Source organism: Podarcis liolepis (assembly GCF_965112155.1).
Source record: "Podarcis liolepis genome assembly, chromosome: 9".
Taxonomy (NCBI): Eukaryota; Metazoa; Chordata; class Lepidosauria; order Squamata; family Lacertidae; genus Podarcis; species Podarcis liolepis.
In genome coordinates this window covers 26,707,065-26,995,422 of record NC_139564.1, presented here as the reverse complement: position 1 = coordinate 26,995,422, position 288,358 = coordinate 26,707,065, and the positions used below count along the sequence as shown (strand labels likewise).

The following is a 288,358-nucleotide window of genomic DNA, read 5'->3' as shown; positions in this document are numbered from 1 at the left end:
TTGCAGAGCTTTGGCATATGCTGAGAGTGTTCAGTTCTCAATTTAGATAAGAGGTTGGGAAACAAAGATTTGACCATATGTTTAAATTTTCAAGGAGTGTTGACTCTACTCATACAAAGTTTGGGCTTTATATTCGTCCCATGCTGTTCTTCAAAGAATGTAAACCTCATGCATTGATGACACTTGATCAGGACAGGCCATTTTACATTCTAGTGATTTATTTAAAAAACATGTTTCTTTTTTTAATCTGAAAAGCAATTGACTGCTGCCTTTTATGGCAGGAAGAAGGGTGAAAGAATTTACTATGCAGCTGATTTTATTTTCTCTTATTAATTCATTGGAACATGTACTGTACTGAAGAGAAGCAGCCTCAAGTCCAAGTAGATTTCATTACTTGTCCCCAACACAAAAATAAGTTATAGCTTCTGACCTTTGATGCATAAAAGTATCTTCTCTTCCTTCCTTCCATCAAATCATGGGTAGAAAGTGCCAGTGAGCCCTCCACTAGCTCTTTAACATTACATAATAAAATAAAATAAAATAAAATAAAATAAAATAAAATAAAATAAAATAAAATAAAATAAAATAAAAACACCCTGAGCTAATATGACTGCACTCTGCTTCCAGCGATCAGACATATGGGCATGAATCTACCATCATATCCACTTGGCCAGCAGATCCCAGAGACGTCATTATAGCTGCCAATAAGGAATAAGCTCTCCTTATGTGCTTATGATGAGAAAGCAAACTCGATCTCTAGAAGTGAAATGAAAGCAACTGCATAGGACCGGGGCTGATGGAGATAGATTACAAAATTTCACACCACCTCCCTGGTGTAATTTTTTGTTTTGTTTTAATTTCTGTAATAGTTGTATTTATGAAGCTGTACAAGCACCCTGCACTCCTTTGGGAGGAAGGCTGGGCTAGAAATAGGAAGAATAAATAAATAAATAAACACAACACATACCATACAATCAAATGGAATGTACAAGATGAATAAATCAATGTCACTGGTGTCTTCAGCTGGTCCTAATGCCAGAAATACCAGCTGTTACTATGGTGTGTAGTTCTTGGAATTAAGATCTCTCAGTCAAAAAGTGTATTGTGAATTTTCAAATGCTTTTTGAGAAGTCATCTTTAAGATCTCCTTTGTGCTGTCACCAGTGTGCACAGCCGTGTGCCTTACCTGGAAGAGCACATCAGTTTCTTTTTTACAACCTTTCAGTACTTGGTGATGGTTATATTGGAAGCAGTCAATGCCTAGTTGGGAAAAAACCCAGCAGGAATCCATCTGCATTCAAGCAACATATCATTGTTGGACCACATTCTCATCTGTGTAAATCAACATAGCTCTGTTGACTTCAATGGATCTATGCCCATCGCAACAAGCTGAAGATCTAGCCCAATTTGTTCCCTTGGCACAACATGTTTGCTATACTATTTAGATAGAATGAAATATTCTGTTTTGCGCAGCCAAACTAAATCCAGAAGCTATGGCATGAGTTATGACATAATGAGTCATAAAGTGGTGGAGAGAATGAGCAAAGCAAAGGGATGTGCCATCTGTTCTGCAGAATGAATTGGCTACGGAGTACACTACTATGTTTTCTTTTCCCAGTGGAGTACCTAGAGCACCTGCACCGGAACCTCAGTAATCTATCTGTTTCATCCTGTTCTCCATATATATGTATCTTTTTCTCAGCCAACCATAATTCCGAAAGTTAAGTTGGATATGATATCCAATAGGTGCTTAGTGAAGCCAGAGACATCATTACTGAGTATGAATTCTCTAAGATTGCTAGCCTTTCCTTTTTTCAGAAATCATTTCTGACTGGCGACATAGTGAAACTCAGGTTGAATTCATTTTTATTGCCCCACTGATTATGATGGAGGGGTAAGTGACATATGGCAAACTGTTTGCATCCGGTCATAGTAACCTATCCCTTCTTCTGGAAGACCAAATAGATGGTACTATGCAAGCCAATGGTCTAGATAGAGACCCATGTTGTGATAGAACACTGATATTGCCCAGCCTTTTTAATTTTAAGGTTGAACCACATATCCAGGAAAGCGCATATTGACAGCTTGGCTCTTTTTTTTTTTTAAACAAACATCATTTATACACCACCCTTGAAAATTTCCAGGTGGTTTAAAACAATTGCCATAAGAACAAAAGCAAAACACAGGGCCAATCTAGAAGATTCATTTATTGAATGAATGACATGGTTGTTTTGGGGCTCAAAGGGTATAACAAGAGGGTATCTTACATTAAGTACTTCTTGTGACTCTTATACATTTTGCACCCAATCAACATAAATCTATTTTATAGAATTAGGCAGTTTTATAATTCTTTCTGTTTTTAGTAAACATTTTATCTGTTTTATACACCCTAATTAGTAAGGATTTGTATTTTGTATTGTTCCTGTAATCATGTCCTATAACATCTCCTGAAGCAAATGTTTGTTATATGCACATGTATATCTATCTATCATCTATCTATCTACAGTGGTACCCCGCAAGACGAATGCCTCGCAAGACGGAAAACCCGCAAGACGAAAGGGTTTTCTGTTTTGGAGGCACTTCGCAAGCCGAATTTCCCTATGGGCTTGCTTCGCAAGACGAAAGCCAATAGGGAAATCTCCGGGGACCTGTTTTAAATTGCTGGCGGTCGGGAGCAAAGACTTTCGCCCACAGCCGGCCTTCAGAAGAGGTCCAGGACCTCTTCTGAAGGCCGGCGGGGGGCAAAAGTCTTTGCTCCCCCCTGCCTGCCTTCCCGGGACAGCGGAGACTTCTCCGCTGCCCCGGGCGATCTTAAAATGCTGGCGGGCGGGAGCGAAGCATTCGCTGCCGACCCCCAGCATTTTAAAATCTCCCCAGGACAGCAGAGACTCCTGTCGGCAGCGAAGCGTTTGCTGACGACCCCCAGCATTTTAAAATCTCCCCGGGACAGCAGAGACTCCCCGGGCGATCTTAAAATGCTGGGGACTTCTCTGCTGTCCCGGGGAGATTTTAAAATGCTGGGGGTCAGCAGCGAACCCCCAGCATTTTAAAATCTCCCCGGGATAGCAGAGACTTCGCTCCCGCCCGCCAGCATTTTAAAATCGCCCAGGGACAGCAGGGGCTTTTAAAATGCTGGCGGTCGGCAGCAAAGCCCTCTTGTCCCCGGAGCTTGTGGGGCGGGAGGTGGGAAGAAGGGCTTTTCTTCCCACCGCCAGCCTTCAGAACAGCCTTCTGAAGGCTGGGGGTGGGAAGAAAAGCCCTTGTCCCCCCCCCCCAGCCTTCAGAAGAGGTCAGGGGACAGACTGTCCCCGGACCTGGTCTGAAGGCGGTTTCCCTAGGAACGCATTAATTGATTTTCAATGCATTCCTATGGGAAACCGTGCTTCGCAAGACGAAAAACTCGCAAGAAGAAAAAACTTGCGGAACGAATTAATTTCGTCTTGCGAGGCACCACTGTATCTATCTTCTATCTCAAAGGAGCACTTCACACCAGAAGATGGCACCAAAAAACATCACTTCAAAATGTCCTGTTGTAGTCTGGCAAAGGTTTAAAATTATATCATTCTTAGGTGATGAGATAGGCCAACTGAATCTCCCATCACTATTCTCAAGAGTACACCCATTTGTTTGCCACCCTGGACTCCTTTGGAAGGAAGGATATTATTACAGTAAATGTGGAAAAATAGATGTACATATGAAACTGTATCAAAGCAATACATTTTGGCTCATCTGGAACTGAAAGAACAGAGTGGTTGTCAAGCATCTGATAGATGGTCAACCTTAGGTAGTTGCTAGACTGCATTTAGCAAGGTAGGTCACTATTTCTGCCTTAGGCTGAGCAGCCAATTCCATCTCACTTTGGTGTTAATGGCACTTAACCATAGGTCCATTCTGTGCTAGACGTGTAGGATGTTGGCATGTGTTTCAATATGGGTTTTGTTTATTGATTTAAATTCTTTTTAATGCTTTGAATAGCCGTTTTAAGCTTTTTTTACTGATAATTTTATTGTTTTATTTCTTTTTGTTATAAGAATCCATTCAAGCAGTTCGTTTCCCAGGTAGGGATACTGAATAGAAGACTGGACCAAGAAATATAAAGCAAAGCAGTCAGTAGGCACGCTACTTTATTTTCTACTGTGCAGTAGGACAGAGCAAGTTTGAAAAGAACTGCCCTGGGCAAAGGGTCTCCACAACTTCTATACATCTTTATAACAAATTGAAATATGGCTGATACACACATTGGTTCTCTTTGTATTTGTCATGTGGCCAAAGCCCAAGCTAACAACCTTTGTTCAACTTCAAGGTGTGCCTACAACCAAGCAGTTTATAAAAGCAGCTTATAAATTGTGTGAAATAAAATACCGTAATAAACATTTGAAGGGCACCAGATTAGCATAGGCTGCTTTATAAAGGGACAGACCCAGCTGTGGAGGAGCAATATGCCTTTGCTACCTCTCTAATGGCCTTCTAGCTTCCTTTTTAGAAAGATTTTTGGTTAAATGTTTTAAATTGGATGGAAACTCATTTTATGTGTTTTATTGAATGGTCTTTGACTATTGTATTAATCTTTGCTACTTCAAAATTTCTGAAGTTTTTTATGATCCTCTTTTAACTTGTTGTTGGCAGCTTTGAGGTTTCCTGGGGGACAGTAATGTTTTAAATTTTAAAAATGTTATTATCAATGGCAAGGTCAAGATTCAGCATGAAGGAATCTCATTAACTTCAATGAGGAAGTCAAATGTATCTTTAAATCTTTTCTACTGAATTCGATGGGATTTAAATGTGTTCATCTTTGCCTGTACCATACCCAAAACTAAAATCATAAAAAGAAGAACATATCTGTGTTGATTTTGCTGCAATACAATTTGACCTCACTAGGAAAGTTTACAATAAACTGACAATATATGTCATGTCACTGAAACTTTGCTAAGAGCAAGTATTCAGCTTAAGCTGGGCTAGAGGAGATCATGGTGGACATATGGACATCACTTTGCCAACACAAATCTGATAGAAAATTGCTTGTCAGAGAAAGATGACAATGATAGCAGCCAAAGGATTAAGCAGAGTCATCCATAAAAGGTAGAATTTATTAAAAGACTGAGCTGATGCTTCCAGCTGGTTATCAAAACAGAAAATCCCCAGTCTTTCAAGGTTCCTGAACAACATCACAATCAGTAGATTTAATTAAAGGCATCATACCAGAATTGGCCATGATCTTGTTCAGGATTAATGACAATAAGCCAAACTACTTCAAAGCTTCTGGCAGTATCTGGCAAAATAAGTTAGGGCTGAAAGTCTTTAACAGGAGTTTGCTGAGGTAAGTCCTTCAGTTTTTATTTTGTATCCTTCTTTCCCATTCTTTTGAAAATTCTTCTTTCTAGGAGCAGATTTTTATGGGTGCTCTGCTGTTCTTCCATCCAGGTGGTGATCAATAGTTTACTCTTCAAAGAGCTTCAGTTCCCAGCACCCTTAACAAAGTAAAGCTCCCAGGATACCTTGGGGAGAGAGAAATGAGCTTTCAATGTATGGTATGTATGCAACCATTATGTAAAAGGAAAAGGACGCTCACAAAACTCACCCGCCTCAAATGTAAGGTCAGTGATGGTGGGGACCCACAAGAATTTCTCAGAAATTTAATCTTTCTTTCAAGAATTCTCAAACACAATTTTTTTCTCATTAACAGAGTGTGGTTGGGAAAAACGCCGAAAGGAATTTTGGCACAGCATTACTTGTCTACAATACCTCACGTCACACAAAATGTGTGTGGGGTGTTTTTTTGTATTTTTAATAAAAAGTCTAATTGATTTACATTTTGTGCACTATCCATCAAATATGCTCTTTCCTGTCAAGAAATAAACAGTTGTTGTTTTTCTGCCTTGCTACTCAAGTATGGGGAGAAGGAGACAGTCTAATTTGCAAATGAGAAAAAGTAAAAATTAGATTTGCAAGGATGTTTAGATACCTTATTGATAGTCAACTTCAAAACATTTAAAGTAAATAAGATAAAGGCTTTGTTGAAAAGTCACAAAACAAACCTGACAAATATTTTTCATAGTTTCTTCTAAGGCACGTTTCTTTCACATAAAATGCATATAAATCTGAGCAGCAACATTTGTAGCTAGAATAAGTGAGGGCTGGTTCTATTGTCCCTTTTTGTCACACTTATTGTTTGGCTGGAAACCATTGTTCAGTAATGGATCCAGGTTTTGGCAGGCCCTTGGGCCAGTCTCAAGTGCCAGTCTGAACTGGCATCTGCCTGCACCTCATCAGGGAGCACACTGACAAGAGCTGCAATAAATACATAAACTCTCTGAGGGAGGGTCTATGAAGCCAAGGGCCCCCAAAAAAGCCTTGAGGCAACCCTGACAAGATACCCTTAGTGGTGCCCCTGAGAAACTTCCTCTTCCCGTCTGTTGCTGCTGTCTATTCATTTTTCCTCTCTGGGCCCAATTTATACAACCACCTAGAGGGAAAGCATGCAGCAAGTGAAATTCTCTCCTTCCTCTACATATGGTTTGCATGCTCAAAAAAAGCAAATAAACAGGCTGTGGCAGGAACGAGCAGTGAGGATAGGGACAGAAGACTCCCCTGTAGGAGTGTGGGCCTTGGTGGGTGTCCCACAATGCCTACCCTGATGCCTGCTACCATGAGGGCGCCAGTAAGAAGTGGGAAAGCTAGGGCTTGTGGCATCCTGAACCATTTCTTGACTTGGTAGTGGTGTGTGGAGTTCTGGAATCGAATAGAAAGGATATATGTGGCATTGAGTTTATGCTAAGGAGTCACCATCTGTTCCCACCATCTGAAACCATTTTATTATGTTGTCTTCAGAAGACCAGTAAGAAAGGAGATTCTTTTGAAATCCTCATAGCTACCCGGTGAGGTTACCTCATGTGATCTCATCATGAGAGAAAGCAAAGTGTGAAAAGTATGTGGTGAAATCCTACTGGAATTTGAGACTCAAGCAGAAATGTAAGCCTGTACAACACAAGTCCCACAAAACAGGTACAAAACCTATATGTATAATGAATATTATCCACCACAGTGCTAAATTTTGCCATTTTTTCTGCTTCTCACAAGCATAACAGTAACTACTCTATATAGTAACCCTCCAAAGGGGTTAAATTAAATTGCCATCAATCAAATATATAAGACACTGGAAAGAGCAACTGATGTTTGTCCCCAGAACAATAATATAATCTGTTAGCATGGATTAGGGGAAGGAGGATGCTTCATAATGAAAATAACAATAAATAAATGATTCGTTTTGTATTATCCATGTGGTGTCCTAATTAAATTTCCCCTCTGTATCAGTGCACTCCAGTGACATAAAATAGGTTGACCTTGTCCCTTTCCTCCTTTGAAACAACAACAACAATGTGATTTGTAATTGCAGATGATGTTTTCACCTTCAGCAGCAGGTTTTCTATTTTTAATGAAGTTCAAGTTCTGAGCCCTGTTAAAAACAGCAGCTCCATTTTCCTCTTGGAAAGGCGAATTGGTCGAGATGCATTGCCTTGTCTAGAATCTCGTGCAGCCCAATCCCAAGTATGTTAAATAGGAAGGAAGCCTCAATGAGAGTTCAAAGGGACTAACTCTCCCAAGAAGGTGCACTCAGAATGGCAGCATTAGTGAAAATGCTACAGCTGTACCTTCCTTGCTAGGAAGGCTTACATCTCTTCTAACTGTCATCCTTCCAAGGACCTAGCCTCATCAATCAAAGAGTGCCCCTCCATCATTTTAACCTTTGTAGGATAGTTTTACAAGCCTTGATACAGCAGAAATCATTTCCAGGAAGGGTAGAGTCCTGTTAGTCTGTTAGGCAAAAAACATCTAACAAATTTATTGTGACATCAGTGTTCATGGACTAGAGCCTATACCAGTATTATCCTCAGATATTTTTTTTTTTTAAATGTTACATTTATATCCTGCCTTTCCTGCAGGGAGTTCCAAGTATGACACATGATTCTATCTCTCCCCGTTTTATCATTACACCATAACTCTCTTTGGTAGGTCAGGCCAAGAGAAGGTTACTGGTCCATGGTCACCTAGCGAGCTTCATGGCTAAGTGGGGAAATAAACCCAGTTCTCCTATAGTCCAGCACTCTTACAGAGACTCTACCACTGGGAACTACACACACACAGAGAGAGGGGGGGGGATAGAGCAACAAGGCAAGCAGAAATAGTGGGCAGAACATCCAAGAGATAGTCTTGTACAAATCTATGAGGGCTTAAAGCAGGATTAAAGGACCCCAGGACTGCAAGAATCTCCCTATCCTATGATCTCAGACTATACTCCTTCCTTGAGTGCTTATCCGTGTCAGGCATGAAGAATCCTCTCCTTCCCTGGTAGCATCAAAGACAAGAAGAACAAGCTACAGTGGTACCTTGGGTTACAGACGCTTCAGGTAACAGACTCCGCTAACCCAGAAGTAGTGCCTTGGGTTAAGAACTTTGCTTCAGGATGAGAACAGAAATCGTGGCATGGGCAGCAGCGGGAGGCCCCATTAGCTAAAGTGGTACCTCAGGTTAAGAACAGCTTCAGGTTAAGAACGGACCTCCAGAACAAATTAAGCTCTTAACCCGAGGTACCACTGTAGTTCATATTTATGGTTTTTATTCAGTCATCTGGGTGCAAGACAAAGAATCCATGTCCCCACACAAAGAAGACATTGCCTGCTCTGAGTCCCTCCTCTTCTGTCCCTGATAACATCCTAAGTACCTACAGAACATCCCAGGAGTCATACCCCTCTGCATTCTCTGTTCTTAAATGTGAAGGGACCTATGAGCCCTTGGAGAAGGAGGATCTCCCAAACTCTCTAGGGAGGTCTCTTCTGGCTGCTCTCTCACTCCTTCCTCCTCCTCCTCCTCCTCTTCTATCTTGAAACTTGGCAGCTCTGCATTCAGCTGCAATTCTCCCATCTCCTAGCTTTCCAACATTAATTGGCCACATACTAGGAGAGGAAACCAGAATCTTGATTAAGTCATAAACAAATAAAACCACATTTTCAGATAGATTATGGGAGCAGGGGAGAATTGATTCACACTGCTTTGTGGGTGGGGGATACTACTGTGGTTCTTGCAATGTGAGACAGGTGGCACTAGCACAATGGGCTCACTTGTTCTTAGTCTCAGGGTCAAACTAAAACATGCTTAATGGTAACCCTACTGCCCTTTCCATGAAAAAAAAAGTTCATCTTCTTGCTATGAACAAAGCCTGTAAATAAGACAAAACATACTGTTTATTTCTCCTCATATTATATACAGTTATTGTTCAGTTTACCCAGGTTTATTTTCTGTCCGGACTCCATCCCTCAAAATGCATGTACAAGCTTCAGGAAACGGATTTTGTAGAGACCTTGGACTCGGCTACATTGGTAAAGAAAAAGTGTTGAATGTGCAATATAACACTGTCACACCAGATGGCGTTGTGAAGTCTCGTCTTTCCCAACCGGATTTCAACGTGTTTAATTGAAACGCTTCCTTGATGTGTCTAGATGCAGCCTTTGTCAGGGAGAGAGAAACATTGAATTCCCCTCCTCATTCCTGTTTTCTGAAGGCACAACTCTGTGCAAGGATAACTGTGTGGATCTCGTTTGACACAAACATATAGTCCAGCCTTCCACAATGTGGCATCCTCCAGATGTTTTGACTGTAAGCCCCATCAGCCCTAAACAGTTTATGGGAGTTGTAATTCAATACATTTGAGGGTGGCAGGTTGGGACATGCTGATTTTGGCCATTGTTCAGCTGTGTTATCGTGGCATCTGTATAAATATTTGCCAGAGCGAAAAGAGGTGGTTGAAAGCATTCATATATAATTTACATTTTAAAACATGAGTCTTTGATTATTTTCCAATGTTGAGATTATTTTCATAACCAAGATATCGTCTGTTCAAAATGCTCCCTTTCAAAGCAATAAGGCTAAAATAGACTTTGTTTACACTCACATCTCTTTAGGATACATATGATGGCTTCTCATTATTTATTCCACCTTTAGCATTTCTTTCCCTTGTCAGTGCTACCGTGGAATTGGTAATGCAGCAATCTCAATAATTAATGCCTTGTTGACTTGATGAGGGTTTCAAATGTTGCCTTTCGCACAACAATGCCATAACTTCACAGCAGAAACTGAACAGTTAACACTATTTCTTCCATCCCAGGCAACTTAAATTCACAGGCAAGCCGATGAAAGTCTATGATGCTCTTGAGAGTATTGCAGCAGTATCGGTGCCAGAAAATGTGAGCCCCAACCATTATAAACCCACAGACAGAGATTTGACCTGGAACGTTACATACTTCCTCAAGCTAGAATTGTGTCTGTGAGTCACTGTTTGGGGCTTACAAAAATAAAAAAGCAAGAAGGCTGACAAATATTTCCTGTTTCTGCTCCTCATTGGTGAGAAGCAGTCATGATAGTTTCCAACAGCTCCATGGGTCACACACACTGCTTAGGCCTGAATAAGATGAAGATCTCCTCTTTGTTGTACAGTGGTACCTCGGGTTACAGACGCTTCAGGTTACAGACTCCACTAACCCAGAAATAGTACCTCGGGTTAAGAACTTTACTTCAGGATGAGAACAGAAATCGTGTAGCGGTGGCGCGGTGGCAGCGGGAGGCCCCATTAGCTAAAGTGGTACCTCAGGTTAATAACAGTTTCAGGTTAAGAACAGACCTCCAGAACGAATTAAGCTCTTAACTTGAGGTGCCACTGTAGTGGCAATAGCTCATTATACCCAATGATCCTAGCTCCCTTCCATCCCCATTTGAATCTTTTGCCTGCTGGCCTTTCCTCTTGACTTATCTGAAAGTGATCATTTTGAGTTCTGATCTTAACCCTCTAAGACTCACCCCAGAGCAGATACATCTTTGGACTGACAGCCTGACTTCTGGTCCTCCTGAACCATTTTTTTGAACTTTGTGATCCTGAAGAGGAGTTTTCCAGGAGGTAAGGCTGATACCTTTAATTGGACAAACTTCTGTGAATTGTGGAGACTATTTTCCCCCCTATTCCGACTCTACAGGTGAAGAGAGGTGAAGCAGAGCCTGAGGTTTAATTGGCAGAGGGGATTATGCAGTCATGTCAGATTGACAGATTCATTCGTAATGGGACTGGGCAGCTCTGGCAGCTAGTCTGATGACAACCATGTGTATATTGTTCTAATTCAAACTGAACTCAAACAACACCCCCATTTTTGTGCCTGTGTAAAATAGCAAAACATCCTGAATGAAAACGGAAAGTATTTATCTGTTTCTTTTGTCAAAGTTCTGCATATGAATAGCTGTTCACAATATGGTCGCCCCTATCCTTAGGCAGAATGAGGCAACTACTTCAGGTGACAGATGTTTGGGACTCAGCTATACAGCTGCAAATAAAATGTTTGGAATGTATTGTAAAGTACTGCTGTTATCCTGACCTGCCAAGCCATTCCATTTGTTGGAGGACAGAACTATGTGTGTCCTGTGGCCTGTCTTGCACCTCTGATTAGTATCAGTTGGGTTTTATACCAGAATTAGACCCCCTGGTATGATGGTTTTGTTTTTTAAAAATCCAGCTACATTAACTGAAATGGAACAAAAAACAGTATCCGTAGACTTGCGGTCTGAAAAATAAGTGAAGCTTTCTTATATTTAACATTTTTAGACACCTTTACTCCTCAAATGAATATACATTACTTAATCCAAGAGACTATGATACATGTGTGCTGTACACACACACACACACACACACACACACACACATGCATGCTAATATGAAATATGACTTTGGAATGTCATAGTTAAAACACTTTCTGTTTGATATGTTTTCTTCATATAATCAAGCTTGATAATTGTCTAAGACAAGAATTAGATTCCTTTTTAAAGGTAAAGGTAAAGGACCCCTGACAGTTAAGTCCAGTCATGAACGACTCTGGGGTTGCGGCATTCATCTTACTTTACTGCCCGAGGGAGCCAACGTTTGTCCGCAGACAGTTTTTCCAGGTCGTGTGGCCAGCATGACTAAGCCGCTTCTGGCGAAACCAGAGCAGTGCACGGAAATGCCATTTACCTTCCCGCCGGAGTGGTACCTATTTATCTACTTGCACTTTGACGTGCTTTCGAACTGCTAGGTTGGCAGGAGCTGGACTCGAGCAACGGGAGCTCACCCTGTTGTGTGGATTCGAACCACCAACCTTCCAATCGGTAAGGAGAGATCAAATCAAGTAGAATTTAATTTAACTTCTGTGGCTGGTAAATAAGTTTATCACAGTACTTGCTGGGCTAAATTTTTGTATCTGATTTAATGCAGTTTTGTAAAGCTACAAGCTACATCTGAGTCACTTTGATGGAAAGAAACCAGAATTTAAAATGCTTTTAAAATTGGGAATTTGCTAGAACAGAAACACAACTGACCCCAAATTCTCTGTACAAGGCATCAACTGAAATGGGCTGGGGAGTGCAGTAACTTTTGTATAAGTCGTATCATTTCCAATTGAGTTAATACAGAAGAAGATCTTGAAGAATTTCACACAAGGGTTAACTTCCTATCCCTCTTTGTTTCATCCAGCCTGTAGGAGCACACTTTGGAAAGTGAGAAAATTCTATCTACATGCATTTCAAACTACATTAAAGTGGTACCTCAGGTTAAGAAGTTTATTCGTTCTGGAGGTCCGTTCTTAACCTGAAACTGTTCTTAACCTGAGGTACCACTTTAGCTAACAGGGCCTCCTGCTGCTGCTACTGCACTGCCACCACACAATTTCTGTTCTCATCCTGAAGCAAAGTTTTTAACCCGAGGTACTATTTCTGGGTTAGCGGAGTCTGTAACCTGAAGCATCTGTAACCTGAAGCTTCTGTAACCCGAGGTACCACTGTACTAACTATTAGGTGTATACAGATCTGTGTAATATTAACCTTGAATAAAGTTGCTTAAATCTTAATTTAACTGTGGGAAAAGAGCTACTGCACTTGAGTAAGTTATACACCACCATGAGCTCAATCATTTGTCATGATTTCTGAGTAGCAATGCCACATAGGAATTTAAGTGGGACCCAGTCCTGCTGTCCTGTTTGTCGACCAATGAACTGCAATGTGGCTGCAAACCCACACACAGATTGGAGAGCTCTTCCACCATGTAAGAAGCAACGATTACAGATAATGTAATTCAGTCCTTGAATTAAATTACATATATTTGTTAAATTGAGGTGAGCACGAAATCCATCCTTTCTGTGAAATTTTCAGTCTCAATCTGTTATTCTGCACTTCCCTTTCAACGCATAATATACTGCTGAGATTCTGACAGTTTAAATGAATTTAGTTAATGGATGCAGTGCTTTCCCCAATGCTTACTCTAGAGTAGTGGATTAGATTCCATACTCTGACCAGCCACAGAACAAATTCTGCAAATTAGCAGTAAACTAAACTTTGTTGAAAAGTGCTCCTGATTAGATTTCCTTGCAAAAGGGGTGGGCAGCCTTTTCTGGCTTGTGGGTGATATTCAATCTTCTCCAGCCCTCTGAGGGCCATGTGCTAGTGCTGTGTGCAGTGAAATGTACCCCAGAATAGACAAACAATGCCTTATATAGTAAATCATCAACAGTGAAACTAGGATTGAAGGTCTGCATCAGTGAGTTTGTTAGAAGTGTTGCATACTCACTTTTAGACAACAGAAGATTTGCTGTTAATCTACTGTAGTCTCTGACATTCATTAAATAGGATGTGTCTAGAATTGGGTGTGGCCACCCCTCTCTCTTACACACTTTTGCATATGCAAATATATAGGCAGAAACACACATAGGCACAGGGCAGACCAGCAGAGGAAGAGCAATTATTGGCTCCTCTCTGCTCATAATTTGGTTGAGCCAGGATGATGGGGACATCTGCATTCTCTATCAAGGTGCTGGGCTCCACCCACCCCAGCACTTTGTCTACGTGAATTTATTTTATTTATGCTACTATTGGCAAAATTGGTGGAGTCCTGCAGGTGAGAGTAGAGCAAAAATTGCTTGGGGACTGAATCAGACCTATGAATTGGAGTTAAGCCACCCCAGCCTTAAATGTTTCAGCCTGTGGGTACAGGAAGGCTCCAAAAACAATACAATGCAATGTGCCTGCTCAAATCTGATTTTAACATACAAAAATTTTAGACATACCACACAAATTATTTTACATATATCCTTATTTGGACTTCCTTCAGCATCTCTGATAGCCTTCCGTCTTAATTATTTCTCCTGCAATTCTTAACTTAATATTGCCTTTACATTTTCTAACAAATAATTTCTTCCTTTCCATTTTTACAATATTTCTTAAATTACTCCTCACAGAGCTTCTTGTAGTCCTACAAACGTAATTTGATCACCGCAAATACTTTTCAGATACTCAGTAAATTTAGTCCAGTCTTCGGTAAACCTCTGGTCTCGCTGGTCTCGGATCCTTCCTGTTAGCTTGTCTAACTCTGCGTAGTCCATCAATTTCATCCTCCATTCTTCTAATGTTGGTAATTCTTCTTGCTTCCATCTTTGGGCAATAATATTCTTGCTGCTGTTACTGCATATAAAAATAACTTACAGTCTTTCCTTTTTATATCATTTCGAACAATACCTAAAGAAATGCTTCTGGCTTTTTAATAAAAGTATATTTCAACATTTTTTTCAACTCATTATATATCATCTCCCAGAAGCATTTCACCTTTTTACATTCCCACCACATATGATAAAATGATCCTTCTTTTTCTTTACATTCCAACATTTACTGCTAACTTTATATATTTTTGCTAACTTAACTGGCGTGATGTACCATCTATACATCATCTTCATCATGTTTTCTTTCAATGCATTACATGCAGTAAATCTCAAACTTTCTTTCCATAATTTGACCCACTCACTTAATTAATATTCAATTATGTCCTAGATCTTTTGCCCAATGAATCATCACTGATTTTACCTCCTCGTCCTTCAAGTGCCTCTCCAGCAGTAGTTTATACATTTTTGACAGAATTTTAAAATCGTTATTTAATATTTCTTGTTGAAACCTCGATTCTTTTTCACAGAAACCATTTTCTTTGATATCTTGTTTAAACACTTCATTCACCTGATAATAGTGTAACCAATCATTAACATACTGTTTCACTTCTTCATATGGCTTCAATCTCCATTTTCCTCCTACTTTAATTACTAATTCCCCATATTTTATCCACCTCCCACTCATATTAACCTTTTTTACACACATCATTTCTAATGGAGACAACCATTGTGGTGTTTTTTGTTCCAATAGGTTTTTATACTTATCCCAGATTTCAATAAGAGATCTTCGAAATATGTGGTTTCCAAATCCTTTATGGACCTTTTTCTTGTCATACCACAAATATGCATGCCAGCCAAATCTATTATCATGACCTTCTAAATCCAACAGTTTTGTATTCTCCAATTTCATCCACTCCTTCAACCAACAGAGGCACGATGCTTCATAATATAATTTCAAGTCCGGCCGGGGCAAAGCCTCCTCTTTCTTTAGCATCTGTTAATAACTTATATTATATTCTCGGCTTCTTACCCTGCCAGAAATATCTTAAAATTATCTTCTGCCACTCTTTAAATATTGCTGCCCCTTTGATTATTGGAATTGTCTGAAACAGAAATAACATCTTTGGTAGCACACTTATCTTTATTGCTGAGATCATTCCCCAAAATGATAGTTTCAACCTTCCCCATACCTCTAGATCCCTTTTAACATTATTCCACATTGGTGTATAATTATTTTGAAATAGATCAATATTTTTAGGGGTTAACCAAATTCCCAAGCATTTAACCTTTTTAACCACATCTGTACCTATTTGTTGTTGTAATGTTTCAACCACACAAAAGATTTCTCAGCAGACAGATGAGAAATCAATCTGATTTCAATGCTGCCCATCTAGTGATGTCCATGTGTAGTGTCATCTCTTGTGTTGTTGGAAAAGAGTGTTTGTGATGACCAGCTTGTCCTCTTGACAGAACTCTATTAGCCTTTGCCCTGCTTCATTTTGAACTCCAAGGCCAAACTTCCCAGTTGTTCCTTTTATCTCTTGACTCCCTACTTTAGCATTCCAATCCCCTATAATGAGAAGAACATCCTTCTTTGGTGTCATTTCTAGAAGGTGTTGTGAGTCTTCATAGAATTGGTCAATTTCAGTTTATTCAGCACTGGTAGTTGGTGCATAAACTTGGATTATTGTGATGTTAAAAGGTCTGCCTTGGATTCGTATTGAGATCATTCTATCATTTCTGAGATTGCATCCCAGTACAGCTTTCACCACTCTTTTGTCAACTATGAGGGCCACTCCATTTCTTTTACGGGATTCTTGCCCACAGTAGTAGATATGATGGTCATCCGAACTGAATTCGCCCATTCCTGTCCATTTTAGTTCACTGATGCCCAGGATGTCAATATTTATTCTTGCCATCTCATTTTTTACCACATCCAGCTTACCAAGATTCATGGTTCTTACATACCAGGTTCCTGTGCAATATTTTTCTTTACAGCATTGGACTTTCCTTTCGCTTCCAGTCATATCCGCAACTGAGCGACCTTTTGGCTTTGCCCCAGCCGCTTCATCAGCTCTGAATCTACTTGTACTTGTCCTCCGCTCTTCCTTAGTAGCATGTTGGAGGCCTTCCACTCTGGTTTCTTTTCAGATCATATAAATCTTTCGCCCAGACCATCCCCATTTTTGTTCCTCTATGTGACTCCACCAGATAACAGGACCAGTGGAAAGGTCCTATTCCTCCTCATGCAGACAACAACATCTCAGACTCCTGACAGGCCTTATGTGGCCTGTAGTCAATGGGACAACTCGAGAGCCCCCCTCAGTTGCAATATCCCCACCCGCCATTCCATGATCAACTTCATACCCAGTCTCCCAAATCCATTGTGAAATTCTATCTTATATATTTAGAGAAATGTGTCATTTGAGAAATGACAGTTTTGTGTTTGCAGGAGCCACAATTTACAGCATTTCAATGACCTAGCATGGGTTTTGGTTCCATTAAAGTATTGCAGACAGAGACAATGAACACTTTATGCCTTAAAGTGCCTGATGTTGTTCCAATGACTTATGTATGCTGGTTGACATCAAAATCATTGCAATGTCAATTGCAATATTTCACCCATCTCTGTGTTATGATGTTATAGTAATTGCAATGCCTGATACACTTCAATGTTTTGACAATAATTTCCATTCCTGCATATCTGTCTGTTAGGCAGTTAATTGCAGAGGCTTAGACATTACCACTGACACAGTAATAGCTCCAGCAGAACCTCACTAGAGAGTTAATTGAAGTGTCTTAGACTTAGATGATATTAATGCTGTAACATACCTAACCTGGATAAATTCTTTATACAAACTATTTATTTTTTTAAGTGTGTGTGTGTGTGTGTGTGTGTGTGTGTGTTCATACTTATAACTCCTTGAAGTAAATTATTATGGTTGTGGAAGTATGATCCTAAGCTAGTAAAGCAATGAAATTTGACCCTATGCAAGTATATTCCATGGGCTATATGTATAAGATTACAGTGGTACCTCTGGTTGCAAACAGAGCCACTCGCATCCGAGGAAAGTATACCTGTTCTTAAATAGAAACAGAAATGTGCTGAGTCCTGGGGAGTGCTGGGTAAGTGCTGTTCTCTTGGCACTAGAAAAGCCAACTAACTTTTGAATCTAAGGGTTTTTATACCTTTTTGCCAAGGCATGCCAGTGGAGGCGGCTGTGAACTGAGTGATTTCTACAATTTCCATAATTCCTTCCAGAATAGTGAGAAATTGTTAAAACTGGCCATCCTGTTTGCTTAACAAAAGGATGAAAGACTTGTGATAGTGAGCCTTATCTGCTGCCTGTCTTCAAATCACCTAAACACTGCGTGGATGGATCCTAGTGAGGAGTTGAGCATCCTGTGCTTAGCAACTAAATTTGCATGTGTTAATCTTTAAGGTCACATGTGAGTGAACTCAGGATATGCCCAAATGCCTTTCAACAGGGGGCTGGGATCTGGGGAATACTGTAGCTATTTCTGCCATACTGCATCAAGGTTAAAAAAATACAATTTTCCCTGAAATTATCTGGAAATGTTCACAGACACTCACACCCCAATTCAATGGATTAAGCCACTTTGATTTTGTGGGTAGCAGTCTTGATTTTGAGACAATTCTTGCGGGCACCATTCCAAGATGACTGACTTAGCCAGAAAAGCATATGATCAGAAATCTCAGTTTACTGACCCGAGAGAGAGAGAGAGAGAGAGAGAGAAATTGCTCTTTTTCTCACATTTAGTTCCATCTGTGCATATGAGGTGCTGAAATTTGTCTGCAGCTGCATGCTTGCCAAATATGCACCATTCTTCTCTTTATAAACCAAAACTCAGTTCTCACTTGCTCACCACTTTTACTATGTGATGGGAAAATCAGGTAGGTTTCCTGCCTCTACAATGCAGCTCAGTAGGTAACAAAGGAAAGGTGTTTGGAATTATAATGTCATCTTTAGAAATAATTGCAAGTTTTAGCTCTTGCAATACAGAAGTTTTATGATCTAGTTATTTTATAGCGTTTGTTTTATATAACATAGCTTCCCTTTTATCCAGGCAGTACCACACACTTTACATTTAAGATCTGGACAAAGTTAAAATCAATAACTGTCAAAACCCCACTTTGCATTATCCCTGAGAAATAAAGGCTATGCTGACACAATAATATACTAAGAATTGTTCTATCTTTTGTGAAAAATAATACCTTCATAAATAGGAAGAGTTGAATCCAAAGCCAACTTGTCTAGGGATTTTTAGAAGGCACTTTAATTCTTTTTATTTACATGTTGGTGTCAAAATATATTACAAATAGTCTATATATTATTGAGACAGGTCCAAAAATTCATGAGTGGAAGGGGAAATAGCTGCTTGCACTTCTCTGTAAACTGTTGTACAAGAATCTGTTCAGTGCTATAATAAGTTCCATGGTTGTTCTTGTGATTTGTACAAGAGCTTGGATAGGTTGTGTAATTACAACACAATTAGGAGACAATTGAATGAGATACTGGCTATTTTGAGCTTGAGTGTGTTTATGACTTCTGCCTTTTGTTTACATCAATTTGGGCACCAGGCTATGAATGCCCCTGAACATGTACAGAATTTGTCTGAGTAAATGTGATCATAATTAGCTCTAAGATTTCAATCCTATCTGCAGTCACTTTGGAGAAAGTTCCACTTAAGACAGCAAAAAGCCCTACTTTCAAGGAGTGTACAGCGTATTCAATCTGCTGAATTGGCCACATTTGCCACATTCTTTTAAAGCAGTGTTTCCCAACATTTTTTGGGCAAAGGCACACTTGTTTCATGAAAAAAATCTCGAGGCACACCACCATTACAGCCCCGTGATGTCAGCGTGCAGCGTCACGCCGGGAGGGACATGAATTGCTAGCAAATTACATAATCACCTCCTTGAGGGCTGGCTCATCTTCTCCGAAGGCAGAACCCCATTAATTAACAGCACAGACTCACACCATAGCCAAGACGAGGGGGGAAAACCTCAGTCATGCACATGTGGGGGCTAAATGAGGACGAAGACCGGGCAGAGAGCAGGGTTCAAATCACCCCACCTGGCCAGGACAATCCCTGGGTGCTCCCTTGGGCCACTCGCCTGACCCACCTCGCAGGGCTGTTGTTGCGAGGATAACACGGGGAGAACCACGCGCGCCCCCGGGAGCTCCTTGGAGGAGAAAGCGGGCGATGAATGCAATGCACAAAATATATGAGAGGCGACCAGGTTTTGCAGGTGAGGGGCCCCCGCCAGCCTCCGCTTCCAACACCCGGCGCAACGACGCCGAAGTTTCCCCCCGGGCTCGGCTCGGGGAGCAGCGCTGCTCCCCCCGGCTCCCCTTCGCCCTCTCGGCTCTCTCTGCCGCCCACTGGGGACCCCCCTCACCTGCCAAGTCCGGAGGGCCGGTGGAAGTTGCATGCATGCATGCAGGGCGCCGCGTTGCCATTGCATTGCACTGCACTCCATGCAATGCCTGCACGCATGCATTGCCTTGCACGCCCGCCAAGGGGTCTCCCCGCGGTCCGATGCGTCCCCTCCAGCGCGGATGCAGCATTGCAAAAATAAAACCCCCCGACGCAGCCCTACCTGGGGGGCAGCCTCCGCCGCTCCGCCTCCGCGGGGATCCCCAGGCTCCATCCTGCCGCCCGATCTCCGCGGGGGCGCAGGCAGGCTGCGCGGGGTCTGCGCGGAAGAGCCCCTGCCTGCCCGGCCGCCACCGCTGCGCTCATTCCATGGCCGGGAGAAGAGCGCTTCAAACAAAACGCCTGGCCCGCCAGGCCACGCTGGGAAACGTAGTTTGCGCACCCCGCGCGGGCGCGGAGCCCAAGGGCGAGGGGACTACGGATCCCGGCAGCCCCCGCGCCGGGGACGGGTGGGCGAGCGAGTGAGTGAGTGGTAGCCGCCAAGCCTTGGCCGAGAGCCAGGAAGGGCCTCCCCGGAGGAGGAGGAGGGAGGCGCAGAGCGGGAGGGAGGGAGGGAACCCCAGGGGTCATCTAGTGACGGCGCCCCAATCGAAAATTTGACTTTTTTAAAAAAAAAATCTTTCGAATTTTTTAATTTTTCCCGCGGCACACCAGGCAACATCTCGCGGCACACTAGTGTGCCGCGGAACAGTGGTTGGGAAACACTGTTTTAAAGGATGAACACTAAACACTATGGAAAGGTTGAAGGCAGATTTAGGGAAGTGTGACCACACTGGGCACAGAACCTCATGGGATGCCACAACTATGGAGTGCAGGCATTGGGGCACCAAATGTTGGCATTGCACAGGACATCACTGAAATTTGAGATCCCAAGGTCCATCACTGGAAGGGTGTTTTGCTGTAGTGCACAACAATGACTCTATATTATTATCATCACTGTCATCCTTAGCCCTTCACCAGCAGGTCCAAGGGCAGATTCCAACCATTTAAAATTCAGTATTTAAATCAGTTAAAATGCATTACAGCTGCACAAATAGAGTGGGCTCTGAAAACACACATCCCAGGAATCAAAGGCCAAGGAAAAGAGGTGTGTCTTCAGCTTTACTTGAATGTAGCACAATCTCACATCAAAGCAGGAGCAGGGCCACACTGCTGGGCCTTCCCCCCAAAAGCATGTCTCTGAGTTAGCACCACCCTACAATGTAAAGGCACCATTCAAGTCGGACAGCTGATTGTGCAATCACATGGAAACCCAACACATGTGCAGTTGGAAGGAGGGAAAGGGAAGAGGGTAGGTGTTGTGAACTGACAGGACAACACGAAGGAGGGAGAGGAGGGAGAGAATCCCATCGAGGGGTTTAGCCAGGACTGGGACACACCAGGGCAAGTTGGGAATGGGGAAGGAAAGGTTGGTGTAGGAAGGTTGATAGAGGATGACGAGGGGATGGGAACTACAGATGCAGGACCCATCACCAGAGCCAGAGGGGTGCCTGTCTCCATGAACATGGTGAGCTCTGAGGCATAGCGAGCAGCAGACAGGATGTTCCAAAAAGCCGAGGCAGGCAAGGGCCCACAGCCAAGCTCTCTAGCTGGCCAGGTGGGGCTTGCCAGCTCTGGGAGGAGGGGTGTGATTCCTCAGTTGGAGTAGGCTTGGAACAGTTGAGGGTCCCATGCCTCATCAAGCCCAGATGCTGCAATCATCGCACAAAGTATAAAAGGGCAGCAGAGTGGAGGTGCTGTGTTTCCTCAACTGCCCATTTTGATCAACCTTGACTTGGATGTTCCTGGACCTTCACAGGACTGTGCTTTGGGTTTGACTCTGGACTGTATCCTGACTGCTGGATTTCGGACTTGGCTACTTGGGTTGACCCTGAACCTCATTACCTGATCTTTGGACTTTAGATTTCGGACTTCGTACATGTGTGAATTGACCCTTGGACTTCAAACTTTGGAATTGGTGTACTGACTTGCTGCCAGGTAGGCCAGGGTTCAGGACAGTAGGAAAGGGGGTTGAAGGAGCAAAAAACTCCTCCTTTTGAAAATATTTTTGGATCTCATAGAAATGTATGGAAAAAGCAGAGGTTTAATGTTTAGGAAAGTTATTCTTCTAGAAGATCCCTCCTTTATTTTCTTATTTTTCCCTAAGCTTAACAATCCTTCAAGATGGCCCACAGGATTACCATTGTATTTATGTGATGTGTGTGATGTTAGTTTTCTGTTTTATCCGAAAACATAGAGTAAACAGATATTGCTCTGCCTACTCAGACATGTCATAAATCCCTAGCTTAATTTACACCATAGTGACATTGTACAAGGAGGAAATCTATTCCTTATTGCAAGTTAAGTTTTTGCTTAAGGGTCAAACTCTGTATAGCCAAACATGATTGATTATTGCAGCTTGGAGTTAGGAAATCTAGTCTTAAATCCTATGTCATGAAACAAGAGTAAGGGGGAAAGAGAAGGGGTGATCCCCATCATGCCACAACACTTATTCCAGCTCCTTTTGTGAACCAAAGAATAGGCTGCAATGTCTTATCATGTTTACATGGTCTACAGAAATATGAAGATGAGCTTGGGATTCTCAAGGATGTAAGAGAGTTGGGTATATATGCTTACATTTGAATGTTTTATAGAACCATACATCTTCCTTAGCTCCTGAAAGAGAGGACTATTTAAAAGAGAACCCCAAAAGTTTGGAGATTGGTGCAAGTGCAGATTTTTCACAGTGTGTGTCTGGAATATGAATGTAAATTTAATGTTTAAAATAGCATCTTGTATCTGTTGGGCTGTTACTATATATTTTTTTTCCTTTTTTAAACAAATTGAGTTAATACAATGCTTTACGCAGGTAATTTACTACCTACATGTGGTTAACCAATTTGAGTTTGAAACTCAAAGTCTGATTCATTTTCAATTTTATTATGGCAATTACAAAGTCATTTGCATGCTCCTGGCAGATAATTAAGAATGCTTTTTACCAACATTGCTGCTCTTTTGGTATTACTATGGATATGAAGAAAAACTAATCAATTTTTGTTAATTTGGCAAATGTAATCAAATCAATCAAGCTTCTGAAAAATGCCCTCAATGCATCCACGTTGAATACAAACTATTAAAGCTCATTTAATCTGGGCATTCTGCCCAAAACTCTTCTATTATACTAAAGAAGTTGCTATTCTAAAATGTTTCTGTACTTTTAAGCAAACTTCTGAAGAATCCTTACTCCCAATTTCATAAGAACCCAACATCTGTCTATCATGTCATAGTACCTAAGGAATTTGATTTTTGAAAATTTCACTATGAACCGACTTGCTCTGAAAAGGGATGATGAGGATTCCATTTGCTCCCCTTATATCCATGTGCTGTTCAGTACACAGATCAATGGATTAGACACATAACCAGCAAACCACTCAGTGCTGGAGTCTGAACTGTACAGATGATGTGGTCTGAGAGTTATGCCTTTGTTTTAACATTTTACAGCTACCTTTCTGTGTTGGACAATATCTACATCTTTCTGCATGAAGAGAACCAGGTTACTTTGAGCACTAGAACAATTACCTGGCTTCAGGACTTAGTTTTCCTAGGCTAAAATCTATATTAAATTTCACATCATTCATTTTTGAGACTATTTATCTCAGACTGATTGGGAAACTGAATTGCTGAACTTTTCTCAAAGACATGCCATAACAACCAAATCAAGAGAGCAGAGCTTCCAGGGAATCTCCTGTGTGTGGCTTCCAGGTCTGTTTGAGTCTTTCCTTTATTTGACCAAGTAGAGTTAGTTGTTGTTTTAGCTATTAAGAATGCTCCCTTACGTTCAACACTGAGAAACACAACAGTGACATCTGTCTCTAGAAAACCTGACCCAGAAGTTTGTAGGAGTACTTTGTAACAGGATAAATTGAGGTGCTTGCAGGCCCCAAGATTCACCTTGAACCTGTATATATGCATTTTTGAAATTTTGTTAACATTTCTTTTGGTAAACAATGCATTTTTGAAATTTCTTATCTATTTTAATTGCTCTGCACTCTCTCCACTTTACTCTTAATTTGGCTCCTGAGCCACTCAGTATAAAATTAAGTTCTGAATTTCTGTATTCATTAAAATAAAGTATCTAAAAACCACAGTAATTTTTTCCCTTTTGGCCAAAGTAGATGAAATTTGCAGGCGCAGGAGCCCATTTAGAGTAGTACCAAATTTTCTCCCTAAGAAATGGGTAGTGGAGGTTTCTTTCTTGCTCTTCTGAGGAAAGGATATCTTTTGTTCTTTCTTGTTTTAAGACAATTAAGTGTTGTCAGTTTCACACAAGCCTTAGTATTCAGTGCCCTCAAATGTGCCTTTTTATGTTCTCTGATATTCCACAGCCCTCTTTACAAGGTAAAGAGTTTACAATGTGACACTATCTAGAATGCTGCATATGAAGGTCTGAAGAGCTCTGGGTTTCTTTGCTTTTATTAAAGCAAAGAAGCACAGGATTTGTATTTTTTAAAAAAATCTTAAATGAAGTTTCTAAGTTTAAAAAATCCTTCACTGCTATGTGTAACAAAAAATAATCCTGAGCTCTTCAGTGCTCTACAGGGAACATTTTGGATTCTCTTACTTCTTGCAAACCCAACAGAAATGGAGAAATAGAGATATACAAAAGCATAAACCTATTCTGTACCCTGACATACTTCAGCTTTGTGGGTATGCTGATCTACGGTGGGGGGTATTGGCATCATGCTTCAACTCAGACCGTGGAGCCTCTAAAGCATCCTGATTCAACTTTTTATTTGACCTCCACACACAGCCAATGCACACCCCAAGGATATAGCTTTATTTTGAAACCATAATTCTTCTTTCCACCAAAGAATAAATGAGAAGTTGTGGGAAAATGAAGCTTCCTAGTTTTCCCTTACAGCATGTATAATAGAGAAATAGGATTGCTGGAGATATTTAAGACAAATAACTCTATTCAGAAATATGTTCATGAAAGTTCCCAACTTTCATTACGTTCAGGTCAGGGGGCACCATCTTTTCTATGGCCTAACACCACCACCTCATTCTTTCCCACCCATAAAGCCTCTTTTGCTTCCTCCTTCTCTTTGCTGTTTGTAAGTCCCACTCATCAAACAAAAATGACTTGCAATAGGATCAAGGGTGGTGGGAAAGGAACTAGCCCCCCTCCAACTTGGCAGACATACCAAGGCCCCTTGCAAACTTGGAGCCAGCCCTGACTGACTTGCTCAGACTTCCTCAAACTCGGCCCTCCAGATGTTTTGAGACTACAGTTCCCATCATCCCTGACCACTGGTCCTGCTAGCTAGGGATCATGGGAGTTGTAGGCTAAAAACATCTGGAGGGCTGAATTTGAGGAAGCCTGGACTTGCTCTAAGAATCAACGTTATTGTCTACTTAAATTGATACAGCTCTTGCAAATCCTGAAAGTCTTACCAACCAGACTTCTCCAACAGTGTGAAGATACAATTGTGTCTTCATTCTGCTCAGGATTGGGCAGTAAAAGAAATGACACTGTATTGGAGAAGGAAAAGCAACGCTGGTTCTTTAACAGCAATTATTCTGTCTTTCAGACTCAAGGGACCGAAAGTTGAAGGGCATAAGTAACATCGAGTAAATCTAACTGTCTGCCGTAGATGTGACATAAAGCTATGCAAAGTGACCTTGGGGAAATCAACCTTTTGTCAATCAATAAAGGACAGTTTGGGAGTTCCATTTGATCACCACCTGGACAAAAACAGAAGCTAGAATTGTCATCCATATTGTAAGCTGCCACAGAAGCAGAGTTTATCATTGGCTTATTGCTACCAAGGGTACATGCCTTGTATTGGGGTCAAACCTGTTATGAAGTTTACTTGCTCAGAAAAGTCATACATGAACTTGGACACCTATCTGAGCCTCTCATCTGCCATCCTGTTTAATCGTTACTATTTTTGCACATCTTGAAATTCTTAAGAGCCCCAGCACTGAGCTTATTGTGCACAGGTGGAGGCCGATTTCAGTGTGTCTAAAAACATTATGTTGAGACTGTGCCATAAGTGCTTTGTACATTCCAACTTCTGTATGGTTCCAAAAATTTATTCACCCTGTCTTAATAGGCAGAAGTGGCATTTCCCTTAATCTTCTCATCGGGCCAGGGAGGGAAAACTCTCCTTTTGGTGGAGGGAAAAAATTCAGCTCAGTTAATGCTGAATGCAGTTCTGGGTATTCCAGATGGTTGTGCAACTTTGTAGAGCAGGTTTTTAGGAGACTGAGGAGAGGACGGATGAAAACTGCCTCCTCTTTCCCACCTCATGCCCTTCCATTATCAGAGGCTTTCTTATATTAATAGTCTTTCCATGAGTAGCAGATGCCATTGAATGCAACACACTGGCTCTAATCAAGAAAATAAAGCTGTATTCTATTTGATATTATCTGTTTGAATTTTAACAGCACTGAAAAATCCTGAGCTCTCTGTTAATATAATATTTTAGGAGATTAAATGCTGGTCTGTACAGAAAGGTCTTAATACCTTTTACCCTCGCAAATAATATGTGACGTTATCAAGTTGAAATGATGTGTCGCCCTGCTAAATTTCTTTTGATACCAAAACAAGTGTAATCAAATGAGTTACTAATCAGGACACTTTTTGAGTAGCCATGGAGTATTATTTAAATGACCAAGTTTCAACACAATCCTATGCATGTGTACTCAGAAGTATGCCCCACTGATTTCAATGGAACTTCCTCTCAGGACTGAGTGATACTTTGCCCACTCTCCTCCTGACCCAGCCGGTCATCTGTTTCCTGACAGATATTATCAGGAAGATATGGGGGGGTGCAAACAAAGGTGTGGATTAGGTCACCAAGTGCCATGTCCACATCTTTCAGCCTCACCAAAATGAATTCAGCCAAAAACCTGGATAAAAATGGTGCTCTGCACACATCTCCTGATTGAACTGCAGAAGCAGCAGTATACCAGTTGAGGCAAACTTGATGGAATGAATAGAAAAATCGTGGCACTTCTGGGGTGGCGCCATCGGTAATGGCGGACTCCCTCTGATCCGGAGGGACTAGCTCTGCGGAAAACGGGTCTTCCCGCTATGGCGAAGCGGGGACCCTTTCAAAAATCACAGGCGGATGACCATGGGACTCGGCGGGCACCTTTCGCGCCCCCCAACTCGTAAAGGAACCCCGTTACGGGCTCCGGAGCGAAGAGGGGCAGGTGGCGCGGTGCTGAGAGTCAACTGCTTCTTCCGTGGAGCGAAGCCGCACAGCCGTTGCCGGAGAGCGCTGCCTTTTTCCTGGGACAATTTGGCTTTTAAAACAATTACCCGTGAGTAACTTAATTTTGGACAATTGGACTTTAAAAAACGACCTGCGAGTAGAAAGGAAAACTGGACTAAGAAATTATTTTTAATTTGGTACTGAAACGGGAAGGTCTAAACAGGAAGTCAGCCTTCCGTTTCTTGTAGATAGATTAAAGCAAAGACATGGCAAACTAAAGTTTCAGAAAATAGTTTCTAAACGATTAACTTTTATCATTTAAAATTGTTGAACCCCCTTCGGGAGCAGGAGAAGAGGGGGGATTTTTTCCGGACTGTTTAAACCTGCAGAAGAGAGTCTAAAGAAAAGTAATTTTCCACCATCTTGAACCTGGGAACCGGGTGTCAGGACTGACGTTCTTTAGGAAGTTCATTGACCATAGACAAATGTCTTTGACAGATAGTTAAAAGAAGAGAAACATAGTGATTCCATTGTTCTCCTTCGCATTTTAAAGGAACAAATATTGACAAAATATCTGAAAAAGGAAACTTTGTTGTTAGATTTGTCTTTAAAAGAAAAGAACAAATAGAAGTTCTTCCCCTAGAGGGAGCCTGTGAAACTGTTTCCAAATTTGAACCGGGGAGTTCCGCAGCTGCAACAGATTACGATCGTGGGAACAGACTTCTGACCTTGCAGAACAATGTATTCAGAAGCCTTGGTGTGTGCTTTCTGTAAAACAAGTGTCCTATTGGATCAGCTACATGAGAAGACGGACTTGATGACTGTTGCGATCGGAAATTTTGGACAGGTAGTGGGTAACTATATAGAACCCACCCAGGAATCAAATCAGGAGTGTGCTCTGACAGATCAGATGAGGGAAGAAGATGTTGCTGAGCCTCGGATGCCAGAGATGGAGGGAGTTGTGGCCCAGCAGGAACATGAGTTGTTGGATTTGATAAATGAACTTGGAAAAAGCCAGATTTGGAGAGATAAAGTTTTGTTTGGTTTGGAAATGGGGGGTTGGATAGACCCCCCTATGCAGGGATGTTTTGACTTTCCAAATCTGGCAATGGGCCGCGAGATGTTTGGGGTTGTGGGGGCTCTTAATTCTGGAGGGACTTTGAAATATGTTCTTAAATACCACATGGAGTTTAGTGAGGACTATGGAAAATGGGCTGATTTGTCAAGAAGGGTTAAAAACACCGCCAAGCTGGAGTGCCCACGAGTGAAAGGAGCAGGGGACAAAGTAAAGTATGGGTATAAATATGAAGAAGAGCCGCGGAATGGACATGGAAGAGACTTAAGGGCCTCGGACATAAGATTACCAGGTTAATGCGCCAGATTGATGGGATAGAAAGGACTGACAAAACCCGGGACCAGGAGGAAGAGACGCTGGATGAAGATTGGAAGAAAATTTGAAAAAAAAAATTATTAGGATTGCCTTATAAAATTAATGAATGTTAGAAAAATGTTGGAACAAAATTATTTGGCTTTAGCAAAAATGTTAAAAGAATTATGTAAGAATATCTTATGGTTATGAGAAATCGGTATAAATAAGATGTAAGTTTTAAGTTTTAGGGTTCTTTATAGTAAAATAATGTTAAAATAGACTAAGGTAATGTAATGACAGAATATTATGAAAAATGGAAAGGATTTGCTGTGATAATTAACAAATAGGATACAAAAAAGGGAGGAGTGAGGAGGTCAATGAAAGAAGGTAATGACAGTTAAGAATTTGAGAATATTGGATTTGTTTTTAAAATTCTGTGGCTTATTTTTGTTTTTTGATTGTGCTCTGTTATCTGTTTTGTTGTTATTTTTTGATTTTGATTTTTACCAATTTGTATTGTTTGATTGTGGTTTGTTTTTCTTTTGTTTTTTTCTCTTTTTTCTTCTTCTTTGTTTTTCCTGTAATTTTAAAAATCTTAATAAATATCTTTTTTTTTTAAAAAAAAGGAATGAATAGAAAATCGTCATCAAATTTTTGCAGCTGGTAGAAAATTGAAGGGAGTTACAGCTACTCTTGAGGCATAATTCAAGATGACAATCATACTGGAAATATTTAAGGATATTAAATTTAATGAGCACATGCATTTAATAAGGATAAGTAAGTAGTCCTACACAAGTAACCACGGAAAGCATAGTTGCTACTAGGGGACTATCTATCTAACAGCAAGCAAATATATTTAGGATAAACATTAGTAAGTACCTTTGAAGCAGAGATAAATGCAATGCACCGAAAGCTTTATTCAGAAAAATCAGACACCTGACTAGATTTCACCTAGTGAACATTCACACTATATCATGGGTACTGTGTATTCTAGGGGTATTCACTGAACCACAAAACTCAATTCAGATCGCAATCTGGCACTTCAGAAAATAGCCAGTCTCGGTCTGAAGTGCTTGAGAGGGTGCTTAGTTCAGAGCAGAGTCTGAAACTGAATCTGCTTCAGGAAAAAAACCCCACAAGCTTTGTTTCCTCCTAAAGTGGACAAGCCACAAATCCTCTGAAACACCCTGTGTGTTTGGGATTCATCCACATCTGCTAAACATTCCTACTGTATATTAAAGTACATATCATGCTGAGTAACTTCAACTGAATCACAAATGTCCAATTCAGACTCCTTTACCTAGGAGTAGGAAGAGGAAGACGAGGGAAATAACAAATTGTGAATTCTGCTTTTTATATTCTTCCTTGAATTAATTTTCTGGTGAACACAGTGCTATCACTATTTTTAATTGAGGGGCAGTAGTGTTGGATGAAGATGTTTAAGTATGTTGTGGAATCACTGGAGGTCTGAAAGAGAAACAGAGTCACTTTTTTGTTGTTGTTACATTGGTAGTGGTCAGTCTTGCTAGCAAACACGTCAAGAGTTGGGTCCAAACTAAGGTTACTCCTCTGCAAAGGCGCCAAGTTGTGATGTCACCATGTCTGGAGTCTGAGCTCTCTGGAGAAGCTGGCCACTGAAGCTGCACCACACTCAGCTCTGCACTAGGCCACCTCCGCCTCCTCAATATTGAGGGGGCTCTGCCCCCTTCCAACAAATATTGAGGGTGCCAAAGACACCACGGTCCCCTAGAGTTGGTGCACCTGTTCCTCTGGTGTGAACTCAAGTACATTTATATCCCCCTGTCGCTAGATGTGCCAATGCCTATACTGATTTAGAGAAAAGGCAGTAGCAGAACATAAGGAAGTGATTCTATGCCATGTTCCTGTCCAGTGCTGTTGCAACCTCCAATTGAGGTTGGCACAAGTAGACCGCATACATAGGTTAGTAGATTCAATCCCTGAAACACGAAAATTGTCAGCACCTCTTAAAGAAGCATCCAGCCATAGATCCAAGGATGTCTATCATTTAATTAATATTTGTGCTTCTGGACAAAGGGAGGACAAATGAGAGCCAGCCCAATACTATGCTCCATTTATTTCCTAAATTTATATCCCACTCTTCCTCCAAAGGAGCCTAGGGTGGAAAACATGTCAATACTAAAACAATACAATTAAAACTTTGAAAGAAGGTTTAAAAACAACCTCGTAAAACAGTAAAACACTCTTAAAAGGAATGACTCTCATAGCTAACAATTTCATGGTTGTCAGGGACAGGTCTTTTAGCCATCAAATGCCTGGCTAAACTTTTTTTATCATAAGTTAATAATCGGGGAGCCTGATGCATCTCACTAAGGAGGGCATCCCAGAAACACCATGGAGCAGGGTTGTCACAAGTTACGACCAACTGGACAGTCTCCAGTGGCACCACCACCAACAGGACCTCCCCTGATGCTTATAGAACCTGAGATGGTTGGTATAGGGGAAGGCACACCTTTAGGTACTTGTGTCCCAAACTGTTTAGGGCTTTGTATGCTAGTACTAATAACATGAATTGGACCAGGTAACTCACTGTCAGCCACTGTACAGTGCTCTAAATACCAGACTGCTCCACTTTCCAATCTGGGAACCCCATTCTGCTTTGGCTGTAGCCTCTGGACTATCTTCAAGGGCAGCTCCAAGTAGAGCACATTACAGTAGTCCAGGCTGGAGGTCGTCAGAGGATGAACAACTCAGGCCAGGGTTTCTAAGACAGTATCATTTCTAAATCTCAGTTTGTTTTTTTAACTACCTGAATAAGGAAAACTTTATAAATAGATCTCCGAAGTTAGACCAACTTGGGTACAGTGTGACCTCAAATTCTGTGTCGTTTTAATTATGGTATTTCAAATAAGAGAATTTATTAATGTAGTGAAACATTCTAGCCATGTGCCAATTTTTTTTTTATAATTCACCACAATATACTTGCATCCTGCTGTTCGGATTATATTAAATTTTCATTTGCCAGCAAGTAATGCCAACATAATCACCTACTGTATTGGAAATTTCCCCCTCAAGTATTGTACATTTGATGTCATTAGTATTCATGTACTGCATTCTAATAACAGATGACTGTCTTTAATTTAATTTTGGAGATGAGAGAAGGTTTTTAAAAGTGTAAACTTCAATAAATTTTGAACATTGGAAAGTTTAGTACTGCAAGGTTCTGACACGACATGAATAGTAAAGCATTAAGTACAATCTATTTGGTAACTTACCAGGAAACCATTACTACTGTTATTCCCATTAACAGTGTACTGGCAGCATACTTCTCTTCTCTTGGAACATATGCTTGGTGTAGTGGGGCAAATTCCAAGGAGACTCATTATTGCACCTTTATAAATGTCTAGGTTTTCCTGCCCCCCACCTAGCTCCTGCCCAAGGCTTATCTGGATCCTGGGCTCAGCTCAGGATTACAGGAATAAAAGAGTGGTCCTAAACTTGTTCAGGTGTTCACTGGCTATGCAAAAGCTGGCCTAGGGATGATGAATAAATTTGATTCAATTCACATTTAAAGGTAAACTTACCTAATTCACAACTTCTAAAACAATGTGCAAGGCAAAACACAACCATCCTTCAAAAGTTGCACTTCTTCAAATTTTGCAATGCCTTTGTCTAGCCAAGAAATGTGTAGAAAAGGGAATATATTGAGGTAAAGCTTCATATGAACACATAGAGTGGCTGGGGAAACCCTGCCAGATGGGCGGGGTATAAACAATAAATTATTATTTTTATTATTGTTAGATTAGGGGAAATGACACACAAAAATGCACTTTGTTAGGCAAATTTGCTTTGCAAAAATATGCACACTAGGAGGAATCCACACTAAAATGCTTACAAATTTCCTTGAGGATTTTTGGAGAACTGAAGTAAGAATGGAAAAACAAGTAACTGAGTAAAATCCAGATTGACATATTCATCTATCCCTAACTGGAGTGGGTTTCTAACCTCAGTATGTCCAGTGGAATATCTGAAAGTCACACACACTAAAAAGCTCGTACATATTCCCCTTGCACATGCACCCTATTTCTGCAACAGTGCCCCTATAATGTTGAGACATTGGCAGGTGCATGATGAGGTCCCTGACCCACAAATGCTGACCCTACTTTTGCATACATATTGAAGACATGGAGGGAGAATTGTGTTCATCTTGGGCATTCTTCCCATTGCCTCTTCTGTTCAATGGGACTTACAGCTGTGTAGACATAAAATGACCTGTTTCACATTTTCCCCTGGATGTGTGAACATTGGAAACTGCTTCGATTCCATCCACTTGTTCTGTGCACATGTAGAGAGAAGATATGAAAGGTTTGACTGCAAGAACCAACAATGGCTATTTCTATGCTTAAGGTGGGGACGCGGGTGGTGCTGTGGGTTAAACCACAGAGCCTAGGGCTTGCCAATCAGAAGGTTGGTGGTTCGAATCCTCGTGACTGGGTGAGCTCCCATTGTTCGGTCCCTGCTCCTGCCAACCTAGCAGTTCGAAAGCACATCAAAGTGCAAGTAGATAAATAGGTACCACTCCGGCGGGAAGGTAAACAGCATTTCCGTGCGCTGTTCTGGTTCACCAGAAGCAGCTTAGTCGTGCTGGCCACATGACCTGGAAGCTGTACACTGGCTCCCTCAGCCAATAAAGCGAGATGAGTGCCGCAACCCCAGAGTTGGCCACAACTGGACCTAATGGTCAGGGGTCCCTTTACCTTTACCTTTATGCTTAAGGTGTTTGTTCTCTCCTCCACACACAGGCAACCCCAATTTAATAATCCTTTTTATGTCCTTTGTATTCATTTATTCCTGCTCTTTGTTGAGGACACATAAGTCTCAGATTGCACACTAACATAAAAAGCCTTCATCATGGAATCCAACCTCCACAAGGAATTTGATGCCAAAATTTCCTCATCCTTATTCCTGAGGTGCTCTCAGCTCAGAGGTTCTGATCTACTTAATTGTAGAAATTGGCATTAAAATAGGCCACAGACGTGTGCTCGCTGAGTTACATTTCAACTTTCAAGTTATAACGGTGGATGTCAGACATCACTAGGCTACTGCAATTCCCCAGTTGCTTCTGCTCTTAAACAATTAACCTCTATGAATGCTTTCTTTTATAGCTGGCATGCATATGCATAATTCATATTAAATAGGTATTTAGCACATTACCAAATTAATGAATTAGAGTTAAAAGAAAATAAGGCGATGACATTTGAGTCAGTTTTTAGAGAAGAGATTCCACATTCCCTACTTCATAATCACATACTGAAGACTGTATATCTCCATTTTCCTGACTTCTATATGCAGAGTAAGGTCAAAGCAAATACCAATGCATTTGTAAGAGTCAGGTGTAAGCTCGAAGCTTCCATTAATACAAAAGGCACATTTTTTATCTGTGTATGTCTGAACTACTTTTCAGGTAGCCTATTCATATGGATTGGTTGAAGCTGCCCTGCCACCCCCTATCCAAGAGATGCAGAATGCATCTGTGTGATTTTCATTTCCAGGGTTAAAATTGAATATTTGCCATGGTAGAGAAGTATTCTGAATGGGTAACACAGAGCCACAAGAAACAGAAACCAACCAGCCTGTTGCTGACAATGCAATCCTATGCATTGTTACCTGGGTGAAAGCCCCAGGCACCATTTTTTTGCATGGGAGTGAGTGGCTACTGTGTAAGGGTGTTCCACAAGCCAATTGTACACAATAGGGGAGAAGTGCAATAGCAATGTTGGTCATCAGTTGAATGAGTAGGTATTAAAAGCACAAGACAGACTGACTATAAAATAGCTACTCAGCATATTCTAAGTAGCACAGAATATGATGAGCTCAGAGTTGAAAGAGTCAATATAGCTAGATGATTTCATGTGCCTTTTAGGAAGGAACCTTGTGCAAACTTTGTGCTGTTTTTTAAGGGGAACACCATGCAACAATAACAGGACCCAAACTAACTCGTGCAATAACAACTGGCAAAATCCTATGTGCATGAAAAGTGCATATTCACTTTTGCAGATACATGATTTGAAAGTCCCAGGTTACTTTTCACAGTTACTGAGTTGGAACTGAGTTACTGGACATTGGGGCTTAATATGCAGACTTTGCAGCTGTACCCTTGACGAGAGCCTATAGGGAGCTCTGGTATCAGCCATGCCACATGGAAACTGAATGGCACATATAACAGCTGGTTGATCCACATTTTCCTAGCTGTCAATTGGGAACCAGTCCAGGGCATGCAGCTATATATACCTGTTTCAGTACCTCCCAATTACAACTATAGAAAGGAATGCACCAAACAGTCAAATGGGCTCTAGTGGGCTCTCAGTCACATTTATTATCACCTCATCTCCTGAGGGCCAGGAAGGTCTAGTGTGGGTTGTTCCTATTAGTGCTGGTCCCAACTCTAACAGCAACCAGAAGTCAAAACCTGCACCCTGTGTTTCAAATATATTTTACTCTTCTCATACTATAAAAACTTTGTATGTTGGCTCATACTGCATTCTTTCCTGCAAAAGAAAGAAAGAAAGAAAGAAAGAAAGAAAGAAAGAAAGAAAGAAAGAAAGAAAGAAAACTAGTTTTCTAATGAGAGAGAGGCCAAATGCAAGAGGATAAAACTTGCTTATAATCTCTCAGAGCCTATTACATTTGGATTTAATTGAAATGCTGCCATTTTATTCAGCACCTCCAGGGAAGATTACTTTGCAGGTGGCCTACAAGATGAAGAAAAGAAAGTAGATGAGAGCTTTGAAGACTTCCATCATTTGTAATCTACTGCCACAGAGCAGGTATTAAACCTTTGTTGAGTACACTGGTACAAAACTTGGTTTGGGAATATTTTTTTTCATTATTCCGGCAAATGAGACAGCAATTGAATTCATCTGGTAATGAAATATTTCACATTTTAAGCACAAAATGACAAATATGATCCATTTCTATAGTCAATAACTTCACAAGAAGAGTGAATTTAATGCAAATTCCTTCTTCCACATTATGAGGTTTTTAAAACTATATGCATATGACTCAAATTCTTTGTTACTTCTGATAGATGAAAAATGTGAATTCTAGCATTCTAAGTTGGTGATTCATTCTTACACTACTGTTTGTTCCTATCCTGTCAGAGAGTATTTACTTCATTTCAACAATTTGAATAACATTAAAGCATGCCCATTTTTTTCCAGTGCAAGAACAATTGACACGCACAAACTCATCAAGCTGCATAAACAAATTACATAATTCTGAAGTCACTAACAGCGTAATTTACAGGGTAATCTGATGTGTGTGGTATGAAATGTGATGGCAGTGAGTCGATTAGAAATAACCATCCACTGAAAGTTAGCTTTCAAGGTTGGCATCAGATGTCATAACTATTTGACCATGACATCTCAATAATGGTGGATGCGGTTCTAGTTTTACATTTATTTAAGTAAAATGAGGAAAGGTGTGGTGCTGAATTAAGTACCCATTTCTTGATTTGGAAGAAATTAACATAACCCCAAATCTGCTAAATATTCTGGAAATATGTTCGTTCACCATTTATTTGGAGACCTCTTAAAAACATCAAAAACAAATTTTGCATGATGGCTCCTGATACCTATATCTAGGTTTGAGTACAATTGTATGCCATTTGAATCAAGATAGTGAACTGAACCTTTCAAAACTTCACTGATTTTAACCACAGATTTCAAAACTGCACTGTTGGTTTCTTAGAATTCCTGAACAGTGTTGGGATGAGGCTTCTGTTTATCTACACTTAAAAGAAAAACAGATACATCTGGGAACAGGCAAATTAAATGGACAGAGCTATGAGCATCTGGTAATTTTGTGCAGCTGCAGTTCAGAAAGATAAAGCCACTTTTGATCACAACAGAAACAAAGGATATTACTGAGTTCTGAACACTAAAAGAAAGAACGGCATTATCTACTGTAGCTCACAATGTAACATTTCCAGCCTCTTGGCAACTGATAAGAAGAGTTTCATTACTTAGGAAAGCTAATGAAAACAGAGAAGCCTGTACACCCTGACATTCTTAATTTCAAAAATTCAGGAGCAAGTGCTTTACGTCTCAACTTGCTTTTGATGGGAGGGATGTGAGTACGAACACTGCAGTTGATGTAATTTAATTGTCTTTTGGACAAATCTCATAGTTATATCCCTAGCCCTGCTTTTTATCTGGTTAGTTAATTGGAAGAACACCCACTGAATTCAGTATGCTTGAACTTCAACATACCGGTAATTGGCATAAGTTGCATCCAGACATCACCTGCAACTTCCTGCCTATTGTGCACCATTTACATTTAACGCTTTCATTTAAAAATATGTATAATTTTAGGTGCACTTTACTTGCCATGTGTAGCTCTTTGATATTTGGGGATCACAATCTGTTTCTGTTAATGATCATATTTTGCATTTGACAAGCACATTTGCAGAGTTCAGATACACTATTTCAGTAAACCTTACAACACTCCTGTATGGCAGGCCAATAATGTAGGTAGGAATTAGGCTGAGAGCACAGAGACCTTCCATAGGCCATAATGTTGAGTGGAACTGGAGATTTCTGTATGCACTGATTCTTACACCGCTTTCCCTTACCCCACTGTGCTATATGTTTCACAGCAATTTATGTTACGGGGCTGCATGCTCCAGTTTCGTCTTATTAAGTGAAGGTGCTTGTAATCATTAACACAATATATTGTGCCACATTGAGGGCAACGTTCCAGCTGTACAAGGTACAATGGTAAAACCTAGACTGGATTTTCAAGCATTCCTTTTCATCCCATTGCTCATGTGGTGTTCTTTCCTATCCTGTGTTTAGTGCAAATTGTGCATCGGAATGCATAGATGAGTTTTGCTTGACTGTAATCCTTCCAGCTTAAGTGTAACCTTGTTAAGCTCCTCTGACATTTCAGCAGCACCGGAACAGTGCAATTTTGTGCAAAATACATGCAATAGGAAATGAAGCACACAGCTCAGATAAAGAAAAATACCATGAGACCCATTTAGAGGCTGCAGTTCCAGTCACCTAGAGGATTTCAACCCCAGACATTTTTGTTATCAGCAAGACTGAAGCAGGAAGCTTTTCGACCTCAGCATTCTCCCCATATTTATTTCCAGATGATGATCACAGATACTTTCAATAATTTCGGTGTCCCCAATGCAATTGGATACCCTAGAGCGCAGTATAGTCAAGATGAATGCATCCCTGGAGATTTGGAAAACGAATTAGAACATGGTAGAAATTAAAAGTGCCTGACAGTGCAAGTCTAAGGGGTTTGTGCATGTAGGTGGAAAAGGGATACCTTTTTACCACCTTATCCAATGCCAAGGCTCTGTGTTTCCATGTCCTTTTTCAGCTTTAAACGCTCTTTTCTTACAAAAAAAATTAATATATCCCATTGGAGATGGTGGGAGGGAAAGGCGGGAAAGATTTAGTAATGCTTGAGAGTGTGACTGATTGTGTGCCCTTATTTAGGGGGCATGGAGAACCCAGGAGGGACTTTGTATGCTTCAAATTCAAATTGTTTTCCTTTACTGGGCCTGTTGACATTGCAGCTCCACTGTTGATTGTGCTAGGGGCATCGCGGCAGCCAGCAGCAGTGCAGAAGGAACTTCCTCTCCAGTGTGGGAGCTCTATCCCACTGAGGGTGTAGATCCACTTCCAATCTGTCCCCTGAAACACCATCCAAGAGATCATAGCACTGCACTCGATTCCTTCCTCTGGGCCAGTTAAGCAACCTGTATAACATCAGCCAGTTTTTCATGACCTTTACGAAACTTCCCCATCTCCTACCTGCACAATGAGTGAAATCCTGTCTATAATTACCTATACTGTACTCGGCAAAGGAAGTTGTAGGAAGTCTTTTTCTAAGACAGGTGTCATCTTTCTGGGGAGCCTGAGAAGGCTGTCGAAATAATTAGCTAGAACTAATGTTCTTTTTCTTTCTTCTGCTGCTTCTGGGCTTCTGGATTTTTCTGTGTGCTGATTTATACTGTGCATGTTCTGTCTTTCTGTCATCTTTAGTATCTTCACCACTCACATTTCCATCAGCTCTTCACCATCTTATGGTTCAAAACTACCCTTAGCCATTCCCCACTGTCTTTCAAGCTCTTAATGGTTTTGGCTCCTCCACCCCTTTTTTTTGCAATTTCATACATTTCCTTCTCAGTTTCATCTATATGGATGTGTATGTTGAAGACTTCGTATTTTTGAGCAAGCAATATGAAATCGCTTTGGCACTGTTCAAGTTGCCAAAGGGATTTCAGAATCTTGGAATGATTTCAAAATGGAACTAAGGGCATCTACTCATTTCTACTTAGCACGCCCTTTGACAATTTTGGTAAAGGTGTCTTAAATGGTTTTTCACCACAAGGCAGGGTCTAATTATCCCATTGTCTTGTGTGATTAAAGTACAGATAAAATTCAATTGAAGGTTGCACTGTCCCCTACCCTTCATTAAGAAGATATATGTCAATACATGGGTTTTCTTCCCATAGTAATTATGGTATTTCAAGTGTATCTTCTAACGGATGGTCATCTTTATTTATAAATGTTTTATCAGGATCACTTCACTTTAACTACAGTCCTTTCCAGCTAAATGGACACACTAACTGCAGCAAAATGGTCTGTCATTGCTTTTACAGCTAGATTCCACTCTGCAAATTAAACTGGCAGGCTATAAGTGATAAAGTCAACATGGTGTCTGCATATACTTAGATAAGGGCAATGATCGTTTCTAGATGATATAGAGTTGTGATGTGCTTTCCTATTTACATGATGTACTTAAAAACTGCAAATAATATTTGGTGCTTTAAAAAATCCTACCCAAAGAGCCAGTGTGGTGTAGTGGTTAGAGTGCTGGACTAGGACCTAGGAGACAAGAGTTCAGATCCGCACTCAGCCATAAAGCTTACTGGGTGGCCTGTGGGTCAGTCACTGCCTCTCATCTCATAGCCTAAGTTATCTCCGATGGTTATTGCAAGGATAACAATGGAGAGGGGAAGAAATCATGCTGGAAAGTGACAGGATCGTGAAGGCTGCACTATACGGTTAGGAAAATCCATGGCGCTTATTTCCTTTGGTTGATGTTGGTCTGTTAACTTCATGAAAATTGAGAAGTTCTTGGATAGCGAAAATAAAAATTAGGAAGTAACTCTTCTTCCATTCCCCGTCCTATTCTGCATTACAACTAACAAAACAAAACAAAAAGCCCCTGTTAATTTTTTCCTGAAATCTGTTCTCACACTTTTCTTTTCTGTCATTTCAACATGTACACTGAATTTGTGACAGAGTCATCCAGCTGGTTGAGGTGATAAAAATAAGTTGCAATTTCAGAAATAATGTTACAAATATATATCATGTTCTGACAGATAAATTGAACCTATTTGAAGTAGCGGTCCATCAACTTTCCAAGGTGGAAAAGGCTGATGTATCTATTCTGGCCCTGCTGTTTCAATGACACTTGTCACCATTTAAAAGAGAGAAGGGGGGAAGCTGGCCATGTTAGCAGGGCTAGGGAAGAGGACAGCACTCCAGTGTGCAGTAGACTGGCTAACTGAAGCTTTAAAGACCACCAGCTCTGAAGGATACACTTCTGAAATTGTTGCTTAAGAAAAGCTGACATAATGTTTTGCATATTTTCACACGGCAGAATGAGATGTTTGAATGGCCTAGGTGTATTGCACTTTTCTTCCCTGTTTCCTTTCAAAAGAAGCTAAAATACAGAGGTCGGTCACATGCATAAAACAGTTTTCAAACCCACCATGATGCCATAGCATCAATGGTTTGGGTTGCATTCCCCCTCTCCACCTTTCCTGGTAAGATTAAAACACAAACTGCACTTAACTCCATTGAGAAGTCCCCCCCCCCTTCATTTCTTTAAAGGAAAAGCAGACTTTAGTTGATTTTCAGTAGGGGCAATCCTACTCTGTGTCCCACATGCTAGGGGGCCCACCATTAGTCGTGACTCACCATAACGAATCAGGCAGTGATTGGCTGCTTAGCTGATTTGGAAAAAAGGGCTGGATACTAGGGTTGATGGTTATTTGAACTCCCTCACTAAAAGTGCCATTTTGAGACATGGTAACATGGCTTGGAATTCAGAGTGTTTCCTCCTTTGGTTGCATTTTAAAACCCAAGCAAACTGCAGCTCAAAACTGCTTTGTTTGGGAGAAGCCAGCAGCAGAACAGGTCCCAGTCACCCTGGCTCAATCCAGGGCAGGAGAGAGTAGGGCAGGGCACTTTGTCTGTGGTTGTCCCATGAATGGAGGCTGCAAGTGTATGGACTTCCACCTGGAGGTCCAGGCACAAGGGTACTACTAACTGTTGCTTTAAAAAGTATTTCAGAATAGTAGCATTATACCTTAGCAATATTAAACAGAAGTCCAACTTTCAAGTAATAAACACAACCAGAGTGTGGACGTCAGGTGGGGGGAATGCTAGGGGAAGAGGAATAGTTTTAACAAGAGAGAATATTGTGAGGAAAAACTGTGACATACAAATATACTGAGAGACTAGTATATTGGCAATACCAAGAGAATACTGTAAAGTTCCTCATGTATATTGGAGGAAGAATGAATTCTTAGTATGGTTTGTTGGTGAAATGATACAAACCCAGAGAGCTATATAATCTATAATAAGATGGTACATCTCTTTTTATGATTCTGCTGACAGGTCTAAGAAACTCCTACTCTCCAACAGCCAGCAAAAAAAATAAAATAATTTTCCAATTCTGCTGTCCTTCCTCTCCCTGCTCCCAATTTTTTGTTTGTTTGTTACTTACCGGTAATTCTTCCTACTCTATTGCCCCTTTGCTGTCTATTGCTACTCTATTGCTGCTGACATCTTTTTTTTAAAAAAGCTCACTAAGTGGTATCTGTACAGCTGCTAAAAAAAAATAAAGAGTAGACTGTATTTTCCTTTTCAGCCAGAAATTACTTGCAAGTCATGAAGGCCCGATTAGTTCTTCAACAAGCTTGAATGGCAGCTTGAATTTTACACCTATGGTGTATCCTAGCAACAAGGCAACTGGCCTTTCAGAAATGGTAGCTTACTCCAGCAGGTATGTTAGTTGAGAAAAATCTGAGGCAGCTTCTGACACTCTGAAGTCTGGCCATACTTTGCTTTTCATTACTGGCTAATGATATATCTGTCATTAAAAAAAACCCCTAAGAGATTTGATGCTTTTTGGGCAGCTGAAAATTCTGGGGGTTTTTTCTGGAGCCTTCCTCCCACCCCAGGAATATATTTTTTGTTATATTAATAACAAAGCTTCTGAAACCACTGTGTGGAGATTGTCCTTAGCTTAGAGCCTTTTACCCTTTCATAAGTGGGGTTTTCTCTCTCTTTTTCCCACACTTGTGAGACCAATCAGTCACATCCTGAATGGAACTTAATCCAGTATCTGACTTCAATCTGTCCTTGAGGAGTTCATCACATATTATGATACTGATAAGAGCATTATTCCTAACCTCTGAGGAAGAATGGACAATATGATGTTGTCTTGACCAAAAGATTAAATCTGGGGAGAAGTACCACCCCAGGCCATGATTTTATGAGGTCTCAAAAGCTCTTAAGAAATTTTCCCAAGTTAGTACGTACTGGAATGAGAGCTAGGGGTGGGGGGGGGGGGGAGAGAAAGAGAAAGAAATCAAGGTGCTACAAGAAGTATTGTGGTGAAGAAATAGATTAGCTCTGGTCCTGAAGCAAACTTTTATTATGTCTGATAATTCAAAGAGTCTCTGTAGATTCAGCATGGTCCAGTGGGAAGAACAATAGTAAATGCTGGTTAAAACTCTAGCTCATTTACACAATCTGTACAGCGAGAGTAACTTACTAACTAACCTCACAAGGTAACACCTTACAGGTAAGTGAAAGTGAGTTCAATCAGGATTTCAAATGCATTTGCACATCAAATAGCATCATAAAAACAAAGAATATAGATACTACCCTTAGGTATTTATTAAAGCATTTCTAGGGCTGTATCCAGATTTAGCTGAGTCTCGAGCCATCAGGCTTATTCAGAGGGATCAGCTGAGTCAGGTTGAGACAGCCACAGGTGTTGGATAGGCCAGAGTGATCCAGGGCTGTCAGGGGACGGGAAATTATGCAGGAAGGATAGGCAGGCATCAGGCAGGAAAACCCTGCACAAAGACCTACCTGACTGCTGGCTGTGTCTTCCCAAGAGTAGGTAGGAGCCCAACATGCCTGAGGCAGCACCCCATGAGACTGATGCCTCCGCATAGCTGCTGTTGGGTGGAGGCATTGATCCTTTGCAAGCAGCTTTACTTTAGTGAAGCAGCACCCAAAAGAATCAGTGCTGCCTCCCAACAGTTGTTACGCCTATCAGTTGTTACAACCTATCAGAGCACACTGATGTGTCTGCATCAGTGTGCTCTGATAGGTTGTCTAACAGTGAGGGAATTTTCTAGTTGATGTTTAGTTGAATATCTCTCTGCTCTCAAAAAAAGAAAATCCTTGTTTCTTTTTGCTCAGGTTATGTACTTATAAATTTCTCCAGTTTCTTTAGTAAACTTTTGCCAGAATTCTGTCTTTGGACTCTTCTTCACATTATTCAAATGCCTCTGCTAGCAGTAACTGGAAGCTGGGCCCATTACTTTTAGAAATTCTGCCTGATATATCAAGGAAGAGAGAGCAGAATGTGTGATAGGATCACAGGATTGGAGAACAGGGCAAACGGCCCCTTAATTCTTAGTCTGCTGGTAAATTTAAAGTATTGAATTGATATAGTGCATGGGGTTCCTAAATGGTGATCCATGGACCAGCAGTGGTCTGTGAGCTGCATTCAGGTAGTCCACAGCCTGTCTTCAAAAATTCAGTTCTAAATCATACAGTACCTTTCACACACTTGCTGCAACAGACAGAAAAATCATAACGTGGTCTGCCAAGATCCTTGGCAATTTTCAAGTGGTCCTTGGGGAGAAAAGTTTGGAGGCCACAGATCTTGTATATTACACTGTTATAATCAACTGAAATAAACAGCAAGACAATGCAAACATATATATTTTTCCAGTGGTGGTTACTTTTCAGTGTTTATAGGGATGCAGACAAAAATAACACAATCCTGACAATATATGTTTCATAGTAAGATGAACTGATATCTTTTAAATTTAAGTTCAGCATGCAAGTGAATTCTACCTATTATGTATACAGCTAGCATGAAAGAAAGAAAAATTGAGCAAAAAGTCATACAAAAGAGACTCATAACAAAATAGCAAGTAAAAGAAAACAAAGGAAAGTCACAACACATTGTTGGAAAAGGTTCCAAATTCAATGTAGAGTTTGCCAGAGAGTTACTCAGTTGCCCAAGTACTCAAAGAGAGAAGAAGAATAGCTGTGGGAAGATAATTGCATGCTTACGGTTTAGTGACACCATTTGATTATCTGAGATTCTCCCCCCATCCCAGACGGTTGCAATATAAGAACAAAAACACTTACCTAGTGTTCAAGTCTAAAGTGCTTTTCAAACATTACATGCTATATAGTTTAGAGTTTATGTAACAAAGATCTTATTGAGCTGGAAAATAGACAGAGACTTTTAGAATTTGTTCTTCAGTTATTTTCCAGTCCAGTAGCATAATCCTGTTTTGAGTCTGGAAGTCAGTTTTAAAAAGAAAAAAAAAGCAGTTGACTGTTCATGTGTTTCTATGAATATAATCTGACTGATGTGTTTGGTGAATTTTATGGAGGTCAGAATAGAAGAAGAATGAATGACTTCCTTTGCTGGATGGGCACACTTTTCTATACATTTTAAATTATGTGTTTATGAGAAACTGTGTATTATCTAAACCTTTCTTAATGGGGTCTATAGGTAATCATATGAAACAAGGATTTTACCATAGCTTATAGAAGAGATTTCTGGAATTGTATTGTATTCAAATATAAAAACCTTGAAGGTATGCAATGCTGCTATGTGCCCTTTATTAGGGCTTTGCACACACCCCTAATCTGCCCTGTGGCCCCAATCATGCCATTGGACCCTGGGCCAACCCAGGGATCACATGCTACACATTGGATCTGATCCTAAATTATGAGCTAATTTTAATGTTGCTTTTTACACACACACACACACACACACACACACACACACACACACACTTGATCTTAGCCAAAAGGCTGAGAAAATCTCCTAATTAAACATACCTAAAAGGGGAAGGAGAATATGGGTTGTTAGGAGAATCATGGTACTCGTCATGCTACTTCTGGTGTAGTTTGTCCACATTTAGTCTGCACTCTGCACTCAACTTTAATCTGTGGCTCATAGAAGCTGTCAGCGTGTAACTGTGGCCACACCCCAGAATGACTTCGACTGGCTGACTAAAGCAGAGGAGGGTAGTTGATGGGTTTCAAACCCTCAGCGAGTTAGGGACTTCCCCTGCATGTGAACATAGGCTCTGGCAGATTCAGAATACAAGAGCAATAGTGGGTCCAAGGAGATGGTTACTGCATGTACCGTAGAGGGAATTGAGGGGCAGATGGTGCTTGGGAAGGTAACCCATCTAGGAGAAGGAAAACACATATCCTAAGCCTTTGCTGCCTTGCAGCTACACTCATTATTGAGAAAGGCTTCGGGAGTAAATCCTGAGTAAAAATCCATACCCACTGTTTTACAGGACATCTTCAGAAGAAGGAAAGGCTAAGGAATAAACCCTACACAACTCTGGAATGGAGTCCCTAAGACAGTTGGATAGCATCTTGTACACCTCCTTCTGGCAACTCCTGCAGCCAAGCTGGTGCCAAATGTATTGCTCTGTTTTCCTTTGGACCACATCAGCGAGGTCAAGATGGTGGGAGATGTCTTGTTGTAGGTCACTTCAGTGCTGCTAACACAGGAAAAACAATATAGGAGGCGGCAGTTATGAGTCACCACTCTCTGTGATTCTTCAGTGGTTTGAATTCAACCCCAGAAACATACTCCATTGTCTAATAATAATAATAATAATAATAATAATAATAATAATTTATTTATATCCCGCCCTCCTCAGCTGAAGCTGGGCTCAGAGCAGCTAACAACAGTAAAATGATACAACATTCTAAAATCAGTTCATTATAAAATCAGTTCAAATCAGATTCATAGCAACCATTGGGCTAGAGTTCTGTGAGGATTGCCAAAGGAGGGGGTCAGGCTGTGACCTGGCCAAAGGCCTGGCGGAACAGCTCTGTCTTGTAGGCCCTGCGGAAAGATGTCAAGTCCCACAGGGCCCTAGTCTCTTGTGACAGAGCGTTCCACCAGATTGGAGCCACAGCCGAAAAAGCCCTAGCTCTGGTTGAGGCCAGCCTAACCTCTCTGTGGCCTAGGACCTCCAAGATGTTTTTGTTTGAAGACCATAAGGTCCTCCATGGGACATACCAGGAGAGGCGGTCCCGTAGGTGAGACAGATGGATGCTAACAACAAGGTGCCCTACAGGATCCTACATCCTACAGTATCTATGCCTCTACTCAGCAGCTATTGTGTAGAAACATCAATCCTGCAGGGAGCTGCTTCATGGACAGGGCATCAGACAGAAAAGAGAATCAGGTGGTATCAAGCTCTGATCTTGTTACAGAAAGATGCAGTCTCAGCCTTTTCTCAGAGTTTTGTTGACCAATGCCTGCTTCTCCTTCCTCCCTGATCTGCAGTCTCCTGGTAGTCCCAGTGATCTGTGGTTGTCTCAACCTGCCATAGCTTGAATCCCTCCAAAAAGTTGGCTTGGCCAACTCCAGTACACAGTCCTTTATATAGGGTGCGCCTTTTAAAAGAGGTCCCATGGAACATGTGTACTCTTAAAGGACTCACCCTGTATGTTATAGAAACAGCACAGGACCCAACCTTTCCAAATCCACCCAGCGTTTGTTCCAGATGTTCATTGTACACGGATGATCACACACAAGGCTTTGCTCATCAGAAGAATAAATCTATAGAAATATTCCTCAGTTGGAGAAGGCATAGGAAACAACACAAAGAAGGGTTTCACAGTAACGGGGGAACAACACAAATAGTGCTAATCTCTGGAGAAGACAGAAGACTCATGTTTAACTGTGCTACTTCAAACACCTTCCTTGGACCTCCAGGTCATGATATTTTATCTGTATCATTCCCTCTTCCTTTTTCTTTTTTTTTAAACATGCACTATATGGGCTCATCCACACTTTCCCCTGGGAAAACCTGCACTTTAACATTGAACCGAAATAAACGGCAATCAGGTTTCCCACAAATTGCTGTTTGTTCCAATTTAGTGCTAAACTGTGGGTCTTCTGTTGTGGGGCAAAGGCAAAACTGCTCAGACCCATGCTTTCTAGGCACAGTACAAGCAAAAGTGTGTCCAAACCCTACATTAGCACCAGTAGCACCCAAACATATCTAGCTATATGGGTAGTTCTATGAGCACTGAATGATTTGCTATGGATTTATAGTATTTAAATCTTTTGGGGTTACATAATATGTAGGGCTAACATTAGGACTTGGCATATGAGATAATGCTTTGTTAAGGCTGTACATTAAGAGGAGTCAAAGGTGAACATTCTTGTGAGATTTTATTTTATTACCCATGGAAATGCATACTTACCTTTAAGAAAAAATCTGGGACACGAGGGCTAAACTGGTGCACCTTGAAAAGCAATCCTTGCTCTTCCTTTTCCTTGGATGCAAGAACAAACAGAAGGCCATTCCAAAAAAGCTGGCTTTTATTCACACAATTTTGGGAACTTTTATTTCTTCCATAACACTTCAACACAATGGAAACTTTCCATACTGGAAGGGAAAATAATTGAGATGCCCTGAACAAAGCTTCAGAGCTAAGGATTTATGTGGCATGAGTCAGTGAGAATATTTATAGTAGGTGGAGAATGTAGTCTAATTTTAGTGATGATGGCTCAAAAAGTACAGCAAAGGGTGGAAAAGTTTGGAGCCATGCCTTTGTTAATGTCTTGCCTCATTGGGTTTTGTGTGCTAACATCTCAATGGAAACTTTATAAATGCCCTTTTTATGTTTAACAGAACAGCATTCTTTAAAGTTATTGTTACCATCTTATCTTTGATTGAACATCCTACTCTTTTTCTTCTCCAAAGAAACAGTTTTGTCACAATCACACGCATAAAAAATGTGAAGTTCAGTACATATAGGATATTCATTAAACTACAGGATTTCAAATTTCTTTAGATTAGGAAAGGCTGGGGAGGAGGGGATTCTTCAGGTGAAACTAAATACCCCCCCCCCTGACATTTACATCTTATATGCAGTTTTGGTTTCCAGAACTTCTTTGTCAGTTGAACATTTCTTTACCTAGTTTTGACAATGCAACAAATGCTACAAAGATTTATAAACAGAATTGTTAATTACATGCCAAATGAGCACTCACACTTTACATTGTGGGTGCCCTTTGCGGGATCACGCACGGTGCGACAGTTCCCAGGGAACTTACTGGCAAACAGGGACTGGCCTGCCTCTCAGTGTTAATTTTTGGAGGTTCACGTTCAGCCTCAGTGGTCAAGCTTCATTGTTGGGAGGTGGGGCCAGCCCCATATATATAAGGAGGTGGAGCTGACAGTATCCAGGCAGTCGGCTCTGGAGATTCATCCTCCCTCCCCTCCCTTAGTTTAATGTTTTCTTGTTTGCAGGTTAACTTTTTCTTCCTGTTTAGTGGCCACTGCTACGGTCTATGGCTGGTTGCTGTTGAAGGACCGGGAAGAAATTTTCCTGCATTGGCAGGTTTTGTCTTCCGCACAGCAATTTGTTGCAACTTTGGCAGTTATGGCCTTGGGTGGAATCCTTTAGCCTTTTCTTCCCTATGGGTTGGGGTGTGAAGTGGTGACTCACCCCCCCTGCGGTGGCAATTCCAGGGTCCCCTCTTAAAGGGGTGTGTGTATATATATATATATATATATATGCTTTCGTAGATTTTCACGGGTACAGGAATGCAGGTTTTGGTGTCTTCGGGTGTCTTCCCGTGTAAGAGTTGGGGTGTCTAGGCGACGTTTCGACGAGGTCTCACTCGTCATCTTCAGGCTGGTGCTTTCGGCTTCTGAGATCCTGCTCTGTTCCAGTAACAAGAAGCCGAAAGCACCAGCCTGAAGATGACGAGTGAGACCTCGTCGAAACGTCGCCTAGACACCCCAACTCTTACACGGGAAGACACCCGAAGACACCAAAACCTGCATATATATATATATATATATATATATATATATATATATATATGGGTGTGTCACTGGCCATACACTGAAAGGTTGTCAGTGAACTACCCTGCATGCGGGGATATAGGCTGGGCTGCCTGCTGCATTTACGTCTCGCAGAGCACCTCCATATCCCATTTACCCTGATGTGCCCCAGTTCCCCCGGCTGGGGGTTTGGGGGGATACATGCCCAAGGCCCTAAGCCAAGGTCTTCCTACATTCAGAAGTTTAATAAAGTTGTGGCCTAATTTTAATTTCATATAACGTTGTCAGAGTCTTTATTCCTTCCTTATGATACCTGGGAGCTGGGGCTGTCGCCACCTGGTCACGCAATGGTTGAATTTAAGGCTGAATTCCTGCTGAAGGAGCACATTGTACCCTGGATATAATCACACCACGGCTCTGAGTTTAGGAAAACAAGAAAACTATGTTTATTACAAGAAATACATGCTTGGCAGGAAGGATCCTAGTTATCTCTAACTATGGTGGAGATGCCTTGATCCATGCTTGCTCTTGAAGAAGGAGGAAGGAGGAACCCTAAGAGTATCAGTGTAGCACCTGACGGAAAGTCAGCACTGGATAGATCAGAAAGGACAGTCTAGGGAACTTGACGTTTCCTCTCTGTCTACTCTTTCTCACACAGACATCAGTCTCTACTTCAAGCTGAGCTGACTCCCAACACTTCCAACAAAGAATACCTACAGTTTATTTCCAAATGCCAACATTATCCAATTCAAATTACTAAATACCCCCCTTATGCAACTCCTCATATCCCAGTATTACCAGAAGTAACAAACACTGGTGTAGGGGTAGTCAACATGGTCCCCTCCAGATGTTGATGACCATTCACCATGTTGGCTGAGGCTGATAGGACAGCATCTGGAGAGCAGCATGTTGGCTACCTTTGCACTGGTACCACCAAGGCAGGACTTTGGAGTCGAAGTCTAGGCCCACTCAGTAGGAGTACTTTTTTAGCTCAGTAAGGAGAGCCTCTAAATGCAGGAAGGCTGGTATACTACATTTTGAAGTAAGTGAAATAGTGTGCATTACTATCTAAAGAGTGCACGCCCTTAAGACCATTAAGCCCAGAGTCTTAAAACATATAAGTGTTGTCAGGAGCTCATCCTGCTCTTAAGTAGGACCCTGGCAGAGACACATGCCCAACTGGCATGTTCCCTCCTTCCGAGTCAATCATTCGGGAGCTTCAAAAGCTTTCTTCTGCCCGAACATCAAAGGGACAGATGCCAACAGACATCAGCACATTTAGGGATCTGCAGAGTCTTTGCAGCTTTTGTAACAGATCTCAGCAACTCAGCATTTTGGCTAATCTACTTTGTTTACATATAAACACACACAGAGCACTGCAACATGGCTCCCTCTCTCTCTAGCATCAGACAGCAAAGAAATAAAGAACAAAGGACAATAGTCCCACAGTAACACAAACATCCTGTCTCCGTCACTTCCCACTTTGTGGATTCAAAATATATACCATCATGTGATAGACAAAAATCCCATGACTGCAATCATGGAGCAGGAATTCTAACAAGTCTGCCAAGACTGATTATATGAAATGATCTCAGTTAGAGGAGTGAGCATGGAAGATAATTTTGGCTATCAACACATACCTGTGCATTCAGTGCACACATACACAGCTGAAAAGGGTTCCTCGCCCTTGACACAAACCAATGTGTTCTCCACTCTTATTTCTGCTGATGCATGTTCTGTAAAGCAACACACACCCTGGCTCTAATTACTACGCAGATTTAAACCTTGGTAGCAGCACCACCATCATATACTTTCTGTAAGTGCAAATTCTTGCCAAAGCTAGGATAGCATAACTAATCAGGATAATGCTGTGGTCAACAAGCAGCTGAATGTCCCTCCCAGAGCATCTCCCATTGTGATGCAAATTGGCTGCTATACATTAGATTCTGGGTTTAAACAAACAAGAACTCTTTTAGATTAGCATAGTGCATAGCTAAGGTGACGAGTCACACATTGATCACGAACTTGTGTACAGGGCTGCTGCTATTGCTTAAATGTCACAGTGTGAATTAGCTAACAGTCATTAACAAGCACGTTTTCTGCCTGTATGGAACAATTATATATGATACTATTAGCAGCATCAATTAAGGCAGATAAAGTAATAGTCTAATTGAATGCTTGAGGAGTTTAATGGTTTTTGCTTTCCCTGATAATGGATTGCACTCTATATTCATGGACTTTAAGCCAGGCAAAGGATCAATATTTCCTTCTGCTTAGAAAACCTTCTACCCTGGAGGATAACCAATATCTAATTTAGGAGTCTTTGTTGAGGCTTTCTTCACTTAATCAGGGAACAATACATCATGACATAGAAAAGTACTTTTTGGAGAAGCATAATTTTCTCATCATTGCCTCTTTTTTGGGTAGTGGGTGGAATTAAGTAACATTTTGTACTTGGGTTTTGCTAATGACTTAGGAAGCAATCCAGGAACTGTCCATTAAATTAACTGAGAAGTTGCATATGAGGTCCAATTTGTGCAAACTTTTATTAGGATGATACGCGGTTTCATCTCTGCTCTCTCCCCCCCCCAACATTGTACAGGCTCTATTTTGAGATACCAATTGAGCTAGACACATTTGTTCCTACAATACCTTAAAAACTCAAAGATCACAAATGGGCAGAAGATAATAGCACCCTATATACCAAGCACTGAGAAACTGTGACTCTACAGATGTTTGACACAACAAATACCACGTGGGGACAATGGGAGTCCAACATCTGGAGGGCCACAGGTTTTCCATCCATGCTGTATACTAATAACAAACTCACAAACATGCCAAAAGAAGAACAAGGCCTGCAGGTCCCACTTGTAAAATAAAATTATAAATGTATAGTTTAAGGGGCAAATTAAAATATGTGAACTACGAAATATGTGACATATGTAGTGGATTTACATAGTCCACATTAACATAGACTCTATCTACAATTAATTCAATGCTGGGGGAAATGTGAAGCCACTACAGAATGTTTAAGTCAAAGTTACGTTGGTAGAAAAGGGAAGTAATCTTCCTTTTGCAATGCCGGGAAATGCACTGGTGCATCTTATCCATCATTATCATCATGTCACAGTACAAAGCACAGGAGGAAAGCTTCTGAATTGTAGGCATTTCAAATATACTTGGCAGGGGAAGCTTTGTGGAACATATATGCGAAAAATGAAAACTCAGGAATTTTATGTTCAATAGGTAACTTTGTTCTTCTGCAAGGCAGGATAGTTTTGAGGAAGGTGGTAGATGAGCTCAGCAGCAATCCAAACATTAATTCAAGCCTGGTAAAAACTTCTCCTAAGTTGCAGTGCCTCTCCTTTGCCAACTTGGGAAATAGTAGTTGAGGCTGAGCACTGATAGCACCATATTAAAATATAGGAACATTGAATTCCGCTAAGAAAGTGCCACTTATAAAGCTAAAATTCACAACGCCAGCTCTATGCAGGACAATCACATGTGGAAGGGAGCATATAACACCCTCCTCTCCGGTCATGAGTTCAATTCTCCTATGTCCGTGCATGGCCCATATAGGTGTGGAAATGAAAACCTCAATGTGTAGATGTTTCACATGATCGTAAACTCTGCATGATGGGGCACTGCTGAGAGTACCATATGCCCAAGAGGTGTGCTTAGCTTGGCTTTTAGTTTTGTAGCTCCAGCTCTCTGGAATCAATTACCAGCTGAAAATAAACAGGTGCCTAGTGCGATGATGCTTTGGTGCCTAGTGAAGACATTCGTATTGCAAATGGGAGCTGAGATTTGTAGCAGCTATGAGAATTTTGGAACCAGCGGCTTGATACTAGTATTGAGGAACAGCTTAAAACATCTCATTGCCAGCTGGGTACTGATCATCATCGACCTACACAAATCATCAGCTGGGTACTGAAGTGGGTGCTGAGGAAGTATTTTACATTACATTCCTGATCATCTGGTTGTTTAAACCTCTGACAATAAGGACGTAAAGGACATTTGTTCTAAAACAAGTTGATGATCAGGACATAAAGGACCCTTATTCAGAAAGAATGTTGTTTCTCATTTACCAAAATGCATTTGCTTAAGGACAAGATTGAATTGGCATTTTGTCTGCATGTACTGGCAGTGCATTTTAATATCACCTGAGATTTCTGATTATACTTCCATTGCCTTGAATAGATGCCTCTCCAGCAGTTCTGAATAATCAGATCTATTGAGCAGAGTTCACCGCAGTCTGTGTTACATACAGCTAAATCTTCAAGTTGGATCCTAAGAAGCAAGATGAGACTCTTCCCCAATAGCAAAGGAGACATAGTAAAAGGCTTCCAAAGCAACCAGATCTCCACCTTTTGGACTACAGAGGCAGTAAAATGTCCCTCTAAATCATTTTTATTACTCTATTTTAGCTGTCTCCTTCTGACACATTGAGACTTTCCCCCTGAACTTCAATCTGAAGTTGTTAATACAGGATAATTTGGCTGCAGGCATTGATATGGACAATTATACCATGATCTAACTTCTGCTTCTTCACGGCATAAGAGCAATAGACATAGGCATAGTGGTCAGTTTTGAAGTTTGAGAACTTATCATGGCAGCCACTGTAGACTCCTCTCCAAGGAGAGTCCAAAATTACAGGCAGCAGGTTGGATCCATGTACAGTATGCAAATATATACAATATGTAAATATATACAAATCAATCAAACAATTCACCAACCCAACCAAACCATTTGATGACCAATGTATACCATTCCAACATGCCACGTTCCACATAATTCAAGAGTGGGGGGGGAGAGAGAGAGAGAGACTCACTGATGGAGCTGGTCTCAGGAGTGGTGATGAAGACTCCCAGAATGCTGGTTTGGAGGGACTTTAACATCCATGTTGAGGTGCCTGGCCCTGGGGTGGCTCAGAACTTTGTTGGCCAACACATTTTGCAGGCCACACTGTGGACCTTGCTTTCTTGACTGGACAGGAAGAGGGTGATCTGAAAGCAGGGGCTATTGTCATAGTCAAATCACTTCCTGTTAAGATTTAGGCTTTCAGCACCTTTCACCCTCTGTGGAAGCAGAGGACCAATTAGGATGATCTGCCCTCAGAAGCTGATGGGTCCAATGGCACTGGAGGATTTTCTAGCTGATATGACTTGCCCTGGCTGACCTCTGGAATATCCATGAGCACCCATGAGCACCCTCTCCCACTTTGTGTAGCCCATTTGGTTCCCTGGTATACTCCAGAGCTTAGGGTGATGAGAAAACAAACTGGGAGACACCTCGAATGTGAGTGGAGGAAAACCGCTGCTAGGTGACAGTTGTGAAAGAGCAGCAGTGATAGAATAACCCCTGCTTGCTTCCTCTCTCTCCCTCTGCTCTGCAGCACAGTGGAATTTGAAAATTTGCATTTGCTCAGTACCATGTAGTGTGTCTATTTCCAGCATGGCCTACTTTTAAAATGTTTCAATCTAAGACCTGATGTTTCATCCATAGTTTCATTTAAAGTCACACTGTGTTGTGCACCTTCAAACAGCATTCTTATACATGCATATTTCTCGCATTGTTTTTCTGCCCTCTGATTGTGAAATTCAAGAGAAATGTATTAGGGACACAGCCAAACAACATTGGGTGTGTGTGTGTATTCTAGGCAAAATGGCCACTCAAGTCAGCTTATAGCTGGATTTCCCAATGTGGCACTATGGCAACGGTAGGACAAACCTGGAATACTAGTATCCGGACAAAAATCAGCAAAATGTCCAGACGTATGGCATATGTGTCGTTCTTGCCGATGTTCCTTAAAAATAACTTTGCCCACCCCCCCACCCCACCCCCCCACAAAAAACCTCAATAACCTTTGTGTCTCACCGGTGGATGCCCAGGCGATTTTTTTTAATTATTTTTTTTAGGGTTGCCTTTTTAACCATGGATGGTGCTGAAATGACTGGAAAGTGGCACGCGAGCATCTAGGGACACTTTGACCTTTCTCCAAAATGTCTCTAGATCCACATGGGCCCATAGGGAAGAAAGAGGGGTAAACAAGCTAGAGGCCACGAGCAACCCTCTCCCATCCAGAACTTTTTATTGCTCCTATCTGTGCTACAGGGAGCACTCTCTGAGAACTGCTTATGGCCAGATCTTCATAGGTGTTGGTCTCTGTGTAAGAACACATAATTGTGTGCAACTGTGGTGTGCGGTGGTGGCAGCCATGGCCCTTAGCTTGCCTAGTGCTGCATGCCTTTCCTGCTGCTCTCAGCACAGCATTGCCTGTTGGCAGGTGTGTTGGGCAGTGGGCCAGGCCTCGTGGTGTAGAGTGGAGAACCTGAACGGGATTCTTTGCCCTGTGCAAGGGGTGCATGGCATTGCTAAAGAGCAGGTGAAGTCGCTGGAGGTGATCGAGGGTTAGTGAAAAAACCAAGCCTAAGGTGGATAGGATCAGGGACAGGGCTTAGCTTCCTCCCCAACCCCCACCCAAATATTTTATTCAAGTTGGCCCCCATGACTGCGGACTGTGGATATAACAGAATTATATCCATATTCTGATCAGTATTTGAATGTTTTTCTGATTGTGAGCATTACTGCTTTTCAACACTGGTCAACAATTTTAAACACCCTAAAAATCTTCGACTCCAATCTTTGACAGTAATGTATACCTTCCCTTCTCTTCCTGGAACAGGATGTTTCTTGAGTCTGATCGACTTTGCAAGGCAGATGGTGTTAACTATAGGTGTGCGGAAAGGAACTCTCAAAATTCTGCACCCTGTATTGTGAACAAGAGCTCTATCACATCTGGTATGACCCATAGAAGACAAACCTTTTAGAGGTGTGTCTATGATGGTTGCCACCAACCTTTTTAGGCTCATGGGCACCACACACACAACTAAGCACACACCACAACCTACTACATTGGGTACAATGGAATATTTCTTTCAAGCCTAATTTTAGCTGGAGGGAGGAGAACAAAGGGACACTGTGAGAACCAGAGAAGAGCTCAGTCTAAGGAATCTGTCATAAAATGTGTATTCTATATCTATCATCTATCATCTATCTATCATCTATCTATCTATCTATCTATCTATCTATCTATCTATCTATCTATCATCTATCTATCATCTATCTATCATCTATCTATCTATCTATCTATCTATCTATCTATCTATCTATCTATCTATCTATCATCTATCTATCATCTATCTATCATCTATCTTTATCTATCTCTCTATCTACAGATAGGTAGCCGTGTTGGTCTGCCATAGTCAAAATAAAAAAATTCCTTCCAGTAGCACCTTAAAGACCAACTAAGTTAGTTCTTGGTATGAGCTTTCGTGTGCATCTGAAGAAGTGTGCATGCACACGAAAGCTCATACCAAGAACTAACTTAGTTGGTCTTTAAGGTGCTACTGGAAGGAATTTTTTTATTTTATCTCTCTATCTATCATCTATCTATCTTTCTATCTTTTTTTCTATTTTTCTATCTTTCTATCTATCTATCATCTATCTATCTATCTATCCACCTATGAGGTGAGCAAGTAAATCTACTGAGGACTGGGGGAAAGAGGGGAGGGATGTGTCCCTGAAATCTTAACCTTTGAGGCTTCAGGGCTAATGATACTAACCTAAACTCATTTATGTCAGGAAGTATGGCTTCTCAAATACAAGCAAGGAAGAGTCCTGGCTAGTAACCATCCAATTAGTCTATTATCTATGGCAAAGCATTCACTTAAGAGGCAGATAAATGGAGTTCAAGCTTGTTGGACTTAATTGGAGTAGAGTTGAAGGACAGTTGGTTGGAAGTTTGCCTGCAATAATGAAAAGCCTCACAATCTAGGAATATTTATATCTCATCTTTCTAGGAAGTTGCGTGTGGAGTTTAGGTTTGGGGTGGGAGGAAGCAATTTCAGAAGGCACTGTATCAAAACTGTGTTCTCCAAGGGAATCCTATCTACTAGAAATCCAGTGCTTCTTTACAAAGATTTTTGGCCACATGAGCAAATTTCAGATGCTGTTATTAACAGGCATGCGCCATGGTTTGTAATAAGGGTTTGCATTTGGAGGGGAATCAACTCTTTTGCCCAAAATGAGCAACTTGGGAACTACCCAAAATTTGCCCCTAGGCTCAGCTCTTGATTATTCAAGAGCTTTTTACATGCAAATCCTTGTTGTTAGCAAATACTATGCTGGTATGGAAGGACAAGAAAGGAGATTCCAACTAAACATCAGGAAGAACTTTCTGACAGTAAGAGCTGTTCAACAGTGGAACAGACTTCCTCACCAGGTTGTGGACTCTCCTTCCTTGGAGGTTTTTGAGCAGAGGTTGGATGGCCATCTGTTACAGATGCCTTAGCTGAGATTCCTGCATTGCAGGTGTGAGACTAGATGACCCTCTGAGCCCCTTCCAACTCTACAGTTCTATGATGTTATGACAGATTCCTGGAACAATAGTCGTGTTCTCAAAATCCTATTTTTCTGTACCCAAAAGAAAATCCACCCACTGATCTGGATTCCTTAAATAGAATTTAAAAAAAAAACCATTTTATGAAGTTGAAAATGCAAGAGTATGAAAGAGTACTTTATCATTTCTTCTCCTTAATTCACTGCTCTAGAACAGTGTTTCCCAAACGTTTTTGGGCAACGGCACACCTGTTTACCGGGAAAAAATCTCGCGGCACACCACCATTAAAGCCCCGCCCCGTGACGTCAGCGCGCAGCGTCACGCCGGGAGGGACGCACAAAAGTGAAAGTTTTTTCCCTTCCCCTTGCCGGGGTGGGAGGAGGCAGCAGAGCAAGGGATTGAGGGACGGCGGCAGCTGAGGCGGCGGCGGCTGTTGTGGTGGTGGCGGCGATAGCGGGCGGAGGAGGAGCCGTCGCCGGGAGTTGCTGCTGCTGCTGTTGCTGCTGCTGCCCGGACATGCCGGCCTCCTCCTCCTCCGCTGTCTCGCGCTCCTCCCTTTTGCGCGCGCTGCCCCGCCGCTCGGCACCAGCACCGCGGAGCCGCCCCCGGCTCGACGCGGATCCTCGCCGCCGCCGCCTCTCGCCGCCCGACTCGCCCGCCTCCCTCCCACGGCACACCAGCCGGTGTCTCACGGCACACTAGTGTGCCGCGGAACACCGGTTGGGAAACACTGCTCTAGAAGATGCAGGAGGAACCTGTTTCAGCCCCAGCCTTGGCACCATGTGGGGAGGGGGTGAGTGGGCCTAGAGGCAAAAGGGAATGGAATGTAAATTTTACATTCCTTGTCCTATCTGCTTTGTGCTGTGCGCTAGTTTCTGCACACACTCACACACCTCTCTCTATCCTCCATTCAGACAATCAAAAGGGATGATCAGAGTTCAGGGGCATATTCCAGCCAGGCATAAAGGTAAAGGGACCCCTGACCGTTAGGTCCAGTCACGGACGACTCTGGGGTTGTGGTGCTCATCTCGCTTTATTGGGCGAGGGAGCCGGCCTACAGCTTCTGGGTCATGTGACCAGCGTGACCAAGCCGCTTCTGGCGAACCAGAGCAGTACACGGAAATGCCATTTACCTTCCTGCCAGAGCGCTACCTATACCTATCTATTTGCACTTTGATGTGCTTTTCGAACTGCTAGGTTGGCAGGAGCAGGGACCGAGCAACGGGAGCTCACCCCATCATGGGGATTCGAACCGTCGACCTCCTGATCGGCAAGCCCACGTCCCACCATAGCCAAGCTCAAACACTCAAGGACAGTGTGAAACACTGTAAGTGATGGGGTATAACCTGAGGTCAGACAGTGAACCTTGGAAGGTAACATTTGGCCTCCTGGCTTGGGATTCTTCATTCCTGTTCTAGCTGATCTGGCATGCCTGATGCTTCTTGGGCACAGGGATTGACAGGATTTGTAAGTTTCCTAAACATTTAGGCTTTGATCCAGAGATCTCCTCTCATTAAACAAAATAAAAAAATTCCATCCGGTAGCACCTTAAAGACCAACTAAGTTAGTTCTAGGTATGAGCTTTCATGTGCATGCACACTTCTTCAGATACACTGAAACAGAAGTTGCCAGATCCTTCTATATAGTGAGAAGGACATAAATCAGACATCAAGAATCACAAAACAGAGAAACCAGTAGGAGAACACTTCAATCTCCCAGGACATTCTATACAAGATCTCAAAGTAGCTGTTTTACTACAAAGGAATTTCAGGAATAGACTGGAAAGAGAAGCTGCTGAATTGCAACTCATTACCAAACTTAAAACCATGGAGAGACCTGGTCTGAACAGAGACATTGGATTCTTATCTCATTATACATGACTAAGCCATTTTTCACCTTCTCACCCCTTGCCTTTTCCTGTAAGACCTATTGCAGTCGTGAAGAGTCGTCAACAGGCTCATCTCAGCTATCTGCCAATCACCCATTCCCACCACCCTTCTGAGTAATACTCCTCCCCACCTTCTCACTATATAGAAGGATCTGGCAACTTCTGTTTCAGTGTATCTGAAGAAGTGTGCATGCACACGAAAGCTCATACCTAGAACTATCTTAGTTGGTCTTTAAGGTCTACTGGAAGGAATTTTTTTATTTTGACTATGGCAGACCAACACGGCAACCTATCTCATAAAACAAGTCTTTCCTACCTCCTTATTTATTTTATTTTTATTTCATTTCTTAAATTTCTATACCATGCTTCATCCTGCGTTCACAGGGTGCTTTATAATAGAAATACACCAAAAATGCACACCACAGTAACAAACCAAAACAATATTGCAGTCCTGAGTCATTTAAGACTTTATAGGTCAAAACCAGTGCTTTGAATTGAGCTTGGAAACTAATCAGCAACCAGTATAATCGGGCCAGGATTAGTGTAATATACTCAAACTGTCCTGCCCTGGTAAACTCCTAATTGCTGAATTCTGCACCAGCTGAAGTTTCCAAATCGTCTTCAGCAGAAGCCCCATGTATAACGTGCTGCAGTAATCTAACCTTGTGCAAAGTTTTGCAGAAGGGAGAATGCTTTACAAGGGTAGAAAATCACAAAATGCACCCTCCATTTTGGTTCAGCGCTTGTACACAGCCTCTTTCTCCCAAAGTCATTATGCTAAGCTGAAACTGAATATACATTGTTCAAGTTAATCAAAGTTCCAATGTCACATTTTAGCATACTGTCCCTCCCACTAATCGGAGTCTTTACATTTAGCTAGGGTTGCCATAAATAGTGATTTTAAGCTTTGGAGCTGTTTCTGCTGCTTTTTCCATCACGTTGCCATACATCCGGGTTTTCCCTGACATTTTGCCGATTCGGCAAAATCCGCCCCCCCCCAAGTCATTTTTACACCCGAAAACCAGGACATGTCAGGATTTTCCTGACATATGGCAAGCCTACATTTAGCCCTTCCAGTCCCTCCTTCCAAGGAACCTGAAATTGTTAAAGTCACTTCATTAACAGAACAATAATCAGATAAGAGATTCATGCAGATACAGTGGAACCTCGGTTCCAGAACACCTCCGATGTCATACATTTTGGTTCTCAAACACTGAAAACCCGGAAGTAAATGCTTCTGTTCTTGAATGTTTCTCGAAACCCAAACATGCAATGAAGCTTCCGCTGAGTGCAAGAAGCTCTTGCAACCAATGGGAAGCTGTGCCTCAATTTTCGAATGTTTCAGAAGCCAAACGGGCTCCTGGGACAGATTTCGTTCAAGAACTGAGGTATCACTGTAACTGGGGAAGGCTAAGACATGTTGACTTAGTTAAAGAAGGCAGCTTGATAATTTTGAAGAACTACTATGTTGCAGGCTATGAACTGCGTAACTTTCTCCCTGCTTTTTGTCACAGCCAAGAGATTTAATCAAATTGAATTCCCATTAGTTTTCTGTACTTTTACATTATTTATGTTAAGTATTGATATCCTACTTCACCGTTGAAGCATATGAGCTCTTTTGAAAAATATTACTTAAACATAAGACATTTTGCTGTCTGCTTACACCCAGCTATTTAGATAAATTGAAACATGCTTTGAATAACTAAGCCTGAACTCAGCTAACCAAGAACAACCAGGGAACAGACTCTCAGAAATAATGTTGAATGGTGGCCGGGAGAGGTGGGGTGTAAACAGCTTTATCATCTCATTCCCTGAGTAATTATTCTTTTACACATTCGTGGTCGCTTTAGTTTTGCTGCAGGAGCAGTGTCTGCCTCGCTCAGTAAATAAACCCTATTAATGTTCTTAACACATTGGCACAGCTGTATAACAGTGTTTATATTCTGATAAATAGATTGTTGCACTTAATGACTGGGCTTTCTGCAGTACTTAGCAAACTACTGTAGGATTTTTGGCAGAAAGCAATTTGTGGGGAGAGTATTCCTTCTATGTATACAGCGAACTTTGGAAAGGTGGTATACCCCATATTATATAATCTATGGAACTAATTAACAAAGCAGCTTGGATTTTAATGATAGGTTATTAAAACCAAGAGCAGCGTTGAAATGAAAAGCTCTCTAGAAAGACTCATAGAAAATGGTACAAATTTGGCAGATGTTAGTGCTCTATCTGTAACAACAATCTTGTCCCATCCTGCTCCATCAGTTTCTTTCCCATCTCTTCTCTACCATTTAAACATGCTCCTAAATTGTTGCTTCTAGTGATATTTACTGCTGGTGAAATGGTCCCATTTTAAGGAACTCCTAGAGGTAGAGGATTTCAGGAGCAGATGTTTGGGGTTCTTGATTTGGTTTATCCAGCCAATAGAATTCTTTTTCTTGATTGTACCACTTCCAGTGGTAGCGGTGGTAACAAGTGTTTGTTTAAATGCTATGGCACAAAGACAATCCCTGTGTGTGGAAATCTAGCATATCATGGATCAAGTAACCAGTTTCCATCCTGGCACATTCTTCTGCTGCAAGGTTGCATATTCCCTTCAAACTCACGTTTCCAGCATACAGGACCCAATGTAATACTGCACATAGGAAGCTGGCCTTTGAGTAGCGATATTTGGACTCCAATATCTGCTCAGTCTTTGTCATGGAAGGCTTTGAGGACACAGCCACCAAGAAGCTAAACAATAACTTTCTGGTCTCTCCCCAGCAAGAAAGCAGCAGCCACATCTGACTTTACCTAGATATAACCAAGTCCATTTAGTGACCGTATAACTATGTAATGAAACTGTCCACAAAGCTCACTGGGTGAATTTGAGTCACTCGCAATCTCTCACCTTTAGCTGCCTCACAAGACTGTGGAAGCTGGAGGGCGAATGGGGACATCTATACATATTATTATCTGAGCTCTGTGGAAGACAGGTGGAATATAAAAGTGATCAACAAATTAAAACTAGTAATTTAGTAATAATTTTAACACCCCAATGGCCAGTTGTTGTTTGCATACAAATATTGCCTGAGGAATCCTCCTATGAAGTCAACTGGTAGAGAAAGCAGTTTCAAATCACACAGTCAAGCAGAGTGGAAAAGACAAATGAGTTATTTCAGAGAATGTTTTAGTGTCTGCTGGTTTGTTTAGGATTTTTGTTTTGTGGTATTTTTTGTGGTACCATTGAAGCATATGATCCTCTCTCTTTTTACCGTTTTAATGTAACATGATGTATTTTGCTGTCTGCTTAAATTTAGCTAGAAAGAAATACAAATAACTAAGCTAGAACCCCTGTACCTGGGACTAGGCCCTCATTTAACTCAACAGGTCTTACTTCGGGGTCTATGCTGATTGTAACAAACTTGCGATACAATCCATAGCACTTCATTGTAGGCAGACTTCTTGAGAATCCAGCTTCAGCCATCCAGCTAAAATTCACATTAACGTTAGGGAAGCACAAAATCATTCCAATTTTAAAATTTTGCAACAACTTATCTTTGGCTGAGAAGGGGGGCTGCGTATATCATTTTAAAAACTGAAAGCAATTTTGCATTGGGAGCTGAAATACATGTATAAACTGCCATATAATATTGTTTGTTGCTTTGTTGAGGGAAAAATGGATATTTCAATTGCTGGGAGCTTAGGTCTATAAAATTAAAGCCAATATAGTAGCATTTGTGAATAGCAAAGGCAAAAGAATAAAATAAAATTGTACTTCCTCTAACTAGTTATGATTTCTCATTATACAAATGTGCCATGAAGAGTCATATTACTGCAGGGTTATTACACCCAATAACTATTGACCCCTGGGTCACAAATTAAAATCAACCATATCTACAACTCCATTTAAATTATAATACCTCTTGGTTTTTTTATGCAGGAAACTCATCAAGAAGATCATAATTGCAAACTGCTAGACACACACACACCAGACAGTAGTTGGGTTTATTTTAAATTAAAAGTAGCATTTCTTACACTCCACTTGCATAATATAAGTGTGATTATTAAAACACATTTTTAGAATACTATAATTTCAGTTCTTCCTCAATTTTACTGGGGCAGAAAAATAATTCTGTTAATTAAATTAATATTGTTGATGACAGATGTCTGTACCCCATGAAGTCCCCTAGCCTTGCATTCTGACCGTCCTTCCATCAGTCATCACTTCAACTATATGCCTCAACTGACACAGCAAGAAATGTGTTGATACAGACTTAACAATCTTATTTTGGTGTACATTATGCTCAGATTAAGGAGGTTTTTAATTCGGACAAAAATATAGGATTCCAGGCGGATAAATCGAAATTAGAAACAGAATTGTTAGAACCTAAGACTAAGATACTTTCAAAAATGTACAACTTGCTGTTAAAATGGAATACACAAGATGAAACGGTTAAATCAGCTATGATAAAATAGGCACAGGACATTGGGTATAATATTATGTTTGCTGACTGGGAAAGGTTATGGACCACCGGTGTGAAGTTCACGGCATGTAATGCCTTGAAAGAAAATATTATGAAAATGATATATAGGTGGTACATGACCCCAGTCAAGCTTGCAAAAATATACCATTTGCATGACAATAAATGTTGGAAATGTAAAGAGACTGAAGGAACATTCTTTCACCTTTGGTGGGCTTGCCCGAGAGTTAAGGCCTTTTGGGAAATGATCTATAATGAGTTAAAAAAGGTATTTAAGTATACCTTCCCTAAGAAACCAGAGGCCTTCCTTTTGGGCATTGTCGGCCAGAAGGTGTTAAAGAAGGATCGAACCTTTTTTATGTATGCAACAACAGCGGCAAGAATACTCATCGCAAAACATTGGAAGACCCAAGATTTGCCCACGCTGGAAGAATGGCAGACGCAACTGATAGACTACATGGAGTTGGCTGAAATGACTGGCAGAATTCAAGACCTGGGAGAAGAGATGGTGGAAGAGGACTGGAAAAAGTTTAAAGACTACTTACAAAAACATTATAAGTTGTATGAATGTTTAAAAAAAATGCACGATAGAAAACAACAAGGCATCAGCAACTTAGTTGAAAGTTATATGAGAATAAGTGATATTTAAGAAAATGATGAAACTTGAAGTAATATTAAATTAAATTAAGCAGTTCAGTATTTGATAAAAACATTTAAAGTCTGGGACATAATATTTGAGAATTATAAAATAAGAATAGAAACAAGGTAATAAATTGCTGTTTATAATTTTATTATTGAGAACACAGGAAAGGGAGATGTGAGGAAGTCCAAAAGCTATGGAAGTATGATTTATGGACAGTGGTTTTTGCTGTATCTTTTCTATTCTATGTCTATTTTCTTAATTCTCTTTGTTTTTCTTTGTTTGTTATATGTTTGGTGATTTTTCTTTTGTTTAAAATTTGCAATAAATATCTTTAAAAAAACAAGAAAATAAACAATCTTATTTTGGTGTAAACATACAGAATTCCACATATACAGATATGTGATATACACTTTAACTTTAGCCACAGACAGGAAGTCCAAATATTGACTTCTATTATTTCTGGCAAATGTAATTAGGCAGTAACTAGGACTGTGCAACCAATCTGGGTGAAGCCTAGATACCGAACTGAACTGGGCTTTGACTGGATTGGGTCACAGAATCATAGAATTGCAGAGTTGGAAGGGATCCCAAGGGTCACACAATACAGAATCTCAACTAAAGCATATATGACAGATAGTTATCCAGCCTCTCTTTTAAAATCTCCAAGGAAGAAGAATCCTCCACCACCTGAGGGTGTCTGTTCAACTGTCATGCAGCTCTTACCACCAGAAAGTTCTTCCTAATGTTAAGTCTGAATCTTGTTTCTTGTAACTTGAATCCATTGGTTTGAGTCCTACACTCAGAGCAGGAGAAAACAAGCTTGATACATGTGACAACCCTTTCATGTGACAGCCCTTTAGGTATTTAAACATGGCTATCATATCTCCTCTCAGTTTCCTTTTATCCAGGCTAAACATACCCAACTCCCTCAACTGTTCCTCATAAGGCTTGGTTTTCAGACCCTTGATAATATTGGTTGCCCTCCTTTGCAAATGTTTCACCTTGTCAATATCCTTCTTAATTTGTGGCACCCAGAACTGGACACAGTATTCCAGGTGTGGTCTGACCAAGGCAGAATAGAGTGGTACTATTATTTGCCTTGATCTGGACACTATATTTCTGTTGATGCAATCTAGAATAGCATTAGTCCCCCCCCCCATGCATCACGCCATTGACTCATGTTCAGTTTGTGGTCCACTAAGACCCCTAGATCCTTTTCCCACGTACTACTGACAAGCCAGGTGTCCTCCATCTTATATTTGAGCAGCTGGTTATTCCTGTCTAAATGCAGAACCTTACCTTTGTCTCCCCTGAAACTCATTCTGTTAGTTTGGACCAAGTTCTCCAAATTGTTAAGGTCATCATGAATCCAGATTCCTGTCTTCTGCTGCATTGGCTAAACCTCCCAGTTTGGTGTCATCTGCAGATTGAATGAACATCCCCCCAGTTCCTTCATCCAAGTCATTTCTAAGACATTGAACGACAGCAGACCCAGGACAGAACCCTATGGCACCCCACTTGTCACTTTTTTCCGGGATGATGAGGAACCGTTAGTGAGCAATCTTTGGGTTTAGTCAACCCACCTACAAATCCACGTAACAGTTACCTTGTCCAGTCCAGAATGATCTAAGGCTGTCAAAGGACATGGCAGTTGGGTGGCAGGAGACAGGAAAGACAGGCAGCCTCTGTACCCAGCTGTCAACTTACAGATTTGAAAATAAGGGACCAGCAGCCTTGAAAATAAGGGACCAGCAGCCAAGATAAGGGACCTGCAGCCTCACCTGTTCCAGGCACTCCAGTCTTCCTGTCCTCCTGCAGTCTGGTCAAACTCATGCTGGTAGCTTTGAGAACACTGTCCAACCAACTTTGTAACCAGAGGTTCAACTGAATAGAACCTGAATCACATGCACCACAAGGCCTATGCAGCCTCAGCTTAAGATGGCTCCCTGGCCTGGCTTTGCACTGCAAAGTTTGCAGCAGCACGTGCAACAAAATGGCGTTCAGCATTCAAAAAACCCCTCAGCTTGCATTAAGTAGCCACACACACACAGCCTCCCCCACCCCACGAGATCTCCTTTCCTTTTCCCCCACCATGTGCCCCCACTCCAGACAGACTTTTTGCCGGCAAGGGTGAGTGGGCCTTTGATGACGTATCCATCAAATTGCGATCCATGAACTCAGCACAGGTATGTTCAACTTCTTAGCCCCTTTGAGCCAAAGGCAGAAAGCCCAGCCAGCAGCCAAACGAAGCCACAAGGAAAACCACCGTCACTTCTCCACTGGGAAGCACTGAGCAAAGGCGAGTCCCCAGGGAATGCAGCCGATTTGATCAGCACAAGGCATGCAAGCTCCACCCCCCAGTCATTCTTAGACTTCTTATTGGGTGAGCAACACAGCCAAGCAACACAGTTGGAGCCTCCCTTCTCCCTGGCCGGCAGGGAGGGAGGGAGAGGAGCTGCTTCCTTTGAAATTTAGGGGACATCATTTAAGGGACATTTAAGGGACATCCATCAATAAGGGACAGCAGAGGGCAGGGCACTGGAATAAGGGACTGTCCCTTCAAATATGGGACACTTGACAGCTATGCTTGTGTAAGGTCTGTTTTGCCAATGCTTCCCAGTGGGGAATATGCTGGTGAAGCAGCACCCAGTAGGATTGAACTCTCTGCTAACCAGCTGCTCACGGGGGAATGCTGGCAAAGCAGATCTTGCAGAGGCTACTCATGATGTGGTGGCATATGAGGCACATAGATGGCATATGAGGAAGGAGTGAATCATTAAGTGAATCATCCAAGCTGTCCAGGGCAGTATCAATACCAGCACTGTGACTATGAAACAATACAAAGCTAAATTGCATATCTCCATCTCGTTTTTCTCCTTATATCTGACTGCTCTAATTTTTTATGAACCTCTCACTTTCAGAGAGATATAGCGGTGGGAAAGTTTTCAACATCACAAACTCTGACATCAATAGCATGTATTTTACTTGTCATATCTTCAGTTTTCTTCTCATTCTGCAAAAAAAGGACTTCTGCACCAAATGCAGTTTTTATGATGGAGCTTGGTGGTACAAGTCATACTTTGAATTTCCCCTTTGAAGAGGGAGATGGAGACAGCATCATGCTGCTCAGGTTCTTTCATTTTTACAGATTCCCTGTTCCCATTAAAGAGAGGGAGGAAGACCCTTCTATAGCAAATAATTCCACTGATTTATTTATTAAGTGCAGCTTTTTCCAGCTGTAATGATCACAGAGAGTAATCATTACAAATATAGCTGGATTTGGTTTTCCAGTAGCCAATGGGAATAATAATAATAATAATAATAATAATAATAATAATAATATATTTATACCCCACCTATATGGCTGGGTTTCCCCCATTTACAGCATTGCCATGTGCATTTGTTGAAGCACAGCACATAAATGCATTCTGAGACTCTGAGCCATGCTGACTTGTTTCTAACCTCTGAGTCTATCCATAATTTTAATGTAAATGCAACTCCCCGTTTGCATGAGGGTTGCATTCCGGGTCATTGTACACATCAGTGTGAGCCTGCTCCACCCCCTTTCAGGGCTGAAAGTGGCATGTGTGTCTGCAGTTGCGAAGTCCTTGGTCACGTGTGAAATGCTTGTTCCCTGTATAATTTATATAAGCTGCTTAGAGGTTTAGATGATTAAATTCTATAGAAATTCTGATAAATCAATACAAAGAAAAAACAATAACAGCAACGAAATATTCCTTAACTAATAGTCAGGTGAAGAACCAGGTGTTCATATGCACTCTCACAGCCTTCCCAATTTGGAAAATGCTTAGGAATGGATCACATAAAGACTGGGACCAGTTGTATATATGCCATGCATTACCCCCCAAGATCAACAAGACATCATCAAGTCTCATTGCTCCCAAGGGGACTTGCTATATTGTATTCAAATCTTGTGATGGCAATGATCCCCATATGCTGCGAGCAGCTGGATGACCTGTTTTGAACATCCTAAAAGGCAAGATAATTTACACTACAACAGAGGTAGTGCCACAGCCCTAGAACTGCCTTGGATCCACAGGAATATGTTTTCTGAAGTGGCCCCATGATCTGATCTAGGTCATGATCCTCCTGGATAGAATTGGGTGAGTCTGCTTTGGAATCCAAATCTGACAGATTCCTACCTCACCCCTATGACCACTGGCGGTGTGACAACCATGATGAAGAGGCTTGAAAAGTTTGCTTCTGCTGCTTCTCAGTGAACTGAGTATGTATATCTACTGCTCTGAGCAGAATATGTAATGCCACCATGACCCACCCCTCATCCTCTGTGGTAATATTTAGCAGCTCTTAAGCTCATAGAGGACCTTATCTTGAAAGCATCTCTAGCTTGGTGATCGTGAACTGAGGACATGATGCTCACAAACTGAATATTCTACTAGGGCAGCCTTTCTCAAACTTTGGGTCCCCAGATGTTGTTGAACTACAACTCCCATCACCCCCTAGCTAGCAAGGCCAGAGCACAGGGATGACGGGAGTTGTAGTCCAAAAACATCTGGGGACCCACAGGTTGAGAACCACTGTACTAGGGGGATAGAGAATTTGCATATCTTTGCAGTGTTGTCCTGTTCTTTTAAGGTAGGATATACTGTATGGTGGAAGACAGGAGTGCCTGGCGTGCTCTGGTCCATGGGGTCACGAAGAGTCGGATACGACTAAATGACTAAACAACAACATACTGTATGCTAAGTATTTGGGAGTATCCAGTCCACGTTAAGTGGTCTTAACATCCCAAAGTTTCATTGCATGCTATGGTCAATCCTACCATTAGACAGAATGACATGTCAGATGCTGTGGCATCCCCCATGTTGAAGTAAGATTCAGCTTCTAGCTGGCTTTTGTACATACAATGGGAGAGGGTACAATCTTTCCTTTCCCTTAGGCAGCCAAGTTGGGCCATTGTATGCTTTTGTGTGCAAGAAAGTTCTGACAACCAGGTTTCCAACACAGCTACATTCAGCAGATCCCTTCAATTGAAGGCATACCTGTTTTGATTCACAAAGTTGACTGGACTAATTTGTTTCTGCTCTGAGATCTCCTCCTTGCACACATTTCCCGAGGATAATACATAACGAGCAATAAAAAGAGATGTGGTCTGCCTTACAGAAGAGTGTGATTGAGAGAGAGTTGTTTTTAGGGCATCTGAATTTTCTATTAGCACCTTAGCTGATGAAAATTGCCAGAATACACTCTTCCTTTTACTTGCAACAAGAGTGCCTTCAGCCTTGATTGCGCCCTTAAAGTACACCATGGAGATATTTTGCTACATGCATAAAGGAACATGATGAAACAGCGTAAATCACAGACTCAGGGTGCTTATCCAAAAATCAGAGTGCTGGGGTGGCACCGGGAGACAGCATATCCTCAGCGAAAGTGTCACTAAAACAGAGTTATGAGTACAGTCGAGTAAAATGCTTGATAATTGCTTATAATTTTCAGTGTTTGGAAAACAATTTCCTGGCCAGATGATTTTTCATTGTGCTGGATGTTTCGCTCCCTGCCAAGTGCTGTACATTTCCTTTAGTTTATGATTCAAGGTGTTAATCATATTCAGTCTTTCAAGATGATTACCTGGTAACATTAACATACAAATGTACAGTGATTATCTCTGCTGTTCAGAATTCTTTGCATTCCACAGAAGAAAGGGGAAATAAAAGAAATAAATCAGTCTCCTTCCGTTGGCAAGGTGCCAGGCTAAAGGAACAGAAAATGAACTTCTCTTGAATTCTGATAGGAAGGAAAATTAAGTATTAATCAAAATGAAAGTTCAGAAACTTTCTATCAAACTTGGTGGTGTTAACGTCTCAGCTCAGTGACTCAAAATGTGGGCTTAACCTCAGGATAGGCCAAGTTACTCTGGCATGCTCAGTGCTTCTGTTTCCCTCAATAGATTTTGTTTTAAACTAAAGTATGGGATTTAAGAGCTATACTGAACAGGCAATGTGACATCCTTTTTTGGATTGGCTTTAGTTGACATAAGAGCACACTTGCTTTCACTTACTTTATTTTAGAAAATCTTTTATAGATGATCTTTCACTGTAAAACTGCAAGGCAGTTTACAATATAAAATCAATATAATCAAATAAATATATATTTAAGAGAAAGATAACAGAGATCTAGAAATTGCAGTGTAACTCTATTGAAAGCCAGTTCTCAAGAATGCACTTGCAAGTAGGTATATTTCCACAAACCAGTGGAGCATGATCCCCATAGGTGCTGCCTGATCTCTAGGGGGAGTTCATTCCACAGCATGGGGAACACTGAGGAGAATCTGACAGTATACACACGTAGGGATGGGGGAGAAAGTGTTCATAAAAATGCATGTGTCTGTGAAAATAACATACAAAATACTTTAAATTGAGGGAAATTGCTTGCAAAATCGTGTTTACTAGGCAAAAGAGCATGCAAAAAATGTGTATCTTAGGAAAATACATGCTAAAATGCTGATAAATATTCATGAGAACTTTTTTTAGAAAAGTAGCCAGCAACCAACGGTTGCAGAAATGTGACAAACCGAATTTAAGAGTGGAAAAATAAGAAACTGAAATTGACAAATTCACCCATCCCTATTAACATAGCCAGAAGAAATTGGTCTAAAGAAAAGAGAGCTAGTGACTTCTCACTCTTAAGGTCAAATACTTGAACTGGTCCATTTCTATGAGTTGGCTTTTGAACTCTACTGGAGATTTGTTCTACCTGCTCCTTTTATGCCAGCATCTAATCCTTGCAACTCTTGCCAGTCCCGATGTCACTGTTATTAATCCTCCACTTGCTCCTTTGTCCCATACATTGTTTCTTCCTCTTCCACATCTAAACTGACGTTTCCACTACATACCTTGCCTATGTTTCTACTTCTTCTGTCTGGATTGATTATATGGTGACTGATTTGGTGACGTCTTTGGCTCTTCCCCGCAGAATAATGGACTCTGTAGGTGATTGTTATCACCTCACTCCTGTCCAAATCTCCCCCCTGATATCCAAACCACAAATATTTTCATGAACTGAAGGTTCCCTACAATTTCCCTGATGACAGAATTGCATTTGAAGAGTTTTATGAGAAAGGAGGAAAGGGACGCGGGTGGTGCTGTGGGTTAAACCACAGAGCCTAGGATTTGCTGATCAGAAGGTCGGCGGTTCGAATCCCCGCAACAGGGTGAGCTCCCATTGCTTGGTCCCTGCTCCTGCCAACCTAGCAGTTCGAAAGCACATCAAAGTGCAAGTAGATAAATAGGTACCACTCTGGCAGGAAGGTAAACGGCGTTTCCGTGCACTGCTCTAATTCGCCAGAAGTGACTTAGTAATGCTGGCCACATGACCCGGAAGCTGTACGCCAGCTTCCTCGGCCAATAAAGCGAGATGAGCACCGCAACCCCAGAGTCGGTCATGACTGGACCTAATGGTCAGGGGTGCCTTTATCTTTACCTGTGAGAAAGGAGAGAGAAAAGCAAGTATGGAAACTATAAACTTTAATTAGAAAATCGGAAAATCTACCTCAGTTTAGGGGGTTAAGAAGGCCCTCCCACACCATTGCATTAGAGAATTGTGGAGTTGTGCTGAATAGCTCCATCCCCACAAATAAGTCCATCCACACACATGTTGGTCAAGCATTTGACAGCTATGTGAGTGGCCCTATGAGTAAACCAATGTAAATGCATAGGCCTGGACCATTCAGGATTCTACCTTGCATGGAGAAACTATACATATATGGTGGTAGGGTTCCTTTAAAGGTAAAGGTAAAGGGACCCCTGACCATTAGGTCCAGTCGTGACTGACTCTGGGGTTGACGCGCTCATCTCACTTTATTGGCCGAGGGAGCCAGTGTACAGCTTCCTGGTCATGTGGCCAGCATGACTAAGTCGCTTCTGGCAAATCAGAGCAGCACACGGAAACGCCGTTTACCTTTACATGGCACCAAATGTCCAACTATTGGAGAGTGTCCAACTATTGGAGAGTGTGGCAAGAGTGCGCCAGCAGCGGAAGCAATGCAAACCTGCAATCTCCTCACAGGTGCTATCAGTGTATGTCTATAGTAAAGTCTCAGTTCATTCCAGCTTGGTTTGATGTGCATCATAATATAATTATGATTGCTACCTTATGGATGCCTAAAAGAATCATTGTAATGGAAATCTCTTTAAAAACACATTTAGTTTTCAGATCCCATTTTAGAAACTGTGAGGAACAGCCCTGATCCTTCCTCAAGGTATTGCGACTTAGCAGAGACTGTTCTCTGTGGATTAAGCAAAGGAAGAATAAATACAAGAAACACACTGCAGTACTCACGCTTTGCTCTGTTTCCCTTGTTAAATTTATAAATATCGACACTAGACAGAAACAAATAGCTCCTCTTATCAGGCAGAAACCAGGATCACCTAAATTAAAGCTTAGTATGTGTTATCCAAAAGTCTCCACTTCAAAGAACTTTTGATAGATATCATCAAAAGAAGCCAAACACAGAGCAGGTCTTGCAACTTGTTTATAAAGAAAATTTCATCCAAACTTCACAGCTCAAAATAAACATTTCTGTGGGGGGTTTTTGTCGCTGTTTAATTAGCCTTTGCTCCATTATGGGAGAGGATGTATTTCAAAATATTTCATTCAGAACATAAGCTATGTGCTGTGAGCTTGCATGATCTTTTCACCACATCGGCAAGCCAGTAGCAACCTATATGGAACAATTCTGAAGAATGGGGTTCTTGAAACCTACTGTATGCTTATTAGAGTTGGGGTCAAATGCCAAATTATTCACCAACCTAATACAGTCATATCTTGGATCCCAAACACCTTGCAAGTCGAACGTTTTGGCCCCTGAATGTCACAAACTATTCCTGTTTGCAAACTATTTCTGGAAGATGAATGTCTGGTGGGGCTTTCATAGCTTCTGATTGGCTGCAGGAGCAGCCGGAGGCCTAGGCAGGACATAGATGTCCTGACTGTGACAAAGGTGACCTATGTGCGTGCTTGCTTGCTTGCTTGCTTAACAGCTGTTGGGAACTTCAAGGTCCCTGCTTTCCCTTCTTATGGTCTTTGTACTGGACCTGGAAACTCCAATAGAGAGCATTCCATGTCAAGAAGGAGGGCAAGTGGGCACTCTATCAAATGACATGGATAAGGGCCTTTTCACTCGTGGTGCCCATTGTATGCCTCACTCTTTCCAGACCTGCTCTCTTTTGGCCTGTATTTTGGAGCTTTATAATTTAGGAAGACTTTGGAAGAACTGGTTGACAAGTCTTATCAGTTGCTGACGTATGAGAGGATTTTATTTGCTGCTATTCTGTGCTTCTGGTGCACCAGGATGCCAGAAGGCATACAATTGATGAGCTTTCTCCATTATCTGCACAGCAGGGGGTGTTCAGTCAACAGTGCAAAGACTGAGCTGAAGCGTTCCCTGCTGGTTACCTGCTTTCAGCAATAGGGGTCGCTGTTTGGTAGTTCCCAATTGGTTAGCTGTCAGATTCTAGAGCTCCCTATTGGTGGCTCTTAGGTAATTCACAAAATACAGAGTCCATTCATAAAACACAGTGTTCATTCATAAAGCAGTAACATAAATCTCCATTGCTACACATTGGGTGTATATTTCAGCAGTTGAATGTACAAGTTTATGGCCATGCTGTAGTGTAGTGCTTATGTAACTGTGAATAAAAGGTAGCTGGGCTAATTGTCTAGGGGTTTGGGGGGAGGAGATGACAAAACTGATTTCCAATAAGTGTCTCCCCCCTTTATTTCCATGACAAGTCAATGAGTCTGTACTCTGAATGGTGACACCAGGGACCTAGAAGGTGTAACCCCTGCACAGTCTCATCAGGGCTGACCTTGAGGCTGGCAGGAGGGCAGCAGAGTCTGGACTCGGACGCAGGCTTGGACTCCCCACCAGGTGTGCGTCTCCTGGGTGTCCAGACAAGGAATGCATTGGGAGGGGCTTCTCCCAAGCCGTGCAGGTGAAGGTGTCTGCGGAGGCGTGAATAATTGCCAGAAGCCCCCAGCTTGAGCTTGCAGACAAGCATGTAGGAGGATTTGGAAGAGTTGAAGGCAGCTCTTTCTGGACTCAAAATTTGTGGTCACTGATGGCAGTGACGTGTGTGGCGAGGTAGCCAATGCCCAGCTGCCACTGAGAGGGCCAGGAAGCGTGTCCAGAGCGCAGTGGCTAAGAAGGTTCTGATCCATCACCCGGGCATTACCTTCTGTGATGCATCCCTTTACAGGCTTGATGGGGTTTATCTGTCTGTGATTGTGAATGATTTGTGGCTGACCGCCGTGTCAGCGGGGTTAAGGGATTGGTTACAGATGTGAGTGGTTGGCAGCGACTGTGGGTGCTCTTGTGGCGGATAGGCACTGGTTCATGTGATAGGGATGGAAGAATGATCTCGCCATCCCTTTGTGAAAGGTATTCTGTTAAAGGAATCCAGGGACTCAACTTGGTTTGGTCAACCCAAGAGAGGGGGTTTTGCCCATGCCTGAGTCCAGGGGAGCATCTGGGGAGTGAACAGAGTCTGTTCCTGGGCTTTTCACCTACCTCAGGTGTTCACACTTGGCTGACCTATGCTGGAGCCCTGGGTCAGCGCTGCCTGCAAGGGTGCAGGGAGCTAGTCGAACCAGAGCTTATGCAACCACTCACTTTTCTGTAATCAATAAAGTTGTGGCCTAAATTCTGCCAAAAACCAAAACTAAAATTTGAGTCAAAGGTGTGCTTATTTAGGGGGGAGGTCCCTGGGTCTGAACACACAAAAGGCATATATCTGTAAAAAATAACGTAAAATGTGTTGTATTAAGTGAGTTTTTTTGCAAAAATGTGCATATTTAGCATAGAAATTGTATATATTAAGAGATATTCACAATGAAATGCAAATGAATTTTCATACAGATTTTACAAAGGAAATCACTTATAGATGTAGAAATCTTATGGGAGCAAAACATTTGAGGAGCTTTATCATGTGTGAAATAACAGAGGTAGAGCAAACTCACCATACATTTAAAGTACATTTAACACACATTTAAAATGTGTTACTTCCCCCAAGGAATCCTGGGAACTGAAGCTCTGTATGGGGTAAACTACAATTCCAAGGATTCTTTTAGAGAAGTCATGTGCTTTAAATTTGTATTAATTGTACTTTAAATATACAGCGTGTATCTGTTAATAGACACCCTGTCTGGGATTGCCAAGAATATTCTCAGGAAAAAGCAGCTTTAGGAAGAGAAGGCTTCCAAGCACCCTTCAGTAGAGATTTGTTTTAGTCCTTAAATATTTATTTACGAGTCCTCTCCTTATTGGATCTTTTATTTCTTGCAATAACATCACTCCAAGTGTTATGGACCAAGTCTGCTCTTAGAACAAATTTATCTTATTAATGCAGATTGCAATGTGTCCTGTGAGCAATCTTAATAGCTTCCACGAGATTGAGCAATCATGTTCCTGCTAGTTACACACAGGTGCTGAGATGCATCACCTGGAAGATTCAGTGGGCTAAAGTTTAACAGCTTCATTGGGAAAAAGTTCAAACAGCTGGTGTCAGTTACGCCTAAGTTTGTCCGGCAAGGCAGCCTTTATGTGGGATACTCAAGGCACTGTAAGTGCAAGTTGGAATGAGCTTCTCAAATAAAGAAATAAATTGTTCTAGTCTTTGCAAGTATAAGAGTAATCGACCAGAACTACTGCAAGCCTGTGGCTATTATTTTGGACAGTTTTAACACCCATTATGAGAGATGGTGTGTCACAAACCCTTCTGAACCAAACTCTCTCTTTTTTCTATTTATCTATTTTATTCATTTCTATACCATGAAATATCTTCAAAATAACTTTAACAACCTCTTCATGATATCTCAAGATCTCATTTAAAATATTAAGCCCCCTATCGGGAAGGATCTGAACATTCTCCATTTGTACCATGGCTAATAGCAACTGAAGTTCTATCCTCTGTGAATGTATTCAACTTTTCTTTGAGTCAGTGGTCATCACCATCCATACCGTTGGCTCTTACCGGTCACACATAGTTGTTAGACCAGACTTGTGTAGTAGCTCAATCCTACGCATGGTTACTCAGAGCCACTGTGTTCAATGGGGCTTATTCTGGGGTAATTGTGCATAGGATGGCAGCCTTAGCTTGTCTTAAGATCAGGCAAATAGGTGCTATCCCATCATGGTTTCTCATCTTTAATATGTCTCCGAGTTTTGAGGGATCGCTATGAGACAAGCCTCCAGATCACAAGCAAAACAAAACAAAAATGTTTTGTAAAATATCCCATTCAAAAAGAAGCTCTGTCATCTTCTATATATCTTTGTTGCTGCTGGCAGGCAGGCAGCTTTCTACTGTCAGAACAAAAAGAGGGTTTTCAAGCCTCTCTTCCCTTGAATGCACCTGCAGGAAGCCTATTCTATCATAGTTAAGATGTTCTGATAGGAAATCTGCAGGAGACAAAGTATTACATTTCCCCCTTTTTATGTTTCCATAACCACCTCTTTTTCATTCCCATGCCTTTTAAAGAAATGCTCCTGCTCTGCTTGGTTGTTTTTTTGTGTGTGTTTTTGTCATTTTGTCCATTATGAAACTTCAACGAAGATAATGGTGACAGAGCTGGCAGCAAAAAAATAGTCCTGCTATTGATAATAATCCTGGCAAGAGGGAGGTGCTGTGAGTGGGCAGTTCCTGAGTCTGAATAATTGGTCAATTGTCTATTATAATCCCCCTGAAGGAGCAGGTTTATGGTGCTCCTGGATCATCTCTGTTGCTAGAGGCCCAGGTGGCCTCAATTAATAGGATTGGGGGCAAAGTAGAGGAGAAGGTAAGAGAGCCTTGGTCAGATTTCCTGCACTGTGTTTTAGGTCCACTGGGGAACCCAAATAATATTGGAGGTGTAGGGCTGTGATAGGGGGTAGTAAATTCTATGCTTGCAGTCACAGATCTCCCAGTGTCTACTGTGGCTCTCAGTATCAGGAAATCTGTCCCGCTCCCCGCCCCATTCATAGCATAGAGCTCCTGTAAGGGGAACAGAAAGGTCCCTATTAGAGGGACCTGCAGTTTATCATCTGCTTATGGTTATACTTATGGAAAAATTTCCTTTGCCTCTTTGTGAAGAGATCAACACTGAAATGATAGATCATTGTGCACATATACCTTGTGCAAGAGTCCAAACCACCTGTGTAGCCTTAGAATTTCCCACTTAAGTAAATAAACCACATGAATTGTAGATTGTAATTTTGTATCGACTTGGTGATTGTATCCTCTTCCACACCTTAAGACAAATTTTATGTATTTAACAACTCAATGTAATGCAAATCTAGAGCATGTCAATATGACTGAATAGCTTGCACATGATTTTATTATGCTTGCCAACGGGTTACATAAAATCCTTTAAGTGTTTAGTTTGCCAGTTTATCTAAGGCCTTCCATCTTCAGTTGGGGAGATGCAAGGTCCAATTTCTCTTACGCTTCTCACAAGAAAATAAAGGCTTCAGGCAGTTTTGTTGTTTAAATACCACTTAAGCATTTAAGCAAACAAAGTGTGCACAAGATTGCAGCTGACAGTTTTAGCGTGGAATGCACTGAACACTATGGAACTCTACATACATGTTCCTATTTTAATACCCTGGGTGCAAACTACTTTTGTACACTATGTAATTAGGAGGTATCAGCATGGCTGTAAGAGGCATCCAATACAGAAAGAAACCAGTTGCATATATCATACTTCCAATGTACAGTCATATCTCATGTTGCGTTAGGTTCATGTTGCGTCTTTTCGGCTTGCGAACACAGCAAACCCGGAAGTGTGCATGCGCAAAGGTGTTCTGCACACTTCGCACATGCACAGAAGCAGCACTCTAGTTATGGACTTTTCAGGGTGCGAACGGCACCCCAGAACGGACCAAGTCCGTAACTAGAGGTACTACTGTATTTGGCTATATAAAGTGTTTTTTTCAAGGCTGAAGAAGAATCTTACATTTACTTCTAACACAGAGAACTGTTCAAAACAAACCTTCAGTAGCTGCAACCAGCTCAAGCAAATTTGTGTACCTGATATTGGACTATATTCTTCAGATGTGCCAGTGGAAGAATATCACTGTGTTTATTTTAGCAGCTAATCATATAACTAGCATAAGTTGTTTTGCAATTCTAAACACTATAATATTTGGGATTTAAATATCTATACTTGATTTTGTGGCAGCTAAAGTAACAAATATGTATTTTTTGGTAGGAAGAGCAGAGGAAGGAAGTTAAAAAGCTACCTTACACTGATTCAGACCATTGGTTCATTGAGTTTAGTATTGACAACCCTAACAGGCAGAAGCTCTCCTGGGATTCTGATGGGTGTCTGTTCCAGGTCTAAAAAGAGATATCCATGAGAGATATTAGAGCATGTGCTATACCACTAAGCTCTTACCCTAGACTCTTTCCTTATCTCGTTTGTTCTTGTACCCTTGATCCAGTTCTTTTTCCAGGCATCCTGCCAAGGGGATAGTCACATTTTGAAGTGATGTTAAGCCATCCTAAATCTGTTGCCAAATGGCACCATACCGCACAAGGCTTCTTGTAGCTAATGGTTGCCTTGCACCTATAAACAGTAAGTTGTCCCATCTAGCTCTGGTACTGCACTAGTGGTGACAAGTAGTCAAAAGTCTTTCTTTTGTCCAGCTCTGCGGCTGAATTACGGGAAGTTGGAAATTGTCTGTGGTCTAGAGGGAGCCATTGTGCCTGAGTTTCATTTGTAGTTATTGACGGCAGGAGGTTTGCAAAATGTAATGAGATGGGCTTAGAGTGATGCTTTTGGCTGTAGGCTGAAGAACTCTGAGAAACAATAGGTTATGTGATGGTAGGAAAGGGGGCTCAATTTCAACATAGTGGTGAACATCATCATCAACAGCTGTGGAAAATAGGCCTAAATCGTTGCTTTAATGTGGGCTTTTATTTTGAACTTGAAAACATTTCCTTTTATTTTGAAAAGGAAGAATGCACATAATGATACAAGCAGATTGCCAGTTAAGGGGGAAATTGCTGATTGCAGTCCTCAGTGTATCACGGGTCATCTTGTGGGACAAATAGAGTAAAATGACCTAAGGAGCAGGGCTTCTCAGAGGTTCAGAGAGATCCAGGGTGCTTCCAGCTTTTTAAAAAATGACAATTCACAAAGACAAGGAACAACTGATTTCTTCATATAATCAGCTGACTTGAGAGAACCCATTCCACTTCTAGAAAATGAGATCAATAGGATCCCACTTTTCAAAAGTTATAAAGTACTTGGCAATCGAAAAGTCACATTCTGATGAGAATAACAATCATAATTAGTAGCCGCATTTATTAATCAAAGAGGGCCAGTTCTCATGCTGGGCTTTTTGCATGTTAAATTCACTGTAAAAGGACGTTGTTGTTGTTGTTGTTTAGTCGTTTAGTTGTGTCCGACTCTTCGTGACCCCATGGACCAGAGCATGCCAGGCACTCCTGTCTTCCACTGCCTCCCGCAGTTTGGTCAAACTCATGCTGCTAGCTTCAAGAACACTGTCCAACCATCTCGTCCTCTGTCGTCCCCTTCTCCTTGTGCCCTCCATCTTTCCCAACATCAGGGTCTTTTCCAGGGAGTCTTCTCTTCTCATGAGGTGGCCAAAGTACTGGAGCCTCAGCTTCATGATCTGTCCTTCCAGTGAGAACACAGGGCTGATTTCCTTAAGAATGGATACATTTGATCTTCTTGCAGTCCATGGGACTCTCAAGGACTATACACTGTCCATAACTCAGGTGTGGAGCATCTGCTTTGCATTCAGAAGCTCCCGAATTCAAGCTCTGGCATCTCCAGGTAGGGCTGGGAAATATCCCAGCTTGAAATCACCCAGTGAGTTTAGACAATACTGGGCTAGGAGGACCAGTGATTTGCCTCTGGGTAAGGCAGCTTCCTGGGATCTCCCTTTCTATATTGCCAGTTTTCCAGAATATCCCTAAAACATTAGTCTAGTGCGCCAAAGGTAGGGGTGGCTATTGTGATGGCCTTCAGAGGTTGTTGTACCACAAGTGCCATACACATCAGACAATATGGCCCAATGGTCAGGGATGATGGGAGTTGGAGTGCAGCAACATCTGAAGGGCACTACTTTGGCTATTCCTGCTCCAGTCACATAGTGAGCTTTAGAGCTGAGTGGGGATTTGACCTTTGTCCTACGTTCTAACCATTATACCATACTGGCTCCCATCTGACTGCCATAATGTCTAACAGTAGACAGGCATTCACATTTATTTGCTCCAACATTCTCTGTGATCCCTGGTGCACCACTTGTGAGTGATCCAAGTTCCTAAATAATAATAATAATAATAATAATAATTTTTATTTATACCCCGCCCTCCCCATCCAAGGCAGGGCTAAGGGCGGCTAACAAACAATAATAAAAACAAGTTGAATGAATACAACTTAAAAACGAGATTAAAATACAACATTGAAACATTAAAATGCAGCCTCATCACAGGAGGAGAAAGGGAAAAAGAAATAGGGGGAGGGAATCAATTTGACTCCAAGCCAAAGGTCAGACAGAACAACTCTGTCTTACAGGCTCTGCGGAAAGAAATCAGATCCTGCAGGGCCCTGGTCTCAAGAGACAGAGCGCTCTATCAGGCCGGAGCCAGTGTCGAAAAAGCCCTGGCTCTGGTTGAGGCTAATCTAACTTCTTTAGGGCCTGGGACCTATAGGGTGTTACTATTTATGGACCTTAAGGTCCTCCGTGGGGCATGCCATAGTTAAACGTAACGACCTGGGCCGTCCTAGCAGCTTAATGACTTGAGATTGCATCAACTTTGCAATTTCCACAGATTGTTAGAAATCACATTTTCCTTTAATGTTTTTTTTAAAAAAATCCATCTGTTAGATGTGATTTCGCGGCTACACCTTTAAGAAAGAAGGCACAAAATGAGAAGGCATTCTTAAATCCCTGTTGTATACATAGCTTTTATTATAACAGTCAACCCAACAAGATGCCTGTGCGTGTGTGTCATTCCTTTGATGGCTCTGAGCTCAGCTACGTTATCCTCTCTTGATCCAAACAGAATATCAGCTCCCCTTTCCCTCCTTCTTCTGTAGCACGCACTTAGGCAAATCTATCCTCATGCTACCATAAATCTACTTCCACAGAAACAGCAGGGATTTGCACAGCCTCTGGATGCATTAATGTCCTCTGTGTGAGTGCTGTGAGTGCTCTCTCCCCACCCCCACCCTGCCACCGCCCCTAATGCTTGTGTTTGGACTCTAAATTAAACCTTTCATATGTCAGCGTCACCTACAAAATTGGAAAATCTGCAGAAGTTGTTGTGCTGTGACTTCTTTATTATCTCTGAGTAATGCAAATATACTTCAAGGGATGCAAGGCAGCCCAAAATAACTACTGTTCCTATTAGGAACTCCCCCACGAGCGCTGTTGTCATTTCTCCACCCCCAGTAGAATGAAATTAAATTGTTGGCTAAAGAACAGTCAGTCTGTTATTGCATTTTTGTAATAATCCTTTTTCATGTACTACATGTATAAGAACTCTGTCAGACCAGTAGGTCACTGTGTTGAGGTGGCTGATCATAAGTCTCTGTGTGGTGGAGGAGCAGAGATGTGCAGTTCTCCACCGCCACTAACACAACAGAACAGAACATACAATGAAGTGTGCTATGTGCGAAATAATACGTATGGAAATCTGATTTACACCATCTTTCTACTTTTATTCCTTTGCTTTTTTGGAGTGGTAAGAATGAACACCCATTGTCAGGGCATCATGGTGTCAGGGAGTAGAGACCAGAATTAGCATCTGATGATGCAAAAATATGTCTTTAAAACAGGCATGGGGAACCTGTGGCCCTCCAGAAGCGGTCAGATTACAACTCCCATCAGCCCCATCCAGGACAGCCAGTGTTTAGAGATGATATGATTTTGGAGTCTGATGACATATGGAAGGCTACAGGTTATCAATCCCTGTTATAATGTTTTGGGCCTTGGGGGAGGGGTTATTTGGGGCCCCATCTCAGCTGGCACTGCTAATCAGGCAGCCATGTGTACATGCTTCCATTTGGGGTACCTGCACTTAACTTCTGTTGTATGGGTGATGGAAAAGGGGAGCACTTGGTTGCTCCTTCATCACTGAGGACTGCTGTCACTTGGGTAAGTGCCTGGACTTAAGAATGTAAGTAGAGCCTTTTGGATCAGACCAATGACCCATCTAGCCTAGCAATTCTTTCTCACAGTGGCCAGCCAGTAGTCTGTAGGAAACTGAAACTACTGAATGTGGGGCTGTCCATTTGCCTCTGACAATAGGTAAAAGGAAGATAGGAAGACAAGAGAGCCCTCTTCAAAGGTGTGTGCCCTACTGAATCATGGCAACTTGATCAGATATCCATCTGCCATAAGGTGGCATACAGTGGCAGGACTTTGTAGGCAGAAATCCAGAGCCCCACTAAGCAAAATGAGCAAGGGCATAAGTGCACAAGTAGGCCTGGCTTATCACAATATGAAGTAATACCTAATACCATTCAAAGAGGAGGCCTCCATAAGACCATATAAGTCAAGAATCTGTAATTACCTAAGTGAACCAGTCTCTGCACGATACTGTCAGGTAAGGGGAGACACACACATAACAAGCTACTATATCCTGTTTTAGTAACATGCCTCCATTAAACACAACTGGCCAAACTAGTGGCAGTATGTGGACACATATTGCTAAACAGGGAACCCTCTTTGCACCTCCCTTTGTGGTTAGGAGCACCATGCAGAGAAAAAGTAAGCCCAAAGCACAGAGCTGCCTTACATGCACTGGAACTTTCTTCAAGCCTGTTATCAGAGTAATTCAGAATGTACTGAGCCTCCGATCTAGAGTCACTTTTTGTTCACCTTAAATTGACTTTTCATTTTCTCTTTTCTCCTCACTGCCATCCTAATTCTAGAGATTTAAGAAGTCATGCAGAGCTCAGTAATAGACTAGTGCTGGCCCTTTGGCTTGTACATTAAGGGAACAAATGAAGGAGTCCCTTTTATTATTTTTACTTTCTTAACCTCTCTCATCCTTCACAAGAGCAAAAACACTTGAATAATGCTAGAGAAGAAAATATGATGTGAAAACTTGCAAGCGTCTCCAAAGGACAACATAGCAAAGTCAACAAGAGGCGCGGGTTTCATGCCATTATCATTCAAGTAAAGAAATGGGTGGTGTTCTCAAATGGGTACCCATAATTGTTTCTGTTCCAAAAGAAGCTATGTGATAAGGACAAATGGAAGACTTGTGCATCTGTGGAAGAAGTCTGCTAGCAAAGAATTCATCCTGTTTCCTCAAAGGGGGAAAGTTCTAAAATAGGGTCTGGAAGAAAGAAGTTAAATCCACTCTTTGGAGAAGGAGTGTAGATCAGTGGCAACCCAACTGCCTTGCATGCAGAAGCTCCAGGTTCAGTTCCTGGTATCTCCAAGTAGGAAGACCACTGTCTAAAACCCTAGAGAACCACTGACAGACACAGTAGACAATACTGAGCTTGAAGGACCAATGTTCTGGCTCTGCATAAGGCAGTTTCCTATGTTCCTAGCCTTTACAAAAGAGATGCTTAGTCCATGATGTACCATTCTATTCCTTTATTGTTCTCTGGGGCTGAAATTCCATACGCACTTACTAGGAGATATGTTGGCTTTGATCAAACAGGCATTGGACTGGGTTATGGAATGCTGTGATCAGATTATGGTAGAAAAGATAGATGTGCCTAAATGAAATGAGAAAATTCAATCTCTTGGCACACCCACCCCCCAGTAGCCATGTAAAAACCGTAATTTAAGAGGCTGTCACAAAGGTCAGGCACTTGAGTCCATTTTGTCAGCCTGTAATTTGAGCACTGGGGCTATGTGAGCATTAGTTCAATGGCATTTGGAGTAATTTCTGGGTTAAAAAGAGAATCACAAATGTTTCGGATAGTACATATATGAAGCATAAGAGGTAACTATCCTTATATCCTATCTGTATCTATCTCTATCCCATTTCTAAAATTGTAGGGCATGGGCCTTAAAATGCTATTGGATTCCAATTCCCACAATCCCTATTCAGCATAGTCAGTGACAAGGAATTATGGAATTTATGCTACAGTTCTCTACCCCTGTTGGCCTCATGTATGGGCATCTTAGTTAAGTATATGAAGATAACCATAGATTGATGGGTGATTCTAGCACAGTCATGGATCATGGAAGTTGTTGCCCAACAATATCTGGAGGGCAACAGGTTCCTCATCCCACCTACTTTCATTCTTTGGCAATTCACTGAGTTTCAGGCAAGAAGGTTTGTTTTAAGCTAAGCAGCTCTCATAGCTCTGGTAGAACCGATATCAACATGGCAACAATAAAAAGAAAAGGAGTGAAGCGACTGAAACACCTACAGAAGATTATGAAATGCTAATCAGCTGTTTAAATTCGGTTGCCTTGGCTTCTTTTCCATCTGAAAATCCATAACAAAAAGTGGAATAGACCTGAAACTACATAGCAAGCTCCATCGCTATCAAAGTGGATTAATTAACCATTGAATCTTTTAGGAGTGTGTGTGTGTGTGTGTGTGTGTGTGTTTTTTTTTGGGGGGGGTAATTATACTTGCTTTGGAGAACTTCCATATCTTTTCTTATTCCAGGGGTGAAGTGGGTCTTGTTGCAGGAATCTGCCTGCCTGCCATTCATTCCCCTATCAGGCACCTTACAAATGTGTATTGAGCTTTTACTCAGATTTTTGTGGGGGGTGGAGAAAAATAGAATGCTGACATCAAATAGAAAGTAGAAGGGCTAGTCCGAGAAACAATCAAAATGAAGTATGCAAGGTTTTAGTCTTTCCAAGGTGTTTAAAATACAGCATCAAGATTACAGTACAAAATTACTTACTGCAGAAAAGTTTCTCTCTGGGGTCAGTTGAGGACCATAATGTTAATTTCCATTCATAGGTTCTTGTATTATGCAAATGTCTTCAATTCTCCCTGCATTTTGGATTAGTGGATGTTTGCTCAGAACACTGTGTGATGTGTCAGTTCTTTTGTATGAGATGTTAAATGCCAGAGACTTTTTTGTTTATTTATACCAGTTTGGAAGCTCCTATTCATGTTTCATTACAATAGCAGCACTTCTCTTACATTCTTTTCTGTTTACTGTTTCCCCCCTCTTAGCTACCAACACTGTATTTGTTGCTGGCTCCATTGAAGTTGTACATTTTGCATACATCACAATTACATTTATCTGAAAACTCCAATAGCCCCAAACCGCCTTTCATTCAAAATGGGTTACCACACTTCTTAAATATGAATGATGTTGCTGTCTCAAGATGGTTCATCCGGAACTTAGCTGTATCAGAAACAGAGCAAAATCTCCCGAGTTTGGGAAATATTAAGTGTAGATTGTAATCAGCAGTGTTTGCTCTTTAGAGAAGTATAACAACTTCTCTAAATTTGCCAGCAAATTTCAACTAAAGCATATCTACAAGGTGAACTTGGTGTGTGTGTGGGGGGGGGGGAATTCAGTTTTTTTTAAAAAAAAACACCGCAGCAGCAGCAGCAAACAAACAAACCTGAAAGGTTTTTGAAGGACCCAAGGAGAATTTTAATAACATTTGTGAAATTCCCTAGGTGAAAATCATACATCTCTTAAGACAGGGATCAGGAACATCAGGCCAGGGGCCAAATGTGGCCCATAAGGCCTTCCATAGGCCACACCCTCTCTCCACAGGCCACACCCCTCACTGGTCCTACACTACCCCCTTTTCAAGTGCTTCTGTCTGGCAGCAATGTGTCCTTGGACAGTGATAGTTTGGCTCGCTTGGTTGGATGGGAGAATAGAGGGATTTGTGTGAATGTAAAAAGCCCTGTCATTTCAGTGGGTGGAATATAGCCTACTCTACAAAGGTAAGAACCACATCCATCGCTCTATCCCCTTTTGCCTCTGCTCCCCAACACCACCAGCATGTGACCCCTGGAAAGTTCCACACCCTGCCTTAGATGAACTGGCTGCGGCTTACTTTTGAGTAGACATGGGGGGGGGCTGTACATATCAATTTACTGAAAAACAGAATATTGCTGTAAGTTTCTTTAAAGTTGTGTTGGGGTTTCAAGCAATGAAATGAAAGTAGTATATATAAGGCAGGCATGGAACCATTTCCATAAGCAAAAACAGGAAGGAAACCCCAGTTATTAAGATTTCAGGATCTAGAACTGTATACACTCTTCCACTTCCACTAAAATATACCACCAGCTGCAAAATTTCACTACATTTGGCATGTGTTCTGGGGTACCCACTGTGAAACCATATGTCAAATGTTTGATCATAGCATCACACTTAAAGTTTAAACCTCTTCAGGAGGCCTGTGTTGATGCCTCACATGGTGCTAAGGAATCATTTCTAGCAATAATATTGATTTTTCAACTTGGATAGTGTGAAATCTCCTCTGAGAAATTTCGCTTGGTCTTCTCAGAACTATGTTGACTTCCGTCAACATTACATGGATGTTCTGGCCTGAGCAGGGAGACGGTTGGGTGGCCCACTCACCACTGACCTGAGGCCCTCACAGGGTCAGCCAAAAGTAAATGTGGCCTTCAGGTCAAATATTTCTGTCTGCTAGTGGTTTTTATTTAAAACTAAATTCAGTATGTTCTTTAATGCTTCTTTAAACATGTTGTTTAAATTGTGGACAATGTGCCCTTCTACCATGGGACCTTTGGGTGAAGGGCAATTTAAAAGTATTTTTAATTAATAATAAAACAACAGGCATACTTGTTCTAGCTTGCCAGCTGAAGGCTTTCTAGGTCTTCCCTGCATTCAGGAGTTAGCCATTTGGGTGTTCAGGAAAAGGACTGCAGTACCCAGAAACTGGGACTTTCCCAAAGAAGCACATCTGGCCTCCTTGATCCTGGACCTCTAGCATGGTGTTAAAATATTTTGCTTTTCATGGGCTTTATGGATGAGGTTTTGTTTCTATCATTGTCTTTTGTCTCTCTGCTATTCCGTTGATGCTGCATTCTTCCTTCCCTGTGCCTTTTTGTGCTTTGTCCTGTTCTGGTCGCACAGAGGAACCTATCTGGTAATGCAGATCAGTTGTCACAGCACCATGGACAGCTCCTTGCAAGCAAGCTGCTCTAAGCTTGGAAATGACTGATTACTTTTGAACTTCTGTCTCCAGTACACTGTCCTAGAGAGGGATGTCTGAATGTGTGAAGAAACTAGCCTATTATACAAAATTAAAATAAACCTCCATTGCATTGTCCACGTTTCTGCCTCAATCTGAAAAAGGTTGTGCCCACACAGGGGAGCTTTGAGAACACCCTAGACCTCCCGCTTCCCCTTGTCCTACATACTACCTGCTGATTCTTCTCAAGTATTTTTGCTGCTACCTTTCTTCCTATGCAATCTTCTTCTGTTCTGTAAGTCGCCATTTTCTCTTTCCTCCTCGGCGTTTTCTGATGCTTAGAAAAGGTAAATGGGCACCTCCAGCTCATTCCTGAACCCTGTCTTCATCAAGTCCACCTGGGTTTAACTGCAGCCAGTGGCTTGGCTTTAGAAACAAACTTTCTCACTGCCTCTTTCAAACTCACCACAGGTAATTTGCAAATGCTGGGCTTGCTTGAGAATTTCTGCCACTGAGATTTTCAGAGGGGAAAACACAATACTGCTTTATCAGTATGCAGATAATATGACTTCACCATGGTTCTTGTGTGGCATCTTTCAAAATGAATGGCTTAATTAATGCAGCCGTCCTCCATGCCAAACACTGGCTACCTGTAGGGGGTGGGAGAAAGCACCATCATAATACATGGTAATGAGGGTTTGAGAGTTTGAGAGTGCAGGGAGAATGGTGCCTTTTGATGTAGCATTTTCATCAAGCTTCGGCACATACCAGTCACAAGGTAAATGAAAGTTTTATTTAACATAAGGCAGGCATAGGCAAACTCGGCCCTCCAGTTGTTTTGGGACTACAACTCCCATCATCCATAGCTAACAGGACCAGTGGTCAGGGATGATGGGAGTTGTAGTTCCAAAACATCTGGAGGGCCGAGTTTACCTATGCCTGATATAAAGTGTAATAGAGTTGCATATATAGGCTAACCTTCATTGTCTTACAAGGATAAGTCCTGAATCAAGATGCATATATCCAATATTTTTTCCCCAACTTCTAAGTTATACATGAGAAAATGCTTTCTGTTAAGAAAAAAATACAGCATCAATTTCCTGGTGAGTATACTTTCAATGAAAGAAAGCAATGCATCTGCTATCTATGAGTAGTACAAGAAAGGCATAGAGACTCTGACATTTGCCTTTATGCAATCGCTGTACTGCTTGTCCTTATCGCTTTTCTTTTTCGAGTGTTTTGATATATACTTATTGTATGAAAATGCTCTATAAATTTTAAGTGCCTCTCCATAAGTGAAACACACACACAATCCATTCTTAGCCACTGCATTTTTCAGCCATTGATTCTTCATGCTGAGAACCTGACCTCCTGGTGTTTCCACATCCAAAGCACCTGTTAAGTGCACTTACTGCTATTTCTGTTTTTATGACGTTCAGAAACCTGACTTGCCTTCAATTTATGTTCAGGCCATCTGCAATGACTTTGTATCTTTCTATAGATTCAGGGTCAGGGCTCTTTTATACCCTTTACGGATGGTTCAAGTAGCCTATAATGATGTTGTTGCCCTGTCCTGGTTTTAAAAATTATCTCTTGTCCTAATTGCTATGTCTCTCTACAGCACTAAAAGTAAGAGACAATATGCTACTTCAAGCAGCATTGTATAACCTGGTTGCAATGTAGGGTTGGCCATTAGGTGGGAAGAAAGGCATGGGTTGCATATCAGGAGTGCATGTCAATGCATTTGGAGCTATATTTGTAATGCTATCTAATAATAAGGGTGGGAGGATAAATGGGGAGGTTTAGAAGAAGAATAAAAGAGCTCTTGGAAGGAGGAGAAGCAATAATTTGGTTGAAATATACCAGGAAGACACTGGCCATCCCAGGTTATGGCCTTGAGGAATATGAGGCTATCACCCTGATGAAGGTATTTAGATATGAGTCTGGTAAGTTGGAGACCTCCTGGATCTAAATACTGGGTAGCAGTCAGTCACAGAAACAAGCATGTCCCAATAGGTTTTGACCAAATGGTTGCCCCTTCTTCTTCCTAAAGTACCTATATTTCTCTTGTAAGAACTCCCTTTTGAAACACCTACATCTGTCTACATATACAAAAGAAAGACTAGAAATGGGATCCTCTTCAACGAGGGTCTGGCTTGCATGTGGGACCCTGGGGCACCTCCTACCTCATTGAGGCTGGGCGTTGCCCAGTCCTATCCTGGATAGCCCCACGATCGTGCCAGGCGTATTAGCCAATCACTTGGAATGGCATGATTGTGGGGGGTAGTATTTAAGCGGCAGCGCAACATGGCTCAGCCTCTTGCTTTGTGCTGCCAAACACCCGCCCGCCCTTTCTTGGTTTCGGTGCTCTGGCCTTGCTTGGGACTTCGCTTGGTCACCTGTCTTATGTCAGGGGCCTGGTAGGAATTTTTCCACTTGGCAGATTGGCACTGGCCATTTTGGCTTACGCCTACCTCCCAGCAATCGTCACAACTTTGTGAGGTTTGGTGGTTAGGCATTGGCTTAGTGAAGTGTGTGGGAGGGGAGGTGTGGCCATCACCTGCCCCTCCATGAAAAAGGTATTCTGTTAAAGGAATCTGGGAGTCCTGGATCTCACCCAAAGTCTGCTTGAGGGGCTAGGGCCATGCCAGCACCACAGGAACCCCGGGGTGAGCTTCAGTCGATTTGCATCAATGTAACTCCCTTGTTTGGTGTTTACCCTTTCAGACTTCCTGCTGGGAGGGCAGGAGTCAGTTATAGTCTTACCAATGCCTAAGCCAATATTGCTCACATTGTGTAATCAATAAAGTTGTGGCCTAAATTTTGCCCATCAACCTTTAAACTAAAATACGTGTCTGTGTGAATTTCTTTTTTTGGGGGGGGTGACCTGGGGTCCTTGAAATGCAAAACAAATATGTAGGATAGGAGGGAGAACAATGTGACTGCTTTTGAACTGAAATTGCAATATGGTAATTCATATCTATCTTTCTTTTCTGTGTATCTGTGAGATCCATCTACAATAGTGTACTGTCTGTGGAACTGTCCTAGATAACCTGTTGCTGTCAATCACATGCCCAGTATTTGGCTAGATAGATCATTGTGTTCACATTGGACTAGTTCTCTTATTTCTCAATTGGTCATTGCTCAGTGGCGGAGTCTCTGCTATGCATGCCGAAGATCCTTAGTTCAATCCCTGACATCATCAAGTAGCACTGGGAATACTCTGTGCCTGAAACCATGGGAGCCACTACCGGTCCATGTAGACAATACTGTGGATGGACCAATGGCCTGACTCAGTATAATGCAGCTTCCTATGTCTAATGGGCTTGCTTCAATACACTGGCTTCACTGACCAATGAAGCTATGAATGGTTTGGCTCAAAAACCAAAAGGATTTTCTTCTTCCTCTGTGCAGCACGATGCCAATTGCATTTGCTCTCCATTTCTCAAATCTAGAGTTAGGTAAAGGTAAAGGGACCCCTGACCATTAGGTCCAGTCATGACCAACTCTGGGGTTGCAGCGCTCATCTATCTTTATTGGCCGAGGGAGCCGGCGTACAGCTTCCAGGTCAAGTGGCCAGCATGACTAAGCCGCTTCTGGTGAACCAAAGCAGCGCATGGAAATGCCGTTTACCTTCCCGTCGGAGCAGTACCTATTTATCTACTTGCACTTTGACGTGCTTTCAAACTACTAAGTGGGCAGGAGCAGGGACTGAGCAACGGGAGCTCACCCTGTCATGGGGATTCAAACCGCCGATCTTCTGATCAGCAAGTCCTAGGCTCTGTGGTTTAACACACAGCGCCACCCGCGTCCCTTGCCAAATCTAGAGTTAGTGTATGATTAAAAAAAAACATGATTAGCTGTGGAGAATAACTCTGTCTGTGATTGCTACTCTTTGTGGCTGTATTACTGCCAATATCAGAGGGATTAGGCCTATAGTTGCTGGCTGGATGATGTAGAGATTTCTGTTCCAGGAGAGCTTCCTGTGGGCATGTGGTTGGTCATTCTGAAAACAGAATCCTGGAGTAAATAAGCCTTTGGTTTCATCCAGCAGGGTTCTTCTAATGTTTTTAGCTTCTTGCCTCCTGGAGGTTTGCCAAAGCTCCCTTTTGAGAGTAGTCACCTCGAGCACCACACTGACTTTTAAAGTTAGTTCTCAAGCAGCGAGAATGCTGCAGAACTCAGAATACATTCTGCATTGTAAATAATGCATCACATAATGAGTTAGACAAGTTCAGTCTGGAGAATTATTTGTTAGGTATAAATTTAGCACAGAAAATACCGCATTGGCATTTAGCAAAATCAAGCTCATTTGTGTTAAAAGCGGGGTTATGTAACTGTACAAGACACCCAGTGTGCCTTTTGCAATGAAAGGGGAATGATGGTGGAAGCACTGCATGTCACAACCATTTCACATCAGTCAGGCAAGCCCCTGCCTACCCCAGCATTTAGAGCTGCAGCCTCTGTGTTCCACGTGACTCTGCAAAAAGAATTCCCTGGGAGTCCTGTTTAAACTTAGTTTTAAGTTTTTGTTAAAAAGACAGCCCTGAGATGGTTCAAGCTAGAGCTTCACACAAACGGCCTCGTAATATTCTTCACCTTGCTCATAGATGGAAAGATTTTACCTGGTTTGTGCAGTTTCGTAGAGCAGGCTCCTCATGAGCAGTGGCAATGGCAATTCTTGGGATTTAGTCACTATCACTTTCTCAGGGAGTGAGGATTTGGGGCAGGGGATGGAGAGAGCAGGCTGGGCATAACACTACCTAAAATCTCTTTCTTACTGGTCAACAATCACCACTTCTGGCCTCATTTGCATGAAGTTACATACAGTATTTTTGCCCCAATACACATCGCTTTACAGTTGCTTATATTGAACTGCATATGTTATTTTACTGCCCATTCACATAGTTCAGAAAAATCAGTATGGAAATAATAATAATAATAATATAAGTGCTTTTTTCAGGAGGGACGCAGGGGTACACATACCCCTAAACATTTTGTTAATATTTGTAATTTTGTCCATTTACTGTATTTATTTTCCCTAATTTGAAATATAAAATGGTGGTTTTCTTGAGTCAAAATGAGAGTACCCTTAAACATTTTTTTTGAAAAAGCACTGACTAATAATAATAATAATAATAATAATAATAATAATGTTATTATTTGTACTCCGTCCATCTGACTAGGTTGCCCCAGCTACTCTGGGCAGCTTCCAACAAAATATAAAACCACAATAAAATAACAAACACTAAAACTTCCATTGCAACCACTTTTTTGTTCTTTCCATCCTGAACAATTTAGTCTTAGCAGCCAACTTGGCCACATCATGGCTCACCCTTCATTCCTGATAATTTATGAAAAAGCTTAAAAGCAGTACCAATTTTTAGGTCACCCCGTTTCTTCCATCCCTCCATTGTGAGAACTGTCCATTTATTCCTACTCTCCGGTTCCTGTTCTTTAACCAGCTACTGAATTAGAAGAGGACCTGACTTCTTATCCCATGACTGCTGAGCTTATTTAGCAGACTTTGGTGAGGACTTTCTCAAAAGCTGTTTTTTTTTTTGGGGGGGGGGGAGATTTTACTGTCAACATTCCAAGACCAACATTTCCCTTCAACAATCAGAGTGTCGGGGAACAGTGCCAAATAACTAATCAGATGTGGAAGAAAGGTTTCATCACCTTTTTTGGAGAGGTTTGGAAATAGGAAGTTTTTGGAACTTCCCAGAAGTAGCTGGAATTAGCTTCCCCTTGTCACCACATCCTTCATTTTTATCAGTAAATTGGAACTGTTCTGCTTTCACTAGAAGTTCCCCATTGTTTCTGTCAATTAGATGCAATATCCGGTTTCCTGTTAGTTTAAACCAGTGTTAAATTTTCTGACTTAAGCCTTTGGTCATACCACTCAACGCTCTTAGTCCCGGTGTATAACAAAATTCCAGGCTCTGAGCATCACCAAACTCAGTCTGAGTAGAAACCTTTTTCTGCTTCTGTTATGTACTGAGTTGAATAGGATCTAAAATGCAGCAATCTGATTGGTCCTAGAACAATAGGACCCAGAATGCAGCAGTCTGATTGGTCCACAGGAGCCACCCAATCCAGCTCCAGGTGGAAGTGAATCCGCAACCTGATTGGCCTACAGGAGAATCCCAGAATTAGCCAATCACGTGGGGCCCATTGTGTAAATAATGTATATAAAGCAGAAATTCTGGGGGAACTTCCATTCCTCCTCACCACTATGAGCTCTGAGTATATTTCAGCTTCTTTAGCAGTTCAGGTCTGGTTACTCAGTTGTAATGGGAAATATGCAAAGCACTAGAGGGGGGTGTTGGTTCAAATGTATTCCTAAGTTTCTGCATGTTGGGAGAAAACACCCTGGGGTGCCTGCAGCCCCCATTTCTCTGGACGTACTCTGGTGAGCGTAGTTCTGGAAAAGGCATCCCCTTCTTCTCCAGGGCGCTCCTAGTGACCTACACCAGCTAGTGTAAGCTTAACACAGCAAGAAGTTAGAGACATTGTAGTTCTAAACTACTAATTTATTTACAGAATATACAGACAAGCAATCATGGTGCTCTCCCTCAGTTCCGAGAACAGAAGAATCCACAGCGTAAAAGCGAAAGTACAATTTCAGTCTCATACCGGAAGAAAGATAAGCCTCTCTTCCCTTCTCACACTCCTCACAGACAGGCGTGTGAATCACACAAATCATACAATGCAGCTTCGGAGGCCTGGTTTGCCAACACTGCATCTTCTCCTCTCTGTGGGTTCTTAATCACTCGGATGCAAAGAAGCTGGTAGCAATCTCCTGAGCTCAAATGCGCACCTCAGGCTGAGAGCACTTAGGTTTGGGCATCTGGCAAGTCATAGCCAAATAAATATTTGGCAAGGTGGAAGGAGCAGAGCAATCAAACTCAATGGGTGGTTTTTCAGGTGTACCCAAGCCTGTCTTTAATATATGATGAAAGCTATCCCATGTCTGCTGAGTTCTTTCCTTGAAATGTCTCTTTTCCTAAGCAAATCTGGCTCCTGCCTCTGCTGTGAGATTGATGGTGAGTAAATGCTCGAGGCTGAATGTTTGACTAGATGAACTTTCACCATCTGTAGTGAAAGAACGGTACTAATCAAAGTGGAGAGTTTTCTTGATGCTCCCAAAATGCCCCAGCAAAGGAGCAGCTTAGACAGGATACTAAAGCTAAATGCATCACACATTGTTCATGAAGATGATGGTGATAGATAACCATTGTGGGGTGAGATTTTCACTCTAATTATGGCATGAGTGGAAAAAAGGAGCTAACGCTTTTCTTCCCTGCTACAACCCAAATGAAAATTGCTCCTCCACCCCATGGTGGTTAATAAGTCCTGGAAGGTAAGATTGCACAGGTGCCTCTATGACCTTCCAGTGCATTGTGGTGGTGGCGGCTCATCAAAACTCAGCAATGAAAATGGGAAGGGGGGCGTTTAACAGCTGCTAGCAAGAAAAAAAATGTTATGTCAAGTAAGCCATTTAGCTCCATCTAATTTGGCTCTCTGTATTCTGGTTTAAGGAAGCAATTGTGGGAGGAAAAGGGACCATGGATTCTATGTGTTTGTCATCACCTGGGCATCTTTCTTTATGTATCCTCTTCATCCCACCACTTCCTTTAAAATGGGACGTTTTCCTTTCATTCATTTTCTCAAACAAAACTAAGAAACATGAGTGCAGATTTCCTGTTATTCAAGTAATGAGGTGACTTCACAAATTCCAACCACAACAACTAGATGACTCAGGAGTAAGTGCAGGGAACTGGATGTGAAAGCGGTTTTCCAGAAATAATTTCTTGTAAGAGCAGTGTAGTCAATCTTTCTTTCTTTTTTAAAGTAAATTTGTAGGGGAGTAAATCAGATTATATACTTCTAAAACAGCCCACAGAACAATAGTTTTCAGCTTCCTCATTCAGTATTGCTCAGGTCAAAAATGCTGGGAGTTTGATGACTTCCTGCTGTAATGGCACATAAGAAGTTCTTTCTCGTTCCCTCATATTCCCAACCAAGTGCTAATCCTTTTCTCTCTTGGTATATTCACAGAACGAGGACATAACATATTAATTCTGTTGCACTCTTCTGACTTATATGGCTTCGGCGAGATTTCATTTTAATTGATTTTGTTGCCAACGTGTGAACTCTGATGCAAAAGGAAAGAAAGGAGGGTGGACGGTTGCATTGAGCAAGTGATATATGGTGCCTGCACTTCCATATGATATAACTACTCTCCAAAGCATCCGTCAGAAAAGGTCTACTTTACTTCATTAAACTAACAAATATAATCAATTCAAACATGATTTACAGGCTTTACAGTGGGAAGCAGACAGCCCTTAACTTTATTTTTAATGGATTTAAGATGTACATCATACAATATTAAGTCTCCTTAGCACGGTGTGTGAGAGCTAGTAATCAAAGTGAGAGTTCTTGTTAAATAATTCTAGCCTCGGCCCCAATTGGAGTTTCACATTACGGGCATTAATTTTAAAATGCATGCTTGCTTTTCCATTGCATGGAAGGACTGGTTAGTAATAATTGGAGGGGAATAAGATTAACCCTTGGGTAATCTCAGTGCTTGTGCTAGGCTATTTTGTGCCCTAAACAAGGCAAACTATTTGCACACACACACACACACACACACACACACACACCCAAAATCAGCTAATTACAAAATTCAAAAACAGATGTCTTGTAGAAATGATACAATTCTTCAAAATATAAAATATATAATCTTATCAGAATTCTATACTATTGCCATGTGTCACCCATTCATACAGGCATAGTTGAATGACAAATGCACTCAAGTATTTCAAGTGAATCTCTACTTCACATTCTTCAGGATCCACAGTTGGACTCAAATCCCAATAAAGAGGTACCTCGGGTTAAGTACTTAATTTGTTCCAGAGGTCCATTCTTACCCTGAAACTGTTCTTAACCTGAAGTACCACTTTAGCTAATGGGGCCTCCCGCTGCTGCCGCACCGCCAGAGCACAATTTCTGTTCTCATCCTGAAGCAAAGTTCTTAACCCGAGATACTATTTCTGGGTTAGTGGAGTCTGTAACCTGAAGCGTATGTAACCTGAAGCGTATGTAACCCGAGGTACCACTGTATTCCCAGAAAAGTACATTTCAGATCTCACTGAATTGCATCTGAATGTTTCTTAGCTTATATTACACACCTTATATTAATTCATTTCAGATATCCCTTCTTTCTGTTGGAATTCTCAAGGCAGCAAACAGTATAACAAAAGCATGCAAATACATTAAGGCAGTGTGGTGCAGTGGTTACAGCATTGGACTATGATCTATAAAGCCAGGGACCTGCTTTGCTATGAAGTCTGCTGGGTGACCTTGGGCCAGTCATTGAACCTCAGCCTAAGCCGAGCTATTGAGAGGATGAACTGATGGCTGAGGAAAACAGCCTAAGCCACCTGGAGCTCCTTGAAAAAAATAATATGTCTTAAAAATGGCTGACAAATCGATAATTGCATTTTAAGTCAGACAAATTAAGCTCCCTCTCCCCGTCCAAAAAAAAACCATTGGAAAAGAAAAGAATTGGATGCCTCCCCCCAAAAAAGCATTCAGTGAGGGGTTAAGTAGGTTTCTCTCAGTCGACAGATTGTGCCACAACAGAAATGGTCCTGTCCCCTCTGCCTGCCCAAAAGAAGCTAGAGTTGAGGCAGATCTCAGTACTCAGGCAAGTTCATACAGGAAGAGGCTGTTCTTGAGATACTGCGGTTCCAAACAATGAAAAGCTGTAAGCATCATTGTTGTTTCTATTTATGGTGTATGATTTAAAAACAAACAAACCAACACTTTAACTGAGCCCTGGAAAGAAAACTGATGGCAGTTTACCCATTGAGGAATGACCATGCATTTCGTACATTTCCAAAAGTTCACTGTTTTTAATAAGCAGAAACTGAACTACAAGGCTTTGCAAAGAAACTTTGAATGAGATGGTGATTTTTAAATAAGCTACGGGAGCTTCTCAAGCAATTCCCCCCTCTTCCCCCCCAAAACAGCACACACATAGCTGTTTCCTCTTACTATTTCTGCCAGGGTCCTGCCATTTCTATTTCAGAGGGAGACAAGGCAGCAAATGACATCAATAGCTGGCAAAGCCTTTTGTACAGAGGTGCACCAGCTGCATCCTAGACAACCACTCTCAGGGCCCTGAAAGGGTGAAAGCATGAGTGTAGCAGGAAGTCGGCAGAAGCAGAGCTTTTTCCTGCCCCTCCAGAATGGCTTGATTGCTTCTCATCTGCTTTAATTTTTCCCTGATGACAAGCCGTGCTTGGGAGTAATAAGTGCGGCATGAACTAAATACATCACAATTGACTGCCTGCATAATAGCATTGGTGAAAAGGAATCAAATGGACTTAGGCTTCATCAACTTGCTGCTATTGATTCCCCCCACCTCCCTCTAAGAAAAGCGGATTTACAAGGGAGAAAAAGGATGAGGCTTTGCTTTCTATGACTTTTTATTTTTTAAACAATTCTTTAAGGTAGCAGTAGCATTTGGTTGTTTTTAGATTAAGTAAATAATAATGCAAGAGCCATCTGATGGCAGAGAATGGCAGGTAAGATATCGCCATAGTCAATATATGCCCAGTTCAACCTCTTTGATGTTACAGGTGCCACATAATATGCAGACTTGTAAGTATAATGCAGAATTCCTCATGCAAAAGACTGGACTGGATGAATCCCAAACCAGAATTAAGATTGCCGGAAGAAATATCAACAACCTCAGATATGCAGATGACACAACCTTGATGGCTGAAAGTGAGGAGGAATTAAAGAACCTTTTAATGAGGGTCAAAGAGGAGAGCACAAAATATGGTCTGAAGCTCAACATCAAAACAACTAAGATCATGGCCACTGGGCCCATCACCTCCTGGCAAATAGAAGGGGAAGAAATGGAGGCAGTGAGAGATTTTACTTTCTTGGGCTCCATGATCACTGCAGATGATGACAGCAGTCACGAAATTAAAAGACGCCTGCTTCTTGGGAGAAAAGCAATGACAAACCTAGACAGCATCTTAAAAAGCAGAGATATCACCTTGCCAACAAAGGTCCGTATAGTTAAAGCTATGGTTTTCCCAGTAGTGATGTATGGAAGTGAGAGCTGGACCATAAAAAAGGCTGATCGCCAAAGAATTGATGCTTTTGAATTATGGTGCTGGAGGAGACTCTTGAGAGTCTCTTGGACTGCATGGAGATCCAACCTATCCATTCTTAAGGAAATCAGCCCTGAGTGCTCACTGGAGGGAAAGATCCTGAAGCTGAGGCTCCAACACTTTCGCCACCTCATGAGAAGAGAAGACTCCCTGGAAAAGACCCTGATGTTGGGAAAGATTGAGGACACAAGGAGAAGAGGACGACAGAGGATGAGATGGTTGGACAGTGTTCTTGAAGCTACTAACATGAGTTTGACCAAACTGTGGGAGGCAGTGGAAGACAGGAGTGCTTGGAGTGCTCTGGTCCATGGAGTCATGAAGAGTTGGACACAACTAAATGACTAAACAACAAACAACAAGAAATCAGTCTTTCACCATGGTATCCCCCATACTTTGGAACTCCCTGCCTGTTGGCATCAGGCTAGGGCTGCCATACGTGCAGATGTTCCTGGATATTACCAAGATTTCAAAGGCAGAATTGACATCTGCAGGGAATTTTTTGGTGTGTCCTGGTTTTTACTTTTTGAAACACGGCAACCCTACATCAGGCAGGTGTCTTCGCTGTACTCTTTTGGGTGCCTACTTAAAACATTTTTGTTTAGGCAAACCATAACACATGTAGACATTTTATGTGCTTTATTTCCTCATGAGCTCTGCAAAGAAATATAACAAAAGCAATGATTCACAGGTAAGATTTTATAACAATTCAAACAAACAAGAAATGTATAAAGCAGAGCTGTCACTAGATATGAAATAATCTCAATTTTTACCTCCCGGTTATTGAGGGGGGAAACTCCAATGGAGCCATGAAAAGAGCCCTTTCTGTTCCTTGTATAGATGTTCTTTAGTTCAGAAGATAAAACAATTTGCTTATTTTGGCATAGTTTAGACTCTAGGGTTTAGAGTGCTGTCTGGCAGGGTTGGAAAGGACAAAATAGAACGAATATCTGTGTCCTGCAAGTAAATTGCAGGTGAGCACTGTTTAAAAGTTACTTGACAGTGTGGAATTGATGCTTCTTGTTACCATCCATGGCCACTGCTTTTCAAATGTTTGTTTTTCATCCACTGTTTTCTACCAATGATATGTCGTCCTCCGAATGTAAAGGGCTCCTGCCAATCAACTATTCGTTTCAAGCTTATCACTTGGAATTAAACACCAGAATCTGCATAATTAGAAATAACCTCAACCTAGAAAATGGCATAATGACAGAGTCCTTGAAATCAATGAAGGTGAAAGCTGTATGTTATAACACATTCCTATAAGCTTACGATTGAACACTGATTAGGATTTTGTCTCAGCATTACAACTCAGTGATATTTATTTGTGGAAGTTTATTTTGAGCACAGTATGACCTTACATAAGGCAGTCAAAAATGAAGTACAAACACGACTTAATTTCTGTGGCCAGTTCAAGGTCTTATTGGTCATAAACAACAAGGGACCCAAATACCTGAAGGAACACCTCTCTTTGAACCAGCCTGTCCATGTCTTGAAATCTTTAGGGGAGAACCTAATCACTATCCAGTTGCTAGAGGAGATACATTTTACTAGGGCCTTCACTGTGTTGGCACCCCCTTATGAAATCCCTTCCCCTCTGAAGTAAGGTTAGCACCAACCAGTTTTCTGCTTGTACACTTCCTTCTGGATACTCCTGCAGCCAAGCTGGTGCCAACTGTATATCATGAACTGGCAGGACAATGGGGGGGGGGGGGAAAGAAGGGAGAGGATCCCAGTGAGGGGTGTAGCTGGGGCACACCGGGGCAAGCTGGAGATGGGGAAGGAGAAGATGGCATAGGATGTACTCATCGGGTGACAGAGAAGGATGAAGGGATGGAGGTCAGTGCACAGGAACCAGAGCTACAGGACCCATCACCAGAGCCGGAGGGGTTCCTGTCACCACAAACATGGTAGGGAGAAGCAGGCAAGGCACTCTTGGAGGCAGAGGCAGACAAGGGCCCACAGCCCTGGTCCCTAGCTGCAATCAGCATGCAAAGTATAAAAGGGCAGCAGGGCTGAGGTGCTGTGTCTGCTGAAGATCCCATTTTGATGGACCTCAGCTTGGATGGCCCAGGATCTTTGTGGGGCTTTGGACATATGGATTGACCCTGGACTGGGGACTTGACATACTGACTTGCTGCCAGGTAGGGCAGGAGTTCAGACAATGTATTGGTCTGTTTTCCTTTGGACCACATCAGCGAAGCCAAGAGGGGTCAACCCAGGACCTCTATACATGCTACCCAGGCTGGCATACAGAAGAGGTCACTTTGGTGCCTCTAATGCAGCAAAAACAACACAGGAGGCAGCAGTTATGAGTTACCAGTTCCTGGAGGCATATTAGGTGCTGTGATTCTCCAGCAAATTGAGTTCACCCCTGGAGGTGTATTCTATTGTGTCTTGAGACAGATGGATGCCAAGAAAAGTACCTTTTTAATTGAGGCCTTATTCAGGCAGACATCAAAATGCTAGGAAGCAAAATGGGAACCACCAAAAAGTAACACTTGGCACCATATTATTATAAATGATACTTTCCCAAAAGTCTGACAGGAATGTCATCCCGGTTTCACAGTCCATTCATGATGTCAGCTGGGAATATATACAATCTGCACCTTGCGATATAGCAAGAGAGTCACATCAGTAAGTGGAAGATGGGCTGTCTGGGGTGCCCTGTTTTGTCCACTCCAATGGATACTCTTGACTTTTTCTTGACATTTGTGATTAATTGTCAGGAGTTGCTTTCTTCTCAGTATCCTTCTCACTTACATTGTTCGTACTCTGCTCTCCAGCTGCCACAACACATTTCTCTGAAAAATTGAAATATGTCTTTGTATTTCAGGTAAAACTTTAGATCAGACCTAACCTGTCACACACCAACTAACATTGGCTAATAATAGCAAAGCTCCTGTGAATAATGGAACTTTAGGGTGTATACAGAATCCAATCTCCCACACAGCACTCCCCCCCCCCCGCAACTGAAAACAATTCCATCTCTTTGCATCCTAGGAGCCTGTTTTCCTAGTTATCTAACTGAACCTATTTCATCTGGCGTGTTCCCCAAATCCAATATGTCTATCCCTCTTTGAAGAAGCAACATTTAAAATGTAACAGCTGGTGATGGTTTTAAAGTTTTCATTTCCTACAAAATAATTATGCTGAAGGGTTACCTTCCGCAAACCTTTTTCGAGAACACAGAAAATAGAATTTTGAAGTTGGTGCTTAATTCATTTGTGATATTTTTACAATGTTGTAAACTGCTTTGAGACATCGCTGAAGTACGAAGCAGTATATAACTGACAAGAATCACCACCTTCTGCTACTGAAATCAATAGAACTTAAAAGTGTGTAACTTTGGTTGTTTGTGCCAAGTTATTAATATTCTTGAAAATCTATGGAAATTTGTTTTAAAATGTTTTCTATATTTGTAGACTGAATGCATTTCATCATGAAAAAAGTTGGCTACCTCTCACAAAATGATGGAACTGAAGAAAACTGAAACAAAAGTGAACTCTGTATACTTCAGAAACGATACCAAAATTAGTGGAAAGTCTTCCAGACAGATTGAATTTCTATTATCTTAAGCTGGTGCAAAAGTTTCTCAGTCAGCAGTATCTACCACCAAACATTAGTGATGCTCACATAAGAAGATAAGAAGAGCTTGCTGGATCACACCAATGTCTCATTGAGTCCAGCATTCTGTTATCCACAGTACACAAACCAATGCCGATTTGAAGCCCCAAAGCAGGCCCTGAGTGAAACAGCACTCCCCTTCACAGTTTGATAACATCTGGCTCACAATACAAATTTAGCTAGCTTGCAGGATACAAATATATTTTGGGAAGACAAGCTACCCTTACCTGAAGATAATCTTCTGCTCACAAAAAATAAATAAATCAGAATATTATGAGTTCTAATACCCATTTTGCATTTGTATTGTCTGGGTTGCTCAGACTAGATTATTGGGAAGGCGATGGCTGTGTGCATTGGCTGGCTGGCACATGTTTGCTCATTGCTGAAATTACTGTAACAAAGAAGAATGAGGAAATGATTGCCAAAAAAGAAAATAGGATGGACACAGTGTGTTCACAGCAATTTCAGAAACCACTTGAATTCTACTCCTTCCTTCCCTCCCCCCATGCCCCCAAGTGTAGGGGTGTTGCAGCTGGTCCCAAAGAGGCATGAGCATCCAGAACATCAGCATGTTCAGTCTTTGTTGGCACATTTTTAATTGTCAGAGGCAGAGGTCTGTAGCTACATGCTTTGCATGTAGAAGGCATTGGGTTCAATACCCAGCATCCCCAGGTAGGGCTGGAAAACACCCCCATATGAAACCCTAAAAAAAACCACTGCCAGTCAAAGTCAGCAGTACAAGGCCAGAAGGACAAATGGTCTGACTTTTTATAAGGCAGCTACCTATATTCCCATTTCTGACTCCCACACTTTGGTTTCAGTACAAAAGCCAGTTTCTATTTCCCTAATAAAGCTGTCAAAAATGCAGTTCCAATACAGATATTAAACTTACAAAATCCTAACTCTTGCACAAGACTTTCTTTAGAACACAACATATTCATATAAATACTGTACTCAACAACTTAGCTCCAGTCCAGGTCACTAACAAGCAAGTATTAGCTCCAGTCCTTGCTTCTCCAATCTATTATTTCACTTTAACCAATCAGCCTCACCAGCTGCTGAATATAATATTCTGGCAACCAATTAGATGCAGTGGCAAGGAACCAGTTTTTCAGATCCACAGCTGCTGCAAGAATCACTGTTTATCCAATCCACTGTGTTGCCAGGTAAGTACTCCAGCAGTGGTTACTAGCCTGTATCTAAGCAACAGCATCAGACTCCCTCAGGCAGTTTAGGATAGCAGGCCATTCATGCCCTGAGGCAAAATATAGACCTGAATGAATTTGTCCTCAACCCTTCCTTCTCAGAATTATCCTCTGAATTTGATGGTGAATATTCTCTGGGAGTGTGAATATTTGCTGAATATTTTATGTTTGGCAACTGCATCTGACATCTGAAGGTCTTGTCTCTGATAGAATCTGACAGTTGGCATGTAGGAGCAGCCGGTGCTTAAGAGGACCCGACATGTAGCCGTTGGTATTGACAGCAACTCACATGTAGCTATCAGGATTTACTCACAAGTGCGATCAAGGTGAGCAGGGAGTAGTGGCCTTCCTTCAGGCTCTCACTTCATCATCTCTCACTTCCCCAAGGTCCAGCCTTGAGGACACTGGTGGGTTCTCCCAGGGCCCCAGAAGACCATCTTTACCTACTGAAGAATAGAACTGGGAGCACTAGTCTCCAAATCTCCGGCAGGAGAATGAGTGAGTCGAGGGACCTAACTGTTCTCCTAGACGCTTGAAAGAAATTAGTTGATGCTGTTTAATGTTTCAAGCTTTTCTCTTGGCACTGCTGTATTTTATTCATGGTTGGTTTTTAGTATTTTGCTTGATTGTGGCTTTATCTTAAAAGAAATATATTATGTTGGAGACTGCCCTGGGATCAATCAAGAAATCTTATAGAAGTCTATATGATTATTCATGGAATGGAGAAAGCTGGTAGAAAGGTATTTTCCTCCTGCTACTCATAATGCTAGATCTCAGAGTCATTCAGAAGAAGAGAAGATGAGTCCTGCTGGAGCAGGCCAATGACCCATATAATCTAGCATCCTGTTTTCACAGTGGCCAACCTGATGTCTGTGGGAAAGTCCATAACTAGGACCTGAACACACTGTACTCTACCTTTCCGCAGTAGATAGGTAGCCGTGTTGGTCTGCCATAGTCAAAATAAAAAAATTCCTTCCAGTAGCACCTTAAAGACCAACTAAGTTAGTTCTTGGTATGAGCTTTCGTGTGCATGCACACGTATGTATCTGAAGAAGTGTGCATGCACAAGAAAGCTCATACCAAGAACTAACTTAGTTGGTCTTTAAGGTGCTACTGGAAGGAATTTTTTTATTCTACCTTTCCGCGGTTTCCAACAACTGATATTCAGAAGCAGCTAAACTATGGAATTCAGTTGATGCCCACCAACTTTAAACAGTTTTAGAAAGATTAAAGTTCTCCTTCTATTCATGATAGCAACATACTACCTGCAGGAAGAGGGGAGTACTTGTTGTTGGGGAACAGCTACAGGAGAGGGCTACTGCACTCATTTCCTGCTCTGGGGTTTCCCCTAGACATCTGTCTGTGGAAACAGGATGCTTGCTTAAATAATCCTGCTTGCGTCTGGGCATTTCTTAATGTTCTCATGCACCATAGAGTTTGCACTTTAAGTTTCAACAGAGGACAAGGTTTTAAATGTGCTTTGTTGTGTTAGGAATTGACTGTCAGTAGTGTCCCCAAACAATATTACAGTAAATAATGTCAACTTGTTAACCTTAACCGTCGCAGGATGAATTGGATGTAGACTCTCTGATTCCGTAGCACATAAAAACATTAGTATAACATTAGAGTAATTTGCAGCCTTTTGGGGAGGCTATAATTCAAGAGAGTTTTCATGTAAATGAAGCAGGAGCTGCCAATACTTCAAAGAATATAGTAACATGTAAAATATGGCTGGCTTTTATAAGTACCTGTTGAGAATTTAAATGAGCAGCATCATAAAATGCTCGAATCTTCTTCTGGCAGGTTCTTCTACAAATTCTATAGCTAAAATCTCTTTTAAAGTCCTGGTGAAATTAAATGTAATCGTTTCTAAGCAACTTCTCTTTCAGACTTGAGTTTAGATGAGGTAGCTGCAAGCATTGACTCTTTTTGCAGAGAAGCATTTTAATTTAGCATCATTTTGGCATGAGAAATTGGCAAGCGGAACTCCTGCTGAGGCAGTCGCTTTAATAGGTTTGGCTGAAACCCTGGGTTTTTATGCTCTTTAAGCGCATGTAATGGCTGGAAATCTCAACCTTTCTCAAGGGCTGACTGCCCAGACAGACAAACCTATCATTAAAAGGACCCACCCACGTGGACAGGCTTTTAGAATGGGAAGCTAAGATGGTCACCTATACTGTTCCAAGGAGCTGTAAGAGTGTGCTAGGAATTCAGTAGCACTGGATAATCAACATTGCATTGTCCATCAGCCTCCGCTGGTATGACCACCAGGTTGGCTACCCCTGATCTAGCAAGACTGGGCTCTAAGAATCTAGTAGCACTGGGATAATGCTGATACCAGATTGAATGTCTGCTATTTCATCCATCACTCCATCTTACAAAATGCAACCAGAGATAGCTTCACAACAAAGTAAACATATTTTTCTCTGTCCATCCCACCCCATCTCCCAAAGAGGGGTACCACTTTGCCATCTAGCCTTATAAAGAGTTCTTTGAAAATCAAAAGCTTGCACATTATATTGTATCATTTTTATTGGTGAAATAAAGCTATTGCCAAAAAGCAGATTTTGATCTTTTTTTCTTGTGGGACAACACTGCTCTTTGTATGATCTGGGCTAGAATCTCAAAGCTCCTAGATCAGTTTCCTTGGCATATTGGTGGTGAGTCAAACACATATTTGAATCCTATTCACAATCTGAATTCAGATCCTAATCCTGCTCCCTTTAAACCTCTCCCAGAGCTTGCATGTGATTTGAACAGGGGGAATGAATGGATAGGAGCTCCACTCTGCCTTACGTAACATAATCCATGCCTGGCAGCTGTCAAACATGACTGACATTTGGGTAGAACATCTCAAGCTTTCCAGTAATTTTTTGAAAGGGTTTGACTCTTTATAGCATGCCTTGAGCAGTAACTTGCAGCTGTTGGCACACATGTTTTTTAGCACGTAAGAGAGAGAGAGAACTTCACACCTAAGGCTCTGCTCATCAATAGAATATAGCTGTGACAGCTGCCACTTAATGTAGGATGATAGCAGCAAACATAATTAGTGTCTTTTTTGTTTTTTGTTTTAAAAAAGCTTGTGGCATATCTGTTTCCTTCACAATTGTATTAATGACTTCAGGGGAACCTCTAGTGAGAGAGATTGTCTTGAATTGAAACAAGACTCAACAGGATTAGGGAAGGTTGAGGATTTCAATCTTTGTGAATTCTGATACGAGCTGACCTCATCTGCACCTCCCAGAGTAATGTGCCGATCAGAACTTGGTGATCGGCAAGGCTTTCTTGCTTTCTGAACATTCTAAAGCAATGTTCAGCATGTAAAGGCATTAGAATGTATTTAAAGATGTGTTTCTTGTGGGGAAAAATGTTTTAAAAATATTTATTTAAATGTGAATCTTGGTGAAGATTTTGTTTCTTTTTAAATAGTAAGGTAAAGGTTAAGGTACCCCTGTTAGGTCCAGTCGCGGACGACTCTGGGGTTGCGTGTTCATCTCGCTCTATAGGACGAGGGAGCTGGAGTTTCCAGGTCATGTGGCCAGCATGACTAAGCCGCTTCTGGTGAACCAGAGCAGCACACAGAAATGCTGTTTACCTTCCTGCCAGAGTGGTACCTATTTATCTACTTGCACTTTGACGGGCTTTCGAACTGCTAGGTGGGCAGGAGCTGGGACCGAGCAACGGGAGCTCACCCCGTCGCGGGGATTTGAACCGCTGACCTACTGATCAGTAAGCCCTAGGCTCTGTGGTTTAGACCACAGTGATTACTGCAAAATGGGAATGGATTGATTTATGGGTAAACAGATGTGAAAGTGACACAGGCTGCAAATAAACTGACTTTGGACTTCCTCAAATGGGATAAAGACCCCATGAAGACATCCAAACTCTAAACATTTAATGTGTGTTTGTGGTGAGGTTGTTGCCTTGCAGTGAGAGCTCCCACCCCAGTCTATGCAAATTTGTTTTGCAGTCTGTCTAGTTCCTACGTAAGTACACATGTTGGCTTTGCATACAGTCAGGAATCCTGCAAATATCGAAGTTCCCAGTCACACAGACAAGCCAATGTGTCATTGAATACATGTCATATCATGCGAAGAGCCTCCTTAATTGCCACACAAAGACACATTCAGTATACACTGAATGAGCACCGGCATCGTTCTTTAATGACTCTCATATGAAATACATACTAGGCCAAAAGTTTTAGCAGCTGTAAATGGACAGAACAGAAAGAAAACATCTCAGAACAGCTGTTTATAGATATATATAATTTTAATTGATGGCGCTGCGAGAAGATGTTTAAAATAGAGAGCAATATTATTCTTAGTATTATGGTAATATTAAACCTGACGCGGGTGGCGCTGTGGGTAAAACCTTAGCGCCTAGGACTTGCCTATCGCATGGTCGGGGGTTCGAATCCCCGCGGCGGGGTGCAATCCCGTTGTTCAGTCCCAGCGCCTGCCAACCTAGCAGTTCGAAAGCACCCCCAGGTGCAAGTAGATAAATAGGGACCGCTTACCAGCGGGAAGGTAAATGGCGTTCCGTGTGCTGTGCTGGCTCGCCAGATGCAGCTTGTCACGCTGGCCACGTGACCCGGAAGTGTCTGCGGACAGCGCTGGCTCCCAGCCTATAGAGTGAGATGAGCGCACAACCCTAGAGTCTGGCAAGACTGGCCCGTACGGGCAGGGGTGCCTTTACCTTTTAATATTAAACCTAATACGACCCATCTAATACATCATCCCTTTTTGACTCAGGGGAAATCATTGTTTCTGCAAGGTGATACCCACAACCTAAAAACTCAGTTGAAAAATGTGTCATTGATGAGAAGAAAGTGAGGCAGACCTTTTGTGTAAACAATCAGGGCAGTTCTCAGCTCATGGTTGAGAGTGGGTGGTGGAAGAACATTAATCAGACATCACTTTGTGGAATCCTGCTTGCTTGCTTGATTCAGTTTTTGTGTGATTTTCTTTCTAGGACAGCACACAAAAAAAGGAAAGGCACATGGTCCAGATCCCCTTCCTTAATGTCTTTAAGATACTTAGAACTGGGTATCTGAAAGGGAACAAGAGGGAAGGAATTTGGTATTTTATATGGAACTGACTCCCTTGTGGAGGTTGTGGACTCGCCTTCCTTGGAGGTTTTTAAGCAGAGGCTGGATGGTCATCTGTCATGGATGCTTTAGCTAAGATTCCTGCATTGCAGGGGCTTGGACTAGATGACTCTTGGGACCCCTTCTAACTCTACAGTTCTATGATTCTATGTAATATGGTGCCCTGAACTAAGCCAAAGTTTGGTGCTCCCAAATGGATCTTCTCAATTTGCCCCCCCCCCCGACTCAGTGCCCTGTGCACTGGCAACAAGGAAGAGAATAGAGTGCAGTTTTCTCAGAATCAAATGCAATTGATATTCACAAAAGAAATAGGTTCTTTTCTACTAAATGCTTGTTTTTTGAATTGGTGGTGCTTTGCACTGTGTTGAGTTTCTTGTACAATTATAGTTAGGTGGTATATTGTCCTGGGCCAGGAGTCGGGTTCACCTGCTGAGCAGCAGCCAGAAGGAGAAGTGACTCCACCTGCTGCTGATCTTGCTCCTAATGAGAACCAGCAGGCTCCAGCTCTCTTAAAGCAGGGTTTCCAGCCTCAGTCTGTTGCTGGAAACAACATTTGTCATACCTGGCCAGACCTTGCTGCTTCTTGCTTCTCATGACCTTGGACCCTCGACCTTCTTGACCCCCGGATCGTCTGACTACGTGAACTGAAACTCCTTATCTTAGGACTAGACTGAATCTTGCATGTGGACTCTGCCAGCAGGCAAGAACCCCCCTGAGACTTGGCTGGTTGGCTGGCTTCTTATTCCACTGAGCTCTGCCATGGTTGGCAGCATAGGACTATGACATATATGGATTGTCAAAATAAATAAGAGTAACCATAGCTTAAAAGTATAGTGAATCCTTTGCATTCAAAAGGTCCTTGATCCTGACCATTTGAATATCCAGAAGGAAAAGGACATTCGGATGCAGTAAGCAGAAGGGACACCTGCTGAATCCTTTTTAAAAAAACACAAAAAACAGTGCCAGTCAGATTACCAGGTAGGGGCAGAGGTGTACAAAGGGGGGGCGGGGGGCGCCCCGCCCCAGGTGCCACCCTTGGGGAGGGGTGACAAGATGGCCTGCTGCCCCCCCAGCTGTAGAGCGGCTGAGGGCACACACATGGTGTCCGTACGGGCTGCTGCTCGAGCCCTGTCTGTACGGGCGCCGTGCATGCACAGTCCGTATGGGCGCTTTTAAGTAGTGGGTGGACATAGCAGATGACACAGAGATTTCTCCAAGTAGTTCTTTATAAGTAAGCTGGAACTGAACTGAATGGCAAACAGCTCAGCCGGCCTGCTTTTATATGCAGCCGGCTGTCAACATTATAACAACTACAGCCCAGGATTTCCTGCCTAAATTAACTTATGTGGACCTGAGTGAAAACTATATACACAATACCCCTGGTGGCCAGGGTGAGAACTTCAATAAATAACAGGCACCACGCATGTGCAGTCTGTACGCCGCCGCACTTCGCCCCACCCCTTGGCACCCCGCCCAGGGTGCCGGAGAGGCTTCCTCCATCACTGGATATGGGGCAATGTGGTGCCCTTCACATATTGTTGGGCTCCATCTCCCATCAGCCTCAGCTAGCATAGCCAATGATCAGAAGTGTTGGGATGAGGAGAGGTGTGGTCCAGCAACATCTGGAGGGTGTAACATTGACTATCTCTGAATTAGACAACACTGGGCTAAAACGACCAATGGCCTGACTCATTATAAAGTAGCTACATATCCTCAATGAATAATTGTAATCTCATTCCCTTCTCACCCATGTGGATGAATGTGGTACAAGAAGATTGTAGGGGAGGATTCTTTATGTTCTTCCTATTATTATATTTTTGTCAAATTAGAATGCAGGAGATGAATGCAGCTGCATCTTTTAGCCAAAGGAAGATGGAACTTTTTTGCATATTTTTGATATGTGATCTTAACAGCAGACAGCTTTTTTTCCTCTCTCTCTCTCTCTTTCTCCCTGTACAATAAATCCTTGTAATTCTACAGTACAGGAACCTGACAGTACAGAAAGTAATCTTTATGATTGCTACAAGTCTTTGAGCAGTATATATTGTAGATTACAACCATTGCCTATTACAGGCATAATCATTGCAGAGTGCTTAATTTGCTTCTGGACAGTGGGCAGCAGTAGACGGTATGGGAGAAATGCTAATACGAATCCCTTAAGTACCAGTTAGTTCTCAGCATTTCAAGCAAGATATAATATTTTCTCTGCTATGCATTAGGGATCTAAAAAAAAAAATATTAGGGCCAACTTATGGATCTTGTGACCCACCTTGTTAAATCTTTCCATCTAGCCTCTTAACAACCACAAAAGTTAAAATACTAGAACTTTTTTAAACAGAGGAGGTTTAAGGAATATATTAGACATTTAATGCCTTGCCATTGCAAGATGGCTCCCTAAAGGATATCTTCTACTACTTTCTTGCCGTACAATATTTCCCCACTTTTTATTTTGAATTCTCACTTCGTTGCCTCACTGTGTAATGATGTCTCATTTGCTTTCCCTGCTTAAATTATCCCATTGCCTGATTGACCTTAAGATTAAGTTTTATATATATATAATGTGATCCCCCCCCCTTTCTTACCTGCAAGCCATTTCCCTTTTTAAATACCTGGTCATTGCTCACCATCTGCACCATCGCTATGCTTAGATGTTTAGATATGCAGATGGCTCCTCTTTCTTGCCCTCCATTGGTGGTGACAAAAAATGACAGATACCTAAGTTATATGATGAATTGAAGACACAGGCAAAATAGCATTTATCACATGATTCAGCTGTAGCCATGTATCTATTTCTCATTGTAATTCATTTTTTCTCTTGATAACTAAAAGTCCCTCCTGCTTTGTTGCCTTGTTTATTTACTTAAAATGTTTAATCTACCTCTTGGTAAAAGATACACTTCCAAAGTAGCAAACATATGCTACTTGAAGCATATGCATCAATAACTAAACAAATAAAGCAGCAATTAAAAAAATGAATGTCTAATACAATCAGAAGAAATGAGGCAATTAAACAGAAAGAGAAACATTCTGTAAATAAAATAAAATATGAAGGATCTTTTTTTTAAAGTCAGCAATGATAATGCAAAGCTTCCTTTTTAGAAGCTGAGAATGGCTCTTTCTGCTGCTCATTACACATTGGTGCCAGCCAGCGAGGCGTTCTTTGCAGCCTATTTGAGCCAAAAGAGCCCAAAAACCCACATTTTGGTTGTGTACCTGGGGGGCAATGATTTGGGTTTGCTTGAAACGAAGGCTTTAAGCCTTCAGCCACCTGGGATTTTCAGTTAATCAAGCCCTGTTGGTCTGATGTTAAAATCGTGTGGTCAGACATTCTACCATGCAAAGTTTGGTATTGTGAGGAGGACCCTAGGGCAATTAATAGAGTCCTCAAAAAAGTTAGCAGGAAAGGAAGGCTTGCTGCACATGAGCTGGTGGCTTGGTGATTCACCATGCAGACATCATGTCCACTAGAGTTGGGGCCCATCTTACAAATGTTGTTAACATCATCTTTCTGTCTAACTTGCAGAGGGGCCCCCAAGAGGTGCATCTCAGTGGGTAAAGGGGTACTAAACAGGTTAGCTACTACCAAGAAAGTGTGGATAATCATGCGACACCTGCTCCACCCCATTGCACCCTGTTATGCCCTGCCCCCCCATTCCACCTTCTTTCTGCCCTCTTCCAGGTCCCAAAGGACCCGTGCCTCTGGAATTGCACATCAATTGGATGTGCCTAAAATGGTCATTGCCCATGTGTGGCTTTCTCAGAGTGGTTTAACAATGAATCCTCCTTTCCAGGGAACTCTGGGAATTGTAGCTCTGGGAGGGTTATAAGGCTCCCCAAACAACTTTCAGCACCCTTAACAAGCCATAGTTTCCAGGATTCTTTGGGGAAAGGCAGTGACTGTGTAAAGTGGCAGGACGCTGCTTTAAATGAGGCTTTTGTCTCTGATTATTTGCAAGGTTGGAAAGCTATTTTTCCTGACGATCACAATTTGCTCTTAATTATTGTGTGCATAATTAAATATATGTGAGCTATGGACAAAATGCATCATCTCCCTATCAAGAAATTAAACTTCTAGAGATCATGGGAAAACAGCTCATCTTTTAGATGGAAGGCATCTCCCCATGTTTCTGGTTACTTATTGTATCTCACCAACAAGAATGTTTGATGTGTGATGATGTAGAAAGATACCCTTATTCTGCATGCTTATCAAGGGTTGCCAATGTGGTGCTCTCCACCTATAGTCAGACATCAGCCTTGATTAGTGTGACAAATATGCAGGGATGACTGGGGTTGTTGTTTGTCTAACCACATCTGAAGGACACAGTGTTGGCTACCCCCACCCCAGAGAGAGGGGAATAATATGCATTGCTTATTATTACTAATTTGACAACAGTAGCTAATCACACCAACAATATTTTATCAAGGCATCTCTTCCCAAGGCTAAAAAAGGAACATGATATGGAGAGGGCGTTTGATCAGGGTGCCAGAAAATAAGGAAGGTTCCCAATAAATAGGAATTGTGGAGCATATGCAGGCAACCAAATGAAGTTTGTGTAGAAAAGGTTCTTGGTCTACCGTATACAATCATTAGGACAATAAAGTAACACCATTAGGTACATCATGTTTTGCTCCATGAATGGAAAGGGGGATACAAAGCGTGTTAATATGATATGTATTTTTGTGTTTTTCTATTGTAAACTGCCCTGTGATCCTCAGAAGGGTGGTATAGAAATTTAATTTAATGATAAAAATAATAATAAATATCAAAGTAAATTGTATAGTTGTGACTTTCTTCATTGTACATGGTGGGGGTTTTTTTATCTCAAAACATTGATATTCTTGTGCCTTGATCAATAGGTTAGATTAGCAGATTACTGAACTTCACAAAACAAACATTCCATAAAATGGCATGTTTTGTAATTTCTAATTAGTCTGAGTAATCATTTTTAATAGGGATGCAATCCCCGTATTTACTCTGATTCCATTTATTTGGTGAAAACCTGTAAGTTAAAATGTGGCTGTTTATCCTCTGTACTCTGCTGGTGAGCAGTCTACAAAATTAATTTCCTTCACCTTTAATGAGACTCTGTTCTGTAGTTTTGTGTGCATTATTGTATGTATTAGTCATAGCTTCACTGAGGGGAAATGCAGCATCAAATTTATTGTCACAGCAATTTTCTTTAAAGTATATTAAAAGACGAATTGGCAGATTCTTAGTTCATTTGCAGTAGCCAATATTTTATGCAATATTGCCCTCTATGGGAGCACCAGATATTTTCTAGATCAGCAACAAACTTTTCTATCTATGATGTTTAGCTTTTTCCTAAGTTGCTGACTTTCTGTACCTGTATTTGTCAAATTGCTTTTTAAAAAAATCCTATCTGGGTAGCAATGGTTCTTTTATTTTTATCCTATTTCTGTCAAAGGTAGTTATTTCAGAGCTATCATATTACAATAGCAATGCATATTACTTAGCCATAAAACCCTCTGGGTTTCTTATGTATCCCCCCCCCCCTGAAATCAGAGCACTGACATTTCATAATAAAACACTGCATCTTACTAAGCTGCACAGGAAATGTAAACAGATCCCTGGTCCAAGGAGATCACAATCAGAAATATACAGTGGCAAAACAGTAGAAGAGAAAGAGGAACAGACAACTGTAGGGAGAGAAGAATGTGAACTATTGCCAGTACATGAGCTTAATGCAGTGGCTGTCAAGCTTTTGGAATATTTGGATTTTTAAAGAAGCGCTGTAGGCACCATTCACAACATAGCTGCTGGCATGATAAAAGACAAAATTGATGCCACGGAGAATGACTTCCAGGTCTAAAAGAGGCAGACCCACAAAATGGCATGGGCATACCAAGCCCCATGTTTCAGCCACCCTAGTAACATGGGAAATGCACTTTTATCAGCTGCTGTTGTGTTAACACATAACACTTCTCTTCTGCTCAAAACAGATGAGAGGATGGGCATCACAATTTAGCATCCAATCAAATGTAGGCATGTTTCAGAGTGTGCGTTCAGTGTAGGGGAGGCTGAGCCAGTGCAAAAAGGAATTGAGCAGGAATAACTTCTCGTGGATTTTTAGGGGGATATTTACTGATACCTTTTACAGGCCCACTTGGGACGCGGGTGGCGCTGTGGTCTAAACCACAGAGCCTAGGGATTGCCGATCAGAAGGTCAGCGGTTCGAATCCCCGCTCCTGTTGTTCAGTTTCTGCTCCTGCCCACCTAGCAGTTCGAAAGCACGTTAAGTGCAAGTAGATAAATAGGTACCGCTCCAGTGGGAAAATAAATGGCATTTCCGTGTGCTGCTCTGGTTCACCAGAAGCAGCTTAGTCATGCTGGCCACATGACCCGGAAGCCGTCTGTGGACAAACGCCAGCTCCCTCGGCCAGTAAAGTGAGATGAGCACTGCAACCGCAGAGTCTTCCGCAACTGGACCTAATGGTTAGGGGTACCTTTACCTTTACCGGCCCGCAGGTTCAGGTAAGTGAGACCTAAGGATTAGATTAGTTTTCAGAAGGAAAATAAAGATTTTTAAAAACACTCTGCAAAGGTGGATTTAGCAGGGATCAGCAAACTTTTTCATCAAGGGGCTTGTCCACTGTCCCTCAGATGTTGTGGGGGGCCAGACTATATTTTGAAGGAGGGGGGTGAATGAATTTCTATGCCCCACAAATAACCCAGAGATGCATTTTAAATAAAATGGCACATTCTACTCATGTAAAAGGGACGCGGGTGGTGCTGTGGGTTAAACCACAGAGCCTAGGACTTGTCGATCAGAAGGTCGGCGGTTCGAATCCCCGCGACGGGGTGAGCTCCCGTTGTTCAGTCCCTGCTCCTGCCCACCTAGCAGTTCAAAAACACATCAAAGTGCAAGTAGATAAATAGGTACCGCTCTGGCGGGAAGGTAAACGGCGTTTCCGTGCGCTGCTCTGGTTCGCCAGAAGCGGCTTAGTCATGCTGGCCACATGACCTGGAAGCTGTACGCCGGCTCCCTTGGCCACTAAAGCGAGATGAGCGCCGCAACCCCAGAGTCGGCCACGACTGGACCTAATGGTCAGGGGTCCCTTTACCTTTTACTCATGTAAAAACACGCTGATTCCCAGACCATCGGCAGGCCAGATTTAGAAGGCGATTGGGCCTTAGTTTGCCTACCTATGATAAGTGTTTCCTATATTGAAGTGAATGGAGATGCTGGGGTGTGGGTGGGTGGGTGGGTGCATGCATGCATGCAAAAAAGCGTTTGCAGCACATGCCTCTGGACCAGATGAATGCAAGCAAAAAAACACATCCAATTTGTCATGTTAGTGCATTTTCCTTTCGGAATTCTCCCAATGCCATACTTAAGTTTAGCTGATATTTTGCAAAAATTACTTATTTTTCAAAGATTTTTGGAAAACCATGTGAATGAGTACCAGAGTGACTTGAATATAATAGACTGAGTTGTGTGTATAATAGTTTGACTTACATGAAAATATATTCAACAGGGCATACTATGATGAAAATAGGACAGTTATTCATATATAAATATCTCATTGTGAAAACTCAGGTATCCACTAGACACAGACTACTTTGTGAAGAAGTAGATATTTACCATGAGTGGCCACTTTGTGTGGTTGTAGTTTTGTTTTAAATGTTTTTGCTATTTTGGTGTTAGCTTAAAAAAAAAAATCTTTACTGTGTGTTGATTTGAGACAGTTGTTTAGAAGGCAATTAATAAATCAATGATGACTATATTTTTAATATTAAAATGGAGTGAGATCATATTCTTCTTTTATCAAGCATTTTGATTATATTGATCAGGTGAATAATATTGTCTGAAATAATAACCAAAAAAGCAACATCCAGTGCTTTCAATGGTGCTTTCATTCTTTTTTACGTTAAGAATGCCCTGGGATTTCCCCCTCCCTGTGTCTTGTTCCCCCCCCCCAATCTCAACATAGATAGAGTTGGTCATTGTGCTCATTATGGTCCAGGGAAGAAATTAAGTCAGACCTTGGAATAAGTGGCTTATGTCACAGTTCCCAAAGAATGTGAGCATTCAAATGTTTCACACATTCAGGGTGATATGAATGGGAGGCTGTCACGATCATGTCACGCAAGAATTCTCTGGCTTTGTTCTTGCACTGGGTGGAATTTGGTGGCATTAGTTGAAAGTAAGCATGCAGATGGTGATTGATGGTGCTCCATGAAGACACACATCAGTGCCGAGCCCTCTGCTGTTCTGACTGAATTCCAAAATGTTGCTTCTACGTGTGTGTCAGGCCAGTTGGATTTCGCTCTTGAAGAAACTTTCAAACTGAATTTCTTTATTCCCCCCTAAGACATTCACCATGCTAGGTGCATCACAGGCAACTTTGAACCATCTTTTCAAACTGAGCAGGGTTCTTCTGCTGCCTTTCCACTGAAAATCAAAATCAATTTGTTAATGTGAGAGAGAGAGAAGGAAAAGGTGAAGGAGGCAATGCTGCAATACTTCATCACAGAATAGTGGTATTTTACAGAAAGCTACCTGAAAGAACAGAAACCCTTTGCAGGAATCTTAGTGCAACATTAAGAGTTCCCATTTTGGCTGGAACATTAGTAAGAGGAACTCATAAATAAGATGCTTCTTTTTTAAAAAAAAAACAGAAACAGAAAATAAATTATGTTGGGCTAACATAAAAGCTAGAAGCCCATAATTAGGCAGATTCAAGCTTTACAGTGATTTGAATTAATTTAGCAGTAGGATTATGTGCTTTTATTGTGGGCTGGGGATGCACCAAGGGTTTGGGGGTTTCAAATTATTTTAGCCACTGTTCTAAGAGCCGGTGTGGAAAGAAATGATCGATACAGTGCAATGCAAACTTGATATCTGGATTGCTGCAAAAGGGAAAGATAAATGCTTTTGTAGTTTCACCTTTGAAAAATGCCTTTTGTAGTTTCACCTTTTATTCTGCAGTGTCTTGGGGTATTGAAAGATCCACCTCCATGGATATGTTAAAGGAGTCTCCCTTTGGAACTGGTGTCTGTCTAATTAAGGCACTTTATAAGCCTTTCAGCATGTTTGAATAACAAGAGGAGAGTGGGGAGAATAGAAAGAATCACTTAAGCTCTTAAACCAAGAGCTCACAACGCAGAGCCCTCTGATTTCGAACCATCAAGGAGAAAGAAAACCCCCAGATTGGTATTTGCATGCCATGACTTGGGTTACAGAATGGCGCTGTCTGATGTGTGGATTGGTTTGCCAAAAGCTGCTTTTGATTTCTGTTTATTAGAATCTATGTGCCTTTAGGCAACTTGTGAGCCAAAGTAGGCTTTGACTCTTTAGATCGTTTGTTCTCTTGCGTGAGCTTTCGACTGTTGCCTCTTCAAAGGATACATCTGAAGTCTTGCCATACTGCTTTACCCACTTGTAGAACAATGTGCCACAGTGATATAAGCAATCTGTTTCTCTCTGTCCTTTTTTACAAAGCTCTTTTGACTGACACATGCAACTGATGAACATGTCAATGAATGATGTTATACTCTTTCATTTTGTTTCCACGCTCTATAATGCTATGAGATCAGCAGGATAGGAATGACAGTCACTTCCTATTTAACCCCAGCTTTTATTTGCAAAAGGCTTCATTCTCTACGCTGTTTTGCCACCTGGTCCTATGCATGATTATTTGGTCACATCAATTTCAAAAGTTGCCTCCAAGTAAGCTACTAACTAGGATTGTTTGTTGCTACTGTTGTTGTGGTACATGTGGAGCCAAAGACCACCCACCCCAAGATGCAGACCGTATAGTCAAGGAAAATAAACACAATATATCATAAATCAAATCAGCAATATATGGCAGAATTGCAACCCAGGGGGACAAAAATAAAGTAAAGCCTTTCTAAGTGAAAGGATTAGAGTGCTGTCACCAGCCCTGTACCTGACACACTTGAGAGTTAAAAACCTGAACAGGCAAGGAACATACTGAAACTGCTTGCCGTCAATTAGAGGAATTAAAGTGCTAATCCCCATTTCCCCCAAATGAACCTCCCTTCTCGCTGTGTTAAATGCATGTAGGAAAATCATGTAAGAAGTCAGAAGCAGATGGGGTGTTGGAAGAGGAGAACTGAGTATGCAATGGGCATGCAAATTCTGGAGCTGTGCAAGAGGCAGGATCTAGCCCATAATGACTTTTCCAAAAGTAATATAGAGTCATGGAGTTGGAAGGGACCCTGAGAATGATCTAGTCCAACCCCCAGCAATGCAGGAATATGCAGCTGTCCCGTATGGGCATTGAACCTGCAACCTTGGCATTATCAGCACTATGCTCTAACCACATCAAAGTATTTTTAACAGCCCAGGGGTCCTTTTGTTGTTGTTGTTTAGTTGTTTAGTCGTGTCCGACTCTTCGTGACCCAATGGACCAGAGCACGCCAGGCACTCCTGTCTTCGACTGCCTCCCACAACTTGGTCAAACTCATGTTGGTAGCTTCGAGAACACTGTCCAACCATCTTGTCCTCTGTCGCCCCCTTCTCCTTGTGCCCTCAATCTTGCCCAACATCAGAGTCTTCTCTTCTCATGAGGTGGCCAAACTATTGAAGCCTCAGCTTCAGGATCTGTCCTTCCAGTGAGCACTCAGGGCTGATTTCCTTCAGAATGGATAGGTTTGATCTTCTTGCAGTCCATGGGACTCTCAAGAGTCTCCTCCAGCACCATAATTCAAAAGCATCAAATCTTTGGCGATCAGCCTTCTTTATGGTCCAGCTCTCACTTCCATACATCAATACTGGGAAAACCATAGCTTTAACTATACAGACCTTTGTTTGCAAGGTGATGTCTCTGCTTTTTAAGATTCTGTCTAGGTTTGTCATTGCTTTTCTCCCAAGAAGCAGGCGTCTTTTAATTTCGTGACTGCTGTCACCATCTGCAGTGATTACGGAGCCCAAGAAAGTAAAATCTCTCATTGCCTCCATTTCTTCCCCTTCTATTTGCCAGGAGGTGACGGGACCAGTGGCCATGATCTTAGTTATTTTGATGTTGAGCTTCAGACCATATTTTGTGCTCTCCTCTTTGACCCTCATTTAAAAGGTTCTTTAATTCCTCCTCAATTTCTGCATCAAGGTTGTGTCATCTGCATATCTGAAGTTGTTGATATTTTTTCCGGCACTCTTAATTCCGGTTTGGGATTCATCCAGCCCAGCCTTTCGCATGATGAATTCTGCATATAAGTTAAATAAACAAGGAGACAATATGCAGCCTTGTCGTTCTTCTTTCTCAATTTTGAACCAATCAGTTGTTCCATATCCAGTTCTAACTGTAGCTTCTTGTCCCACATAGAGATTTCTCAGGAGACAGATGAGGTGATCAGGCACTCCCATTTCTTTAAGAACTTGCCATAGTTTGCTGTGGTCGACACAGTCGAAGGCTTTTGCATAGTCAATGAAGCAGAAGTAGATGTCTTTCTGGAACTCTCTAGCTTTCTCCATAATCCAGCGCATGTTTGCAATTTGGTCTCTGGTTCCTCTGCCCCTTCTAAATACAGCTTGCACTTCTGAGAGTTCTCGGTCCACATATTGCTTAAGCCTGCCTTGTAGAATTTTGAGCATAACCTTGCTAGCATGTGAAATGAGTGCAATTGTGCAGTAGTTGGCACATTCGTTGTCACTGCCCTTCTTTGGGATTGGGATGTAGACTGATATTCTCCAATCCTCTGGCCACTGCTGAGTTTTCCAAACTTGCTCGCATATTGAGTGTAGCACCTTAACAGCATCATCTTTTAAAATTTTAAATAGTTCAGCTGGAATATCATCACTTCCACTGGCCTTGTTATTAGCAGTACTCTCTAAGGCCCATTTGACTTCACTCTCCAGGATGTCTGGCTCAAGGTCAGCAACCACACTGACCTTTACCCTTTACCTTTACCTCACATACCCTAACAGAAAATGAGAGATGGAGCATCTGTTTCCTACTGCCCAGTGCTTTTCTTCTAGAAAAAGGTGCCAGTACTCGCCATGAAGTTGTTATAGTAACTGCCACACGTTTAACCAGAGTTTTTCTTCCAGAACTGCGTTCCCTTAAGCTCCCCCCCCCCCGGAAAAAAACCACTGCCTTTGCCTTTTATGAAAGGGTACCAAAATATCCAATATATTCATATTTATATTTACAAGAGCAAAATGCCAAGGTTCAGGAACTGCACTATATCCATCTGTAGATTGAGGACGGCTTAGTATAGGCTGGGTTAGCTTGAGTCAATTTGCAGAACTTCATGCTCTCTCATAATAATGAATGACATTCATAAAAATGGGAGAAGGTAGTGGGGATTCTTGAGAGACATGCCTGAGGTAGCAGCTAAGTTCATGGGGGGGGGGGACATGGCGCCTTTCAACTCCTGTCTTTGCTGATTTCAGCCTGCTTATTTTCCTGCAGAAGCTTAAGCAGCCCAAGACTATCTGCATAGCTCTAACTCACTCATACCCTCCAACATTTCTCTAATGAAAATAGGGACATCCCAATCCATAGTGATAATTGTACTTTTTATACTCCACACATCTTACTGGGTTGCCCCAGCCACTCTGGGCAGCTTCCAACATATATAAAAACATTAAACCTTACAAAAACCTCCCTATACAGGGTTCCCTTCAGACGAATCGGGGGTTGGATAGCTCCATACCATCCAACAGTTCTCCAGTGAAAATAGGGACATTCTACCATACCCTCCAACATCCTAAGGAAGAGTGGGACATTCCAGGATCAAATCAGAAACCAGGGTGGCTTCTCTAAATCAGGGGTGTCCCTGGAAAATGGACGGTTGGAGGGTCTGCTAACTCCTGCTTTAGATCATTGATGGCTAAGTTGTGGCCCTCCCAATTTTGCTCAGCTATAATTCTCACCATCATGGCCTGGCTTGGTGGGAGTTGGAGTCCAACAATATGTGCAGGGTTACAGGTTATCCCCCTCTGCCTTAGGCATTTTTAAATGGCACACAGAACCTCTTCTGGTATTACTAAGAAAAGGCTAAGTCACTGCATGAGGGATTCAGCAGGGATGAATGTGCTAGTTCTGCTCCCCTTGTCACCATTCTTGTTATCTCCCATGTTTAGAGGGCAATATTGAAAAGTGGGGAGACCTTTGTACTCCTGGGGGCTCCCCATGTATCTTATAATCTTGATTTTCAGGGAGCTCCACAAGCAGAGGAGGACCCCCCTTTAACCCAAAATCACCCTCCACCACCCATTGAAAATCTGATGCTTGCTTCATGGCGAGGCAGGTCTTGTATTTATTGTGTGTTGCATTCTCTAGTTCCTTTCACATACAACAAGGCAACACAAATAAGGATAGCATTTGCAGACTTCATGTTATTTCAAAAGTGGGACCAAAGTTTATACATGTGCAACTTTGTCAGCTATTGTGATCCCTGAAAAACCCTAGACACAGATTGAATGGAGGAGGGCTATGCAGATTCAAGTTGTATGAGCATTTGCATGAGGACAGGAAGCAGAGGACAAGAACTGCAAGCATGGTTCTTCCTTGCATTCATTCTATGCATATTTGCTGGTAAAAGGGATTCTTGCTGAGATGTTCTGTACGACATCTGTACTTATGGAACGTTAAGGCCTACGTTTTGATAGCAATGCCTGCAATCATTGAACTTCCCTTTCTAAAATATCAGTATGTCTCAACATGCAATTTAATCAATTACAGTGGTACCTCGTGTTACATACCATCCCCCTTACAAACGCTTCAGGTTATGCGCTCCGCTAACCCGGAAGTAGATGCCCTTTGCTGGGGAACTTCGCACTAAGATGCGAGCGGAAGTCGTGTTTTGGCGGCACGCAAGCAATGGGAGATACCATTAGTGAAAGCATACCTCATGAGCAGTTTCCAGTTACGAACAGACCTCCAGAGCTAATTAAGTTCGTAACCGGAGGTACCACTGTATTACCATTTTGAAATCAGAAAGCCAATACCATAGAGCATGTTTATATCACAATCTGGAACATCATCCCTTTACCTTCAGTTATTCTTAAATTATATTATGAGAACAAACTGGAGTAATCACATTCTTTAATATTACATAGCATGAAAGCCTTTTGTGGTTTCTAGGTCTCACTTCTTTTTAAAGCAAGGAGGATTTGTATTGACTTTAGTCAGAAGAAAATGCATCCCATGAAAGACTTTCATTGTAGATAAAAAAAAGAATGTAACTGAATCCTGAAAAATTAATGTAAATCGTAAAATATACAATGGCATTTTAACAGAAAAAGAGTAACAAAACTTACGCTGTTCAATGTCAAATTGAGCTTTGTGGTTGAAGAGGTAGGTAGGGATGGATGGATCTGTCTATTTCAGAATGATCATTCAGAAGTCCATCTTATCCTAGTTTTGCATCAGTGTGCAATTATTATTATTTTTAAAAATGTACAAAAAAATAAATTTAAACACATATTTTATCTCAATGTATGCAGTTCTTAAAATACACATTTTATCTTAAAACACACATTTTAATGCATTTTGGTACCTTTTGAGCTGAGAACTGTATGGCAAAATTCAGAGAATTGCAAAGTCCAAAGGATAAAGGCATCGCAATCGATGAGTTAGTCTGGGAGGTGTGGTGTGAATTAAGTCAGTCATCTTAAACATGCAGACCAAACCGAATTCTCTTCCATCTCTATTAATGATAAGATGTTTCAAAAGAATGGGTGTGGGAGAGAGCCACTTCAGTGCTAGATCAATGCAGCATTATGGACCCAATATATTGTCGTTGTCCCCATATAATCCAGGAGGAGGGGGGGCATTTTCATAGAGTAGGAGCAGGGAACTTTTTTCAGCCCCAGGGCTGCATTTCCTCGTAAGGAACCTTCTGGGGTCTGAGTGCCACTGGCAGTTGAAGACAGAGGCAAAAGTGGAAGGAGGAATGTTAGTGACTCTTTGCACATTCAGTGAAGGCTCAACCATTGGGGGAAATGGAGCCCTGCCTCTTCAGCCTCAGTTGGCTGTCAACCAGCCTCCACTTGCTTGCCTGCCTTCCAACTGGTCCAAGGGGTGTCACTGCTTGTCAATCATCCCACCCATCTGGCTGGGTTTCCCCAGTCACTCTGGGCGGCTTACAGCACATAGAAAATTGTAAAACATCAGACATTTTAAAAAAAATGATACAGGGCTGACTTCAGATGTCTTTGGAAAGTTCGTTGTTTATTTCCTTGACATCTGAAGGGAGGGGGGGTGTTCCACAGGATGGGTGCCACTGCCGAGAAGGCCCTCTGCCTGGTTTCCTGTAACCTTACTTCTCACAGTGAGGGAACCACCAGAAGGCCCTCAGAGCTGGACCTCAGTGTCTGGGCAGAATGATGGGGTGGAGATGCTCCTTCAGGTATACTGGGTCAAGGCAGTTTAGGGCTTTAAAGATCAGCACCAACCCTTTGAATTGTGCTCAGAAACGTACTGGGAGCCAATGTAGGTCTTTCAGGACTGGTGTTATATGGCCTCAGCGGCCACTCCCAGCCACCAGTCTAGCTGCTGCATTCTGGATTAGTTGTAGTTTCTGGGTCACATTCAAAGATACCCCACATACAGGGCATTGCAGTAGTTCAAGCGGGAGATAACCAGAGCATGCACCACTCTGGCGAGACAGTCTGTGGGGAGGTAGGGTCTCAGCCTGCACATCAGATGGAGCTGGTAGACAGCTGCCCTGGACACAGAATTGGCCTGTGCCTCCATGGACAGTTGTGAATCCAAAATGACTCCCAGGATGCGCACCTGGTCTTTCAGGGGCACAGTTACCCATTCAGGACCAGGGAGTCTCCCACACCTGCCTGGCCCCTGTCCCCCCCCCCAAACAGTACTTCTGTCTTGTCAGGATTCAACCTCAATCCATTACCTGCCATCCATCCTCCAACCGCCTCCAGACACTCACAGTAACTATGCAATCTTTAGAAGACATCTGAAGGCAGCCCTCTTTAGTGTTTAATGTTTCATTATGTTTTTATATATGTTGGAAGCCACCCAGAGTGGCTGGGTAACCCAGCCAGATGGGCAGGGTATAAATATGATGATATAGGACATCCCTATTTTCATTGGAGAAACGCTGGATATATAACCCCACCCCACAAGAAACGTTGTATGCATATACCATGCCAATAATACAGTCAAACACTGGGTTTATAAGTAGTTTGGAATTGATGACATCCGTGCAGGGATGGTGCTGAGAGGGCAACACTGTCCTTAGTGATGTACTGAATAAACATGTGCCATACAGTTTCAAAATCATCTTTCATCTTTGTGTTTCTGAGCACTCTCAGTTTCTTTGTTAGTTTCTCCTTAAGGGCTATATTAGGGATGCTGGTGGCGCTGTGGGTTAAACTACAGAGCCTAAGACTTGCCGATCAGAAAGTCGGCAGTTCGAATCCCCGCAACGGGATGAGTTCCCGTTGCTAGGTCCCAGCTCCTGCCAACCAAGCAGTTCGAAAGCACATCAAAGTGCAAGTAGATAAATAGGTACCATTCTGGCAGGAAGGCAAACAGCATTTCCGTGCACTGGTCTGGTTCGCCAGAAGCAGCTTAGTCCTGCTGGCCAAATAACCTGGAAGCTGTACGCCGGCTTCCTAGGCCAATAAAGCGAGATGAGCACCGCAACCCCAGAGTCGGCCATGACTGGACCTAATGGTTAGGGGTCCCTTTACCTTTACCTTTACCTTTAAGGACCATGTTCCATATTCTATCCCACCATACCTTCTTAGAATCATAGAATTGGAATAGACCACAAGGGCCATCGAGTCCAACCCCCTGCCAAGCAGGAAACACCATCAGAGCACTCCTGACATATGGTTGTCAAGCCTCTGCTTAAAGACCTCCAAAGAAGGAGACTCCACCACACTCCTTGGCAGCAAATTCCACTGTCGAACAGCTCTTACTGTCAGGAAGTTCTTCCTAATGTTTAGGTGGAATCTTCTTTCTTGTAGTTTGGATCCATTGCTCCATGTCCGCTTCTCTGGAGCAGCAGAAAACAACCTTTCTCCCTCCTCTATATGACATCCTTTTATATATTTGAACATGGCTATCATATCACCCCTTAACCTCCTCTTCTCCAGGCTAAACATGCCCAGCTCCCTTAGCCGTTCCTCATAAGGCATCGTTTCCAGGCCTTTGACCATTTTGGTTGCCCTCCTCTGGACACGTTCCAGTTTGTCAGTGTCCTTCTTGAACTGTGGTGCCCAGAACTGGACACAGTACTCCAGGTGAGGTCTGACCAGAGCAGAATACAGTGGCACTATTACTTCCCTTGATCTAGATGCTATACTCCTATTGATGCAGCCCAGAATTGCATTGGCTTTTTTAGCTGCCGCATCACACTGTTGGCTCATGTCAAGTTTGTGGTCAACCAAGACTCCTAGATCCAACTCTAGACCTCTAGAGTTGTTAGTGGCTGTTTTCCAATACTGAAGTTTTAGGATTAGAAGCATACCCATTTATTCATTTATTCATTTTATTCAGTTTTCTTTTTTTTTCTTAAAGGAAGATGCCTTCCATATGCATTTGCACTGCATTCTACTCTTTCTGGGTCGTATCCAATGCTGACTTTCTGCTGAAGGAAGGAACACATCAGCAGAAATGGCAGGGGGGCAATTTAGGGTGATTGCCCTCACCCTGCCCTACCCCATCCCACACAATTACCCCCCCCCCCCGAAAAGTCGGGAGTAGATTTGTGGAGTGGGAGTGCCGGGTACATTGCAAGGGGAGGAGAATGCCCCCGAATTGCCTCCCACTCCCATTTCGTTGATGGATTCCTTCCATCAGCAGACCCTTTTGAGTTCTGTTTAAGTGGTAGAATTGTTAGAATTAGTTCCATAATTGAAGCATGTGCAATTTCCTGCAGTTTCTCCCTTCTACATTACCAATATGAATCTGCAAATTGATAGGACTCTGGGAAAAAAAGCAATTGCAATGTGTTTGCAGCGCTTTGTACCTATGATTGCATTCAGATTCTCCCCACCCCCCACCCCTCTGCTATGTTTAACCAATGTGTACCTGAGTGCCTGCATGCTAATAAAACCGCACAAAGAATAATATTTGGCCAAATCACATCAAGATTGCTTTGGTTTATCAATGGGCCCATCGGCATCTGTGATGCAGAGTGGAGAGGGAAGGGCGCACATCAGCTAAAGTAACTGAAGGCTTTGGCAAAAAGCATGTGCAGAGTGGAGGATTTACACGCCTCTTTTACTTTGCAAACAAGACCAGGTAATTTGAAACTTCAAAATCCAGGAAGAAATGAAGGAAGAGATCTAAGCCATCCTGCCTGTGTTTTTTTTTTTGGGGGGGGGGGGTTTAGCATAAATTTAAAACCTGTCCATTTCTAAATGCCAGTTTTCATGACCCCTTGGCATGTAGATTCTAGACAAAATTCTTTAGCTGAGGGGCTGGATCCTGGTCTGCCATACTTCCTCCAGGCCACATTTGGGTGGTAGGGGTTTTGGGGTGGGTTGTATGACAGTAGTGTGCAGGATAAGAGCCAGCTGTAAGTGAGTCACCCCTTTCTCCCTCCCTCTGTCTCTCCACTGTTTCTCTCTCTTTCTGTGGCCCTTTCTTTCTTTCTTCATTCACCTACTCCACTCCCTCTCCCCAACCTCTTTCTCTCCCTTTGCTACCGCTTCTTCTCCTGTTTCCTCTCCCTCTTTCCTACCTCCATGAAATTTATCTGATAGGCACATGGAACTCATAGAGACTTGTTTTTAAAGATAACTCTTGAAACCTATAGTACCAAGCGCATGTGTGTGTGTGTGTGTGTGAATGACCTTGGTACTATAGGTTTCTCGTGTGTGTGTGTGTGTGTGTGTGTGTGTGTACGAATGGGAGAGAGAAACACATTCACATCTGCTGTTCCTCCTGGAAGACGATAATAAAAATGTCAACAGAAATGTTGTGCATTTGACAGTAATAAAGTGCAGGACCTATAGTTCCCCAAACATTCCTGTAGCAGAGGCAGGCAATAAAATGAAGAACTTTACCACAATTCAGGCAAAATAGGTTTTGTGAAAATAGTGGCTGGCATTTCTGGACATTCTCAGGAAAGAATCTATAGAATACAAAATGGTTAATTAAAAGATGGATTGTTGTCTGATGCAGGTAACTGACCAGCAGTCTCAGGGTTCTATCTATAACTTTCCCATTAATGGGAACAAAAACCATTAATGACAAGCGAATTGACAATCTATAGTGCTTATAGATTACAACCTAGCTAACTGGAAGAGTCTGCCATGCGAAATGTATAGGATATCTGAGATGTAAACAGTGCTTTCCCAACCTGGTGCCCTCCAAATGCTTCAGAGTACTTCTATAAGTCCAGCCAAGTTGGTGGAAGGTGCCATAAACACATACAGTGGTACCTCAGGTTAAGAACTTAATTCATTCACTTTAGCTAATGGGGCCTCCCGCTGCTGCTGTGCCACCACCACATGATTTCTGTTCTCATCCTGAAGCAAAGTTCTTAACCCAAGGTACTATTTCTGGGTTAGTGGAGTCTGTAACCTGAAGCATCTGTAACCTGAGGTACCACTGTATGTTGCTTTCATCTTGGAGCTAGAACTTTCATTTCTTCTTCTTCTTCTTCTTCTTCTTCTTCTTCTTCTTCTTCTCCTTCTCCTTCTCCTTCTCCTTCTCCTTCTCCTTCTCCTTCTCCTTCTCCTTCTCCTTCTCCTTCTTCTTCACCCTTAATTGCTTTTTTCTCTTTCCCTTAAACTGATTTTATCTGCTGCCTCTTTTTTTGCCCTGTATATTCTGAGAAAGAAAACACAGAAGTGAATAATGTGTGTTGATGACTGCATTTTTTCATCTCTTGTTACAAAGTTAGTTTTATCTTGTTGGCCATATTTCAGCATATCAGTACAAATATTTTACATACACACAAAAAAAAGTGAGAGGGAAGAAAACTGCTATAGGAGACACAGCTGTTGAAAAGGACTGGCTTCCTTCTACTTGCTTCCTTTCTTTGGATCCATATCTGCACTTTTTCTCCTGATGTAACATGAATGCTAGAAACGTACTGTTAAAACAAAAAAGTACAGATTGTCAGGTTACTTTATTTGGATGTGTTCATGCCTCCACTTGCACAGATCATTTTCAAATATTCTAACCATACACGGAGGCAGGGCCATTACTCCATGGTAGAGCATCTTCTCTGCCTGCAGAAGAACTCAGGTTCAATCTTGGTGTCACCAAGAAGGTCTGGGAGAGATGGCCTCAACAGCTGCTGCCAGCCAACACAGGCAATACTGAGGTAAATGGACCAAAAATGATCTGATTCAAGGGGATCATAGCAACCGGATCTGGGATAGTCTGATAACAGCAGGCAACCTTAGGAGTAGGAAAATAAGAAAGCACCCTTAAGGTAGAGTCAATAAAGTGTTAGGGCAAAAAACTGAAACTACACATATTCTTCATCCTGGCCTTTGAAACTCAATATATATTTGTTTTAGGGCCCACTGTATTCATCTTATTGCAAATTGTTTTAACTGATTTAATTGTTGTTTAGTCGTTTAGTCGTGTCCGACTCTTCGTGACTCCATGGACCAGAGCACGCCAGGCACTCCTGTCTTCCACTGCCTCCCGCAGTTTGGTCCCCTTCATGGATCACTGCCTTGTCGTGGCGAAGGGGCTTGAATAACTCAGAGAAGCTATGAGCTATGGCGTGCAGGGCCACCCAAGATGGACAGGTCATAGTGGTGAGTTTTGACCAAACGTCATCCACCTGGAGCAGGAACCGGCAAGCCACTCCAGTCTCCCTGCCAAGAAAACTCCATGGACAAAGAAAACTGATTTAATATCGTAGTTTTATATTATTTTGTAATCCACCGAGAGACCATATGTTGAAGAGCAGGTAAGAAATCCCATGTTTAGTGGCAACTTAAACTGATGGTATATACACAGCTTGCGGATCTAACATATAGAATAAGAGAACAAGAACATACGTTAAAAGAAGACTGGAAAATGTTTATTAAATATATGGGGGGAATTTTGTTCACTTGAAAACGTTGGCTGCATTAAGATAAATTCAACAGTGTAAATAAGTTTTGATGGATATCATAATGGAATACTGAATGGTTTAGTTTATGTAAAATATTCAGGGATTTATGATATGCAAAATGAACCATGGAAAGAAAAGAAGGGATGTCATTGATATTTTAAGGTTGTTTAAATGAGTATTCTAAATTGTAAAACAGAAAATTTAATTTTATATATATATATATATATATATATATATATATATATATATATGCAGGTTTTGGTGTCTTCGGGTGTCTTCCCGTGTAAGAGTTGGGGTGTCTAGGCGACGTTTCGACGAGGTCTCACTCGTCATCTTCAGGCTGGTGCTTTCGGCTTCTTGTTACTGGAACAGAGCAGGATCTCAGTGTTTGAGTTCCTATAAATACTGTTGAGGGGGTGTGGTGTATAGCCTCCAACGTTCTGGGCAGAGAGGAAGTTCCCAGGTTAGTGTGCCTTTTCTTCTTTTGTTCCTTAATTACTTGAGGGATATCTTGAGTGATTTCTTGAGTGATATTCTGAGTACCACTTAGGTGGGTCATTAAGTGTGGATTAGTTGCTAAAGCTTTCGTGTCTTGACCTCTTGAGCTTGTGAAGAGTTTTTCTGAGAAGATGGCTGTACTGCATTTAGTTGTGCTCTGGCTTGGCTTCGTGTATAGGGGCGAGCTGTGGTTTTGTGCCCTGTGCCAGCCAGATCTGTGTAGGGATAGCAGGGGGGTGCAGCATCCGGAGGTGCCACTATGGTTTGGCTACTGGATGGTGTCTGTAATTTATCTGTGGAGAGGGTCTGGGTTTGGGTCTGGTGTGGTTGATTGGTGATGGCGTTCTGTGTGCCTCTGGTTCTGGTGTCGGTTTTTGTGGGGAGGGCTAATTTCCAGATGTCTGGCAGGCGGGACGTGTCGTCACGCTTGTTCATGTTGTGAGGGTGTTTCTCTATCTCGATGGCTTCCATGATTATTCTCTTGTGGTGATGTTCCATGTTAAAGAGCAATTTGGAATCTGCAAAATTAATTTCGTGTCCTGTTTCTTTCATGTGTTGGAAAAGAGAGGAAGTTTTTTCTTCTTTTTTGACGGCATTCTTGTGTTCTGCGATACGTGCATTTATTCGTCTGTTTGTTTGTCCAATGTACGTGGCTGGGCAGACTTTGCAGGGTATTTCATAGACCCCTTGGTTTTCCAACTGGATTTTATCTTTGGGGTTTCTGAGGATATTGGCTATTTTTTGGTTGGTGCAAAAGGCTGTTTTGATATTGTGTTTATGGAGGATTTTGCTAATTTTATCTGTAGTGCCCTTGATATAAGGAAGGAGGGCCATGCCATTGTTTTCTTCTGTGTCTTGGTTTTTGGGGGGTGTTTCTTTTTGGATTAGCTTCGTAACCCTGTTTTGCTGGTATCCATTGGCGATTAACACATTTGAGAGATTCTGTAACTCAGTTGTCAAGTGGTCTTTGTCAGCCAGGCGTTTGGTTCTGGAGATGAGAGTCTTGGCTACGGAGTTTATTTGTGCAGGGTGGTGGTGTGATTGTGCATGTAAGTAGCGGTTGGTGTGTGTTTTTTTCCGGTAGATAGTGTGTGTATATATATACACACTATAGTATATATATATATATGTATGAAGTATATATATATATATGTACTATATATATATATATATATATATATATATATATATATATATATATATATATGTACTATATATATAAGTAAGTATATATAAGTATATATAAGTATATATATATATATATGTACTATATATATATATATATATATATATATGTTTTCGTAGATTTTCACGGGTACAGGAATGCAGGTTTTGGTGTCCTCGGGTGTCTTCCCGTGTAAAAGTTGGGGTGTCTAGGCGACGTTTCGACGAGGTCTCACTCGTCATCTTCAGGCTGGTGCTTTCGGCTTCTTGTTACTGGAACAGAGCGGGATCTCAGTGTTTGAGTTCCTATAAATACTGTAGAGGGGTGTGGTGTATTGCCTCAAAAGTTCTGGGCAGAGGGGAAGTTCCCAGGCTAGTGTTCTTTTCTTCTTTTGTTCCTTAATTACTTGAGGGATATCTTGAGTGATTTCTTGAGTGATATTCTGAGTACCACTTAGGTGGGTCATTAGGTGTGGATTAGTTGCTAAAGCCTTCGTGTCTTGACCTCTTGAATTTGTGAAGAGTTTTTCTGGGAAGATGGCTGTACTGCACTTAGTTGTGCTTTGGCTTGGCTTCGTGTATAGGGGCGAGCTGTGGTTTTGTGCCCTGTGCCAGCCAGATCTGTGTAGGGATTGCAGGGGGGTGCAGCATCCGGAGTTGTCACTATGGTTTGGTTACTGGATGGTGTCTGTAATTTATCTGTGGAGAGGGTCTGGGTTTGGGTCTGGTGTGGTTGATTGGTGGTGGCGTTCTGTGTGCCTCTGGATCTGGTGTCGGTTTTTGTGGGGAGGGCTAATTTCCAGATGTCTGGCAGGCGGGACGTGTCGTCACGCTTGTTCATGTTGTGAGGGTGTTTCTCTATCTCGATGGCTTCCATGATTATTCTCTTGTGGTGATGTTCCATGTTAAAGAGCAATTTGGAATCTGCAAAATTAATTTCGTGTCCTGTTTCTTTCATGTGTTGGAAAAGAGAGGAAGATTTTTCTTCTTTTTTGACGGCATTCTTGTGTTCTGCGATACGTGCATTTATTCGTCTGTTTGTTTGTCCAATGTACGTGGCTGGGCAGACTTTGCAGGGTATTTCATAGACCCCTTGGTTTTCCAACTGGATTTTATCTTTGGGGTTTCTGAGGATATTGGCTATTTTTTGGTTGGTGCAAAAGGCTGTTTTGATATTGTGTTTATGGAGGATTTTGCTAATTTTATCTGTAGTGCCCTTGATATAAGGAAGGAGGGCCATGCCATTGTTTTCTTCCGTGTCTTGGTTTTTGGGGGGTGTTTCTTTTTGGATTAGCTTCTTAACCCTGTTTTGCTGGTATCCATTGGCGATTAACACATTTGAGAGATTCTGTAACTCAGTTGTCAAGTGGTCTTTGTCAGCCAGGCGTTTGGTTCTGGAGATGAGGGTCTTGGCTACGGAGTTTATTTGTGCAGGGTGGTGGTGTGATTGAGCATGTAAGTAGCGGTTGGTGTGTGTTTTTTTCCGGTAGATAGTGTGTCCTAGGGAGCCATCAGGTTTTTTGTAGATTAGGACGTCAAGGAAGGGAAGCTGGTTGTTGGCTTCTATTTCCATAGTGAATTGTATTTTGGGGTGTAGGCTGTTGAGATGTGTGAGGAAGCTATCTAGTTTTTCTTTCCCGTGTGGCCAAATTACAAAGGTGTCGTCAACATATCTGAGCCAAAGTTTGGGTTTGTGTTCTGACTTGTCTAAAGCATTGGTTTCAAAGTGTTCCATGTACAGATTTGCGATGACCGGTGAGAGGGGTGATCCCATAGGTGCTCCTTCTATCTGTTTGTATCTTTGTCCATTGTGGATGAAGTACGTGTTGGTTAGGCAGTGGTTGGTCAGGTCCAGGATGTATTCGGGGGGATTGTATTTGTTTTGAATGGCTGTCAAGGCTTCATTAATGGGCACTTGTGTGAAGAGAGATACAACATCGAAGCTCACAAGTAGGTCATCGGGATGTAGGTTTTGCTTCTTTATTGTTTCTATGAACTGGAAGGAGTTTGTAACGTGTGAAGAGATGGATTCTGCATAGGGCTGAAGTTGCTTAGCGAGAAATTTAGCGAGATTTTGTAGAGGTGAGCCTATGGAGCTGACTATTGGTCTGAGTGGTGTTCCTTCTTTGTGTATCTTGGGGAGGCCGTAGAGTTTGGGGCATCTGGATGATTTTTCTCTGGGGATGATTCTTAGCTGGATTTCTTCACTAATAGGAGAGGCTTTTATTTTGGATTTGGTGGTTTTTTCCAGATAGGTGGTGGGATCTGTTTTTATAGGTTGGTAGGTAGGGTCTTGGAGTAGATTTGATAGTTTTGCTTGGTAGTCCGATGTGTTCATCACAACAGTGGCATTACCTTTGTCTGCTGGGAGAATGATTATGTTGTTGTCTTTCCTCTTTTCCTCCTGGGAACTTCCCCTCTGCCCAGAACTTTTGAGGCAATACACCACACCCCTCTACAGTATTTATAGGAACTCAAACACTGAGATCCCGCTCTGTTCCAGTAACAAGAAGCCGAAAGCACCAGCCTGAAGATGACGAGTGAGACCTCGTCGAAACGTCGCCTAGACACCCCAACTTTTACACGGGAAGACACCCGAGGACACCAAAACCTGCATTCCTGTACCCGTGAAAATCTACGAAAACAAATATCTCACCTCTACGGGGAGGAAACCTTCCAGCTGACAAGAACCTACGAGAAACTAGAAATCCGAAGAGCCACCATCTTATGTGATCTCTTGTTCCTACGCAACTGCCGAGACAACAACTTAATTCCCACATGCTTCCAACTTAAATTCCACTCTAAAACCCCAGCTACCGAAAGGATCCTGAAACGAACTGAACTATCCCTAATCAGAAACGAACTACATAAGAAAAGATACCTACTAAACCAAACCAACAAAGATCTGCTCACTCTTCACCTCAAACTCTGTAACAAAATCCACCCTGCACTCTGGGACAAATGCAAACAACTAGCCGTCTGGAGAGCTGAAACTGAGACCTCACATAAGACAGACACACACACCAACAAACTCCACAAACTAGAGAGACGCCAGAAGCCCAGCCACCCTCCACAACAACCCATGAAACAAACAGTACATAACATATCAGACAGGATCCTCACCTCAACTGAAACCAAAGTACTCTCCAAAGGTTTCAACTTTGCAGTTACCCCGAGACGCATCCCCACGGAAAACATCATATGCGGAGTCGAAGCTAGCCTAACCAAAATCAACCCAGATGAAGCCAATAAAATCAGACTTGAAGTCACCAACATCCTCTGCTCCAGCAAACCACCCAGAAGCAATTTACACAAAGAAGAACAGAAAGCACTCACCAACCTGAGGAAAGACAACAACATAATCATTCTCCCAGCAGACAAAGGTAATGCCACTGTTGTGATGAACACATCGGACTACCAAGCAAAACTATCAAATCTACTCCAAGACCCTACCTACCAACCTATAAAAACAGATCCCACCACCTATCTGGAAAAAACCACCAAATCCAAAATAAAAGCCTCTCCTATTAGTGAAGAAATCCAGCTAAGAATCATCCCCAGAGAAAAATCATCCAGATGCCCCAAACTCTACGGCCTCCCCAAGATACACAAAGAAGGAACACCACTCAGACCAATAGTCAGCTCCATAGGCTCACCTCTACAAAATCTCGCTAAATTTCTCGCTAAGCAACTTCAGCCCTATGCAGAATCCATCTCTTCACACGTTACAAACTCCTTCCAGTTCATAGAAACAATAAAGAAGCAAAACCTACATCCCGATGACCTACTTGTGAGCTTCGATGTTGTATCTCTCTTCACACAAGTGCCCATTAATGAAGCCTTGACAGCCATTCAAAACAAATACAATCCCCCCGAATACATCCTGGACCTGACCAACCACTGCCTAACCAACACGTACTTCATCCACAATGGACAAAGATACAAACAGATAGAAGGAGCACCTATGGGATCACCCCTCTCACCGGTCATCGCAAATCTGTACATGGAACACTTTGAAACCAATGCTTTAGACAAGTCAGAACACAAACCCAAACTTTGGCTCAGATATGTTGACGACACCTTTGTAATTTGGCCACACGGGAAAGAAAAACTAGATAGCTTCCTCACACATCTCAACAGCCTACACCCCAAAATACAATTCACTATGGAAATAGAAGCCAACAACCAGCTTCCCTTCCTTGACGTCCTAATCTACAAAAAACCTGATGGCTCCCTAGGACACACTATCTACCGGAAAAAAACACACACCAACCGCTACTTACATGCTCAATCACACCACCACCCTGCACAAATAAACTCCGTAGCCAAGACCCTCATCTCCAGAACCAAACGCCTGGCTGACAAAGACCACTTGACAACTGAGTTACAGAATCTCTCAAATGTGTTAATCGCCAATGGATACCAGCAAAACAGGGTTAAGAAGCTAATCCAAAAAGAAACACCCCCCAAAAACCAAGACACGGAAGAAAACAATGGCATGGCCCTCCTTCCTTATATCAAGGGCACTACAGATAAAATTAGCAAAATCCTCCATAAACACAATATCAAAACAGCCTTTTGCACCAACCAAAAAATAGCCAATATCCTCAGAAACCCCAAAGATAAAATCCAGTTGGAAAACCAAGGGGTCTATGAAATACCCTGCAAAGTCTGCCCAGCCACGTACATTGGACAAACAAACAGACGAATAAATGCACGTATCGCAGAACACAAGAATGCCGTCAAAAAAGAAGAAAAATCTTCCTCTCTTTTCCAACACATGAAAGAAACAGGACACGAAATTAATTTTGCAGATTCCAAATTGCTCTTTAACATGGAACATCACCACAAGAGAATAATCATGGAAGCCATCGAGATAGAGAAACACCCTCACAACATGAACAAGCGTGACGACACGTCCCGCCTGCCAGACATCTGGAAATTAGCCCTCCCCACAAAAACCGACACCAGATCCAGAGGCACACAGAACGCCACCACCAATCAACCACACCAGACCCAAACCCAGACCCTCTCCACAGATAAATTACAGACACCATCCAGTAACCAAACCATAGTGACAACTCCGGATGCTGCACCCCCCTGCAATCCCTACACAGATCTGGCTGGCACAGGGCACAAAACCACAGCTCGCCCCTATACACGAAGCCAAGCCAAAGCACAACTAAGTGCAGTACAGCCATCTTCCCAGAAAAACTCTTCACAAATTCAAGAGGTCAAGACACGAAGGCTTTAGCAACTAATCCACACCTAATGACCCACCTAAGTGGTACTCAGAATATCACTCAAGAAATCACTCAAGATATCCCTCAAGTAATTAAGGAACAAAAGAAGAAAAGAACACTAGCCTGGGAACTTCCCCTCTGCCCAGAACTTTTGAGGCAATACACCACACCCCTCTACAGTATTTATAGGAACTCAAACACTGAGATCCCGCTCTGTTCCAGTAACAAGAAGCCGAAAGCACCAGCCTGAAGATGACGAGTGAGACCTCGTCGAAACGTCGCCTAGACACCCCAACTTTTACACGGGAAGACACCCGAGGACACCAAAACCTGCATATATATATATATATATATATATATATATATATATGCAGGTTTTGGTGTCTTCGGGTGTCTTCCCGTGTAAGAGTTGGGGTGTCTAGGCGACGTTTCGACGAGGTCTCACTCGTCATCTTCAGGCTGGTGCTTTCGGCTTCTTGTTACTGGAACAGAGCAGGATCTCAGTGTTTGAGTTCCTATAAATACTGTTGAGGGGGTGTGGTGTATAGCCTCCAACGTTCTGGGCAGAGAGGAAGTTCCCAGGTGGGTGTGCCTTTTCTTCTTTTGTTCCTTAATTACTTGAGGGATATCTTGAGTGATTTCTTGAGTAATATTCTGAGTACCACTTAGGTGGGTCATTAAGTGTGGATAGTTGCTAAAGCTTTCGTGTCTTGACCTCTTGAGCTTGTGAAGAGTTTTTCTGAGAAGATGGCTGTACTGCACTTAGTTGTGCTCTGGCTTGGCTTCGTGTATAGGGGCGAGCTGTGGTTTTGTGGTTTCGCCCCTATACACGAAGCCAAGCCAGAGCACAACTAAGTGCAGTACAGCCATCTTCTCAGAAAAACTCTTCACAAGCTCAAGAGGTCAAGACACGAAAGCTTTAGCAACTATCCACACTTAATGACCCACCTAAGTGGTACTCAGAATATTACTCAAGAAATCACTCAAGATATCCCTCAAGTAATTAAGGAACAAAAGAAGAAAAGGCACACCCACCTGGGAACTTCCTCTCTGCCCAGAACGTTGGAGGCTATACACCACACCCCCTCAACAGTATTTATAGGAACTCAAACACTGAGATCCTGCTCTGTTCCAGTAACAAGAAGCCGAAAGCACCAGCCTGAAGATGACGAGTGAGACCTCGTCGAAACGTCGCCTAGACACCCCAACTCTTACACGGGAAGACACCCGAAGACACCAAAACCTGCATTCCTGTACCCGTGAAAATCTACGAAAGCATATATATATATATATGTGTATATATATATATATATATATATATATATATATATATATATATATGATAGTATATATATATATATGTATGAAGTCCCATGCCTAGTAGTAATTAATAATAATAATAATAATAATAATAGCTCAAGTTTGGATCTGAAAGATTTGAAAGGAATACACAGTTTGGATGCCTTTTCTGATGGCAGATTCTCTAAAGATAGGATGCTTTGCTTTCCCATTCAAGATACTTGTAAGGTACAGGGAAATATGAGGTAGTACATATATTACTAGACAAGCTGTTTTATGCTGGACTCTTCCAGTATAGCAGGCTATTCTGCTAAGGAACAAAGCTTTGGTACAGACTAAGCGTATTGATTTTAGCCTCTAAATTAAAACAAATTTCGGAGGACAAGCTTAACCACTTGGCCGAAGTCCCTCAGTAGGAGCATCTGTGCTGTTGCATTCTATTGATGTTCCATTACATGGTGTGTGTCTTGCTACGCATGGCAGAAAAGCAAGAGGAAGATGCCAGGTCTTGGAAACTACCTTTCCACACAAAATTTTAAAATGTTTATACGCTTAAAGGTCTGCAATATGTTTGATTTCAGTAGGAGGGATTAAAGTTGAGAGAGAAGAAATCTTCAAACACATCCCAAAGTCTTGATTTCACTTGAATACATTTTGCACTGTAAAAAGGCTGCTTATATTTAGAGTATTTGTTGTGATTATCATCTATTTCTCTCTCTCTCTCTCTCTCTCTCACACACACACACACACACACACACACACACACACATACACAGAGAGAGCAAGCGCACAACTATTTGTGTTTAGAAGGCCCATTTTAATAACTTTAGAGTCGCAATTCACACATCAGTATTCATCTCCTTGCTCTAAAGAGCTCAATGTGACATGCCTGCTTCCTCTCCTATTTTATCTTCACAACAAACCTATGAGCTAGGCTAGGGTGGTTAGAGTGAGGGACAGTGACTGGCCATAGGACTTGTAAAAGTTCATAAGATTCTCTTTGAGTAACATACATTGATGGATGCTTTGTTTCCACCCTAAACATTCCATTAGAAGGAATACCACAGCCTATTCTTCTTGCATCAGAACTGGACCTATGTTGCTTCAGGATTTTGGTTTCTGTGAGATTCATATTTGATACTGAGTTTTAATCTGTAAATTTGCTAGAGATGCCTTAGGAATTTGGGGAGGGAGAACCAGTTTTCCAGCGATCTAGGGCTGATGGGAGCTATATGGAGAAGAAATACAATTTTGTTTTCATTTTAATGAGAAACTACCGAATTCAGGGTTTTGAACCAGTACTTGAACCAAAACACAATTTGCAGTTTTCAGAATCTTGCAGTGCAAGTCTTCAGTGCACATAAATGCATTATATTACTGAAAAGTGTGCTTAAAATGTATATTTTAGTGACAGTAAAAAAATATGGATTAGATTGGGGAAATTGCTTGCAAAAAATGTATGTGCTATAGAGCAGCATTAAAAAATGTATTAAGGTAAAGGCATTTTGAGGTGTTTTTTACTTGTTCTTTTCGTATAAGGACTCCAGCAACATTGTTCTCTGGGTGTCTCAGAAACATAACATGATAAAACACAACTGAAATATCATAAAAGAACAATGCAGTCTAAAAACTGCCAGCAGAGAGAAGAGTAAACCAACAGAACTAATCAGTAAAACCACATACTTCAAAAAGTCCTGGGAGAATTTTTCTTCAAAAAGAAGGCACTAGACTTCTTGGGGGTGGTGTGCTTTCTGAAACTGGGGTGTCACCATCAAGAAGTCACTGTCCCTGGAAGTTGGTGGGGACAGCCAGAAAAACGGTATCTGAAGCCCAACTCAGAGCTTAGGTAGACATATGCAGGAGAAGGTAATACTTCAGATATCCCGCTTTCAAGCTCTTAAAGTATTTTACCTGGCACTGTGTTTGGATGATCAAATCTTAGCTGAATAAGCTAAGATATGACTGAGCTTCATATAGCCACATACAGTTGCTCCATGACTTCTGGAAGAAGCCAGGAAGCCTGTTGCGTCAAAACCAAGAAAATATGCTTAATGGCTTAAAAGACAAGCCAGGAAATAAAATTATGGAGTGAAGCAGCTGCATTTGGAGCAGGGAGTTCGTTCAGCTCTCACTTATTAAGCAATATTTGACTGAATGCAGTACAGATCAGGCAAGCCTCCTTAGGAAAAGCATACAAGCCGGGTGCCACAACTGAGAAGGTCCTCTCCCCACTCATCTCTGACAGTGGGGTCAGAGACTCCAAGGATGTTCTCAACACACAGGAAGGCTGATGTGCTCCTGTTGTAATGACTGCATCTGTCACTTGCCAACATAAGGGCAATAAGCCATCCCTGGCCCAACAAGGATTTCCCCGAGATACAACCCTATGCACCTAAGGAAGTTATTCTTGGAAGAAAAGCTCTTCCAGAAAAAGCGCATCACTGAGCCAGCTAACAACTGCTGATCTCATTCATTCCTGCACCTGTGATTCAGATCCCCTTTGATAACAATGACAGGTTGCTTTGCTTTCTTTCTTGCTTGCTTGCTTTCTAAATAAAAGGACAATGCTATGCAGTTGGGAATGAGGAATGCATTGGATGCTCCACTTTGATCACTTTGAAAATGCTGTCATTGTTCACACATTTTTGGCAGGTCTTTTCATGTCTCCATGATCACCAGAAGGATGGGGAGAGGGACCCGTAAGGAAAATGCAATAAACAACTGATAAGATATTGCACTAGAGGTTAGAGATTACCTTAGATATAGGGTAATACCGAGGATAATTGCTAGATATTTTTAGGATGATTGGCACAGAGGCATCTGTTCTTCAGCCACACAGTTTAAAACAAAGCTGCTGCTGTGCTCTGAAGTGCAATGTTCTGTTCAAAAGGCACAGTTTGTGTGGAGTTCAGCTAATATCCACCTGTATGAGATAGGCGGTGAGCAAATGACACAGCAGCCCAAGGGTGATTATTGTTACTAGTCATGTATATAGTACTTCTGAGCACTCTGCTGTATTTCCCACAATGCTTCTGTTGTCATGGGAACTGAAGCTGAAAGATGGAGGCCTGGTGTTGGCTGTTTAGGACTGGAAGGAATTTGAACCCAAGTTTTCCATATCCAATTTTATTATTTTTATCTCCATGTGTGTTGTCTCCTGTTCCTGGTGACCTTTAAATTATTAACTGTGAGAGTGTGTGATTGTTTACATGTTTGTAAGACATTTTTAACTTTAAAAAAAATCATTTTTTATAGTATTGTTTTATTATTTTTCTGCTCCTTTGAGAGGGAATGCAGGATATAAATTTAATAAATACCAACAGACACAAGTGATGGCAGGAATTATTTCTGATGCTGCATATTTGAGACACTACCTTGTTTTACTTTCTGTGACTGGAATTTGTATGCTGGAATTAGTTTGCTGCTTTTATTGTTCTGTGACTATTATATTTTCATATTTCATATATTTGTTTGTTTGCTTGCTTGCTTATAAGAGTATTTACAAACTGCCAACTCATAGGGGGGAAGTATCACGGCAGTGTACAATAAAATCGTTGGAACATCATAAAATATAAAAAATCCAATATAAAATCCAAAAATGCTGAACCAGGACTGAATCAAATTAGTTCCCTAACAATGGATGATCAAACAAAAAAACAAAAAAATGGTTTGGTATTATTTGTAAGCTGCCAGATAACACTGTTATTGAGTAGCATTTTATTGTTGTTTGGGGGGGGATGATTTGTACTTTTGACTGAAACAGTAAAAAAGGAGGATATTTGAGAAACAAAAACTGTTAATGTATAGCACATACAAAATCTATCTACCTACCTACCTATCCATGATAGATGATAGATAGAAAGATAGGTAGATGATAGATATAGATAGATAGATGATAGATAGATAGATAGATAGATAGATAGATAGATAGATAGATAGATAGATAGATAGATGATAGATAGATAGATATAGATAGATAGATAGATGATAGATAGATAGATGATAGATAGATAGATAGATAGATAGATAGATAGATAGATAGATAGTAGATAGACAGACTTATACTAAAATTTGGCACGGAATTCAGCATCTTTAAAATTTGGTCCTTTAAAAAAAACAAAAAAACCCTAAAGTTTCTAATCCTTAGGATTCAGAAGATGGACCTGAAAGTGTTTGAGAAGCATCTGGTGAATCTCTATAGCTAAGGAAGGGGCAGTTGATCTAGATCATCAGTGGTCCAGGTGTGGAATTTCTTGGTCCAATAGTGTTTTGCTCTTGCTCATCACAGCAAAAGCCTTTCCTTTTTTTTACTGAGAAGCAAATCCCACTGATTTCAATGGGACTTGCCCTCTAGTAAGCAAGCACAATGGGCACCAGAATGATTAGTTCAAAAAAAATTTAAATGTAATGTACATTTAATTTATCAGAATCAAGGAAATTGGGGTTTCGCAAATCAAAACTTGACTCTTCCCCCCGCCCCCCGCCAGTACAGAAAATACATGGAAAAGGAGGTGCGTGCCCACCCCTTGTTTTTAAACCTACAACCCTTTTGACATTTCTGGGTTAAAGTGGTCCTAATACCGTTATGAATTCTGTGCTGGAAGGGTGAGACCTTGTCTGTCTTACGATTCTCCTCTCCTCCTTCCGCACCCCTGAATCCTTCATGTCTGTCTTTTTGATGGTCGGGAAATCACTCTTCAAACTTTTTTTTTATCCCCCCCCCCCCCATTTCTCTGTGATTTTATTTTCACAGCTTTGGCTGCAGGTGTCAAAAAGCAGCCAGTGGCATTTCCACTCCTGGATTTAATTTGGCCAGGTTTATAAAGGAGGTGGCCCAACTGTACAATGACAGATTATGCAAATCCTCCAGGAGCAGCTAATCAATCACTAGGGTGTGAGCGGAATGCAGCTGATCTCTGAATTAGCTTCTGCTGGAATGTGTTTGTGTGTAACCCCACACTGTCTGGATGACATCACAACAGCTTCTAGTCCTTGAAAACCTTGAGGATGATTAGCTGAAGGAATTGGCTGCTTCTGCCAATCATAATCCTCCAAAGCCGCCTTTATAGTTCTGTAGACATGAGCGGAGAGGGAGGGAGAAAGAGAAGAGCACAGCTAGGAAAGAGGCAGAGTAGCAGCAGCAGCAGCAGCAGCAGCAGCTGGTATTCGGGTGATTAAGTAGTTCTCATTGCCTCTTTGCTGTTCGGTGACTGCTCCCTGGTGTAATTCCTATGTCCGAAAAGGAAGCGGCATTTTAACGGTGTACTGAACAGAGGTTTGAATCATTCCAGCTGGCTGCTTATTCCGAAAAGGACTGTGTGTGTATAAATAAAATGTGACTGTTCCAAAGGAATCCAGCGGACAGGGAGCAGAGCAGAAGGAGTCTTCCCGGGATACTATTCAAGCAGTGGGTATGATATTTGCAAGAAAAAGGACAACTCCTGCCTTGCCGGGAACTGGATGAAGACGTCTCAACACCAGACTCTCCTTTCCCCTCATGGACCGTTACTTGAAAATAAATTATCTTTGGGTAAGTTGCACCATACTTTGCACAGAGCATGGCTTCAGATGAGTTTTGTGTGTATTTACTTGTAAACATATGGTGTGCATGTGTACATATGGAATAACTGTATATACATAATTTTATAGTATATACGAAGCCTGGTGGAATGGAGGAAATCGCCCAAAAACACCCACTATTCACAAAATCTAACGTGGGGAAACTGGGGAGCAGAACCAAACAAACCCAAAAGCTTTTCAGTCAGGTTTCAAAGCTGAAGTATTCCGATCCACTAGGCATAACTGTGGTGATTGCTGATGGATGTCTGTCTCGAGGTTAGAAGGGTAGAGTAAGTTAGCAGCAAATTAGAAAACGGTGGGAAGTGGGATGGGAGGAACGAAGTTGAGAATCTTAGTCTGGACTTGCACTTCATGCTCTTTGCCCCACACTTTTTGACAGAAGAGACTATTAAAAGCCTGGCAAGGAAGGCAGATCAAAAGGTTATGATTATCTGTGATGATCCTTAAACTGAACCATTTAAAGCTCTTCCCTTGATAACTAATCTATGAGGAAGGCAGCCCAGGCAAATTTGTTCTGTTCCACTGATTTTGTAGTTGAACAACATCTGTCCGGGACATTTAAGAGAGACTGATTGTTCTGCGTTTGCGACTACCAATTGCTTAAGTATGGGAGAAAACGGGGGCCGGGGGCGGGAGTGCAATGAGACTGGAAGAGAAAGTGCCTTCTGCTCTAGAGTTACAGCAAGAAAAACAGGGCATCCTAGCTGCTTTATCTTCTGGCTCCCAGTCACACTGCTGCCAGGAAGAAGTACTCAAAACAGAGCCATTCCTAGAAGTGATTCATACTCTTCACATAAGCCAGAAGTGAAAGCAGCTACAGCCACTTGTGTTATATGTTTCCCATACAACCTGCTTCTATGCCCCTTAATATACACTGCCTTAGAAGTGTAGAGTCCAAGCAAAGTAATATTTTATTCCTGGATCCTGCTGCTCATGCAGTCTGCGCCTGTGCATGTTTACTTAGAAGTAAATGTTGAATGGTGCTCGTTCCCAGGTAAGTGGACACAGGACTGCAACCTTAGAACTGTCCTCTTTCAAAGACTACTTAGGAAGAAATTAATTCACAGCAGAAGATCCTGGACTCTCCAAAAGCTATACACAGAGGAAACTTTTGAATCAGGGAGACTTGTATTCAAGTCATCTGTTCAGGGCAGTGTGTAAAGCTGCCCAGGACCAATGTGTTACTTGAAAGCAGTTTCACTGACATTAATGGAGCTCTGGTAGAGTAAAGGGGCTGATATAAGCCAAAGTCTCATGGAAGACAAGGGAAAAGTTTTGCTTGCAAATTTTCTAAATGTTGTCAGAGAAACTGTCTATTTCACAAGCTGAGCTCTCAGCAGAAATGTTAAAAGTTATCCGTCACTCTTTAAGCTTAGGGCTTCTTTGATTATCAGCACATGTGTAATGTCTTGTAGTCTCCAGAAAGGCAAATGTTCACAATTCAGTGCCAACCTGGCACAGGGTGAGGGCTTTCTATAATGCTACTGAATAGTTCTCCTCTGTCCCATCAGTTTGACAGAATAAAACAAAGCCTGTGAATTAGTTTTAAATATAAATAGCAATGGCTGAGTTACAGACCACTTGCTTGTCATTAACTTTGATTTCCCTCTCTACATATTTGTATATAGAGAGGGAAATCAGAGTTAATGACAAGCAAGTGGTCTGTATATAAGCTTTTTAAAAGCCCACAATTTCAACTCTGGCAACTTTGATCAGAACTTCATGGGTCTATAAACCCTGTGATAACTGCTGGATGGTTTGACAATGGCAAGGCATCATTGTCATAATTGTCTCAGTGATCAAACTTATCATCATTCTCAGTGATCATGCCTTACTGCAGAAACGGGGCATTTCCTCCAGTTGCTAACCTTCAAAGTTGACCATACTAGATTTGTTACTCACAAGCAAAGCTGCTGTGAAATCTAGAAAGAAATGAAAAATAGCGTACTGCGCAGAACAAATTTGTTTCATACCTACAAACACAAATTGCATATAATGTACATAGCACACTTTTTAGAAAAGAAAGAAACTGCATGAAATAATCCTGCATTTTGAATATATATAGACAGGCTGAAAGTTTGGGCAACAGCACAAAGCACACTTATCTGAGAATATGTCTCCTTTAACTCAGTGGGATTTACTTCCAAGTAGACATGCCTAGAATTGCTTTGTGCATGGAATGATTAGGAAAGTGTTCTTGGAAATATAGGCTTCCTTTGGCTGACATCCAATATTCCTAAAATAATTTTCCTTTCCAGGTCAATTATAACTTAACTTCTCAAAAGTTGTCTGACAGGATGAGAAATTCAACTCAGCAAATGTTTCCAACATTAAGAGATGTCATATCTAATGATAGCTTTCGGATTTGTCTTCTTCCTGGAATTATATTTTGAAATAGAGTTAAAAATTCAAGCAAAAACACTTAGAGGAACACATATTAAAATAAAATGAGGTCAATGAAGGAATAAATAAGTCCCCTGGTTGCAATCCTTAACATATCATGCTCCTGGGATAGCTACAGGGCAAGAGCATACCCTACAGTGCCATCCTAAACCATCTACTCAGAATTAAATTCTGCTAAATTCAGTGGGGCTTATTCCAGTGTTAGTGGGGTTAGGATTGCAGCCTAAGAAACAGAGAATTGCAAAGGCTTAGTGAGCATGTTCTTTCTGACCCAATGTGAACATTTTCTAACAGCAAGTATTTACCATACCTGGTAGGTAAATTATTGACAGAGTTAGGTCAGAATCTCAGTTCCACCTGCGATTCAAGTGGCTCTCAGCAATTTGATGCTTCACTTCTCAATCCCACTTCCACAAACTGGGAGGAGGAGAACTTTTGTCCCCCGATTTGCATGAAAATCTAGTGATCTGGTGATTACTTAAATTAGTCTACAACAGTATGAATTGTCATTTAATAACCTTTTCTAAAGCAGTAGATTCAAGGACTGGAATACAAACATATTTACTAGGGATATAATATTTGAATACCTAACATTTGGTGGGCTGCTTCACATATTATCATTTTCCTACATGGAAATAATCTCTTATGTAGGGAAATGCAAGCTGACTGCAATATAGGAAGTATGTCATGAATAATTTTTTATGCTGCCAGTACAGGGATTAGGTGGCTAATGCTGCTAGACTTTATACACACACACACACACACACACACACACACACACACACCCCTATATTTGCGTAGGTACAGGTAGGTAAGTAGATGGATAGATGGCTAACAGAGCCCTGGGCTCCTGCTGGGTAACACAGCAGAGAGCTGAACTCCTGGGTAGCTCATTGATGCCTGGGCCATCATCTCTGATTTCCAAGTTCTGCAGAACCTCAGCTAAGAAAATGAGAATGTTAGTATCTGGCTGTGAGCCAGACTAGGCAGGTATGGCTGTTGAGAAGAATGTTTTCTGGGTTGAATTTCATTAAAACATTATGTAAAAGCACACTATTGTACCTTAGCTTTGTCTCGGAAAAGTTTCCATTTCATATTGGCAAGCGTTCCTTTTCTCCTAATGAGAAGCTAGTGTAGCTGTACTTAATAATAATTTTAAATTCCTCCTCCTATACGGTACATTGTGAAAGACATGCAGAAGAGTGTTATATCCATTTTTAAAAAAGGAAGCGCAAATGTCCTTTAATATCATTTTATATGTGAATGGAGTTTAACCTATAAAAATGAGTGGTGTAAAAAAAGGAATATCATGCATATTAACCCAAAATCTGAGCAATTGTTAAAATACATGACTGCAGGCGATGTGTGTTAAACTGTGCCTTAGTTTGGCAAAACATTAATCTAGCACGTAAAGGGTGGTATTCAACTTAGTTTTACTCAGAGAAGACCTATTGAAATGAACGACCATAACTCAGTGATTCATTCATTTCAGTAAGTCTGCTCTGAGTAACACTGAGTTGAATGCCACCCAATGCGTAAAGTTAGTCTTCCTTGGGAGTTTGCTAAGAGCATAGATGTTTACCTGTGGGCATATCCATGCAGGGTCATCCTGTTCCTTCGCTTGTTTGGTCTGATGTGGTTATGTGCTGGCAATTGTTCTCTCACATTTCAGTTCACCTGCATTCTCACTTATCTTTGGCAAGGTGGTACCTCTCAGCCACACCTGACCCATCCTCTATCCATTATATACATGTTTATTATCTGTAACATGGACTTGATCATACTGACCTACCTTACAGAATGGCTCCAAATATTTCTGGAGCATATAAAGAAAGTCCTAGTGAAATGGCCATTGTTTACGCTGGGCACAGTGTGTATAAAGGGCCTGTTTGCGTGTTCAGACCCAGAGACCTCCCCGCTAAAGAAACACACATTTGACTCAAATTTTAGTTTTGATTTTTGGCAGAATTTAGGCCACAACTTTATTGATTACAGAAAGTGAGTGGTTGCATAGGCTATGGTTCAACTAGCTCCCTGCACCTTTGCAGGCAGCGCTGACCCAGAGCTCTATCATAGGTCAGCCAAGGGTGAACACCTGAGGTAGGCGGAAAGCCCAGGAACAGACTATGTCCACTCCCCAGATGCTCCCCTGGACTCAGGCACAGGCACAACCCCCTCTCGGGGGTTGACCAAACCAAGTTGAGTCCCTGGATTCCTTTAACGGAATACCCTTCACATAGGGATGGTGAGACCGTTCCCATCCCTATCACCTGAACCAGTGCCTATCTGCAACCTTACAAGTTGTGATGATTTGCTACACGGCAGGCGAAACCCAAATAGCAACAGCCAATCAGCCAAGTGGGGAAATTCCTGCCGTGCCCCTGTCCCAACGACAGACGACACATGACGGCATAGCAAGGTCAATCGCAAAATACCCTAAATATAGGAAGAGGTGGGCAGGTGTTCCGATGCACGAGCTGAAAGAGGAAGCTCTGGGTCACGTGCGTAGGCATGTATGTTTCCTGCTTGGCAGGGGGTTGGACTCGATGGCCCTTGTGGTCTATTCCAACTCTATGATTCTATTCTATATAGGCCCTTCAATCCATTTAGACTGCACCCCACTGGCCAAATTAAACCCAGCAACGAGGGACCTACCAATCGGGTGTTGCGGCTGTCCAATATACCCACCCACAACCAGGAGGTCAGTTGCAGGTCTCACTATGTTGCAAGACTCCACAGGATCCTCTGTTTGCAGAGATGCAGTACTTGTGCAGTGTGCACTGAAGTGTAGGTGGGTTCCCACAAAGCAAGATGCAGTGACAACAGCAAGAACCTTTATTGAACTGGGCAACAGGGGCAAAGCAACTGTTTATATACATTTCTGAAGGCCTGGGCCACTCCCACTATCAATGGGATTTGCTGTCTAAATTCCCACGCTGCGAATCATAACTCAGAGTTTAAGGGCCAATGGCAATGGCCCAAATCCTGAAATGTTCTGTGATTGGATATCAGGTCTCGAATCAGAACACAGAGGCTCAGAATCCAGAGTCCAGACTCAAGCTCAGGCAAACACAGACCACTGTATACATAACATGCACAGACTCACGCACACATCCCAAAGGATCCTAGTGAGTGAGTGCTGGACCACTCAATAACATGAACGGAACAAAATTGCCTCTCCTCCCCATTCCCAAGGAGCGTATGGCAACAATGCAGTTTTACAGGAGTCAGGAAAGGGATGCAGGGCTACCTGATTTCTGCCTCATGTGACATAAGATGTTGAATCAAAGCTTCTCCTCTCTGCCTAACTAGTCTCATTCTCGGTTCTGTTTCATGCTCACAATGGTGTGTGCTTGAATATTGGGTCATGCATAAAGCAGTATCTTAGAAAAGGAGGTACCATATTGCATTGGGCTTTGTGCAAATATCCCTCCATGTGGAACATGCTGTCTGCAGTGACCCTAACGTTCCCTTAATGTGCTATTTGTATTTGCTGTGATTCTTTAGGGCCAATGACCAGAGCCCCATTTGACAGAATGAGCAGAAGGACCTTCAAAAACTGCAGGGATGGCATACCACATTTTGAAGTATTCACATTTCAATTTAAATAGGTGGGGATCAAGCCATCCAGGGTAGATTCACATTATGCATTTAAAGCATATTCAACATTTAAAGCCCATAACTTCCACAAAGGATCTTGGGTATGGTTGTTTTCCCTTCACAAAACAGCCATTTCCAGCAACCTTGACAAACGACAGTTCCCAGCATTCTTTGGGTAAAGTCATGTGCTTTTAATGTGTGTTGAACATCCTCTTAATGTACAGTGTGGATCTGCCCATAGCCCAGTGTCTAAAACTACCTACCTGCACCACTGAACATTTTAGAAGGCTTGGCAGGTTTTCCCATGAGTGCATCAAAAAGCAAAAGAATAACTTTTTCTTTTCCTGATCATATTTTGCCATCTCCTCGACCCCATCTCAATATGACTAACGGTGAGCGGTGGTTACATCTACAGTTTTCTTGTCTTGTTAAAAATGGTCCCAAAGTGTTCCTGACTATTAATATTATATGACGCCAAATTCGTCTGAATAGCCTGAGGGCCATCTTCAGGGTGTTCCACCTGAGGCTGCTTCCCATTCTGCCTTTCTTGCAGCACATCATTAGAGATGGCTCAGATCCAGAGATTTTTGAGACCAACCTGTTTCTTCTCCACTTCCTGAGAAAAAGGCTGGACGTAGAAAGCAGAACCTAAGTTGGGAAGTGAAAGGGTACAGAAAGACACAATGGGAAAATATGGTAGGTCAACAAGCATTCCAAGTTCAGGAAATAGTAGATGGTCATGAAAACACCCCCTTCTCTGAACTGTAAATCTGGAGAAGACGGTTTTTTACCCATCTTTTTAAGGGGAGCTGATGTACAGGTTGTTTTCAGAAGAGGTATTGGCTGCTCTGGGAGTCTTCTTTCTGTCAACCTTCCTTATGAATGCACAAGTATACATAACATAATATGTGAATTAGACACGTGTGGATTCTGTCTGTAGCATTTTTTCAAGCTCCCATGATCACAGAAATCTTTGTCAGTGGTTATTGTTGTTGTTGTTGTTTAGTCGTTTAGTCATGTCCGACTCTTCATGACCCCATGGGCCAGAGCACGCCAGGCACTTCTGTCCTCCACTGCCTTCCGCAGTTTGGTCAAACTCATGCTGGTAGCTTCAAGAACACCATCCAACCATCTCGTCCTCTGTCGTCCCCTTCTCCTTGTGCCCTCCATCTTTCCCAACATCAGGGTCTTTTCCAGGGAGTCTTCTCTTCTCATGAGGTGGCCAAAGTACTGGAGCCTCAGCTTCACAATCTGTCCTTCCAGTGAGCACTCAGGGCTAATTTCCTTAAGAATGGATGTGTTTGATCTTCTTGCAGTCCATGGGACTCTCAAGAGTCTCCTCCAGCACCAGAATTCAAAAGCATCAATTCTTCAGCGATCAGCCTTCTTTATGGTTGTCAGTGGTACACCAGCTATATTCATGTGTATATTCCAGTTCACGTAGAATAAGGATGGGGAACATTTTTTACTCAGGATTTCTGACAGGGCTCTCTCCTAGCCCTTCCTGGAGATGCTAAGGGTTGAACTTGGGACGTTCTGCATGCACAGCAGATGCTTTACCACTGAGCTACAACCCTTTCCATAGGCTGTCCCTCTCTGCTTCTTCACATTTTCAGTGGTGCCATCAGGGCTAAACTTTGGGACAGGGCCCCACTTAGCAGAACAATCAGGAAAGTTCATAATGCAGAAGATTGTGCAGCAATAAAACTGCTAGTGTGTTTGCAAAGCTAAGCAGGGTCTAGTAAGGTTGGGGGACTGTGTGTTGAGATTCCTGCATTGCAGGGGTTTGGACTAGATGACCGTTGGGGTTCCTTCCAACTCTATGATTCTTTTATTCTAAGTTTTAATATAGGATCGTCTGTACCATATTTGTGTTGCTAGTGATGTTTAGGAATGCAGTTTCAACCTGATGAACACTGACAGTTTGGCAAATGTTAGCTGCACTAAGATGAAGATGCAACATGTAAGCCTTACTGGGCTCTGCTCTGCTCACAAATTCCAGCCCCCATTCCTTGTGAGATAATAGCTGGAATAGTGGGAAGGCTACTCTGACAATGTGGTGTACTTTTACCTTTGAATCTTGGGGCATTCAGGGCTGCTCAATAGGAAACAAGCGGGGGGAAGGATGTGCAATATGCATGCTTTGTTTGCATGCAGTTTAGTGTTCATAATACAGATTGACCTGTGTGTTGCGGCTAGGGAAATCGGTCTAAAGTGCAAAGCGACAAGTGAAGTGTTGTTTTTGCAGTTTTCACAAATCCTGATAGACAAGGAGATGGAGAACAAAGCATCAGCTCTTGAATGCCACAGAATGTGTGAAGGAGAACATTTGGCATCCTTTAATAACACCCAAGAGTGTGCTGGGAAATGCAGAAGCCCAACACAATGTTGATGCACTCAGAATGCCTCTATCATTCAAGGAGTTGGAAATGTAATAGGGTGTGGTATGTGCACAAACATTGACAGCAGGAGTGTGCAGTAACCAGAAGCCTAATAGCCCATGGCCCAAAGCACAGGTTAGCAAGTGGGGATGAGGCATCCTGACTTGCATTGGCAAGATGTATCTTGTCCTGGAGGGGTAATTTAGCCATATGTCTGAGCCTCTTCTCAGCCAGTTCTCTGCAGCAAGCATTTCTTTTTAGCCCCTGGGGGACAAATACACATTCTGCTTAGTTAATTAAAAGACAGAATCCCGCATGCGAGAAACGCATAGAACCCTAAAGATGGAGAAAGGCATGCAGGGCAGGACATCTCTTCCAACTCAGGAAACCCATATGCCAAACATGTGGCTATCTTCCCTCCACCCCTCTGCTTGATGCACCTCCTAATGTTCAACTGAAATTGACCTTCCTATAATTTGCGCCCTGTTGGTGTTTAGAGTTAACATGCAGCTTGGAAGCTTAACTGAATCCCAGTTGGAGGAGCACATTTTATCCATGGATATAATCACAATGAGATTCTGGATTTGGAAAATAAGAAAGAAAAATGTATTCAGGAAAATACATAGTTGATAGGAAAGATATTAGTTCTGTCTAACTAAGGTGGAGATACAAAGAGCTATGATTGTTTTGGTGTCTCTTCTTCCAAGGTGAGGATGAAGAGGAAGCAGGAAATGAGGTCAGCAGCACTGATGGTGTCACTGAAGGAAGGTCAATAGGTCAGCACAACTAGGACAGTCTAGGAAGGTTAGATGTTTCTCTCTCTGTACCCTTCTCATAAAGGTATGTCAGCCCACAGCCTGAATTGCACCCCAACACTTCAATTGCACCCTTGGGGTTAGTTGTTTTCCACATCTTCGCTGCCCTCCAGTGAACCTGTTCCAATCTACCAATCCAGAAGTGGTTCACCCAGTAAGGTGGAGCTGCAGTTCTAGCTTCCCAGCAGCAGTGTTGCTGTTGTTCATGGGGAGAGAGGCAGGGAAGGGCCAGCCATCAGCGAGGTCAGGGCTGTGCAGGTGCACCAGTGCAAATGCTGGATTGGCTCCACTGGTGCATCTCCACCATCTTGAACTTGCTTCTGGCTTGCTCCTCCTACTGCTGAGAAGCCAGCATTGTGGCCTCACCCCTGCTGCTGTCTACATCCTTAAAATGTGATGTCTGAAACTGTACACAGTACTCTAGATGTGGCGTACTGTGAGGAATAGTGAGGAATAAAGCAGCATTATTACTTTGTGCAAGTTGGAAACCAGGCTAGAGTTAAATGGATAAGTAAATAAACAGGCTAATGTGCCCTGCTTGATTTCTGATATAGATATTGTTGTTCTGTAGTTGTGAACAATTCCCCACCTCTCACCCATTTTTTTGATTGCCTGGTTTTAAAATTAGCAACCGGATGCACAAAACCCCCATTCATTTTAGTGAAACAAACTCTTCTGCAAGCTAGCTGGAGAGGAATAAAACAAAGGCTGAATTGTGCATCCAGGTGCTGATGTCCACTAACATCACATTGCTCTTAATCCATTGATTGACATAACTGCTTTGTGGGGGAGACTGGGGAGGGGGGGAGGATGAAGAACTCCACATATGGAGAAGTTGTTTGGAAAAGCACAAATATCCAGAAAATGTCTCTTTGGATCCTAGCCTGTGTATATTGAAGTAAGGAGTAAAGTTGCCAAATTTCTGCAGATTTCCTCTTTCCTGCTATGTTTTCCCCCATATAAGTTACAGAGCAAGAACCATAAGAGGTGGGAGTTTTAAGCTTTGCTGTCTGTTGAGCCTGGCAAATCTTAAATTCACTTATCTACATTTCCACATCAATTTGCATTTTAAAAAATCATGAAAACTCATCAGCATTTTAGTGTGAATTTATCCCAATATTCACATTTTTGCAGACTAATTTCCTCTCTTATAATGCATTTTACGTTCTTTCCATCAGTATATGCATGTTGATGCACAATTCACCCTAGTGTATTCATTCTTGTACACTTAGTTGCAGAACTGCATTGCAAAATTTGGATAAATGCAAATTTTGAAGAAAGGCTGGGTTTTGGTTCCTGTTTTGTTTTAGAACATGGAAATTTGGTCAGTTTTCCTTTAAATGCAAGCAAAATCCTCCCCCCCCCCTCCATCCCTGGTGTAAATTCACATATAACATGGCAATGGGAAATCTGTGACCCTCCAGATTTGTTGGACTTCAACTCCCACAATCCCAGCAGGTATATAATTAGAGGTGTCTAACATGGTGTGCACTACAACTCCCATCATGCTAGGAGTAAGGACTGATTGGAGTCTAACAACATCTGAAGGGCCATATTTAGCCACCCTGACTTAAAAAGTCTAGGTCACCCCAAAGCATCTGCTGATGGGATGGTGGTGGCTGCAGATTTTTGGCAGTGTGGTGCCAGCAGGGTCTTCAGTGAAGTTGTCCTCCCCCAATGGAGTAGGGTTGCAGCTTGCAAAATACCCCTGGATCCATCACTATCATTGGTGATCCAAGTGGTACCTGTAGTGTAGAGTGCCTTTAAAAAGGCCACAGCCAGCATGTGGGTAACCTAGTTTTAATTATCTGTGTTCAGGAAACCTTCTGGTTAGAGTACTGCAATGTATTATATGTGGGCCTGTCCAGAAACATCTGCTAGTACAGAATTCTGCAGATAGATTGCTAATGAGGACCAGCAGTTCAGACTTATAGCACCAGTCCTGGCATGACTGCACTGGCTTCTAATACATTTGGGGGCACAATTCAAAGTGCTGGATTTGACTTATGAAGCCTTACGTGGCTGAAAAACCCATACCTTCTAGAACATATCTCTCTGCATAAACCTGTCTGGACCCTTAGGAAATCATTGGTGGCCATCCTCCAGCAAAAGTACAGTGAGTGGCTATAAGACAGAGGACTTCTTAATAGTGGGCCCCCAATTATGGAGCATTCTCTTCAAGGATGCTGCCTTTCATAAACATGGTCCTCTTTTCAGCACCAGTCCTTGACTGCCAAGCATTTGGTTGGTGATGTTTTCTCATCTGCTGGGCTGTTTTTAATGGTGGGTCATACATCATGCATTTATGTGAGAAGCTGGATGTTTTAACTTTTTGGATATTTATGTATCACTGCCTTTGAATTGTCACTTTGAATATTACTGTAAGTTTACTTTGGTCATGTCGATGTAAACCTCCTTGGGTTTGAGGCAATAAATAAATAAAGGGATTTTTTTTCCTTTTAAGGTGGAAAAAGAACAGTGAATTTATTGTACCTTCTCGTTTCCATCACATAGGACCACAAAAGAATTCTTCATATAATGAGTCATTGCTTGACCTAAGCTATGTTGAAAGGATTGCATGGAAATGTAATTGCAAGAGCAATCATAGCTAGAAAAGGGCAACAGGTACTGGATGTGCCACTTCTACAGCACACAGAAGTTGATGGTACATGGTGTATTCATATCCCTTCTTTAAAGATTCTCACATTTTGTAACATTGCCCTTGCCCATGTCTTGAGCATGTAAAAACCACCAAAGTAATATAAAAAATGCATATAATCTTAAAGTCTTTACAGATGTACACATTAGAATAAATAAATAAACATATAGGGAATTTTCCATACAGCCCTCTCTACAAATCATTGAAGTGGAAGTACATTAGTTTATCTGGTTTCAGACCTACTGAAATCAGTGGGGACTGATGACCCAGGTTTGTTTTGAAGTACAAGAGCTCATTCAATCATTTAATAAGACCTCCTATTTTGTAGCAATTTCTTACACCAGCATGCTTATAAATTGGTTTTCATAAAACAATACGTGGAAAATAATACTGTGCTGGAATTCAAAATGTTTTGTAAAATCCCACCGCCCAAAAAAAAACTCTAGTATCCCACTCAGTTATTTTTTTCTTGAGAAACCAACATGGATTTTCATGCATAATGTAATCTTTTTCCATATGCTGATTTCCATGGGATTTACTCATAAAAGGGCGTATGACAGAACCAAACTTTGCTTTTTTAAAAATGGAGTTGTTGCTCCATGAACAAATTGGTCAGTTTGAAAGACAAAGAAATAATAATCTCAGCTATCTAACACAACCAAGAGCAGAACCCAATCCAGGCCCACTGACTCTTTCTATATTCACTATCAGTGTGTTGTTGTTGTATTAATTAAAAAGAAATCCTTTTAATTTATTTTGTGTTTGTATTCAAGCAACCATTGCAAGATGCTTCAAATAGTGTCAGCATTCCGGGGGGGGGGGGGTTGGGGCAGGAATGCCGCGGCAGCTTTAACCCTGGAAACACAACACAGCTGAACTGTTTGTAGAAGTTCGGGAAACTTTATGCTGTAAAGGGAAATGCAATCTCTTTGCTACCATAAATGTTTAGTGGTTTGTGGAGTTTTGCATTCATGTTGCATTGGTGATATTTTTAGTGCATTATAGACTTTTATATCCCTGCTGCCCCAACCATTTTACAAACCACTGTAGTCATATACATAGACAGCATGTAATGGAACACTGTAAGATTCTAGTGCACCACAAAAGTGCCAGGCAGTAGAATTCAAGCGCTGATTCACACATGCGCTGAGAGCTGGAACACCTTGGTAATCATTGGCAAATCTCTTCTAAAGGAATGGCAAATTTAACCTGAGCTAGTCTTTTGAGTGCCAAAGCACATCAATGAACTTCAGTTGCTTTCCCCAACATTGTCATGAGTTTTATCTACATTCAGAAAGGCAAACAAGTCCTGAATGTGCACACAGAAAATGATGCACACTCCAAATCCGTTACTTCAAAGGCACTAGGATTTTGTTACATTGCCAGTTCCCATTTTGTTTAGCCAAGTGAAATCAACTAAAGAAATGTAAAAATGCATGTAATCTAAAAGGGTGGTATTCTGCTCAGTTTTACTTAGAACAGACCCATTAAAATTCATGACCACGATTTTGGCTTAGTTGAATATCAGACAAAATGCCTTCGTATTACAACCCAGGATTTAGGGAAGTTTTCACTTATTCTTTCCACATCTATACAACTCTCAGCATTTATCTCTTGTGCTGGGTCTGCAGAACAGGAGGAAAATACACTCCAGGCCAGGGGACCAAGAGTCACTGGGAGGTTCTACCTGCTGCCTCCCAGAAAGACCACCATGGCAAGGAGATCAGTATGGACCCATCTATCGTCATGAACTCATTGACAGGCTCTCTTTTTAAGTGCAGTCCACACCAGGAAGCTTAAAAACACAAGACGGTGCAATACAAAACCAGAAAGTGAAATAAGGCACATTACAAAGGTTATTTTTAAAAATCTATCGACCAGAGAAGGAGCAGCTGAAGGAGCCCAGTTTCCCCCTCTCTGCCAGAAAGAACACCCTGTGTTAATGCTTGCTTTTCTCTCCCCTATCGTTCCTTTTTTCCCTTTTGTATCATGAGATCACATCCACCACATACATTTAAAAGACATTGAAAACATATAGCTTTCCCCCAAAGATTCTTGGAGACTGTTGTTTCCTATTACAGAACTACAGTCAACAAGCTACAGTTCCTAAGATGCTTTCAATGTGTTTTTATTATGCTTTAAATATATGGTGTGGGAAGGTTAGTCTGAGCTTGTAGTGAGTGACGTGGCCTTTTATCTCTTTACAATGCTTAGAACATTTTAAATGCAATTTGTGGTGGTGGTTATTTATCCTGTGTATCACAGTGCTGGTTGTGACTTCAGATTTACCACCTCTTCCCTGTGATACAGGAGGATCAGCTGTGGAGTGCATGGTATTAAGCTATGCACACAGCAAAAGTTAATTTATACCTCATTAATGAGGTATGATTTCTGAGAGTTTAAGTAGAAGTAGTCCTGCAAACCTGCACTTTAAGAGTAATCCACAATGGTGAAACAAGACATGTGTCTCTTGAATCTGATTTTTCTTTTTCTAAAGCAACTATAAATCAAAACACTGGAGTGTTGTAGAGAGGAGAGAAAAATGTATGGGAAAACATTTCTATTCCTATCTCACATCCTGATTTTCTAATCAGGCTGATATAGCCAAACTGGCTACAAAGGACTAGACAACAGTGGTCTGGTAATACTATTAATTGTTCCATGTGCAGCTTAACCTTAAGTGCATATCTTCTCTATCACAATTATTCTACATTCCTTGGTGAAACATTCTATTAGGACATATTGCTGCTGGATGTTATGTGTGTGGTCCAAAACTTTGCGGGGTTCCTATGTGCACAGCGCAACTTCTTGCAATCTGAGATGGCGCTCTTTCTTTTCCATGATGTGGGGATTCCTGTCACATACCCCAAATAGTCCACAACTCTTAGGAGATAAAAGGACAGCTTCTGGTAATACAGAGCTCTGTTTGCACACCGGATCCCCTGCATGTGGGTTGAGAAGTACACATTCCCAATTCATATGCAAACCAAAACACAACGGTCTTTGAAACGAATTATGCAATGCAGTTCTCCAGCCAAATAATGTGTTCAAAAAATGTGCATATAAATATACTAAAGCCTTTTCGGCTTTGGCCCCAGCCTGGTGGAACACTCTATCACAGGAGACCAGGGCCCTGCGGGACTTGACATCCTTCCGCAGGGCCTGGAAGACGGAGCTCTTCCGCCTGGCCATTGGTCCGGGCTCAGTTTGACCCCCCTCTATGGGAACCTGTAAGTTACCTCTTTGGCCCTCTTATCGGCTCATGTGGGACCAACATGGATAGCTGGCCCTGATGAATACTTGAGGTTCCCGACCCCTATGGTTGTAATTCGTGGGCAGTCATTTAATTTTATCCTGATTCTAATTTTATGCTGTAATTTAATCAATTGCTTGATTGTGTTTTAATGTATTTGATATTTTATGTTAGCTGCCCTGAGCCTAGTCTTGGCTGGGGAGGGTGGGGTATAAATAAAAATTTACTTACATACAAATATGTGCTAGAGAAAATAACATACAAATGCATTACAATAGGGAAAATTGCTTTGCAGAAATGTCTTTATACGCAAATTGCATTAAAAAATGTAAGTAGTAAAAATTGCATTAAAATGCAGATGCAGTTTCATTAGGATTGTTTTTTAAGTCACAAAAGTGATATGGAAATGTGGAATTGAAAAATGAGAAACTGAGAGAAACCAAATGTATGAATTCCTTAATGTGTGTGTATGTGGGTATCTATTTCCCATTGCACTTATTGTTGGCTCTAATCCCATGCTCTTTGTAAACCCTGGCATATGCAAAGAGCTTGCAGGGGAAAGGAGATTTATATCATATCCCAGCAGAGGATATGTGGCATCATATGCTATCTAGTCCCAGGAGACCTGGCTACAGAGAGGTGGTTAACTGCGTTCTTGAGTACTGTATGATACAAACACAACAGATAAGGATAAGTAAAGAAATGAGGAGTGGGAGACAAATAAAATAAAAGAGTTATCTATCACATCGATAATATTTTTCCTGTTTTGCTTTTAGTTTACCATCGCTGTTCAGTCACCAGCTGTGCGCCATAAAACCCACTGAGTATGTGTGCATATTAATGCTGCTGTTTGAGCCTCCGCATTTGCATCGCCTGGCTCTTTTTATTTTTAACAGAGCTACCTTAATGTTGCATTAATGCAGGTCTCCTGGCTGAAAGAGGAAAGCAAATCATACCTCAGAAACTTGATTGTGTTGCTGGCAGCAGTACAAAAACAGCTGTAAATGTAATATATATGGACTTCACCGAAAAGCATTTGATAGTGTCTCACTAAAAAAAAAGTTACTTGCAAAATTCAATTAAATCAAATTGGCTCAGAGCAATGACTTGACACATGGTCCAAAATGTAGCCAAAACCCATTTTCAAATCCCAATGATACGCTTTAATGTATTGAGTTGTAGTATCTTGGAAACTGTCTAGGCGCTGGCCACAGTTTTGTTTCAGTATTCAGTCTGTATATTACTTAGGAGAAGAGAAGTGGTTCGGAACAGAATCATTAGATTTGCAAATTCTGGAAACATGAGCATGGGCATAAAAGGGAATCGTGGGACTGGGTCCTTTTTATAATGAAAGACCCAGAGATGAAAGAATTGTGCTCTGTGCCAGATGCTGCCCATCAGCCATCGATCTCTGGCACCAAACCTTCAACAGGTTTACTGTCACAAACTACAAAACACACCCAAATACACACTTCAAATACAGTTTAGTCAATGCGAGAGCCACATGGACCCATAGCCAACCCTCTGGGAACAGCTGCTATACATGGTGGCATTCAACTAACTTTATGTTAGAGTAGACCCATTAGGCTGGATTCAACTAACTTGTTGCATGCATGGAACAAGCTTCTCTCATGCAATGGGATTGTCCTGCCTCTCCTCTACCTGCACCCTGTGCTCCCAAAATTAGCTCTGGAGAGTTGGAGGAACCTGCAGAAGAAATATAGGGGAGCAATCCTGGTGTGCAAGCAGACCTCATTCTGCACATGCATATCCCAGCTAACACTACACTGAAATCCACCTACTGAAATGAATAGACATGGCTAAGTTAGGTCTATTAATTTAATGTTTCTACTCTGAGTGAAACTTTGTTGAAGACCAGCTATTACCTCTGACAAAGAGATGTAGCCTGCAGCCTTGCACTTTGCTGCCTCTCAAGAATAATTGCTATAAATGCTCATAATTGGTACAATGGTCCTTATATAATGAAACATTCACAATGGTCAAAAAAATAACAGGAAACGGAATCTATCTCCCCAACGGTCCTCATTTGTGCATCCTTCTGTCTTCGGCGGCTCAACTGCATCCTCAGCCCAGCTTGAGAAGATAAGCATTGAGAATCTGAGACAGGGAAGAATGAGCTGCCTCCCGAAGACAAAGTCCAGCAACTGGAGGAACGTGTAGCTACGCTCCAAAGAATTAGAGAGCTGGAGCTCTTCTTGGAAGCAACAGAGAATACCGTCTCCACCAAGGAGGAGACAGGGGACACCCCTGAGAAGGAGGCTAGTTCACCAACACAGGTGCCAGATATATGGAGAAACGTGACTCAAAGAAGTAGGAGGCCCAGGGTTCGCTCTGATTGTTTAGAAATACACAATCGCTTTGAAGTCCTCTCCCCTAGCATGGAAGACAAAGAACAGACTCCATTTGAGGATCTCTCCCTCATTACAGTCGATCAGGTATATGAAGACGAGCAGCAAAGTCAGTCCTCAGGGAATGTGCAGGCGACCTTGGAACAGACAGCTCACGGAAGAACCCCGACCAAACCTAAGAGGAGGTGTGTAGTGGTGATAGGGGATTCCCTACTGAGGGGAACAGAAGCAGTGATCTGTGGGCCTGACAAGATGTCTCGGGAGGTGTGCTGTCTCCCTGGGGCTAAGATCCAAGATGTAACTGAACGACTGCAAGGAATCATAAAACCCACTGACAAATACCCCTTCCTCTTGGTTCATGTGGGAACCAATGACACTGCAAGCAATAGCCTCCAGAAGATCAAAAGAGACTACGAGGCTCTGGGCAGGAAATTGAAGCAATTAAATGCACAAATTGTCATCTCATCTGTCCTCCCAGTCGAACGATGTGGCCCAGGGAGAGAGGGAAAAATAGTGGAAGTGAACAGCTGGCTTTGCAAATAGTGTAAACAGGAACGGTTTGGTTTCTTAGATCACGGACTGCAGTTTCTTGAAGACGGACTTCTGGCAAGCGATGGGCTGCACCTCACAACGGTTGGGAGGAATGTTTTTGCCAAAAATCTCAGAAACCTCATCAGGAGGGCTTTAAACTGACTAATGTGGGGGAGGGAGACAGTGCTCCTGAAGGTAGGAGTCTATCAATTGATGAAGATGATCATCCAAATGTCATAGACCAAATGGAGCAAACAGCACGCAGACCTAGTGGTGGGAGGAAAAAATCCTTAAATAAGACACATGGGGGAATGATTAATGGACTTCAATGTCTGTACACTAATGCGCAAAGCATGGGAAATAAACAAGATGAGCTTGAGCTCTTGGTACAGCAAACTAAATATGACATAATAGGCATCACTGAAACCTGGTGGGATAAGTCCCACGATCGGAATGTAATAATGGAGGGATACAATCTATTTCAGAGAAACAGACCAGACAAGAAAGGAGGAGGAGTGGCGTTATATGTCAGGGATGTGTATACCTGTGAAGAGATCCAAGATTTAGAACCTCAAAGCCAAAGTGAGAGCATTTGGGTCAAAATTAAGGGAGAGAAGAATAACAGAGACCTCATTGTGGGAGTTTACTATAGATCCCCATGCCAAACGGAGGACATAGATGATGCCTTCCTGGAACAGATGGCCAAGCATGCAAAAGGAAGGGAGATAGTAGTAATGGGGGACTTCAATTACCCGGATATTTGTTGGAGGTCAAACTCAACCAAGAGCATAAGGTCAAACAGATTCCTCACTGGCCTTGCAGACAACTTCATTGTCCAGAAAGTGGGAGAAGCAAGAAGAAGAACAGCCATATTAGATCTGGTCCTAACCAATGTTGATGACCTGGTTAGGGGGGTAGAAGTGGAAGGATCATTAGGCGCGAGTGATCGTGCTCTTCTGAAGTTTACTATACAGCGGAAAGGAGCAGCCAAGCATACTAGGACTCAATTTCTTGACTTTAAGAAAGGCGACTTCATAAAACTTAGGGAAGTGCTGGGTGAGATCGCATGGACAGTAATACTAAAATGAAAGGGAGTTCATGATGGCTGGAAGTTTGTTAAGAGGGAGACAGTAAAAGCACAGCTTCAGGCAATACCAATGAGACGGAAACATGGAAGGTGCCTAAAGAAGCCAGGGTGGCTATCTAAAGAACTTTTAACTGAGTTAAGATTTAAAAAGGATGTGTACAAAAAATGGAAAAGGGGGGAAACCACCAAAGAGGAATTCAAACAAATAGCCAGCACATGTAGACACAAAGTCAGAAAAGCTAAAGCACAGAATGAACTCTGTATTCTGCTCTGGTCAGACCTCACCTGGAGTACTGTGTCCAGTTCTGGGCACCACAGTTCAAGAAGGACACTGACAAACTGGAATGTGTCCAGAGGAGGGCAACCAAAATGGTCAAAGGCCTGGAAACGATGCCTTATGAGGAACGGCTAAGGGAGCTGGGCATGTTTAGCCTGGAGAAGAGGAGGTTAAGGGGTGATATGATAGCCATGTTCAAATATATAAAAGGATGTCATATAGAGGAGGGAGAAAGGTTGTTTTCTGCTGCTCCAGAGAAGCGGACACGGAGCAATGGATCCAAACTACAAGAAAGAAGATTCCACCTAAACATCAGGAAGAACTTCCTGACAGTAAGAGCTGTTTGACAGTGGAATTTGCTGCCAAGGAGTGTGGTGGAGTCTCCTTCTTTGGAGGTCTTTAAGCAGAGGCTTGACAACCATATGTCAGGAGTGCTGGTGGTGTTTCCTGCTTGGCAGGGGGTTGGACTCAATGGCCCTTGTGGTCTATTCCAACTCTATGATTCTATGATTCTATGAAGGCAATGTGTGGCACAGGCATGCATGGAGGAATCCATAACTGCTCATTAACAGCAGAGAAAAATTTCAGCCGCAAAGCTCTCTCTGCATGTATTCCATGCAATGGCCTCTGGCTAGTTCAACCACATGTCTAGCATCACCCCTATATAAAGAGAAAGTATATGCAGTGTTGATATACTGTCCTGAACAAAAGTCCATGGGATATGATGAATGCTTCATCAAGGAAGTAGAGATTAGGGTCAATCTAAAGTTGCAGGGTCTTGGGTATCTCTAAGCAGACAACTGGCTCCAGCAAGGTCTGGGGTTAAACTGCAGCCTTTTATCTCTCCCAAGTTCTGTCCACTCACCTCTTTTGAAGCCTTAAAGGGATAGTCCTCTGGCCTAGAGCCCAGAACTCCACCAGCAATGAATCAGCTCCTACTCTGCACACTCAACAGGCACTGAGGAGCATGAGACTCATGTTGTTAAGGGAGCCAGTTTCATCAAGGGATGTCATCTCTGGGGTTCAATGTTCAATGAGGTCAAGGGACTTCATACAATATCAAGATGAGAATGTAAGAAGAACACTGCTGGACCTTCTCACCCAGCACCCAGCTTTCAGAGTGACCTATGGGAAGCCCATGAGCGGAGCCCAAGTGCAATTGCATTCTCCCCACCCACAATTCCCAAAAACAGATACTCAGAGGAAAACTGCCCAGTAGTTCTTTTCAGAAATAGCATTCGAACAGTTCCACTCTTCTGCCCATTAAATCTGAGAAGTGAGTGAACAGTGGTTGCTTTGCATTTGGCTCTTGAGATACCATCAAAGTTTTAAGAAGGACAGGAAGTTTATAAATAGTGTCTAGATCACATTGCTTACTGAAAACTGCTGAAGTAAATTCCCATCTTGAAGGAATTGCTCCTTTCATTGTAGAGTTGAAATTGACTGGGGGTTTTGATTTTGAAGCCCATTGTAAGTTCTGCTATTAAAGCGAAGGAGCTTCTTCTGATGTGTTATGTAACTGGTGGAAGGAAGAGACTGTCTTGTTTCACTGCTGTCCGTCACAATCTTTGCACAAAATTATCCCACCTTAAACAATAATATTAGACATTCTTTTATTTCTACTATAGTGGCTTGAAAAAGCAGTGGTGAAACTGATAGACAAGAAACCCCTTCACTGTAAAGATGGAAAATATGTAATTGTCATTTCCTTTAAATATACACAAATATAAACACAGCTGGCCTTTGAAATTAGCATTTTTCTGAGTTTCGTAATACAGTTCTCCAAACAGAAATGTGTATGTTGTGCAATCAAGAGAGAAGAAAAGGGGGGGGGGCTTCTATCTTCCATATTGTTCATAACTCCAAGGAATATTATGTTTGCAGTCACAAGTTGCCATTGTTTTCAATATCACCCTGCTATAGCCGTACTAATTTACAGATCATAGATACAACCCCACCAAAGTTAAGTGCTTTTAAATCCCATTAAATCTAATGAGAGATTTTAAGCCTAGCCTTAACACTTTCACTGATGTGAACAGAACTTAAATGTTCCTAATTTTGACTAGTTTGTGCCTTCGTATTTCCAAAATTAGAAAACAGAAAGAGAGCATTTAAAAATAAACCTGCATCTGTCAAGATGTTTCCTCATGATTGGGATTTTGTTAGCTATATTATCAATAATTTAATCCAAAACAGATTTTCTTTTTCACCAAATATTATTTTCATAGCTTAGAATTCTGGTGCCCAACTCACCTTAAGAGAAAGAAAGACAAAAAGACAGAAAACACCAGCCTTCTAATTTCACCTGTCCTACTGGTCCAAAGTAAGAAATATTGTAAGTATTAATATGACAGCAGTATATTATCTATGATAATTTACATTATATTGTTTTAGCAGTAAAGTCTCCAATACACTTTTAAACCTGTTCTTTAGCTCGTTGCGACTCTGAGGTTGATTGCGAAGCCCTTTGTTTTGTAAGCTGCCTCGGTAGTAAAAGAGGTGATAGCAATTCTTGTATGAGGAAAAATAGGAACATATTGCCCTCTAGTGTTGAAAAATATATAACTGGAATGAAAACAAATGAGATTTCATCTAAGAATGCTCTACTTTCCCCCCTCCCCCCCCCCTTTCTGGTAGCAAAAATTCAAAAGGTGTTTTTTTTTGTTCTTGCTTGCTGTAAGGACCACTTATTGATTTGTTTAGGGACAGTGAATAACCCTAATGAGATTGTAAAGCCCAAGATGTGTGTGTGATATTTGATGTACTCCAAAAGTGAAGTTGCAGTGATTTATCAGTGTCACCAGAGCTTCAAAACTGCAGTGAACTCTTGTGGAGAATTTCACATGATCTGCTGTATCTGTCTAGAGCCTTATCGCTTTGCAGGAAGCATCTGAAACATTAAAGTTAAGCAAGAAATCTATAAACATTGGCTTAATCATGATTATGATCTCAGTAATTAAGCAGCAATTGAACTGTTACTAGCTGTAGTAATATCAGTAGTAGAAATGATAGGAGCAGTAAACTGGTTATATGTATTACAACATTTTAGTAGGCTTTTGTTGTTGGGGGGGGACTTTCCAGTTATACATTCTAATATTCCAGTTATACATTTTTATATATTTTCTCTGCTTTTGAAGCCTTATCTAGAAAACATATTAATCCTTGAAACTCCACCTGTAGTATGGGAGCAGTAATCAATAGCATTCTAATGCTGATCAAGTTAAGAGTGTAAAGCGTTTTGCATACTATAAGTATTATATAAATATCCATTTTAACAACATTAATTTCTCGTTTCTATATTTACTCAATTGTCATGTTTGGGGCCTGCCAAATCGATCCTATACATGTATACTTAAAAGTAAGACCCACTGACTTCCATGAACTTACAATCCTATGCACGCCTACTCAGAAGCCCTATTAAATACAGCAAGCTTACTCCCAGGTAAGTACAGTTAGGTCTGCAGCCTTGTTTCCAAGTACATGTGTATAAGATTAAAGCTTAACCTATAAAAACATTGCAGTTATAATTGCCACGAGTCAGACCTCTCCAAATGGAGGGTGGGGTGTGCTGGCTTTCCACGGAGAGGACTGAAAGTCATCATTGATGATTGAGAAGAAGAAGAAGCAAGGTGGCCCAACTGGTGTATCACAGCATCTAAGACCAAGCTTCTGACATTTGGTAACAATCTACAAAGCACTGGCTATGAATACACTTCATTGAAGTTAAACAGAAAATTACTATGGGTAGTCAGTCGGCAACGCATGAAACTCTTAATCTCTGGGTGCGGGTTCAAGCCCCACGTTGGGCAAAAGTTTCCTGCATTGCAGGTGGTTGGACTAGATTACCCTGGTGGCCCATTCCAATTCTACAATTCTGTTATTTTATTTACCCAGAGCCAGGGCTGGCTCTACTACAACATTAGGATGACATTTGCCACGTGCTTCCCAAGCTAGCCTACTGTCCTCATGTGCAGTGGCAGAAGCTGCCCTATGGCCAGTCTTAAAATAAGGTTCAGCTACAAGGCCAGCTACATGGGAGGGAGGGTGATATCTTGTCCTTTGCCTCAGGTAGCAATTTGTCTTGGGCCAGCCCTGCATAGCACATGCTTGGCAGTTCAGAATATTGAAGAGAACAGGCTCTGCTGTATATGCAGTTTAATTATCTTGGAGCATGTCATTAAAAGGGACCAGAGACTTCTGTGCAAGGAACAAGTATCCCACCCCCAGCATTTTATCAGGGCTGCTCCACCTACTGATCTTAGAGGTGAGACATGAATTGTGAAGGCCAAGCTATAAACCAGTCTCCATTCTCCCAGTCACCTGGACTCTTAAAAAATTTATATGGGTGCCAAGAAACATAAGCATTCCACCCCACCACTCCAAAACAGATACAGGGTTGTTGTTGTCTAGAATCTTAAAATCTTATGCCAGGAGGCTTGCTATAATGTAAATGACCCTTCTGAGAGCAAGACCAAAAAATCCCAAAGATTTCACTTGCTGAATGTTTGGTTAAGATTTACCTTAACCTAAAATACCTCTTTGCCATCATTCTACTGTCCTTGCAATTAACCTTTAAAGTCAAGTTCTCTTAACCTTGATTCTGCTTTTATGTAACACAATTCATTTTGACTCTTACTATAGCATTATATATATATATATATATATATATATATATATATATATATATATATATATCTCCACACCTAAATGACACCATGAAGGCATCCCACTGTCGTCATCTATGGTGGAATCAATAGAACTTTTTTTAAAAGGTGACTAGCTTATTTAATTAACACATTTTAATTGCTGTATGGATTTTTCTTAACCTACTCTAATTTCTCACTTTGTTGCAGATAATGTTAATTGTCTTCTCCATTGATTATTGGCAACTGGCGCTTTCAGAGAAGACGGCTTCCAGTATAGATTTCCAACTCTTTGGACTTCCAGCTCTCAGAGTTTCATAGTTTTGAACACCCCCCTTATAAATGCATTGCAATGGTCACATGAACGTTTGGAGAGTGGTACTGACACCATCACTTGGTCTGTTTATAATGGCACTTTAGAAGGAAGAAGCCAATTGTGTTTTTTTAGTAACTAAATGAACAAACATAAAGTGCTGCAAAAAACATGAATCTTATTGTGAAGCTTCGTAGAAGTTTTCGAACATTGGTCGTTCTCTTAGCCACTTTCTGTTTAGTGAGCATAGTCATTTCTGCTTATTACTTGTATACAGGTCACAAGCAGGAAATAGCCCTCATTGATACCACAGGAGGGGCGGAGTGTGAGGATCTTAAACTCTTGCCATACAGGTCAATGGAGCTTAAAACGGTGAAGCCCATCGATCCATCTAGGACTGACCCGACTGTGCTGCTCTTTGTGGAGAGCCAGTACTCTCAGCTCGGCCAAGACATCATAGCCATTCTGGAGTCAAGTCGGTTTCAGTTTCAGATGGTGATTGCATCAGGAAAAGGGGACCTTCCTCCACTGGCAGACAATGGCAAAGGGAAATACATCCTTGTAATCTATGAAAATATTTTGAAGTACACCTCCATGGATTCATGGAATAGAGAACTCCTGGAAAAATACTGTGTGGAATACAGTGTTAGCATAATTGGTTTTCATAAAGCCAATGAGAACAGCTTGTTGAGCACTAAACTCAAAGGATTTCCATTACATCTCTACAATAATGCCGCTCTGCAAAACTGCTTAGTAAACCCCCAGTCTCCTCTGCTTCACATTACCAAAGCCCCAAGGGTTGAGAAAGGCCCATTACCTGGTGAAGACTGGACCATTTTCCAATATAATCACTCCACTTATCAACCAGTGCTTTTAACAGAATTTCAAGCTTCCAAACCATTCCCAGTATCACTGCCTAAGGCTTCTCTCTATGCCACAGTGATTCAGGACCTGGGACTTCATGATGGGATTCAAAGAGTTCTTTTTGGAAACAATTTGAACTTTTGGCTGCACAAACTCATTTTTATAGATGCCATCTCCTTCCTGTCAGGGAAGAGGCTTACATTGTCCTTGGATAGATACATTCTTGTCGACATCGATGACATCTTTGTTGGGAAGGAAGGGACAAGGATGAATGTTAAAGATGTGAAGGTAAGACAAGAGTGAATGGTGAAATCTCTTCTCAGCGATACATTTCTGACACATAAAGCATCAGAAGGCTAGTAATACCTCTCAACAGTGTTTTGTCCTGCAGTTTGCAAACACCCACCAATCTTTTCACTCAGGGGTGGAGAAGCTGGGACAATCATCCCTGACTTTGCTGGCTGAGGCTGATGGGAACTGGCACCCAACAACATTTGTAGGGCTACAGTTTTGCCATCCCTGCTATAGGTGTTTAAAGGATGGAGGTTAGGCATTTTATTTATTGATTCATTGCCTATTGTAAATCTATCCATTCTCCAAACTTCTCAAAAGAACATATGAGTCCTGCTTCCAATCTGATCTTCACAACTGCCTTGTGAGGTGGGTGAGGAAGAAGGATCTGATTAGCCCAAGGCCATCCAGTGAGCTTCACAGATGAATGGGAAGCCAGGTCCCCTCAGTCCCTGTCTGACACTCTGTCTCCAATACACCACACTGGTTTTTGTTTGTATTTAGGCTTAAAATGTCTGGATTTATTTGTTTCCAGTTAGAGGACTTGTCTCTAACATTTCTGCTAGGGTAAATTTTGAGGTGGGAAGCTAATAAAACATTCTGTCAGAACTACCTGTCCTCTACACCTTAGCAATGATCATAAGGTTAGTGGACCAATGCTTTTGCTAGTAAGAACAGCATCAGAAGGGTGGCAAACCCAAAAATAGTGAATAAACATCTTGGTCATCCAAGGGAGCTCATTGAACTCTGGATTTAGTAGGCCTCAGTGCACCCATGGGCCACTATGTGAAACCATTAAGTGTCTTTGTACTAATAAAGTTTGCATCTTGCTAAGACACTCTTGTTGACTTGAAAGGAAATGTTCTTGGAAGTTACATCCAGAGGAATCCTCAGGGAAGAGACTGGGCAAGCCTTACATACAATTTTGAGATTAAAAATAAATTAGCAGGACTAGCGATATACCTAATTAAATCCTCCCTGGGAATTGTCTAAATGTATCTAAATATCGAATTAATCATCATTATGGGAGCCAATACTACAACCATTTCTCCATTTCGGTACAGAGAGATTTTCATTTATGGGTGATTGTTCACCTTGTAAATGCTGTTTTTCTTTCTGTCTCTCTCTCTCTCTAAGACAAATACAAATATATATACACATACATAAGAACCCTCTTTGAGCTTCATTTCTTCACCTGTTGTCCTGGCCACAATTCCAAAGAAATAAAATCATCAAAATAGGGCATTGCTCATCAAACGTTTACCATTTGATTTATTTGTTATTCAGGCCAGGACAACAAGTGGCGAAAAGAAACCTGAAACTCCAGCTGTTCCCTAATGAATCAAACAAAGGCTCATACTATAAGGTTCCATAATGAGATACTTTGAACCACAGCCATGTTGCATCACTTAAATCGAACAATCTGCTTTCTGAATAAATTCTTTGTTGACTTCTGTATATATGGATTTGCAAACCTCTCTCTTTGTTTTGGCAGAGTTTTTTTGCTTTTCCACCCCATGCATAGTGTCTCAAATAACCTTGATGTTAGGAGCTACAGAAATAAATAAGAGGCATAACCAGATGCCCAGCCAAGTCCAGAGACTGTTCTTTGTTTTCATTGGGGCGTGCATTTAATAGTGCATTCCTCATTCTCAACCCCAGCAGCAGGATCTTGTCCAAGATTTTTCACATTGAGCTTCTGACAATACTTTTTCCTGATGGAAAAAAAAATCAGACAGAATCATATAGAAACTGGACATCAAAACGACAGTTTTCTCCAGCATAAGCTATCCATTAAACAAGATATGCGGAGGCTCCTGTCTGGTCATATCTGCTTTCTGGGGTTTGGTGATTAGAGACTTAATAGGGCCTTTTTGATAGCACCTTAACTACAAAACTCACTTAACATACTGGCTTGGCACCATCTTTGCTATCTTTCATGCCCCAGGCAAAGTCCATCCCATTCTTTCAAATGGTATTAGAAGATCTCAAATGCTTTTTAGTAATAGGTCATTCATTCATTCATTTATTCAGTTACTAGTTGCTGTTTCATGTGTGGGTCCCCCCCCCCCGTGTTATTTTCAGAAGCTGCCTTAATGCCACACCTAGTGAACAACAGAATAAGCATACATACATACATACATACATACATGTGTGTTTGGGATTGTTCTATTTTTACAGAACTAGAATATTTGCAGTGGAAATCAAGTCCATCAGATTATGGTGGCTTTCCTGGTTATATGCAATATTGTATCACACTTCTCACTTCTGTTACCATAACAGCAGACTTGCAGCCTCAATGTACTTGGAAGAAAGTGCCATTTGTTGCAGTCAGATTTCTGTAATTAATTGCACTTAGGATCCAATCTTATAAACTATCCCTCCACATTAGAGTTCCAAGAATTGGGGGCAAAGTAGATGTGATGAGGGCAGCCATCCACATGCCTGCCTCATTCATTTATTTATTTGCATGTATTTATTATTTTTCTAGCCACCTATCAATAGATATTCTTCATGTGGCTTTAAACAAAACAACATAAGAATGCAAGGAAGAATAAGAGAAATCAACAATAAATAATAAAAGACAACAACAACACGACAACATAAAACAAGCAAAACTTAAAACAATTAAAACCCTGGATGAATTAAAAGGTGCTGAAATGATCAGAGAGGAAAAAACCAGGTGAACCTCTCTGGGAAGGTGACTCTGTTCCTGGCATGGCTGCTCCTGCGCAGGCTAATATTTGGGGTATTTCTTTATTTTTTAAAAAAAAAACCAAGTGAGAGAATATGAAGCTATATAACTCAGACATTACAGCCAACTATGTGTTCAAAAATGCTTTCTGCCGTAAAAAAAAACCCAACCTTATTTCTGCAGTGATTCTGGGCTATAAAACTTCTGGTCTCTGTAGGTTTCTCCATCACAAGAAATGGGCAGCTCACAGACAGATTTCTCTAGACATTTTGCAAAATCAGGAGATATTTTCATTTTACTGAAACTTGTAGCAGAATTGCATTTTGAAAAACTATATGTCTTCCAGAAAATCGAGCAGGTACTTAAATGCTGTTATATTTTTAAGTGAACACTTTGTGTGGCTTAAATGTGTAATTTAAATACATTGTTCATTAGACAGTAAAATTACCAATTGCGCTTGGTGAAGACTATCTGAAAGTTGCTTATGCTTTAACCAAAATGGATGTGGTATGGACATTAGACTTGAGCTAAGGTTATGGTTTGCCAGGAAATAAATGCCTATGAGATATGACCAGTAGCCTATGTTAGGGTTTGACCAGGAAGTGGGGGGGGGAGTGCATTTGGGGTTTGGATGCAAAAAGTGGTTGTTGAACCCTATCTCCCACACCAGTTGTATCCTAATCCTTCTTCCAAGGAGCTCAGCATAGAATAGAAGTTTCTATCTGTTTTATCCTCATGAAAACTCTATGGGAAAGGCTATGCTGAAATATTGTGCTGGGTTAAAAGTGAGCATCATGGATGAGCTGGAAATTGAACACAAATCCTTCCAACTCCTATTCTAACACCTTAACCACTGCACTGCAGACTCTCTAATAAACACAATGAGAGCTCAAAATAGTATTAACACTACAGATAATCACTGATTTTAGGAACCAAAATTCTTCCATATGGCTGTATGGAAGGCAGAAGTCCTGGAGAAAAGCACTGAAGGAACAGCATTCTAATCTTTTAGAGTTCTTTGAGAGGAACAAAAAGCTCATGGATAGGAGTGGTGAAGTAGGCGCTGTCTCCTTGCAATCTCAAAAAGCTTGTGATGCGGGGTAAGAGGATGGATTATCTAATGGATCAGTAACGGCTGAAGGAAAGGAAGCAGAGAGAATGAATGGATGGACCGATCTCACAAAGTAGGTGTGTAAAATGCGGGCTCCGCAAATTATTTGTAACGGGACTGGTGCTTTTAAACTTGTTTCATAGAGGTGAGCAGGGTGGTGTCCCACTGACAACAACAAATTGTTCAGGGATTGTGAAAAGCTCCGAAAGGATCTCTCTGAACTGGATGAAGGGTATTAAAATGGCAAATGGGGTTCAATGGTAAGAGTTGCGCTGTTCAAGGAAAGTTCCTTGGTTTCCTGTTTGCTTCATTCACAAAGTTTGCAGCAGAAAAACATGACAGCTATCAGAATTTTCTCTGCACTCAATGGATGCATGAATGGAGTAGCCAGAGGCACATCCTTAATCCATTTTGCTACCTGTGATCAATACCTTCCTATTGATAAAAGATGTTTGCTGTCAGAAGGGAGGATACCTGCATAATACAACAGCTTGAGATTAATCAGTAGCCTGCATTTAGCTTTTAGCAGAAGCTTCTGATTTTTAGTGTTTTATTTTATTTGCTTTCAAATAAGATTGGTTTCTCTACGTATTTGTTAATGAGTCATTTACAGGCCATAGAATTTTAGAGTCCATTAGTATCCAAGCCAAGTTCTTTCCTAATGAACATTATACAGTACTGAAAAAAACAAAATCTCAGTGATTGGTTTACAGTAAGGGGAAACTACTGAGACTTAGAAAACTATCTATCAAGATGCACAGAACTGAAAATCAGTTTGCATGACCTTCCCCAATGAATTTAAGCAAGCTACTCAGCAAGAGAAGGAAAAGGTCAGGAGGAGACAAGGAGAATGGATTAAATCTAAAGCATATAGAGCTGTGGTTTATGTTTTTCTGGCTGCCTAATGCTCTCTTTTTTTAAGACTGTTATTTTCTGCTGTGCTAAAACACTAATACCTGATTTAAATGTTCAGGAAGGGTCCATGATACAATCCTCACAGGGCTATTCCATCTCAGGATACTTGGAAAGAGGGCTGCTCATCTGAATGGGTCTCCACGATAAAATATCCCTGTGCATGAAAAGAAAAATGAAGACAACAAAATTCTAGCACAACAGCCTTCCTGACCTTTTGGTACACTGCCCCCCCCATGGCATTAGTTCCAAGCCCCACCAAAAACCCTAACTTGGGGTGGAAGCAAGTTCCTTATCAAAGGTAATAGCACCCCACCACTGAGTTAAAAGTTAGACATGGCTAGCTGCTGAATAATACACTGGTACCTCAGGTTAGAGATGCTTCAGGTTACAGACGCTTCAGGTTACAGACTCCGCTAACCCAGAAATAATACCTCAGGTTAAGAACAGTTTCAGGTTAAGAACGGACCTCCAGAACGAATTAAGTTCTTAACCCGAGGTTCCACTGTACAGCATTGGATTTTTGCTTTCCATTATGCTGTCTATTGCCCATCACTTCCCTATTTAAAAAAACAATTCTGGTTTGGTTATGTTGCATTTGCAACATACTGTTCACCAGCTTCACATTCCAAGGACAGAACTGTCTGAATATTTCACAGTGTACTCAGCAGTGACTTTCACAAACCAGTTTCCCATTCGAGATGCAAATATTCAAGAAAGGGAAATTGCTAACAGGCTGTGCAAACATGATGCTCCAGGTTGACAAAATGTGTGTGGAAGGGGGAGTTGTTTCTTGATTGATCTGTTTGCTTTACACCCAGACCTCAATAAAATTTTCAGGGTGGTTTGCAAAATTTCAAAGCACATGAAACTAATTTAAAGTACAACTTAAAAAACACATAGCAATACAAACAGTAAAATCATTAGAAGCAACAAAACAACAACAACAACAACAACAACAACAGTAACCATGCTTATTCTCACACTTAATCAACACTGAATGTGAACAACTTCACAGTCCTTACTATTTTCAGTATCCCTATCCTCTCCTTTTAATGGGCAATTCAGTTCAGTTACAGGGGGAGGAATACACTGGGACTATTGTTTGTTCTGTGCTCAGGTATATGTACCAAGATGGAAAAATGCACCCCAGATGTATAGTTTCTTATTTGTTCTGAACAGCTAGAAATACATTAAATACCTGGTGCAATTATAAAACATTTCTTGGTAGAAGGGCACTTGTTTTCCTATATGATATTAGGTGTTAAAAAGTGATAGTGCATGGCATGGTTTAGCAGCCTTCTCTGTGCATTTATTCCATTTCCCTCTGGGCCTCATGACCCTCAAACATTCCCTTTGGTTCACATGTTCTAAGCATTAACCTTCATCCCTTACTTCTCAAATGATATAAAATGCCATTAGTCTTTGACACTTCCTTGGATTTTTGAAGGCCTCTATTTTTTACCCTCACCTGGTCTTTGTGCATTAAAAAGCACTTTGAACTCTGAAAGAGGCTCTCATTTCAGTGCCATAAAGACACAAATACATATAAGAGTCACACAGATCTTTTGATCATAGGGAATGAAATAGCACCATAACATCAGGGGACTATATTCTACATGTGTTCGGGAGAAGGCATTAGGTGCGATAAAACTAATTATAGTGCTTCCATTTGGTACATTCTCTGATCCTTCTGAAAGAATCACTGATGTTATTACATACAAAGGACAGAAAAGAAAATGTGGGCTGCCCCCCATCACAAATCCTTCCCCATCTGTGGCCAAACTTTTAGATATAGTTGGCATAAAATGTGTGTATAAAATCAAAAGTCTGTAAGTGAGTACCCCTATGTTGATAGTATAAATTACATTAGCTGCATTTCTTCTTTCTTGGCACTTATTGCAGAGTGTTGGTTGCCCAAGAGCATTAAAGACTTAACAAACATGCCTTTAACCTGGATATGATGCAAGTGCAAGGGGAGGGGAGTAGGATGAAAGGAAGGGGAGCATTGTGATAAACAAGGTTGTGGATGCACCCTGCTTCACACATTCAACATTACACACACTAGGAGTCTGCTGTTCCTCTCTCCATCCATTTTCATTTCATCCAGTTTGAATGCCAACTTAAGGGTACTTTAAAAGATGCACAAAGAAGGTGTTCGAGTCCAATAAAACTGTCAAAGGCAAGCCCACGATTCTCAGGGGTTCTGCTCACCTGTGGGATGAAGAACTGTAGCTTGTTTGACTTCATTGGTTAGTTAAATTTCCTCATTAAAAATGAGAGAGATTCCCACAAAAGATGCCACATTACAAATGACAGACCATGCTGTGATTTCTGGTCTTTAATTACCATCATAGCCTTATCCAGGCGTTATTGTAAAATGCCACATGCAAGGAGGAACACAGGGTCAAGCATATTAGCTCTACCCCCTTGTGCCCATTCCCATCACCTTCCAGGAATTTGAGGCTGACTGTCTGAATCAGGTGTGGGTAACTTTTGACCCTCCATACATTGCTGAACTACAACTCTCAGCACCCTCAGCAAGCATGTTCAAAAAGCTGAAATAATGGGAGATGTAGCTCAGCAGCGCATGTTTGCAATTTGGTCTCTGGTTCCTCTGCCTCTTCTAAATCCAGCTTGCACTTCTGGGAGTTCTTGGCCCACATACTGCTTGAGCCTACCTTGTAGAATTTTAAGCATAACCTTGCTAGCGTGTGAAATGAGTGCAATTGTGCGGTAGTTGGAGCATTCTTTGGCACTGCCCTTCTTTGGTTTTCGGATGTAGACTTCTCCAATCCTCTGGCCACTGCTGAGTTTTCCAAACTTGCTGGCATATTGAGTGTAGCACCTTAACAGCATCATCTTTTAAAATTTTAAATAGTTCAGCTGGAATACCATCACTTCCACTGGCCTTGTTATTTGCAGTGCTTTCTAAGGCCCATTTGACTTCACTCTCCAGAATGTCTGGCTGAAGGTCAGCAACCACACTACCTGGGGTGTACGAGCCATCCATATCTTTCTGGTATAATTCCTCTGTGGAAGACAGAAGTGCCTGGCATGCTCTGGTCCATGGGATCACGAAGAGTCGTACACAACTAAATGACTAAACAACAACAACAAGCTCAGCAGCATCTAGAGTGCCAAAGGGTCCTCACAACAGGCGTGAAGCAATGAAGCCTTCTGTACTCAGAGGCTTTTGTGTGATCAAGAACCCTGGAAAATCTGGGCTCTATATCATGTGGGAAGCCTACACATGTAGAAGCAAGATCCCAACATCTGACAGCCATTGTCAGTTCCAGGTTTTGTAAGGTCCTTGGGCAAGACATCCTCCAAGGGCCTCCCTCTCTTAGTGAGTCAACCTCTTCATCACCATCTTCAGCAGATGCTCTTCTTCTTCATCATCATTGCTACCACCAGGCCAATGATCAAGCAGGCAGTGGCATCTACTACTCCTTATCATCACCATTATCAGGGCCACAGTGAAAGGCTGGTGGACAAACAAGTTGCAGTGGGCAAGAGGTGGAGTTGGTCTATGGAGGTCTTGTTAGTGGGGCCTACTGTTGGCAAGTACCTGATTATGTCAACCCTTGGTGCCAATCTTGCACCCTTGAACATGCAGAGAGCTTGGGGAACAGGGAATAGAGATAGCACATTTTTCACATGTCCCATTCCACCCAATGTGTGTAATTTCCAGTATATAATAGGATTGTGCACACCTTAATAGGATTGTGCACACCATTCCCCATCCTCCTCACTGGTGCTAATGCAATCTGCGTTTGGGGTAGACTTTCGACCTGTCTTTGTCCCTAACCACATGTGATATCAAGCTGTCATCCTCCTTCAAGAAAATTGGCCTTCAATGAACCTGGCTCAGTAACAAACATTGGAACTGCTGCAGGAATCCTATCAGGAAAGGAATTTCTAGTTTGGACTGAGAGGATTATATGAACTTCTAAATTAATGAACAGTTGCATGTACATTTCCAGGAAGAGGAATTAAATCAATTAGTCCTTTTCGCACAGAGAACCAAAGTAATTCCCTCCAATTAGAGCTCGTCAGCTTCTCTAGTCTTTGTTGAACAATGTGAAATATTTAGGAGAGTGTAGCAAAATTAAGCAGTTTATTAATAGTTTGTTCACTTGTTTTGGTTTTGTTCATTGCCTTACTATTTCAGGAAGCTAGACAGGAGGTAGCTAAAAAGGAAGACACTCACTTTTTTTGGTTAAAGTAGAAGTATGCCTTTGAAGACCACATGAACATGAGAAGAGCCTGCTGGATCAGGCCAATGGCCCATCTAGTCCAGCAGCCTGTTGTCACAGTGGCCAGACAGATGCCTGTGGGGAACATGCAGACTGGACATGAACACATAATATGTCTTGTTAATTGGTTAAACCACTAGCAGAAAGCAATGGATAAAGTCAATTTCACCATCGGGTGGTATTCAACTAAGTTTTACTCAGAGTAGACCCACTGAAGTAAATGAACATGGCTAAGCTAGGGCCATTAATTTCAATAGGTCTACTCAGTGTGTGTTTTCTGGGGGGGGGGGCGCAGGGGTACACATACCTCTAAACATTTTGTGAATCTTTGTACTTTTGTCCATTTACTGTATTTATTTTCCCCTATTTGAACTATAGAATGGTGATTTTCCTGAGTCAAAATGAGAGTACCCCTAAATATTTTTTTAAGAAAAAAAGCACTGGGACTGAGTCTACTCTGATTAGGACATTGAGTCTGATTAGGACGCCTCTATATCTGTATGATATTCTGCATAGTTTTTCCTACCTACACAAATTATAAAACAATTTTAATGTCTTAAAAGTTGCTTATGTCCCTTTCAAATAATAATTACAAATATAGATTGCATATTCTTTTCATTTCCATCAAGATGGCCTCTATTTTGTCCCACAAGTCATTCTGAACCTTAAAATGCTTCTATTTCCCGTAAACACTAAATTTAATTGTCTTTAATTAGTGAGAAGCATTTGCCAAATCTTAAGCTCAACATAAACAGTGGATTTGCTGTTAGATTTTCTTCTAACACTATGTTGTTGTTTTGTTGCACTTTTGTAGACCTGTGTTGTTGTAAACATCCATGGCACCTGTTTCGTAAATGATTCACAGCACTATGAATGCTTCAAGCTGAAAATTTTCAGGGCATGCTCTGCTCAACTTTTAACATAATTTCAGCTTTTGAAGCTCGCCGTGTTCATATGGACAGGCTTCAAGACCGTCTAATGCATTTAAGTAGGGAGACTTGATGGATTCTATCTTTGCTAATTCTAATACAAACTGGCCTTGTTTACATCTTCTGGATTAATGTGTGGATTGGTATTTAGTCTGGCACTGACTTTGGCACTTCCCATTTGTTCTAATGAAGTTCATCTCAAAACCTTAGCAAGCTACTTTTTTAAAAAAAGTATTTTGAGAGCAAGTACACTTATTATTTTGAGAGAAAATGGGAGTGGAACCACTGGAATGAATGATTCGGGGAGGCAATCTGAACCTTCCCATGCCACCGCTCTGCTCACTTCTGCCAGCTCAACCATCCTCCTGCTGGCCACCAAACATGTGGGCAAACAGGGTGATATCTCCACCAGCAGAGCCCAGCAGAATTCCAGAAATGTGGTGTTTTGTGGGCATTGCTGAGCTTGCCTGGGTTCCACTCGATCCCAAACCACTCTCACAACTGGCACTGGCCAACATTGAGCTTAATTCTTAACATTATTCCTGAATTTGCTCTGAGTCTTACTGTGGCTATTACTTAAAGGCACACTGTGCAATAGTGGGCTGGCTCCCCACTCTAATCTCCTGTCCTCTGCAGGCAGATCATTAGTGCACTGTCTATTCCCTCCCCTTCTCCCATTCAGTTGCTGCCTAGATAAGAACTAGGCTGTGCAGCCCCACCCCCACCCCTCCATCTGATCCTGGTCCTGCTGAGGTCTGCTTCACTAGCCCTTTTTGAAACAGTTCTATGTTGCTCTTTGCAGACGCTGCCTCCTGCCTTTCTTTCTAACCCCCCACCCAACATCTTTCAACAGCTCCAGATCACTCCAGGTGGATTGACCTGACCTAGGTGATTGGATATTATCCCTACTGAATCCAGTCAACGTCTGGATTTGCCAAAATTGCCTAACTTGGTTCAGGATGTGGACTGTAATGCAGGGGTGCCATCTTGTGTGTGCCCACCATCGCAATGCAGACAGGCAGGTGTGTGTGTGTGACATCACAAGTCTGCGTTGTGGTGGCCGGTGTCAACTCCTCTTCCTCCTGCTGGCACACTGTCTTTTATACCTCATCTTTGGCATAGGGTTTTATTTTGGGGTTTTGGTCTCTAGAGGTCCATCACAAAACTGATTGATTGATATTAGAATTGCTTGACTTCCATAATGAATGGATGCACCAACCTGGCCCATTTTCTTGTATGTTGCCCAATGAATATTTATTGATGGGTAGCAATATAAACTTTATTATTATAACTAGCAATAACAATAATGATAACTTTCAAGCCCATAATGGGCTGGAATTGTTGCATGTTATCCAGGTTCCTTTCAATAGGCCTCTGCAATGAAGCAGATGAATCACTTTTTTCCATTTTTAAAAAAGCATGGAACATCTCGAAGTCAACTGCTGTCATGTTTCATAGAACTCTACATAAACCTGTGTTTTAAACAATAATGCACATTAATCAACAGGAAAAGGGGAAAACAACTACTACCCATTGTTTCCTGCATCAGAAAACAACACATTAAGTTGTGAATCAGTGCCATGGCAGAAAGGATAGCTAATCCAAACTTAAAGAGCAGTCATAATTATTGTCTTAAAAGCACTCAGCGCTGCAATAAACACTTCACGAAGAATGTCAGTTGTAATGCACTTCCGCTAGTAACAATATTACTTATGTTTCTTTAAATAGGTCTTTGTCTTCTAAATGCATGGAGAAGAAATAGCTCTGAGGCCAACAGCACCACTTAGTATCATTATACAAGAAATTTCCAAGCAACCCAGTTCAGACAGGAGCATTATTAATTCATTGGAGTGTATGCCTAATAGACAGATGGAGAGAGAGAGGAGAATGGTGGCTGTAGAGCAAAACTCCTTACACTTTACTGCCTGGGCATTCTTGTACAGAATCAGCAGCAGTCAGTTTTGAAACATCAACAGATATTTGGCATCATCCACGTGCTGCTCCAACAGTAGCAGTGGGTAAATCTGCCAATTTCTCAGATTTTTCCACTGTTGAGTTCCGTTCTCCATATTTCCATATTTCCATATCAGTTTGCTCTTGTTTTAAAAGCCCTCATGAAAGTTCTTCATTTTAATGCAAATTTATTCCAATAGATAAATTTTTGCAAAACATTTTTGAATGTTATTTGCACCAATAAATGCAAATTTACACTCACTATGCCCTAGTCTATGCATTTTTGTATGCATCACTTCACATTGCAAAATTCAGAAAAGTGCGAATTGTTTCAGAAAGTTCAAATTAGAATTGCTTTTCAATGCAAAGTGGGTTGAATTTCTCCCCCAACCCTATTCAATGGGTGCATTGTTTTAAGAAAGGAATTCTTATGACTTTTTGGGCTCTTCCTCACACCTTGTACAACCCATTCCCGTGCCTGTTTACTGAGAAGCTAATCTCATTTAGCTCTCAGAGTTTAGTCCCAAGGGTTGGAAAGGAGGGAGCAAAGTCTTAGAAGTCAGAAGCAGAAAGGATGCAAGGGGACTCAGGCCATTTTCAGGTTGCAACTCCCTGCAAAAACAGCAAAAAAAAAAAAATACTGAAGGGAGGGGGCATGTCTTCAAGGTTTCCACTACATGCCAATGAGCCAAGATAGCATGAATTTTAAGACTTAATTAAAGGCAGCAGACCAACTCAGCAATGCAAGTGACTACAGTGGAAACAAGAGAGGCAGAATGATGGGTGAGACCTGGAAAAGGAAATCAAAATCCAGAGTAGGAAGCACTTGGTAAAGGCACAAAGAAGTCTTTTTCAGGTAATGCACAGAATATCCCTTCCCTTCCTGCAGTACACTGAGGAAAGGAAAGATGGTACTTAAATGGAACTAGATAGAGAGAATCATGTTCCCAGTGGCAAACAATTTAAGAAGGGATTTTTCAAACTTCTGCCTGTGTGTTAGCTGTGAAGTAAACCTATTTCTCCATCGTGTGTGTGTGTGTGTGTGTGTGTGTGTGTGTGTGTGTGTGTTTATTAAATTTGTTAGTCACTTTATCTTGCCCCAAACAATCCAGAGTGGCTTACATATTTATTTATTTGTATTTCTGTGCTACCCTTTCCCCCAAAGAGGCACAGAGAGGTTAAAAATGGAGGTGACAGAACAAAAAGATTAAAAATAAAATAAACATTTCAAAACATCTAAAAAGTAGCGATGTTAAAAGTATAAAATGATAGATGCCCCTGTACAAAACACAAAGTGCCCCCTGGGTTGACTCCTGCAAGCACTGCTTGGTCTGGGCAATGGTTAATTCAAGAAAGGCTATGTAACTTGAACAGTAAAACTTCTAGAGCCAATCTTCCTTTAACTCCCAGATCAGGAGTCAAACAAGCACAGCTGTTAAGGTGCTTTGCTCTTGCATGTCTCTTGAACACCAGCAGCTTTCTATCCTGCACGGCGAGCTGATTTTTGAAGCTGAAGCAGTACGATGTGGCACAGGGAGCTGCTCAAATAAAAAGGTGGGGGAGGTCAGTGATCCCATTCAGTGTGCACAAGCACTAGGGCTGGCCTAAAGCAGCTTTTGGCTCCCAACCTCTTCCTCTTAAAACAGAGCTCTATTTCACATCTTAAAGGACCACAAGTTCCCTGCCATGGGGAGAATGTGGTGAAGCGGCTAGTATGCTTATGCTTTCATTTCCTGCATCTTTCGGAGTCTTCTCAAAACGTTTTCAGTTTTCTACCACCAGGAGAATTTCTTTAATTTGTTTATTTCCCTTTCCATCAATGTATTATGCATCAGCCCAATCCATTTATTTATTGCCCTACACAGGCTGCTAGCAACACATGCAGCCAGCAGATTAAATTCTTGCTCTTTTTTTTTATTGCCGTGCCATTCTCGATTCAGTAGCTTGACGCCAATATCAGTTTTAGCTTAGCCTTCGCTTCCTGTTTGTTGGCCTTATATCTTATTCATGGATTTAATAGCTCTGTTATCTGCATGTCCTTTGTGCAGATGCAATTCCAGTGCCACCGTAGCAAACATTTGAATTATTGTGTCTCAGCAATTGATCTGTCCCGGTATAGTCAGAGAGCCTTTTTACCATGGGAAACTATGTTATATAGAAAGCTAACGTAATCACTATATAAATTTTAACACACCTTCAACCAGTTTGTGGTATGTGTGCATTGGACTCAGGAACCAAAGGAAACCTGTCTTAAATCTAATAAGGACTGGTGAGTGGATTATTTTGTGATGGGGGACAAATTACTGTACATCTTTAAGGCTAATGTTAGGACAAATGTGTGCTTTGAACTGGGTGGGGTGGGGTGGGGTGGGGTGGGGTGGGGCAGGCTGTAAATGTTTAAGCACCCTTCTCTTCCTCACCAGTTCTCTGCTCTTTTCCCACCTCATGAGGCATGCTTGAAAAGAATAGAAAAGAAAAGTATTTGGGACACTATTTAGCATATATGATAAGGTTTCATGTGATCCCCTTCTGCATTGAAACTATGTGTGTAGGCGTCTCACTGCTGGCTAGCTCCATAAACTAGAATTATGGGCCAATTCCCCACCCTGCCCCAATGGCTTCACAATTCAAAAACTATGTAAAGGGGCTTAAGTACCTACCAAACATACAGAGAGTTCCCATACATCAGTGTTTTTCAACCTTTGGTCTCGAGATATTTCTGGATTACAACTCCCTTTGGCTAAGCTGACTGGGTGTTGTGGGAATTGTAATTCAACAACCTCTTGGAGACCCAAGGTTGAAAAGCACTATTCTATATAAAGGAGAATCCTGATTGACCCAGATTTCCTCTACTGTGAAGAAACCCAGTGTGTCTACACATAGCTGCCAAATTTGGAGCTTTCTGCAGGCATGTCCATCAGTTGTAGGGAGCAGGTCAAAGGGTGGGGGAAGCTGCAGGGACTCCATGACTATCTCACACGTGCTTTCGACCTGTGAGGTGATGTGGAATTGTGTGGAATCCTCCCTTGCTTTTTGAGCAAGAGATACAGAAACAGGGATGAACCTCAAAGTGGGGGACAATGAACTGAAGGAGAGTCTAAAATGCTGAGGATATTGAAAAAGAAGACACACCTCTTTCATTGTGATGGGCACAACGTGCAAATATTAAGCTTGGCAGTTTCAATAATGCTAAGTTCTCACATTAATCTTTATGTTCTGAAAGAGGTGACTTTTTGATTTGATTTTCACACACCAAACTTTTCTTCTGAAAATACCTTCATACAGCAAAACATGTCTGAGAGAACTTGAGATCTCAGCTGGTCTTTATGATGTCATAAGTAACAGATTTCATTCAGGCAATGGTAGCATACCCACTCAGATGTTTTTTCCCCCTCTGTGGAGAAAGATGAAGGACTCTTTTGATTGTAGAATGTTAGGAGAGACAGCAAAATGGTATAAAAAATATATTTCAAAAATGAGTAATACTAGTCAAGGAATACTTTTGAGGGGATAAGCCAATGAAAGAAATGCCTGTTTTTTTTTAAAAAAAATGCATATAACATCCCCAAGAATCAAAAGCATAATTAGTGTATACGCTATTCAAGCATAACATTAATATCCATATCATCCACCAGAACATTCTAGAATTTCTGTTGAAAGAACCTACTTTGAGGTTGTTGTTATTTTTTCCTACAGTGGCATATTGAATAGATATAAATTCTCTGGGTTATGTATTCCAGAATTTATCACTTAGCAGTTTGGCATGACATGATAACAATTCTTCAGCACTTGCAGTTGGGAACAGCTCAAAGAAAATGAGATTCACTTCAGTTCTTTCTATGTCAAGAGGAAACTTACTGTATGTTTGCCTCAGCACCATGCACTTTGTGCAAAATAAGATTCACGTGAAGGGTTTTCAGCTTCAGCTATGAAAAATTATTCTCAAAGACAAAACTAGGATGGAATCACATGACAAATTTTCCCTCCTGAAAAATATTGTTTGAGTTTTCCTCTGGAACATCACATTTGGGTTCTGCTCTTGCGAATAGTCCAACCTGTGTTCAGATAGGTGGACTAGCAATGTTCAGAATTTCAGGAGTCAGACATAGGTTAAGCTGCAACCAGTATAAGTGTTGAATTTGATCTTTCATTCACATCCATTAGTTTTTTACACTTCCCTGAATGCTGGGATGCAGTTTCAGCATCCCAAAAAACAGATCTCAGTTATGTATACATTTAAATACAGTCAAACCTCAGTTCCCATTTTGGAATATTTTGGCTCCCGAAAGCTGAAAGCCCAGAAGTAAGTGTTCCAGTTTTCAAACGTTTTTCGGAAGCCAAACATCTGACGTGGCTTCTGATTGAGTGCAGGAAGCTCCTGCAACCAATTAGAAGCCGCGCCTCGGTTGTCGAACATTTCGGAAGCTGAATGGACTTCTGGAATGGATTACATTCGACAAATGAGGTTTGACTGTGCATATTTTGAGAGAAAACCCACAGTCTGGTAGTCTACTAAGTTTCACTCAGAGTAGAACCACTGAAATGAATGAAAATGGCTAAGTTAGGTCCATTAATTTCAGTGGCAGAATTGCAATTCTCTGAGTTCCCCGGGAGGAGGCACTGATTGTTAAACCACTCTGGGAACTGTAGCTCTGAAAGGAGAAGAGGGATCTCCTAACAGGGAGACGCGGGTGGCACTGTGGGTTAAACCACAGAGCCTAGGATTTGCTGATCAGAAGGTCGGCGGTTCGAATCCCCGCAACGGGGTCAGCTCCCGTTGCTCGGTCCCTGCTCCTGCCAACCTAGCAGTTCAACAGCACATCAAAATGCAAATAGATAAATAGGTACTGCTCTGGCGGGAAGGTAAATGGTGTTTCCGTGCGCTGCTCTGATTCACCAGAAGCGGCTTAGTCATGCTGGCCACATGACCCGGAAGCTGTACGCCGGCTCCCTCAGCCAATAAAGCGAGATGAGAGCTGCAACCCCAGAGTCGGTCACGACTGGACCTAATGGTCAGGGGTCCCTTTACCTTTAACAGCTCCCAATATCATTAACAAACTACATTTCTTAGAATTCTCTAGGGGAAGCAGTCGCTGTTTGAAGTGATATGATACAACTTCATCTATAATGCAGATGGGGCCCAAGTTGGGAACTTCCAGCAAACAGCTCATATGCTAAACAACTACGCCAAAGTATGCACTGTCGTAGCACTTATCAGATTTGAAATCTGGTTACTCAACTCTCACAAATATCCTTTCCAAAACTGAGGCTGAGATTAGCTGCAACTCTGAGCCAAATTTTGCAAAGATATGGCATTTACTACCCCATCAAGCACCCCCACCTCCATTGCTCCCACGCAACATAATCTGCCAACCACAGAATTAAAAAGTAGTATTTTGATGGCATTATATAACTCCACTAAAAACCATTCGTCAGTGGGTCAAATTGGTACTAATATGCTTCCTTTATAATGTCTTTGGCTCTAACCTAAATGCCTGTGTCTATTTTAACATTCTGGATTTATGAATGCAATGGAAATTCATACCACTTTTACAAAACATTTAGAATGCCACACTGAAAATATTTAAGCGAGAATAAAATATACCTGTAACATGTTACCTTCCCTGCTAACTTCACCCCAACCCCATATCTCTCCCACTGATTTTGCTCTCCCAGCAAGTCTCTCCCAATATCACTGCAAATTAACTAGGTTGTGCAGTATCAGATTGATGATAAATTTAACTCCTATTCTCTCTCCCCAACCCCTTTTGTAAAAATAGTAACCCAACCATAGTGTGAGTTCTGGAATATTACAGATGTTTGCCATGTGTTTGCTGCGCGATTCATCCTGAGCTCCAAGAGCGCTATAAACGCACCACTGTAGTATTGTAAAGTGTAATTTCACTGTATTTGTTATTAGGGGAGGGAATAAGGTTTCCCTTTTGTTTTCATCATTATTTCTGCTGTAACTGGAAACATGCTGCTACTACATTATCCGGAAATAAAAGCAACCCAGAGGTGCCGTAAATAATTCTGGGAGGCCACTGTAGATTGGATATCCATTAACAGTTGGCAGAGGTTTCTTCTGAAAGCTGAGAAGTAGCTTGGGTACACAAAGAAGGGGAAGCATGTAAATCCTGGGACTAATGAAACCCACCATGATATCTTTATGTGGTGCAGAAGCATGTTTCTGATTAAAAGCATGGTCAAAATTAAAGGGTTCAGGAACTCAGACCACACCAAATTTCATAAAATCATACACAGACTTTACTAAAACAAAACTCTACAAGAGAGGGGGGAAAACTCCAAAATAATTACACAGATTAAAATAGCTCAGAAGGTAAGAAAACAAACCCTAACTTATCCAGCTAATTAACATAAACACTTACACTTAAATATCATTAGGCTGAGCAACGGAACAAGATGCTGTCAAAAGCCCAAATAGATGCTGACCTTGGTTTGGCTAGATGTGAGGGCGATCTGGCTGCGACATCTGTCACCCCATTGATCGCCAGGGTTGATTCGGCTGATCTGGCTGGCTAGGCGGGTGTCCCCTTCTTCCCTCACCGCTCCATGTGCGTCCCTCCCGAAGCTGCACGCTCAGTGGAAGAGGACGACCATCCCAGATAGAAGGAGTGTACCGTTCTTCGGTCAAGGGTATACGATAGCTGCGCTCCCCTTGGTTTGGCTAGCTGGCTGCCAAGAGCTCCCACCAATCCAGGTTTTATGGGAACTTAGACCATGGGCGTTCACCTCTTCCACACTATTACCTTGGGACACTGGCCTTGAAGTCTTAACGACAGACAGCTGTATGTAAGCTCACTATTTCTGAGGTTCTAACCCATTCCCATAAACCAGTGTTAAAGGGGTGATATCAGCCACTGGCCCAGAGGTTCCTCACCCCTGGCCTATCCAATTGCAGCCTGACTCCCTTAATGTAGGCGTGGAGAACCTGTACTCCACTCCCTAGTGGTCAGGGATGATGGGAGTTGTCATCCAAAAACATGGACCCCTTGGGAATGAAGTAAGGGATGCAAATTGAATAAGCAAACCAACAACACCAGGAGAGCCCATCATAGTCTTCCTAGATTAAAAGAGAAGTGCAACACAGGATCTAACTGGACATGTTTATCCCCTGGTCTGCAAAACTATATTTGCAGGCATCAGGTAATTTCCTTCCTTTGCTTGCTTTACCTTACATTAAAACAGGGATGTAGGTGGCACTGTGGTCTAAACCATGGAGCCTCTTGGGCTTGCCGAACAAAAGGTCAGCAGTTCGAATCTGCACAATGGAGTGAGTTCCCATTGTTCTGTCCCAGCTTCTGCCAACCTAGCAGTTTGAAAGCACACCAGCACAAGTAGACAAATAGGTACCACTCTGGTGGGAAGGTACACAGCGTTTCCATGCATTCTGGCTTTTGTTTCCACACACACACCTCACTGGTCCTGCTTGGTACCTTGAATGTTTTTGCCTGGCCTGATTGTGTGCTTGAACTCTGATAATGTCTCTTTGTTGTCTGGATGGGACAGAGAAGGAGACATAGGCACCAACTTTATGGGGCTAAGGACAACTCAGCTCCCACAAGTATGCAGGTATGGGGCTGAGTCTCCCAATCTGGGGGGGGGGGCTGGGCCCCACCAGACCTCCTCGCATTGGGGGAGGGACCTGCCAGGCCTCCCCGTGTTGGCAGATGGCCATGTGGCCTCTTCCCAATTTGGCATGGCATCTACTGATGCCAATGAGAGTTCATGTCAGGCGCTGTAGGGGGTGGAAGCAATTTTTATAGAAACCGCAGCAAAGGGGAAAGCATTATTAATTCCCCTTACTCCTCTGCAGGAACCCCAATCCTAACTGGTCTCTCCAATGGCTATTTGCAGGTTTAATTAGAATGTTACAATCCTAAAGTACATTTGTAACATCGTGTTTAGTTTTGCTCTTGGATCAGCCATTGGTCCCTGATGCAATACAAGCTCACAAATAGCATCAGGCAGCTGGTGATTTTCTGCAGAAAGTAGAACAGGAGCATGTTCAAGACTGGGGTCATGCATTGTCACATGTTTGGCCCTTGCTCCCAAATGACCATGCATAGACTTGCAGCATATGACTCAGTTTAATACCAGTAAAATGGGCATGATAGTCTCTTTTCATGTCTTGTGTAAAAATAGAAATACAGTAAATGGCCATAGCTCATTCACAGTGCAGTGCTAGCAATGTCTCATCATTGCAGATTATTCTCTCAGGTACTTATACTTTGGCTTGCAATGTCTTCTCAGTACATATCTTCTCAGAAATAAGTTCCATTGTGTTCAGTGGATATTACTCTCAGGTAAGTGGGTGCAGGATTGCAGCTTGCAGAGCATAATCAAATCAAGCAATGCTTGAAGATCTTAGCAAGGTTGATATTGTACCAGAGATTCTACTAAACACACGTGGCAATTTCAAGTTTATCCATTCAGACCTTATCTTGATGGGACTGCCTCCATTTTGTCCTTTTAGAGAGTTGCTGCCCTTGTCCCTGTATTTAGAAACTGCTGAGTGTATCACTTAAAACTATCTAAGTGGCCCAAAGCTTTGGTAGTTATGGAAAGTCTTTTGGCTGATTCAGGGATTTTTCTGATGCCACTTACAGCTCTTGCCGGTTACATTAGACTTCATCATGTATTATGCCACAGTAAGGAAATAAGTCTGGAAAATGCATCCTTCACTGAAAAAGAATGTGTAAGGGGTGAAAAGCACTTAGCCTAGTCATAGGAAAAAGAATTCTGCGGTTTAGCAACTCCTTGGAGACAGATTGCAATTTCTGCCATTTATCTGGATACCTTTTCTTTTTTTTACCTTGCATCAAACAACTGGGATTTATTTGCAGTATCACTGTGTCTCACATTAAAAACAAAACAAAAATCTAGATGTGATTCAATAGATTGTGAATAGGCTGTAACAACAGACTGTGGTGCTGATTTTTTTAAAATAAAAAAACTGGGCTTTTTAAATAAAAAAAATCAATATTATTCTCTGCTCAGGCTACACCAATGCTTTATTTATGTAATTAGCTGAGGGCACATTTGCTGTGGGAAAAATTACAGTGAAAGCAGCTTCATTATTTTTTTTTTAAAAAGCCTGCCTTTAGTAATTCATCTAGGATCAAAGTAATAACCCATGTTGATGTCTTACTTTCGCATCTCTTTTGTCCTCCTCTCTTATTTGAGCACCTTCCCTATATGTGGTTTGAATTTGGCCTTCATCTTTATGCTTTTGTCTTGTATTGCACTTATAACCTGCCATTCCATCCTGAGGTGTTGTGCATAGTGTTTGTTCCCCACCCACACACACACACACACACAGAGAGAGAGAGAGAGAGAGAGTCTGTCCTCACAGTAATACTGTGGGACAGGTTGTGCTGAAATTCCCACAATGCCACCAAGCGCGTTTTATGGCTAAAATGGAGACCTGAACTCCTGATCTGAACTCCAAGATCTAATTGAACACTCTGACCACTAGGCCACATAGTTATTCTTTAGCCTTGTGTTTTTGATAGAGGAAACATTAAGGCACAGCAGTAGCCTGTGCTTACATTGCTGTATGTGCAAGATTTTCCCTCTCTAACATAGCAGAAAGAGGAGTGGTGGCAGTAGGTCACTGCTGGGGATGAGGAAGGTTCCTAAATGGCAAAAGATGTCTGTTCTGTTCTCAGAGGACTTCTTAGCATGGGATGAACATATTATGGAAACATCAACACAACTGCAAGGGCCCCAGCGACGGGGCAGAGCTTTAAAGAGATGTGCAAAAAGAATTTAGGGTTTTTAGGAAGACTAGTCCCAGTAGTGATGTATGGAAGTGAGAGCTGGACCATAAAGAAGGCTGATCACCGAAGAATTGATGCTTTTGAATTACAGTGCTGGAGGAGACTCTTGAGAGTCCCATGGACTGCAAGAAGATCAAACACATCCATTCTGAAGGAAACCAGCCCTGAGTGCTCACTGGAAGGACAGATCCTGAAGCTGAGGCTCCAATACTTTGGTCACCTCATGAGAAGAGAAGACTCCCTGGAAAAGACCCTGATGTTGGGAAAGATGGAGGGCACAAGGAGAAGGGGACGACAGAGGACTAGATGGTTGGACAGTGTTCTTGAAGCTACCAACATGAGTTTGACCAAACTGCGGGAGGCAGTGGAAGACAGGAGTGCCTGGCGTGCTCTGGTCCATGGGGTCACGAAGAGTCGGACACGACTAAACAACTAAACAACAAGAACAGGAAGACTAGTACTGCAGGGCATGGAGTCTCCTTTAGCAACACTGATTTGTCATGGTCACCTTTATGTGTTTTGTGCATACAGCTGCATGCTCATCCCTTCTAGTGTTTAGTGGTTGTTGAGGTTAGGTGAACAAAATATTTCAGTAGCATGGTCATTTTCAGAGGCCCTGGAAGATGGATTCACCATTAGGGCCCTTGGAAGGAAAGCAAGCCCCATAAGAAGGCATGAAGAAGCTGGGGAAACCTCTCAGGCAACAACACCACAGGATGTTTGCTGTCATTTTATTTTAGGCTTTGCATTGCCCTCTGCTGAAAGTAGTATACACCATCTTGATACAACCTGGTACTTAGCATGCAGCGCTACTATGATCTATATGGGTAGAGAACTCTGGTCTGCTTCTGTCCTGTGTCTATTCCATCCCCTCTTGCCTTGCGTCTTTTCCAGCACTTCACAAAGTCCTAAAGCCAACTCTGTTCTGAGAAAATGTTTGGCAGTTATGTAAATAATTCGTGTTGCTTTTTTTTTTAAGGAAGCTGTTCAAAATTGGACATCATTATTGTGAAAATGTGATGCATTCTTCACAGTCAGTGGGTTGTATCCAACAAAGGAATCTCATTAGCGCAAGGACTTCTGTCTGTGTAATGGGACTTCTTTGTCTCTCCCTGTCCTGCTACAAATTAATGGTTCTTTTTGGATCCGTTTTTAGCTGGTTCTTTAGGAGAAAGAAACACAAGTAGACCCAGAGAGTTGCAACTCAGTAAAACACTTTTAGTGTACACATCAAAATCACAGTCCCTAACACACACACACACACACACACACACACACACACACACACACACATTCTCAATCATACTCACCAATTCTACACCAATAGCTGATCAGGCTATGGCAAGAGGACAGGTTGCAGCACGGGGAATCTCACACACTTTTCCACTTTATATACTTTCAACCAGACATTCCAGACATCAGTTCCTCATCCAAGTTGTTTATCACGTAGTTCCTCACATCCTCATTAGTCAATCTTGATCAACACCCATCCTTTGTTATCGGCCTATTTGTATGTCAAGTCTCATGAGCTCAGCACATCTTCCTCCACTTGCCAACCTTATCAGTCCCACAAGTCTTAAGAAGCCTCCATTTTAGAGTGGTGTTCTTCAGCCTAAAAACAGGCCTATACTCATTCCTCCATTCATACCATAAATCTCTAATGAATATGATTGTTATACTCATTACATTCCCACCTAATACACCCTGAATCTGCTTCAGAGGATTGGAGCAAAACCCCAGAACAGATTTAGGGGACATGTTGGCAGAGGAAGAGGAAGTGTCATGGTGCATGTGGAAGCCCTTCGACGAACAGTGACTTTGTTGGATAAAGGTAAAGGGACCCCTGACCATTAGGTCCAGTCGTGACCGACTCTGGGGTTGCGGCGCTCATTTTGCTTTATTGGCCAAGGGAGCCAGCGTACAGCTAAGCCACTTCTGGCGAACCAGAGCAGAGCACGGAAACACTGTTTAACTTCCCACTGGAGTGGTACCTATTTATCTACTTGCACTTTGACCTGCTTTCAAACTGCTAGGTTGGCAGGAGCAGGGACCGAGCAACAGGAGCTCACCCCGTCATGGGGATTCGAACTGCTGACCTTCTGATCAGCAAGCCCAAGAGGCTCTGTGGTTTAACCCACAGCGCCACCCGCATCCCACAACTTTGACTTTGTTAGATACTACCTGGTAATTTTGCAACATTGTAACTATCTGGCAAAGGGCAAAGGAAAGGAAGACCTCCTATATTTGTTTAATTTGTACCTTGGACTTAACAGTGGTGGAAAGAACAGGCCTAGAGTCTAGTACTTAAAGGTTTTGAGAATCCTGTTAGGTGAATCTAGTCCACAGGAAACACAATCTCTCATGACAATTGCAGGAAAATTGGAGATTTGAAGATGTCTTCACTCTTCTAGTCACTCCCCCCTCTCTCTCATAACATATAGTGCAATAGAAATGAGGTGCTAAAAACACATATATCACTACTGGCCATGTACCTCCCACTGTGGCTGGTTCATAAGCAGTAAATTTTGAGCATAGAATTAAGATTACTGAGTTTAAGATAAATGTTTGAGATAAATGCAACGGAGGGTGAAGGGATTAAAAACAAACAAACCAAGGTTACCCAAATAAATAATTTACAGGAATAATAAAGAATTGAGAGGAAAGGTCCGATTATAGTTTAGTGGAACTGAAAACAAGTCTAGCGGGCCCAGTAAATGGCTCAAAGAATTTTCTTTCTTTCTTTTTAGCTTTCAAAAGTTAGATGTATAAAACATTAACTCATTTTCATCATTTTGATTTATTTTCAGATGTGGAAAACTAAGCAGATGGCAAACTAGGAAAAGCAGTGGGTTGTGTATTGTTAGAAAATGATTCCCCCCCTCTCTGACAATCTCATTTATATTTAGCCCACAAGTGGTTGTAATTCCTCCCAAAATAACATTTTAATTATAAATAATGAATATTTCATAATGATTTAAATCAGTGTTTCCCCAGTTTTTGATTCCTGGAGCACAATGCTGCTGCTGCTGCTGTTGTTTTCTGGAATAAAACTGGTTCCGTAGTTATAATTATTTCAATTAAAAAGATACACATATTTGCTCAGTTGGCTCTCAAAACAATTGGCAAGTATCATATTTGCAGCTGCAGGGCAGCCCAATTCAGTGGCGCAGCGTGGGGGGTGCCAGGGGTGCCGGCTGCACCGGGCGCAACATCTGAGGGGGCGCGCTCGCCGCCTCCGGAGTCTCCGAAGAGCCTCGGGCGCAGGCTGTAGCACCAGGGCCACGGCCAAGAAGCCGAAGCTGAAGAGCCCGCTGAGCGCCGCGCCCTGGCAGAGCGCGCCGGGAGGCACCACCTCCAGGGCCCGGCGGCAGCCGCAGCACCTCGCCACCATCCCGCCGCCAGACTTGCTTGCGCAGGCACGGCCGCCCGCGGCCGACGCTGCTGCCTCTGGAGGCGGACACGTGGAGAGAAACAGCGGCAGCCGAGCGGGAGACTCTCCCTTTCTCACTGCAACGCGAGGGAGAGTGTCAGGTGGAAATGCGCGCGCGCCCCCCAAGCCGCATCTTCCCGGGGGTTGGGGGGCGAAGCCGCCGGGTATTTGCGCCCCAAATTGGGGCGACCGCAAAAAGCCACCCTGCCAGCAGCAAGCTTCAAGGTCAAAGGCTCCCTTCGAGGAAGCTGCGATCCTCTTTCCAATTAAGTCCCCCCCCCACTCCAGCTCAGTTCAGTGGGAGGTGGATTTCCCGGGTCTCTTGTCCCTTAGAGGGCGCCTCTCATCACCCCGCCATTCTGAGAGCAGGGAGGGCGCCTCTCAGGAGACTTTCCCCCGCATTTGCTTTCCCGCTCAGGAAAGCGCGCGCGGCCCCGGCTGGATCTGCAACTCTTCTGGTGAGCGAGGTTTAAAGCAGAGGCAGGCGCTCCTTCTTGGACGGATGCCTGGAAGAAAAAGACCCCGCGGTCTCTTCCTTTCCTTCCCCTGCAGAGACCAGCCACGTCCCTCAGCCGAGGCTGCCTTGCTTCTCAAAAGAGCCGGTCTACTACAGTTCGTGGCTGCATGGGAGAGCGCTGCTTTCCTTGCAAAAGGCCCCCAGGTTGAGTCGCCGGCACCTCCAGCTATGAGAGGATGGGAGCAGTGGCGTAGCGTGGGGGGTGCAGGAGGGGTCGGCCACACCTGGCGCAACATCTGGGGGTTAGGGGGCGCAAATCCATGGGTTAGGGGGCGCAAATTACTTGCCTTGCCCCGGGTGCTGACAACCCACGCTACGCCACTGGCCCAATTACTACTGCAGTCTGGGTCCACTTTTGCCCAGGGGGTTCCCACCGTGCTTTCTGGGGTAAAGGGTATAGCTGAGCCAAAATTTCCTAGACAATGAATTTCTGAGAAAAATTGTGACATTTTCCTTCTTTTACCCCCGTCCCCCGCTTAACCCCTGCTTAAAAAGGAAGGTTACTTTGCTGAATATTCTCCAAAACTTCACCATGCTTTTTGTGGCAGCTATCCTCCCGCTGCCCTTCCCCTGGAAAGACTTTAAGTTATGGAGGATTCAAAATGGCATTCGAGCCGCCAACCCACTTGCTGTTACTACTTGGCCCTTAGGAAAAAAGAAGGGAGTTGTAATTCTACCACTAATGGTGAGGGTCCACCCCTCTGAAAACTTATTGGATAATTTCTTCTCTCCCTGAAGAAACTGGGTGCAGTTTCTCCAACTAGAAATGTTTTGAGAGAACATTTTCACCTGGCTTTCCTTTGGGATTAAAACACATTCTTACTTTCTCCTTCAGAAGGCAAAGAGGGGAATTCAATGTTCTACAGCACCTCAAAAAAGTAACATGTATAAAACAGTAAATATATATATTATTTAATTTTTTTATTCACCCCAAATACAGTAGTACCTCAGGTTACATATGCTTCAGGTTACATACGCTTCAGGTTACAGAGTCCGCTAACCCAGAAATAGTGCTTCAGGTTAAGAACTTTGCTTCAGGATGAGAACAGAAATCGTGCTCCGGCAGCACGGCAGCAGCAGGAGGCCCCATTAGCTAAAGTGGTGCTTCAGGTTAAGAACAGTTTCAGGTTAAGAATGGACCTCTGGAATGAGTTAAGTACTTAACCTGAGGTACCACTGTATATTAATGTCCAGTTGGGAAGTCCCTATCTTAGAGCAGTTCCTCCTGCCGGTCCAGCTCTCCATTCATCATGGTGCTATCCAGCACTAAAAGAAAGGAGGTGGCGGCTGCTAAGATAGTGGAGTTTATACAATTGGGCATAATATTAAATTTTATTTTCCCTTAATAAATTTGCATGCCACTTTTCAAGGACGCATCTTCTCAAAATGCTTTACAAACCACATGCCATTATATAATTTTATTGAGATGTCTCCAAAGGGCTTAGTTAAAATGGCACAGTGAGCATTAGACATAAAGAACTTTAGAACCCACAATAGTCATTATCTAATGCATTGTGCCCACAGGAAAGGCAGGATGCAAAGAGAAATATCCACACAAGGCATGACATTCAGAGCTTGTATCCTGGCCATTAAATGCTGGGTTTTAATTGTACCTCTTTCCTTTCACTGATGCTTTTATTTCTCTCCTTGAAAAGTTATTATTATTTTAATATTAACATTTCAATTTTTTTCCTGCTGAAGGGTATAACTGATTTCAAGGTTTTCTTTTCATGGTTTGATGAAGCCTCAATTAAGATAAGCTTACTAGGCTATGTCACCATTGATACAACTAGCTATAGCTATTAAATCCCCAGCACCGCATTACAAGGCTTATTTTTACCTACCTTCAGCTTCCTAGTGTGGATTTCTGTTGTCATCTCTCCAAAGTGAAGTTATCCAACCCTGTATAAAAGGGTTTCGATAATGGATGGGTTGTGAGACTTCTAACCGCACAATCGAAAGTGTTTCACTACTTCTCGAGGACACTGCAATGCCATTGACATGATTGAGCAGCAAGATTTGAGACCTAGCAGTATATCCTTCCAGATACACTGTAGTAACTGCTATTACTGCCCATAAGTGATGCCAAGTCTCAAGTAGGAAGAAAATAGTGCGCTAGAGTCTCAGGCCTGAGGTATGCCCTTTTCTTCCATTCATTTCAGCCATGTGAAATAGATGGTTATGTACTTCTGGATGAACCAGCAGTTTTTCTGTGTCCCAGAATTCCAATCTTCAATCATCCTGATTCTCCTTTACTAACCCAGAGTCTCTAGTTTGCTTAAAAGAAATGACCCTGTTACTGAAAATGAAGGAATATTACTAGGATCAGTGGGAGGGGCCAGACAATACTCCACTCCACATATAGAATATCATTGCATCACTGTTTATAGTGACCATACTGGACGAAATAATGAAAACATATTTTGAGTTACCTGTAGGAGTTTGCGCCCCAAAAGGTAGTTTATTCTTCCCAGCCTCCATAAGTAATATTTAACTCTGGGTGTCTACAATTCTTAATTAGGAAAGGCTCCTGCCTCATATATCACACTTGTTTTCCTAGAAAAGTGGCAAACTTTTTCTCTTGGTCATTCATTTTTAAGATATTATCAGCAGCTTTATGCAAACAACCAAATAGGGTGTTGCAGTAGTAGCAATACCGATGGTCAATAACTCATGAGTAATTGGTGTATTTGTTTCCACGCTACACCATTCATCTCGCTCAGCAGAAATTGGTAACCTATAGAGGCATGGCTGCAGGCAGGTACCCTGAATTATGGGTAATTAGATTCCAGACAGTTTTCGGATTCTTAGAGGTACAAAAGAGCAGCACAAGGGGTTTTATTGGTACCAGTACTACTACTTCTAATGTGAAGAGCTGAGAGAAAATGTGATTTTATTTTTTACTACTCTTCCAGTCTGTACATCATCTATTAATATAAAGTAAGAGGTCAATTAAGTACTGCTCTCTACTGAATAAAGACAGTTTTAGAAATATGACCATGTTAGGAAATGCATCTACAGTACAGCTAACATGGGAAAGAGCTGGTAAAACTTCTTTTTATTTGTGCCACTCTACAGTTTTCAGACAGCACGAAGAATACCATGATAGTCCAAAAATCTGAAGTTGTGGATTCTGACACATATTTTAATTCTATATTGGAGGGGGGGCTTTTAAAATGTCTTAAAGTAACTACCAAACTACTAAAGTGTACACCCTGTTCCCTAGAGCTGTTGTAGCATCTTACAAAAAATATTTAGACAATCTGTTCAATAAAAGAAAACATGTAGTCACGAAACAATATAAATATAATTAGAACTAGTACATGTAAAGCTCAGTTTTTGAAAGTGTTCAAGCATCCAAGAACACAGACAAGGGCTTCCTGTAAAGCAAAGTCTTGCTCTTGATTAGCTTCAGTGGCGTAGCGTGGGGGGTGCAGGGGGGGCCGGCCACACCGGGCGCAACATCTGGGGGTTAGGGTTAGGGGGCGCAAATCCACGGGTTAGGGGCGCAAATCCACGGGTTAGGGGGTGCAAATTACTTGCCTTGCCCCGGGTGCTGACAACCCACGCTATGCCACTGATTAGCTTCACAAATTGTAAGAGTGAACAAGCCAGGTCCTCAGGTCTTGCATCTGGGCTTCGCATAGGCTGACCACTGTGAGAATAGGATCATAGAATCATAGAATTGGAGAGTTGGAAGGGACCTGGGGGATCTAGTCCAACCCCCTGCAATGCAGTAATATGCAGCTGTCCCATACGGGGATTGAACCTGAAACCTTGGCATTATCAGCACCATGTTCTAACCAACTGGACTAGATGCTGGACTAGACCAACCATTGGCCTGATCCAGCAGGCTCTTTATGTGTTATTCTTTTTTGCTGTTATTTATTTATTTAGACGGTTTATACCCTGCATTTCAATTGTGTTACTCTCAAGGTGTCAGGAGAGGAGAAGCAAGCTCTCTGCAGCTGCTCTTTCACTGTCCAGTGGATGGGACCAGGTTAATCTCTCCTCTTTGCCATGATCTTCCAGAGGCTCCAGGTCCCCAGGAGTGCGGAGTGGAAAGAACCCCGAGTGTGCATCCCTTTGTTTTCAGCACAAGGGCACCAGCCTCTTATTTGAGTCTACCACATGCACCCTCTCAGTTGAGCTCAATAGCATCGATCTCATGGGATGTGTGGCCAGTGGCGAAGGAAAGGGGGGACGGAGGGAGCGCACCGCCCCCGGCACCGTCTCTGGCAGGGTGACAAGAGGGCACCCCACAGGGTGGCAAAGGCCACCGCCTCCCCAAGGCATACTATCCCCACCCACATCTGCTCTTGCTCTAACCACCACCGCCTCAGAGTCATTGCTGCTGTCTCGGGCGGAATGGGGTGGGGTGTGGGTGGCACATGTGGACGGAGAGAGGGAAAGAGAGAGTGACTTGCCCAGCTCTCCCTCTCGTGCACACCCAATGCCTGACTCTTCTGATGCAGCAGGGCAAAGGGCTGGGCACGTGAGGCAGAGAGAGAGAGCAGAGCCCCACAGATGTTTGCGGCGCCATCAGCAAACCACCCGTACGAGCGGCGGCTGCAGCCGCGAGCAGATGATCCCACCGCTTAACGGATGGCATGCACATGCGCTGTATGTAGCAGTGCCATGCATACACCATACGGTCGGTTTGCCCCGCCCCAGGTATCGTTCATGCTTCGTTCACCCCTGTGCCAGCTGCCAATCACTGCCTTGAGTTTCATGATGGAAGAAAGGTGTAATATAAATGTACAATGGTACCTTGGGTTAAGAACTTAATTCGTTCTGGAGGTCCTGAAACTGTTCTTAACCTGAGGCACCACTTTAGCTAATGGGGCCTCCCACTGCTGCCATCGCTAAATTTCTGTTCTCATCCTGAAGCAAAGTTCTTGAGGTACTATTTCTGGGTTAGCGGAGTCTGTAAGCTGAAGCGTCTATAATCTGAAGCGTCTGTAACCCAAGGTACCACTGTACTCTATCATTCAGTTTCCCCCCTTTTTGAGAGCTGTATTGTAGTACAGATTTTAAGGTTGTAATTGTAACTGAGCCATTAAACCCGGCTTCCCAGCTACACACACAGAAAAAGAGGCATGTGCAGACTAGCTCTAGTCTCCATGGCATTTCCATATCTCTCTGCATATCCTTACAACGTAGACAAAATAAGTATTCAATTAGTCACATCCATGCATGTGATACTAAAATGACTCAGGCTATTGATTAGACTTGCCTCCCTTTTCTGATAAGAAATGTGAGATTAGGTGGGGGGGTTACTCAATTAATCCGGCATCTGTCTTCTCCACCTTTATAAACTATTCCTCATGCAAACAAGGGATCTGGCTTCAAGAGAGGTATCGATCGAGGCAGACCTTTTGGGTTAGAAGCAAAGCCTCTTTAATTACTTTGGCTGACTTTTGTTTTTTACAACATCTCGGGACCCATAGCTCCCACATTTTAGTGTTGTTATCACTTAGCTTATATTTAGAGCTTTCCTGTGCCAGAGGAATCATTGCCGACCCAGTCTGGTTTTGCCTTTTCTTGGCGCAGAAGTAAGGCAGAGAGAAAAAGGCTATTCCTCTGGTTTCTCTAAGGATTTGATAACCTCTTCACTCTCCTTAGCTAGAGGTGTTTTGACCTTTAATTAAAAGGCAAATTTGTTGTCTTCCATTCAGAAGACAGCAAATAATGATCTCATTAAAATGAGGTTAGTGTTTCAGGCCTTAGAGCAATAAGAGCTGAAGTCTCATTAGTAGCTAACAATCCAGAACACAGCACATAAATAAAGCTAATATGGCAGAGCAAAAAGCCTTGGTGCATTAAATTTGAGCAGAATCAAATGTTTACAGTCAGTGATGTCTGGGGCATGAAGTTTTAATGTACTTAATAAAGGAAAGCAAATTGCTTCCTATTAGCCATGAAATGTTCCCGGAGAACTAGCGCCCACCCCTCCAAAAAAAGTTTATTATGCAAATGAAGGAGATAGTTGTAATTAACAAGGACATTTTGGGAAAATATCACTCCTGCCTTAATAAATGTGACAATTATGAAGAATAAAGACAAGGCAACTCAAACCTACAAAATGTAATTACACGGATGAATCTAAAATGCTGCTGAGTGGAGTCAAGATATAAATAAATAAAGAGAATTATCCTATGGACACTGAGGAGAGGTTCATACTCCTACGAACAAAGGAGAAAAGCAATTAATATAATGAAACCAACAATTCCACAAAGATTCTGAGCAACTGAAGTGCTTCATTTGGTGCCTTTGCTGAATACAAACTGCTAAACTAGGCATTCTGATGTGAGCCTTTCTGAATGCAAAGATTCCTGATTATACTTTCCTTGAGAAGCAATATTTATTTCGCCAGATTTGAAAGACTCTGTTCTTTAAAAAAAATATGTACAAAAAATCCTGAAACTATGTTGAGTTTCAATGAGAGGGAAATGGCTAAACTCATGGATGGGTGGAGGAGGGGGCAGAAGTATCTAAAAACAAATATGATTTCATATTTGAAGTCTACGAGAAGCGTAATTTTTATTATACTTCTCAGTCCATTCCCACTTACTTCAGGCTGGCTGCCAGCTTTGAACCTCAGCATTTTAAAACTCTATGGCAGTAAGAGAAGGGGGTTGTAGAGAACGGGAAACAGAAAAAGTGTATTTTCCCTTTTCTTTCCTCCTGAATCATCTCTGGGGTGTTTTGATATTACAGCATACATCCTTCCCAACCTAATTTACCTGCTCGTGAAATATGCCTTCTCAGCTTGTTAGGCGTTTGAGCAAACCAATTCCATCTTCCCTACTGTTCTTTCTAAAAATTAACACTCATTGCAACATCTCAATATTTGCAGATTCTTGTCAGGCTCTTAAGGTGGGTGGTGGCTGCTTGTTAAAACTTTTTTTTTATTTTAGTTTATAAACTTGCATACTTTTACTTACCTAGGGACTCCACTTAAGTATGTAGACATGCCTCCCTTATGGGAATGTGTGCGTGTTTTGCTTCTAAACCACCCCAGCCTTGCTGTTAGAAGTAATGACACCGCCAAACTTTAAATATTATAGCAGCACTGAGTATGCCTCTGGGATGTTGCTGCCATATGCTTCCTATCATACCAGTTTTAATCTGATTGTTTCCCCTGAATGCTGGCTACTGACTTCCAATACTTTTCTTTAAGAACAGATAAATAATGTATTAAGCACATATTACATCTAATTTAGAATAGATGGGGGGGGCAAAGTGAAGGGAGAGTTTAATACTAATATTTGCTGTTCAATGTGGTTTATTTATTTTATGCAGAGGACAATGTAAGCATTCGCATCCACTAATTACATTCAAATTCAGTAAGCACGTGCAAAAAAAAAAAAAAAAAAATTAACCACATTGATTCAATTTAAATGTATACATTTTGCTCCTCCTACGGTTCAATAGACTGACAAGCAACTAATTTAGAAACAGTGGTTAACCTATGTAAAATATACCGGTAATTGAATGGGATTCATAGAATCATAGAGCTGGAAGGGATCTGAGGATGATCTAGTCCAACCGCCTGCAATGCAGGAAAATGCAGTTGTCCCAAATGGGGCTCAATCCCACAACCAGTGTTTCTCAAACTTGGGTCTCTCTGCTCTTGGACTGCAATTCCCATCATCCCTGACCACTGGGCCTGCTAGCTAAGGATGATGGGAGTTGTAGTCCAAAATCAGCCAGAGACCCAAGTTTGAGAAACACTGACCTAGAGCATTATCAGCACCATGCTTTAACCAACTGAGCTATCCAAACTGACCAACTCTAATAAATCTAGTGACTGATTACATCTCAGAGTACCTAAAACAGGGGTTGCCAACATTTTTAGGACACATGAAGATTTTTGAGTGAGTGCTGTGGGTGCCACTTTCCTTTGGACACTGCAGCAGAGTTGATCTGAGCCTTGAAAAGTAGATAGAACTGAAAGAGAAAGTGAGGAAGACCGTCATATTTCCAACTTCCTCCTTCAGCTGTATGTACTTTTCAAGGGAAGAAAAGGTAACCGGCCCAACATGGCCTCATGGCAGTAAGGGTGGGAGTAATTGGTTCAGAGATTTGTGCATCTCAGGAGAAGACATCAAGGACACCATTGCATCCATAGGTGCCGTGTTGGCAACCCATGAACTATAAGATTAAAACATTAATAGCAAATTGACAACCTAAATCCAGTCCATCAGATAATTTTGAGGAAGGTCCCTTTGCACAAATGACTACTTCATTGAATAGGAGTGTTGGAGTATTGCAGACACAGGGAGAAGTGTTGAAGACACAGGGAAACAAATCAGTTAATGTGCATTGGCAGAAGTTAACCCAGCTCCCTCTCTGGTGCATACAGCAAGTGCAAATGCAATTTGAAACACAGATGGAGAAAACACAGACCTCAATTCAAACAGTGAACCAGATCCAGATGTTCTGTCATCACCACATCACTAGGAGTTTCTGTGGTCACTGAACTTAGCCTGTGACCCTAAGCACACTTACTAGGGAGTAATTCCCGTTGACTAAAGTGGGATTTGCTTCTGGATAAACATGCAGGTGATTGCAATGCAAATTTATAAAATCTAATGATAAATTGTATGATAAATGATAAACTGTAATGTTAGTTTTCCTTAACATAAGTCTTACACCTATTTCTAGGTTAGATTAGAGATGGGAAGTGGAATTCACTGATATATGATCATATTTGCAAGGATTCTAAATGCTATAGCCTAAGAAACATCAGTTTTAAAAAAGAGGCTTTTTTTTCTAAATGCGTGCTATTTCTTATTTGTTTCAGGCCTTACTAGAGACTCAAACTTTACTACGCACTCAGGTTGCAAATTTTACCTTCAACCTTGGATTTTCAGGAAAGTTTTACCACACAGGTAAGAAGGAATCATTTAGTTTCAGGTTAAGGAGGTGAAATACATTGAAACCATTTTGTCTTGGCATGCTCAGTAGCTGGTAACAGAATACTGAAATTATATTTCATTTTTACAAAATTACGTTGTGAGAATTTCCGTCTCTAAATGTAATTTAACATTAGTTATGATATTGGAATTTTGAATGATTCATCCTTTAAAAAATATCAGTGAAGAAATTGCCCTTCATCATCAGGAAAAATGGTTCACCAATATATATGTTTGCTGACTAAAGAACTTTGATCTTCTGGCTCTGGGTTGGCATCAGCAGTCAGCATTTTGGGGTACCTACCAAGAGTCCCTGCCCCAGCAATGGGGGACTGACAAGAGTCCCCTGGAACTGCTCCCTCCCTTCTTCATCGCAATGTGCTTGTTCACCTCTTCTCCCTCTGGTCCAAACAATGGTATTAGTGAGAGTTTAAAAGCAGTAGGTGCCAGTGCCCACTTCCTTGCTGGCTGTCTGCCTGGCAAGGAAGACAGTGATAGCAATGGTGAGGGGCAGTAACTGCAGCTGGTGAAATTGTTAGTGAAGCAGTGAAGCCCATGGAGTTTCTTGCCCAAAGTTCCTCCAAAGCCTAGAGCTGGCACTGTCAGGAATGGCTCTTCTGAATTGGTGAGCGGGTTTCTAAAACATACTAAAGTAAATGGTATATACAGTCTCTCTCTCTCTCTCTCTCTCTGTGTGTGTGTGTGTGTGTGTGTGTGTGAATATGAAAGCACTGTGGATCATTCTCCTAAACAGATAATCTCAGTTGAAGGATTAAAAAAGAAGTAGACATAACTGCCAGGTATTTATGCCCAGGCAAGGCAAGGCAAAGCTAGTGCCATCTTTGGCTTTCTTATCCTGTCAAGCAGAATAAGAGACAGAAAGTTGTAAAACCAAGTTCTCTGTCCACTTTTGACAGGAGTCGCATTTGTGTGGTGCACATTCCACCTTTGCTTCACACGGCTACGAACTGAGGTGACCAAAATACGTCCGCCGCCTAAGTGAGGAGCCACTGTGGGATTTATTTATTTTTTAAAGTGCACTGCCCTACCCAAGGGAGAAAAGATTTGGATTAAGGGGAATTTAAATTAAATGAAAAGAGGATTACTTCACCTTTCCAGTTCTAAGTAATTAATTGATTCTGCCCACCCGCCCACTGATTCTGCAGATTAGCGTTACCTGCTTCCAGACTTCTTCTTGCATTTCCTATCTGCCCTCATTTGCTTATTTCACGCCTCTTACATGTTTAAACTTTACTTTCCCAATGTCATCCTCCTTTCTATATTTCTCCGTGAAGATACAGCTTTAAGGGTAAGCAGAGTTTTAGGGCAGTAAAATGCTCAGTGTTTTCCCCTTGAGTCTGGTACTGCCTTGATCCAGGCTCCAACATTTTTCTTAGAAAACTGTTAAAACGGCAGAAATAAAGATACAAAAGGTATTGACCATGATCACACAAATGTGTGTATGGACATTTCTTTTATTTTTAATTAATTACATTTCTATCTGGTGTACATGGTTCTCCCTCACCCCATTTGATCCTCACAATAGCCCTGTGAGGTTACATTATGGCCATTTCTACCACATTATACAGTGATGACCATCAGCTTAGATACACTTAAAAGGGATTTGACCAATTAATAAAGATGGCTGCCAATGGCATCTAGTTTAGTCTAAACGTATTGCCTCCAGTACCAGAAGCAGCCTACAGTTGCAATCAACCCCCATTGCAAATCAGGTTTATTATCAAAAATTTACAGTCTTTCAGCTGTTTTGCAATGAGCAAATCAAACAAAAGCAGTTGAAAGAGCTTAACACAGCGGATGCTTCAAGTGGTTCCCCCAAATTCAGCTGAAATTGCAACTTAAACTGGCTTCACCAGTCTCACTATTATTCAACCCCTTCATGACAAGCATCTTTAGCACATAGTAGAGAAGCCTTTTTCTGCTATGACCTGCTGCAAACGACAGTTTACTTAAAACACTGGCCCTGCAGAATGCTACACAGAAATGGTTTAGCTACATTGATGGTGCCATGTCTATACTGGCCTTACTCTATGTGCAAATAATTTTGCAGCCTCGGGCAAGATTCAAAAAGCATACTGATGTCTATGGCGTGAATGCATATTGACAAAATCCTCTGGGGATTCAGGGTGGCCTATTTTCTGCAGTTTGGGATTATCTTGTGGATGTGCTCTCACTGCAAGATATTTTGTGTATGTGGCAGCCGAGTAAAGGTTTCGTTCTGAAGAGAACAACTTATGAGAGAGCAGGTTGACATGCCACCTGAGAGAATATATGAAAGTAGCCAGTGGCAAATAATAAAACAAAGATTATTATCCAAGCTGTGAAAGCAATATGGGCTGCCCAGGGATTTGTACTTTTGCAGGTCTCCTTGTCAAGACTTCTGGCAGGTCGTCTTGTCTAGACTCTGCAAGGACATGTAATTGCTACTGTAGCGATGTCAGCTCTAGCGCTGGGGAGTCTAGACAGCTCCCAGGGACAGTTGCTGCTGCTTTTCTTATTCTTATTTAAATTTGTATACTGCCCTTCATCCTCTCACCAGCCAAGGTGATGATGGGAGCTGTAGTCTAGAAACATCTGGAAAACCGATTCCTATCATCCCTGACAACTAGCTGTCCCAGCTATTGGGACTTCAAGATACAAAAGCTTGGAGTTCAGTGGCGCAGCATACTAAATACATACCAAATAACTACTAAATCTCCGGGCAGAAAGAAAAGCAACTATGGAAGTCATCCAGAGCATATGTCCAGTGCCAGTTCAGCTCTCTACCTGTTCCTCATCTACCTTTCTCTAAAATACAATTTTTTCACATGCAAAGCTTGTTGACATCATCTTCAGCAAGCGGAAGGAGGTGGCTGAAGGCAGACATGTTCTCTTTTCTAAAATGTCTATCTCTCCCAGAACAGTCCCTGGTCAGTTCCTCAACTGTTGTTAAGGCCAGCTATAGAGAGCCACCAGCTATTTTCCCTAACAAAGAGAAGGTACTGGGCAATTTTTCCAGGGCTATTAATAAGACTCTAAGACTCTTATCAGGTATGTGTCAGGCAACCTACACCGACAGAGAATCTATTCAGGGAAATCTTAGATCAAAACTCATTGAATTGGAAGGGATTCTGAGAGGCCGTCCAACCCAACTCCCAGTCCCATAACAATACGCAATAGAATAGGTTTTCTCCACTGGTGACTGTGCATTAGCAGAAAGCACTTATGGTTGCACAACACAGAGCACCTGTTTTTTACTGTCTCCTCTATCCACCAAAGTCTCTGTGCCTCCTAAAAATTTGTTCCTGGAGCACTATGCAATATCACAAGGGGAGAAGCTGCAGGTAAGGGGAACTGGCAAAAAATATATGCCTTGCCTTGCATGAGCGGAAGCACTTTCTGCTGGCTCAAACCTAGTGAAGAAGAGCAAAGTTCAATTTGAGCCATGCTCACAGACTCACATCACTTAATCCTGGAAGGCGCTCGCCCCCCCCCCCAAGTGCTGGGCTCTTCCCTGTAACATGATGAGCAATAAAATACTCCCTTTAAGGATAGCTAAAGTTCCTTACTGCTGCATGAAAATAAGCAGCCCTGGAGTAATACTCAGGTTAAAGGGGTTCCTTCCAGGTCAAAGGGCATGATTTCCTGTGAGACCTGAACAAGCTGTAAGAAATTGAAGATGTCTAAGACTACTGACCATCCATTAGAAGTGTCTCAGTCATCTCATAAATTGTTGCAGAATAGATAAACGCTTTGCAATCATCACTCTTGGATTAAAGTAATATCCTTCCTACAAGAAGGAATACAAGTTCTTCCCATCATTTATATCAGCATGAAACATTTCAAATGCGAGTGTACTTGGAGGGGTTGGTGAAGGAAGAGGTCACTTTACCAACCTCTCTAAGTTACATCCACATTTGAAATGTTTCATGCTGTCAGGGGTTTAGGAGCAGAGGCAAGGGCAAGGGAGGAAACAGAGAGCGAAGGGGAGGAGGCAGAAGAAAAGATGAGTGATGACGACGACCCGAGATCTCCGAGTCTTTCCAGTGAATCAGAGGATTCACAGAAAGGAGCACCAGTGGCCAGGGCAAGGGGGGAGTCTAGGGGGGCACCCCAGGAAGATAGAGCCAGAGGGGACTCAGAGGAGAGCAGTTGGAAATCGGGACCAGCGTCACCGCCAAAGAGCAGGGAAGAGGAAGGGAGCCAGGGGGCAAGCGCCGGCAGCTCACAACAGGAGGGAGGGCACGAGTCAGGAGTGGCCACACCTCCATCGGGGAGCGAAGAGACGGTTAGACGGAAGGTGGAAGGTTGGGCGCGCGCGCCAAGTTCAAATGCACAGGAAGGCGGCGCAGTAGGCAGCCCGGAAAGGGAGCCAGGTCCTAAAGCCCGGCGCAAGGAGACAGGAGGGTCCGGGGGGTCAGCGTCAGAAGAATCCCGGAGGGAGGAGACCCCGGGGGGCAGAGGGACCCAGAGGAGAGCAGTCAGGCGGAAAAGGTGGAGCAGGGCAAGGATATTAAGTTGGTGTACAAGGGGCGGAGATTCAGACGGAGCGTCGCCGATCTAGCTACTAGACGTAGAGTTGCACGCAGCAGCTTGAGAATGGAAACTGTAACTCAATAAAGACTTTTACTTAATGATCGCTGGCTAGCGTGATCCTCTGTGAGCTAGGATCTTCAAGCAGCTCTGACAGTAAGCTCCGTCTCATAATTGTGGGCATCTACAGCCTCGAGGAGGGGAGAGAAGCAGGTGCCTACCAGCGAGCTCACGAACGGCAGCCGACATGACGGCTGAGCAGCAGATAGCGTTACTCAGAGAAGCAGTGTCACAACTGAATGCAGCGGCTCTCGCATCCAGGAAGAGAGAGGAGGAGGCAGCTGCCGCCTGCAGGGATCTCCAGGTCAGGTTGGACGTGCTTACAAAGCAAGGGCAACTGACACCCAGGCAGGAGGGAATTGGGTTGGTGAGACGAACAGGCGGTCTAGTCTCTCACTTCGATGGGAATCTGCAACAGTATCCCAACTTTAGAGCAGACGTACTGTGCGCACTGCAACTGCTGAATAAAGATTTTAGAGATGAGCAAGAGAAAGTGGGATTCATCATGTCCCATTTGCATGGGGATGCCAAAGCATGGCTGCGTAATTTGTGGAGGGATAACGATCCGGCGCTCCAAAATGCGAATGCCTTTATTAAAGCGATGGATGGGTGTTTTTTATCAAGCATTGACGTTGATCTTGCTCGGCAACAGATACATGGACTGAAGCAAGGGAGGGCCAGCGTACGGCAATACCATGCCCGCTTTTTCGCTTTGGTCAGTGCCCTGGAATGGGACAGAGATTCGGCTCCTGTAAGAGACCTGTTTTGGGAGGGATTACACGGCTCTGTGAAAGATGAAATTGCGAGGGGGGAGAGACCCCGAACCACCCAGGAGGTCGTTCAGAGGGCGCTGGCGGTGGGGGTGCGGCTGGAAGAACGTCCGTGGAGCAGGGACGAAGGGCGTGGAGGGCGCGAACCAGCCAGGGGCTCCTCCTTCCTTCCCAGAGAAGCAGCGCGTGCGCAATCCACGCCTCCGTCAGGAGGAGGAGCGGAACCTATGGAGGTTGGAGGTGCAAGGGCTCAGTCAGCAACCAGAGCCCTAGCACCGGCAGCAGTGAAAGCGAAGCCTCCTAGAGGGAACAGGAAGTGTTACGTCTGTGAGGAGCCAGGGCATATGGCGAAAGAGTGTCCCCAGAGGCCCCACAAGCTCACTGCAGCCTCAGCAATGGTGACTGCAGCAACGCAGCAAGGAGGACCACAGCAGGGAAACGACGCAGTCTGGCTGGAGGAAGAGGCACTGGGGCCCAGCCAGACGTGTTAGTGACGCAGTCCCCAGAGATTTTACAGCCCGTGAACCCCCTCCCGCCCAAACCAGTAGTGAGGCTTACCGCATCTCTCCAGCTGCCCAATGGGATCACCATGGACGTGCCAATCACCATTGACTCAGGCAGCAATGCGGACTTTATAGGGCAGGACTTTGTCGACCGGCACGCTATACAACTGCTGCCGGCCACACTGCCCCTGCAGGTTGTCACGGTGGATGGCAGAGAGCTGCTCGGGGGGCAAGTGGTGAAGCAGACGCCGCCAATGGTGATGCGCCTTGGGAATCACAAAGAAATCATCAGCTTCAACGTCACGCAACTATCGGACACGCCCATTGTATTGGGAATGAGTTGGCTGGACAAGCACAGCCCAACGCTGGCTTGGTGTGATGGCCTGGGATTCCGATTTGGAGGATGAAACAGAGGAATCCCGGCCTGCACAGGAGTCCCCGCCTCCAGGGCCGGCTGAACTGGGGCAAGGCCTAGAGGCTGAAGAGCCTGCACCTGTGGCAGTGCAGCAGGAGCTGGGCCCAGGTGAAGTCCTCCTGGCCCCAGAGGGGCCTGATGACTCAATGGCCACAGGTGAGCCTCCTCCAGGGCCCAGTAACCCTTCGGCCTCTCCTGATCTGCAGAGGCTTAGGGCAGAGAGGCGAAGGGAACTAGTTGCCCCCAGGAGGAGTGCTCGCCTTAAGGCCAGAGTAGGCGGGGCTCCTGGGGGTCGGGACCGCCCCTGACCTTAGAAGAGGATAAAAGCCCACTCATCCCGGCCCCAGGTTGCGGGAGCAACGTCGTTGTTGGCTTCGGACCTTCCTGTGATCCTGATCCTTGCTCGGCCTCCTGTTCCTGACTAACCGGTACTCCTGTTCCCTGATCGGCTTCCTGTTCCTGACTATCCAGTACTCCTGTTCCCTGCTCGGCCTCCTGTTCCCGACCATCCGGTGTTCCTGTTACCTGCTCAGCCTTCTGTTCCAGCGTTCCTGTTCCCCGCCCGTCTCTCTGCATCGGACCTCGCCCCGCTTCGTGTGGACTCTGCTACACTCACGGTACCTTACCCCCGGGACCAGCACACTTGGTACCAGAGGCAGCTGACCTTCGGCTCTTCCTTTTGTGCTGAACACTGCATCGTGCCCCGGCAGGAAGGAGAGGAAGAGGAGTCACAGCTGCTGCTAGGCACGCTGCAAGCGATTCCCCACAAGTACGCAGAATTTTTGGAAGTTTTCTGCGAGAAGGAGGAAGACAGGCTACCCCCTCACAGACCATATGACTGCAAGATTGACCTGCTGCCGGGGGCGGCGCTGCCTAAAGGGAAACTGTATTCCATGTCAGAGGACGAACTGCAAGAACTCAAAGAGTTCATAGATCATAATTTGGAGCGCGGTTTCATCCGAGAGTCCAAGGCAGCGGGGGGCAGTCCTGTATTCTTTGTTAAAAAGCGGGACACGCCCCAAAAAAGACTGGTAGTGGACTATCGCATTTTAAACAATGGGACCAAGCCATCGGACTTCCCCATGCCCCGAATCGACGACCTCCTAGCGAAGGTGCGGAAGGGAAAGGTGTTCACCAAGTTAGACCTGCGAGGGGCGTACAACCTCATTCGCATGCGGGAAGGAGATGAGTGGAAGACAGCCATGTTCACGCCACTGGGTACCTACGAATATAGAGTTATGCCTTTTGGATTGCAAAATGGCTCCCACGTTTTTCAAGCATTCATGCATCACGTGTTGGCGGGACTTCTCTACAAGACGTGCGTCTGTTTCTTAGATGACATCCTGATCTTTTCGGACTCGCAGCAGGAGCATGACAGACACGTCAAGGAAGTGCTGAGCAGGCTAAAGCAACATAGGCTCTACGCCAAGCTGGAGAAGTGCCAATTTGACGTGACGGAGGTGGATTTTCTGGACTACAAGCTGTCTGACAAGGGGCTCGCCATGGACAGCGCCAAGGTTCGAGCGGTGTTGGATTGGAAGAGCCCACGCAACCGGAAGGAGGTCCAACGGTTTGTCGGCTTTGCGAACTTCTATCGCAAGTTTATCAAGGGCTTCGCTATGCAGACAGCGGCCATCACGGACACGCTTAGCTCCAAGAAAAAGAAGTTCATTTGGACAGAGCAGGCGGAGCAGTCCTTTCAGGCACTCAAGCGTCTCTTCGCGTCGGAAGAGCAGCTGCTTCATATCAACCCCAGCAGACCGATGAGGGTGGAGACAGACGCCTCGGACAGAGCCGTGGGGGCGGTCCTGCTGCAGAAGGACCCGCAGGGGGTGTGGCGACCGGGAGCGTTTTACTCCAGGAAGCTCAGCAAGTCCGAGCAGAACTACACCATCTGGGACAGGGAGTTGCTGGCCATTCATGCAGCGTTCAAAGCGTGGAGGCACTTCCTGATCGGCGCCAAGCACACGGTGCAGGTTTGCACGGACCACAAGAATCTGGAGCACTGGCGCACGGCACAGTTCCTAAACCAGAGGCAGATACGTTGGGCTGAGTTCTTTGCGAACTTCGACTTCCGCATAGAGTATGTCCCGGGGGACACTAACATCATGGCGGACGCTCTCTCCCGTAAGCCACAGTATCTGGAGGACGCAACGCCAGCGGCCGCCATGCACATCTTCGCACCAACAGTGTGGGCGTGCGCCGCGGCAACCATGGACCTGGAGGCGGTGCGACGAGCGTTGCAGGATGACTCCTTCGCGCAAGCAAAGATGGCAGAGGTGCAAAGGGGCAAGGCAGCGGCCGACGGTTTCCAGCTAAGAGATGGATTGCTCATCCGTAAAGGGGCCATCTACGTGCCGGGAGACGACCTTCGCGCCAAGGTGCTGCAGCAGCTACACGACGCGCCCACTGCCGGGCACTTTGGCAAGGAGAAGACGGTGGAATTAGTCGCCAGGGATTTCTGGTGGCCTGGAATGAGAGGGGAGGTTGCGGACTACGTGGCGAGGTGTGACACCTGCCAGAGGGCCAAGCCAGTGCACAGACCGCCGGCCGGACTGTTGGAACCGCTGCAAACTCCGGTCGAACCTTGGGAAAGGGTGGCCCTGGACTTTGTCACGGATCTGCCCAGCTCGAGGGGCAAGACGGCAGTGCTGGTGGTGGTGGACCTGTTTTCCAAGATGGCACATTTCATTCCGTGTGCTAAGGTGGCCACGGCGGAGCAAACCGCCAAACTGTTCATAGACCACGTGTTCAAGGTTCACGGTCTGCCACGGTCTATTCTGTCCGACCGGGGGCGGCAGTTCATCTCGAATTTCTGGCAGAAGCTGATGGGCTTCCTGAACGTCAAGATCAACCTGGCGTCGGCGAGACACCCGCAGACCAACGGGCAAGCGGAGCGGGTCAATGCCATCATGCAGCAGTACCTGAGATGTTATGCGAATCAACAGCCTGCGACGTGGGTGGATTACCTGCCGCTTGCCGAGTTCGCTTACAACAACACGAAGCACGTGTCCACGGGGGTCACGCCGTTCTTCGCCAACAACGGGAGGCACCCCAGAACCTTCCCGGTACTGGAGAGACTGGGGCAGGGGGAGCCGCAGACAGCAGATGCGTTCGCGTCGGAACTGCAGGAAGTCCACGATCAGCTGAGGCGCCACCTGGAGCTGGCCAAGCACGCATACAAGGTACAAGCGGACAAACACAGAAGGGTTGGCGAAGAGCTCCACGTGGGAGACTGGGTCTGGTTAGCAGCCCACGCAGTGCCGGCCAGGTCGTTGGCCAAGAAGAAACTAGGGCATAAACAACTGGGGCCCTACCAGGTAGAAGAGCAGGTCAACCCGGTAGCTTTCAGGCTGGCGCTTCCGGAGGGTTCCAGAATGCATCCGGTGTTCCACAGATCGGTGCTCACTCCCTACAAGGCACCGCACAGGTTCCAGGAACCCGGAACGGCGCCGAGTCCGGTCAGGGACACAACAGGGCACGCGGGAGTGGCACAGAAGGAGCGCATCAACGAAGTCACGGAGATTTTGGACTCCAGATGGGGGGAAGAGGGGGTAGAATACTTTCTCGCCAAGGAGGGCACCCCGGCCAGTGCGAACAGCTGGGTGCCGGGCTACGCCTTGGACGAACCTCTGCTCAAAGACGAGTTTCATGCCCTCTTCCCACATAGACCAATGCCAGCAGACTTTTTCGACGACTGGCTTTTCACGCCCACGCTTTCGGCCAGCACGTTCCGGGGGTTCGACTCGGACGAGGACCCGACACGAGACGTCCGTTCCCCGGAGGGGTCACCCTCAGGATCTGCCTCAGAACCCTCGTTTTGGTGGGACGATAGACCAGAGGAGCAGTGGCGCAAGAAGTGGCTGGATAGTCCAGGACGAGCAACGCCGCCAGGAGGAAGTGAGGGAGAGACGGACATGGACGTTTTCGGGGACGACCCTGGTTTCGAGCACGGCGGCACAGAGATGGAAGCGCAGGTGACCGTCGTCGACGAGAGCAGGGAGGAAGACCCGGGAGACTTCAGATGGAGGCCCGCCACGGGGAGCGAACGATATCCGACATTCGTCCCTTTGACACAGCAGCACCCAGCTCCAGCACCGGAAGGAGGGGAGGGGGGAATGGGGGGCTTCGAGGGGGGGATGGATGTCAGGGGTTTAGGAGCAGAGGCAAGGGCAAGGGAGGAAACAGAGAGCGAAGGGGAGGAGGCAGAAGAAAAGATGAGTGATGACGACGACCCGAGATCTCCGAGTCTTTCCAGTGAATCAGAGGATTCACAGAAAGGAGCACCAGTGGCCAGGGCAAGGGGGGAGTCTAGGGGGGCACCCCAGGAAGATAGAGCCAGAGGGGACTCAGAGGAGAGCAGTTGGAAATCGGGACCAGCGTCACCGCCAAAGAGCAGGGAAGAGGAAGGGAGCCAGGGGGCAAGCGCCGGCAGCTCACAACAGGAGGGAGGGCACGAGTCAGGAGTGGCCACACCTCCATCGGGGAGCGAAGAGACGGTTAGACGGAAGGTGGAAGGTTGGGCGCGCGCGCCAAGTTCAAATGCACAGGAAGGCGGCACAGTAGGCAGCCCGGAAAGGGAGCCAGGTCCTAAAGCCCGGCGCAAGGAGACAGGAGGGTCCGGGGGGTCAGCGTCAGAAGAATCCCGGAGGGAGGAGACCCCGGGGGGCAGAGGGACCCAGAGGAGAGCAGTCAGGCGGAAAAGGTGGAGCAGGGCGAGGATATTAAGTTGGTGTACAAGGGGCGGAGATTCAGACGGAGCTTCGCCGATCTAGCTACTAGACGTAGAGTTGCACGCAGCAGCTTGAGAATGGAAACTGTAACTCAATAAAGACTTTTACTTAATGATCGCTGGCTAGCGTGATCCTCTGTGAGCTAGGATCTTCAAGCAGCTCTGACACATGCCAATATAAACCCTGGAAAGACCTTGTATTTCCAGTGCTGTTCACTTTCCTAATGAGAAAGATTTTACCCCTACTGTTGCTCATTCTGACTTATTTTCTTTTTGTTCCTCCTGTCTGTCTTGGATGCCTTTTGGGAATTCACTGATAAAATTTGTATCACATACCGACTGTTAATGCTTTCTATTTCCCACTTGACTCAAACATTATCAATATTGAATTTGTGACTATTCCAAGACTGAAATGGTATGCATGTGCCTACAACTATGTATTCCCCAGCAGTTTAAAAGGCTCACTCAAAGACCATGAAGCAACTCAAGGAGTTGAGGCACGTCAGTGCCTTCCATTAAGAGACCTGCTGTAGTGCGTATGCCAGGCGTCCTAGATCCAAAGCACATCCCACTTTAAAAGTTAGCATTGTTTTTTGTCACTTCAGCTTAGAGGCAGTATGTCAAAGTATTCTCCATGCAAACATACACTTTATTGACTCATTATAAATAAAACATGGAGAGGTATTCTTTAATTACCGTAAATGTGGCTTGTTTACCCAAGGAGGCTTTTAATGTAAGATGCTCAACATGTTTTATTAGCACATTGAAACTGCTATGCCTTATTGACTTCTTCCTTAATGCACAATTCACTTCTCCATCCCTAAAGTCAAGTTGACAGGGTTCCAGAAAGGAAGACAGAATTGTGAATCTGTCAGAAGGGTTATAATACTATCACAGTTATAAGAGCTCCACATAGCTATTGCACGCTACTTTCCAATTCTGCATTTAGGGATACATAAGCATACCACCCCCAACAACAAAACATGCTCAGTCAGGGTCTTGAAGGAAGTGCTTTCCACCTCCTTTGTGCACCCCAAAGCCCTTGGGGGAGGGGCAGCTGGAAGTGATGTCCTTAGGAATGAGGCCAGCAGGTTGTGAGCAGGAGGTCCTGCTTTCATTGATCTTGCTTATGTCCATTTGAAAATGAGTGCTTGCTCTTGTGAGTGCTCCTGTTTGAAAGCTCACAACATCCCATGCCAGCCAGCATTGATGCATGGAGGATGGCCAACAGCTGGAATAGGCCATTGTCAAGATGTCCTGCTTGTGAACTTCTTAGAGGCATTTTGTTAGCCACTGTGGGAAGTAGGATGCTAGACTAGATTGCCCTTTGGTCTGATCCAGCCGTGCACTTACATTCCCAGTTTCAGAACTGAACACAGACCTGGAGGACCACAGGCTTTTAGTACAATAAGAGAAACACATGCTGCCAGCACTACTGAACCTAGATAACAATATTTATGCCAGCATTGCAGTTTAAAAAGGAATTGCTTGGGAGATAAACCTGGGAAAGAAGCAGCTTTAATAGAGTTTAATTGTTGCTTCTGCACTGATGCATATCACCACTACTCAAAGAAACCATCACTCTCCAAGCGTCATGCCTTATCCATGAAAAATGTGAACTTTTGAGCATTTTCTCTTGGTAGTCTAGCCCTTAAAAGAGAAGAGACAGTATTCATCATAGTTGACATTTATAAAAACATTTCTATCCCACCTTTCTGTTGCAGCTAAAATACCTTGAGTCGGCTTATATCATAGTTTAATCAATAAACACAACAAAAAGACAAGGAAAGATGCATGAACAGGAAGCCTAACTGACATACTAGAATAACAATGGGACAGTAGCCATAGAAAAATCCAGCATCAGCCAGCAATAACAACATCAGTAAGCATTTGTATAGTGCTTTCAGGTGTTCAAGGGCTACATAGGTATTGTTAGAATTCCATCATGTGGAAGACAACAATCCCATGACTGGTATTACCTAGTTGTGATCCTTAAAGCAGCCCCAAAACCATTAATTAAGTTAGTGTTATTATCTCCCACATTGCAGATGGGGAGACTGATGACTTTCCTGCCACTTTTCCTCAGGAAAAGCCGCTCTTTACCACTGAATTGGAGCAAACATCAAATGGGTTTTCCACGGAATGATATTTGTTCTAGTTCAGTAGTAAAGAGTGGGTTTTTGAGGGGGAAACTGCTAAAATCTGTGCCCAGAAAGCATGGGGCAAGCATGGGGCAAGCTTGGATCCTTGCTTTCTAGGCACAGGACAAGCAAAGTCTGGAAGAGCCCTGAGGGAGTGTAGCTTGCTGAAGGCAACCCTGTGCGTTCAAAGCAGATGGAAGATTTGAACTAGAGACTTTCTGATTTCTAGCCTCTGTGTGCCCATTGGGACTGGTGTAGCAGAAAGCATAGAGGCCAGCAGTAGGCAGAACCAAAGCCAATGGCAGGCAGAGCCACCTCCTGATTGGCAGTAAAACAACAGCAGGTGGATGCTGTCTGAGGGCAGACTCCAGTTGGTGAAACAGTGCCCCATTCACCTAATGAACTGGCCTCCACTGCTGTATGCTAGGGGGAGAAATCTTCAGGGTGGAGACGAAATGGATTACATCCTAGGCTGTGCAACAAAGAAATCCCTTCATGCATTTCCACCAGCCGTAGTTATGATAATGGCAGGATGTCCAGCTGATCTAACTGGATTTTGCATTGATTATGACAGCTCAGTCTTGAGCTATGCTGGTAGACTGTAACAATGCAAATCTTCAGGTTCTTATATTCATGTCCAATGTAAACAGCATATTGGTGCTTTTTTAAAAAAATAGCTGTTCTGAGTTCAATACACTTGGGATAATGATGTACTTGTGGCATATGGATGTGCAACATCAGCATACTAGCACTACATACCTATGGGCCACGGATCCATACTGTGTTAATGTTTCCAGACACCCAGTTAATATGTGATGCTCAGTGCAAGGAATTCTCCACAGGTAACCATTCTTCTTTGATGTTGCCTTTTATAAACATGATTTGGAAGTTTATTAAAAATGAAGTTACATAAACTCCAGTATCAACCATCGTCAACCTGGAAAAAGTTGTTCATGTCCACACCAGAAGATAATATTATTCATTTTGTAGGAACCATTGAGGAAGATGAAGGTGATGATCTCTTGTTGAGTTCTGTGGATGAGTTCTGGTGGTTTCCTCACATGTGGAGCCACATGCAACCTCATCTCTTCCACAACGAGTCATCCCTGGTAGAACAGATGATCCTCAACAAGGAATTTGCACTAGTGAGTAACCTCTAGTTTTTACAATATCTTTAAGAGCAGGTCCACATTGCTTATTTTACAGATATCATCCTTGAGGTAATGATAAGATCCATGATTTTAGTAGGTCTAAATCAGGGGTCCTCAAACTTTTTAGACAGGGGGCCACTTCACTGTCCCTCAGACACTGTTGGGGGCCAGACTATAGTTTGAAAAAAATATGAACAAATTGCTATGCACACTGCACATTTTTGTAGTGCACAAAAAACAGGAAAAATACAATACTTAAAAAGCCGCACCAAAGTTGGATAACTTTACCCTTGCCCCGTGGGGGGGGGGGCATTAGCCAGATTTAGGGGCATTACTCTCCCTCCAGATTAGAGGTCTTGCATTCAGTTCCCAGATATGTGAGGTGGGCATACATTTGGTAAGAAGCCCGTTGCCAGTAGCTTTGCCTGCTGAAACATCTGGGAGAGGCTCCCAGTGCCAGCAGACAGAACCATGGTAGTTTGAAAGCTGCCCTGTGAGGCAGCTTCCTATGGCTCAACACCTGTTTTCCCAGCTGGGCACCTCATTCTGCACAGGTGCCACCCACCTGGATTTTAAGGAGTGCCCTTCCAGAGGGTCGCAGGACAGGTTGAAGGCCAAGGTGGCAGGGAGCAGCGTCCTCTTGTGCGGAAAGTCCTCCTCCTCAGCGGCGCCTGTCCTCAGTGAGGGAGAAGTACCGCCGGGGGTTGAGGGCTCAACACGGACACCCATGCCCCGTGGAAGAGGTCCAGGCTGAGCAGGCTGCTGGGTGTCACCCACAGGGTCTCACTGTCCTCGCCTCCCCACAGGGTGATGTGGCCCCGCTCCGCCTTCACCAGCCACTCCCCACCGTGTGTCCACATAGATACCGGTGGCAGCAGCAGCTCCCTGCTCCGGTCCCGGCTCTCCCCACCGCCACCACCGCTGCCCCTCAGCTCAGTCATGGCCAAGCGGGTACAAGCGCCTGGCAGCCCTTGCAGGGCCAGCTAGGCCTCCAGCACCAGCAGCCCCGAGCCCAGCAGCTTCTCCCCATGCCATACCAGGACACTGGAGCCCGAGGCGGCCGCAAGTCACAGAGTTCGCCCTGCCCCTGCCACCACTATCAACACCCAGCCTAGCAACGGCGGCCTCCTCATAGGCCAGACCCACACGTGCTTCCCTGCCACCAGGGTCAGCTGCCTCAGGAAGGCCCGGCCCAGCCACAGCTCTGGCCCCAAGGCCACCTCAGCCTCCAGCAGTGCAGCGCACAGCAGCAGCAGTAGCTGCTCCTCAGACCCCGCCAGGTGGACAGCCAGCACCAGAAGGCTTCCCACTGCGGCCGCCATCGCTGCCACGGCCTACTGCCCATCAGCCAGGGCCACCAGCAGCCACATGGCCACGGGCAGGTCCTGCAGACAGGGTCTACCAAGCTGCGCAGCACCACCACCGCCATAGAGAGACATGGAAAGGCCCTCACAGCAGTGGGGAGAAAGCCTGGGAGGACCAGAGAGAGAGAGAGGCGCAGGAAGGATCACCCCTTCAAGGGCACTTCCGGCCCGACTTTGGAAAATGCCCAGTGCGAAAGTAGACATGCAGATAACTAGAGATACGAGTGGGTAGAGTGGAACCACTGGCAGGGGTGGGCTCATGGGGGCGGGGCAGGTTTACGGCCCTAACGGGCTGAATCTGGCCCGTGGGCCATAGTTTGAGGACCCCCGGTCTAAATCATCTGTTTTTATACTGTTCTTATGCTGCATTTCCCCCTACATTTTATTCACCATAAGAAGCTTTGATCATTTCCTTTTTTAAAGTGGGATATAAACAATTTAAATATTTGAAATAAATAACAATAAGCACTCATTCCTTCCCCATAAGCATCCAGAGAATCTTAATTTGGTGGTGATGCTGAAAAAATCATTTTTACCCACCCCCACCTATCTACCACCACTTCATTCCAAAACAACTATTCCATGTTAACAGACATGCTTTGACATGGAGACTCATGCCTCACTGCATTGGCCGAGGAAGGTCCATAGTTCAGTATAGCAGTTGCTTTATGTAGGATGGTCCTGAGTTCATGATAGGACTGGGGAAAACTCCTGTCTAAAACCTTTGAGAGCAGCTGTGAGTTAATGCAAATGATTCTGAGCTGGATGGACCAATGGTCTGGCTTCTTATAAGGCAGTCCCTACATGATGGAACGTGGAACAGTCCTTCTGTTCCAAATACACAAATCCCGATATATTGGTTTATTTTGTACCTGAGACACCAGATAACAAGCTGCTGAGGCAAAATCCCAACTAGGAAAGTTTCATGTCCTCCCCAAGAGCAGAGCCAGTGTGGTGTAGTGGTTAAGAGCGTTAGATTCGTAATCTGGTGAACCGGGTTCGCTTCCCCGCTCCTCCACATGCAGCTGCTGGGTGACCTTGGGCTAGTCACACTTCTCTGAAGTCTCTCAGCCCCACTCACCTCACAGAGTGTTTGTTGTGGGGGAGGAAGGGAAAGGAGAATGTTAGCCGCTTTGAGACTCCTGAAGGGGAGTGATAAAACGGGATATCAAATCCAAACTCTCAGAATCAGAAATAGTATCCATCATTTTCAGAGTGTAGTCTTTATTCTGAAGCATTATGTAATTATTCAGCCCATCAGTAAGATTTCTGTAAAATGGTAACTGTTCTTACGTTTCCCTAAATATTGAAAAGGATGTCAATTTGTTAGGACGGGGGAAGCTGAATTGCATGCTTCTATAAGCCTTCTATAAATGCACAATTTCTAAGAAAAGTTGTCAAGATGTGATGTTGCTATTTATACCAAAACTACCATCCAAACTGGATGAAGGGAAGATGTTTCTGGCACATACAGTGTAATCATAAGTGGCCCACTTGTTTGGGGTGGGTGGGTGATAAAATTCAGCATAGAAGCAAAATAATATTTACACTTACATCACTGTCAGAAGCTTTTTTGGCCTTAGTTACAGCCTCTCTTTTCTGCCGAGTGTTGCCTTCTCAATAACCTCAGCCACCGTCAAAACCAGAAGGGAGGCGAGTGTTAGAAGGCAATAATGGAAGGAAATGAACTGTCTACATCAATCAAAATATATTCATGCAACTCTACCTGGATCTGCAGATGCCTTTTTGAGACAACATGCTGATATTACATACACATAAACATTTATATAGTGTTTTTCACATCAGCATAGTTCTCAGTCTCCTTACCTTAACATTGGGAAACTGGTCATGCCACACAAAGGAAAGGCTGTAGCTTTGCTGTGCATCCCTTTTTAGCACTAAAAGGTAAAGGGACCCCTGACCATTAGGTCCAGTCGTGACCGACTCTGGGGTTGCGGCGCTCATCTCGCTTTATTGGCCGAGGGAGCCGGCGTACAGCTTTCGGGTCATGCGGCTAGCATGACTAAGCCACTTTTGGTGAACCAGAGCAGCGCACGGAAACACCGTTTACCTTCCCGCCAGAGTGGTACCTATTTATCTACTTGCACTTTGACGTGCTTTCAAACTGCTAGGTTGGCAGGAGAGGGACTGAGCAATGGGAGCTCACCCCGTCACGGGGATTAGAACCAACCTTCTGATCAGCAAGTCCTAGGCTCTGTGGTTTAACCCACAGCGCCACCTGCCTCCCTTTTTAGCACTAGGCTACTGCTAAATTTGATCCAGCTGCAGTGCAGAGCAATGTATCCTATATGCTAATAGTAAACTTAGACACTGCTATCAACAAGAAGGATATATCAGGAGGCTCAGAAGACCTTCACACACACACACACACACACATTTTTGGGAGGGAATTAAAGCCCGATAAGGCCCCAAATCTCACTTCCACCCTTAGATAGCATGAGCCATACCACATGCTCTCATTGTGGTTCTTGGCTCCCTTTTCCAAAATGCACCTTAAGCTCTTTCTTGCAGTCAGGCATAAGACAATGCAGCTCCATGAATATCTATCAGAGCTCCCTACCTCATCCCTATTGATTTCAGTGGATTGTGGCCAGAATATTCACAAGCCACACAATCATTAAAGCTGTAGTCCTCAATTGCACACAGCAGGATAAATATGTAATACTTTGAAATACTGAAAACTGGAAGGGTTGTTGATAGGTTCAAAATGGGAAAAAAAACTTTACAAAAATAAAATAATGCATTAAGCTGACACAGTAAAAAAAAAAATCTCCTAGGGGAAGTCTCAGCCTGCCTGAACAATACTAGAAAAAACACATTCCAGTGCTAAAAGTAGATAAGAGCTTATGCAAATCTTTTAATTCAGCAAGGTGACAGCTTAGAAAATGCTGAGAGCCAACATATCACCTCTCTGCTTTTGACAAAACTGAAAGCAATTCAGCAGGGATCGCTTCTTCATCTAGCCTTGCTATGCCAACAGAGGACAAAATGATTTTCTTTCTCAGACTATTAGAAACATTGGCTCTTCTATGTTAAAACAGACAGGTGTCTGTTTCAGGGCCACAAATACATGGGACTTTTGGGGCAGCTTCCTCTCTGGGGTATTTCAATTCAGGCCACTCCCAGACATTACAGCTGTAGGTTTTTTTAAGTCCCTATCTTTTTACTTGAGGCAAGTATGCAGGCAAGTAAAACCCAATTGGGTTTTATTATGATATGTCGAGAACACTTCTGTTCAAGAAGCAGGTTCTTTTATAATTTTTCAGCTAGTGTTCAGCGCTCAGTTTACCCAAGCAGCTGCTGAAGCTCAAGCTGTCCAAGGCTTCTTTTTGGATGCACTTTCTCCGGGTTACAGATCCTCCAAACTAGACAGGATATCAAATATGTGATTGACTTTAATGTGTCAGGGGTGGTGTCATCATTGTTCTAAATCACACCCAACAAATTTAGTTGCCAATAAGTCAACAGGCATATTACTATTCTTATAGTACTGTAACAGGAGCGGGTGGTGCTATGGTCTAAACCACTGAGCCTCTTGGGCTTGCTGATCAGAAAGTCAGTGGTTCGAATCTGCACGATGGTGTGAGCTCCCATTGCTCCAGCTTCTGCCAACCTAGCAGTTCAAAAGCACACTAGTGCAAGTAGATAAATTGGTATCGCTGTGGCGGGAAGGTAAACAGCGTTTTCATGTGCTCTGGTTTCCGTCACAGTCTTCCGTTGCACCAGAAGCAGTATAGGCATGCTGACCACATGACCCAGAAAGCTGTCTATGGACAAACGCCGGCTCCCTCAGCCTGAGAGAGAGATGAGCGCTGCACCCCATAGTCACCTTTGACTGGACTTAACAGTCCAGGGGTCTTTTACCTTTACCTTATTCTTATATTTACCATTGTCTCTGATTTGGCCTTGCTCCATAGAAAGTAACATCTCTATACATTACTAAGAAGTTACATGAATCATAGAATTGTAGAGTCCACCTTCCTTCAGTGCAAGAAGCTTTTGCCTTACCCTGAGCGTAAGAGTCTCATGATCTACCAACTGAGCTTCCCAACTCATCCATTGTTCTCTGTCATCATCTTGATTCAAAAAGCATTTGGTAAAGCCTTTGATGCAAGGAATGTGCCTAGCAGAACTGCAAGTTTGAAAGGTGCTCATTTAAGCATTCAAACTAATGTACTGAAGTGCAAAGAGTACTGAAGTGAAACAACCAGTACCATTTTACTTTTAGTAAGAATATCCACATGTAATAGGGAATCCCTTTATATTTTCTACAGATGCCAAGTCTAAAGCCAGAAGTGTTAAGAGTAAATAATTCACTTTGCAAGGGCACATATTGCACTTCTAGAACTTGTGAAAACAGGAGGTGACTAATTTTGGCATTTTGACAGAAGCAATGAAATGTACAGTATCAGAATTTACTGATGCTTGAATGGATCACTCAACCTTATGTAAACATTCCAATATTTTATAGTGATCAAGCATCAAAGATCCCTTGTTCACTTTACATTTTCAGTATGGAATATAGCCTTGTTTTTGTTTTGTTTTTTTCAGAAAAAGGCCACCGATTTATTACATATTAAATTTCATCTCCAGCAACTAAGAAGAGAAGGATATTAAATTTCCTTTCAATAACATGTTAGCTTCTGTCCACTTTCTTTGATTTTATCCTTCTCACTTATCAATCTAATATAGACATAGAGCTGTTTTGTTTGTTCAGTCAGTTTTGGGGAACATTTCCCTGCTCTTGTAAATTTCCTCTAGTGTGTCTTAACACTGAAAAAACCTAACAGCTACTTTAGTTGACATTTCCAAGGGTGATAATAATTAACACCTTTGCTGCTTGACAAGGGCCCTACTGATTTTTTGTCTTATGCATTTTTATTGGCATTTCAAATTAAGAAAGGAACAGTCCAGTAAATCATGTTGTCTGCTTGGCCAAATAACAGGGTGCAACAATTATTTGATCATAGGATATGGTTATACACGTTGTTGTTTTTTTTAAACACAGAACAGTAATTCTGGAACACTAATGTCAATTGGATGCCAATTAGAGCATGGGGTGTTCAGTTGGGCAAGGCAGTTAAGCCTTAAGCCCCATGCAGATGCAATTTGATAAATGAATTCTAAAGAAGCAAGTTGGACTCGGACATGATGCACCTGCCTCTGGCAAAATAGCTTGCCTTAAATTAGACATGACAATCTTGCTGCCTCGGGGCAAGCCCTGAAACAAGGTGCAGGTTATCAAACCCTGGTAGGTGCTGATGAAGCTATTCCCCAAGGCTATGGCTAGAAGGCTGGACCCTTTTCCACATCAGAACCCTGGGGGTTTAAAAATTTATTTTTAACAAGGGGAAGTGAGTCAGCAGTGAAGTTGTGAGCTCAAGAGCAGGAGCCCAGGATAAGGATCAAGAAAAGGTGAAGGAGAAGGAAAGTCATAGAAGAAAAATCCTCTACAGCGCATTGAGCTAGTTCTTGAAAGGAGCAAGAGACCAAGCTTTCAAGTTACACCAAATTCTTCCCCGGTGTTTTCAGAACAATTTGCATTGTGAGATTCATGGCTGCATAGGTCACTTCGATACCGTACATTTAACATGCTCTTATAGCAATTTTCAGTCATGTTTTTACCGTGAATAATGATGCATCAGATGTTCAGGTTGGGCTTCAATTACTCAAAACTGTCCTAGAAAAGAGAAAGACTTTTCTCCCGGTCCTTGGCCAGGGAGCAAATAACCTGCTGGCTTTCATGCCCAGAAGGGTGAAGAATGCTTCTTTCTCATGCCATCATTGATTCCCCTGCCCTCACTTAGTTGGTTAGCTAATCAGGCAATCCTCTAAAAAGTTATTTTTCTTTTCTTTTTCTTTTTTATAAATCATTTTTATTAGTTTTCCAATAAGAACATCCAATTAACAAAATCATCAAATCAGCCCAGATTGGAAGATTGGAATGAAGTCAAGAAAATCTGCGCTGGCAAATTGACAGTTGAAAATATATGTATACACAAATAAAACTATACCCAATGGATGAAAGGACTTATGATCTCTGACATGACTGAGAATCGCACAGCCAGGGAGGGGGAACTTTAAAGCATTAAGATCAGAATGTGGAAAATATGAGAACAAGAAGAAGAAGGCAGAAATGAAAATATTGGAGAGATGCTTCAGAGGTCCAGAGTATGGGAAGCCCCAAAAATTAATAATTTGGATTGTAATTTGGCTGTTTTTTTATTTTATTATATTATTTTTAATTGGATTATGATAAAAAGTTATTTTTCAATAAATATAGCCTTCTTTACCACCTGAGGCTTTTTTCTGGGTGTGGGGGCAAGCTGTAGATATTGTACTAGCAAAACTGGAGAGTGGCTTGCAAAGCACCATTGGTGAGTAATTTGATGTGACACCTGGTGCTGCTTCCTGGCTAGAGGGGCTTACAACAAAGTCTGTCAAGCAGTTGTGGATCCCCTGGTTGACCCTTCTGCCTCTGCTCAGTCCTCCTGCTATAGAACCTTCCTTATATTTGGAAACACACCGACTAGCAAATGATTGGAAAGTGATAGACAAAAATAAGTAGGGTAAGAGACAGGTGATATTTCTCCCCAAAGTGGTGCAGTTTGGAATGAATGCTTACACATCATTGACCACTGCTTCCTCTAATGATAAGCTTGTTGACATTTTATAGTATTGTCCTACAAGGAGTAGTGTTCTCTGTTTTTCGTCTCCAGGAACATGGCATTCCAACTGACATGGGCTATGCAGTGGCTCCACACCATTCTGGCGTCTACCCTGTTCATATTCAGCTTTATGAAGCCTGGAAGAAAGTCTGGGGTATTAAAGTCACCAGCACTGAAGAGTACCCTCATCTGAAACCTGCACGGTACAGGCGGGGCTTCATCCACAATGGCATCATGGTACATTGCATTTCCATTACTTCATAATCGTATCTTGGTAAAAATGACTAAAGCAATGCTATTATTCACATTGCTTGGAGTTTTAAAAGTGGTCTTTAAAAACCACCAGTGACAGAGAACTTTAAGAAGCTGCCACACTTGAATTGTACATTTTGCAATCCCAGCTGGTGGTTCAGTTCCCTTCTGTGCTTTCACTAGAAACTGGGAGGGCACTTGAAAAGAATATCCAACCTACAAATTTCTTTAATTAATAAGTGCAAAAAAATAAAATCCTTCAGTTTGCATGAATCGCTTTACAGAGGTTTGACTATAGGCAAAATTACTGATTTATTTTGCATAAAATTTTAAATGCCTCTGGATCATGCTTTGGAAAGAAAGGGAACATTCAGACAGGGAGCATGATTATACCTCAGAGCTATTCCTCCGGCTGCCCTTCTGTATAGGATAACAACATACTTTATCCATGTTGTCAACAAACTCAGATGGGCTGCATATTTCTCCTGCCAGTGTGCTGTGACAGGGTTCAAGCAACAGTCACCATTGCATAAAAGTGAAGCAATTCCCAGCCAAGGTACAGAGAGGACAGCTGCTTAAATTTTCCACTGAATGTCATGGCATGAGGTCAAAGCTGTTGGTCCTAGGTCATGTTTACCTAGATTAACTTGGCCCATCACTGAGGAAAAAAGGCTCTGGCTAGCTGGCAGCTGTACTAACCAAACTAGCAAGAAGAACAGATTGGAGAAAGGGGGGGGGGGCACAGATTAACATTATCTCCAAATGAAATGTCAAGGAACTTTTAGGCAGATGGAAATCAGAAACACTTATTACATGCCATCAGTACTATACCAGTAGGAAATATGGCTCAATATGTTTAATTAAGGGTAGTTTCTTTCTGGATGTCACTATGAAACAGGTGAATTGATTACCAACATGTATTTTGAGCCCTTTATTGGTTTCTGAAATGGAGAAAGTTGAGCCACAGAAACAAACACACTATTGCAGTTCCCATAATGCTTCTGTGGTTGAAAGTTTTGACTTAAAGAAGTGGTTTCAAACCTTTCAGCAGAAGTAAAGAGGATTACCTTTTCATGAAAAACCATTTATATCTACACTATCTGCGCTGTTTGCGGAAGCAGTTATGGCCAGAGGTTTATTTGTGTTGAAAAAGAACTACATACATTGGAAGATGGAAATACAAATAGCTACTTGTGAGGATGCTCAGGGCATCTACGTACTCTATGGTGTCACTAACACTATGTACTAACACTATGTCACTAACACCAGGGTGTACTATGTACTAACACTATGTCACTAACACCAGGGTGATTCAGACCATGCTGTAATGTACGTACTCTGAATATCAGCAAGGGGATGATGACAATATGTGGTAGTGATCACTAGCTTAGATGGCTTTGAAAGGGGATTTGGGCAAATGCATGGTTACTAACCATGTTAGCTATATGGAGACACCAAGATCAGAAGCAATGTGCCACTGAATCCTAGCTGCTTAGGACCAACAATGGAAGGTTATTGCCTTCACCTCCATAGGCATCTGGCTTGACAATGTAGGAAAATTGAATGGACTTAATGGACCATTGGTCTAATCCAGCTGGGCTCTACAGTACTTACTTACTTACTTACTTACTTACTTACTTAGGTAAAGGTAAAGGGACCTCTGACCGACTCTGGGGTTGCGCGCTCATCTCGCTCTATAGGCCGAATGAGCCGATGCTTGTCCGCAGACAGCTTCCTTTAAAAAAAATAATAATATTTATTGAAAAAATGATTTTTAAAATCACAAAAAAGAAAAAGACAAAATTACAGAAAAAAGACAAAAACAGAAATAAAAGAGAAAAAATGAAACCATCCTTTTCAAATTCTCCAGGTCATGTGACCAGCATGACTAAGCCGCTTCTGGCGAACCAGAGCAGCACACGGAAACGCTGTTTACCTTCCCGCCGGAGTGGTACCTATTTATCTACATGCACTTTGACGTGCTTTCGAACTGCTAGGTTGGCAGGAGCAGGGACCGAGCAACAGGAGCTCACCCCGTCGCTGGGATTCGAACCGCCGACCTTCTGATCGGCAAGCCCTAGGCTCTGTGGTTTAACCCACAGCACCATCCGCGTCCTACTTACTTACTTACTTACTTATTTGTTTCATAATATTTATATGCCACTTAATGGTTAAGAAAAACAACAATCCCCAAAGCCTTCTTTCCACACAAGCCCTGTACAGGTGTTAGTTGTATGAAGAGAAGAAGCATGGTGAAAGGGGTTGCAAGTTCCACACAACTACTCACCACATTTGCCCCTTTGTGTAAGTAACAAAGAGAGTTATAGGGTTTGTTTGCTTGTTTAATATACATATATGTGTTGTAGCAGGTTCCATATTAGGTGTTTCTACCTGCACAAGAGACAAAGTGGAAGATATCCTCTAAGACTGCACTTTATATAAGTATTTATAGTAAAAAAATAATTAAATGAATAATGATATACAGTTTCTGTTTAGTCCATGGCACCATTTTAGTTGATCAAAAGCTTTTACATCTATTAAACTAACTGATTAGTCAAATTAGTATTAGATCCCATGAAATTTTGTGCTTAAAGATTAGGCCCAGGATTGAAGTGAATTAATTAGGGAGAGTTTTTAATGCAATTAATACCTCCTTCCCCTCAGCTGGATCTGGCCCTTTCTTAGATCAGAAAAAATAAATCTATGACATAATAGCAAAACTTCAATTATCAGGGGATCTAGGACATGGATAAAACACACACATATAGATCTTTTTTGTCTTTATTTTCAGGTGCTCCCTCGACAGACGTGTGGACTTTTCACCCACACAATTTTCTACAAAGAATACCCTGGAGGGCCTCAAGAACTAGACAAAAGTATACGAGGAGGTGAACTGTTTCTTACCATCCTTCTCAACCCCGTATGTACTTCCTTTTGTTGTTATACAATTATAGTATAACTGATGTGGTGGTGGTGGTTTTCATTCCAAAGCACAAATAAAATCAGTTTGGTCTGAGACTAATATGAGCTTCATTATATGGAACAGCTGCATCCAGTACAATCACTGTGTCATATTAGATTTTTGAATGGTGCTATATATAAAGGATCTCAATATATGGTTGTGATTATGATATTGTAGTATTTAAATGCCACTTATTCAAAACACTTCACATGCAACATTTTGTCATAATGATCTAATTCCATTTCAGTATTATGACCCCCTTTTTACAGATACAAGGTGGGGTGGAAGAACTGAGCTAAGTCTGGCTTCCCTAATATCCTCTAGTGAGTTCATAGCACGGCATTCAAACCAAGGAATTCATGGTTTATCTTAGGGTGTGTCTACGTAGAAGTTTTGAATTCACTAGGATTGACTTCCCGGTATGTATGCATAGGATTGCATCGTCAGTTTCTATGCTACACTAATATTTCATTTGGATATGTGCCTAGTCCTGAATTTTTAATTTAATTTAATTTAATTTAAACTCCTTCTATTAACACAGCAGACACATTACAATATATTCTGCAACATTGTGTCTCCATTTCCAGTGATATTATGTCCATAAAAAATCCAAATTTGAGTATGTGTTTTCCTGCCCTGTAGAAGTGCCCACTCTTTCTTACTAGACTGAATAAAGTCCAGGTATTTAGAATTTTGTATTGTAGGAAATACACCCAAGCAGAAAGGTTAACAGGAACTAAAAGACTGGGAGAGACCTGAACATAATGGAAGTATGTTGCAGGAACCACCCACATAAAGTAACAGAATAAATCTGTATATTTCTCTATTATGGGTAGCAAAGCAAAACATAAACCAGTGTTTCCCAACAGGGGAGCCCAGGATATTCCAAGGGGGCCACAGGTGAAAATTGTGTAAATAAAGGGGCACAATATGAGGCTAGGGGCCCACAGAGAGAAGTGAAAAGTGAAGGAGGGGGGATCATTCTTTAAAATAAAAAAAATCCTGATTGGCTGGCTAACCACTTGGCCAATCACAAGTAGGTAAGGGGGTGACCCACCAGGGCCTAGTGCATTTCCGGCGGTAGAGGGCAATCACTGAGGCTCCCATTTTGACCAGTAGAGCCCATGATCCAGAACCCCCAGGTCAGGTAAGTGCAGTGGGGGGGTGGCAATGGGTAGGGCTGGGCGAGCCAGAGCTGCTTGTTGCTGCTGCCCAGTGGCAGCCTGGGTCTGACTCTGCAAGGTGCAGGGTGAAATCCACCGCAGTGCCTAGCCAAGTGGGGTTGTCTGGTGCTGCTGACTTGCATCTCGTAAATAACAAAGTGTCTACTCAGAAGAAAGCCGCACTGAGTTCAGTGGGCCTTACTTCCAGGTAATGGTCTGTGGGGCTATGGTGTTTTATCTAGGCAGCCAGGGCTCCTCTGGATGACAAGACCATTTTGCACCAGGTCAGTGAGGACCACCTGCTTTTTAAAATTCTCCTATATATACAGAACTCCCCGTGAGCCTTTTGGACTTCATCTGTAGGTTTCCCAGTCAAATAAGTGCTGTTTACTTTTTATAATACATGGAAGATATATATGTTTACTTTTTATAATACGTGGAAGAGCCAGCGTGGTGTAGTGGTTAAGAGCGGTGGACTCATAATCTGGGGAACCGGGTTTGATTCTCCGCTCCTCCACATGCAGCTGCTGGGTGATGTTGGGCTAGTCACACTTCTCTGAAGTCTCTCAGCCCCACTCACCTCACAGAGTGTTTGTTGTGGGGGAGGAAGGGAAAGGAGATTGTTAGCCGCTTTGAGACTCCTTAAAGGGAGTGAAAGGCGGGATATCAAGTCCAAACTAAAAGATGGATCTCCCTCGGGAGGTTCTGGACTCTCCTTCCTTGGAGGCTTCTAAGGAGAGGTTAGATGGCCATCTTACATGGATGCTTTAGATGAGTTTTCTACATTGCAGGGGGTTGCGCTAGAAAGATGACCCTTGGTGTCTTTTCCAGCTCCATGATTCTGTTTTCCTGTTTCAGAAATATTTCATTCTGTTCCTATCATTTTATGCAGTTGTATTTTGTATAAATTATAAAAATTATAAATAAAACATCTTCTATTTCAAAGAAAATATTTAAATAGCTACCTTCCTACAGGTAGGACAGGGGAGGGTACATAAGTATAGCCAGGATTTTTGTTACGGAGCAGGCTTTTGTTGGGGGGGCAGAAACTCAAATATGTATTGATTTGTATTGATTTTTACTTATGGGAGTCAGCTGCCCCCCTTGGCTACACCCATGGGGGGGCATAGGAAGGAAACAAGGTTGAAAGGGAGCCACAGTTGGGAAAAGGTTGGGAAACACTGACATAAACAAATCTAATGTATTGGAGCCTGGTTTCAGGTTATCATGTTATATAGGAGAATAGCATTCCTGCCATGAGCAGGGATGAATTTGTTTCACCACCACCCCTTACCTGAAGGAGAGTCTGAAAGGAATTTCCACAAGGGGAAGGGGTAAGGTCACCTGACATAAAGTGACCAATCACAGGAAAGCGAACCTGGCCCATTTAGGGCTGCTTTGATTCCTCTCGTCCTCTCTTTTACTTATGTTCAGAGGTAGGTTGAGCAATGATAGATAGAAAACAGCAAGAGCTATAGGCAACATCAAGCCAATAATTTTCCCAGATTTCCCCCTCAGCAGCTACCCTCACATTAATATATTATTCACACAGCTTCTCTCACAAGGAGCACAATAAGTTAATAAAGGCTCACTTCAGAATAGCCTTGAGACAAGTGCCAATTAAGAGATAATTAACTTGAGTTAAAAGGTTGCATGATTGTCCCACCAACGATTTACCAAACAAGCTTAATATGAATAGCTGCAAGCTTGTTTGTTTGTTTGCAAATTCCTTCAAAATCCCACTAAAAAAAAGCCGTTCTTGGCAACATGTCGCCATGTGCAAAATGCCACTCCCTTTATATACTTCCTGGTACAGAATTTTTTCAAACTTTGTAATACAGCACTTTAAAAAAATATATGATATCCATGACTTCTTTATTCAATTTTTATTTTCTAACCCGTGTACACTTTTGATTGCCTCGGGTGGTTCTTCTGGATGAGCCCCTTTCAAACTGGTAAGGCACACCATTAGCTGGAACAAAAGGCTTAAAGCAGATGAACCTTTAATTAACTCTTTAAGCAATGAACATTGGCAATACATTACCACCACCAACCTTCTAACAGCTCTTTGTTGTTGTTGTTTAGTCGTGTCCGACTCTTTGTGACCCCATGGACCAGAGCACGCCAGGCACTCCTGTCTTCCACTGCTTTCTGCAGTTTGGTCAAACTCATGTTGGTAGCTTCGAGAACACTGTCCAACCATCTCATCCTATGTCGTCCCCTTCTCCTTGTGCCCTCAATCTTTCCCAACATCAGGGTCTTTTCCAGGGAGTCTTCATGAGGTGGCCAAAGTATTGGAGTCTCAGCTTCAGGATCTGTCCTTCCAGTGAGCACTCAGGGCTGATTTCCTTAAGAATGGATAGGTTTGATCTTCTTGCAGTCCATGGGACTCTCAAGAGTCTCCTCCAGCACCATAATTCAAAAGCATCAATTCTTTGACGATCGGCCTTCTTTATGGTCCAGCTCTCACTTCCATACATCACTACTGGGAAGACCATAGCTTTAACTATTCGGACCTTTGTTGGCAAGGTGATGTATTTGCTTTTTAAGATGCTGTTTACAATTTGAGGGCTTTATTAGGGTGGTTGTAGACAGCCCTCTGTTTGAAAAACTGCACAGTTAAAGTTACCGTATTTTTCGCCCTACAAGACGCACCGTCCCATAAGGCGCACCTAGGTTTTTTTGGGGGGGGAATAAAGGGGGGAAATTATTTTTCCCCCCAGGCATGGAGCTGGGGCGGGGGAAGCCCAGGTTTCCCCTGACCCCAGCCCCCAGAACAGGCAACTCTCCGCAAGCAGTGGGAGCCCAGCGTCGGGCTCCCGCGCCTTGCGGAGAGGTGCGCAAAGTCTGGGCGCGCTGAGCTCAGCGCGCCCCGCCTTTGGCATGCAGGCAACTCTCCGCAAGCAGCGGGAGCCCGGCGCAGGGCTCCCGTGCCTTGCGGAGAGGTGCGCGAAGCCTGGAGAGCAAGAGGGGTCGGTGCGCACTGACCCCTCTCACTCTCCAGGCTTCAGCGAAAGCCTGCATTCGCCCCATAGGATGCACACACATTTCCCCTTCATTTTTGGAGGGGGAAAAGTGTGTCCTATGGGGTGAAAAATATGGTAGGTTTAAAGATAAAAGAGCCACAGGAAGGGAGATCAGGGATCTCGATGTTGCCCATCAACAGTTATCACCTGGACCACACTGAGGAAGCACACAGGTCCAGGTGTTAATTGTTGTGATGCATTTTCTATTTTTTGGTGATCCATAGGCAGCTACCCTAAGCTTTACTCCCTGACCCAGTGATCTAAAGGCCTTTTTCTGCAGTTGGTTCTCTGTAGGAGATAGATTACCTCATGCTGGTCACAAGCTTGCCTCTTCTTTCAATCTTCACTATTTTTGCAAGCTGTATGTTCTTCTGCATGACATAAATATCGCATGTTTCTTAATTTTCACTGCTTAGTTGATTTGTTCTTTGAAAGTACAGTCAACTTACTCTGAAAGTATATGAATATGGTAACCACACTTCCATGTTTATATGTTATCACAGTCGCTCATTCCTTTGTACTTAGAATGTATCATGATTTTATGACAACTGACTTACAAAGAAATGCCCCATTTATCAAAAATATAGGGCACTGAGCAGTAGTGATATTATAATTCTTGTTTGCCAATTTATCAATTTATCATCTGATCCTGAGGCTTGTCAATGAACTTGCTATTTCTTCACTCCATTTACATGCCTTCTTAACATACCATCAATTATCAGTCAAGCTGAGTCAGTAATTCACTTTCACCATCCACCAGATCTTTGGAGTTTCAAGATTCCATTCATTCTAGCACAGTTAGGACCTGATGTTTGTGATACCTTAAAATAATGTGCAGACATCCAAATCCCACTTGCACAAATGGGACTTACACTTTCTCTCCCTGTGCACCCAAAACCTTGGGAAGTCTTGGGAAACCTCTTGAATAGACTGGGAGGTTGTGGAGCTGCAATGAGGTGGACAGAAAAGATTATTCCATTGTGTCCATTGGCATAACATCGGATCTCACCTATCCTAGCCCCATTAAATACCACACTAATTTAAGACCTCCAACAAGAGTTGCCCATGCGTATATCTGTTACTTGATTTAAAGGTTATGAATAAACTGAGCTCTTGATGAGTATTTTTCTAGGCCCAGACTTTTTAAACTTCTTGTGCTAGCTGTTTCTGTTCTTCACACAGTTACATAAGTAGATGTATTTCTGTCCTGTTCTTTTTCTGGACTGTTTCCGGTGCACTTAGGGAGTTGGTCTTATGTCCCTCAAAATATCCCAATTTCCAGTTGTCCAGAATAATTTTATTTTAAAGTGCAAGAAATTCTATTGGGATAGACAAAATTTTAGCTTTAAAAAAGTAGGTCATCATTTAAGTATGTGTTGTGGAGTCTAGTTTTAGACACCTATATATTAAAATGATGGTGTCTGGACTTCAGGAATAAAGCATGGTTTGACTTCAAAGAGATTTAGAGTAGATTCAGATATTTGGAGCACTTTTATTGAATATATGTTAAGTATAAGAGTACCTATACCTCAGTGTAAAGAGAACTGCTCTTTCTGAACTCTGCTTTTATTATTTAGAAGACATTTCTGTCTCCAAACTTGCTTATCACTGTCTCTACACTATGATTAGAAAATGTTCATTCCTTGACCAAGCCTTTGCTTCACTCTAATCCTTTCCAATGTACCTTCACTTCCTGCTTAAGCTTCTTATGATTTCCCCTGAACTACAGCTTGCTGAAGTTTCTGAAGTTCTGAATTCTGAAACTAGATTTCTGACTTATTTGTTGTAATAGCACGCTGAAGCCCTTGATTGATTCACCATTTCAAGCATGCCATCACAAAAAAATTCAAACAGCTTGCTCTTAAAATGGCAAGTTTCTTTTTCTTTTTGCTAATACCCTGCATTTCCTCCAAGGAGCTTACAACAAGAGTTTCTCATTTAGGCACTGGCCAAGGTGCTGAAGCTTGTATCCTATGCTTTCAGACCATCTCTGCAGTCTCACCATGTTTCTCCTTGAGAAAGCTTTCACAAAGGGGAAGAGAGACTGTGGCCCACTTGAATCCCCAAAGGAAATTGCTGGCATTGAGAAAAACTTTGCAGAGCAATGTTCACAGCAGCATGCCATAATATATCTTGAGTAAATTTACCCAAGAGGAGGCCTTGAAGAAGTCAAAGCATTTTAACATGAAATCTAGTAGACAATGATCCCTGTGATGCCTGTTTTCTTAACTGTTCTGTCCTGTTGATTGGAACGTTCATGTTCTGCATGAAATGTCATACTTTCCAGCCATTCTCCACAAAATCATCTCTAGCCCATCTGCCCCATTCTTTAGGGGTCTTTTTATGATCTTCAATTTGAAAAGACTAGTCATTAACATTGCACTGTTCCAAATAACAGTCTTTGTGTGAACAAGGAACTTTTTATGACATTACTTTTGATGCCATCTTTTAAAACAGGAAATGTGGTATCTTATGAATGTTGCTGGACTCTCATGAGGCATAGCCAGCAAAGGGCCAGAGTTTGTGATGGTTGTTGTGTACACAAAAAAAGTGGAGGTTACCATGTTGAATACAGCTGCTTTCGAGACACTTTGATATTTTATTATGTTTTTATATGTGCTGGAAGCAGCCCAGAGTGGCTGGGAAAACCCAGCCAGATATGTGGGGTGTAAATGACCTCTAACCCTGTAGAGCAGATTTAGGAGGCACATGGGGGCATGCAGTGAGAGGAGAAGGGGAGGGAAGTTCTTTGTGCAGCCAAGAGTGCTTTCGCTAACTAGTGGCTAGAGAGTTGGATACTGCCCTAAGACTTTAACAAGTGCTAAAATACAATTAGGGTTGGAGCTTTTTGTACATCAGGCAAAGGAATTCCAAAGGGCAGGTTATTGCAATATCATGAATTAGCAACAGGACAGCCAGGAGGGCCTGATCTGTAAAACCTAACCTCAATTTGCAGGTAGATTTGAGCTATTAATTGAGGTATGTTGGAATCATTAATGCTGGGTAATTGACAAAATGAATTCTTAGCAACACATCCCTGTACTGCACATCTCTCTCCTAAAACCAGGGTGTATTTTCCCTGAGAGCCCTCACCGACTCATCAACATAACCTCCTGCCATTATTGTATTTTCTAACTGTACACACTCTGCGAGGGAAATAGAAAATAAATTCAGCTGAGTGGGTTAGACAGCCAAAGCAGCCAAGGAAATTAGATTTAATATCCTGATTAGGACAAAATAGCTGAGTATTTGGCTGCAGGTTTATAATTTAAGATTGAATTGCAGTGTCAGCAGCATTTACCATTCAATTGGAGAGGGATGTATATGCTAGTATATCTCCCCAGCAGTCTAGAAGGCATTCAGCTTGGAGGACAGCAGTATGGTCATTGTATCATTAACATTTCACTGAGAGAGATATTGAATAATGCTATAGTTATCCAGAGGAATAACAATAGGTAATGTATTCAATAAATAATAGTGCATTAAGGGGAGGGGGGAGAAGCAGGGAAATCTAGAGTTGCATGTACAGATGATAGCATGCATTATTCCTGAAGGACAGCATTTATGTAGATAATTTAACTGTCTGAATTACACTTGGCATGAATAGAGACCCACAGAGCAATATATCATGAGACATTGTCAAAGCTAAATTCCATTATCTGTCACTGGAGGATAGCATGTTCCGCAGTTACGAAAGTATTGATCCAATAGATTTCTTTACAAAGCGCACGCAAATGCAACAGGTCACTGGGCAATTATCTTCAGGCTAAGACGCTGACTGAGCTTGGGACGGCACCCAGTGGAGTTTTAAAAGTTGTGGTTCTGTTCAATGAACAGGCATACCTTTTGCATTCGCTCTGCGGCATGCGCTGGAAAATTACTGGGTTGGATGATTTAGAATACAGGTTTTCAAAGCCTCAAGTAATGTCTTGATTTATAGTTGTGTCTTAAGAAAATTTTGAAGAATCAGCAGGGCAAAGTATAAAGGGGGACCAAGTGAATTATCTCGACTTCCAAAACGGCTATTACAACCAGTTAAACTCTGCATGACATCTCCCAAATGGAGTGTAAATAAAAATGCTGCCTACGTGAAAATAACTCTTGGTTTCAAATTCCATTATCTAATAGAAATTTTGTATTTCACTGGATTTCCCAGGTCTGTTCTCTCTGTTGCCCCCAGTTTGGTTAAGCCTTTGGCAATTTAGCCCATTTAGGCCAACTCTGATTCATAAGTCTGTTCAAGTAGCAGTTCTGGCTGAAAAAATGGTAAATACAAAATGTCTGTTTACCATATGGTATTTTGCTACTGTATGTGCAGAAACAGTTGGTCAACTGACTGAAATGCTTCTCTAACCCAGTCTGGTTGTTTTAATATTATATCTTGTGCAAATTCAAAATTATGTTTCCCAATGGTGGCTTTGAGATGGCTGAGCAATTTTTATGCTGAACCAGAATTTTTAAAACCTTATTATGCAGTATAATGAGAAGAAAATCATTAACATTTGTATAACCATCACTTTTTGAAATACCAGATAAGTACTAGAGTTTTATGTATATCTGATGACTGCGTAATATTCACAGACAAATGCAGCAATATTGTTCAAGTTCCTGGCACTGATCTCTTACATGTGTATCTATGGAATCGAATGCCTTGGATGTTTGTGTTTTTTTTTAAAAAAACAGCAGCTTCAGGCTGTTTGCATTAAGGCCTTATCAAAATGCAGAACGGCAGCAAACTGCAAGGTTTAATCAGATTATTATGATAGGTATTATTTTCCTAACAACAGGCAATTATATCATTATTATGACACATGAAACATTTCTGTCACCCAAATACTGCACCAGATGGAATTTTGCATCTAACACATATTTAAAAAGAGGGGACTTAACAGCAAGTAAGAACCTTAACAAAATCTGTACACCATGTATAAATAAATGTATTTGGGGGGAAAGAACAGCTAGCACATTTACCTAATTGTAACATTAAATCTACAGCCTTATAGCTGATCCTCAAAGCTCAATTGGTTTAAAACTTGTTGGTTAAACCCTGGTTGCTGACCTACATGTAGTGTCTCCCTTCCAGAAGACAAAACCAAGGCAATAACAGGTGCAAACAAACCAGACAGGACAACATTCTGGGATTTAAAATTGGCCACACTGCCCCCAAATAGTGACACAAATGACTGGAACAGACATTTTGCAATGTCCATCATATTGGCATCTGTCTCATCAGTTCTCTCCAAACTTTAGCAAAGTTACATTTCAGCAAACTTATTTAACAAAGGCCACTTGGCCACACACACATATCATTTTGCCCAGGGCTGCTTAGTGAGCAACATTTCTGTTTCCCTTTCCTCACCAACCCTAGAAACTATTTCAGTTTCAATTTTGGCACTTTCCTTCCAGTGCTTTTCCCCCCTAGAAAAATAGATTCCAGTACTTACCATGTTAGGGATGCGGGTGGCACTGTGGGTTAAACCACAGAGCCTAGGACTTGCCAATCAGAAGGTCAGTGGTTCGAATCCCCACGATGGGGTGAGCTCCTGTTGCTCGGTCCCAGCTCCTGCCAACCTAGCAGTTTGAAAGCATGTCAAAGTACGAGTAGATAAATAGGTACCGCTCTGGCGGGAAGGTCAACGGTGTTTCCGTGCGCTGCTCTGGTTCACCAGAAGTGGCTTAGTCATGCTGGCCACATGACCTGGAAGCTGTACGCCGGCTCCCCCGGCCAATAAAACGAGATGAGCGCTGCAACCCCAGAGTCGGTCATGACTGGATCTAATGGTCAGGGGTCCCTTTACCTTTACTCATCATGTTACAACTTGTTACAGTAAGTGCTACACTTTTTAACAACAAAAAAGAGGTGCCGGTACTAAGTACCCTTGGGTATCCTCTGAAAAAAAGGACTGTTTCTTTCCCCCTTGTCTTAACAGTACATGAAGATATTCTGGCAACAATTCAATCAAGGGTGCCATCAGGCAGCAGGACTTGGGGGCTGACGTCCCAGATATTACTCAGGAGGAGGGACCTGACAAGTAGGAAGTTTGGCTTTCTGTATTTTGAAGTTAGTGAACTGCTGCACCTTATTTTCTAAAGAGTTGGATCTCTAGGAGACCATTAAGTCCTGATGAAGCCTAAAACTACCCAACTGGAGCACAGATGTGATAGTGTCAATTGCTGCAGCTTTAGAGACACATCAGAGGTGATGATCATATCCATTTTCATGTATTAATTATCCCAATGTTTTCTGTGTATTCCACTTCCCATGTATTCTGTCATCTGTCCTCCTTAGTATTTTAATTTCCTGCCATTTTTCGTTTCAGGCGTAAAATCACTTGCATCTCTTTCCCCTTCCTTTATATCCCCCTTATCTGTTCTCTTGCAAACTTGAACATTATTGTGGCTCATAGCTTTCGGAGCAGGAACATCAATTTTCACCACCCAGTGCAATTTCAGGGCTACTCACGGCATCAGAAACATCCCAGTTGGAATAAAGTACTGCTTTAGTATGCATTGGAACATACAACTTTTGTAACAATAACCACACAAGAATTTATTCCCATGTTGTTTTGAATATTTAACTTTGGTATCATTCAGGATTAGCCCGTCTCGGAGACTTAACAACCCTTTATTATTTGCCCATTCTCAGTATGACAATACAACAGTTGCATGACCTTGAAATGCGGAGCAAAAAGAAACAGATTGATATAATTAACATTCTCTTTGAAGACTGCATTAAAAAGTCAAAATATTCATTTTGTGATTAAACATTTACTTTGTAAAGATATCCAGTCGGGATTATGGGACTAATGATGATGTTTGATAATAATATTTGTTGGTAATAGAATTCAATTTACAACGTCTGTCTTTTTCATTTATCATGAAGTAATTCTAGACAGATATAAATGATAGCTAGATGATAGATATAGATAGATGATAGATAGATAGAAAGATAGATAGATAGATAGATAGATAGATGATAGATAGATACGTATATAACTTATTCTACTAGCTGCATGCATGTAGAGTAGCCTTCCCCAACCTGGTGCCCTCTATGTGTGTGTGTTTTTAATAAAAGAGATAAAATTCCCATCAATCTTAGCCAGCACACCCAGTTTGGCAGGAGTTGATGGATGTAGCTGTCTGAAACATCTAGAGGGCACCAGGTTGAGGAAGGCTGATGCATGCCCATTCATAAAATTGTGAAAGTACCAGTCCTCTATTTGGAAGGGGAGTTAATTCTGTCTCACTATGCGCTGAATTGTTGATTGACCCTGCTGGCATTATGTGTCCTGGATATAAGCCATCTATATTGAAAACAATGTATTTAGGATTGAGATGTGAGGCTTGACATCTTCTATGCAGTTATGAGCAAGTCGATTCCTCATTTCCCTCCCCCTCAAAAAAAAAATTGCTCAACTTTTAAAAACAATTCCCCAAAATGATTTTCTATGTTGGTAATTCATTACAATAAAGATTCAAATACAATAAAATAGAACCATTTCGATGACAACTAAACTAGAGCCTATAAATCATCCTTTTTATGCACCAGATATTTACTTGACATAATAACTGTTAGCAGGCAAACTACTTAATTCAGTCATGCTGACAGTTAAGACATTTACTTCAGGATTTTTTTCCTAGTGTTTAAGTGTTGTAATTTTACCAGCTATTAAAACTAACAAAATTCAGAGTTTGATTCAAAACCATTCCAAAGAAATACAAAAGCCTATTTCTATAAAAATTAGAAGGAAGTTGCCAAGACTTTTGCCCCAAATATTCCAAGTTTCGTGCATCAAAGATGAAAGAAAAAGAACAACACTTGGTCTTAATAGGAATTATGCATGGGCCACTTGACACAGAATTGCAGACTACTAGTTCCACAGAGACTATACAAGGACAATTTTTATATATATATATATATATATATATATATATATATATATATATATGCAGGTTTTGGTGTCCTCGGGTGTCTTCCCGTGTAAAAGTTGGGGTGTCTAGGCGACGTTTCGACGAGGTCTCACTCGTCATCTTCAGGCTGGTGCTTTCGGCTTCTTGTTACTGGAACAGAGCGGGATCTCAGTGTTTGAGTTCCTATAAATACTGTAGAGGGGTGTGGTGTATTGCCTCAAAAGTTCTGGGCAGAGGGGAAGTTCCCAGGCTAGTGTTCTTTTCTTCTTTTGTTCCTTAATTACTTGAGGGATATCTTGAGTGATTTCTTGAGTGATATTCTGAGTACCACTTAGGTGGGTCATTAGGTGTGGATTAGTTGCTAAAGCCTGCGTGTCTTGACCTCTTGAATTTGTGAAGAGTTTTTCTGGGAAGATGGCTGTACTGCACTTAGTTGTGCTTTGGCTTGGCTTCGTGTATAGGGGCGAGCTGTGGTTTTGTGCCCTGTGCCAGCCAGATCTGTGTAGGGATTGCAGGGGGGTGCAGCATCCGGAGTTGCCACTATGGTTTGGTTACTGGATGGTGTCTGTAATTTATCTGTGGAGAGGGTCTGGGTTTGGGTCTGGTGTGGTTGATTGGTGGTGGCGTTCTGTGTGCCTCTGGATCTGGTGTCGGTTTTTGTGGGGAGGGCTAATTTCCAGATGTCTGGCAGGCGGGACGTGTCGTCACGCTTGTTCATGTTGTGAGGGTGTTTCTCTATCTCGATGGCTTCCATGATTATTCTCTTGTGGTGATGTTCCATGTTAAAGAGCCGTCTGGAGAGCTGAAACTGAGACCTCACATAAGACAGACACACACACCAACAAACTCCACAAACTAGAGAGACGCCAGAAGCCCAGCCACCCTCCACAACAACCCATGAAACAAACAGTACATAACATATCAGACAGGATCCTCACCTCAACTGAAACCAAAGTACTCTCCAAAGGTTTCAACTTTGCAGTTACCCCGAGACGCATCCCCACGGAAAACATCATATGCGGAGTCGAAGCTAGCCTAACCAAAATCAACCCAGATGAAGCCAATAAAATCAGACTTGAAGTCACCAACATCCTCTGCTCCAGCAAACCACCCAGAAGCAATTTACACAAAGAAGAACAGAAAGCACTCACCAACCTGAGGAAAGACAACAACATAATCATTCTCCCAGCAGACAAAGGTAATGCCACTGTTGTGATGAACACATCGGACTACCAAGCAAAACTATCAAATCTACTCCAAGACCCTACCTACCAACCTATAAAAACAGATCCCACCACCTATCTGGAAAAAACCACCAAATCCAAAATAAAAGCCTCTCCTATTAGTGAAGAAATCCAGCTAAGAATCATCCCCAGAGAAAAATCATCCAGATGCCCCAAACTCTACGGCCTCCCCAAGATACACAAAGAAGGAACACCACTCAGACCAATAGTCAGCTCCATAGGCTCACCTCTACAAAATCTCGCTAAATTTCTCGCTAAGCAACTTCAGCCCTATGCAGAATCCATCTCTTCACACGTTACAAACTCCTTCCAGTTCATAGAAACAATAAAGAAGCAAAACCTACATCCCGATGACCTACTTGTGAGCTTCGATGTTGTATCTCTCTTCACACAAGTGCCCATTAATGAAGCCTTGACAGCCATTCAAAACAAATACAATCCCCCCGAATACATCCTGGACCTGACCAACCACTGCCTAACCAACACGTACTTCATCCACAATGGACAAAGATACAAACAGATAGAAGGAGCACCTATGGGATCACCCCTCTCACCGGTCATCGCAAATCTGTACATGGAACACTTTGAAACCAATGCTTTAGACAAGTCAGAACACAAACCCAAACTTTGGCTCAGATATGTTGACGACACCTTTGTAATTTGGCCACACGGGAAAGAAAAACTAGATAGCTTCCTCACACATCTCAACAGCCTACACCCCAAAATACAATTCACTATGGAAATAGAAGCCAACAACCAGCTTCCTTCCTTGACGTCCTAATCTACAAAAAACCTGATGGCTCCCTAGGACACACTATCTACCGGAAAAAAACACACACCAACCGCTACTTACATGCTCAATCACACCACCACCCTGCACAAATAAACTCCGTAGCCAAGACCCTCATCTCCAGAACCAAACGCCTGGCTGACAAAGACCACTTGACAACTGAGCTACAGAATCTCTCAAATGTGTTAATCGCCAATGGATACCAGCAAAACAGGGTTAAGAAGCTAATCCAAAAAGAAACACCCCCCAAAAACCAAGACACGGAAGAAAACAATGGCATGGCCCTCCTTCCTTATATCAAGGGCACTACAGATAAAATTAGCAAAATCCTCCATAAACACAATATCAAAACAGCCTTTTGCACCAACCAAAAAATAGCCAATATCCTCAGAAACCCCAAAGATAAAATCCAGTTGGAAAACCAAGGGGTCTATGAAATACCCTGCAAAGTCTGCCCAGCCACGTACATTGGACAAACAAACAGACGAATAAATGCACGTATCGCAGAACACAAGAATGCCGTCAAAAAAGAAGAAAAATCTTCCTCTCTTTTCCAACACATGAAAGAAACAGGACACGAAATTAATTTTGCAGATTCCAAATTGCTCTTTAACATGGAACATCACCACAAGAGAATAATCATGGAAGCCATCGAGATAGAGAAACACCCTCACAACATGAACAAGCGTGACGACACGTCCCGCCTGCCAGACATCTGGAAATTAGCCCTCCCCACAAAAACCGACACCAGATCCAGAGGCACACAGAACGCCACCACCAATCAACCACACCAGACCCAAACCCAGACCCTCTCCACAGATAAATTACAGACACCATCCAGTAACCAAACCATAGTGGCAACTCCGGATGCTGCACCCCCCTGCAATCCCTACACAGATCTGGCTGGCACAGGGCACAAAACCACAGCTCGCCCCTATACACGAAGCCAAGCCAAAGCACAACTAAGTGCAGTACAGCCATCTTCCCAGAAAAACTCTTCACAAATTCAAGAGGTCAAGACACGCAGGCTTTAGCAACTAATCCACACCTAATGACCCACCTAAGTGGTACTCAGAATATCACTCAAGAAATCACTCAAGATATCCCTCAAGTAATTAAGGAACAAAAGAAGAAAAGAACACTAGCCTGGGAACTTCCCCTCTGCCCAGAACTTTTGAGGCAATACACCACACCCCTCTACAGTATTTATAGGAACTCAAACACTGAGATCCCGCTCTGTTCCAGTAACAAGAAGCCGAAAGCACCAGCCTGAAGATGACGAGTGAGACCTCGTCGAAACGTCGCCTAGACACCCCAACTTTTACACGGGAAGACACCCGAGGACACCAAAACCTGCATTCCTGTACCCGTGAAAATCTACGAAAACAAATATATATATATATATATATATTCGGTACACCAAATGAATTGCCCTGCACTCCTTGACCGGTACTCTTCATTCAGTCAAGCAAAGAAGTGTTCTGGCATATTTAAAGCATCCCCTGAGATGGGGCTATATATCACATGTGCTCAGTGTCCACAAGGTCTCACACTCTCTGTTTTCCAGTTCATCTCCTTTACTCCCTTGCTCCACAGACTATAAAGAACTGGCTCATAAATGTTTAACAGAGAAGATAAGCTAATAAATACACCTCTAAATATTATCTCCTATGCAACTAAGGCAGGAGGGTTATTTGTCTAAAATAATCCTTTAAGCCCATCAAGGCTAGCTTCTTAATAAACCAGAAAAATTAATCAGAGGAAGTATTTTATACCATATAGCTGCCAAAAAGCAAAGTGACTCCATTCCTTTTTAGAAACACACACACACACAAACACACATTTCACATACATACACAATATTTGCAGCCTGCAGTTATTATGATCAATCTGTGGCTAATTTTAAATTTTGTGTACACTTAATCTAAACCCATGTAAGATATATGCAAAACTGCAGTTACTAATTTACTCATGTAGCATTTAACTATTTTCAATACTCTTCCTGCCTCTCCCCTCCAGTACAATATTATGCATGCCTACTCAGACGTCCTAGGCTGCTTTTACATGGCAGTTTATAATGCTTCTGTTAATATTGTACATATGGAAGCAATAGGATGAATAAAACTCTTATTGAAATACAAATTGTCCAGTCCAGAAATATGGTTCCAAAGTTTACTAAAAGGACTGGTCTGGAAACAGACACTCTAAACCAGGCATCCCCAAACCCGGCCCTCCAGATGTTTTGGGACTACAATTCCCATCATCCCTGACCACTGGTCCTGTTAGCTAGGGATGATGGGAGTTGTAGTCCCCAAACATCTGGAGGGCCAAGTTTGGGGATGCCTGCTCTAAACAACAATTTTACATACAAATATTTGCATAATATCATGTGTCTGTCCAAGTACTGGTACAGCCTTTTAAAAATGTGAAATTACTTTGCCCAGAGCTGAAAACAGCTTCAGAGACCAAGTCACACAAAATGGAAATTTGCAACTGAATACCTTTCTCGTGTGATCTAAAGTTAAACACCGCATGATGGAGTAGCAGAGATACATTCTACGTTAATTATCAACTCCTTCCTACAGTGGAAGTTTCCATCCTATGCATTTAGCAGTACACACATAGTTATTTTCCATTTAAATGTACAATTAAGCAATTATACTTAACAGTTTATTCTACTTCCCCAATATTTCTCTCACTGTTAATTTCCACATTTAAGTTGAGCTTTCACACATGGTAAAAGCCACTTCCAGAAATCTTGGGGAATACAATGGAAGTGTAGCAACTCATTTCCATGTTAATTGCTTCCAGAATAAACTAACCCAGAAAAATTGTGAGAGTAAAGTGACAAAAGTTGGGATGGTATACCAACATGTAGTTCTTTCCTGCCATTTTCAAGGGTGAATCCTGTATGGAAAGGGTGGGGGAATAGCAGTGTTGTCCAATGCTGTTCACTGTTGTGTTTCCCCACATTCATTCCTGTGAATCAAATTTGGCATGGCATGCCGGTATATCAGTCAAAAAGCAACCATTCCATAATGCAACAGCTACTGCAGTGTGAAAGGAGCATTAGGAAACAAAACAGAAGCCCTAGCATTAAAATCAGGAAAAGTAACACAATACTTACCCCGTCAGAATACACCCCTGCTGTGTTCAACAGGACATATTCTCTATAAAATGTACATTGGATTTATTTTACAGTATGACCCAACCCTCTTTGAGTGTTTAGGAAAAGTGGTCTAATTTATGTTATTATTTTTTGAAAAATAATACACATACACATAATTTGTGTATGATTGCTAGTCTGAGGCTAGCTGAATTAATGATCCAAGTGTAAGGCAGTCTCAATATGGTCCCTTACCATAATGGAAATGTTATAAAAATCATATATCAGCTTTTGGTACAAAGACTGCTGAACATGTGAAGGCAATTGCCAGACATGCAAGAACAGCTATGAAAAATAAAAGTCTTGCACATATTTACTAAGTACTTCAGAATTTTGGAGCTCTGTATATATATAGCACAGCAAATTGTTCAGCATAGAATGAGAGTAAGAGAATGCCAGGTCTGAGTAGGTCTTCAGCAGCTTCATCCAGTGTTGCTCTGCTGTATGAATCAGCTTGGCAGTATGAGATATTTGCCATATTATTATTATTGCCAGATATTTGCCTGGTCATTATAAGATCACCTGTTTTTCATTGCTCCATCTCTTGCAAACTAAATGGGTCTCCACCTCAACAAAGCCAATTCTGTAAAACTTATTAAATAATATTTTTTTTAAAATTGAGAGTTTCTAGGTCAAGCCACCATGGATATTAAGACTTAGAACCAATTAAAAATCTTCTGAAGTGTGACTTAATTTTCAGCACACACTGGGGAGCAACTTGGCTTATTTAAGTTTAATGGAACTTTGTCATTGACTTCAGCCAAACCAATTTATTTTCCATACTCCATTGCGAAATTGTTTCATTGCTTTGATTTTTGGCCCAAACATCTTTAAAACAAAAACGAAACTGGTGTATTATCTGCCAGAATTGCTGTTTTGCTTTTGCACAAATTGTTTAAGGATAGGGGGCAAAAGTAAGAGTGACTGACTAGAAGCCACATAATACAGAAAGGTTAGAACAAAATCAATACAAAGAGCTTATTATAATAATGCTGGGAGAAGTGTGATATCTCAAAGCTAATACAGGCTAAGTCTTTGTAGTTGCTGTGGGACATTTTTTAATTTTCAGGGCCACTTTAAGACATTTACATTATAAAAACCTCCCAGTAACTAATAGGTTATTGTTCATTTAGAATCGTCACATCTAGATTATGCAATTCCCACATGTACTGTACCTAGATTGGCCTGTTTCCTAGTTCCTTCTCATCATTCGTATAGAAGAGAATATAACTGCAGAATATTTAAAATGGGAAGGGTTAATAAATGATTTCCACAAGAGATATGTTCTCTTCCCACTCTGGAAGACTGGGCATTAATAAAAATGTTTCTGTTTAATTTGCTTTGTTTCTCTGAGCCTAGCTGTGGAAAGGATGCAGAAACATAACCTCGGGCACTTTTTTTTAATAAAACAAAAGATTTTGAAATGCACTTTAGAATAAAAATTGCACATAAAGTGGTGGCATATGCTCAAAGCCTGGTGGGAAGTACAATCAGGAGAGAACTGCAGACCCTCCAAGTGTCCCTGTTTTCCAGGGGCAGTCTCAGATTTACAGATGTCATCCTGGTTTCTGATTTGATTCTGGAATGTCCTGCTTTCCCTTAGGATGTCCCTATTTTCATCAGATAGATATTGGAGGGTATGGTAGGTTGTCCCTGTTTTCGTTGGAGAGTATGGAGTTATCTGAAGGCATCCCAATATAGGGAAGTTTTTGTAATGTTTTATGTTTTTATATATGTTGGAAGCCCTGCAGAGTAGTTGGTGCAATCCAGTCAGATGATTGGGGTATAAATAGTAAAATTATTATTATGGAATAGGACATCCCTATCCCTAGGGTATGGAACTGAAGCCCGTGTTGCAGAGCCAATTCATTGTCTTCTTTCAAGGAAGACAATAAGGATTAAACAATTTCCTTAAGTGAAGATGTTCGGTCATTACATAGTACAACAGAAGCAAGGAAGGAAGGAGAAACAGAAACTAAACTCACAACTCAAAAAGGGTCATAGGAGTTTCTGCAGCCATTCAGAAGGGCCTTATGAGGACAGATTTCCTTGTCTGAGGTTGAACCTGTCTTCTGAGGGGAAGATTGGAAACATTTTACAGAATTCTGAGGGACTACTTTTGGGGGCGGGAGCTTAATTTTTCTCCAGAAGGTCATGTGCATTCACCCTTTTAAAAGCCGCGATGACTGCTACTTTAATTTACCCATCCAAGGTGCCAATCGTATCCTCAAGCAATGGCAGGAGGGAATTAATGATTATATATGGAGTGTTAAGTGGCTGAAAATTTCAAAAATAATAAGGCATAGAAAGGAGGAGGCTTAAACATCCTTGAGACATGCTGCTATTATGACACTGGGGGTTTTCAACGACAGTTGCAGCTTCATCTACCTTATCATCTTTGCAAATTCCTTTTCATAACATTTGCCTCTGAGGAAAACTAGTCCTGTGCCCTAGTTGAGGGCACTTCATCAGAATTAGTCCCAAGTAACTTAGGAGATGACAGAAATAGTAATAAATAGCTGTGTGTCAGCTACAGGGTTGCAAAGGAAGTGAAAAAAAATCTGTTACCTCCAGCAGTCTCCATAAGATCATTTATTAAACTGTCAGAAGGAAAAACTAAAAGGCTGTATATGGAAAGAAGAAAGCTGACTAAAAAAAAATTCTGATTAACAAAAATGGAGCCATAATGGACAAGAGCAAAATTGCCACTGAATGTTTTCAGCATTCAGCTTTAATTGGAAGATGGGTGGCTGAAGTATGCACTATCCTAGAAAACACTGAAAAGGAATTATTTCCCGAACCAACAGAGAAGGCTCAAATTAACTCAGTTGTTTGCTTGAAGCTGGGCACCAAATGGCTAAATTAATCATCATTCATAGACTCTACATAACATAAAACAGGCAGCTTTTCATAAAACTGCAAGAGCTGCAACCTGACAGCAACAAAGTTATGAAAAAGAATGACTTGTCTTTTTTTAAATTTCCACTTTCTACCAACCTGCATCTTGCTTCTTCTCTAGTATGTTTCTTTTTTAAAACATTAGTTAGAAAATCTTACACTTTGTTTATACAAGTCCTGATGTTTTGTATATAGATTTGCAGAAGAAACATATTTATGGGTGTAGCTATGAATTAATAGGTGTGGCTACAACCCCCCACCCCCGTCTAAATCCCATTTAAGGTAAACACATGGAGGGGGAGCACGATCCCACCCCAATGGTTTTGTACCCCCGGCCCCACCCCTGATACTGTAGCCTTGCAACAGTATGATTGTGCAAGGCTACCAGGTTTATGTACATATGCTGCACTTTGTAGACTTTCTGCTGATTATGTCAATGTCTGAGGGTGGACCAGCAGTGTGAAATCATATCTGGGGCAAGTCCAGGCATTGTGCTTCCTCGTTGCATTTAGCCCAGAAAGGGGAGAAATGCTTGCGTCAGACTTGTATGTACCGTATTTTTCGCTCCATAAGATGTACCAGACCATAAGACGCACCTAGTTTTTGGAAGAGGAAAACAAGAAAAAAAATAGTCTGAATCCCAGAAGCCAGGACAGCAAGAGGGATCCCCTGCCCAGGAGAGGCTGCACCCGGCTAAGGCTCCCCCAAGAGCCACGCTCCCTTTAAAGAGCGCGTGGAGCGTGTGTGCGGCTCTTGGGGGCTTTTCCCTGAGGAGGGGAAGGGCAGCAAGAGCCACACACATGACTCTTTAAAGGGAGCACTGTGAAGAGCCTCCTGCCTGCATTCGCTCCATAAGCCGCACACACATTTCCCCTTACTTTTTAGGAGGGGGAAAGTGCGTCTTATACAGCGAAAAATACGGTATGTAATATCTCTCTCAAAGCTTTTCAAAATGTTCTTCTTTTGCTATGGGGTGAAATGGTGATAAAATCTGGATTTTAAAAACTGATAAGACTGAGGAGGGACAGATAAAATTGCTTCATGGGGTAGACTTAGTCAACAAGCCATCTGTGCCTTGAGAGTTCTGAAGGAGGACATGTAGCCCAAAGTCTTCAATAGTGTGATGAGAGCAGCTGCACTTTCTGTTTCCTTCTTTCCTCAGAGCTCTTAAATATACAGAAGCCCTGTCTAATATGAAACAGAACATATATCACAGCACAACACAACTTGTTGGCCGGAAGAGCAAATTTGCAATATAAACTGTTGTGTATTGAGGTTGCATGCTATGTATGCTATTTCCTTTATCAGCAACTTCGTATACACTCCAACATTCCCTGTTTACGGGAATGGTCACATTTTATGGGACTTCTTCCTGGAAATCAACATCCCTATTTTGGCTCTTTTAGAGATGCTTTTTGAGAAATGTTATCAGTGTTAGTTGCTAGTGCCATTTTTCAAGGTTCAGATCTCCAGGGTCACTAGATGCTAAATCTCTGGGTAGGAGAGTAATGAATGCTTCTGGTCTTTGGAACAAATGCATATAAATGCATGCACATGAACACCAAGGCACCATGTTGTGCATGACTGGTCATCTTGCATACTGCTGCTGCAGTATATTTTAACTGCTATAACACATTGCCATGCTTGGATGTAGCATTGCTTCTGAATACCAGGAGCTGGAAACCATGGGTGGGGTGGAGGAAGTGTTCATGTGCACGGGTCCTGCTTGTGAGTTTTGTGTATGCATCTCATTAGCCACTCTGAGAACAGGATGCTCCATTAGATGGGCAATTGGCCTAATCCTGTAGGCTGTTCTTGTTTTCTGGCAATTGTTTTAACTATTTATTCAATAAGTAAAATTAATGCATTTCTATACCTCCTTTCATGGGATGCAGGTGGCGCTGTGGGTTAAACCACAGAGCCTAGGGCTTGCAGATCAGAAGATTGGCAGTTTGAATACCCGCGACGGGGTGAGGTCTCATTGCTCAGTCCCAGCTCCTGCCAACCTAGTAGTTCGAAAGCACGTCTGGCAGGAAGGTAAACGGCGTTTGCGTGCGCTGCTCTGGTTCGCAAGAAGCGGCTTAGTCATGCTGGCCACATGACCCAGAAGCTGTACTTCTGGCTCCCTCAGCCAATAAAGCGAGATGAGCGCCGCAACCCCAGAGTCAGTCACGACCCTTTACCTTTACCTCCTTTCAAGAATTTTTTCTAGGTGATTGATATAAAATGCAATACACAGCATTTAAAAGCATCTCAATAACCCCTTTTTTTTAAAAAAAAAAGCTTTTATAATGCACCTTTAACAAAAAGAAGAAGGATCTGTGCAGGACCAATTTTGCAGCAACATAAATGAATACACCAGATGGGAGGCAGAGTACAGCAATATGAACTAAAGGTCAGGGAGGAAACTAGATTTTATTTCGCCCAGGTCAAAGACCCAGATTGGCACCCCCTCTTCCAAGCACGTTTGCTTACACACACAAACACAGGCTGGGAGGCTTCACTCAGGGCAAAAAGCCTGGCTAGCACCCCGTCCCCCAAGCTAAGGCACTGTAATGGTCTTGGGGGTGATCTTTATCATGAGAATTGGGGGGCTACAAACACATTCCTATTTTCACCTCTTGGGGACAAGGATGCCATTAGCCAAGCAGTAGCCTTTCTCTGGTAAACAGATCAATACATGCACCACCAAATGGCAAACAGAATTCTCCCTTGGTACTGCCATTACTAATTTCCTTTCTTCATGTTTGGTGAATTCCCAGAGCCACGCACAGTTCTGTTGTTGATGTAAGTTCTTGATTGGCATGCTCTCTTGTTCTTATGCAAAAAATCATAAGCGTAAAGATATTGCACAGCTTCCCAACATGTGCAGGCACTTATTTATCATCCGTTCCTTTGGGGTTTGAGATTTAATATTGCTTGACATATAGATGTCATGTTTGGACTCCTTCAAAGGAAGGAAAGATCAGTTTGTTGCCAGCAAAGTAGAAGCAGAATGCAAGATTTCAATGATGACTTTTAAAAGGAACAGAAAAAAACAACAACCCCGTCCTTCAGTCTTTGGGGAAATTACTTCATTCTCTTTACAGTGGTACCTCGGGTTAAGTACTTAATTCGTTCTGGAGGTCTGTTCTTAACCTGAAACTGTTCTTAACCTGAAGCACCACTTTAGCTAATGGGGCCTCCTGCTGCCGCTGCACCGCCGGAGCACAATTTCTGTTCTTATCCTGAAGCAAAGTTCTTAACCTGAGGTAATATTTCTGGGTTATGGAGTCTGTAACCTGAAGTGTATGTAACCTGAAGCATATGTAACCCGAGGTACCACTGTATAGCAAATTTAATCAACAGTTAAAATCTGGGGTGTGTTGGATGCTATTTCATAGGAGGCAAGAGTAGGGATCCATTTCAGCTGATTCAGAGGGTGGGTATACAGTTTTGGTATGTATGGCAAATGGATGTAAACCAGAGTTCATATGTGGCTCCACTGGGCTAGCAGTTTCCATCTTTTTCTGTTCTGTTCTATTTCGCCCTCATTGGAAATAGACCCCTCAAAATGTGGGGATCTGTCATTTGTTTTACATTTGAAGCAACTTTTAGCATGCTCACTGGTGAATTTTTCATACCAACATAATACCACCACGTGATTGTGCTTCCAGATTAAGCTTGTACAGTTATAGTCAGTGTCAATACCACACCGGCTTGAAGTCTTGGAAGAAATGCTTGATGTTACATGACCATGATATGACCATGATTGTGGGAGTCAGATAGCCACGGCAGAGGCTTGTAATATTGCAGGGTGCCCCCTGACCTCGGCTGACCAGCACTCTGAGCTTTACAATGTATTGGAATGCATGACCTTATATGGAGTTATGTCCCCCCCCCCCTGGGCAGTGTAACCCTATATTGTTTGCGGGTGGGTTAGAGCCATGACCGGGTGAGGTAACGTGAGATATTGGAATGCAGCCATGCGGCTGGAAAAGAACAAAGAGTAATAAAAGGACTGGAGGAGAGGAGAAGTCTGAATTGAGCTGCCCTCCGTCCATGGAAATATTGCTGGCCTCTGTGTCTTTATTTTATGCTAAAAAGCACCATTTGTAACGGCTGGCTCCGACACATGATAGATTCTGAACGAATGAAAGCATCAGTGTTGATTGGGAAAGTGTAACTGGCACCCTGCGGAGATGCCATTTCAAAGGGGGGGGGAGCAAAATTCAGAGTCAGCTTCAAGAACCTGAATTGGATATATTCAATATATATATTTGCAACCAAAAAATGCCAGTGCATGTTAAAAAGCATTTGCTGTGATTACATTTTTAAGTCTCATGTGAATCATAGCAATATTACCCCCCACTCTGCCCAGTCATTTCCCATTTAGTTGTTCATAACAATCAGGGGAATAGTATGGGGGTACCAAGGGGGCTGTGGCCCTGGACACACAGTTTTTGCATTGGTGCAAACCAGGCACCCCCACACAAGCAACCCCAGTGCAGCGTGGCCTGGTGCTCCTCCCCGCCAGCTAAGGGCTGCATCAATCGGCTGGTCTTCCCCATGCATGGGTGGGCAGGCAGCTCAGGACAGCCCCACTTTGCTCCATTGGTGCTGGCATCAGCAGCAAGGGCTGGGCTGGTATCCCCTGTCCATCACACACACCCACCCCGTGTAGCAGCAACTGACGCTATGCCACTAATAACAATAACCAACATGTAAAACCAATGAACCAAAGAGAAAGGTGGGTGCTCATGTGGAATAATCACATGAAATGAACAACAAACATTAGCAACAAAATAATTTAAGTTCAACACGAGGATCTTTTGATAATAAATTCAAAAGAAAAATCAGGAGTGAATGAAATGGATACAATTATAAAATTATATTCTGTTTCATTAAGGCCATGCCAACGGCATAAAGCATTGTAATGATTGTATAAGCAGTATATCTGATCGATAGAGGGCGTTGTTCCATGCTCTTCATTCTTAATAAGATTCTGTAACTTCTTGTTTTTGTGTTGAGAAAGTTACTGAAAAGTTTAAGATGCTGAACTCCTGTGCAGCTTCGATAACTTGCAAGCCTTTAGTAATGTGTGGTTCTATGAGCAAGTGTTGCAATATTACAGAGGAATAATATTGCAGTTTTAGCCTATTTCCCAGAGTAGATATAAGTTCTGCTATGCCCTCCGATTCTCATATTTCCGTATGTTTATATGATTGATATCATCTTCTACATTCTGTGCATGTGCTGTATTTTTTAAAGTATTGTTAACTCCTCATAGGTCTCGGTAATAAGGCATGTTATATAAGTATAAGCCCCTCACAACAAGACTGATCTACTGAATTTCTACCCAGGGCTAGAACAGTGGAATTTACAAGTCTGAGATGTATTGACAAACCTACATGGGAAATTAAAATGCCATTGCTTGGATCAGAACTGCAGCCAGAGCAATATTTCTTGCTCTCCCACAGAGCCTGCTGCACCAAAAGCTGGTAATTCAGCTACAAAAGTAATGCATGCGCTCTAGGAACTTTGCTTGTTATTAATTTCTCTGTAAAATTGAATTTATGTTTTTCATTCGAGACAGCAAATAATTGCATTATATTTACAAACCTGAAAAACACCAGCATGTGTTTTATCAGTTCTCAAGGAAAGTTACAGCCTCAGCCTGAGAACTCACCTGTATGTATAAAGCCAACACTTTCATCAGTCACATACCAAGAAGGAGAACTGATTTGAACCTAAGCTACAGAAACAGGTCCAATGGATGAATTAGCTGAATGCGGCTAGTAAAGGCGAGAGCCTATCAAACAAGGCTGAGCTACCTAAGAACTCTGTAGAGGCTGGCCTGTACAATGTATAAAGGCAAAGGGACCCCTGATCATTAGGTCCAGTTGCGGACGATTCTGGGGTTGCGGCACTCATCTCACTTTATTGGCTGAGGGAGCCGGCATACAGCCTCCGGGTCATTTGGCCAGCATGACTAAGCTGCTTCTGGCGTACCAGAGCAGCACACGGAAACGCCATTTACCTTCCTACTGGGAAGGTATCTACTTTCACTTTGATGTGCTTTCAAACTGCTAAGTTGGCAGGAGCAGGGACCAAGCAATGGGAGTTCACCCCATCACGGGGATTTGAACCACCGACCTTCTGATTGGCAAGCCCTAGGCTCTATGGTTTAGACCACAGCGCCACCCACGTCCCGAACAATGTATACATGGCAACAAAGGAATGGCAGGAACTTGGAGGGCCATACTCCATTGCCCCTGAACATACTATCCTAACAACAAATCTATGGACACTCTAAAGAGGCAAAAGTTGTGATTAATGTATGAAGTTAGTGGCCACCTATCAGGGATGATGTAGTAGTAGATTTCCTGCATTGACTGGGAGTTGAACTAAGTGATCTTCGAAATCCCTTTCTACTCTATGATTCTGTGAACTTAATGATAAGGACTTTAAAAATATATACTGTATCTATTTTAGAAAGTTCTTCAGATTTCTCTGTCTTGGCAGGGTTGGAACACAGGAAGTTGCCTTATACTGAGGCTGTGTGCACATGTAGCCTTCAAAATGTGCAGGGGTCATTTTTTCACTGTGTACTTTTCTACATAGCGGTTTGCAGTTGTATACGCCTTTATGCTGTAACTCCATCTAACACAGCAGCGACTGTGTTGTCTGTACACACAGGTGGGACAGGGACGACTTGGGGATGACATTGCGTGTACAGCATCCCGGGAAGATGCCTGCATCTAGCACTGAATGTACTTTACTACTCATTGTGTACATGCCCTGAGTCAGACCACTGGTCTAGCTGACCCAGTATTGTCTACACGGACTGGCAGCAGCTCCACAGGGTTCCAGGAAGTATTCTCTCCCAGTTCTATCTGGAGAGCCCAAGGACTGTACCTGGGACATTTTTTCGTCAGATACTCTACCCCTGAGCTGTGCCCCCCCCCCCCACGGGAAGGAGGCATATCTGTCTTTTCTTTGATTGCTGGAAGCTCCTAGGTTATTTCCAGAGAAAGCAAGAGAGATGTTAGGTAGCTACAACTCTGTTAAACATTTAGTGCATGATTGCTGATTTCTCAAAATCTGAAAATTAAGGCTGAAATCCTAAAAGTAATTACTTATATGATTCTGCTACTCAACTTTACTGAACTACCGCAGAAGGAGATGGAATGGGTAGCAAAGGCACTGCCATGTTTGTTGAGATTCTATGATGTCATAACTGGCCATATTATTAAATACAGTGCTTATTTTCTAAAGAAAATGTTTAGGGGTACTCTCATTTCGACTCAAGAAAATCACAATTTTACAGTTCAAATTGGGGGAAATAAATACAGTAAATAGACAAAAGTACAAAGATTCACAAAATGTTTATGGGTATGTGTCCCCCTGCGTTCCCCCAGAAAAAAAGCACTGATTAAATGCTTCGTAATTTCCTATGAAACCAATTGTGAGTCCTATCTATCGTTCCCCCCTCTATATTCAAACCAGATCATGGTTACTTTGTTATATCTTATTCTTCAACTTTCATCTCACTTCTTTCTTTGAGGCAAACATTCCCTTTTTTCTAATGCACCTAAACAAGCTGGACTGTCTCTGCACTGTCCCCAATGCTTTCATCAGTGGAGTTTGCAACAGGAAATACCAACGCTAACCCTTTAATAATCATGAAACCACTAGCTGAGAGGGAACTGGGGATGTGGTGGGTGGCGTTCAGAGGACAGAAGTTAGAAAGAGAGAAAGAAAAATGTCTCCTTCAGGAGAATGAACTATAACCAATTTGACAGAAGTATGTTTCCCCCCTGAGTGACATCTGGCATTCATACCCCCAGATAACTCATTGCTTTCATGTATCTCCATGCTTGATGCATCAAAGAGTAGAGGACAAAAGCAGATAAAGGAAATGACACAAAACATTACAGCATGAAAAGGGCCTATTGGTTACAGTTTATGTAACAGGTGCAGGAAAGGAACAAATGATGTGCTCAAAGAAGAAAAAGAGCAAGTAGTATAGCTATCTCTCGGAAATAAAATTGAAATTGCAGGTATCATTTTTGTTCTCAGACTTCCAAAAACGAAGGCAAAAACTATCAGGAAAACAGTAGAGATAGTGGGTCAGACAGTGAGTTTAACATGTTTGGATGAAATAAAGAAAACATATTTCAGAGTGCAACTCCATAGCCAATTGAAGCACATGATCCTGATCCGTAAATGAAATGGCCTTTTCATGTTCTTGTTTCTCAGTAGGAGCTATTGAATACCAAGGTGACCCTGTGGACATAGCCCAAAACTTAGATTCAGTTCTCAAGGAACATGTGACAGTAAGACAGAACTTAGAATATAAGTCCACACTATCCATGTCGTCTTACACTTCCTCAATGTTGTTCCAGCTTGGATTCTTATTCTTGGTCACATTTTAAGTGTGACATGAGATGTAACCAAGCCTTAAGATGAGACACCATCAGATTGCAAACTTAAATTCTATATCCTGGTCACATTCAAATTTGATACTTGACAATTGTAGAGCACTTCTTGGTGTTCAGAGCTTCTCAAAGGTAAACCCTGCCCCAGCCTCTAGGAGAAAAGAGAAATTATCCCTGCAATCTATAGCATATCTACTCAGAAGTAAGTCCTACTGAATTAAATAGTGCTTACTCACTAGTAGTGAGGTTAGGGTAGCAGCCTAAAACTTGCAGGGTTTCTTAAAAATAACTTAATTTGAGCAGAGGGTGCTCACATGTTAAGCTTTCCAGTACCCCCCACCCACCCAAAAACAAATACTTTCTTCATCCCAATAACATTGTTGAGCTGGAAGAAGCAGAGTTCAAAATAGATTCCAGGGCCTATCCTGGTAGTCTCTAACTCAGTAAGCTATGCTATAGCCTCAAGTCACTGCACCACTTATTTCAGAAATTAAGTTTTGGAATCAACTGCTCATTAGATCTTGCCATGTGACGTTTCCTGCTAAATGAGCACTGCTTTAGGATCAGCATAATGGCTGAGAGAGCCCTCAGAATGCGGCCAAGTGCTGTCTGAATGCATTTCACCTAGAATTAATAGCACTGCGTTTAGCATGTATTGCCTTTTTAATGAATCAGGTCTGTGCTGGAAGGGAAAGAAAAATGGTTTGTCAAGCGATTGCTGGTTGAAATACAGCAAGAGCCTTCTGTTCTTTGTTTGAACAGCTGCCCTCTTAAAGATGCCTTAATGAAGTCACTGTCCAGGCTTTTTATTCGGGAAGATTGGTCTTTACAAGCTCATCTGTCTTAAGTCAAAACAGTTCCTATTTGTTAATAAGTCACTAACCAAATATTATGAATGAGACTCCGGGAAGCTAGTAAATAGCCAGATGTAGGACGCAATTTTTGTTGCATTATGTCAGCTAAAGGGTTTTTTTGAAAAAGCAACCCAAATGGCAAATGGTATTTCCTCAGTTTATTTTTTTCTAAATGACAACTAGCAACTTAACGGTGCTAAATAGCAGATTAAATGTACAGGTGAGCTTCAAGTGCAGTCCTATAAACATCAAATAACTCACTGGTTTCTAAGGCAGGGTAATCCAACTTTTCATACCAAATGGGCCACAATAGTACGTTGACATGGAACCCATGGGCCGCTCACTGTCTTGTTAGGTAGGAGGGGGGAGTGAGGCCAGAATTTGTCCCCCCACCACCAGACCTCCCACCTCCTTCCCAAAGCTGGGAAAGCCCTAACTAGGATTTAGGAAGGAGGTGGGAGGGCTCTAAGACCCAGTCAGAGCCCTCCTGCCTCCTTCCCAAAGGCCAGCACCTTGCTTACCTGCTTTGGCAAGGTGAGGGCTGTGGGGGAGCGGCATCAAATGTTGCTGAAGGCCACCAAAAAAATCTAAAGTTGATTGCATAGTCCAGCATTCTTCTCCAATTGCATCCAGTGATTTTGCACCAGCTGCCTGTGCCTCACTCAGCCGATGCAGAAAATATACAGTGAGCTCACCACATTTTGCTGATAGGAGACTCGGAGTGAGACAAAAACAGCCTGAATGACCTTCTGTGAAATAAAGTGGATACAGCGCTAACACAGCTATGGATGGGTCATGAGGGACACTTCCTCCTAAGTTCCATCCATCTTCACCTTATGGATGTACTAAAAGCTTTATAAATATTTTAGCAAACTAATGGACATGTTTTTAAACACTGTGAACCCACAGTTAAAGAAGTGGCACATTGGCAGAAGCTGCAGGGGCGAAAATGGAAAAGCAAATGGCTCCTTATCTTGCAGTTATTCTAGAAAGCGGAAGAGGAGGGTGTGAATGCAGATCTCTAGGTCTCAGCAGGCTTTCAAGGCTTTCCCTTCAGCTCCATGCCTGAAAAACACTTACAGCAGAAATATTCATTTCTGAGTTACATGGCACTGCCAGTCCAGTGATGTAGTGATAAACTTGGAAGTACAGGAGCTCATTATGATTGCCCCATAACCATGTCCACTAGGAATGTCCAGAAATGCAAACAGTTCTAGGTGTGTGGGTGGGTGGGTGGGTGGGTGGTATAACATACAGTGGTACCTCAAGTTACAAACGCCTCAGGTTACAAATGCTTCAGGTTACAAACTCCAAAAACCTGGAAGAGTTACCTTGAGTTGAGAACTTTGCTGCAGGATGAGAACAGAATTGTGTGCCAGCCGCGCATCGGCAGCAAGAGGCCCCATCAGCGAAAGCACACCTCTTGTTAAGAACAGTTTCAGGTTAAGAATGGACCTCCGGAATGAATTAAGTTCATAACTAGAGGTACCACTGTACACACACATATAAAAAAGTCATAGTGCATAACATGTTGGCAATACTATGCATAGTTTCCTGGGACTAAGTAGTGCTTTCTTCTGACTGCATAGGTTCAAGTCCCAGAACTGTACTCACCTACATTTCCTCCATTATCCACAAGTAAGTACATGCATCTTTATAGATTGCAGGAATTAACTTGTGGGATTACATGAATCCGTGCAGGATAGGTCTATAAGTCATGATAACTGAAACCCCCATTTTTAGAAGCAGGACACGTCTATTCTAGATAGTGAGGTCAGGTGAGAGGCTTGTTACATAAAGGCTATTTGTAAACATCTGGCTGTTGCTGGAGTCTTGTTCTGATCTACCTGGGATATTCTTACATAATGCCTAGCTATGCCCATAAATATAAATTAGTGTGCACATATGGAGACAAATGTGAAGGCAAGATTAAAAGAAGCAACTAAGAGTCATAGAAGCCTTTCTGAACTTCAGGCCCACCTTACGGTGGCTTGCCTGGATGTCAACAAACCCTGCACTCCCTTTCCCATCATGTATTTATTCATTACTTATATCCCACTACTACTCCAGAAGTTTAAGATGATGTGCATGGGTCCTCCTTCCCCCCTCCCCATCTTATTGTCACAACAATCTTGTGAAGCAGGTTGGGCTGAGAGTTGAAGATCGTATCAACAAAAGTATAATGTCCAGCTTATAAATTAATGGTGCCACTCTATTTTGCTGTCAGACTTTATCTGGAGTATGTTTAGTCCTGGGAACCATAATTTTAAAAGTATAGCGACAGCTTGGAATGTGTGCAGAAAAGGGTGATAAAGCTGGTGAGAAGGACCTAGAGACCAAGTCCTATGAAGAAGTCCATTTGAAGGACCTGGGTGTGTTTAACCTGAAGAAGAGACAAGAGACAATGTGACAGCCCTCCTCAGATGGGATTCTGCCATTTCTGAACTCTCCACACTAGCCATCCCTGCACCATCCTCTTCAACCCTGCCCTAAGTCGGCTGCTCCATTAGTGAGCAGTTATTTGCATTGGAAAGTTGGCTGTGATGTCCACATTGGCCCCAAGACAAGGAGAATTTTGTCATTGATTACAAATGCCCAGTAAATGTAGAATCCGGGCTGTTCTTTTGTTTTCCACATTGAGATGCCATTAGCAGACTACAGCAAAATGCCACTCCAGGGAATATATTACTGAGGGATCACTATATTTCTCAGATGCTAAGGGGGGAAATGCTTCCGCCACGGTTTTTTTCCTCATAATGCTGTCAGAAGCGTACCATAATGACTACAAAACATACTGTTTAGCATGTCTTTCCCTAATTGCAGTGGTGGCATTAGTTAATTTACATTGCCTCCAACAAAATGCATATTTCTTGTTAACCCGGGAGTGAATCCACTGGAAACAAAAGCGAAGTATGATAATTGCTTACTGCTTTTCTTATCTCTTGATAACTGTATAATTAACTCATTTTCCATGTACATCCTAATTTTAGTTAATCCAGTTTATACAAGTTTGTGAATAACAAAGATAGGCTGAATCTACAGAAAGCTAGATAGAAAGCATCTATTGATAAAGCACTGACTTTGCACTCATGACAGTTAATTTTAAATCTCTGTATGAATTGTCCTTTATGCTGTTCATATTTGAAAGTGGTGTCACTTTGCAAAAAGCCATAATCAGGCAAAAGAGAAAATGAAATAAGTTTGTATAAAAGATAAGCTGAAGAGAAATAATATTTTCTTCAGATCAAATGTCCAACACATCAGTGCCATGAGGCATACGGAGCTGGAAAACCAGCTAAATAGGATTGTGAAATTGTAAACAAATGAAGAATCTATCTGTTCAGCTACATGCAACATTAGCAACATGATTAGCAATCATGGGGTGTGGGTGGGTGGGTGAATCTGAAAGCAACAGACATGGGTCCATCTGATTGTTATCAAGATTTCTGTGTTTAAACTTTATTTCCCCAGCCAGAATCTCCATGAGATCCAACTACATCATGCACATAAAATTCCCAAGTGACTATTTTCAGGGTCTCTCCCCACCTGTTTATAGCCCCTGATAACAATGCAACATAGTCAATAAGAAGATATCAAGACAAATTGAGAGAAATGGTTCATACCTTCACTCTGCCATAAAGTGGTAAAAAACAAAAAAAAGCTATTGGTCACAGCAGGAATGCAACCTCCCCTATGGTTAAAGCACAGTTACACTGGCCTAAGCCCTGATGCAGGTGGTGCTGTGGGTTAAACCACAGAGCCTAGGGCTTGCCAAACAGAAGGTCAGTGGTTTGAATCCCCGTGACGGGGTGAGCTCTCATTGCTTGGTCCCAGCTCCTGCCCACCTAGCAGTTTGAAAGCACGTCAAAGTGCAAGTAGATAGGTATCGCTCCGGCGGGAAGGTAAACGGCGTTTCCGTGCGCTGCTCTGGTTCGCCAGAAGCAACTTAGTCATGCTGGGCACATGTACGCCGGCTCCCTCGGCCAATAAAGCAAGATGATCGCCACAACCCCAGAGTTGTCCACAACTGGACCTAATGGTCAGGGGTCCCTTTACCCTTTACCTTTAAGCCCTGAATAGAAAAGGAAGCATTCATCCCATTGTGGAACTATTGTTGTTGTTAATACAATTTATTATCTGCCTTTCACCCTAAGATCCTAGGGCTGGTTACAACAATTACAACACAACATTGTTGGAGCCAATCCACATGGGCAAAGGGAATGATTGTAGACATATTGTTCTTTTCAAGACTGTAAGCAAATTATATGAGTCTCTAGTACCTAACAACATTCATCACACCTTGAAAAAAGGGAAGTGCATTAGATCTGGTGCAGATGCTGCTACAACTGTGATTACCCATCGCATCCCATTATCTGTGGATTTAAGAGTTGAAGCTTTGAGAGCCTCTGAAAACTACTAAACCTTGTGATGCAACAGCAAAAGAAGGTGGAAAACTATTGTGAAATCCAAGGCATATTCTGCTGTACACAGAGATGCTGTAAAAACTGCTATCGTCCTTCCTTTAGAACAAAAACAACAGCAAAAGTTCATGCAGGATATACATTTGTTGAAAAGCATCCTTGCAGAGTGACAGAAGGGAATGGATGTTAGAAGACTTTAAATAACAACAAAAATGTTTTAACTTCAGGTTGGGAACATAGTTGCTGCCACCTAGCAATGTCCTCCTGCTACTACAACAAACAAGTATTTCGTCTGTTCACCTTTCAGATCAGTATCTTCATGACTCATTTGTCTAACTACGGGAATGACCGCTTGGGTTTGTACACGTTTGTCAATCTGGCCAGCTTTGTTCAGAGCTGGACAAACCTGAAGCTGCAGACCCTGCGTCCCATTCAGCTGGCTCACAAGTATTTTGAGCTCTTCCCTGAGCAAAAAGACCCACTCTGGCAGGTAAGGAGACCCAGCTGACTGAACAGCAGGAGCCCAGCATTCATTCACAATATTGTTTTAGGGAAGACTGCCTGCAGGGGGAGGGGGGAGAACTATAAATGCAACGTCTACTAATTAAGACATTTAAATCTGTTTTTAAATGGCCTTTCAAAATCATTTAATTCCCCTTTCAAAGTCAGCAGTTTGGCCTAGGAATACATTAGCTAGAAGATAAGGTACTGTCTGTCACATTACCTTCATTAGCACCTGCCTAGAGCTAGGCTGTAAAACAACAGCTATTACACTGACTGTTGTTTATAAGACAAAGAGTGTTTGTGTGCTCTTCATATCATGCCTTCCCCTTTATTTGCTTGATGCATTGCATTAACTTGTTTTGATGAACAGCCAGCTAGATGACTACAGACAGAGCAAGCAGACAAGCCATGTTATAACATGGAATCCTTGCAACTCGAATTACCGCAAGCAACCTGGAGGAATGGTAGCATTTGGGATTCATTTATTTGACTATTTTGAAGAAAATGTACACAAGTACCTAACTAAGGAGGGGGTCTATAGCCTCTTGTGCCATAGGAAAAATGCACTCCTGGTCAAAATGCGCCAACTCTAGCCCCGCTTAGGCTGCATAGATGCCATATATTGAAAGCACATTTAAAACAGATTACTTTTCCCCAAATAATCCTTGGAACTGTCATTGTTAACACTGATAGGAATTGTAGGTCCATGAAGGGTAAGCTACAGTTTCCAAGACTTGCTCTTTATATATATGGCATAAGTACAGCCTAGGTCCTTGTGTAGTTTGGAAGAGAGTAGGACACTTGGGCAGATGAAAGTTTCCCCAAATACTAAAATATCTACCATTTCATTATTCCTTGTCTAAAGAAAGCTGCAGTTATTAGAACCAGACTAAATATTTTCACATTTCAATTTTTCCACCAAAAACAGCAATTTAGGGATAAGTAGTAATGGAAATATTTCCCCCAAATCCTTCAATTTTAATTAAATTATTGCTCTCTTTCAAACTTGTTCCATGCCATGGATTCCTGTGACTGCTCCTGTATTGGTGCCATTCCCCACCCCCTCCTCCTCCTCCTCCTCCTCCTCCTCCTCCTCCTCCTCCTCCTCCTTCTTCTTCTTCTTCTTCTTCTTCTTCTTCTTCTTCTTCTTCTTCTTCCTGGATTAGTCACATGAGCTATCCCAGCCAATATTACATAGTGAACAACATGACATCACAGTTCTATATAGCCAATACTTGACGATGTCAGTGAAGGCAAAGTACATTGAGAGTAAGGGCTAGGTTTGTTAGATTATTAGATGTGGGTGATCCTAGCAATTGGGGGCTCATGTAGCTGGTTGGGTTGACACAGCCAATCAATTTGGCTACTGAAGGCAAATAAATCAGTTGACAAAGACAGCAAGAAAGAAAATCTAAATGATCAGGCGAACAATTTCAGAAGCATTTCTTTAAAAACAGGGGGTACCTTTCAACTTCATTGTAAGAGGGGATGTCTTTCAAAACTGCTGAAAATGAATACAATAAATATTTTTGTTTCAGGCCTACTAACTATACTATCAAATGTCTCTTGCTTCTTCATGCAATGGATATTACATATTTTTACATTATAAGTAACTTATAATTTGGTCTCTTTTTCATGGCTTTTTAGATCCACCTCATGACTCTTCACTGGGCATTTTCAAATACACTAATGTCGTCTGGACTTTTCTGAAAGATGCCGTACTCTGCCTTTTTTATCACTTATTTGCCTCATATATTCCAAATCACTCTTCCCAAGCTCAGGGTGACTACAATTTAATTAAAAACATGTAAATTGTGTGATGCAACACTTTGAAACAGTGGCGGACTAGGTGACCTTCCAGGGTTGCAGGTGCACCTATTTTATTATATTGTCATCTACATCAGGTGGCTTCAAAAAAATGTGAAAGCAAAATTCGTGTCTGCCATATCATTCAGTCAACTGTAAAAGACGTACATCAAGAACTGAAGTCAGTAATTTGGTAGGTGCCATTACACATTGACCACATGCGTGTATATTATTATAGTAATTTTTATACATTTGATACCTGCCCTTCATTAGCAAGTCCCAGGATAGGTTACAACAATTTAATATTCAGTCCTAAGAACAATTACAGCAAATGACAGTCCCAGTAAAAGGGTATTTCATGTGTACCATCCTAACTTTTGTTCCTGGGAACTTTAATAAAAGGATCTTAGTGGGGCCGGGCTGAGAAACAGCTCCTTATAACCTTGAAAGACAAATTTCACTGCAATTTTCATTGCTGAAAGAAAGGATTACCCATTTGCTTTAAGCCATGATGCCTGCGGACTGCAATAAAGCTGTATGATCAATACCATCTGAATATCTAGCCCACTGTATTTAGCACACCAGGATCCCCTACAAAGGCAATTCCAGCATGATAATTCTTTTGAAGAACCTCCTTTCACTTTCTTCTCACATTTTCTTTCTCATTAACGCGTGGCAGAAGGATAAATGGCTAAATAACCTCGATCTGCGATCTTTCGCTTTTTTTGTGTCGCCCTGAGAATGTTCAGTGTTGCCAAAACACTTTATCTTGGAAACTTAATTGCCACCTGAGTTTGAAGTGGATAAATTTAACTTTAAGTAACAATTCCATTGATTTGCTTCTTTTAAAAGAAGAAATAAAACCAAGCAAACTGTAAATTTTGGATAATCAAATATCAGAACTGGCAACATCCATTATTAAACATTGATGTAGCACATAAAGTGCAAACATTACCTTGCGATGCACATATTCCTAAGAGCCTTGTGAGGTAAGATGCAAATAGCCCTATTTTACATCTGGGGAACTCCAGTTGACTGTTTAGTAGGGTGATATGCAATGGTTATGTTCCCCAGCCTGTGCAGGCTGACTATGCACAGCAGCAACTAACACTGGTGTATATGTGCAGAAAAGAAATCACAGAAAGGTCTCATCAGTACATTGGTGTGAAGGCATTGTGCTAGATAGTCTGTTGCCACAAGGCAGTTCTTTTATGCCGCATTGTTCTGAGAAGGTCAGCGAATTCACTGGAGCTAGACAAATGCAATACAAATTGGGATTTGAACTTACAGACCAGAAATTAATGCCGAGTGCTCCAATTTAAACTGAGTTGTTCAACTGTGGTTTGTCAGGCAAACTACAGGGTGGTGTTTTCACACGATAATTGCACACATCAAACCAAGTATTTTAAGTGTAGGTTTTTCTTCATGTGTGAAATCTTATTCTGCATCTTATTTTGGAAAGCTTATTAGTGAGATAAATATACACACCTACAAACGGCGGGGGGGGGGGAATAGCATTTTGTTGTGTAAAAAAAAAACCACAAAGAGAAAAAAACCTAACAAATAATTTGTCAGAATAAATAATTTAAAATATAGGCTAGCTTTGGGCACTATATTCAAGTGACAGTTTGTTACAGCATATAACATTAATTTTAGCCTTCTCATTAACAGTAATTTGGATACATTCTCTTGCACCTGGGCTTCAAGATCAGATCTGTGGTCAACCAGGGAGTGGCAGGATTCTTCTTGCATTCCATCGCAGGAAGCAAGGAGCATTCACTACATAGGACATTTCAGACAGACAGAATGTCAGAATATTTGAATTTCTTCCAGGAATTAATCCACTCCATTCTTTCAATCAGAATCCATGTGATGACAGACGACATCGGGATATCTGGTCTAGGGATAAAACGTGTGACCATCTACCAAAATTTCTTGTGATCGGACCTCAGAAAACAGGTAATTGAATGCTGCAGTGGTATCATTAAACAAGATTCAAAAGTGAAGCAGGATTCGACATTTTGTCCAGGATGTGGTGATTTGGAGAGCTACTGACCTTGATAAAAGCCATTAACCGCACTCAGAGAGCTTTCCTGTGGACCCTAAAATTTTCAATGCTTGACCAAGTGTTGAGAATGGAAAGATAATGATTGCTGGATTAGAATTCTCCTTTTGAACACTGAATCTTTATCAAAGTAGGGATGGACATTACATTACATTACATTACATTACATTACATTACATTACATTACAGTATGCCGAACTTGGGCTCACAGTCCTACTACCTGACCACTGATGCTGTTTTGCAGTCAAGTAGTCCAATACCAGGTAATCATGTGGCCCCAGACACACTATTGACCATATAGTTAGCAACCCACACCATGTCATCCTAAAATAGTGACATTATTTGGTCGTACACTTTTCTCTGGTAGTCATTTTTCATTCATAAATTTAGAAACCACTATTCAAGCTCAGCAAACTTCCTGGGTTGTTCTTTCTCTTCCAGACGTTTTTACTTTAAGAACTTACAGCCTTCTCCATTTTTGTGACTATGCAATATCCGTGGAGATAAGGAGAAGGAATAATCTCCTCCATAAAAGTCATTCCTGCTGTTCCCTTTATAACCACTTCTTGTCTCACCTCTGTGCAATTGTCTGATGTCTCTTGATTTAAAGAGACAAAACTGATGAATTGGGAGATGAGATACAAACTAGGTCAGAAAAGAGAGAAACTCCATTTTTTAAGCAATCACCTGAGTAAATCTATTGTGGTCTAAAGGCTGAAACACAATTGCTGAGCTGCTTCTATTTCAGTGACAGAGAAGCTATGGGATTGGCTAAACAATGAATCTTTGGTGTAGTATCTCCATATGTAACCTGAAGTGTATGTAACCCAAGGTACCACTGCAATAATAATAATAATTTATTTATACCCTGCCCATCTGGCTGGGTTTCCAAAGCCACTCTGGGTGGCTTCCAACAGAATTTGAAGCACAATAGAACATTCAACATTAAAAACTTCCCTAAACAGGGCTGCCTTCAGATGTCTTCTAAAAGTCAGATAGTTGTTTATTTTCTTGACATCTGATGGGAGGGCATTCCACAGGGCAGGCGCCACTACCAAGAAGGCCATCTGCTTGGTTCACTTGGTGCAAACTCAGGTTTGTTGCAACTTATTGTATAGAAAGTCCCTACCATGTTTTAAATATCCATGCAGTGCTATGGATCTGCATCTATAGATTTCAGGATTATTATTATTATTATTTATTGAATTAAATAACGCCCTATATCCGCAGGTCTCAGGGAGGTTCACAGGATAAAATCAGAACAAAAACCATAAAGTACATAATCAAAATAAAAACAACAACAAACCAATAACACCCCCCCCAAAAAAAACACCCCACATTTTAAAAGGGCATAAGATGTCAATCAAATCAACCAAAGGTCTGGTTAAAGAGGAACATTTTTGCCTGGCGCCTAAAGGTGTATAATGAAGGTGCCAGATGGACCTCCCTGGGGAGAGCATTCCCCAAATTGAAAACTTAGAAGTTAATGTTTCATCAACAGTGCAAAGTTAGCTGGCGATGAGCAATTGATGGATTATCACTCTTCATAAAAAACCATCATCAGCTCTGAGCCACTGCAGCTTTCCTCCCACAGAACTTCGTATTACATTCTTAAAGAAACCCCAGGAGTTCCTATCACGTAACCTAGTTTGGCAGCTAAAAGACAGCTTTTAAAATAATCTAAAACTAATTACATAAAACTGTTTTGTTTTTGTTTCTTTGGTGATGAGGGGAATCTGCTAATGTAGGAAGGTTTGAAATCAGAAATTATTTCATCTTCTGTGACCAAGCCATGAATTCTCTTAATTGGTTTCACTTCTAGAAGTCCAGATTTACTTGGTTGGATTTGGGCATAGGAGACTTAACAGCACAATCCTACACATGTTTACTCAGAAGTAAGTCCCACTGTATTCAATGGGCTTCAGTGGTATTCAATGAGTGTTTAGGATTGCAGACTTATACTTCAATTCTAACTGCATTTATTGGGAGTAGGTTAAACCAGTTTTTATTATTTTAGCCCAATATTTCATTTCATTTTTTATACTTTAGATGCCACAACATAATTACAACATAATATGGCTGGACCTCTAAGGTTCAGATTCATCTCCAACCCCAATGTACCTGGATAGTACTTTCAGCCTAGCCTGCCTCACAGGACAGTGCAAATGAAAAGAAAAATGGATTTGTGAATACCTACCATGTGCTCTTGAGAGAAAAGTGGCAGAGAAAGTGAACTTTTTAAAGTGAGTTTGCTTTGATAGCTGTTATTTTAGATAAAGGGACGCGGGTGGCGCTGTGGGTAAAAGCCTCAGCGCCTAGGACTTGCCGATCGTATGGTCGGCGGTTCGAATCCCCGCGGCGGGGTGAGCTCCCGTCTTTCGGTCCCAGCTCCTGCCCACCTAGCAGTTCGAAAGCACCCCTAAGTGCAAGTAGATAAATAGGTACCGCTTTATAGCGGGAAGGTAAACGGCGTTTCCGTGTGCTGCGCTGGTGCTGGCTCACCAGAGCAGCTTCGTCACGCTGGCCACGTGACCCGGAAGTGTCTCCGGACAGCGCTGGCCCCCAGCCTCTTAAGTGAGATGAGCGCACAACCCTAGAGTCGGACACAACTGGCCCGTACGGGCAAGGGTACCTTTACCGTTACCTATTTTAGATAAAGGGTTGAGCCACCTAATATTTCAGATGGACAGGCACATGTCAAACCAGAAATATATCTAAAAATGAAATGAACATAAAGTAGATCATTATCGTATTGAAAATATTTCTCAGATCCGGGATAAATTTTACTTTTAAACATATATGCATACTTCCCACTGTAGTCAGTAGGGGCCTCATTAACTCACCAGAGAGAAGGATTTAAGTAAAAAGCAATTAAAATAAACCTTTGCCAGGGTTGATATATAAAATACATATTTTTAACACACCTTTCCATTACTGAGACGCTTTACATCTTTTACCCTTCCCTACACTATCATATAATCCTTCCTTCTGTGTTTTTTTCCCTGTAGGAACAACAGCGCTTTATTTATTTCTCCTTATGCATCCTTCCATCATTAGTAATCTCCCTAGTCCAAAAACCTTTGAAGAGGTTCAGTTCTTTAATGGCAACAACTATCACAAGGGAATTGACTGGTAAGTGGAAGAAAAACAAAACAAAGCAAATGTCCATTGTTAGCATATGCCAAACCACAGAGGAGCAATTATAGAAGTATCTGTGACATCTACATAATTTCCAGATAAGTTTTTGGTGCATAGTGCTTTGAGAATGAATAAGAAATTAGTTTGTACTGATGTGATGCTTGCCAAAATGTTGCACTTTTTTCATCTCGTCTGACTTTACAGTATCAATATTTACATTCCTCATAAACAAACACAGTTGAGGAAAGAGTTAGATTTTCATTTTTATTCTGTTTATGTCCCTTTTAATTTGTTTTTAATTGCCTGTTCTCGATGTTGTATAAATTATTATCAGCAGCAATGAAAAATTCAAGTTCAGTGTGGGGAATAATGTGGAAAGGAAAGGAAAAGTAGAAGTATCATTTTGCTATTATTTAAACTGATGGGGCATCTATTTGTTCATTTGTTACCCCAATGTATATCTTTGACCGTGCTGCTTAGGCTTCCAAGTGTTGTAATGTTTACTTTGGAGTAAGAGGAAATAACTGGTTTAATGTATTTTCCCATCCCCATCAGCACTGCTGACATTGGTTTTTTACTTGCTTGCAGGTATATGAATTTTTTCCCTACTCCTTCTAACCTCACCACTGATATCGTGTTTGAGAAAAGTGCCAACTATTTCCATTCAGAAGACGCTCCCAGGCGTGCATTCTCCTTGATCCCCAAGGCAAAAATCATCACCATTCTCATTGATCCATCAGACCGGGCATATTCCTGGTATCAGGTATGGAGCTTGTACTTGAAGAAGTGATCTAACAGTTTTGATAAGTCTAGTTCATATACACTACTTGTGGCATCATGGGAGTCATATCCTTGTGTCTTACCAAAGGACCTGGTTCCTTCTCTGTTAGCACTGCCCCCATTTCACCTTATCAGAGATGGGTGGGCAGAAGAAGCCATGAGCAAGTAGTTCTAGCACTACAGTCGTACCTTGGTTTTCGAACAGAACGCGTTCCGGAAATCCATTTGACTTCTGAAACGTTTGGAAACCAAGGCACAGCTTCTGATTGGCTGCAGGAGCATCCTGCAGCCAATCGGAAGCCACAGAACCTGCACCAGACGTTTAGCTTCTGAGGCAAAGTTCACAAACCAGAACACTTACTTCCAGGTATGCGATGTTGAAGTTCTAAGTTGTTTGTGAACTAAGCTGTTCAAAAACCAAGGTACGACTGTACTGCAGTCAAGTACAAATCAGATGTCAAACACCTAGACACAGTGTTAGATACCCACACTGGCAAGTGAATCTTTTTCACCTATGTTCCACTGCATCAGTGACCTTTGGTTCCAGTGAGCCAGGTATTTCAGAATGGTTGGTGGGGAGGTGTTTTTTCGGGGGGGATGGGTTGCTATTATGCTATCCATTTTTATTTTGTGTTTTTATGTTGTAAACCTCCCTGTGATATTTGGATTAAGGGCAGAATATAAATTTAATCAATATTAATAATAATATAAATAAAAGGTTTTCACCAGCCCACACCAGTCAAAAGGAGAGCAGTGGTGTTTTGTATTGACTGTAGTTTCCAAACCATCTTCAGGGGCATTCCGATGTAGAACTCACTACAGTGAATGACAGTAGCTAGATTGGGGAGAAAAGATTGGGAAATATCAGGCATTCCACCTGACTTGTGGTTAATTAACATTCAGTTTTCTTCAACTAGCACCAGCGTTCTCATGAGGACTCAGCTGCCCTAAAATTCAATTTCTATGAAGTAATTACTTCTGATGACTGGGCACCCAGTGACCTGAAGGCTCTACAGAAAAGATGTTTGACCCCTGGCTGGTATGCTATCCACATAGAAAGGTGGCTAGCACACTTCCCCACTTCACAGGTAACTTTCCCTCCCTGCCAATTATTTCCCTGTGATAAATGATAATCATAACTTGGTAACATGTTTAATATTGTCGCATGCTTAATAATGAATTGCAATATTGTAGCTTGTTTAATAATGGATTGATAAACCTCAAGCATTCATCTTGTGGCTCATCTTAAAAGACAAAGCACTTCAGCATACACATTCATACACAAGTTCAGTTTTTAAAGAGCTGAAAAACCCATTGGTATCTTAAAACTGGGGGTTCTGCTGAGGAATTTTGAGATATTTTCCCTAGAAGGTTGCTAAAAATGAAGTACAGTGGTACCGCGGGTTAAGTACTTAATTCGTTCCAGAGGTCTGTTCTTAACCTGAAACTTTTCTTAACCTGAAGCACCACTTTAGCTAATGGGGCCTCCCACTGCCGCCGCGCTGCCAGAGCCCGATTTCTGTTCTTATCCTGAAGCAAAGTTCTTAACCTGAAGCAATATTTCTGGGTTAGTGGAGTGTTGTAACCTGAAGCGTATGTAACCTGGAGCGTATGTAACCCGAGGTACCACTGTAAATATGTTGCTGCTGCCTAAAGTTTATTAAAAATAAATAAATTCCTCTAGCCCTGCTTTTTAATAATAATTATTTGTGTGTGAACTTGACCTTAGGAGAAGCAGGAGAGAGCCTACAGGTTTTCTTGAACCCCAGCTCCCATCAGCCCCAGCCTGTATAGCCTATGGTTGGGGGATTATGTGTGTTGCTATTCAACAACATCTAGAAGACCACACATTCTCCTTCTCTGCCTTGAGGGTGTTGCAAATGTGCCATGGAAGGGCAAGAAACCCCTAAATTCAGCCACAGCATGGAATTCCAGCAAATCCAGTGCTGAGAAGACATCACTTTTGCTCTGTATCCCAGGACTGATAGAATTGTAGGGCTCCTCTTTCCCTCCTGCCATGACACTTTGCTTTACTGCTTTAGCCTGACAATGTAAAAGGATCTACCAGGGATGTGGGCAAGGATATGCATTCACGCAGAATCCTCCATTCTCTCCAGGCATGCCAGCTGCTCTAGAATCTTCACACTCTTAGTGCAAATTCTAATGGGTTTTTTAAAGCATGTCTGGGTAAATGCACTTAGAAAACGTCCCCCCAAAAAGCCAGCTTTCCCGCTCATGAGGTTCCTTAGTGAGTTCAATCAATCAGTTAAAAAAACTCATCAGACCTCCATGCTACTTGTGCAAAGATCTAAAGAGCAACTGGCTTGCCCAGGGACACAGGAGGGCAGGGATGGCATGCATGTGTTCATATGTTCAGGCAAATGCCTGAACGTGGCTTTTATCTGTGCCAGAGAACACTGGAAAATCGAAAGAGGGAGGTCTGTGATGTTTGTGTGCATGCAGAGCAGCAGTAGGCTTGAAAGGGCCAGAGGTGCCTACCTCTCTGAGCCCATGATGAGGCATGAGAACACAATTTGCATCTCAAGCCAAACACAGCCCACACACTGTTACCAGTGGCCCACTAGGAGTTTGATTGACCTCCTCTTGTTGTAGTAAGACTGCAGCCCTGCCAACCATTGCCAGGAATGTAACACATATGCCAGCTCTGATTTTATCAGAGTGACTGCAGATCCTTCAGTCTGCTTCCTTTCTTCTAAAATGAGCCTCTTTCTCAGCTTGCCCAGTTGGAGTTACAAAGGCTAGTAACCGTAAGCACTTAGCAACTGTGCTAAAGTGCAGTTGTGGGGCACTCATAATTAATAATGTGCACTCAGAATTTCAATAATTTAAAATAAGCTCAGTCAAAAATGATATCCAGCAAGGAAACTTTAAAAGCTGTGTGCAGCTTCTTGCAACCATAGCAGCATTTTATATTTGTCATCTATATTCATAGGAGTCTATTGTTGTTGTTGTTATTATTATTATTATTATTATTATTATTATCATCATCATCATCATCATCATCATCACCAGCAGTTCCAAGGGCTGGTTAGAAGAACTTAAAATTCAGAATTAAAAACAGTTTAAATGTTGGAGTACTTGTAGGTAAAGGTAAAGGGACCCCTGACAATTAGGTCCAGTTGTGACCGACTGTGGGATTGCGGCGCTCATCTCGCTTTATTGGCCAAAGGAGCCAGCGTACAGCCTCCAGGTCATGTGGCCAGCATGACGAAGCTGCTTCTGGAGAACCAGAGCAGCGCATGGAAACGCCGTTTACCTTCCCGCCGGAGCGGTACCTATTTATCTACTTACACTTTGACGTGCTTTCAAACTGCTAGTTTGGCAGGAGCAGGGACCGAGCAACCAGTACCAGGGTGAAAAATTTGGAGGAGCTTGCCCCATGCATTGAATGTTACTCCTATAGATCCATTGAGGTCTACAGCTTCATGCATGTAGGCACCAAACTGAATGTGAGGTAGAGATAGGACCAGTGGGTGTACTGACAACATTTCTTTGTGTGTTCACTTTTCAGTATATACCTTTGGGGATGGTGGGGGAAGCATTCACACAGTTCTGTGGTCATCTGGCAAGTTTATTTTGCAAATATGTTGCCTTTACAGTTTGTAAATGCATTTGTATTGTTGTATCATAGAAAACAAGATCCAATCACATACTCATCTTTTGTCTAGGTATCTTGTAATTCAAGCAACACTAACTCACACTTCATCTGAGAGGTTTATTTAAACAAACAATTTATCTATCCATACAGTTGCTAATAATTGATGGACAGCAGCTAAGAAGTGACCCAGCAACCGTAATGGATGAAGTTCAAAAGTTTTTGGGAGTTTCTCCTCATTATAATTATTCAGAAGCCCTAACGTAAGTCCCCTTTACTTACTTTTTTAAACCCTTCGGTTGTCATCCTCTGCATCTGAATTTTGCACAGGTAATTATTATATGGTTGTTAGGTGAAAGTTTACACAAGAATAAAGATCTTCACCCATTGCACTATCGGGTAACAGACTGGAAATGCTCAGCATTCTGAAGTCACATTATCTTCTCAGGGGGTTCTCATGTTTTCATGTTCAGTGGGCTCAGGATGCATACAGATGTACATAAAAATAAAGCCCAACCTGGGTTTTATAGTATGCGTCTTTGCTAACCCAAAGATTGCATGATTCTTTTTGTAAGGTAACCAAGTTCTTTTCCTTTTTAAGTCATTTGGAACCTTTTTCATCTTCGATGTACTGCCCACGGATGGAGACTTGTTTGCTGTAACTTCTGGAAACTCTTGGGAATAAAATATTCACTTATTTGCAAAGCTAACTGTCTGTGATTTATTCTCTCCTAAGTATTTTAAAGGTTTGTTTAAAAGATGGTTGAATGCAGATGTAAATCTAACCAAGTTTTAATGTGCTTGGTTTCCTTACAAAAAGGATCATGCTATCTTTGGGTGAGCAAAGATGCAGACTATAAAATATCATTTTAGAGAGATTCAGCCCACTTGTAGTGAGCCATTGCCACATGGCTATTTGCTTGTTCCACAAAACAGAAAGAGAAAGACTGGGAGGGAGAAAACAAAAGGCTGTAGGGAGCCTACTAAGCTCCATCTCATTGGCAACCTGAGCTCTGGTTAACCCTTTCATGCACACAAGTGTGAATCAGTAACTATATTACAACAGTGGATTGTGCCCACTCTCCGCAATACCAGTGGTTATAAAATCAATGCAAGCTTCTGCAGTTTCATTGCTTAGGGCTCATCCAGAGTTGGCAGCAAAGCACACATTTCTTCTGGGCTTTTTTGACAGCTGCCTGTCCTGATTTTCCTCAGCTCCACCTTATTATTTTTCCTGTAATCAGTTATTTTTGGTGTCCTAACATGAGTAGGTGTATAATTTGTAGAATACCACTCCCCCAACCTCCCCATTTCCCCACTCCTCTTTATGGCCTTGGTACCACACCCCTTTTTTAAAAGGGCACCATTGCACCAAATCATCTGCCTGCCTTTGTTTTACTTGATTAAAGAAATAGAAAGAGTAAAAAGGAAAAAGAGAGTAGTTATTGAGAATGAGGAAGAGGAAAGTAATTTGGGGTTAGATTTTAAAAGGAGAAACTTTTTAAAAGCTTGTCAAATTAGCACTGTTTCTTGATAAAGTTATATACATTCCCTGGAAAGCATATATATTGTTTGGAGCATAAGTTCTACAGCTTTATTTCTTTCCTTGTGCATAGGCAGTGACATTGCTTCTCCTCTTGGGAAATTACTGGAAGCTAGCAAAAGTACTTTGCTATGCAAAAAGGAGATTGGGAAATTGTAGATAGAAATGAATCTCCTCTCGATATATCCTTTTTAAATCAATGATTTATTTAATTTTAATTGATACCACAACTAAAATACAGTTTAGGGGCTGAGGAATAGAAGTAACAGACCGAGCTGGGAGGGAAAATACCTCTCTATATCTGAAATGTGTTTTTATATGTGGGTATATTCAGGTTCATTGCTATTATCGGGAGAAGCCCAAGGCAAAGAAAAAAAAATACATTTGGCAGCTAATTACTGTTATATTCCAACCAATTATTCTGCGGCCTTCCAAAACATCTACTAAATAGTGAAAACGTTGCAAACTTTTCCAGCATTTTACATATGCTGCCATAGTATATTCAAAATTAATATATTTGGTTCCTTCATTAGTATGATTTTTTTTAAAAAAAAAAAAATACAGTTCCTCCATCCTTGATTTTTAAGTTTGACATTTCAAATTCTTGCCCAGATTTCTTTTGCATTGGAAAGGTGAAAATGACTGCCAGAGATGACTGCCATTGAGTGTTGAGAAGCTTTGGTTTTCTCCCATGAACATCTTCCATTAATTTAGGCAAACTTTTGTAGGTTTGACCCTCAGAAAGGGTTTTGGTGTCAACTACTGGAAGGAGGAAAGACAAAATGCCTTGGGAAAAGTAAAGGCCGAAAATACCCACCAATGGATCAAGAGGTACCATTTTCTTCATATATCTAAACTTTACAGCTATACTAACATTAGGTACCATTTTAATGTCTCAATGAAGAAAAAAGGGGGGTTCACTACTAGGAGCAGTACCAGATCCAGGTTCAGTTGGAGGTCTTTTGCAAGATGCCACCAAGGAGTTCCCCTTTTCTGAGTGGGTCTTCCTTCTGTTGCTGCTGCCCATTGGCTTGCCCTTTTTGTCCAGGACCAATCCACTTGGCCTACCAGAGGGAGGGGGGAAAGCAAGCAGAGGTTGCTGCTTCTCCTGTCATTGCTCATGTGCTCAGAGAGCACATGCCAAACATTTAGCGGCAGCAGTGAGAAGCAGTAAGACCAGAAGATCTGAGGGGATGACAATGGGCAACTTGTAGAGGCAGGAATCTCAGCAGGGCCTTGACACTGCTAACCCTCGTTGCTGGTCCTGACTGGAAACTGAATTGTGCCTTTATTGTGCAGGACTAATGGCAGTGATTCCTGTTGAAAGCTTATTATCAGAAATATAATATACTAGTGGGGAGTGCCTCGTGCTGCCCTGGATATTTTTTGTAAAAAACAAACAAACCATATTGTGGTTTTAAAATGGATAGTATAATTTATGGGTTTGAACTCATCACGCTAAAAAAATTGTGAAGACACAGCAAAGTCTCATTTTGGTCTGCCATCTTGATTCAAAATGGTGCTTGGCATTCAAAGACTCTCACCCCCAACTTAGGAACCCTTGTGCCAAGTTTGGGGGGGGGCAAATTCACACCACAGTCACGTTTGGATCTGCCCTATTGAATCAAAATAGTGCCCAACATCCAAGCATTGATGTCTGCCATCCCCTCTTCAGGAACCCTCATGCCAAGTTTTTGGACGCTGTATCAAGAGGCGGCCAAACCGATGCCAAACCTGGGTGAAGTCATGCCAAAATAAAGTTTTGATTCAAAATGCTACCCAGTGTCCAAGCAGTAATGAAGTCTGCCACCCCACCCGAGGAACACTCTTGCAAAGTTCAGTGATCAAACATTACATCTGACTTCATGTGACTTTGCTCACAAAAGCAGGCACATCCGTTTTTTTGTTTAATTGTTATTGATTTATCATAATCATATGTGCAAACTAACACATAGCCCTACATAAAATAGCAGAAGCATACACAGAGCATATTCAGTATAAAAAATAAATTACAAGATGGAGTTACATATAGCCAAGATTTTAAGATGAATCTATATAGCCCAGCAGGCACATCCATCACATGAGAAAAGCAAGACTGCCATGAATAAAATATATGAGTTATGCATGTGTTTTGATTTGTAGAACAAAGAAACAAGTTTATTAAGGGGTTGGCTGAGATCCCCCTATAGCTTTCAAGTGGCCTGAGAAAAGGGTTTTATAAGAATTATTGTTTTAGGTAACTCCTATGCAGAGGACTCAGTCTGACAGTTGCTTTCTTTTCCTCATTGTCAGTCTAGGGCATTCCTTTCAAACTACTACAGAGATCACAATGTGGAACTATCCAAACTGCTGCACAGACTGGGACAACCTTTGCCATCGTGGCTAAGACAAGAACTTCAGAAAGTGAGATAGCAAAGAGACACCAAAGCGCCGATGCCCTGCTTTTTTCACTCTCCCACTCTTCACGTTCCCGGTTCACGTCCGATTATTAGTGAAGGATCTCATGAATAATTCTTTCTCAAGAGCAAATTTTTAAAAGGCCACACACACACAACCAGAAAAGAGCAAAATTGTTAAATATGCATAGGCTGACAGTTATTAGTAGCCGTTTTTAGTCAGCTTCTGGGGAAAGATTCTGAGCTATGAGGCATTGTTCTTTATCCAGTCTGGGGCTCAGACTTATTCTGTTTACCAGACAGTCACAGAAACTGTATGTATGATCGATAGTCTTCATCCTATATGACAAATTACAGTCTGTCAAGACACAAGCAAAGGATGGAAACATCTCTCGGTGGATTGCGAGGTTTGTAATTTCCTTGACAACTGCAATTTTAGCCAGCTTCTATATCCCTCCCTCCTTTGTTATTTTGGGGCTCATCTTGCAGCTAGCCCCCCCCCCCCAGTAAAATGAAGGCAGTTACATTCTGCAAGGGTCGGCATTCCTCTAGGTAGGCTTGCTTGTTCTGTGCTGCTTGTTTTATTCCTTCTTCTTAATAATACAGAACACTCTTCAGTCAGAATATATATATATAGGCCAGCAGAAGCTCAAGTCTGTTGTTGTAGCATGTTTCTTAAGGAGACGTTGCTGCTTACGAAGTTACAGCTGCTATGTGGTGTTGATTATTCCACATGGTGGCCACCAGCTTGTGTATAGCATCTCGGCCTCAGGTTGGCACTTTTGAGTGGTTGTAGCAATAATAAGTGTCTCACCTATGTGCTGTGCCACTTCACACAAGAAACTGGTCATGTGGCAATGACTGCCTCATTGAGTCAGTGGTGCCGTTAGGTGATTTTAGACTCAAGACATAACAGTCTTACAAGGCCTCCCCTCTTTAGATGGCGCTGTGTCTTTCTTAATTTTCAAATACGGTAAGACAACGGCATTGCTGTGTTTGGGGGCCTTCTGCGCGTTCTGGGCTTCTTCCCTAAAGTCCTAAGTTCCTAGTTCCAGTATGTGGAGTGACTTCAAGCAACCTCCATATGGTGACTTTCCCCATGAATCGCCTCCTACCACTGGTGGAGGAAGAGGGATGCAGGGGGAGCGCAGTGCCTCTGGCAGTGCGATCCCGGTGGGGTGCCATCATGGCTGCTCCCCACCCGCGCTAGGTGCCATGCCCCCAGGATGCACACCACGCCCCTGCAGGTGGCACGTCATGCCCCCAGGATATGCTCCAGCCCCATCCCCACCTGCTCTCCACCCTCCGGTGGAGCATGAAGCTCCACCACTGCCTCCTACATTACCAAACAAAATGCTGATTTTCTGTGACTGTCACAAGAATTTTTCAGCAAGTACCCAGATAAAACTTCAATGGGAGCTTTCGTGCTGAGTAGCAACCATGCTTCGAAATCAGTTTTAAGTGTATCGCTGAGGACTTTACATAAAGTATGTCACACATCAGGTAAGGGGTAGTATCACAAAGTTGTGTTAAAGAAAGAACTGTGTTGATTAACAGGACAAAGTGGATCATGGAGTATTAAAAATGATTTGCAACAGTGACTTTTTAATGGTGCCTTAAGGCTGAAAGCCTATACTCTCTTTCCTAGGAGCAAGACCCATTGAACTCAGTGAAATTTCTAAATAGATGTGTATAGGAAGGTGCTGTGTGATTTTTTAACAAAGCATACGACAAATTGCTTGTGTGACCCACACCATTTCTGTTGTCCTGTTTTGATTAGACATGAAACCACTTCCTGGTATCATAGGCCTAGTCTCATGGAGTGTACTGCTTCATATTTCAAAACAAACCAAACACAAAAACAAAGAGCACCCACACAGAAAACTAGCGTGTCAGGGGTGACTAGGCTAGAACAACCCTTCTTGACATCTAGGTTTCCATGTGCAGGGATTTATTTAGTATGGAGGATATGGTGTGCTTTGAAGAGGTGAAATATACAAGCATCATTGTTGATCCAAGTTCTCACAATGCTTGAATTATGAAATGAAATAAAGTATGTATCTTGGGGGAAGGAGCTAATTAACTCTACAAGACACATCTCCTGACAATTTAGACATAAAGTTGACTCATAAGTTGCATGCATTTAACTTATGCAATTGCAGCTTTCTGTGGTTGGTCGCCGGCCAGCTGACATCACACAGATTAAACGCACCGCAAGGCGGAGAGATTTAAAAGCTCTTTCTGTGCTGGGAACACCTGTCTCAGGCATGCCTTCTAAGCTTGTGTGGGCTGTTGTGTGAGAGCTTAAGAGCTCTTTCCACAACAGGTTGGATCTAAGCAGCACACTTATTCTCCGAAACAGGTTTGCTAAGGAGCACATTTGTGTTGGAGAAACAACTGATCTTGTGGGGTGTAATCACTCAGTTATGCTTTTGGCATCACTGAACATTGGTTCTGAGTAGAAGGAGCTGAGACTTCCTCCCGTTGACTTGGTGTTAACAGAAAAGAGTCCGCCCCATATTCATAGTTTCTCTAGCCTAATAATATCCATACAATAAACTTTTCCTTCCTCGCAGCTGTTTTAAAAGTGCTTGTAGAGGAGTTTTGTCTTAAGGCATATCTATGCCATAGATAGCTTTAAAAGGGGGGCGAAGGCGAATTCGTGGAGTTTCCAGAGTAGCGATGCCGTCAATGGGGGTGGTAATAAATGCTTCATTTAAAGAAAACATGTTTTCTTTTTCTCTGCATCCAGTGTCTCTTTCCTATGCATTTTATAAAGTGTGGACTCAAGGACTGGATGCTCCCCAACACTGCTGCATCTACAGCAACGAATAAAGATTCACAAGCGACACAAACTCTTACATCTGCCATGTTGCAAGAACTGGATTTATATAAATATATATAGAAAACATAATTGCTCCCCCCACACACACACACAAACACACTGGAAAATAATTCCAATATGTACTTTGATGTTTAATGCCTTGAAAATGGATTGTTTTCTACCGAACTGTTGCAAATCCCATTTGCCTGGATATATACTTGATGCTGGAACTAAAGGGGACAAAACTTTCAATCACCCTGGAATATTTTTTAGGTTTCTTTGTTTGTTTAGGGGGATATACTATGTGCATACACCTTATTTTTTTCTTCCTCACACTTCTACAGAATAAACATTTCTGCTGCGATATTCTGTAGATGGTCTCCCGTTGTTTCCCTTTGGATTCCTAGAAGGGCTCCTCTTATTTTCTTATGATGCCTCCAAGTGGTTGGATGACTAGGATCATCATGTGGCCTACTGCACAAAGGATATAGCTCTATGTGGAAGGCTATCCTGTTCAAATCCATTAAGGAGCAGGGACTGCAGGTAGCACCTAAGCAGCAGACGGAGTAGGCACAAAGATCACCAGGTCATAGCCTTCCCCACAATGGTGAGATGGATTGTATTTCTGTTTAAATTGTGGTATGTCATTTAAAATCTGCACCTATTCATATAAATTAGCTTATGCAATTTTTATGCAAATCAGTGTCCTATTTTGTCCTTTTCATTTTGCTGAACCGTATCCTCTTTTTTTATGAGTCCACAAGCAACCGTCCTACCACCTGGTCCCTAAGCCCTGAAGATTAAACAGTTCAAGACGTAAAGGTTTCCACTCCATCAAGAGTTTTATTCCTCCTCCGCCAGCCTCCAGTTGCCTTGGCGCTTGTCCTGAAGCTGCGCAGATGAATGTTTAGCAATAGTGCTGTGTCTTAAGGGCTTCTCCAAATGATTGGCTCGAAGGATATCTTTTATCACATTTTTGGCCTTTGGGGGAATAATCCTGCAACACCTGATTCAAAGACAGTAGGCTCACATCAAGTTCAGAAGAAATGGATGGGACACAGTGCTGTTTCTTGGCAGAGGACAGAGGTAGCTGTGCTGCTGTTTTTGACCTCTTCTTCTTTTCCTTTTATTGATGTCGCGCATCCCAGCACCTATGAGGAGGGGCACTTAGCCCATAAGTGGGGAATTCATGCATTGGAGTCACAATTGACTAGTCACAAACCAATATCCAATATCTGGGGAAGCCCCATTTCAGTTCCCTGCCGAGTGGGTAGATCTGGACACTGCAGGAAATGCGGAAAGGCATTTCCCTTCTTCCTGTGTTCCTAGTTTCATGCCTGGTGTCGCACAAGGTGTGAGCTTGCATCAGCACACTGTACAATTTGCTCACATCATTGGCTGCCAGGAAATACAAAGTACGGTGATGTCACATCACACATTGTACACATATCTTTCCCCCCTGCAAGTGGAAAAGCAGTTGGTAGTGGAGATTTTAGGTGTGTGGGGTGGGGAGAGCCACCAGAGGTGAGAAGGAGTTAAGAAGTACTTTTCCCTACCCATTTCCACATCCACACTGGTCTTCCTACTGCAGATCGCAATCTCTACAGCTGCATTTTATTAAAGGCATGGTACGTTTTGTATGTGGGAGGGACGCAGGTGGCACTGTGGTCTAAACCACTGAGCCTCTTGGGCTTGCCGATCAGAAGGTTGGTGGTTCGAATCCCTGCGACGGGGTGAGCTCCTGTTGCTTGGTCCCTGCTCCTGCCAACCTAGCAGTTTGAAAGTACGTCAAAGTGCAAGTAGATCAATAGGTACCGCTCCGGCGGGAAGGTAAATGGTGTTTCTGTGCGCAGCTCTGGTTTGCCACATGACCTGGAAGCTGTACGCTGGCTCCCTCGGCCAGTAAAGCGAGATGAGCGCCGCAACCCCGGAGTCATCCGCGACTGGACCTAACGGTCAGGGGTCCCTTTACCTTTACCTTTAAATTTTGCATGCAAGTGAACAAATGGAGTAGTTCACCCCTAGCCTTTGTATCCTGAGAAAGTCACCTCTTGGAGGCTTGCTTCCAAAATTAAGGTCGGAACACGGTGCCCACCTGGAAACTGTATAACACTTCATCATGGATATGGCCAGCCATATCTAAGAGATCTCTCTGGTGCTTGGAAAGCCCCATCTGAAATATTCAGAATATTTATAACTTTATTTATGTGAAAGAATACTTTCTCCAGCCTGCGGCCTGTACCTAGTGCAGGCAAGTCAGGATATCTGCTAGTTCTTGTCTGCATTGATCCTAGCCTGGCAGTAAATATTTTCAGTGTTGAAATGGGGTGGATTCTCATAACCAACAGTCTTGGAATGGTGCTGCCAATCCTCTTAAAGTCTTCCCACTGACAATTGTGCAGGCATTAAAGGGAAATGACTGGAGGCCAAATAGCTATAGGGTCAACATATGCTGTGGCCCCCAGTATTATCACTCATCCTCTCTGCCTCATCAGTATGGGAATATGTTTAGTTACTTTCTTTACAATTATTTCTCTCTCTTTCTCTTTGCCCCCCCCCCTCCCCTTGAGCTTGTGGAAATGTTAAAAGGACACTAAGTGAGTGTGCAGCCATGAAATAGTCACTCTTTGTATTCCTGTGACCTTTTCTGTTCTTACATAAAAGGCTCTACAACAGCATAAAGGATTATTACTATTATTAGCTATTCTAAATGCAATGTTGACCATTTGCACTTCAACCTGCTCCTTTCCTTGAGGCTGGTTGCTGCCACATCATTTGGGGAAATGAAATCAGTTGTGCCTACAGCTGGTTTTTTATTTTTTACTACGTACTTAACACCAAAGCAGTGAAGCACTTTCGAATGGAAACAATCTAGATTATTCCAGTAAGCTCTTTAACCATTTCTTCTGCACAGTTATTGTAGTACAAAAGGAGGGGAGGGCTGGCTTTGGTAATAATAATTATTGCCTTGAATTAAAAAACAAAACCCCGGTGTTTCAGATTAGCCCACCAAAGAAAGAGATAAACATACGTGCCTGGTTCATTCACAATGCAAACCCAAACCACGGCTAAGCATGGACAAACCAGGATGAGGGTACTCCAAGGAAAAATATAAGGCCCTTTCACTTCTCTCCCATGCTACCTCCCATGGTTTGGCTTAGCAATGCATCCAAACCCATGTTCATGTTTTGTCTTGTTCCAGACAAACTCTGCACTGTAGCCAAGGTTTGTTCTTGACTTAGCACTTGTGTTTTTCCAGGGGGGGGGGGGGGCTGGGTATGTTTAGCCTGGAAAAGAGGAGACTGAGAGGAGTTATGATAGCCATCTTCAAATGTCTCAAGGGCTGCCACAGAGAAGATAAAGCAAGTTTGTTTTCTTATGCTCCAGAGGGTAGGACCAAATCAATGGCTTCAAGTCACAAGAAAGGAGATTCTGACTAAATATCAGGAAGAACTTTCTGACAGTAAGAGACGTTCAACAGTGGAACTGTCTTCCTTGGGAGGTTATGGACTCTCCTTCCTTGGAGGTTTTTAAGCAGAATTGGATGGCCATCTGCCATGGATGCTCTAGCTGAGATTGCTGTATTGCAGGGCATTGGGCTAGATGACCCTTCCAGTCCCTTCTAACTCTACAATTCTATGATTCTAAGATAAGACCTCTATGTATTTATTGGAGCAAATATGTAGCTCTGAATGAGGGTAACCGCGGGAGATGGAAAATTAGGCCCACAGCAAGTTTGATTCCAGAATAATAATGAAGTTTATCACATTTGTTATCATTGTCACAGCTAATAATTAGCAACTAATAACTTAACAACTAATAATAATGTAAAAACCCCACCAAAAGAGTGCTTTAAAAAATAATACACACAACAATACTTCGATGACACATAATATGTAAATAAAGTTTATTTTTTTCTCCAACTATATTTGCTTGAAGCAGTTTGTTGGCATACTTCTGGAATATTAAGTATTTGCTAACTTTAAAACTCATAAATATAAAAGGTTCTTTTAAATAATTATAGAAAGAAGGGTGGGGTATGCTGTGATATAGTCCTATAATTCAGAGGTGCAGAAACCTTTTGGCCCATATTTGGTGATATTGAGGATATCCTATGAGGATATTAAGATTAGTAGGAGTAGCCTAGCAACTTCTGTCTCTTCTGATATGTCAGCGCCAGTAAATATTGATTTTGTGGAGAAGAGTCATTAGGCTGTTGCTAAAGTTGTGTTTGCTAGCACCCGCCAGCATTTTTGAAAAAGTCAACTAGGTTATTTGACATTAACACTCAACAAATATTGAGGGTCCCCCCCCCCGCAAAAATATATATTAATTTTAATAAAATTAAAGTTAAAAGGCCCAAATTCCCAGCACTTCCCCTTCACAACTAGTTGGGGACCCTTCCTCAAGGCCTCTATTCATATCTCTGTCATTTTCTTGCCCTTCTGTCTACTTCCATACACATTACTTGGGACCATGTTGATGCCTTACTTTGGGAAAGGGCGTAAGGGACAAGAGAATGTTCCCTTCCAGACACAAATTGTAGGCTTGTTTATGAACTGGTGATCCCCAGCAAGAAATGATTTTCTTTAGCCAGAGGGCCTACAGAGTCTCTCCTGTGTCAAAAAGAACATGTCACCTGTTACTTTTCCCCATGGTATTAATAGAAGTAATTTGTACCATGTGAATTTGACATAATTTAGTGTGAACTTGACAGATGTGCATTCATCTTTAATTACAAAGTGCATGGAATTTCTCCCCCGTCCTTACCCTATGGCAATGCTTTTTTGCCCCTTGGTTGTGGGGAGACTGTCAGGAAAGGCAGGAGAGCAACACAGGTATGGCGTGAGCCCCATTTCCAGACAGGCCTAACTTAAAGGATGCAACTCAAAATGGGGCCAGCCTTCCTATCTGTCCACATTTAGAGCTGCCCCATTTTGGAATCTTCCTTCATCCCTGGTCCTTGCCCCGTGGAATGAAAATCTAAGAAAGCCTTCCGAGACCATCCAACATGTTAGGATATGAAATTTCCTTCCATCTAGCCAATCCTCTTCTTGAACCATCCAATTATCAAATGGATTGTAAACAGACATTTGGTACTTTGAAGGCTCGTGTTGCAGGATTTCAAAATGTCATAAAGAAGGAATGCATTTCAGTCACTGAAATGACACCCAAATGCCAAAATGGAATGCTTCCCATGTCCATTTCAGATTCATTAAAGAGATGCCAGCCTTTGTGCAGCTCAGCTGATGCGCCAATGCCTCAGGCTGCCCCTCTTATCGTAGGACTCCTCCAGATGTCCTTTTCATTGTGCATTCATGTTTATTTGTGCTCATTATGGCATGGGAGTGGTTATACGCAATCCCCCTTTCAGTACTGTTTGCCCCTACGAAAGGTTTGTGAGGGGTGTACTGCTTTATTTCCAGTCAGTGGACGTCCTGTAGCTACCTGCTGAAACCATGTAACTTTTCATACCACAGATGTTTCAGTGTTGTTGCCTTTCGTCCCACTGATGTTTGGAAAGATTGAGGGCACAAGGAGAAGGGGACAACAGGGAGCGAGATGGTTGGACAGTGTTCTCGAAGCTACCAGCATGAGTTTGACCAAGCTGCGGGAGGCAGTGGAAGACAGGAGTGCCTAGCGTGCTCTGGTCCATGGGGTCACAAAGAGTCAGACACGACTCAACGACTAAACAACAACAACAACAAAGCACAAGACTGCCCCTCCAGAGAGCAGTTACACTGGGGAGGCTTCACAGAACAACTAATAAAACACAATGCTGTGTAGATGGTCCAGTATAAACCCACCGCTAACACACTCTTATTGCAGCAATGACAATAACACTTGAGGAAGAAGAAAAAATCCTCAGTCTTTAGAAGCCCACTATCATCACATCCTTTTTAAAATAGTGAATCTGTGTCATTCTCCATTAATCAAAAATGTAAAAACATAGAATTGTAGAGTTGAAAGGCTCATCAAGTCCAACTCCCTTCAATGCTAATTTGTCTGCTCACAGGAGTGATGGGTAGCTGGCATGGGGTACCTGTTGGGCATGAAGAAGTGCCTCGTGTACTGCTGAATACAACATAAGACTCTGTTTCTGACCCAGCAGTTTTGCTACCAAAAAAAGAAGAAGCTGCATCTGGAACACTGCAGGAACTTCAAGAGCACCTTCTTACTTAGCACTAGGATGCTGGGAAGGTTCCTCAGCCTGGGGAATGAGATCTCTCTGTCCAACCAATGACTATCTCTGGGTAGGTGACTGGAGAGAGCCCACTCAGCCCTTGTAGCTATGACAAGAAGGATCCAGCTATTCCTTCTCTAAAGAAGGGGGAGCCAACATGCCATCCTCTAGATGTTGCTAGTCTACATATCCCATAATCCCTGACCACTGGTCATGCTGATGGGAGTTGTAGTCCCATAACATCTGGAAGGTGCTATATTGGCTACACCTATTGCAGAAGGGCAGTACTCAATTAATATGTGCAGGCAGTGATAACAATAGGCTTTCTGAACAAACAACTTCTCAACACAGAGCATTCAGAGGGATTGCAAATCAAAAAGGAAAGCTTTTAGGATTAATTTAGGTGTAAACTACAAAATGAAAAACGCAATCACCATGGTGATCAAAGAAAAGGTTATTCAACGGGTTGAGGGTCTACTATTTTAGAAGGACTTTGAAGGGGATGGATATACTTGGGGACCTTGTCAATGATCACTTTAGGACTATGTGCAGGTAAACCTTAGCAGCTGGATCACATCAAAGACCAAATACACAGAGCATCTATTTACATATCTGGTTCCTTATCCAGCTACGGATGCATACACACAATCCTGTGGATCCAGGTGTGACCCCAGCTGGATTTTTGCAATTATGTGGTCCCTTCTTGTAGATAACAAGCAACAAAATGGCTCTCAGCAGGGCATGAAGAGACCAAGCATGAGGGATATTTATTGGACCGAGGGGAATAGCAGAATAAAATATAGAATATCCCTGTACTACAACGACTTTGAACTGCTTTGCTTTGCTTTTCATTCCCTTTTGTTTCTGATCACCGTGTAAACTGCCCTTACCCAGCAGGTATAGAAGAGCACAA

General features: G+C 42.3%; 1 protein-coding gene across 2 annotated transcripts; it reads left to right on the top strand.

Moving 5' to 3' along the window:
- The first annotated feature begins 142,451 nt into the window (after positions 1–142,451).
- On the top strand, positions 142,452–281,960 carry LOC310686517 (bifunctional heparan sulfate N-deacetylase/N-sulfotransferase 4). 2 transcript variants are annotated; one of them, XM_083460255.1, is made up of 16 exons: positions 142,452–143,058; positions 164,712–164,818; positions 167,337–168,591; positions 203,013–203,100; positions 217,269–217,423; positions 225,534–225,719; positions 228,526–228,654; positions 262,897–263,079; positions 266,762–266,858; positions 269,973–270,096; positions 270,691–270,865; positions 271,800–271,970; positions 274,652–274,761; positions 276,770–276,872; positions 278,334–278,844; positions 281,190–281,960. In XM_083460255.1, the coding sequence occupies exons 3-15, from the start codon at positions 167,611–167,613 to the stop codon at positions 278,451–278,453; spliced, it is 2,622 nt and encodes an 873-aa protein (XP_083316381.1). In that variant the 5' UTR covers positions 142,452–143,058; positions 164,712–164,818; positions 167,337–167,610; the 3' UTR covers positions 278,454–278,844; positions 281,190–281,960. The 2 variants fall into 2 exon arrangements, with proteins under 2 accessions (XP_083316381.1, XP_083316380.1); XM_083460254.1 differs by lacking the exon at positions 164,712–164,818 and having other exon boundaries at positions 142,534–143,058.
- The last annotated feature ends 6,398 nt before the right edge of the window (positions 281,961–288,358 follow it).

Bases quoted from the DNA above. Each gene is read 5' to 3' on its own strand.
- LOC310686517 (XM_083460255.1), top strand. From the start codon at position 167,611: ATGAATCTTATTGTGAAGCTTCGTAGAAGTTTTCGAACATTGGTCGTT. The intron at 203,101-217,268 runs GTAAGAAGGAAT...TTCATTTTGTAG, and splicing joins AGGAAAGTTTTACCACACAG to GAACCATTGAGGAAGATGAA. The intron at 274,762-276,769 runs GTAAGTCCCCTT...AAACTTTTGTAG, and splicing joins AATTATTCAGAAGCCCTAAC to GTTTGACCCTCAGAAAGGGT.